This window comes from Anolis carolinensis, chromosome 4 (genome assembly GCF_035594765.1).
Source record: "Anolis carolinensis isolate JA03-04 chromosome 4, rAnoCar3.1.pri, whole genome shotgun sequence".
NCBI lineage: Eukaryota > Metazoa > Chordata > Lepidosauria > Squamata > Dactyloidae > Anolis > Anolis carolinensis.
This window is the reverse complement of record NC_085844.1, coordinates 129,827,443-130,092,499: the sequence shown is the minus strand read 5'-3', so window position 1 is coordinate 130,092,499 and position 265,057 is coordinate 129,827,443. Positions and strand designations below refer to the sequence as shown.

At 39.9% G+C, this 265,057-nt stretch overlaps 7 protein-coding genes, 2 long non-coding RNA genes and 1 pseudogene across 21 annotated transcripts; 5 read left to right on the top strand and 5 right to left on the bottom strand.

Annotated features, from left to right (window-relative positions):
• The first annotated feature begins 7,230 nt into the window (after positions 1–7,230).
• On the top strand, positions 7,231–89,073 carry prrc2c (proline rich coiled-coil 2C). 9 transcript variants are annotated; one of them, XM_008117815.3, is made up of 34 exons: positions 7,231–7,364; positions 18,780–18,929; positions 21,834–22,011; positions 23,780–23,889; positions 25,221–25,358; positions 29,226–29,464; positions 31,119–31,198; positions 31,457–31,590; positions 31,670–31,757; positions 33,304–33,415; positions 35,121–35,189; positions 36,387–36,966; positions 38,466–38,626; positions 41,649–41,889; positions 42,702–42,915; positions 46,100–48,460; positions 49,761–49,957; positions 50,091–50,245; positions 53,308–53,656; positions 55,405–55,490; positions 57,625–57,810; positions 61,581–61,832; positions 63,704–63,932; positions 65,294–65,497; positions 66,975–67,087; positions 69,903–70,039; positions 75,279–75,513; positions 77,905–78,012; positions 80,134–80,346; positions 81,291–81,391; positions 82,055–82,120; positions 83,548–83,668; positions 84,650–84,886; positions 87,357–89,073. In XM_008117815.3, exons 2-34 carry the CDS (start codon positions 18,815–18,817, stop codon positions 87,612–87,614), a joined length of 8,067 nt encoding a protein of 2,688 aa, XP_008116022.2. In that variant the 5' UTR covers positions 7,231–7,364; positions 18,780–18,814; the 3' UTR covers positions 87,615–89,073. The 9 variants fall into 9 exon arrangements, with proteins under 9 accessions (XP_008116022.2, XP_008116021.2, XP_062833850.1 ...); XM_008117814.3 differs by having other exon boundaries at positions 77,905–78,027; XM_062977780.1 differs by having other exon boundaries at positions 75,279–75,540.
• Positions 35,237–76,622, bottom strand: LOC134298254 (uncharacterized). Its single transcript, XR_010005228.1, has 2 exons — positions 76,560–76,622; positions 35,237–35,874 (listed from the first exon to the last, which is right to left on the bottom strand). It is a non-coding gene; the product is annotated as an uncharacterized LOC134298254 (long non-coding RNA).
• A 14,366-nt stretch (positions 89,074–103,439) lies between the features above and the next one.
• Positions 103,440–120,364, bottom strand: vamp4 (vesicle associated membrane protein 4). The gene is made up of 8 exons (XM_062977785.1): positions 120,223–120,364; positions 115,678–115,798; positions 114,752–114,798; positions 113,469–113,519; positions 111,959–112,059; positions 110,256–110,335; positions 107,410–107,461; positions 103,440–104,379 (listed from the first exon to the last, which is right to left on the bottom strand). Exons 1-8 carry the CDS (start codon positions 120,249–120,251, stop codon positions 104,351–104,353), a joined length of 510 nt encoding a protein of 169 aa, XP_062833855.1. The 5' UTR covers positions 120,252–120,364; the 3' UTR covers positions 103,440–104,350.
• Positions 120,365–123,815: 3,451 nt separating this feature from the next.
• itpa (inosine triphosphatase) lies at positions 123,816–132,216 on the bottom strand. 2 transcript variants are annotated; one of them, XM_003225448.4, is made up of 8 exons: positions 132,066–132,216; positions 129,692–129,749; positions 129,550–129,614; positions 129,019–129,092; positions 127,373–127,404; positions 126,468–126,583; positions 125,036–125,112; positions 123,816–124,052 (listed from the first exon to the last, which is right to left on the bottom strand). In XM_003225448.4, exons 1-8 carry the CDS (start codon positions 132,171–132,173, stop codon positions 123,929–123,931), a joined length of 654 nt encoding a protein of 217 aa, XP_003225496.2. In that variant the 5' UTR covers positions 132,174–132,216; the 3' UTR covers positions 123,816–123,928. The 2 variants fall into 2 exon arrangements, with proteins under 2 accessions (XP_003225496.2, XP_016851778.1); XM_016996289.2 differs by lacking the exon at positions 129,692–129,749 and having other exon boundaries at positions 132,066–132,173.
• Positions 132,188–147,856, top strand: mettl13 (methyltransferase 13, eEF1A N-terminus and K55). The gene is made up of 8 exons (XM_003225461.4): positions 132,188–132,395; positions 134,801–135,560; positions 136,891–137,090; positions 137,974–138,169; positions 140,244–140,408; positions 141,572–141,784; positions 144,111–144,242; positions 144,569–147,856. The coding sequence occupies exons 1-8, from the start codon at positions 132,234–132,236 to the stop codon at positions 144,841–144,843; spliced, it is 2,103 nt and encodes a 700-aa protein (XP_003225509.1). The 5' UTR covers positions 132,188–132,233; the 3' UTR covers positions 144,844–147,856.
• Positions 147,857–149,010: 1,154 nt separating this feature from the next.
• uap1 (UDP-N-acetylglucosamine pyrophosphorylase 1) lies at positions 149,011–173,474 on the top strand. 3 transcript variants are annotated; one of them, XM_008117811.3, is made up of 11 exons: positions 149,011–149,163; positions 155,034–155,327; positions 159,178–159,382; positions 162,283–162,458; positions 163,220–163,392; positions 165,277–165,470; positions 166,728–166,871; positions 167,173–167,361; positions 169,811–169,858; positions 170,771–170,837; positions 173,161–173,474. In XM_008117811.3, the coding sequence occupies exons 2-11, from the start codon at positions 155,036–155,038 to the stop codon at positions 173,251–173,253; spliced, it is 1,581 nt and encodes a 526-aa protein (XP_008116018.1). In that variant the 5' UTR covers positions 149,011–149,163; positions 155,034–155,035; the 3' UTR covers positions 173,254–173,474. The 3 variants fall into 3 exon arrangements, with proteins under 3 accessions (XP_008116018.1, XP_003225495.1, XP_008116020.1); XM_008117813.3 differs by lacking the exon at positions 149,011–149,163 and adding an exon at positions 153,162–153,247; XM_003225447.4 differs by lacking the exon at positions 169,811–169,858.
• On the bottom strand, positions 167,811–180,721 carry LOC103280062 (uncharacterized). Its single transcript, XR_010005227.1, has 2 exons — positions 180,588–180,721; positions 167,811–177,076 (listed from the first exon to the last, which is right to left on the bottom strand). It is a non-coding gene; the product is annotated as an uncharacterized LOC103280062 (long non-coding RNA).
• Positions 180,722–180,855: 134 nt separating this feature from the next.
• Positions 180,856–234,724, top strand: ddr2 (discoidin domain receptor tyrosine kinase 2). Its single transcript, XM_003225460.4, has 17 exons — positions 180,856–180,991; positions 190,996–191,100; positions 198,754–198,856; positions 201,207–201,438; positions 202,799–202,946; positions 204,096–204,192; positions 208,666–208,849; positions 212,295–212,538; positions 214,315–214,377; positions 216,167–216,297; positions 218,695–218,905; positions 221,919–222,142; positions 224,090–224,217; positions 224,675–224,866; positions 226,214–226,448; positions 230,194–230,343; positions 232,659–234,724. The coding sequence occupies exons 2-17, from the start codon at positions 191,022–191,024 to the stop codon at positions 232,791–232,793; spliced, it is 2,556 nt and encodes an 851-aa protein (XP_003225508.2). The 5' UTR covers positions 180,856–180,991; positions 190,996–191,021; the 3' UTR covers positions 232,794–234,724.
• LOC134299045 (U2 spliceosomal RNA) lies at positions 232,057–232,258 on the bottom strand (annotated as a pseudogene).
• Positions 234,725–243,712: 8,988 nt separating the features above from the next.
• Positions 243,713–264,472, top strand: hsd17b7 (hydroxysteroid 17-beta dehydrogenase 7). Of its 2 annotated transcripts, XM_003225446.4 has the most exons (9): positions 243,729–243,906; positions 247,719–247,922; positions 249,018–249,110; positions 253,924–254,038; positions 258,871–259,065; positions 260,464–260,568; positions 261,182–261,238; positions 261,651–261,749; positions 264,036–264,472. In XM_003225446.4, exons 1-9 carry the CDS (start codon positions 243,872–243,874, stop codon positions 264,168–264,170), a joined length of 1,038 nt encoding a protein of 345 aa, XP_003225494.2. In that variant the 5' UTR covers positions 243,729–243,871; the 3' UTR covers positions 264,171–264,472. The 2 variants fall into 2 exon arrangements, 1 of the variants encoding a protein (XP_003225494.2); XR_010005226.1 differs by lacking the exons at positions 258,871–259,065; positions 260,464–260,568; positions 261,182–261,238; positions 261,651–261,749; positions 264,036–264,472 and adding an exon at positions 252,781–252,907 and having other exon boundaries at positions 243,713–243,906.
• Positions 264,473–265,057: the final 585 nt, after the last annotated feature.

The window sequence follows — 265,057 nt, the reverse complement described above, 5'->3', positions numbered from 1 at the left end:
CAAAAAATCAGGTGCCCTGACAAATTTGTGAGCATCCTGCGGCTTCTCCACAATGACATGATGGCAACAGTCTTGGACAGCAGTAGTTCCCTAAGTGACCCATTTAAGGTGGAATCAAGTGTCAAACAGGGATATGCCATTGCCCCAACCTTATTTTCTATTTTCATCGCTATGATACTTCATCTTGTTGATGTGAAGCTTCCCACCGGAGTGGAAATCATCTATAGGACAGATGGCAAGCTATTTAACCTCAGCAGACTGAGAGCCAAAACCAAGGTCACCACAACATCTGTTATAGAACTCCAATATGCTGATGACAACATAGTCTGTGCACATTCAGAAGAAGACCTATAAGCCACTCTAAACACCTTTGCAGAAGCATACGAGAAGCTCGGCCTCTCATTGAACATTGAGAAAATCAAAGTGCTCTTCCAACAGGCACCAGCCAATCCCTCTGCAAGGCGAGAAATACAGCTTAATGGTGTAACATTAGAAAATGTCAATCATTTCCACTACCTTGGCAGCCACCTCTCTACAAAAGTCAACATTGATACTGAAATACAACACCGTCTGAGCTCTGCGAGTGCAGTATTTTTCAGAATTAAGCAGAGAGTGATGATTGGGACATCCATAGAGATACCAAGGTGCTCATTTATAAAGCCATTGTCCTCCCAACCCTGCTCTACGCCTGTGAAACATGGACTGTCTATAAACGTCACATTCAACTCCTGGAGCGATTCCATCAGCGTAGCTTCCGAAAAATCCTGCAAATCTCTTGGGAAGACAGGCGGACAAATGTTAGCGTGCTGGAAGAAGCAAAGACCACCAGCATTGAAGTGATGCTCCTATTCCATCAACTCCACTGGACTGGCCACATAGTCCGAATGCCCGATCACCATCTCCCAAAGCAGCTACTATACTTCCAACTCAAGAACAGGAATGTTGGTGGACAGGAAAAGAGATTTAAAGATGGGCTTAAAGCCAACCTCAAAAACTGTGGCATACATTGAGAACTGGGAAGCCCTGGCCCTTGAGCACTCTAACTGGAGGTCAGCGATGACCAGCAGTGCTGCAGAATTCGAAGAGGCACAAATGGAGGGCTTAAGTGAGAAATGCGCCAAGAGGAAAGCACGTTAAGCCAACCCTGACCGGGACCGTCTTCCACCTGGAAACCGATATCTCCACTGCAGGAGAATATGCGAATCAAGAATAGGTCTCTTCAGCCACCTATGGACCCATCCCCAAGATCCCACAATTGGAAGACCATCATCCTCGATCTATGAGGGATCGCCTAAGTAAGTAATACTGTTCAGTTTGCTTGGCAAGATTTGTTAGGAAGCTTCTTTTTTTTTTTGCCTTCCTCTGAAGCAGAGTGTGATTTGCCCAAGATCACCAGTAGGTTTTCAAGGCCAAGTGGAGATCCAAACCATGGTCTCAAGTCACAATCCAATCATCAAAGCATTATACCATGCCTCCTCCCTCCCTCTCTCTCTCTACACACACACACACACACAAGATGTTAACTAAAGCATTAATTCTAATCTACTCCAGCCCTCCCTTTTCTTTCTGTTGTCATGTCTGGCTGGAAGCTTTTAGCAGCAGCATCTTTGATAGGGTGGTAAAGGAAGGTTGGAGAAACACAGATCTTTAATATCAGGTTGCAGCAGTAAATAGTAAACAATGCAATGAATTTCGAACAGGGGGAGAATGGGATTCTAGAGCAGCTGCCTCCAGAATTAATTACTGAGCATGCATGAACAAAAAAAAATAACCAGAAAAAAGGGAGGAAGATAAACTTTCTCAACAGTGCCCCCAGCATATTAAAAAGTCTTTTAAGTTTGGCCAGCGACATGAAAATCAGAGGAAAAGTAGATGCTGGATGCATTTTGCTTTTTGTTTGCTTTTTAATCATATATGTGTGCAATCTTATTTTGCTTCCACCATGACTTGCCTACAGTTCACATGGTGCCAGCGCCAGACTATTTATGCCCTAGACAAAGAGAAGTACTTGCTCTCCCCCCACAGTGGTTGACTTCAATTAAAAAAAATGTCTTGTAGAAAAAAGGAAAAGCACAAAACTTTAAATTACTACATTTATTTTATATTGCAAGAACAAGAATGTACCACCTTTCGCAAATGTTTTATCACAAAAGTTATTTTGAATCATTTTGTGAATTGCAATGTTAAAATTGAGGTCCTAAGCTTACATTTTAAGTATAACAAAAAATTCACTTTTTGTCACCAGGTCCCTCGGGTCAAGTGCTAATGCTTGGCCATGGTCAAGTGCCATGCAAATGAAATTAGTCTATTTGCACCAATATTTGACTGCCACTACCCTAGATATGTGAAACAGGTCTGTAGAGCAACAGAAACATAAGGCACAATATCCATGATTTTCTGTTCTAGTACTTAAAGAAATATTCCTTGTTGTGTCATAGACATCAGAAGTTTTCAAGCTATTGCAATAAGTCCACTGCACGTATCGTCTGTATCAGTATCTTCATTTCCATTGTGCATCAATGATTTTTACAAATTCTTGCAGATCTCAAGTACCTTTTCCATATTTTTGTTGATATTTTATATATCATTTATTTATTTATTTATTTCCAACATTTCTATCCCGCCCTTCTCACCTGAAGGGACTCAGGGCGGCTTACAACAATTCGATGCCTACACAAGATCAAAATTACACAGTACATACAATCAATTAAAACTATTAAATACAATATAGACATTTTAAAAACGGTTTTAAAACAAATAATCAGATCCATTCGTCCACAAAAACCTCGTGCTTTAGCCATAAAACAGTCTGTGTCATACAGGAAGCCAAGCAGGAAATTATAGTAAGCTGTGGTTTGTGTACTTGACAACTGGGCCTCAAACTGGAAATGCAAAACCATTTTCTTCTATACTAGTTTGAAACTGCATTAAATGGTCAGTGAAGCTGGAGCCTCGATGTTTCTCCAGTCTTTATTTATTTACCATATTTATATCCCACCTTTCTCTACCCTGAGGGGGACTCAAGGCGGCTTACAAACAGCAATTATACAGTGCCTTGGGCATAAAACACAGACATGAAATAGAATTATTAAAATTAAAACAGACATAAAACATAATTAAAATACATTCCAATATGAGACACATCATCATCCAAAGACAAGGTCGAAAGCCATTCCAAGATCCATTGCACAATTTCCAGGTAAGATTTTATTTTTGCACTGTGCTATTTATCAAAGGCCTGCTCCCAAAACCAAGTTTCTTTACCATCCTTCCAATTCCAATGCTTTGAAAAAATATTCCAGATAAGCAGAGGAGGATAAGGAAGAAAAAAAGGCTGGGCTGGGGTAAAAATATGTTTCTTTGTCAGAGCCTTTATTAACTGAGGTTTGCTTGAACCAAGATATTTCAGTGTTTTCAAAGTATCAACCCAACTCCCATTTTGTTTCAGTCAATGGCTTAACTGATGTGACTTTGGCTTCATTTACACTGACAATACAGTTTCAAACAGGTATTGGAAAAAGTGGTTTCACTGTGCAGATGATTACATAGGAAATCTTGGAACAATTTTGGGATCTAAAGGGTGATTACACAAAGCACTTGTGTGCATTTCATTCTTTCTGGTGGGAGTTTGTTGTATGGCTGCTGCAGTTTTAAGATAGCTTCAAACTGCAGTAAATAGTCAGTGTAGATAGGGCCTAAGTATAATATATGGCAAGTTAGAATTTTACCACAGGGATACATGTTGATTTGCTGTTAATGGCACTAGGGTGGCAAATCAGCTCCATGGTTTATATGATACACAACGCTGTTCTGACATAATGTGGGCCAAGGCCACTTTATCCATGTTGCCTGAAGTTGTTGGATACTTCCAACCTTTTCCAAAGCTCTGGAACATCCAGCCACATTGGCTGGATGTTGACGATTACCACCCTGGTCTCAGGTAGCCTAGGGAGAAGGTATGGTACCTATCTTGCCCACCCTACCCCAAATGTACCATAGCACTATCCTAGACACCAAAATGAAAGCAAAACACTCATTGGTGCCTGGAATGACCACATCCAGTACTCCAAGGAGATTAGGGGGGGGGGGGAGTGATTTCTCCTTCTCCTGCCCTCCCCTGGCATGCTGGCTATTTTCATTCTGGGCATACTATTTTGGTGCCAATGGGCACCACTAAGATAGAGACGGGCAAAGCATGGGTGGCAGGCAAAAGGACAATTTTTAAAATAATTTTTATTGAGAGGTTTTCCAAGCAACTCCATACATTTCTTATTACAACAAAGATTCTCATTTCTCGATACAATAAAACACATATAAGACAACAAGGGTAACTGGGGGAGAGGGGTAAGGGGGAAAATGAGGTATCAGTACACAAGTTGAGAAAAAAAACAGGGGAGAATGAAGAAAAAAACCCAAAAAACAAAAAAAAACCCAACAACCACAACAACAAAAATGACCACAGGGGGGAAAAAAGCTTACATGTAAATAGTTGCTATATATTTCCTGTTACTTCCAGAGCTCTGGGTGTAGTCCTTTTGATTTTCTTTTAGTCATTTATTTTTATTTTTTTAAGTTAAACAAGTTTAACTATCTTTACTTTATACTATTATCCAAGGGACTTGCTTTAGTCCATCCTTAAATGAAAATTTATTTTTTCTTTTTGTAAAAATTCCTTCATGGGTTTCTAATCAGTTTTATTTGATGTTCTTTCCTGGGCTACTTTTTGTGTTAATAAATCCATATTTATCACGTCCATTACTTTATTGAGCCATTTCTCCATGCTAGGTACTTCCTTTGTTTTCTATACTTGTGCAAGCACTATTCTCACCGCCGTGGTGACGTAAAATATTATTCTATCTGTGTTTTTATCTATTTGCACGTCTATTTTTTTGTGGCCACTTACTGGTGCAGCCATCATGAAGCCGCTGGCCAGTTTAGGGACTGACGACGTGGCCTCCATCAGCTCCCAATCCAGCTCAGGGCTGACAGTGTAGCTATCACCAATGCTGATCTGGAATTGTCCAGTGTGGATCAGCATTGAGGTAACTGCCCTGTTAAGATGCACCCTGAGTTAATGAAGATAAATAATTAAAGTGCTGTTTAATCAATCTGAAAAAACCCCCACTATGCTTACAGATAACACTCAGAGGCATCATGGACGGGCAAGACACAAAAGGGCATGTGAGTTTATGTCTCATTCTCGTTCTCAACTGGTAATCTGTCCAAGAAAAGTTTAGGTCATAGGACTTAATCCTACAGCTTTAGGGCTCCCTTTCTAAAGATCATGGAAACAGAGCCTCATGGAGGCCATCAAATGATTTAAGGGCACTTCCAGTGGAACTTGTTTCTGCATCACATGGAAATGGAGCCCAGACTGTGCCTTCAGGAGTCAAGTGTTATCCAACTCCAAATTGGAGAAAGCGGCAGAAAGCAGAGGAAAGACAGACCTCCCAGAAGACATCCCAGAAGACAGGGAAAGACAGTTCCTTCCACTTTCCTAACAGTCATAGGATGAAGTCCATAAGGGCACTTAGAGGCTCCTTTAGTGAAACAAATCCTACGCAATTTTCTGATGACTTCAGGTACTGATATCACTACCTTATGGTTTGATTACACTGTGTAGCAATTTTTTTTAAAAAAAATCTGTTCCTGGTTTGAAAGTATTATTTCCTGTTTAATTGTGTGGTACTTATTCTGAAAGTAGTTGTTATACTCCAGAAACTTCATTTTTGTGGCTGCCACAAACTATGTTGAATTGGTTGCGACTCGAGGAGATATTAATTGAAAAACTATAGCAAAATGTGCTGCAGGATATCCTGCAAAAAACAAGTGTTTGCAGTTTAATAAAACCTTTTTCATGTTGTTATGATAGAACCAATTAGGAAATGACATTTACAACCCAGGAACAAAAACTGTTACATAGTGTTATATCAACCCAGAATCATTATCATTTGTTCAGTATGGCCCCTTCCACACAGCTGAATAAAATCCCCAATTATCTGTTTTGAACTGGAATATATGGCAGTATAAACTCAGATAATTTAGGGCCCTTCCATACAGCCCTGTATCCCAGAATATCAAGGTAGAAAACCCCACATTATCTGGGGGTGGACACAGGTAACCCAGTTCATAGCAGATATCGTTGGATTTTCTGCCTTGATATTCTGGGATATAAGGCTGTGTGGAAGGGCCCTCAGACTTAACACCAGGCATATGGAAATCTTTTCCTAAATAATGAATCATTATTTCTTGATTGTTAATTCTGCTCAAATGTTCATTCATGAAAAGATCCGGCAAACCTCAAAAATTTCCATTTTGTGAAAAAAAGAAACACTTTATAATTAATTATATTCCTTATCATGCAGTATGTATCTTAAAATTAAATCAAGCATAAACATTCTCACTTGCATTATTGACAAAGGCTAAAAAAAACCCTATCTGTATAAAACTGTGCCCTTCAGGTCTGCTTTTGAAGCTGTTGCTTACTTAGGCCCCTTCTACACTGCCATATAAAATCCAGATTATCTGCTTTGAACTGACTATATGGCAGTGTAGACAGATAATCCAGTTCAAGCCAGATAATGTGAATTATCTGCTTTGATAATCTGGATTATATGACAGTGTGGAAGAGCCCTTAGGCCGCTTCTACACTGCTATATAAAATCCAGATTATATGCTTTGAAATTGATTATAAAGCAGTGTAGACTCATATAATCCAGTTCAAAGAAGATCATGTGATTTATCTGTTTCGATAATCTAAATTATATGGCAGTGTAGAAGGGGCCTTAGGATCCTTCCAGACAGGCCCTATATCCCAGGTTTTCTATTTATCCCAGAGTATCTGGCAATGGGGACTCATATAATCTAATTTAAAGCAAAAAAAAAAAAACCAAAAACCTGGGATCAGATCCTGGGATATAGGGCCTGTCTGGAAGGGCTCTTCGTCAGCCACACATAAATCCTGACCCATCATCCACACACACATTTCCCTGAAGTTCAGGCAGGCGCAAGACAGTTTGAGCCACTGCTTTCCTCCCTTTGCTGGCATCCTACAACTGAAAGCGGTTTTGGCCTCCAACTCCCAGAATTCCTGACCATTTCACAGGCTGGCGAGGGCTTCTGGGAGTTGGAGGCTGGAACAGCTGGAAGGCCGCAGTTGGAGGAAGCTCGCTCCAAGGCTAAGGCAAAAGGCCGCTATTTTCTCCCCCGCCCACTTCCTCCAGAACGTAGCGGTAACCCCGGTCGCGTGGTGCACGGCGGCTGCGTGCGTGCTGACGTCAGACGGCAGTAGGTGCCGCCGGCTTGGCTATCCGCCCGCCATCTTGGCCTGCTCCGTGTGGAAGGTCTCGGTTCCTTTGGCCTCGGTAAGTGTGTACTTTAAGCGGTCTTGCACAGGGACCACGGCGAGAGTGATGCTAGGGAAATCCTACGACAGAACCCGGATTTGGTGGGCTTTATATCTCCCGGTTGTGAAGGCCGCACCACAGACTGTCGGGTGGCCTAAGGTGGGGACCTGGCCGGGGTCGGGAACGTGGTGGCGGGGAAGGAAGGATGGACAGCCGGGAAGAGGGGCCCTGGCTTCATCTTCCCCCACTTCCAAGGCCCTCGGCTCGCCCCCTCCGACGACTAATAAACGGGCTTTCCCGTTCTCGGCTATAACGGCTTTGTCGGGCGGCAGGCAGGGACAAAAAAGAATAGGATGAGGGAGGCCGAAAGTTTGCCAAAGCAATTACAGAATAAAACTAAACCTGGCGCTTTCTCTGAGGATCCCTGCACCTTTTCTTGTCTCTCGCCTTGTCCTCCAGGTTCTGCCATTACTAAGGGCCCTTCCGCACAGTCACATAACCCAGAATATCAAGGCAGAAAATCACACAATATCTGTTTTGAACTGGGGCCCCTTCCACACAGCTGAATGAAATAACACATTTTCTGCTTTGAACTGGAATATAAGGCAGTGTGGACTCACATAACCCAGTTCAAAGCAGATATTGTGGAATTCCTGCCTTGATATTCTGGATTATATGGCTGTGTGAAAGGGCCCTGGGTTATCTGAGTCCGCACTGCCATATATTCCAATTCGAAGCAGATGATGTGGGGTTTTATTCAGCTGCCTGAAAGAGGCCTATACTTTATTGCTCCCGACTTCCCCATTTTCTTAACTTCCGGCGTTTTCCCTCCAGGTTCTTTAAGTCTGAGGGCCCTTCCATACATCCATATAATCCAGGCTCCTTCCACACAGCTAAATAAAATTCCACAATTTCTGCTTTGAACTGGAACATATGGCAGTGTGGGCTCAGATAACCCAGTTCAAAGCAGAAAATGTGGAATTTTATTCAGCTGTGTGGAAGGAGCCTGGATTATATGGCTGTGTGGAAGGGCCCCCAGAATATCAAGGTAAATCATATGTAATATCTGTTCTGAACTGGGTTATCTGAGTCCACACTACCATATAACCCAGTTCAATATCAATTTTACAACTGTGTGGAAGGGGCCTGAGGGCCCTTCTACACTGCCATATAATCCAGAATATCAAGGCAGATCATCCATTTTATCTGCTTTGAACTGGATTATCTGAGGCTGGATCTACACTGCCATATAATCCAGATGTATCATGGCAGATCATCCATATTGTCTGCTTTGAATGGATTATCTGAGGCTGGATTTACACTGCCATATAATCCCTGTCCTTTCCACACACCTGTATAAAATCCACATTGAAGTGGATTATAAGGCAGTATAGACTCAGATAACCCAGTTCAAAGCAAATAATGTGGATTATCTGCCTTGATATTCTGGGTTATATGGCTGTGTGGAAGGGCCCAGAGTTTTTAAGTGAAGCCATGCCAGGGCGCCCAGGGTAAGAGCTCACTTCAAGGTGTGTGAAGGGTTATCCATAGATTTTAAGGGCCCTCCCACACAGCCCTATTTCCTAGAATATCAAGGCAGAAAATCGCACAATATCTGCTTTGAACTGGGTTGCCTGAGTCCACACTGCCATATATTCCAGTTCAAATGTGAGATTTTATTTAGCTGCGTGGAAGGGGCCTACATATCTATGTGCCTGTTGTGAGGAGAAAACTGCCTGCCCTCTAAAGGCAAGGTTGAGGCCTCTTCTCCAATGCCATATAATCCTTGTTATCAAAGCAGATAATCCACATTATCTGTTTAGAATTGGGTTATATGAGTCTACACTGCCATATAATCCAGTTCAAAGCAAATCTGGATTTTATACAGATGAGTATAAAGGGCCAGAGAAAAATCAACTTCTCTGACTAAACAAGAATTACTCAAGTGTGGACATGTAATTTTGGAATAAGCAAACCTGATTACAATGTGGCTTACCTTATTATGTACATGTAAAGAGTTCTCCTTAACAATCCTTACATCTAGGACAGACCCAATTGAATAGAATGGATTGACGCCCCTTTCACACAGCTGTATAAAATCCTCATTGAACTTGATTATATTTATTTATTTATTTCATTTGTTTATTTATATGGCAGTGTGGACTCAAAATCCAGTTCAAAGCAGATATTATGGATTATCTGCCATGATATTCTGAGTCATAGCTGTGTGGAAGGGCCCTGAGTTATTAAGTGAAGCCAGGGTAGGGCGTTCAGGGTAACAGCTCACTTCAAGGTGTGTGAAGTACCTATGTGCCTGTTGTGTGGAAAAAAACAGCTTGCCCTCTAAAGGCAAGCCCCCTTCTACACTACCATATATTCCAGGTTATCAAAGCAGATAAATCACATTATTTGCTTTGAACTGGATTATCTGAGTCTACACTGCCATATAATCCAGTTAAAAGCAGATAATCTGGATTTTATATGGCAGTGTAGAAGGGACCTTAATGTATTGGGAAAGGAGCCTATTCTTTCATCAGCATGCCCAGCCATGGAGACTTTATTTTGGCAAAATGCTTGCACACTAGTTTATAGGCTTTAATTACTTCTATCACTGAGAGATCATGTTCTCTCATTGATGTTTACTATCCCCCCACCCCCTCATCATTTGTTGTTTTGGTTCTAGAACAAACTAAAACTGGATTCTGGCACATGCTGGTTTGGAGCTATGGCTCCATGATAAATTTGAGATGCTATGCTAAGAAGGAACTATGGTAGGCATGGTACCCAAGGATTGTATATAAGAAGATGAACAAAGTTTATACGAAGGAAGTTTGGATGCATGTGTAAAAGCTGTAAAGCAGGAGTTCTCAAACTGCAACCCTATAGCTCTTTGGGCCTCCAACTCCAGAATTCCTGATCATTGAGCAAGTTGGCTAGGGCTTCTGGGAGTTGGAGGCCCAACAGCTGGAGGGCCACAGTTTGAAGGGTGTGTGCTGTAAAGGAATGTGGGGAAGGACTCGCTGTGTAATGTGAGAAAAAAGTCATACAAATGGTTGCTGGATATAAGGAGGCACAGTTCTGGTGTTTTCAATTATTTTTTCAGAATAGCTTGTTTTAAGCAGGGGTGTGCAGTTTTTGGCTGGCCTTGTTAATTAAGCCAGCTACTATGGTCATTGGGAGCATAGCCTTCTCCCCCCCAAGTTAGTGCAATGCTTTGGCATACATTATGGATTTAGGACAATGCATGCTCTACTCTCACATTTGTTTAGCAATGGTGAAAAAATCAGGATCTTGTTTTTTTTCTGTGGCATTGAGGCTTTTGTCTCAAAATGTGGGTTGGAGAGAGGATTTCTCTACAACTACAGGGACAATAACTCACAGATAATTGAGTCACTTTCTCTGTAGGTCTTTAAAAATAGGTTCGAGGGCTACCTGCTAGGGATGTTCTACTTGGAATTTCTTCCACTGAACATGAAGTTGGACTCAGTGGTCTTTGGGGGCCATTCCAACTCTGTGGTGTTATGATTCTGTTTCTGAGACATACACTTATGCAGTTCCAATGCTGGTAGGAACGCTGGTGATTATCATGTCCACATTTATCATACACTGTGGCATGCTAAGTGTGCCAATGAAAAATGTGCAGTTTTCATCTTAATAGAAGTAGAAGGTTAAGAATGATAGAAGGTTGAATATTTGTAGCAAGGTTCTGTGTTCGTTGTTAAGTTTCTACCTTAACAAGGGTTTACTTTGAGTGCTCTTTGAAATCAAATGTCAAATTTATAAACCACTCTTGCTGCCTTGATAATTGTATTGTATGAATTCATCATGCACTCTTTCAGTCGTGCTGAAATTATTACATGAACAATCTCAATATCCTAAAAACAGCTGCTCCTGTCTGGAAGATAAGCAGGGTCAGCTATGGTTACTAACTAGATGAGAGGCCATAAATAAATATCAAGTGCTGCAAATTGGATTTGAGAGGAGGGATATGGCAAAACCATCTCTTGAGTATTCCTGGCCTAAGGAAACCCAGTGAAATTCATGGGGTCGCCATACATTTATTTTAACTAATTTTTTATTCAGTAAAATACAGACGTAAAAAGTAATAATAATGTAAAAAGATTTTAAATAATATATAATGCTAAAATTACACAGCAAACTAGCTACTCCAACAAACTACAAAAGTAAATCAGAAACAAACACACCAACTAAGCATCCGCCTACACAAACATATACACACACAAACTACACTAACAAATGAACAGACCCAGACATATCTACCAATCTTAAACTCACTATCTGCCCAGGAGTTGACAGATGAGTTGAAGGCACATACAGACATATTATGTGAATATGTGTTTTGCTTCTAAATGTTCTCCCTTGCATGATTTGTTATAATTAAGTTTTTCTTTTCCAAAATGTAGATTTTACTGTTAAATTTGAAACAGGAAATTGGAATCATCATCTGAGAATCGCAGTACACATTTCGGGTCCTTCCACATAGCCCTATATCCCAGAATATCAAGGCAGAAAATCCCACAATATCTGCTTTCAACTGGGTTATCTGAGTCCACATTGCTATATATTTCAGTTCAAAGCAGAAAATGTGAGATTTTTTTTATTCAGCTGTGTGGAAGGAGCCTCATTTGTGTAATACTAAACCATTATCAGAAAGAATTCAGTATCTTTGATAAATGGATGATAATTGAGTGAACAATTACTCATAGCAGAGAGCTGTCATTTGCATCTAGCGGCTGCTTCATCATTTTCTCAACATAGAGGATTTTGTAACTGTTTTGTGGATTACTTTTTGATATATGCTAATGTATACTTAAGTAAAATATTTTTATAATATATATTCCTGGAATCCTGTGTGTATAACTGAAAGAAATTGGGCTTTTATGTTTCAGTTTTTATGTTCTGCAGTCCTTGGGTACAATTCAATGAAAGGTAGCTGTGCTTTATATTTTTAAATTATGGTTTGGGGCTTTGGAGCTCATATTTTTGTGGTCTGCACTTTTTAATGCCTAGTGCATACTCCTTGGGTTGCTTTCTCAACTTAGCTAACCTTTAAGCAGCTTTGCTTTATTTTGCAGGGGAAACCACCTATTGATGGTAGCATCTTTTAACTATCTTGCTTACAATGCTCACTCACTGCACTTTACCCAGTTCGTTTTAGCTTTTTTACTTGGGTGTCACATCCATGTTTTTATGATGTTTATTATTTTTATTTGAAAATGTTCATTTTATTTGTCATGTTTTGTATTTTCCGATGATGTTTTATTTTGTTTTACTTTGCTTTGTTTGTTTATCCGGGCATGGCCCCATGTAAGCCACCCCGAGTCCCCTAGGGGAGATGGAAGCAGGGTATAAAAATAAAGTATTATTATTATTATTATTATTATTATTATTATTATTATTATTATTATTTCTTAAAGATAGTAGATGTTGTTGAATAGAGTTAACTATAACCCCCAATATGTCCCTGTTTCTGAGAAAGCGGTAGACAAAATTATGCATGCATACCTGCTACTGGTGAATTTACCTTCTGACTTTCTATTTAGCTAAAACTTGGCAGTTGACCCTACTATGGAGGAACAAATAAGCAAATGAATAAACAAAGATTTTTCTTTGTGTTTCATTTTCACTTCTTTAAAAAGTGCAAGGTAGAGATGTAAAATGGGGGGAAATTATTGTTTTTTGGGAGGGTAGTGGAAAGTTTTTGGAAATTGATTAAAATAGATCATTTATAGCACCATTTACAGATGAAAGGTCAATTGATTGTTTTGGAAACATATTATATATGCAGTATTTATACCGTGTACGTATTTATATGTATATGTATACACACATAGGTTATATATATTCATGCAGAAGTCTAGCAATTTTGGTTACAAATATAAAAGGAACAATTTCTGGATGGAGTAATAAAAAAGAGAGCTATACAAATAACTGATTGCCTCTGCTCTCTCTGCCATGGTTCTACTTCTCATTTTTTAAAATCCCTGGGTGGGAAAATAGAAGTGGTGATCACCAGGGGCAGCCAACCCATGAGGTGGTGCTGGTGCTTTCCTCTCTGCTGAAAGATTCTTGACTGGATCATAAAATAAAAATTCATAATTTTGGCCCTCGATTTATACATGAGGTTGACTTATACACAGGCCTTTGTTTTGGCGTAACATTATCAAACTTGATACTGTATACTGAAAGATTTTATGTGTAGAAAATAATTTTAAATTGAGAACCTGAGCAGAAAAAGACTTATGTAAAAACACATTTATGTGAGGCATTAGGCAAGCAACTTTTCCTACCTGTCTAGAATAGCATGTCTTCACAAATGAGATTGTATCCCCTTTTGAGCATAATTGTTGTTGGGATCTTGCTTCTCCCTGAATGGGAACTCAGCAGGGTTGTTGGCAAATATGCATTTGGCTGGCTATGAATTAAAACCAAAGCTATTGAATGCTTATATTTACCTAGTCACCTGGGATAAGTAGTAGAAACCAAGAAAATTGTGCCCACATATTCTATCTCCTCTCCCAGGTAGGAAAAGAGAGATCTGAATTTTCTTAGCTAGAAATTACAGTGGGGCTGCTAGACACTTTCCATTTCCTTTGCAAGAAGAACCAAATCTATCTGCAGCCACCACATCTAGCAATGTATTAAGGTTATCTGGTTTCTAATTCTTTTCACTGATTTCTGAATTAACTGGACGATTAGTATAGATCACTATCTCTAATCCATTGGACATTTCTTAGAATTAAAAGTTTTAATTTATGAAGATGGTGCTGATTCCCCCATGGATGGGGAAAAAGTAAGTACTTTTGATTTCTGTACTGAAGTCACATATACTAATGTACAAACAATGCAAATTATTTCCTTCCTGCTTCCTAAGCTTTGGCCAGAAGAATGACTCAGCTGTTACTGACAAAAGCATTCTGAAAATCTTATGTTAGTTTTGCAGGCTGTATACATATCTGAATACTTTCTAAGAATCAGAAGTAATGGAACAGAAATACCATTTTTCTCATTTTATGTACTCTAAAAATGGGGTGTGCCTTACATTTTCTGTTTTTTTTTGTGGTGAATTACATTTGCTGTTTTTTGTTTTAAAAAACCGTCTTACTTCTAAGAGAGGAGGAGGAAGAGGAAGGGACCCAACCCCATATGGGTCAGTTTTTTAAAACAGTCTTATCCCTGAAAAGAAGAGGAAAGGCCCACAGCCACAAATTGCTTTGGTTGCGGGGGGGGGGGGGGGTCCCCTCTGGGAGAGGAAGAAGAGTCTGACTAAACGTTGCTTCCTGCTACTTCTGCCTCCCCAGTGGACTCAGACTTAGTTAAAAAGTCTAAAGCAGACAGGTTTCTTCACACTCAGAAGTCATCTTGTCTGTATAAGTCTTTTTTAGTAAGTCTATGTGTCTGTTGGGCACATAGAAAATTCTTAAAGGTATTTTGTATGTTTAAATTATTTAAATGAAAATATTTTAAGAATTGTTCGAAATTTTTTTCTAAAATTGAAGCATCAAAAAGAGGGATGCAGCTGAGATATGGTGAAATACGGCACTTTGTTGAGGGGGTAATGTGTATTATGCAAAACATCACTTTTTAGAAAGCATCAAATAAAACAGAAGATTTGCTAGTGCAGGCGTAGACTTACAATGCATAACATGAAGGGAAATTAATACATGGTACCTTGGTTTTCTCTACCCCCCGGCGCATTTCTAGAAATAAGTGTTTTCTGTATGTGAATGACACCTTTGGCAGTGATCACGTTCTGAATGCTTAATTCTTTTTTTAGTTTTACTGGAGGGCTTATGATTTCCTCAGTAACTTTTATTTGGCTACATAAAACTTGGAAAAACTAAGAAATGCTCACTGACCCACAAACCTGATTAAGGATGGGTTTAAAGTGTGGAGGAGGAAAACAGCATTCTTCAGGGCATGAGTTCATCAAGTGCTTGAGAGAAGAGCTCAACTGTTACAGAGAGAACTGGACATGTGGTACAAGAACCAGCTGTGGGCTCGAACATAGTAACATAATAATAATAATAATAATAATAATAATAATAATAATAATAAAACTTTATTTATACCCCGCCACCATCTCCCCAACGGGGACTCGGGGCGGCTTACATGGGGCCATGCCCAGGACAATACAATATAACAAAATATAAAAACAACATATCATAATACAATTAAACAATACAATAGATAATAACACAGTACAACACAAAGTCAAGAAAGCAATATAACAAGGGCATATAACCTATTTTAGAGAAAACAGAAAAAGAGGGGGAGTAGCATTGTATGTTAAGGATGCTAACATGTATGAAGAGATCCATAATCTAAATCCTAGAAACGACGTTGAGAGCACATGGGTAAAAATAATAAGAGAAACACTGTTGATGTCTTTTTGTGAGTCTACTAAAGACCCCCTAAGCCAGGCTGAGGAAGGATGGTGCTTTCCTGGAACAGATTATCAGATATTAGGAAAGAAAGGAGTGTAACAACAATAGGAGACTTTAACTATCCTGATAGTTGTTGAAAGGGAAACTCTGCCAAGAATGTGGGGGCAAATAAATTCCTTCCTTGCCTTGCATACAATTTAATTGCCCAGAAGGTGGGAGTGTCAACAAAAGGATCCGCTATATGAGATCTGATCCTGACTGACAGGGATGACATGGTTAACGGAATGAAAATGGCAGGATCCTTAGGTGGAAATGTTAATGTCCTCTTGGAATTCGTTTTACACTGGAAAGGAGAGCCAGTTATAGTCTGACACGGATTCTAGACTTTGAGAATATGGATTTCATTAAACATAGGGGAACACTGGGCGTTCTCCTGTGATCTGGCATATTAAGAGGAAAGGGAGTTCATGATGGATGGGAGTTTCCGAAAACTGAGATATTGAAGGATTGAGGAAGAAATGAGGAAGAAATTTGACATACAGTAGAGTCTCGCTTATCCAACATAAACGGGCCGGCAGAACGTTGGATAAGTGAATATGTTGGATAATAAGGAGAGATTAAGGAAAACCCTATTAAACATCAAATTAGGTTATGATTTTACAAATTAAGCACCAAAACACCATGTTATACAACAAATTTGACAGAAAAAGTAGTTCAATACACAGTAATGCTTTAGCACCAAAATATCATGATGTATTGAAAACATTGACTACAAAAATGCGTTGGATAATCCAGAACGTTGGATAAGCGAGTGTTGGATAAGTGAAACTCTACTGTATCTAAAGAAACCAGAAGGGATAACTAAAGAACTTTCAACTGAGCTGAGATTTTAAAAGCACATGTACAAGAAAGGCAGAATTAAAATAACTGAAGAAACATTGTTTAAAATTAGGCCACTGAAAATTTAACAATTTTAGTACGCCCACCAAGATGGATTAGTATTGTGCACTTTTATTTTGTTATTAAATTAATGGAAAAACATAGTTTTAGAACTGGAACATTTTTGTAAAAAGCAAAGCAGAATAATTCTGCTGAAAAACAGTTAAGAAGTTGTTCTCAATATTTACATTCCAGTATGTTAATATCCTTCTGGATCTAGACACTGCTCTTGTTGAAGCAGTTTAGAAATTCGGTGCACATACCCTTAATAATCTGACACAAAATACTGATGGAGTTTGGGTGAAGACTGTTAGAGGATGATGGGAGTTGTAATGCAGACCCATCCAGAGAGTCATGTAAGCAACTTGACTAGTTAGAAGGAGAGCTGGGGTTGATTCAAGTTGAAACCTGGCCAAATCTGGGATTGATAGGAATTACAACTACCCAGAACTGGGGCTGATGTGACTTGCAGCCCAACCAGATCTTCGGGGATGACACACTATGATAAGAGTTGACGTCCTGCCACATCTGGAAAAAGACATGAATCCCACCCACGATGGATCGAGGCCACACTTGGTACACATACCCTTCATGAACAAATTTAAAATATTGACAGGGTTGGGGAGGCTAATAGAGGATGATGGGAGTTGGAGTCCTACTACATCCGGAGAGCCACATGATTCTCACCCATTATGGATCTGAAACATACCCTTCATGACTCAACTTAAATTCTGGTAGTTTATTTGGGGGCGAGGAGGCGGGTTAAGAGTGAATGATAGGAGTTGGAGTGCAGTCACATCCAAAGAGTCAAATGATTCCCACCCACAGTGAATCATAACTAATATTCATAAACCTACCCTTTATTATCCCACCAAAATAATCATGTCAGGGTTTGAAGTACAAAAATTCCACTTGTTTTTGTTTTTTACCTTATTAAAAACATCTAAATTATTGACCAAAGAGTCCCATGCTTCAGTTCTCAGAGCCAACAACAAAAGGGTGGTAGAGCACTACTTTTTAGATAAAATCAGCAGGGTGTGGTCAGTACCTGAGGAACAGAAAGTCTTGCTCTATGTTTCAGTGTGGTTAATAATTGTGCTTCTTTAATTATGTAAGATTGACTGCAGAATTCCTTTATATTAAAAATAAAACACAAACAATAGGACATGTTGCTCCAAAAAGCAAAGAAAGTAAAATTACTGTGAGTATGTAAGACGATTTGACAATAAGCAGGCAAGACCTAGCGGCAACTACAAGAGGCCAAGAGAGGGCTGCCATGGAAATCTTTATCATCAGGGTGTGTGCAGTACCTGAGTAACAAAAAGTACTGTTTTGTGTTTTGGCGAGGTGACTGAATGCAACAGCAGGTGTTTGTTGTTGGCCCCAGAGACTAATTACAAAAGCCAGGGGGAAGGAGTTATGTAGAACTAATGACTGGTAGTTCTGCCTCCAGGCAAGTCCATGACTTAGCAGAAGCCCCTCTCCCCATTTGATCAGGGAAAGCACATATAAGAAAGAAATACAGATAAGAATCAAGGTTGACCCCAAAGCACAATTCACCTTCTGCTCTCACCTCACTCCTGTACCAGCCCTAGTTCCTCATCAGTTTCCTCTAACCTTTGTACTGCTTTCAGCTTCTGTTTACCAGACCATTTTTTGTTGCATTGAAGCACTTTAAAGCAGTGTCTTGCAACTGCGCATCCTTGCTTACTTCTCAGTGTCTGCATTTCTTATGGAGAATCCAGAGGTTTTCATGAGGAAGCAGATGTAGGAATTGCTGTTGGCCTTTCTTTTACATTGAAGCAGTTGCTAGATTATTTTTTCCTCTGGTGGTAGTAAACTTCTATGGGTGTTTTAGCAAGCACTGTGTAGCCAAGCCAAGATTTGCATTATTAATTATAATTTATCAGAGGAGGCATGTAACTACAACCCGCCTTTGTTGAATAGTACAGATGCTCTTTCCTGCAGATGCTCCTGTTCTCATATTATTGGTGTATTCTCTAAAGGGTTTTCCACAGGTACTGTAGTTTTTGTTTTTTGCTAATTTCTTTAAAAACTAACTAGTTTCTTTTTCCTTTCCTTTTAGAAGTGAGAAGGCAATTTTGGATTCAATGAACTGAAATGTCGGAAAAGTCAGGGCAGAGCACAAAGGCAAAGGACGGAAAAACAAAATATGCAACACTTAGTCTATTTAACACTTATAAAGGGAAAACTCTGGAAACACAGAAAGCTGCAGGTATGTACTATTCTGAACCTCAGTTGGGTTTTAAAATATCCATATGCTAACAAATTGTTTGAATGAAGTATTTTTAAACTTTTTTTTACTAGACACCATTATGTTGTATGTGGGGATAAAAATTGTTACTAATTTTGTTTTATTAGCTAATTATGTTTCCTATTATGTGCATAGACATGCATTTTCAAAGGACCATTTTCTTTGTGTAGACCCTCATTAATTAAAATTTTCTTGAAAGGCTTTCTTGAGTTGGGGATGCTGGGAAGAGTAATCTTAAACTCATAGAGCTGGAAGAGACCACAAGAACCAACCAGTCCAACACTGTGCCATGAAAGAACTCACAAAGCACCCCATACAGATGGCCATCCAATATTGTGCCAACATTATATCAGGAATAATTTAAATCTCTGATGACTTTAGATATATTCAATAACCATCAGGGAAGACCAATTGAACACTCAGTTTTAGCCACTTTTGATTATTTTTGCATAGCAAATAATTGACTAGTTTTGAATATAAACTGCATATAAGACATTTTCCCATTATATCTTGTTGAGGCCGAAGCCTGGTTAATCATCATCTAAATCTTTATTGTTATAGCACTATACTTATTAATCTGAAAAGGGGGGAAGAATTAAATTTTCTAATTAAATATTGGTCTATTTATTTGGAATAAGGTCTATGCTTTCAGTACTATGTTCTAATTATGAGACTCATTCCGCCAGATTTCAGTAATACATTAAATTGAATGCATCTTTATTTGATCCATGTCTTTTTTGTTACTGCACTAAATGTCTACAGAAGAATTAGATTGCTTAAATTTCTTAGAAAATCAAGGAGCGCAGAAAACAGGCGGAGGTGCTGCGTAGTTCTGCTTTTTTCTGTCCCATTAAACATTTCGCCATTACCTGTATGCCAGCACTCCTACCAATTCCTTCTTCCTTTTGCTACAGACATACCATAAAATATATCCCTTTTATTGTTATAATCCCCCTATCAAGTGTAAGCTCATGTTGTGCTTAGACTTTGCTAACTTTATTCCTACACATGCTAGCTATTTGTTTGAATTCTTTATTGGTGATTTCTTTGCTTTTCCATTTCTTATACATGTTCGTTTTAAATTTTAGCTCAGTCGAAAGTTCCTTAGACACTCATTCCAGTTTCTTTAGACATCTCCTATTTTTCCTCCTCATTGTGCCTCCAACATCTCACTTTTCAGAAATTCCCATCTACCATGAATATTAATTCTGACCATGGGATCACACTCAGTTTTTCCCTAAGTTTACTGAAGCTTCCTTAAAGTCTAGGATGCATGTCTGACTATGCTTAACTGCCCCTTTCTATTGCATAACAAACTGTTGTAGAACATGGTCACTTTAATCTAAGAAACCCACCACTTCCATTTCATCAACTAGATCGTCACTTAAAAATACTTGATCCCCTTGTTGCTTCTTCCACCTTCTGAAGCATGAAATTGAATGCAAGGCAAGTGAGAAATTTGTTGGTCCTGATATTCTTGGCAGAGAATGTCTTCCAACAAATATCTTTCCTTTCTGAATGTGTGGTCATTTGTTGTAGGAAGGCATCATCCAAGTCATCAGTTTGATTGGAGGTCTGTAGTAGAACCCCACAATGACATCCCTGTCATTTCTTCCCCCCTTAATTTTTACCCAGATGTTCTTAACCTGACTTCCAGGAGATGTGTCATGGATCTTCTCACGGGTGTAAATATTTTTATCATACAGTATTGATCCCCCTTTCCCCTTTAGCCTATTTCTCAGAAATAGGTTATACCCCTCTATTACTACATTTTAATGATAAGACTTGTTCCACCAGTTTTCAGTGATGCCGATTGTAACATATGTTTTGGATTAAGACTTCAGGTTTTTATTATTTCTCGTGTTCTGTGCATTAGTTTAGAGATACCAAAGACCATGTGCTGTTCCCCATAGATGCTTATTTCAGTTCTTTTCCCTTTTCACTGTTGAGTTCTTGTGTTGTTTGTTCTATAATAACTAGGGTATTCTGTCTTAAACTCCTGCCTTCAAGAATACTGTTTCACTCCCTCAGATAACTCACGCTAAAGCCCTAAGGTTTGCGAGACTCTTAGCAGATATGTTCCTACCAACATTTTTGAGTTGCCAGAAGCCCAGCTTTATTAAACCTCAGACTTTGGTCCAGGAATCGGACTTGTTCACGGTGATACCATTTACAAATCTATTTATTCACTTCTATTAACCTTCTCTCCCTTCCTGGGCTGCATCCTTGAACTGGAACTGGGCATCAAGATACTTCATCTTCCTACCTATAGCCTTGTAATCTTGTGTGATCTTTTAAAGCCTAAACCTTGTGGCAACAATGCTAGTTCCTACATGGACCAAAAGGAAAGGGGTATTCGTCTTTGGCCTTGATAAGTACTGTCAGCCTCTCCGTTACATGATGGACTTTTGCTTCAGTGAAACAGCACACCTCTCAAGTCATCCTGTCAGACCTGCAAAGCACTGCTTCCTCTCAATAGGGAGTCCCTTACTACCACCATAGTAGACATGACAGATCTTTCTACTGTCAAAAACAGCAAATAGTTAGAAAGTTCCTCCAAATATTCAGGTGGAATTCTTTTTTTTTGCGGTTTGAATTCATTTGTTTGTGCTATTAGAGCAATCAAACTATGTCAGCTCTTTAAATGTCTCTATTCACTTGTCATACTAAGAAACAGATGTTGCCTTCCTATGCGTCACTTACAGACAAGTTGAGTGATGCCAACTTAAAGCTTTACAGTAGCAGTGGAATAGAAAGCATCTTAATCCCAAAGGACAAAGATCGCTTTTTAAAAAAATAAAGTTTTTCTTTGGCATTAAAGTAAATGCAAACTAACAGTTGAAAATATCTTTTCTTGGTGTTTAGTTACAGCTCGCCATGGGCTACAGAGTCTTGGGAAAGTTGCCATTTCAAGGAGGATGCCACCTCCTGCCAACCTTCCAAGTCTTAAAGCAGAGAACAAAGGCAATGATCCTAACATAAACATTGTGCCTAAGGATGGCACAGGATGGGCTTCTAAACCAGAGCAGCAAGAAGAAGAAAAGTAAGTGAAGTAGAATGGTACTAAAAGTGGTAATGTTAGTACAGTTATGCTGTAGAACCACATCTTCATCTGATATGCAGTACCTCGATTCTGAGAGCTGATTACATTAACTGTGTTGTGGTAACATCTTGTTTGGACTGTTGCAGTGTACTGTGCATGGGCTTGACTTTCAAAATTGGCCCAATATTGAAGATTGCACAGAAGGGCTGCCAGGCTGTTAACTGGGCTTGTCTTTTTATTAGCTGTTTTGACCTCCAGTCTCTTTCTGGACTTACTTCAAAATAATATTTTTGATATTTAAAATCTGTAGTGGTTTTCATATGCACTTAATCCAAATGCACCAACAAAATCAAAACAAAACTTGCATTTAAGGAGTCATAGTGTATATTCTGACCCATTTGTGATTTCTGTGTGTTGAAAATTAGCAGTAGAATTAGAATTGTGTTTAGAGGTAGAGGTTTTTCAGTGTTGATAAAGACTTTTGGTAAAAGACTTTTGATAGAAAAATCTTGCATTTCCTAAACCACTAGGGGCTTTAAAGTAATCCACAAATGGGACCAATCTGTTGGCAACTACAGTGTGTCACTTCTGCCTATTGGAATTATAATTTGCTAAAAACTGTCATGGTTCTTTCTTTTTTTTTTACGTAATACATTACAAGAGATTAAAAAGTGCCCTTCCAAAAGTACTAATTTGTTGGGAATATTTTTCTCAGATGTTTATGTCCTAAAAAGCGTAAAAAAGTTGTACAAAGTAAGTGGTTGAAATTTGGACACAATATACAACTCCTAAGGTGTGAAGTCATAGAATGTCTGTATTGTAGGTACAGCTTTGTGTCAAATATGAGATGAGAACTAAAAGACTGACATGTTATGTGGAGGTTATGACTTCTCTGCTTCGGAAATCTAGTGTGACTATATTGATATGACAAGCTATCTATAACAGAGTAGTAGTAGGATTGTGTTTTGGGACTAAATCATTTTATTATTTCTTCTTTATAGATGGCTTTAGCATGACACTGTATTCTTAAAAGTATACTTTGTAATTTCCTTATTCATTTTAACTACTATCACAGTTCCTGTTGACATAGTGAATAGATAACATTGCAAATAAATTGGGGTTTTGACTCATTTTAGTAAATACTTTTGAAAAATTGATTACACTGGTCTTCATGAGACTAGGCCTAATAATAATTTTCATCCCCTTTGCATCAGATACAAAAAATGGAAGAACCTTCAGGCTTAAGTCTGTTCTTAACAGGACATTAAGATTTAGAAAAGTACCACATAAAATAAAATCCATTAGTATCAATTCACCTGTTTCGCCTCATTGTCACCTTTAATGAAGATTATAGGTGAACAAAATTGTACCCTAATTATGAGTGGAAGAATTTGTCCTTTTCCTGCCCAACTAAATTACACAAATCATAACACTCGATCTCTCACAGTTCTTTCTTTCTACTCTGCATGAAAGCAGTTAGTTAGTAGAAGTTAATTGGCTAATGATTCTACTGTAAAAATGTATTGGCACATCAGCTGCCTTCTTTTCATTAAAAGAAAGCATATTAATGAAAATATATTACTGTAATAACTTCCAGTTAGGAAAGTGAGTACAGCTGACAAGTTTTAAAATACCCTTTCAGCACTGCAGATGCTTTCATTAATGACCTGAGAAATATTATGACTATATAAGTAGCATGGGCTTTTTAAAACCCTCTGTTTACAGTATTGTTGTTAGGTATATTTCTTTGAATTTCTCTTGCTTTCAGACCACCAGAAGTGCCACAAACTGAGCCAAAGCCTGCAGTTCCTGCTCCTCCAGAAGCTCCTCCTGTTGCCAAGTCATGGGCCAATACCAAGCAAGGTGGGCAAGGTGATGGTAAGTGGATGAGTCCTGTGTGGGACACGTGATATCACCTATTTCCTTTTGAGGCAACATTAATTGATGAAACCCTTCCAAGTTTGTAACAGTTGTGTTTTGATAAGTACTTTTAGAATGACATGCTTTGTTGGAACACGTGTATAGTTTAAGTATATTTGTAACAATATCATTGTGTTAAGCATGGTTATAGCATGGTGGGGATGGGTATAGAGTGAATCAGGGCTACAGAGGGCCTGTTTTGTTCCGTTATAGATTTATTTATACAACATATAGTGCCTCCATTTTTCAAGATACATTTCAGCCTGTATCACAGTTTGTAATAGGCACGTTGCAAGTGAACCATTTGAATTGGATGTTGAATTGATTTAAGTATTTTAAAAATTGTAGGGCAATTTTCTTATAAACATATGCTCCTCTGAATTCAGCTTGTGTTTCATGAGTATTTTAATAGTTTCTAATTTATGTTGTTAATTCCTTTGTCACATTGGCTATTATTCTGTTTAATTATATTATCCCTTCAACTTCCTTGCTTCTCTTCTTTACTTGGCCCTAACAGAGCTGAAGCATTTTTCCCTTCAAATATGTAACATTTGAGCAAAATGGCAGCACCCCTTTTTAATAAGTGCTTATTGCATAAACATCTGCAGAGAGACTCTGATGGTTTTGAACAAGGTTTGATAGGCTTTTACAGAAAGCCACTATTAAACATGGCTGCTGTCATTCTGATGTGGTATTCCAAGTTAATTAGTATTGTTGTTGTATGTCTTCAAGTCATTCCAGAGTTAGGGTGACCTTAAGTCTAAAATGTATGTTAGGGGCTGGGAAAATGACCTTGGAGGGCAGCATCTGGCTCATGAGCCTTAGTTTGGGGAACCCCTGTTGTAGACACTAAGATTAGAGCTTGAAAAATAGTGGTATGATCAGCCATCCTAGCTGCCAGTGTGGGCTATCATTTAGAAGAAAGAAAAGGAAAAAAAATCCTCAGTTTACCTTCTGGATTCATTTCTTAAAGCAGGCTCCTCTATTCACACAAACCTCTGATGGTATGAGAACTAGCAGTTCTAAACTACTGCCACTGGAATGTTGGATTTTTTTCTTGTGTCAGAAAGATCTTAAATTTTACAATACTAGTCAGTTTGGCCTCACCAGGAAAACAACTGGTCTAGTAATCCTTCCTGAAGCCACCAAATCCATTATAGGAAAGGTGGATTTTATTTAAAAAGAGGTCATATCTTTTTAAAGAGTATGCGTTTTACTCATAGATTTAGTTTATCGGAGATACAAATGCAGTTACTTGGTTTTGTTTTTTTTTTACACAACTGCCTCAGGTCCTGGAGTTCAGATAAACAGCTATTTTCAGCAAGAGTTTCCTAGTCTACAGGCAGCTGGAGACCAAGAAAAAACAAATAAAGATAAGGATGCAGCTGAAGAGCCTTATGGTCCTGGACCCAGTTTACGACCACAAAGTAAGTATTTATAAAATACTAGCTGTGCCCGGCCACGCGTTGCTGTGGCGAAGTATGGTGGTATGGGAAATAAAGTATTGAGGAATTGGTGGTAGTTAAGGTCAAGGGTAAAGGTTTTCCCCAGACATTAAGTCCAGTCGTTTCTTACTCTGAAGGTTGGTGCTCACCTCCATTTCTAAGAGCCGGCGTTGTCCGTAGACTCCTCCAAGGTCATGTGGGATGACTACATGGAGCGGCGTTACCTTCCCGCCGGAGCAGTACCTATTGATGCACTCACATTTGCATGTTTTCGAACTTCTGGGTTGGCAGAAGCTGGAGCTAACGGTGGGGGCTCTCTCCGCTCCCCCAATTCAAACCTGTGGCCTTTCAGTCCAGAAGTTCAGCAGCTCAGCGCTTTAACACGCTGCGCCATCAGGGGATATTATTTCCTAAAGGTTGTGAATATACAATATTTCTGATTGGTTTTTTTTGTTTGTTGGAGGCAAGTATGAATGCTGCAATTAGGAAAAATGATTAGGATGTAATGGCCTTGCAGCTTTAAAGCCTGGCTGTTTCCTCCCTGAGTGAATTTTTTGTTGGGAGGTGTTAGCTGGCCCTGATTGTTTCCTGTTTGGAATTCCCTTGTTTTCAGAGTGGTGGTGTTTGCGATATTTTATGTGCTTCTACTGTCTGTGGCCCTGAGAAAACAGAGGATTTTCCAGACTTTGATGATGGGAATACTTTGTTGGGAGGTGTTAGCTGGCCCTGATTGTTTCCTGTCTGGAATACCCTTGTTTTCAGAGTGATGTTGTTTGCGATATTTTATGTGCTTCTACTGTCTGTGGCCCTGAGAAAACAGGATTTGCCAGACTTTGATGATGGGAATACTTTGTTGGGAGGTGTTAGCTGGCCCTGATTGTTTCCTGTGTGGAATTCCCCTGTTTATTTACTGTCCTGGTTTTAGAGATTATATTGTTCTGCATTATTCTATCCCAGTAATTATTTCATATTAAAGAAGAATCTCACTTATCCAACATGCGCTTATACAATGTTCTGGATTATCCAACGCAGTCTGCCTTTTCATAATCAATGTTTTTGTAGTCAGTGTTTTAAATTCATTGTGATATTTTAGTGGTAAATTTGCAAATACAGTACAGTAGAGTCTCACTTATCCAACATAAACGGGCCGGCAGAACATTGGATAAGCGAATATGTTGGATAATGAGGAATTAAGGATAACCCTATTAAACATCAAATTAAGTTATGATTTTACAAATTAAGCACCAAAACATCATGTTAGACAACAAATTTGTCAGAAAAAGTAGTTCAGTACACAGTAATGCTATATAGTTACTGTATTTATGAATTTAGCACCAAAATATCACAATATATTGAAAGCATTGACTACAAAAATGCGTTGGATAATCCAGAACGTTGGATAAGCGAGTGTTGGATAAGTGAGACTCTACTGTAAATACTACATAGCATTACTGCGCATGGAACTACTTTTTCTGTCAAATTTGTTGTATAATATGATGTTTTGGTGCTTAATTTGTATAACGATTACCTAATTTGATATTTAATTGGCTTTTCCTGAATCCCTTCTTATTATCCAACATATTCACTTATCCTGCCGGCCTGTTTACGCTGGATAAGTGAGACTCTACTGTATATTTCTAATCTTATATTATCTGCTCAGAACTGGATTATCTGAGGCTCCTTCTTCACAGCTGTATAAAATGCACACTGAAGTGGATTATATGGTAGTGCGGAGTCAAGATAATCCAGTGCAAAGCCGATAATATAAGATTATAAATGGGTTATATAGCTGTGTAGAAGGGCCTTGAGTCTACACTGCCGTATAATCCAGTGCAAATTAGATAATCTGTGGAAGAAGCCTAAGTGAGGCCTAAATCTGCCTGTCCCCTAACTGAAACCTGGCTGTCCCTTGGTTGCTAGGCAACCAAGTGGGCAGAGATTAGCCCTCTAAACTGGCAGCAATTGGATAAAAAAAATTATTGCTCTCCCTCTAATTAGGACTTTATTTTTCTTTTCTTTTTGTTGTATCAACCTTGAGGCGTGGATGATGGGTTGTGTTGTCAAATTTTGAGGTTGGGGGGCCTGTACTTTTGTTGTTTTGTGAATTGCCGTGATGCCATCACTCTTTTATATATATAGAAGACTGGAATGTCTTTTGAGATACCATGTTTTTTTTTGTTGTCTTCATTTGCTTTTTGCTTCATATTAAAAATGATTTATCTCCAAAAAAGTCTGATCTAGATTTGACCTCTGCGGTTACAAGACTCTTGTCTGGTGGTGAAATTCAAAGAACTAGAATCAGAGAAGTAGTAATCCAAGAGCAGTCTTGTAGAAAAGCAAGAGTTCTGATTTCCAGTTTGGTAGCAACAAAAATAATAATCACATAGCCTGGTGACTCCTCTAGAGACTAGGGGTTACTCCACACCTGGGGTAGCAGTAGTGGATTTTTATTTGTTCCCAAAATTCTTTTAATAGTCACTGTATGTTTTTTGCATTGGCTTATGCTAGGATTCTAGTGAGAACAAAACACAGATCAGTATATTGGATGTCTGTCAACTCCTGAATAACTTACATACTTGGCAAGCCATAATTAGTACTCATTCTTTCAGTGCATGATCTCTATTTCTGACTTACTGATCTTGGTTGGTTAAGTTGGTTATTTTAATTATCTTAATTATCATCTGATATCTTCATTTCACAGTTGCTGTCAGTAAACTGATCTTTTTTTTTTTAATTTGCTGAATTTCTCAGCTGCAAAGGACTAAATTTGGACAGGTTAAACAGTGATTCTGTTTTATCATACTGGGCTCTTCTGAATTATTAATATTGTAATAGCTCATGAAGTTTATGAGCATTACTTAATATCCTTGACAGGGGACTATCTGGTTACTTTCCTCCCTATTTGGCATGAAAGAGTTATTTAAGGTCACATTGTGACCTCCTATCCTCAAGAATGTCAGAGTTCCTTTGATCTTGATTTGACTTCTCTGTCCAGTTTATCAGGACTTCTCCCCATTTTTTTCTTGGCCTTCACCCTGTGCACAACTTCTGCTTTCTATTTCTTCAAAGCTATTTCTATATTTCTTTAGGCAAACCATTTCTTAATTTCATTAGGAGATGAATTTGTTTGCTTCTCAACTATTTGCATGCAGGTATTATTTACGGTCTTTTTTGAGGGAAATTCTTGTTAGTTTCCTTTTTTTACAATATCGATATGGAAGAAAATAAGCATTTCACAATAACGTAATCCTATCAACCAGTGATGTTGAGCCAGATTGGAAAGTTACATAGGAGTACATGTTAACAGATACTGAGTTTGTAATACGTTTGAATATAGATTTTAGTGTCCCTTAGCTGCTCTAACATAAATTCTCTTGGCCTTGAAGTTGGGTCCAGCACTGGCTGAGCTCACATGAATTCAAAACAGCAGTAAGAAGAAAAGAGCTAAATTCCAGAGTGCACATGCCACCACTGTGGCAGGAGATCCATGCTGCAGGAGGGAGGAAACCAAACACAAGAACTCTACACAATCTGTAATATTTAATCCCATCCTTGAGTGTGATCTCATAACTAAAACAGTGTAGCTGACCTGCAGGAGAGATGCTGATCTGCTTTATGAGTGATCATCTAGCCTTTCTTAATCTTTTTACCCTGGAGGAACCTGTAAAGTAATGTTCAGGTCTCAGGGAACCTCTGCATTAATATTATACCTCCAAAACTCATTTTTTTTAAACCACAGTCTCTCACAGAACCTCTAACAGCATCTCATGGAACTCTGGGGCATCCCAGTTGATACCCCTATAGAGCATAGCACTATTTCAAATATTATTTATCCTTTTTCCAATGCAGATGTTGCTAGTTGGAGAGAAGGTGGAGGCAAGAATTTGAACTCTCCAAACGCTCCACCTGATGAAGAAGCAAAACCTCTTACTCAAGAAGATGGCAGTGTGGTTGCACCAATTGAGCAGAACGATGGTCTTAAGATACCAGAAAAGAGGGAAACAAGGGTAATACAGCCTCCTCAGCCAAAGTTGAATGGACAACAGCCTGGGCTCATATCTCAGTACAGAGCAATCATACCTCCCTATGTAAGTTATCCGTATCAGTATCATTTAGAGTTCATTTTTTAGAAAAAATGTATGGGAAACAGAAATGTAGAGGAAGATTTCATAGTCATGTCAATTTTTTACTTTTGTCACCTTTGTGAGTTTTCTTTTTATTCTTGTGCAATACTTTCTGGAGTGGTGTCCTTTGCAAGAAAATGCTCCAAGGGACAGGATCATTACATATAAAATGTAGCTCCTGTAAGATCCTGTCTCTATAAAGTGTGTTCTAGACTTTAAGATGTATATGTTCTTTCCCTGTGAGGTTTTATTCTCCATAGTTGGGAAGTTTTCAGATCCCTAGACAGTAACTATTTTTTTTCCAGTAACAATTTGGGGGTTTTCAATAATTTATTATAGTTAACTCACATAATAGAAAACAAAAGGTTTATGATGGGTTGTATATGGAAATTAATCTCAAGAAAAAGAGGTGCTGTAATCGGATTCAGGTATAATCTGATGTTGGAATAAAACAGAAGGAATGAAATGGACCAAGTCTTGATTTCTTGATAGCATTTAATAAGGACAGAAACGTTTATTTTTTCTTAAAGTCACTGGGCTATGGGCAAGATAGCACAAAAGTGAGAACATCTAAAATAGTTTATATTGTCATTTTATATTAGGTCTCACCAAAGGTGAGATATAATATATCTTGAATTCTAGAGTAGAGCCATGAATACTATGCTTTTATTATATATATTATAAAAGGTGGATCTTTGGCATAAGAATTACTATAGCAGGGAACTCAATGGAAATTTGTAGTTTATCTTTAAGAGTAAAATGTTGTCTCTTAATCCTTTGGATGACTGGAAAGGTAATCTATAACATGTGGATGCTAGAGGTTCAAGGCAGTCTAAAATTCTATTAGAAACATTGCCATATCTGTACAGGTGTGATCATTTGCCAGGGTACCATTATTATGATGTTTATTATAATGTTTATTTATACTCCACTTTTTCTCTCCACAAGGAGAAGCAAAGATCTCATCTAATTCAAATATATCTTCAGTTAATTTTCCCGTTCAATCTATTCAGAAGTCCCAGTACGTTATTTAAAATAGTAGAAATTGCTAATGTGATCCCAACAAATGTTCAGACAAATCTAACTACTTTTATAACATGAAAGCAGTGGTGAGAAACTGTCAGGGTTTGGGGGGCTGTGTTGACCTCCTCAAGTGGAATTGGTTTGCATCTCTACTCCCAGATATAGGATGTGGGAAATAATGTATTTCTCTGGAAGCTTGACTTTGGTGTTGCATCATGTTGGGCCAAAACATGACAGAACTGCACACTTCCCCCAGTGATTTGAGGCATTGGGGGGGGGGGGGTAATTAAAAGAAAGATGTGAAGTCTGGAGGCCACTCTTTCCTTATCTTGGGCTAAACATAGATTTTACTCAAGTTTTTACCTCTGAGTGCTGAAATGTTATTCTATTTGAAAAGTTAAATCTATATACATCTCTGATTGACGCCCCATCCTTGGCCCAGTTGATGAAACTATTTAAAGGTTCCAACTGTTCGTTAATATTTATATCCTAACCTTCAACTTTCATAAATAAGAATTTTAGCTTCCCACATGATTTGTCTATGTATATTTGTTACTTGCATGGATTTTTTACACATCTGCCTTCTTTTCCTTAGATGTTTAATCAGTACCCTAAACTAGCATATCCTCAAATGCCTGGCCCTAGCAGGTTCCCTACTCCATCTGAGCCCAGCAGGTAAGAAATTAAATTGTTTTACTTTGATTGTTTAGAAGTTGACTTTGGTTTCTGTGATAATAGAATTACTGGTGCATAGTGCCTATATGAATTGTTCACGTAGCTAAATTACAAATTTGTATTACCTGTTCTTAATTTGCATGATTAGGAAATGTCATATTTATAGCTGAATTTATATTTTCGTATGCTCATTCAGCAGGGCTGAGAAAATGGCATATGTGTAAACTTGAATATGATTCATTTTATTCGTTTTTCTAGAGGATTAAGGGGAAGAGGACCCTCTTCACGGAGTTCAGAGGCTGTAGAACGTCCGTCCATCTTAAGTGCCAATGAACTAAAAGAACTTGACAAGTTTGATAATTTGGATGCTGAAGCTGATGAGGGCTGGGCTGGTAAGCTTGCTCATCCCTTGAACTGGCTGCACATGGGGAAGGTCTTTGCCATGCTAACTTTCTATTCTTCTTCCTCCAGGAGCACAAAGTGAGGTAGATTACAGTGAACAGTTGAATTTCAGTGATGATGATGAACAAGGAAGTAATCAGAAAGAACATCATAACAGGTTGATATACTGAATATATTTATGTTTGGGAAACCTACAAATTGTCCATTAAATTTTGTGCTGTATCCACCCTGTGCATGTCAGAGAACAAGAATGATACAGTGACTAGGTTAAATACAGGATTTGTATGCAAGAAATAAAGTACCTGCTGATTAATCTAATCTGATTAACCAGTCTTGAATTTATAGTAGACCAGGCATGGGAAAACCTTGGTCCTCTAGGTGTTTTGAACTTCAACCCCCACAATTTGGAATTGTGGGGGGTGAAGTCCAAAACACCTGGAGGGCTGAAGTTTGCCCATGCCTGTAGTAGACTCTCAGGTATTTAGCACCTATGGGGATTGGTAGCCATTTTATCTCTCTCATCCATGTTATATCTTTCCATGTATATTAAATCCTTCTCCCTATAGTGGAGTTTAACTGTCTTAAATCTATCTCAGTTTTTTTCTAATATAGTTAACCAACGCCCATAGGGATTGATAGATGCCACATATAAATGTTGTTTCTGGTTGTTTGAGAGTTACTATTAAAATAGCCCTAACTAATACTATCCTCTTTCTATACCAAACCATAAAATCTGTATTGACTTGATATTAATAATGAAATACAGTAGAGTCTCACTTATCCAACACCCGCTTATCCAACGTTCTGGATTATCCAACGCATTTTTGTAATCAATGTTTTCAATACATCGGGATATTTTGGTGCTAAATTCGTAAATACAGTAATTACTACATAGCATTACTGTGTATTGAACTACTTTTTCTGTCAAATTTGTTGTTAAACATGATGTTTTGGTGCTTAATTTGTAAAATCGTAACCTAATTTGATGTGTAATAGGCTTTTCCTTAATCCCTCCTTATTATCCAACATATTCGCTTATCCAACGTTCTGCCGGCCCATTTATGTTGGATAAGTGAGACTCTACTGTATAGTAATTAATATCAAATAAAACAAACTTAATTTAACACAGTTTTACTATATTATCAAAACAGCTCTGTGAATGCAGTATGTAAGTTTAGTTAAATGGCAGTAAATAAATACTTCAACTTTATAAACTTCACTAACATTTAAAGTTTAACATAATTGAACATCATTTAAGTTTAAACTTACATTTCTACTAACATTTATTTTCTTTTGATTTTTTTTGCCAGTTGCTTGCGCAAGTTCTGTTTGCTTGAGTTCTGGTTAACTGAGAGTCTACTTTATATTGCTGCTTCTAAATCAGTGGTTCTCAATCTTTAGGTCCCCAGATGTTTTGGCCTTCAACTCCTAGAAATCCTAACAGCTAAACTGATTTGTATTTCTGGGAGTTGTAGGCCAAAACACCTTGGGACCCACAGGTTGAGAACCACTGTTCTAGATCAAACATACTTGCTAGCATTTTTCTTGCCCATTTTGTAATTTTTGCTGTTTATGTCCCAACTTATAAACATAGAATGGATAGCTAGTGAAAAGAATTACATTTTTACGAAATAATAAATGTTTAAAATGTTCAAGTATCTAAAAGAGAAACCTTTTATATTTTCATGAATGTCTTTATCCAGTAATGAACCTACAAAAGATTTGGAGGAGAAAAATGGAGAACATAAATCATCACTCACTTTGCAATCAATTGGCACAAAAGGCCCCTGTAATCAAAGTTGTCCATCTGACCAGGTATATTTTCTGTTACCAGTTTCTACACATGCAATATGCCTATAAATTGTCAGTTACCTTTTCTGTTGTTTTTTAAGACAAATATGCAAACAAGTTAGTGCTTTCTAGAGTCTTGCTGAAACATGGCAGTTTACACAGTATTGCAACTTAAATTGCTGTTGTTTTGTGATTTCAAAATGTTTCTGACTTACAGTGAGATTAAGGTGATCCTATCATGTGTTTACTGGGGCTCAGAATATGTGATTTGCCCAAGATCATCCAGCGGGGTTTCATGACTGAACTGGAAATCAAACCCTGTTCTCCAGAGTTGTTCAATGCTCAAAACACACCACGCTGGCTTAAATCTACTATTCCCTTAAAATGAGCAAAGCTGATGTGCTTTCACTCACATACTATAGCAATCCTTGCCTGTTTAGCTATTTCCCACTTTGACTTGCATATGTTGTCTAGCTTGTTTCCCTTAGTGTATATCCAGGGCTGCAGTTACTGAGCTTTAAAATGCGACAGTTTTCAGCAAGATTGGGAAGTTTCCCCATAGAACACATGTAGTAATACTGTTTTGTGTTCAAATGAAATTGATCTCAAGAGTAAGATACACTGGTACATGCACAACCTAATTGCAGTGACTATGTGGTAGCTTTTCTCTTAGAACACTTATTTCTGATGCTTGGTCTTTTCAGATATAACGAAACCTATTCTGATTTATGTGATTTGGGAGAGCTCTTTTTCGTAGCAAATAATCATCACCACATCTTTCCTGATTGAACTGCACCTTTATATTTTACATGACATGAAATCTTATATTTTCTTATACAGTAGAGTCTCACTTATCCAAGCTAAACGGGCCGGCAGAAGCTTGGATAAGCGAATATGTTGGATAATAAGGAGGGATTAAGGAAAAGCCTATTAAACATCAAATTAGGTTATGATTTTACAAATAAAGCGCCAAACCATCATGTTATACAACAAATTTGACAGAAAAAGTAGTTCAGTATGCAGTAATGTTATGTTGTAATTACTGTATTTACGGATTTAGCACCAAAATATCACGATATATTGAAAACATTGACTACAAAAATGGCTTGGATAATCCAGAAGCTTGGATAAGCGAGGCTTAGATAAGTGAGACTCTACTGTACTAATTTCTGATTATGTTCATTTTTGTTATCTGTTTCATCATTGTTGAAAGATAATGCGATGGTATCACATTAGACTTCTCAAGCACACATCTGCCTTTCCCTATTGCATGGTTTGCCCCTGCAGAATTCTGGGAAATGTAGTTTAGAGAAACTGTCTAGATTCCAAAGACTCCACCCTAAACTACAATTCCCAAAATCGTGCAGGAGCAAAGGGAAACAAGAACCTGCGCTTTAGAACTCTAATGTGATATTGTCATTAGCCATTACTGGTACTATATAAAGAGTATATGTATGAACAATTTTACCAGAGTGACCAAAGATATTTCTCATTACTAAGGCCTTAAATCCATGCATCTCAAGTACTTCTGGTTGAAAAGTGGGTAATATTTTTATATAATTGCTGAGATTTGGGAGGCATTTTCTTTACTTTTATTTCTTCATTGTTCTCTTAAACCTTTCTGATTCCATGCAGAAATTTAGCTTCACTGTTTAAAAATGATTAAATCAACTTCATTCAGTTTCTTGTGATTGAAAAAAGATTTATAGGGATTTTTTTCTTAATTCAGCAGGGGCAGGTATCATCTTCGATGCTTGAGCGGGGCACTACTGGGCTTCATTCAAAATCTGTCCTTCAGGTATGAAACAAAGATATGGTCAGCTGAAATTACCACTCAGTCAGATATCAATATTTACATTCTTTTCTTTATTTTCTAGTAAAATACAGACTGTGCTCAGCAATAATGGCATGTTAGGCATGTGATGTATGTTGTATGATACACATTACTAATTCATTATGGTTTTTTCATTCATTTGCTGGTTCGTTGTCTTTCTTTTTCTTTCTTGCAGTAGCTCGGTGGTAAACATAAGTTAGAATCCCCAAAAAACCCCAAATGTGTAAAAAGTTCTTTGGCATGTTAATGTTTTTTCTCTTTCGTTTACAATTCATAACAACACAGAAAAAGTAGCTCTGCAGATCCTTGTTCTGTAGTGGTATCTGACACTGGGGAGAGAGTGAACTCTGGGTGGGAGTTAAAAGTTCTTAGTACCTGAATAGAATACTTGTGTGCAGTTAACTGAACAAAGGAGCCGCGAGGGCACAATGGAATAAACCCTTGTGAACCGCTGACCTGAAGGTTGGGTTGCTGACCTGAAGGTTGCCAGTTTGAATCCACGAGATGGGGTGAGCTTCCATCTGTCAGCTCTAGCTTGCAGTGATATGAGAGAATCCTCCCATTAACATATCTAGGCATCTTCCGTGTCTCTGTAGATGGCCAGTTCTCTCACCCCAGAAGAGATTTGTAGTATGTTCTCGAGTTACTTCTGAAACAATAAAAAAATTACCTGAACATTGTCAGTAAATTACTCTCAACTTAAAATGAGATATTAGAACCTCCTGCATTCTCCATACCTTAAAGCCTACAATCCATTCATTCTTTAAAGTGTGTTTTAAGTCCCAAAAGTTAATGTACATGTTTGGAAATAGAAATAGATTTTGTAAAAACTATTTCCCCCTTTTCTTCAACATTTCAGTTGTGTTCCAGTTTATTAAGTGATTAAAAAGACCCTTTTTGAAAGAAGATGTTCACAGGATGCCTTAGCCCTACATTTCTTCATGATAAAGTTTTTTATTTTAAATCTAAGCCTGTTTTGGGCATTTCTGAGTGAAAGTAGGGACTCCTGGTAATATTATTGTGCCTGACCTGAGAGTGAGAAGCTTTCTGAGAGTTCACATATTTGAGTTATTTTCTATTGCTTTCTGCAAGTAGAAGCAGAAAGCAGTTTAGTCACATGAGTTTTTTTTCTGCTTTTCTTTATTTCATAAAATGTTATAGCCTCCAGTTCCAGATCGATTGACAGGGTCAGGAAGACAAGGTCCCTTTCCACCTAGATCAGCAGCAGATGAAGATGAAATTTGGAAGCAGAGGCGAAGACAGCAAGCAGAAATATCTTCAGCAGTAGAACGAGCTCGAAAAAGGCGAGAAGAAGAGGAACGAAGAATGGAAGAGCAAAGAAAAGCAGCATGTGCGGAGAAGCTAAAAAAATTAAATGAAAAATTTGGATGTGTAGCAAAACCACCTCGGGAAGATCCATTTAAGGAAAAAGAAAAGGTCAAGGAGAAGGAAATTGAAGATGAGAGGAGGAAAGCAAATGAAAAGGAGATAGGCGAAGTGGTACCAATTGAGAGAAAGGAAGAAGAAAGCCAAAAGAAGGAAAAAGAACCTGAGAGGGAGCCGGAAAAGGAAAAAGAACCTGAGAGGGAGACTGAGATGGAGAAAGAAAGTGAAAGGGAAGAAAAAGAAATATCTGAAGAGAAACCTATACCTGAACTATCTGAGCCTCAAGAACCAGTCACCCTGCCTCTGAAAGTAGAGAAACCAGAAGAAAATGAAACCAACACTGATGAGGGGAGAGGTATGTAATCATTATTTTGTTTAAAATGTATTGAATAGCTGTGGCCCTCCAGAAACTAGAGTGCAACACTATGTAACTACATTTAAAAAAAAAGTTCTTGGTTTGAAAGTGTTATTTCCTTTTTAATTGTGTGGTACTTGCTTTGTTCTACTTCAGAAACTTTGTTTTTGTGGCTGTCACAAACTATGTTGAATTGGTGGAGACTCTATGAGATATTCATTGAAAATCTAGAGCACAATGTGCTGCATGATGTCCTGCAAAAACAAAACATTTTTGAACTTTAATAGACACTTCCCATATTTTTACAATAGAACCAATTAGAAAATGACATTTATAATCCAGGAACAAAAATCATGTTACATAGTGTAATCAGAGTTGTGGTCTCACGGCATCTGGAGGGCTCACAGTGACCCACAGGCCACCATTTAAAGTAAGCAGCATAGTAGCTTATAGCAGATATTTAAAAATATAGAAATGCCATAATACTCTTAGACATTCAAAAAGTAATTTTTGTGATTGCTTGAGGTTATATTAGAAACATATTTAAATCATCTGACAAAATATTTGAGATTTATCTCAGAACTCCTCTAATAATATTGAGAAGGTTAGAAGAATTCATTGAGTCTATTACTTAGCTCGTACTTGATTAGACCTATTGAGTCAACATATAGATATGTGGTTTCCAACCTTTTTTTGAGCAAGGACCATTTAACCGGGGACCATTTTGACCAGGGACCACTCTCCAGCATTAGTATCAAAAGGGTTACGAATCAGTTTTTGGTCAACTATGGATTCAGTTTGGATATTTGGAGTGTTGATTCAGAAAATTGCATTGGATAGACCACATCAGCTCTAGTTTTTGATACAGAACATATGCCATCCAGTAGTCACCATCTGCTCGCCCACAGAAAACCATATTTAATAATCTGAAGCTGATTTCCCCCGCATGTCTCCTGGACCTTATTTTAGGTCTCACGGCCTACAGATTGGGAACCACTGATATAGATGAATCCCACTAATACAGTGGAGTTAGTTTAGTTGAGACTAATGGCAGGATTCAGGCCTTTTTGAATTGTATGGACATCTGTGAACATAGGTATATTTAAAACCACAGCTACGGTCTTGCCTACAATGAAGCAAATGTGATTTAAGTACCCGAATACTCCCTTGGTTTGTGCTGAATGTGTACTGTAACACTTTTCTTAAATTTGAATGATACATATCCCAACAACTGAAGAGGCAAGGTGTTGCTTAAATTGAGATGCTTTAGGTTCTAAATTCTCCCAAAAGTCTTTAAATGAAGTCTTAAAGTATGTTGATACATGTTTGCTTTAAATCCTGGCCATAAGTTAACAGTTTATGGAGATTGCACTTGCTTAATATGGGACTTCTTGTTTAGTGTCATCCAATGGAATGTTTTTTTTAAATGATGAACTGCTTTGCTTGAGCTATATCATATAGAGTTCTACTAGACATGCCTTTCTCCCTTACTTGGACAGAATGTCAGGCTGTTTCCGCTACACAAGAGAGCAATCATAATGAGAGAGAAAGTTTTCATGAAAGCGAGACCGATTCTGGTGCGCACACTCGTCCTGCTCTTTCTTCTGGCTATTCAAAACAGTTTCAGAAATCATTACCACCAAGATTTCAAAGGCAACAGGTAAAATACTAATATGGGGAAGCTAACATTTATACAATTAAATAGCTGGATATGAAATGATACTGCAGCCATGAAGCCTTAGACAGCATAATCATTAGGTAAAAGATTTTATTTGAAGATTTTCGTTGCCGTTAGAAGATAATAAAATTATTAACCTTTATTGTGAGAAGAAACAAATTACTTCAATTAATCTGTAAATCTATTCAGATTTTTGTTGCATTTTCTCTTTTAACAATGATTTGTTATTAGACATAAATATGAAGATTTTCAAATATATCTAAAGTATGGAAATTATGATAAGTCAAACCGACCAACTATTTTCTGTTGTGGAGAGTGCTGAAAAACACGTGCTGTTGTTTGTTGCTCACTCTATTCAAATCCTGTCAATACTGATCACCATGTCTCTTTTTGTTCTCAGTAACTTGGTAAAGAAATAACTAATTCTTTCTGTTTTTCCCATAAACATTCCCATGTTTAGAATAATGTAAACAGTAATCTTAGTCTGGTTTCCCATAATTGCTGAAGTTTAACACTTAGACACGGAAGATCATTCAATTTACTTACTGATAATGGATTCTTGGTACTATCATGACTGCCAGTACTATTAATGGAATCAGAGCGGACAGTGTGTCATTGGACACTGTGTATTTGCCATTGGCTCCACTCCAGGACCACTGATACTGTCCTTTTTCTGTTCCTTATGGTTGAGTTTCACCATGATATGGAATCAATGCTGCCTCCAGTATTGGAACTTTTTAAAGACTAGAGCACTCAACCTTCTAGCCATCCCATAAAGCCCCACTAGAGGGCACAGAGCAGCCCTATGTTACTGCCTCAGGATGCTCAAGAGGCACATCCATCCCTTTTGGTTCCTTCCCTGCAACCTTTGGAAGACATTTCACATTGAAGAATTATGGAGAATTATCGCCAAAGTTCTCATTCCCCCCAGATGATGTTGGCAATATCTTGTTATCTTCACCAACAGAGAACCTGGAACCCTATGTGGATCTCAATTTCTCTCTTGTAAAATCCTTTAAGATAGAGGTCAGGACAAAAATCTGATCCTGCCCATTTCTAAGTAAGCTGATAGCTGTACAAGGTCAAACTGGGCTACATGCTCTTCTTTGCCACCCACTCAGCACAGAATGCCCGTTATAGTGGAAGCTGCCCAAGCAAGCTCCACCTATAGGTCTCTCTTCACTTTACTGAACCAAGAAGGTAGATGCCTCAATCTCTTTGGTTAAAAGTTCTATTCTTTGGCAGCCTTTGCCATCTGGGTAGCAAACTGCCAAACTTACATGATTGGGCTACCAACAATTCTTATGGGAGAAGATACTATCCTCCTCCTATACTCCCAGAGGACTACAAGAATGTGGTGGTCCTCTTCTGTTCATTAAGGTTTTCTTTTAATAGCTAGCTTGTCCCTCTCTACAATGTCTTATCAATTTCTTAATCCTCAAATGGTTTTTTAAAAATATATTCCAATATTTAGATATAATATTTAGATACAATATTTATGGGACTGCCACAATATTCTGGGCCAGTCTTCTGATCTCTCTTTTCATGTGTTTGTTCAAGTCAAAAAAGGCCAATAAGAATGTTTCCTGCTTGAGATCAAGTTGAATTTTCAAAATTTTCTGCATTTTTAATCTTATTATTAGCCAACACGATTCCACCATATTTGGAAACAGTACCAAACTCTTTGGCACATTTCCAAGGTTTGTTGCTGACTCCTTTATACATTTTTGCTACTCTATCTGGTGGCAGGTACCATTTATATATCAATTTAAAAAGTTTTTTTTCTTAAGATATAACAAGTCATATTTTTAATATCTTTGATCAACACTTTCCCATATTCATAAAAGTATGTTATGCCCCACATTGATGACCATATATTCCTTGATTTACTCATCTTTTCATACTATATTCCAACAAGCATTTATAAATTTTTGCAATCAAATGTTTCTCTCCCCTTTTCTAGACAACTTGAATTAGGGACAGAAGTGTTCTGATTCTACTATTTAGATTTTCCAAAATTATTACAGCATTATCTGCAAAGGCTTTGATCATAGATTCTTAAACTCAGTTTTCACCCCCTGCAAGTTTCCTTCTATTCTTACTGCTCTAAACAAAACTTCTAAAGCAAGAATGAAAAATAGTGGTGATAAAGGACATTCTTGTCTTGTCCCTTCTCAATTTTCATATCTTCAGTAAGTTTTCAGTTAAATATCAATCTATCTTTTTGATTAAAATATATAGCTTTAATCTACTTACTACATTTTCACCAAATTTCATGATTTCCAATACTTTCAAAAAGAATATTCAGTTGGAGTTATCAGATGATTTTTCTGTGTCTAAAAAAATTGGGTCTCCTTTCTTTTTATTCTGTGTCTTGTAATATTCAATAATATCTAAAACTGTTCTGATATTTTCTTTCATTCTCCCCACTCCTAGCAAGAAACTATTTTGATCCGTACATAGATATTTTTGAAGGAATTGTTTTAATCTTTTGGTTAAGATAAAGGAGAAGAACAATATTTTAGTGATAATATTGGCCTATACTTTTTAAAATGGGTAAAATATTATCCTCCTTTTGAAATCAGTGCTGTTTGCCTCTTGGCAAGAAATGATACCAAATAGTTGGCTAGAGGCATTCATTGTTCTTTGTAAAAGTTCAACTAATTTTGCTTTAAAATTTTAGTAGAAGTTTGTCAATAATCCATCCAGTTCTGGTGTTTGACCCATCTTTAATTTAGTAATAGTTTCACAATTTCTTCTCTTGTAATTGGTTTGTTCAGTAATTCTTTGAAGCTAGGGATCCAACAGGAAATATGCTTTTAATGCACATGATCCCTTACCTCTTCTAGACTTTAACCTGTATATAAAATGGCTGCTCCTTTTTGGCTAAAATGGTGATTCTTAATAAGTCCTCCAGTGTCTCATTCTCATTTCATCCAATTCATTTCTGACACGATAAAAAAATCACATCAAAAGTAATATTAATATTTGTTTTGTTTTTTAGGAGCAGATGAAACAGCAGCAGTGGCAGCAGCAGCAAGGAGTCATGCCACAGTCTACACCACAGCCTTCTGGTAGCCCTGTTCCACCCCCAGCGCACAGACCACTGTATCAGCCCATGCAGCCACATCCCCCACATTTGGCTTCTGTGGGCTTTGATCCACGATGGCTAATGATGCAGTCATATGTTGATCCACGAATCATATCAGGAAGACCTGCTATGGAGATGCCACCCATGCACCCAGGTACAATTCACACCTGGATTAAAGGGACATCATTAGCTCCCAGCTTTTCTAGCACAAAGCAAATGGTTCACTTTGGCTTCTAAAGCACTAAGTGTTCGGAAACCAAGCTGCCTAAAGTATGGTCTGATCGTATGTTAACCTGCACAGTAACTGAGTTCAGAGCTTTCCTTTGGGTACCCTACATGAAGTTGGGCAAGTGTCAAAGGGGAAATCTCTTTTGTAAGTGCACCATTATTGTGGTATCTATATGGGCTGTTTATTACTGTTGATTAAGTATCACACATCTTCATAAGGGCTTTTAGTAGTTTTATTTTGGTGGGTTTTTTTGCTTCATGGTGCTGTTATTTATGTGTCTCTTTGCACATAAATACTTATAATCAGATAATTCTTTAGAAAGTTAGCTATTGTTGGGTATTGTTTATGATGTTGTAGCTGAATCAGAAAGAATTCTGCCATACATCTGCTAAAACGGATGTGAATCAGGGCAAGGTTATGAGAGAGATTACCCCTATATTGAGGTCATTTCATCATAGTAGGAAAAATAATTGAAATTCTAGAGTTGCAGACATTGTTGTGGTTGACCTTTAGAATAGCTGTGGTCTTCGTTTTCATTCTGGTGGTGGTATATAGCTAGCCTACAGTAATGAAAACTTCAAGGTCTTTGGTAGAACTCCTTCACAACAACATGTATTTGTGAAAACTGCAAAAGTTCATAAATTTTATAAATGTATCGTACAAAAAATTTAAGATGTATGTTTTTTAAATTTCTTTAATAAGATGTTAGGTTTAATATTTGAATATTTTCTTTACAGGAATTATAACTCCTAAGCCACTTCTGAGAAGGGATCAGGTAGAAGGAGCAGGAACTGGTTCAGATTCTTTTGATCATGTCACTCGACCAGCAAGGGAAAATACTATACCACAATCGGAGCCACACATGATGTGGGGATCAGATTCCTACCCTCACACAGAGCCTCCAGAGACTTCTGCACTACCAAACCTCCTAGAAGAATCTGAAGATACAAGGTAAACTATGGGATTAGTTTGTCATATGCACTTAAGTTTTTTCTGCGCTGTCCATTAACATCTTGGGCATTTCAATCATAGCTGTCATTTCCCATATTGTAAAAAATAATGCATTTCTTTTTATAATATTTTAAATTGTTTCTTAGAAACAAGTGCATGAGCCTGCACATTTGCTTGTCTTTGTCTGCTAACTGGTAAATAGAAACTCAAAAGAATGATGCAATTCCTGGTTCATTCAGTTATGACTGATCTAATACATAATTAAACTCTCCCTCGATCCCTTGGACCATTGTAACCACAGACCATTGTCTAACTTTTATTTTTTGGGCAAGGTGATTTAGGTCCTTTCTAAACAATTCCAGATTATCTGCTTTGTACTGAATTATATGACAGTGTAGAGTCATATAATCCAGTTCAAAGCAGATAATGTGGATTATCTGCTTTGATAATCTGGATTATATGGCAGTGTAGAAGGGGCCTGATAAGGCAATTACCTCCAACTCCAGATAGTTTTCAATGACACAAACTTCCTAGACCCATTTCAAACCAGTTTCAAACAGATTACGGAGTTGAGACTGCTATGGTCGCCTTACTGATCTCCATCTTAATACTGACAGGGAGAAGGGTGGCCCTGCTGGTGCTTCTAGACTTCTCAACGGCATTTGATACCATCAACTATGGTGTCCTTCTGGAACACCTGATTAGAAGTACTATGTTGCAGTAGTTCCAGTCGTACTTCCCAAGTGGATTCCTCAGATGATGGTACTTAGTCCTCAAAAAAGGAGCTGTTATGTGGCATCCCACAATGGGCCATTCTGTTCACAATGCTTTTTAACATTTATGTGAAACACACTGGATGAGGTAATCCATAGGCATGAGGTGGGGTGTTATCAGTATGTTGATGACACCCAAATATATTTCTCCATGCCTTCAAAAACAGCCTTAGCTAAGGACAGCATATTTCCTCTGAATTAATGTTTGAAGGAGGTAATGGGCTGGATGAGGAAAAACAAATTGAAACTGTATCCAGACAAGATACAGGTGCTTGCCATCAGGGGTCCTAACCTAGATATGGAGTTATGTCAATCATGAATACCCTCCGGTGGCCTAGGGGATAAAAGCATTGTGACTTGACGGTTGGGTTGCTGACCTGAAGACTGCCAGGTTCGAATTCCACCCGGGGAGAGCGTGGATGAGCTCCCTCTATCAGCTCCAGCTCCATGTGGGGACATGAGAGAAGCCTCCCACAAGGATGGTAAAACATCAAAACATCCGGGCGTCCCCTGGGCAACGTCCTTGCAGACGGCCAATTCTCTCACTCCAGAAGCAACTCCGGTTGCTCCTGACACACACACAAAAAAGCGGTACACTCCCTCCGAAAGAGTGTGTTTTCAGCTTGGGAGTGCTTCTGGTTCAGTCTCTCCAAAAGTCAGTCCAAATAGATTCAACAGTGAGGAGTGCTTACTATCAGCCTCGGCTGATACGCCAGCTGCGCCCCTTCCTAGATTTGGAGGAACTAAAGATGGTGCTGCATGCACTGGTAACCTCAAGGTTGGACTTCTGCAGTGTGCTACCTTTGTACCAAGTTCAGAACCTCTAAATGGTTCAAAATACAGCCGCCAGATTGGTTACAGGAACATCCAGGAGTGAGCATATTACACACTAACATCACTCTACTTGTTGCCTATTAGTTTCTGGGCAAACCACAAGGTGTTGGTTTTGACCTTTAAAACCCTACATGGTTTGGGCCCAGGTTACCTACAGAATCACCTTTTTCCAATATAGTTCACCCCAAACGCTTTGGTCCACTGGGGAGACGGGTACTCCAGCCTGCCAGAATCCAATTGGCAACCATTATCCAGAGGACCTTTTCATCTGCTGCTCTAAGATTGTGGAACGACCTGCTAAAAGAGCTGAAGATCTATCTCTTCCAGCAGGCGTACTTAGTCAATTTTAATTTGTGAATTTTAACCTGCATTTTACCTGTGTGTTTCTTGTTACATATATTTAATAGTGTTTTGTTTTATCTCTCTGTTTCAACCCTGTTGTAGCCTGCCTCAGGCTACAAGGAGAGGCGGGTAATACATTATTATTGACACAACAACATTGTATGACACAGCAAACAAGATAGATATGCTGGATTTCGTATCACAAAATCACAAGTCGAATACTTCCCAAGTGTCTAGGACTGTGTGATGTATTTTCAGATGATGCACACAGATCCCAGTAGGGTGGCCTTTTGCAGTTGGCAGATCGTAATATTGTCAATGTCTATTGTTTCCAAATGCTGGCTGAGACCTTTTGGCACGGCACCCAGTGTGCCGATCACCACCGGGACCACCTGTACTGGTTTCTGCCAGAGTCTTTGAAGTTCAATCTTGAGGTCCTGATAGCGGCTGAGTTTTTCTTGTTGTTTTTCGTCAATGCGACTGTCACCTGGGATGGCTACATCAATTATCCAAACCTTTTTCTTTTGCACAACTGTGAGGTCTGGTGTGTTGTGTTCCAGAACTTTGTCAGTCTGGATTCGGAAGTCCCACAGTATCTTTGCGTGCTCATTTTCCTATTATTATTGTTGTTGTTATTATTATTATTATTATTATTATTATTATTATTATTATGACCAATGGGTGGACTAGCACACAAAAAGGGAAATTGTTAAGTTTCATATCTTATTTGTCACAACTAATTTGAACCTGAATGTTTACTAAATCCTCTATTAGCCATGGATGTCATGGCTATCTATGAAAGGTTCATTATAATCATTAACAAGACAGATTCTGTAAAGATGGAACAAAATTATATTCTTACAGTATTTGCATATTAAAATTACTGAACTAGTAACTTTACCAATCATTCCAGTACTTTATGAATATCTATCTGCTGAGCTGATTATGAGATTTCTCATTGAATTTGGAGGTTTTTAATGGTACTTGATTCCACAGTTATTTATTTCATTGTACTGAAGTTAAATGTTGTAATCAATATTTAAGTATCTGTTATGGAAGTGCATATCAATGTACTGGTCCTATGTGCTAAACATCTCCTGGAATTGGTCTTTTAACTGAATTCAGAATAGCTGTCATCCAAACATATAGTAACTTCCCCTAATTGTATTTTAATATATTCCAAGATGTGGAACTATTGATAAGGTTTTCACTGAATGTATCTTGCTTGCTTCTAGGCCCAGAGCAGTTCTGGATCAAGAACAAATGCCTATTCAAGTAGTTTACTCAGAACAGAGTCAGTTGGACTCCCACACAAAGACAGATTGTTTCAAAGAACCTGGTAAAGTAAATGTACCAAAGTCCTCAGAAGAACCTTCTTGCCAAACTGACACACTCACTCCGTCAATCGACTTTGAAGCAACTGTTGAAAATGTCTTGCAAATCTCCCAGGAGGAGCAAGTGTCTAAAGAAGAGAATAATTCTTTCCCGAGGAAGAGCTTTTCTTATGAGTCTAGCCATTCTTTGAAGTCAGAAGAGCAAGATATTGATATACTGGCAAATGTTATCAAAGCAAACAGCAGGCATATTGAGCCCAAAGAAGCAATAGTTGAAAGAGTGGATAACAAACTGAAAAAAGAAGGATTTACCAGTAATAGATTGTCAGAAGGCCCCAAACTGGAAAAACCTTTCAAACCTAAATCTGAAACTCGGTGGGGTCCAAGACCAGGTTATGGCAGAAGAGAGGATGGTAGTGATAGGCCAGTAAGAAGATCTGGTCCTATTAAAAAGCCCATCCTTCGAGATATGAAAGAAGAGCGTGAACAACGAGAAGAACGTGAGCAGAAAAGAGAAAGAGGAGGGGGGAAACTGACAAATGAGAGATTTAACAAGAATGAGAAAAGGGAACAAGCTCCACTGCCATCTCTTAGGTTAGAACCGGAGAAGACTATTACAGGTGACAAAAAGGCATTGCAAGGCACACCACAAACTTCAGAATCTGCAAACAGTTCGATGGAGTCTGGAACTACAGTTGCACCTTCTGGGCAGCAGTCCCCTGTTGTCCAGGAATCAACAGTGATAGCACCTGTGGTGCAACATCCCACTACAACCCAAGCACCCCCACCTGCAGTTCCACAACCACCTAGTCCACAAATTGCAGTTGAACCCCCATCTCTTACTGTCCAACAGTTACCTGTTCATCACTCTGTCAATGCAGTGAAGGAAGAAAAACAGCCAGAGAAAGTAATCAACAAAGAAAAACCTGCCGAGAGACCTCATATAGAAACCAGACCTGTGAAAAGAGAATCTGGGTTGCCTCCCAGAACATACTGGAAAGAAGCTAGAGATAGAGACTGGTTCCCAGATCAGGGATACAGAGGTAGAGGACGTGGCGAGTATTATTCTAGGGGCCGCAGCTATAGAGGTTCTTATGGAGGCAGGGGTAGAGGTGGTAGAGGACACAACAGAGACTATCCACATTACAGAGACCCCAAGCCCAGAGTGGAGCATGTGCCTTCTGGTCCTCTCAGACAGAGAGAAGAGAGTGAAACTCGTAGTGAGAGCTCTGATTTTGAAGTAGTTCCTAAACGGCGAAGGCAGAGAGGCTCAGAAACTGATTCTGACAGTGAAGTACATGAAAGTGACACCCTTCTTTCAGACAAAGACAGTTTAAGCAAAAGTAAACATCCCAAAAGAGATGAAAAAGCCGATGTCAAAAAGCCTGCAAAAACCTTACTATCTTTCAAACCTGAAAATAATGTTCAAGAGGAAAGTAGAATTCTAGATAAAACTTATGGGAAGGATGATGAGAATAAGCCCAAACCAGGTTTTCTTCCTAAAGGAGAACCTTCTCGATTTGGAAGAGGAGGAATGTTTAGACGTGGGAGTAGAGAGCCAGTTAGCCGTCCATCTCGGGCATCTACTCTTAGGAAACCAGGATACAGAGAGAATCAGTGGAACTCCAGACAAACAGAAATCACCAAAGCTGAAGATATAGACTCACAAGGAAGGCATGGACATTGTGGTTCTATACCTCTAGACAAAAGACAACCCATAAAGTTTGAAAGGAAATTCGATCCTACTAGGGAAAGGCCTCGGAGACAAAGGCCGGCGAGACCTCCCAGACAAGATAAACCACCACGCTTTAGACGTCTAAAGGAAAGAGAGGCAGCATCAAAAATAAATGAAGCCACAACTAGTTCATCATCAAGTGCTGTGGTGAGCAATGCTCTTAGTGAACAGCCAAACACTACGTTGGATATTTCAGGAATCAAGACACCAGACCTATCCAATCAGAACTCTTCAGACCAGGCAAATGAAGAATGGGAAACTGCTTCAGAAAGCAGTGATTTCAATGAGAGGCGTGAAAGAGATGAGAAGAAATTAGCAGATGTCATGGCACAGGTAACTGTTAAAGCTGGAGAAAGTACGTTAACTCCCAAAAGAGAAATTGCCAAGAGAAGTTTTTCCAGTCAGCGACCAGGGATAGATCGGCAGAACCGTCGTGGCAATAGTGGACCACCCAAATCTGGACGTAACTTTTCAGGACCAAGAAATGATAGGAGAAGTGGTCCTCCAACAAGAAGTGGGAAAAAAGGGTAAGTCTGTTTCTTACCAGAAAGCTAATGCAGAAGATCAGATTACAAAAAAATCCCACAACATCCTATTGTCTGCTTAGATCACTGGTTTTAAGAGGAGATGTAGTTAATTAAGAAAGCAGAATACAGCCATGGTTTGTCTGTTCAGGACTTAAATCCTTTATGGTGGGAGGCCAATTTTGGGAAATATATTGACATGAGTGGGCCAAAAACCAAAGGTGGCTAAAGATACAGCACCCTTTTTCAGTCTGTTTCTTTCCCCTTCTCCCTCAGTGTCACCCATCCCTCCTAACATACTGCCAGAAGACTGAGAAACCTGAACTTGCAGAAGATTCTTAAAACAGGTTATCCAGTCATGAAGTAGATAATGGTTTGAGATAATTATGTTAGCATGTTATTTTTTGAAAGAAAGGGGAAATAAAAACTTATCTCTGAAATCCAAACTTTGAAATAACAAAAGAAAGCATAACATATATATTGGATACATATTTCCCTTGTAATTGTTTTCCAGAAAATTTTATAATAGTATTTATAGTTTAACAAATCAGATGGATTTTGGTTTGCACTAGCAGTTCAGTATAGCTAGGTTAAAAGCATTTTTTCTAATATGTGTAACCTGTGAGTGCATTTCTTAAATAGTGGCTTTTCCTTTTTTTAAAAAAAAATGAGATTTCCAAATATATACAACTGTTTAGAACAGGACATAATAAAGTAAAACGATATTTAAAAAAGAAAGAAAAGAGAATGCGAAAAATAAGGGATAAGATAAGTCTTCTCCACAGTGGTTTTAACTCCTGTTACCCTAGGAAACCTCAATAATTGTCTTATAAAATATTATTTTTCTATGAAGTACAATGTCAATAATCTAAATAAAAAGGCATATTGTCGTATATGTCTTATTTACAGGAAGTCAATGTAACAGTTATGTGTATACCTATTAAATAGTTGAAGGGTATTAGTAAACTTAACCATCCTTCAACTGTTCCTATTAAATCCCCCATCACGTTGCCTGTCAGTGATGGTAATAAGGACTTTACAGCCCTTATTAGCATCATAGCCAGAAGTTAACATTGCCAAGTGGTATCGTTATGCACTTTCCAAGTTGTTTCTGACCTGTGGCAACCCTAAGGCAAATCTATCACAGTGTTTCCTCGACAAGATTTGTGAAGAAGTTAAGAAAGGCTTAAACTTTCTTAAACTCTAGTAGTGTTCAATTTTGTTTTGTTTCCCTCCTACCATTACTATGCTGCTATGCTGCTAATAAAGTTTTGTTCCCTGATTTATTTTTGTGGTACTACAGACCATTTGAAGAACAGACACCAGTAATGATTAACGCTGAGCTAGTCAACAACAGTTTGCATCAGGAAGAAAGTACTGCTGCATTAAAAGGTTCTAAAGATTCCAACAACAAGAAGCGAGAAGAACCCAAAGCTGGTCCAAAGAAGCCCAAGGAGAAAGTGGATGCAATCTCACAGTTTGACCTTAATAACTATGCAAGTAAGTGCTGAAGTTCTCAGGATTTTTGAAGCTAGAATAGTAGCAATTGCCCAAACCAATTTTATGAGTATAACATTGATTTATATAAAAGTTAACTTTAAATCTAACTAAAATTTCTATCCTTTTTGTCTAGGTGTTGTCATTATTGATGACCATCCTGAGGTAACAGTAGTTGAGGATTCCCAGTCCAATTTGAATAATGATGGTTTTACTGAAGTAGTATCAAAAAAGCAACAAAAACGCTTGCAAGATGAGGAACGAAGAAAGAAAGAGGAACAAACAGTACAGGTTTAACTTTCATGTATATTATCACTTTGTAAAGATTGTCTTTTTCTACAGAATAATAGATTTTAGTCATTTCTCATTTTTCAGGAAGCAAAGAAGTAGCCATCCATGTATAACGTAATTCCTCTGGGTAGCCAAGCTAGGCTGGGCCTCATGATTTAAGCTTTTTTTTCTTTCAGAAGAGTCTTATTCCTCCCCAGCATTTCTTCCCTACTGCTTTAGCTTCACTTCTCAGCCTCGTCAACCTTTAGTTTACTCTTTCCCCTCTTCTCTCCCCTTATTTGTCTTAGGCTCTCCTGTGTTTCATAATACAGTACTTCTATTGGCTATGGAATTTTTATTTCTGTTTTTTGTTTTACATTATACACTATAATCTCACAGTGAGGAGGAACTTTAGGCCTCTCTTGTAGATGTACCTGTCACTGCTTTCATATCCATCTAGGCGTTGCAGGGCTACAATAGCAAGAAGATCCGTATTACATGTAATTGTATCTTACAGATGAGCTACTTCCTTGTTATGAGAGCTTTTGACAAGGAGTCATTAAAATCTATTTTGAGTGAAGCAGAGCATTCAAAAATCCATATAGGTTTTCATAAGAAAGACAGGAAACACACTTGCAAATGCAACAAATAGTCAGTGGACTTGATTTAACTCAAGCATGCTTAGTGGGGTTTGCTTCCATTCCAGAACAAGATTGCTGTTTTAAGCACTTGGCTTTACTACATCTGAAGCATTCTCTGACAATGTTCCAGGCTTACAGGTTCAGACAATATACCTCAGGGATTTGACCAGGGAACTCACCATAAGCATGTTGGAGTCAGTAGCGCACTGCCTATCTATATATCACACTGTTTTGTACCTGCAGAATACACAATGTAATGTAAACTGAATGAAGCATTGTGCCATTAGTCTGACATTAGTATACTTTAACTCATTCTAGAAAACCACCACATGTCTTCCAAGTGGTTACAAAAATGTTTATGTCATTTGCCAAGCAAGGACACAATCCAAATGGTATTCTTTTGCATGTGAGCAAAGAGGCATATTGAGTTTCAACAGAATGAGCCTTTAAACATTCTGTCTGCAAAAAAAAAAAAAAAAAAAAGCCTTGCATGATGTAACTCTAACTGTAAAACTGTATAATATGGTGTAGTAGTTTGATCATTGGACTACGAATTTGGATACCATTGGTAAGCATCCTTTGGGTTTGGCCAGTTAACCAATTCCCAAACCACTTAATAGTAATTGTCTAGCCTATATTTTACTAGTTCGTTTGCAAAAAAAAATCATGAGGAACTTAAGGCCTTATTGAAATCAAGATATGCTATATCCACAGCATTCCCTTCATCTACCAATGGATAGCACATGGAATGCTATTTATTTACCAAAGAGATACCAGATTTCATCAACATTGACCGTGTATCACTCCCTTTACATATTTTGCTTTACTTGAAAACTTTTCTAATAGTGAAGGGACTAGGGCCTGAGATGGAAAACTACCAGCTAGGACTAAGGTACTTCGAGTGGAAAATTAACCGCTAAAGCAGAGACCGCAGACAAGGGGAAAGTTCAGAAGGGAAATGCCTAGTAACAAGCAGGCGCAGGCGGGTGGGGGGGGGCACAGGAGGGAAATCTGCTGCCGAGAAAAAGCAGGCGCAGGAATACTGACAAGAACTGGTGCCAGAAGGGAACAAAAGGAAGAGAGAGAGATAAGGCACAAATTGGAAAAAACAGTCTGTGTGCATGCTCAAGGTGTTGACCATAAAACTGAGCTGCATCTCAGTCCTTGTTCACCCAGCAGGGTGATTTGATCAGATAAACCTGTTGAATCTCCTTGCCTTCAGTGTCTGATTGAACAACAACCCTGGAGGTTTGGGCTACTTGATAATAGAGGGACATGGCAATTTGCTGCAACAATAGGACTATTATCCAAATTCTGTTTAGCCGATTACACTTAAGTCCATTTAAAATTTTACATATCTGGTCTGTTTCAATACTAGCTAGCTGCAGCAAAGAAGTCAGAAATGGGAATCTGTGTAATTTCACACTTCCAGCAGGCATTTACAAGAATCCCAATCTTGGCTAAACCTCTATTGGTGTTGCAGCCACCTTAACTGACCTCACTGTTAGTATTCTAATAATAATAACAAGTGTACCATGCCCTAAATAGTTGTTGTCAACAATCAGACACTCACACTACCATTAAAATATTTCTTTTCTTATTATTATTGTTTTGTGAGCTCTTTGAGTTGGGAGCAGATTCGGGTAGAATTAATTTGGTGTTTCTAGAATTGTAAGGTAACTTTGTGTGAAATTCTGTTAAACCTCGTCCACTTGGATTAAAAGAATATTTATGTTAAGTGTTCTTTGGATAGGATATAATGGGAATTGACCCCAAATATCTAGTGGAGCTCCCAATGGCACAGCATGTTAAAGTGCTGAGCTGCTGGAACTTATGGAGCAAAAGGTTGCAGGTTTGAATCCAGGGAACAGAGTGAGCGCCTGCTGTTAGCCCCAGCTTCTGCCAATCTAGCAATTCGAAAACATACAGATGTGAGTAGATCAATAGGTACCGCTCTGGTGGGAAGGTAACAGCGCTCCATGCATTAATGCCGGCCACATGATCTTGGAAGTGTCTATGGACAACACCGATTCTTCGGCTTAGAAATGGAGATGAGCACCAACCTCCAGAGTCAGACATGACTGGACTTAATGTCAAGGGAAAACATTTAGTATCTAGTGATAGTAGCTTTGTTGACATTGAAAATAGGGATTGTACTTTGTAGCTAGCAGTACGTAATTTCTAGCTAGCCTTCCTATATTTAGGGCATAGCTCAGTAATGGAACACATGTTTCGATTGGAGAAAGCCCTGTTCTTAATTTCTAGTATGGGCAAGGGAAGAGTTCTGCCTTTGGGAGCCATTGCTATTCAGTGTTCAAGTCTGACTCTGCACAAGGCATCTCTGTCTATATTCGCATGGCAGTGGATACTAGCTTCTGAGCAGAATTTAGGCTGCTGGTGATTACTTTTGAAGTGTATCCTAACTTTCTTTCTTATCTTTAGGTTTGGACAAAGAAGAGTTCAAATGAAAAAGGAAGATGTTCAAATTCCAAGCTGCCACCCAGGTTTGCCAAGAAACAACAGCAAGCAGCTGCAGCCGCAGCTGCAGCTGCCCAACAGGTTCAAGCACAGCCACAGCCACAGCCACAGATACCATTACAGTGTGTATCTCAGGTTCCAAGTCCACAGGCTACAGTTCAGCCGCAAACACAGGCAACCTGTCCAGTGAGCAACAGCACAGAATACACTGCAATAAGCAAAAGTCTGCAGGATACATCTTCTCATGTAGGAACGGAACTGTGGGATAATAAAGTTCCAGCTACAACAGTTCTTGGTGATATCTCTAAAAAATGTAAGGCTTCTTTTCTTACTTGTGCAGGCATGCAAGACAACATAACATAAATGTGAACATAACCATGAAATGCCTGAAGCCTTGGAGAACTTAAATATTTTTCCTCAGTTAAACCTTTAGATATTGGAACTATGACATAAAGAATCAGTTGTGATGTAAAGTGATAGTTTGTCCAAAATTGAAGAGCTATAAATATCCTCCAAATGGCAACTAATATCGCTCCTACCATCCTGAGCATTGTATATACAGTAGAGTCTCACTTATCCAAGCTAAACGGGCCAGCAGAAGCTTGGATAAGCGAATATCTTGGATAATAAGGAGGGATTAAGGAAAAGCCTATTAAAAATCAAATTAGGTTATGATTTTACAAATTAAGCACCAAAACATCATGTTATACAACAAATTTGACAGAAAAAGCAGTTCAATACACAGTAATGTTATGTTGTAATTACTGTATTTACAACTTTAGCACCAAAATATCATGATATATTGAAAACATTGACTACAAAAATGGCTTGGATTATCCAGAGGCTTGGATAAGCGAGGCTTGGATGAGTGAGACTCTACTGTACTTAACAATAGGAATGCTTCTTTTTAGTTAGTTAGTTTTCTACTTGCTTTTCTTCTGAAGAAATCTCAAAATGCAGTGAGATTTATTTGCTGCTTTGGTACATACCATCTGTATTACTTCCTGAGCAACTCTGGCCTTAATTCCATGCATTTCTGGGCTAATTCAAGGAAACTTGGTCAGATTGTAGGTTCCATTCTGAAGTACGGTAATATGTTTAGAGTCTGCACTCCACATTGGCAGCGAACCCACGTGAAAGTAAAAACCACAAATACAGAACTTTTTTTTACATGAGATAACGCTTCTATATGAATTTTTAGGTCTTCCAGCGTGACACTATTGTCTGATTCCTCTGGAAGCTGAACATAGAATCATATTGGAGGGCCTAGAGATTCCCAGAGAGGTATTCTCTCTGGAAATCTGTAGGTCCTCCAGTGTGATTAGAAGAAGCTGACCTCTACTGGACTCACACTGGAGGACTTCATAGAGATTTCTAGAGAGAACATTTTAAATAAAATCTAAGAATAATCTTCAAAATCAAAACTACAAATGATGATTGGACTGTATTTGCTTTTCCCACAAGTGCTAGGCTCTTCATTGTCTGGCTTATTTGCATTGCACTGTTGGAGGAGTATGGAAAGATGAAGATGCTCAGCTCCTAACATATTTATCTGTGTCTGTAATGCTTCCTCCCTATGCAGATAATTAGTTCTATTTCCCTGTTATACAAAATAGAGATCTATAGCTAGTTAGGACACTATGTGATTTCTGTAAGTGAAAGTTGCTGTTGCTTTACATATAATGCTTTTATTAGTACAGTAGAGTCTCACTTATCCAAGCTAAACGGGCCGGCAGAAGCTTGGATAAGCGAATAACTTGGATAATAAGGAGGGATTAAGGAAAAGCCTATTAAACATCAAATTAGGTTATGATTTTACAAATTAAGCACCAAAACATCCTGTTATACAACAAATTGGACAGAAAAGGTAGTTCAATACGCAGTAATGTTATGATGTAATTACTGTATTTACGAATTTAGCACCAAAATATCATGATATATTGAAAACATTGACTACAAAATTGGCTTGGATTATCCAGAGGCTTGGATAAGCGAGGCTTGGATTAGTGAGACTCTACTGTAAATGTTTTTCTAACATGCTTTCATTTTCTGGACTTTCAGTGGGACCCATTAGTCCTCCACAGCCTCCTTCAGTAAGTGCATGGAACAAACCTTTGACATCATTTGGATCACCTACATCTTCAGAAGTAAGTAATATATGAAAAACAAACGGGTTAAAGCATATTTTCACTGTTTACACTATGTGGCACAATTTTTGTTCCTGGGTTATAAATGGCATTTCCTAATTGGCACTATCATAAAAATATTGAAGTTTTATAAACAGCAAAAACTTTGTTTTTGAGGGACATTCTGCAGTACATTTTGCTATAGTTTTTCAGTGAATATCTCAAGAGAGTCTCAACAAATTCAACATAGTTTGTGGCTGCCACAAAACAAAGTTTCTGGAGTAGTAGAACAACAGTTTTCAAATTATGTACCACACAATTAAATGGAAATAACACTTTCAAACCAGGAACATAATTTTTTTCAAATTTTGTTCCATTGTGAATTGAAAGAGATTGGAACGGGAAAGGGGAAATTAAAATGTGTCTCTATTTGAGCTATCTTGATTGGGCAACCACTGGGTGGCAAAATGCTCAGTGAGCATGTACTACATCATCATTTGTTTTGTTTTAAAAAGCCCAGTTGGCCTTCTGCAGGGAATACACTAAAAATACAAATATAACACCATTTAATATGTTAACAAGGACAAAATTAATTCTCTAAAAACATATAGATTACACTATTCTATGAGGGTTCTTCAAAAAAAAAAACCCTGCACACTTAAAAAAATTCTATCAAGAATTTCAAAAACAAATCACGGTACATCACATACATAGTCACCTTCCTTTATGACTATTCCCCAGCATCATATCAACTTTTTAATGCCATCCACAAAAAAATGCTTTTGTTTAAGTACATAACCACTGATGCACCACTGCTTTCACACTTTCCAAAAAAATTGACCATTGAGCAAAGAGAACTAAATACTTTTGAGTGTGTATTATAGTGTAATCTGTATATTTTAGAGAATATACTGTATTTACTAGAGTATAATGCACCATCAAATCTAATGCACATCTCAGTTTTCAAAACCCTAAAACAAAACAAAAAAGAATTTGCTGCTGCTAAAAGTGCACTCTTTGTAATTTAAAACACCAAAGCTTCCAGGAATGGGGGAAAAAAATCCTTGGGTGCATCTATGCTTGGTTTAGTGCTATGGTGCCATTGGGACTGCAGTTTCCCAAGGTCTTGGGCCTTCTCTGCCAAAGAATGCTGATGCCTCACTGAACTAAAAATCCCAGTATTGCATAGTATTGAGCCATGACAACTAAATTAGACATGATGCCCCTCAAATAGGAGCCCTCTTTCTTTGGCTCAACACTAAGAGTACCGTATTATGTGAATCTAATGCACACCCTAATTTTGGCTAGGTATTTTAGCACAAAAAGGTGAAATTAGATTTGAGTAAATAGAATAATTAATTTAATGTTGTTCTTACTAATGTATTCAATGGGGTTATATTTGTATTTTTAGTACATTCCTGGAGGAAGACCAACTGGACTTTTTAAAACCTCAAATGACCATCTATTCATTCATTGAGCTTTTTGTCTCCTAATTTACTTTTTTATTCCCATTTGTCCCAGTGTCATAGCCATTGCATCGTTAATCCAAAATGCAGGGTAGTCACAGCAAAACTAAGCACTGAGTTGGCTCCATTCCAAGCTGCAGCTGTTCATCTCTCCCCCCCCCCCCCTTCATGTTTTCTCAGTGGTGCTAGCACCTTTGAGTGATAATTAATGCTCAGGTCCCACTCAGAAGGAACATGGTCTACTCTCCATAGAAATGGAAAGCAGAGTTGCCCTTAGACAATTTGGGATAGAATAAGTCTGTGGTAGAGGTTGGGTCAGTGGAGCAGCATCTCTCTGTGTGGTTGGCATGGTGGCAGTGACAGCAGCACAGAAGGACTTTATTTTGGCATTACTACATCTGGTAGGGGTTTTGTGCAAATCCATAAAGCCCCTAGTAACTACTAACAGGAAAATGACAATCGTAGCAATGTTTTGTCACTAGTGACATACCCTCATAGCTGTTACAGTTGCTAGTAAGATGCTATGTCTTAAAGAAAATTGATAGGAACCTTCACCTTTCATGATCATAACTTAACTTGCTAGTATAAAAGTATTTTTTACTTTTATACCTAAAAGTATTTTAAGTACACCATTCCAAAATGAAAGCATGCTTGATGATCAAAATTTGAATTCTTGGAATCTTTAATAGGGAACGACAGCTGGCCAGGAGAGTGGAAATGATTTGGGAATAGAAACTATTCAGTTTGGAGCTCCAGCATCTAGTGGAAGTGATAATGAGGTTGGTCCAGTTTCAGAGAAACCTTCTGAGAAGCTTCTTGAACCAAAAGAGCAAAGGCAAAAGCAGCCTCGGGCAGGCCCAATAAAGGCACAGAAGGTAAGTGAAACATCTGTCTTTGATACCCTGGGGGTTAAGAGTGGGCATAGGGAAAGTGGGGGAACCTCTGCACTTGATTATAAGGATAAAAATAATGATTGATGTCATATTTATGCAAGAAGAAAGGAAGATTTTGTTGCCTGAGTAGCATGTGAATATACCAAAGCCCTACCTTTGGTTGTGACATGTTCAAAGTGGTGTATGTATTTAAGAAGCATTAAGTGCAGAAGCCTCATGTTCAAAAGCTTACCTATATATGGAAATAGAAATGGCCTTACAGTGAGTGGCTTTAAATAAGTTATATTATCATTATTTTTCCCTTTAGTTTTGTTATTTCAGATAAAATAAAGGATGATTAGTCATCATACATTTAAATGTTTGAAATACTGTGTTTTTACAAAATGGACATTCAGATGGTGTTGGTCAGGTGAAAACAGAAATCCAAACATTTAATCTTATCTCTAGGTCTAAAAGTGCCTCATTCAAGCTTTTTACTTCATTACAATTTGGATAAATACTGCCATGGCCTGTGATTCTAGTGATAGTTGTAACTACCATTGTATCGGCCTGTTGAGCTTTTCATTCCATGTATTGGATCTCTTTTGGATTTGAATATACTGTATATGTTTAAATTTAATTTGAAGCTGTAATTTAACAACAAACTTCATTAGGTATAATCTACCTGTTACTTCTGTTCTCACCGAATGGAAATGTAGCTTTCCAAGCATGGAATAATTCACGTTGCCACCCAGATGAGGCAAGGGATCACATTAGAGTTTGTTTGAAGCCAGATCCTTTTTTGTAAGATCCCTGGCTGCTCCTTCGTCTTTTTCATTTGCCTCACCCAGAAAAGGTTGTATTTGTACTCCACATTTTCTGTGCTATTTTTTTTCCTTATTTTCACTTTTATCTATTGATTCATCCTCCAACCCTATACAAATGAAACAAAATGCCCTGTACCATCTCATAATGCTTATTGACATTATGATTCTTTTGATTCCCTAATATTTATCCATCCTTCCACACTGCTAACCGTTGCTCCTGCATTTTCTCTTTGGTATTTTCCATGTCTTCCTGGGCATGGGAAAGATCAAAACTAAATTGTCTAAGGGCAACTCTGCCATCCAGTCTGAAATTACCCTGAAGCACATCTGGATTATCCAGAACCACCAGCTGCTTCCCTTGGGAGACATAGAAATGTGCACCTGCCAGCCATCTCAATTCTCTCCTTTGGAACCTCTAGCATTGTTCATGAGAAGGACTTAGCAAAGATAGATTTTATGCCCCTGGAAGCAAATCTTAGTTCAACCAACAATCACGACCAGGCAGAGGCTATTGAGATCTCTTCAACCTTCTATCACAAGAACTTGGAAGCAGCTACCTATGAGTGTGGACTTTCAGTTTAAGGGGGCAGTTGAGGGAACTGAACCAAGCACAGTGGCCACCTCCACTCTCCCTAGTGTAACTCCCAACAGTTTAAACATTGATGCCTCCCTAGAAGCTGCAAAAGGCACTAGATCCAAAATGCTGTGGCCTAAAGTGTATTTAAGCATTTACTCTGCTCATGGTGACCCTTTGAAAAACATAACCATGATACCCACTGTCTTGTACAAGAAAATAAAGTGTTAGCTTAATTCCCAGTATTTTTTTATTACTGTGTCTGTTATTTTGCCCTTTTGTGACCAGGACTTATGGTTACATTTTCCCACATTGGCAGCCGAACAAATTCACCCCCTTAAAAAATATGTTTAAAGACATAGAATTTCTTCCACATATATGCCAGCCCCTGTCCCTCCGTGAAGGCACATTCTACACACATCTTACTTAGGCCTCACTTAATGCAGATCATAGCCATTCCTCAAATGTCAGTCATCTTCTTCCTCATCAACATTCTTTTCTCCGGCTCCTTTTTGAGAAGCAGCTACCCCTAACCACCACCATCTGGAACCCGCCTTAGAGGTACGACTGGAAGCACTGCAACATAGTTCCTCTGATTCCCAATTGCCCCAAGCGTTCAAAAAGGATACCATTGTTGATGGTGTTAAATGCCGCTGAGAGATCTAAAAACACAGGACAGAGATATCCACTATAGCGACCATAGCAGTTTCAATTTATAATCTGCTTTGAAACCTGATTGAAATGGGTCAAGGAAATGTGTGCGATCCAAGACTGCCTGTAGTTGGAGTGCAACTGCCTTCTCAATCATCTTGCCAAAAAAGGAAGATTAGAGACTAGTCTGTAATTATTAAGGTCCAGGGCATCCATGGTGGTTTCTTTCAGCAGTGGTTGAACTACTGCTTCTTTTAAGCAAGCTGTAAAGTTCCCCTCCCTGAAAGATGTAGTAAGAATTTGTTCTATTTGAAATCGAACTGCATTTCTTCCCTGGATGACCAGCCAAGATGGGCAAGGGATCAAGAGAGTAGGTTGTCCTCCTTGCTTGCCCAAGCAATTTGTCCACATCAATAGTACTAACCAGTTGATATTGATCCAGTGTAATCTCACTTACAGTGTTGCTGGACACCTCACTATTGACTTCTGCTCCAATGACCACATCTGAGTCGAGATTTTTTTCCTGCAAATTGGCTATTAAAGGCATCGCAGTGAGCTACTGAAGGTTCTAATAATAGATACATTGGATTAAAATCAAAGAATACAGGAACAAATAAATAATCAAAAGCAAAAAAGGAAAAGACAAGAGACAAATAATAAGACATTAATACAACAACGTTTACGCTAGTCATCGAGGGTGTTTCCAATCAAATCAAGCCAAATAGTTGGCTCCTAACTGTTTTTTGTGTGGTCATCTATTAACTCTCCCGTCCTCTTCCCTCCATATGCTGTTGATCTTCTAGCAGCTTTTCCTTGACTGTGTCCTTTTGCACTCTGGCATATGGGAACTGAGGAATAGATCAGGAATACTGATGCACACACAGAAGAAGGGGGGTGGGGTGGAGGCCACTCAAACTCATTTTGTTTAGCTATATTTTTCTGAGAAAATCTGCACTGGCATAGATAAGAACCCTTTATTTGAGTTCACAGATTGCCACTTGAAGAACCATAGTTACATGTAAACATGTTCTTCTCCCTCCACCCTAACTAGGTAGATTAAGATATAAATTTTGTGGCCAATGAGTTCCATGCTTCCCAAATCACAAAATGTAACATCACATTCAACCAGATTAGCAGTTACATCAGCAGCCTTCTTGACCAGTGCTCCATTTAAGAAAATCTGGAAAGCCATAACCTGCACTGTTCCCTCTACTTTAACAAAACACTATAAGCTAGATAAATTTGCTTCATCTAGGGGCCCCTTTGGCCATAGGGTCCTACTTCAGGCCCTGCCAGCATGACTTCCTTGCCAGATTCCTGTCTTTACTAGGATGACTTCTTCTCCACCAGCTGAGGATGGCACATTGGAAAACTTACCACGAATGCCCATTCTCACCAAGGAGAAAGAGCCATCCAGATCTGTCCTAGGGTGGCAACACTCCCACTGTTCTATTCTTCTTCTGAGGACTCTTCTCTATCTTTCCTGTACTCTTGGCTAGGGAATGAACTGAAGGAGGGACCATGGATCCTACAGAAAATGACTTTGCCTAAAGAAATAATGTGACCCTTGCCTGGGCAGCAACAGGAGTTAACCCATACTTGGGTGGCTCTTTCTTCTTGGCTAGAGTGGACACTCACCGTAAGTCCTCCAGTGTGCCATTTCATCCTGTGGCATTCAGCATGCATAACTTTTCATACTGAATTTTTCTATTTATTTTTAGCTTCCAGACATGAGCCCAGTAGAAAATAAAGAATATAAGCCAGGTCCCATTGGGAAAGAACGGTCGCTAAAGAACAAAAAAGTAAAAGAGGCTCAGCAAGGCAACTGTGAGGTACAAGAGAAATCCAGTCCTCCTACAGTCCAAAGTCCAGAACCTATTCCTTCAAAAGAAACCAGTGCAGCTGCTGAGCTTGGTACTGAAATGGGAACAATGATGTCTGTATCTGCTCCAGAATTTGAAGCAGCCCAGAAGGTAAGAAACAATTGCCGTGGCTGTCTAGCCTAACTCACTAGTGCCAAGTAAAAATAGTTGTAGCTGAATGCAGCTCAGTATCCACCAATAGAACTGCTGCTGTCAGCAGAACCTCTGTGTGTTTGTGTGTTTATGAATCCCACTTGCAACTCAAGGACATGCTTACCTCTCCTTTTGCTTTCATCCTCTAGTATTGTGGTTCTCAACCTCACAGAAATCCTAACAGCTGGTAAACTGGCTAGAATTTCTGGGAGTTGTAGGCCAAAACACTTGGGGACCCACAGGTTGAGAACCACTGCTCTAGTAGTATGAGAAACATCTTTAAATGGTTTTCAGGCAATGAAAAAAGTGGAATGTTCAGTTGTGCTAACAAGTTGGGCTGTAGCACAACATTAAATTTGGCCCCAAGATACTAGGTTAAAGAAAAAATGGAAACATCTATTGATAGCACATCTTCTCAGTTAAATAATCTAAAGCAAGATTATTGCATTCATACAGACTACAGAAATATTATGAACACATATGGTATTATTAATCTGTGTGGTTTAAAAATGTAATTTACTTTAATTTTAAAATCAGTTTCTTCCCTTTCTTTGGTACATGTAAGGCTAATTGTGAGAGTGTAGCTAATATCCAGGAATAAGACAACATGTAAATATGTACATATTCAGAAACATTAACCTATGGTTGCCTCAATTAATGTAATTTTATTGTTATCTATTTTTATTCTGAAATTCTACCAGTGGCTGCTGCATTTCCCCCTTTGGCTTATACTCGAGTCAATAAGTTTTCCCAGTTTTTTGTGATAAATTTAGGTGCCTCGGCTTATATTCAGATCGGCTTATACTTGAGTGTATACAGTATTTATATTATATGTTTTATTTATATGTATGAATTTTTCTTTTGATTTCAGAATTCTGCTGTTAACTATTTCATTGAAATCTAGTAAACATGATCATTTTTTAAAATTAAAAAAAAAAGAGTTAAAGTCTTCCGATATACAAATCAGCATTAAATTGTGCTGTGTTATCAGTGATTATGAAAATTACTTTTAGTTTTACCTCTGTTTGTTTTGCTTCCGTACAACCTAATAAGAACAAACATGTTTTACAAAGCAAGTTTATCTCTCCATGATAAAAATGAAAGATACAGTAGAGTCTCACTTATCCAACATAAACGGGCCGGCAGAATGTTGGATAAGCGAATATGTTGGATAATAAGGAGGCATTAAGGAAAAACCTATTAAACATCAAATTAGGTTATGATTTTACAAATTAAGCATCAAAACATCATGTTAGACAACAAATTTGGCAGAAAAAGTAGTTCAATATGCAGTAATGCTATGTAGTAATTACTGTATTTATGAATTTAGCACCAAAATATCACGATATATTGAAAACATTGACTACAAAAATGCGTTGGATAATCCAGAACGTTGGATAAGTGAGTGTTGGATAAGTGAGACTCTACTGTAGTGCTATTTTTGAAACTGTGTGCTTATAGTTTAAAACTTGAAACTGAAAAAAAATCTGTTCGATTGATTGTGTTGTTAGATCATTTTAATATATGAAGTTAATAGCCATTTCTAATAGATGTTCTTGATGAACTGATTTTTCAATAAAAAATAAATTGTGGTACTGAACATTTCCACTTGATTTTAATCATTATTGTGTCTTCTCCCCTATTCTGTTTTAGAAGCATATTACTGTTTCCATATTGAATGTTTTTACTGCAGTGTATTTTCCCTGGCAGCTAACTAAAGTATAGGTGCTCTCTAGTATTACTTTATGTGACTATATGACAATCTGCATATTCGATCTACGAGGTATTAATAGCTATCTCAGAATAAAATAGTTCCTCTTTTTGAACAGATGGAATCTGCTCGCAAAGCATGGGAGAATTCACCAAATGTGACAGAAAAGAATTCACCAGTGACTTCAGCAGCTTCTCCTGTTACTGGTGGCAATAGTAGTGGAAGTGGAGTTGGGAACAGCAATAGTAGCAGTGGACCAACAACCAGTGGTACATACAGTTCTTTCTCAAGTGCATCGATGCCTCCTATTCCTGTGGCTTCAGTTACACCTACAACATCGTTGTCAGGTATACACTTTTTGACTGTCCTAAAAGTTACTTGGTCCTTTGCTATGTTATCAAGCTTTCCTTGTTCCCCTCTTGAGTATGAACACGTGTATAAGTCAAATTCATTGGATGGTTCTTGAGCTCCCTTCGGATCTATTTATACAAGGAACTTGGTCATCTACATTTTTAGTATTCACACAAGGTTCCTGTGGGTCCTCAGTACCCACTATGCAGAGACAACAAGCATAGTGTTCTCAGTTAAAATTGGAGGAATATATAAAGTACTTCAGGTTTTTTATTAAGGATCTTTTTGTCTAAATTGACAAAAAAGAGGTTGTTTCCTTCAAAAAGAGGAACCTCTTCCAAGTAGTACTTGTTCTTTCAAGGCTAATATTAATCTTTCTCACTCCTCAAGTGTGCCATTTTGAAGTAATAGCTATAAAAAGCTTGATACTCCTTAAAAAGAAACCATTCTGTGTTCGCTTTTGTGATTAAAATTCCTTCCTTTGACCCAAAGTTTTTGTCATAATTTTACCTGGATGCCTCTAGACTTTTGGTCTGATTGTATTGTAAACCGCACAAATTAGTGCATATTTCATCCAGTGTTAGCTAGTTCAGTTTTTATTTTCTGTCTTGGAATCCTAGTAAGCCATGGAACTCTTGAAAAGAGCTATTTAGAAATACTCATGGGAAAGAAAAGGGCAAATATTCTAAAGTTCAATCAAGCCAGATGACATGCCCTGTGTGTAGGGAAATAAGTAAGCTGGGTGGGGTACACACGATTCTGGATGGAATTGTGTTCCCTTTGAAGGACCAAGTTCCCAACACTTGTGGCCTTTGCACTGTCTGTAGAAGGCACAGGTAGGTGGTGATAGTCAGGAATGCTGTAAAACTTGCATAGGCTAATATCATCTATGATCCTACATCGTGAAAGTTGACCTAAGATTTGATGAAATATGCACTGGTTTGATTCAGACGGGTTGTGATGAATTGTCTTTGTGGGTGACTTTTAATATTTAAGCATAAAATAGACCATCCAGGCATTCAAAGTTGCACTGTATTCTTCATCAGGCAAATATGATAAAATTCAAACAGAACAAAAATGACAATGCTAGATTTACAAGCCTGTATTTTGTCTTGTTTTGTCAGTTAAAATAGTTTGGAGGGATATCGATTCACCCTTCTTTGGTAACGCGGGAACTGGGAAACAAAGAAACATAAAATTCAAGCAATATAATTTCAATTGAATTAGCAACAGAAACAGTGGCCTCTGCTTTGTGGAGCATCATAAAATGAGAGAAAGATGCTGGTAGTACAAGCTTTTGTAGACCAAGTCTATTTCATCAGATGTTAAATAATTGCTTTTCTATTTATAATTTTAGGAGCTGGAACATACACCACCTCTTCTCTTAGCACAAAAACCACTACCACTTCTGACCCACCCAATATCTGCAAAGTGAAGCCACAGCAGTTACAGACAAGTAATTTGACATCCGCCAGTCACTTCTCCCAGCTGAATTGTATGCCATCGCTAATTGCCCAGCAACAGCAGAGTCAGCAGGTCTATGTATCCCAGTCAGCAGCAGGTAATGCTATGTGGTATTCATCACAATATGTTTGGGGGTTATATGCTTGTTTTCCCCCCTCTCTTTAGTCAGTGTTGATTAAATTCACAATCAGTAGAGGAGTAGTTCACACAGGAAAGGGTTATCTCCTACTGAACATAGTTTCCTAGTGGGGAGGAGAAAGCCTTCTCTGTTCTTGACTTTGGATATTTGGGCCAAATCTGTGGAAGTTTTAAACCTACTCAGTAAACTTCCTTCTGTGCCCCTAAGTGTGGTAGAAAGTGCAAACACAATTGCACTTCTTCCATGTTCCGAGGCAGAGAGTTCCATTGTTGAACATCTCTTACGGTCAGGAAGTTCTTCCAATTTTTTTTCCTGCAATTTGAATCCATTACTCATTGTTCTAGTCTCCAACGCAGCAAGAAAAAAAGCTTGCCCATCTTCAATGTGACATCCTTTCTAATATTTAAACATGGCTATTATGTACCCTCTCAGCCTTCTCTTCTCCAAGCTAAACATATCCAGCTTCCTAAGCTGCTATACATAGGGCTTGGTTTTCAAACCTTTGATCATTTTATTGCGCTTCTCTGGACACAGTGTTATTCCAGATGAGGTCTGATCCAAGCAGAATAGAGTGGAACTATGATTTCCCTCAATCTAAACACTATACTCCTGATGATGTAACCTAGAATTACATTGGCTTTTTAGCTACACCATCACTTGTTCAGTATGTGGTCTACCACAATTCTTAAAACCCTTTCATATGTACTGTTTCCACACCAAGTCTCACCTATCCGTTACCTGTGCAATATATTTTTATTGTTAGTTTTAGTCTAGCTCTCTAATCTGTTCAAGTCATTTTGTACTCTGATCCTGTTCTCTTGGGTATTAAAGATAACCCCCAATTGAATGCCATCTGCAAATTTGATAAACATGGTGAATACCGTTTGGATTTGGCCAATTAACCAATTCCCAATCCATCCAAGAGTCATGTTGCCTAGCCCATATTTTACTAGCTTCTTTGTGAAAATTCCATGGGGAACCTTGTCAAAGGCCTTACTGAAATCAAGATATCATCCATCCACAGCATTCCCTTCATCAAAAAAAGGTAAGGTTTTTCTGGCATTACCTGTTTTTGAGAAATCTATATTGACTTTTTGTGAGTATGGCATTCCTTTCTAAGTGCTTACAGATTGTCTTTTTAATGATGTCAGGTTGATTGGGCGGTTAATGTTTGGCTTCCCCTGCCCTTTTTTTTTTGAAGATGGGGACATTCATGCTGGAACGTCTCCTTTTCTCCAGGAATTCTCAAAGATGATTGCCAATGGTTCTGAAATTACTTCTGCCAGTTCTAAGTTTTAAATCATCTGAAAGATTATAGGGTTTTTTTGCCTTTGGAATTCCTGTTCCCTCATATGTACAGCACTTAGACAAGCCAATGTACTTTTTATGCTAGTTAACTTACACTTCTTCACTCTTTTCCCCTGTTGTTCTATAGCTCAAATTCCAGCTTTTTATATGGATACAAGTCATATTTTCAACACTCAGCATGCACGCCTTGCTCCACCTTCACTGGCTCAACAACAAGGATTTCAACCAGGACTCTCGCAGGTATTTTTGGCAGGATGGTAAATTCCTCGACGGCAAAGCTTATGCAGATCTCTATGAAGCTCTGTCTAGCTCACACATGTGCAAACTTCAACCCTCCAGGTGCTTTGGATTTCAATTCCCATAAATCACAGGCACTTACCAGCTGTTAGGAATTGTGGGAGTTTAAGTATTATTTATTTATTTATTTGCTTGCTTGCTTGCTTACATAATTTCTATCCCTCCTTTCTCACCCGAAGGGACTCAAGGCAGCTAAAGCCCAAAACATCTGGGAGGCTGAAGTTTGCCCATGCCTGATCTAGTCTATGACCTCCTCCTCAGTCCCAGTCCCCTTCCCTTATTTATTTATTTATTTACTATAATTATACCCTGATCTTCTCACCCCGAAGGGGACTCATAGTGGCTTACAGATTAAGATAAAATGTAATGCCACGATTTACACACACACAAATATAACATTTCGAATTATAAAACAGATTGAAACATATAGTTGCAATAAAACAAATCATCCTGTCTCCCTGATAATCTGACAGGGAAAATGCTTCACCTGGGCTGTGTGTATTTTAAAGTTAATGGTGCTGGTGAGAATAGGGGAGGGTAGAATTGAGCCAAAGTCAGAGCCAGCCCATGTTCGACTTCATATTAATTCACAGAATCCATCAGGTCATAACTCATATCCTAGGATGGGCCAGAAGCTTGGTCCCACATCCAGGTCTTCAGCCTCTTCCTAAAAGACATGAGTGAGGGGGCTTCCCTAATCTCCCTTGGCAAGGAGTTCCACAGCCACAGAGCCACCACCGAAAAAGCCCTTTCCTTGACACACTCATAATCATTTAGGCCCAGAAAAAAGATCATTTTGCTTCTAATGGGAACCTTTAATCAAAACCTAATACCTCAAAAAAGGAAGGAGATGTCATGTTATTATATAAATACATGAATAGTGAGAATTCTATATAGGATATGTGGATGGATAATTGCTATCACTATTAAAAGTGGGACATACTGCAAATGAGGCTTCGACTATCTATTGTGAATGTCACTGTCTAGTTAAACAGAATTATAGCAACAACCAGTAATCCTAGTAGGGCATTTATATGCAAAAAGGAGGCATACTGTTACGCAAGTTTATCAGTTGGAGTGACTGCTCCACTCTGCAGTTCCTATAAGTCAGTGTGGGTAACAGACAGGGTGGATATTAAAACAGAGATAAATAGTTACTGTGTTTATGTTCAGTTTTTATTGTTAACAAATTCAAATGCCCCCAAGTAGGCTACTCAATTTTTATTTTAATAAAATCGAAGGAACCAAGATCATCAATAACTTTTTGTATCTATAAATTTGTGAGCCAAAGTGGTATAGTGGTTTGAATGTTGGACTATAACTCTGGAGGTCAGAGTTCAAATTTCTGCTTAGCCATAGAAGCACACCTAGTGCCCTTGGACAAGTTGCATTCTCTCAGGCCTCTTCCACACCCTGCTATATCCCAGAATCTGATCCCAGATCATCTGCTTTAAATTGGATTATATGATCCCCCACTGCCAGATAACTTGGGATAAACAGATAATCTGGGATCAGATCCTGGGATATAAGGATAGTGTGGAAGGGGCCTCAGAAACCCTCCTTCTGAATAAACCTTGCCAAGAAAACCCTGTAAGTGGAAAACTACTTGAAGGCAAACAACAACAAATCACTATTTTAAGTTAATTAAATTCTAAGTGAATTTGTATTACGTCATGCTAGTGAGAGATGGGTAGAAACTGCTAGAACTCTGGTTGCTGATAGCAGGTACTTTCACAGAAGATAGTATCTGGGTTGCTTTGAGTTTTCTGGGCTGCCTGGGAGAATCCTTTGTTGGGAGGTGTTAGCTGGCTCTGATTGATTTATGTCTGGAATTCCCCTGTTTTCTGATTTTAAAGTTTTCTTAATATAGGTAGCCAAATTTTGTTCATTTTCATGGTTTCCTCCTTTCTGTTGAAATTGTCCACATGTTTGTGTATTTCAATGGCTTCTCTGTGTAGTCTGACATGGTAGTTAGAGTGGTCCAGCATTTCTGTGTTCTCGAATAATATGCTGTGTCCAAGTTGGTTCATCAAATGTTCTGCTATGGTTGACTTCTCTATTTGGATTAGTCTGTAGTAACTTTCATGTTCCTTGATTTGTGTTTGGGCTATGCTGCGTTTGGTGGTCCCTATGTACACTTGTCCACAGCTGCATGGTATACGGTATACTCCTGCAGAGGTATACCAGACATGAATTAATCAGGGCCAGCTAACACTTCCCAACAAAGGATTCTCCTAGGCAGTAAGCAGCCAGACGGTGAAGCTGAAAGGCTATTCAATGCTTGTCAAGGTGGCCAATTGTAATATTCACACTTTCCTCAAACAGACAAGAGTTCTTTCTCCCACCCTGAACATTCCACAGATACATAAACCCCAATTGCCTAGTTTCCAATATACCTCACAACCTCTGAGAATGTCTGCCATAGATGCAGGCGAAACATCAGGAAAGAATGCTTCTAGGACATGGCCATACAGGCTAGAAAACTCACAGCAACCCAGTGATTCCAGGACTTTGTTCTCCTTTGTTCTTTCTGACCATGTGTGAAGTACCTGTACAGTCATTAAAGAAGTCTGTAGGCCAGTACTGTATAGTGCTTGGTTTGCATGGAAAACATTCCGATGCCTTTGATGAAAAGATCTCAAATAATAGGACAGGAAAGGCCTCAGGAATCCACGAGAAAAAGTAGACAGGCTCATAGCTTTCTATGCCTTGGAGATTTTTTTAGCTCACCTATCCAAATAATATTTCTTTGTTCCAGCCTACTTCAGTACAGCAAATCCCAATCCCAATATATGCCCCTCTGCAAGGCCAGCATCAAGCTCAGTTGAGTTTAGGAGCAGCCCCAGCTGTGTCCCAGACTCAGGAATTATTTAACTCTTCATTGCAACCCTATAGGTAAGTATTTTAGAGGATAGAATGCAAAATATGTATTCAGAAACACTGTATTCTCTTAAATGTGTCTGCATCATTGCTTATTCTATTTGTGCTTATTAGCGTAACCAAGCTTTTAAAATTGCATTGAATGGCTCAGATTTTTTTTTTAAATCATTATGGCCCAGATGGGAAATGCAAAAGGTTGTCTCATCCTCTAAAACTACAGCTTTGCCTGCTGGAGAGATTTCACATTCTTACTGATTGTTTTTCGTAGCAGCTGTTTGGAAAATGTTGCTTCACAGATGTGTTCACAAATAGCCATTCAGAAAATTATTAAGGTCATTTGCACAAGTTTGTGTCTTCCAAAAGCCATATGAGAGTGCAATTGAGAGGTCTCTCCTCCAATGGCACCTATTTTGAGTGTGGTGAAATTTGTTGTAGTTGTTTCTAGGTTATCACATCACTCTAAAAATTAGTCAGGTTTGATGCAGGGGAAATCAGTGTGTATACATTTATTGAAACTGGTACTTTGATGTGCTTCTCTCTAAAAGATGAAAAGGGGCAAATACTGAGAAACACCCAATCAAACCAATAAGTAAAAAGGAAGTTACATCTCCAAGTGTCCAATAGGTGGCTTTTTTACTTTAGAAGAAGCCTATATAAATATTTCAGTGGCCTTTTTTAGGGATAATATAAAATTATGATACAATCCCTGTGCCTGAGGTTTTACCTACTCACATCTGACAAAATATGTCAGCTGTAAGAACTTTCTAAGTTCCTCCGAATGATTCTGTGGCAACTGCCTGTGGAAGTCTTTCATTTCAATATAGTTTGCTATCATGGTTTCATATTTACATAGTAAAGAACATATCTATTGTAGACATTGGAGACATGGGAATTGTACCATAACTGCAGAAATTTCTGTAACCTGAAATCTCATTCCATTGCTGGACTGAAAAAAAATTAGCAAATACAATGATATTTTACTTTCAGAAATGTCTGCATTTTGATTTCATTTCACATTGCCCCTGAAGAAGGCCATTAAAATACTTACATTGGTAAGAATATGAACGTACTTACACTGTTTTCAATAGCAGTTTATAACAACAGCTCCCATATATCTGCTCCCCTTAAATGATATGCTAATTCAAAATATTAAATCAGGAATAAATGAGATTTCTTCTTTGTGGTCCCTGTGAATGCACAACAATGCAGTTCAGAACTTCTAAGAGATAGCTCTGCCCACCATTCTGAGAGTATATAGTTGGCTGGTGCCACCATTGCCTCAGTCCTTTTCTTCCCCTTGTGTCAGTAGCAAGAGAAAGAATCTTCGCTCTCTTTAGTAGTCCTAGTTTAGGCTTTTAGTCTGTAGACCTTGTGGCTCTTTAGCTTCATATCTAGAGTTTAGGTTGTAGTCTTCTAACCTGTAGTCTCCAGGACTTGTGCCCCTGTCAGTCTTGGGGCTCAAAGTCCAAACTTCATAGTTGTCTACTTCCAGTAGTCTCTACCTGTTATAGTGTACTTCTTTAAGATTCCAATCAATTTTGATCCTGAGAAGTATGTTGCAATGTCGACAACATCATTCAAGTAGTGTGTCAGCTGTCAGACCAAAAAACCCCAAAAAGCATGGTCATTTCCGCTGTTTGGTTTGCCTCAAGATCTGCCAGACCTTTACATCAGCAGCCAGAAAGAACAGGGAGCAGCGTCTTAAAGTGGCCTTGTATGAGACCATCCTTGAAGTCAGTCATCTACTTCTGCCTCTTCCTCTATCAAAACTCCTCCTGCTTCATCCACCAGACTTCATAAGCTCCCAAAGACCAAGTCTGATCCTCCGACAGTGAAGGCTGCGTCTTTGACTTCGATGCCTAAATGTATTCACTCGGATAACTCCAAGAAATCTAAAAAGTGCAAGGCAACACAACCAACGATGACAGGGACCTCTTTGCCCAAAACTCCAGCTTTGGTGGATCATTCCAAAAGCCAAGAAAATTACAGGACAAAACTGACCTGTTTCAGCGTGAACTGACACCAATGCCACCTTCACCGGTGTCGTCTACCCCATCTGGTGGGCAAACTCAGGCCTCTCAGAGACTTGTTCTCGAGGAAAATCCAGAGTCTGATGTTGATGTTATCCCTCCACACCAGCAGGAAGAAGTCAAAACAAGCTCTATCATCCTTGAGTGCCAGCCAGATGGGCGGCCTTTGCTGAGAACCCCCTCTCAGTCTCCTCCTCAATCCAGACATTCTACTCTCGCTGTTCCAGTGGAACCTCTGCTGTATCCTGACTTGTTGGCACAAGATGAATGGCTTATGAGATGCCTAGAACTCTAGGCACTCATCAGTCCAGGTCTCCGATTCCCAAAATATCAACAGCTGTTCCAGACCTGACATACATGGGTTCTCATTCCCATACACCTATAACAGCTGAACCTGTTACCCACTAGACAGAAGGTAATGTGGATATGGAAGAGCAGGATTACTATGATTATCAAACCTCCTCTTCCAGTGCTATGTACTTTCCCTCTACAGACTCAGAGGTGACTCTCCTGGACCCACCATCTCCAGCAGACAATGCCAGAGCGTTCACAGTTCTTGTCCAGACAAGTGGATGCCTGGGGTCTCCAAGTAAAACAGTTTCAACTGCCTTCAGATGATTCAGTGTATGATGAGAGCAATGAACAGACCGCAGTAAAAACAACCTTAACATTTTTTCCTTGTCTACTTCACATAGCAAGTGTGTGTTGAACCAATTCTTTGGTGCCTCTGACCTTGTGCAAGATTGACAGCTTACACTGGATCCAGGATGATCAGCTTCCTTGGCTCAAATTTTACCCAAAACCAAATTCGACCATTGTGGAATATGCCTAGTCTAGAACCTGTAACAAACTCGGATCATCACCACCTAACAAGGAAGGACAGATCGTGGACACTGCTGCTAGGAAGATATACTCTTCCTCTTCCCTCCTGCTTAAGATTGTCAATTACAGTACTTACATGTCAGCATATCACTGCTTCATTTGGAAGGTCCATACATTCACATTGTCACAGATAACTCCACTGTATTGTATTACACCAGCAAGCAGAGTAATAACAGATCTTGGATGCTTCTCAACCTCTAGCACACGTCAGTTTCTCTCAGAGATGCCTTCGCCTGGAGGTGGAAAGACCCCTCCTCTTTGTCTTCCTGCTACTACCACCAATCACCAGGGTCTTACAGAAAGCCATCCATGACAAAACCACAGTGATTCTGATTGTCCCTTGGTTCACACCTCCTCTATAGTCTCAGTAGCTTTGGCTCGCATGCCAACCAGAATGTCTCACTCTCCTTAACAGTCGAGTTCATCACCTGGATTTGGATAGGCTGCAACTCACAGCATGGCTCCTCTCTCCATGACCTGCCTCCGTTTGTCCATGGCATTGTTGATGCAGCCCACAAGCCCTCCACTAAAAAGGCATGTGCATACAAGTGATGAGCCTTCCTGCAGCAAAAGGGATGAGCCAGCCTCAATCATGACTGTGGAGATCCATGATTTTTTTGACTCAGCTGGCCTCCAGATATTTGTCAATAATGTATCTCAAGTGCTATGTTACTGCTTTATCTTCCTACCTCAAAGACCTCGGCAGGCAATACTGCTTCTGTAACCCCTCGTCAAGTCCTTTCTTCGGGGTTATATGAATCTCAGCTCTACTTTAAACTTTACATGTCCAGGTTTGGTTGGTAAACTTCTTGTTAATTTTGACGTTCTTGTCTCTGATTTCTTTGACCATTCCAGCATGTTTTTTGACCATTCCACCCTCCTCCTTTACAGTAGCTCACTAGTCACCCATTAGTGTGCATTCACAGGGACATGAAGACGAAACACAGGTTGCTTACCTGTAACTTTAGTTCTTCAAGTGGTCTTCTGTGAATGCACATCACACCCATCCACCTTTCCCACTTGCCATGCATCTTACATAAGCACTTATGTTTCTGCCATGACGGAACTTGAACAAAGGCAATGGCGGCACCTGCCCACTGTATATTTTCAAAATAGTAGACAGAGCTACCTTCCAAAAATTATATCTTAGAGCTCTAGAAGGTTCCAAATTGCACCTCACAGATGTAGTTAACCCATTGCTGTGTATTCACAGAATGCTACTCGAAGAACTACAATTACAGGTAAGCAATGTGTGTATTTGATATGGAAGATTTTCGCTCATCAGTGTAAAAATCAACTTGTGCACATCCTTTCTGTCTACTGCTAAAAGGATGGTTTGTTCAACAGTCTTCATAGTGACTAGGAAGACTAGTATTCTCTAGAATACTAAGGAAAAGGGTGTTCTGCTATAGTTATCTTCTCTACACAGATTACATTTTCACATCTTACCAGTCCATAGGGCTCTGAGTAGGCTTCACAGCCTATTGGAAACAGTGATTTGGAAATGTTTCTCCCCTTTATTTTGCTGAACAATTGGTTTGACAAGGAGAAGAATTATCCTATTCTGCACAGCAAGAGGAGGCTGCCAGGCACAAAATGTTGTTCCTCCCTAAGACAATCGCAGGTGCTAGTTTCCAAAACAGGCTGGAAGGATGAAGTTTGTGGTTCTACGTCTTTGTTTGCTTAGGAATGGACTAAGCTCTCCGTTTCGCCACTCTACTCAGAGATGGTTCCTTTTTAGACAAGAATTAATGTACAATACTTAGATTAATCCAACGCAATTTTTTGGCATTAATTTTTTGACTAAAAATTTAGATTTATACATTAGTACATACAGTAAATGCTTTTTAAAAAAGCAAATGTACAAGTTGAACTACATGGCTTTAGATTGTGTTTTCCAGATCCTTTATTGTAGTACTGTAAGCAGTATATGAAAAACAAAATCTGCGATTAACATAATTTTGTTCTCTGGATTGATGAGAAGAGGAATCCACACCATTTGGGTTTCTCCATTACAACCCAGAGATACGCAGGAAAACAACTAAAGACTTGTGATAGCTAAAAAAAGAGTTGTTCTTTTTGCCTATCTCTGGGTGGTAATGAAGAAATATAAATTATGGATTTCTCCTCTCCAACAACATAGAATGCACCTTCATGGTGGGTACTTGATGTGACCTATGTGAATTTTTCTCTTTAATTGTTTTGATGTAATTAGATGGTGCACATAATATACTTACTTGCATGACATTGTCTGTTCTAATTCAGCTCTAATTCACCTTTCATTTCAAAGAGATGTTTTAATCATATTTGAATGACTAATTCAAGCTACCTTTGTTTCATAGATCACAACAGGCATTTATGCAAAGTGGCTTGTCTCAGCCCTCACCAGTTGTTCTTTCTGGCACAACCTTGCACAACTTCCCAACAGTGCAGCATCAAGAGCTTGCTAAGGCACAGACAACCCTTGCATTTCAACAGACATCTAATACTCAGCCTATTCCTATCCTGTATGAACATCAGTTGGGTCAACCTTCAGCACTAGGAGGCTCCCAGCTTATTGATACGCATCTGCTCCAGGTCAGAGAGCCAGACCTCCTCAGGAAGGTTACTGAAAAGTTGAAATTCCTTGGTTCATATAGTGTAGTGTGATATTGGCTATGTCTTTAATTTTTCTGACTAAATCATGATTATGTTACATGTTAAATCAGGGATATCAGATTTTTTAACCATGCAAAATTAATTTTCAGTTTATGTGATTTTTCCTTTAATTATTTCTGTCCTATCCACACATATGTAATGCTCTCAATAATATGTTAGTGTTTGGCACATTACTTGATTGAACCCACTCTGGGACTGATTTTAGCAGCTGCCAGGGCACCTTGTGGAAGAGATCTGGTTCCGTAAATTGCTCACCATTTTAATCCTGTATTTCTTCAGTTGTAAGATGCTATTGATTGTAAAATGGAATTCAGTATCACCACCAACAAAAATACGTAAGATACAAGTGCAATTTTAGTTTTAGGGATGTTTATATAAGGAAAAAAGAGTGTCTTAGAAAAGAAGAAAGGCAGTAATTTCCAATGGAATGGAATAACATCAGTTTGAGATCCACAGGCTCCTCAGATCAAAAACTATTTGGTGACATTGTTGAGGGATTTAAAATAGAGAACAACTCACTTCCATCTGGGTACAGATCACAGTATTGTGAATAAACTATTTATCACCATTATTGGAGAGGTTCTGCCAGGAGACACTTTGTCAAGGGCCCCAAACTGAGCAGAACCCAGCCCTGGCCAAAGTTTGAACCTGTATGTGAATCTTGAGGCCTGCTGTTTCTTCAAGTAAAAACTATTTGGTGGCATTGTTGATGAATGTACATCACAGCAGTGCAGATGGACCATTTGTCACCATTATTGGAGGAGTTCTGCTAGGGAGCAATTTGTTGGAGGCCCCAAACAAAGCAGGATCCATCCTGGCCTCTTCCAGTGCCCCAGCAGAGACATGAAGTAAGTGACATAAAGCTCATGGAGGTCCCAGTTAATTTTAATTCCATATCCAGATGGGTTTCTGGTGTTTGACTGATTCACCCATTAAAGTGGTTACACTTTTATATAAGAACTTACCTTTCTTAGGTAGCTGTACTATGTTTGTATTGCTCCTCTTGACATGATATACTTGAAATAATTTCATTTATCTGTGAGTACAAATTCCAAGTAGGTCTGTTGCTAGGAGGCAATCTGTTGCTAGGCGACAATCCAGTGGCCCTTTGTGATGTCATTAGATTGGCTGTTGCTAAGTGAAGAATTGGCTATTGCTAGGCAAAGTGGCCCTCTGTGATGTCACTGGGTAAGGTGACATGTTTTACTTACTTTTGCTTAGGCGATCCCTCGTTGTCCGAGTATGATGGCCTTCCAAGTGTAGTGTCCTGGCGGTGGGTATGTAGGTGACTGTAGAGCCCTATTCTTGACCCGCATGTTCTTCCACAGTGAGAACATCGGTTTCCAGATGGAAAGTGGTCCCAGTCAGGTTTGGCTTGACACGCGTTCTTTCCTTTCACCCCCCATTCATGCCTCTTCAAATTCCACAGCACTGCTGGTCACAGCTAACCTCTAGCTAGAGCACTCAAGGGCCAGAGCTTTCCAGTTCTCAGTGTCTATGCCACAGTTTTTAAAGTTAGCTTTAAGCCCATCTTTAAATCTCTTTTCTTGTCCACCAACATTTTGTTTTCCATTCTTGAATTGGAAGTATAGTAACTGCTTTGGGAGACAGTGATCGAGCATTCAGACAACGTGGCCAGTCCAGCGGAATTGATGGCATAGAAGCATTGCTTCAATGCTAGCGGTCTTTGCTTCTTCCAGCACACTGACATTTGTCCGCTTGTCTTCCCAAGAGATTTGCAGTATTTTTTGGAGTCAACACTGATGGAAGAGGGCTTGACTGATGATTTCTGGAAGAGCACTTTGGTTTTCTTAATGATCAATGAGAGGCCGAGCTTCTCGTATGCTTCTGCATGGAGTGCAGTTTAGAGTGGCTTGTAGGTCTTCTTCTAAATGCGCACAGTCTACATTATCATCAGCATATTTAAGTTCTATAACAGATGTGGTTATGATCTTGGTTTTGGCTACATGACATGTTTATGAGGGGAAGGGAGAAAGGAAAGGAAGAGCGAGCCACAAAGGGAGCCATGTTGCCAAGGAGACATTGTGAGGTAGGTCCTCTCAGAGCTGGAGAAGAGAAAAAATGGTGAGGAGAAAGAGAAAAGGAAGGGAAAGAAAGGAATAGAGAAGAGAAGAGAGGGTGGGGGAAGAAAGAAAAAGATATGGGTGGAGAGAAAGTGTGCCAGTGTATGTTTTTTTTCACATTTACATTTCCAAACGATTAAAGCCAAATTGAAATGTCCATACATTTATTCTTCAGATTAAAATACCTTTGCCTACCAAGTCAATATGTCGACCTCTCTTTTCTCAGGCCAGAGCTACTCTTACACAGGCCTCAAATTTATATTCTGGACAAGTTCAACAACCCGGTCAAACTAGCTTTTACAACACTGCTCAGTCTCCCAGTGCTCTCCAGCAGGTAAACTATGGCACGGTAAATGGATTTCAATTATATTTTATTTGTATATGTGGTGTGTGTGTGTTGTAAGCGTCATGGTTTTTTATAGGGAGTGATAAAAAGTTTCATGCTTCATATAGGAGGGTGTTAGTTACTGCATTGGATATGGCAACAATCTAAAATAGTTGTTTTAAGCAAAAAGAGCCTAATGCACATTCTCTGGATGGTACAAGCAAGCAATACACAATTACAAGCAGGAATCGTATGATCTTGTTCTTTGGACCATTGATTCCTCTCCCCTCTAGCATCCTTAGGCTTTTTCCTTGTTAGGAACAGGATAGCAAACTTCAGAGTTACTTAAATGCAGTTAGTTTTCTGATTCTGTCTTCTATGCTGATTTATTGGGTGCTAAACTATATTTTAGCAAGGTTGTGTAGTCAAACTGAGGAAAGGGGACATGAGTTAAAAGAACAAGATTACATAAATTCTGCTTCTGAGTTGGCATGTGGGGAGTCGATACATGTCATTGCGATATTTGATCCTCTGTACAATGATTACACTATATAATAAAATTGGGGGAAATCTTTTTCTGGTTTGAAAGTGTTGTTACTGTTTAATTGTGCGGTACTTATACTCCAGAAAGTTTGTTTTTGTGGCTGCCACAAACATATTGACCATGAAAGATCCCACAAGTTTTTCCACATGAATAAAGACAGGAGTTGTTGAGGCTCTGTTCTTCTTAAAATGCCAGATCTCTAATCAGTTAGTCCTAGCCAATTATTCTATGATACATAACTGAGATGGAATGAATGTATTTTTTCCTCTTTGTTTTAGCCTTGTTTCCCTCCCTGGGAAAACAAAATGACCAAAATCTCCATACTTGTTGGCATACTGTTGTCTTATCTATTTAAATCACTATACAACAATTGGCAACTTTGGTCATCACCTATAGATAATCACTGGTTCTGAGATGCCTTGGACTAGTGGTGTCATTTTACCTGACAAAAAAGAAGAGTTTTATTCATGAAGATTCAGTCTCTGCCTCTGATAGTTTACCAAGGCATTTGTTTTTGCCCCAGGGCCAGAAGTGATAGGGAACAGGAAAAAATACCCATTTCCATGTGTAAGCTGTAACTCACAGCAAAAGAAATGTCTAATTGTCTAATTTTAAAATAACATTTTTCAAGATTGTGCCTTGTGATACACTTTGGATGTTGGATAATTAACTTCCCATTGGCATTCAGCTACTGCTTTCAGAAATGTGGGTTATCTAAATCTCTTCTTTAAAATTAATGGAATTTAACTAGAAATACCTGCTGTCAGTTCCCCCAGGGAGCTAATTGACTTTTAAAAGTATTTTAAGAAATGCCAGCCGCAATAACAAAACTGAAAAAGGAAGAAAGTGTATTTTACTGCCACCTTGTGTTTAGATACATTAATATTTTTAAGGTGGCTAGGAAAGGCAGATTGGCTGATTATTTAGAATCAGTTGGATTTAACCAAATTTTGGTGGAACTAAGAATTATAAGAAAAGAAGTAGCAGTGGAATTGAAATAAATATATAATTCTCTGATAAAGCTCACTGGGGAGCCAATTCAGACAGGGCAGAATTTGGTGAAATTGGAATCCAAAAATAAAATTCCCATGGAAACTGTATATAAAGGCATCAGCAAAGAGATTAATAAGAGCTTTCAACAGGCCTGGCTTGAGGCCAAACAGAAAAATCCATGTAGAGTAATCCAGTGGCTAACTTCATGAGATGGCAGATTTGTGATTGGACTGTGCTGTGGGACCATTGTCATGGGAACATCTATATAAAATGAATCAGAAGTGAAGAAGATGAGGATATCCTGTATGGGCTATTTCAGAATGTACAACAGAATAGAAAAGAGACATCTCGGCACCCTTTTTTGTATTTTTGTAAAATTTATTCAGAAGGATTTGGTACGTTTTGAAAACAAGTGCCACAAATGTGATTCTAGGCCACTCCAATATGTAGAGTCCAGATCAAGGGAAGAAGGAGTGCCACTCTATTCTGCTTTGGTTAAACCTCACCTGGAACTGTGTTGGGAGAGAGAACTAATTATTTTGATGCGAGGTATTTGTACAGCGTGTCTATAATATGCATGTATTTTTCTGCAGGTGACAGTACCTATACCTGGATCACAACTTTCTTTGCCGAACTTTGCATCAGCAGGGCAGCCTTTAATTGCTCTTCCACAATCCCTTCAACCTCCCTTGCAGCACACAGCACCACAGCCTCAGCCACAGAGTCTGGGTCGGCCATCTCAAGTAGGCCAACCTTTCAGAGGGCTAATTCCAGCTGGAACTCAGCATAATATTATAACTGGAAAGGTAAATTTGTTTATCGTAGCATTTAGATAGTATGAACTGAAGCACATCACATGCAAAGGTATCTATAGTATAGTGATCATTCCAAAATATTTATTAATCACAAACTGAATTGCAAATGCAAAATGTTGAACAATTATGGAATACTATTCCATCTATAATGCACAAAATCTGTGCTTCTGTGAAATAGGTTAAAATTAATAACACTGATAAAACATACCTTGTAATTGACAGTCGAGGTCAATCACTAATTCACAAATCAGTTATACTTCTTGATATGGCCAGAATAGTGAGTTTTAAAGAGTGATGGGTGTTGGGTTGTGTACATGTAGCATTCAAGAGCACCTGATAATAGAACACTATATTAATACTATTCCGGGCTCATTTACATTACCTAACGAAAACTTTTGTTTCACATTTCCATGTGAAACAACTGAGCCTGTTTTTAATTTTCTCACTGAAATGAACAGTGTTAGACCATGGACATTTTTGTATTAATAGAATGAATGTGGGACATCAGGGTTGATGTGGGGATAATTCTCTTTAATAAAGTCTATATAAGTGATGATTGGGAGCCCCAGAAAAGACCCTTCTTCACCGAGCATGCTCATGTGAGTCAAATTGAACTCGAGTCTACCTATATGTATATAAAATATTAGTTGTTATCCTATATTTGGAGGGTGTGAAGAGGCAGGTGTAGTTGCCTATATAGAAACATGTAGTATATAAAGAAATGGAAGCTCAAATCAGAGATCAGACACTTTGCCTCGTTTATTGACAGAATGTATCTGTTAATTGTTTATAGTCAATCACTTAAAAATAACATCTTCTACCTCTGGTATTGACCTGATGAGTTCTCTGGTGAAATCAATATAATTGAGTTCTCGAACAGTGTACTGGTGTTTAATTGTGTATTTATGGATAAAAAAATTGCTGGTTTTCTTCAGATGTCAGAAATGGATCTAAAGGCCTATGGAAGTGTTATTGATAAGCCAGGCACGCCTCCAGTTTCTGGACGAAGCACCACTCCAACATCCAGCCCATTCCGGTAAATAAATATTTTAAGACTAGTTACTAATATAGAATTGTATTAGAGTCCAGTTAGAAAATAATGGTAATAATAAATTAAGCATTGGTGTAATGCTGCTATTTTGACAATAGAGAAGCAATACAGAAATTCTCAATAAATAACAGGCAAAGTAAGCTGCAGATTTGTAATTCTTCAAAATAGAATTGTACAAAACCGATAACAGACTTCTGAGTAGATAAGCGTCTGTTGAAATGGAGCTGCTTGTTTATGAAAAAGAACACATAGATACATAGAATCATAGAGTTGGAAGAGATCTCGTGTGCCATCCAGGCCAACCCCCTGCCAAGACGCAGGAAAATCGTATTCAAAGCACTCCCAACAGATGGCCATCCAGCCTCTGTTTAAAAGCCTCCAAAAGCCACCACACTACAGGGGATAGATAGATGAGGTTGGCTGGTTTGGTATATATGTGTTTTAGAAATATTAATAAAACACCAAAATGAAATCTAAAGTGGCTTGTTTTGCCATCAGTTTCTGCAGAGTGCATTTAGGTGTTTGTTTTCCTTTCTAGTCAGGCAAATGTGTTAGGAATTTTGCAGGTGGATGGTTCAGGTAACTGAGAAACTCGGACTTGGATAAAAAAGGAGGACATATTTAGAAACAGGGCAATTTATTTTGCAGGAAATATGAAGACAGAATGGCTGCACACTTGACCAATTTCCATTTATTTCAGCAGAACTTGCACAGGTGTGTTTCCACAGGATTGTTCCTCAGATATGTGTGAATGACAGCAAGCAATTTGACTACAAATTGGTTATTACATGCTGCCATTATATTTTTTTGGTTTTGGAAGAGATAATGGCGGTCACTGAAGGGGCTTGCACTCTGTTTTTTTTTTTCTTTCTTTGAACTGCTAGCCCTTATAAACTATGGCAGATTGTTCTTTTACATTTCCTCAATTTCAAAAGCTGCCTTCCAGGTAGCACAGGGAATGAGTGAACTGTTTGCGAAGCAACTCCCCCTCCCATCTCTCTCTTATATGGACATAAATACATACACACATTTTCCATGCAACTTGCTTGAGAACTTTCTTCAAAGATCATTGCTCCCGTGAGTGCCAGTTAGGACAAAGATGGGATATAAGTAAAGTAGTTGGTTGGTAAACAGAGAGACAGACCATTGTTAGAAGATACAGATTTTAAATATTTAGAAATATACAAATCTAGACATCAGACTGTATGGTAGTCTGCCCAGAGAGCTCAAAATGTTAAGCACAGCTAAATATAGGAGATAGTCAGCTTAACAAATCCAACTACCAATACTGTACAAGAGGTGTTTGTTGGATGACATCAAACAATTAGCTGAAAGGTATGTTCTTTTTCAATAGGTACAACCCTAAAACTATTGCCGTATTATGGGATCATTACTAAAATAATGGATTTCAGGATACTTTTAACCCAGATTCAAGTTTTTGTACTTATAAGAGGGGAAAAAATCCTCTGTGCCTATTAAAAAAGGAAGTGACATCCAGTTTGGGGATGTAGTTGATTCTCACTGACTCAAAGAGAGGATACACAGCTTTCTCAGAAAAAAAAAGTTGTATTGGGCCACACTTTTTCTACCATTTATTGATTGGAAGCGATGTGTCTCTTCCTTTATGAAAATTCAGGGAGGAAAATAAGGTTTTCAAATGTAAACATTATTTGATGATCAAATAGTGCTTAAGTCAATTAAATTCAGAACCCAAGTTTACTCCTTACTCAGAAATATAATGCTTACAGGATAGTCCCCTGTCCTCTAATATGATACTTGACCTTTTTTGCTAAGCAAAATTTTTTATTTGTTAAATAATCCTGATACGTGTACAGGATATATGCTTGCATGTTCATTTGAATCCAGAAGAGATTACCAAAGCATTAATAAAGTGTCTGTAATTAAACTGAGTATGTTTCCATTGTGTGAGTGGTGATAGGAAATTCCAACTTAATTGAAAACGTGTGTTTCAACCATAATGGCACAAAATAAATTGTTTTCTTGTTTCCCACTGTTGTCTTTAAGCAGGCTCTACTAAGTAATTGCCAAATGTTTCTTCTAGATACCATATGAAATTGTAATAGAAATTGTCTCTCATGATACCCAGTATTTTAACTAATGAGGAATGTTTTCTCCCTAAGGGCTGCTTCGACAAGTCCGAACAATCAGTCCAATAAAATGAATACCATCATCTACCAAAAGCAATTTCAATCAGCGGCTGTGAGAATGGCCCAGCCCTTTCCTCCTCAGTTCACACCACAGGTGGGCAGCAAAAAGTTATCTACCAGGAAGCTGGAATATGTCATGTGTAATTGTGTAGTTCGACCTTGTTTCAATGAAGAAACCCTAAATGCAGCAAGATCTGTCATATTGAGTTTTATATGAATTCCATGATATTAAATCTAATAGATATCAACATTTATGCAGATAAAAGTAACACCTATTATTTCAGTAACATCTGTGCTCCTGAAATTGGGGGCTGATGGCAACGGACTTCTCCAACACAGCTCTTTATTGCAACTGAGTGTTTAGTGTTTGCAGAGAGGGAAAACGTTGTGTCTAAGAGAAGGGTCCCAATGTGTGTTTTAAGTCTCCAACAGACATTTAGGAAACACTTCACCAGGATTACCTCCACTGAGAAGATTGGGAAATTGTGCAAAAGAATCTTTGTGCCATTGTACAATCTCTGACTCCTTCATTGTGGCCTCTGTAGACATTCCTGGTGAATAGTGTGCCTTGGCCACTTAACCTGAAACGTAATTCTGAAGCACACTTCCAAGATATATATACATAGATTTAAGGAATGGTATTCCTCAAAAGGGAGAGTTCTTACACTGTGCAACTGCTATAAAATACCTTAAAAGGAAAGGTGAGATGTGTACTTCTAGAATTTTTTTCAAATATTGGACATCGAATGAGTGCTGGATTTGGTTTGAAAGCATAAACACGCATTTGTCGGCTCTTGCATTGTGAACTCTTATTTGATAATGCCCTGGTCTCCGTGCTTCCCCCATGGCCCCTTCCCCCTTGCTTTTTCAGTCACAGTCAGTTTTTCAACACAATACTCACTCCTACACAGAATTCCCCAAACATTACCCATCTTAACTGGGATAGTACACCCACAACTTGACACTGATAGCAGAGGCATGCCCCCTGCAGCGAAGCCACCATGTGGTCAGGTTGGCAGTTTGCTCACAGCTAAATGTGTCTCTTTTTGTTGTTGTTGTTTTTTCCACCACTTAGATCCTCTCTCAGCCTAACCTGGTCCCTCCATTGGTCAGAGCCCCACATACTAACACCTTCCCAGCGCCTGTTCAGAGGCCGCCAGTGGCACTTGTTAGTCAGATGCCACATCAGATGACCACAGGCCTTTTGAGCCACCCTCGATTGCCACATGTGGCCAGGGGTCCTTGTGGATCACTCTCTGGAGTCAGAGGCAATCAGGCCCAGGCTGCGATGAAGGCTGAACAAGACATAAAGGTTAGTAATTTTTGCAATGGCCATGCTGTGTTAACCACAGTTCAGTCTGAAAAATTTGTAAGGCACAATGCTAATCTTTGTGTAAAATGCAGATGTCCTTTTCTGCAGTGGCCAAACATTGTTTTTAATTCAAAACTTGCATTAAACATTGAGACTGTAGTTGCAGCAAAGTATCAAAATACACTAGGACACGAATGAACACTAGAACTCCAGTACTTTGAAGAGTGGATTAAATTCCATGTGAGCCTTTCATCTCCTTTCCCTGCAGCTCTCCTCGGTGCTGCACGTCTGCTCTGGATGGTTTCTCAAGCTTTCTGAACTGGTTGTTACAATTTTCAGGAAGCTTCAGGAGGCCATCTTTCTTCTGAATGCGAAAGGTCATCATTGGGTTCTGTCCATCCATTCATTGCAGTCCATTAACCCAATCTTTTTTCATTTGTCTCCTTTCTGACTGTGCAGAAACCACCCAAATATAGCAGTGTTTCATGACATCACAAAGCACTTGGAGACCCTTCAAGATAAAATAAGACACTTTTTCCTTTAGATGTGAGCTGTGATGCAGAGTCTGCATGGATGACATAAAATTAGGGGCAATCTGAAATCATGAAACTCAGTCAATTGTTAAGATGAGCAGAACTTCCTTAATGTTTTCTATTATTATTTTTTTACAAAAAAATGTGAGACATGAGGCAGTGTATGCAAAGAAATATTGCAGTACCTTTGAGACTCTGTGTGTGTGTGTGTGTGTGTGTGTTTTCCCACCTCTTGTCAACACAACAGCCAATGCCTCAATTAAATGAGCTCTATTATTTGTCCAAGTCAGAGGGGTAGACGGTAGGTGAGCCTCATTAAGCTGTCACGATTCGTATCAAATGCCTATTTCTTTAGTTACCCGCCAAATTGCACTTTGTTACTTGAGTTCCTCAACAACTGTCACTCAGAAGCCTGTGCCTCTAATATTGGAAGTAATGTGTAACTGTCGTCACTTGTTGCCATTGAAGTGTTTCCTCCATTCAGTGGAAAGAGTGCATAGATTAAATGTTTTATTTCGTGCACTTATCCATTGTTTTTCAGGTTAAAACCCTCCAGTTGCTTATAACAAAGTTCATCAAATGCAGATAAGTCTACATATTAAATTTTAAAGAATTGGAACATTGCTGAAACATAATGGAAACTGAATTATTAAAACTACATAGAAAAAATAATATATATCAGGCTATAGTTAAAACCAGGGCCCCTGGTGGTGGCACAGTGTGTTAAAGCGCTGAGCTGCCGAACTTGCAGACTGAAAGGTCCCAAGTTCAAATCCTGGGAGCAGAATGAGCTCCCGCTGTTAGCCCCAGCTCCTGCCAACCTAGCAGTTCGAAAACATGCCAGTGTGAGTAGATCAATAGGTACCGCTCCGGCTGAAAGGTAACGGCGCTCCATGCAGTCTTGCCAGCCACATGACCTTGGAGATGTCTTTGGACAACGCCGGCTCTTCGGCTTAGAAATGGAGATGAGCACCAACTCCCAGAGTCGGTCACGACTGGACTTAACATCAGGGGAAAACCTTTACCTTATAGTTAAAACTATTCCACATGGTTACTTTAAACTAGCTTGAGTGAAATACTGGATAGTTAGAGCAGATAAAAGACCTTTCTCCACTTGCCACCGGCCAATCTTCAAAGGTTTTCTGGAGGATGAACACAAAGTTCAAACCTTACCAAACTTTCATGAATTGTCTTGCATATAGTATAGTCTTTTGTCTCCCTTCAAAGCAAAAGGCAGATTGCTGATATATTTGGAAGGCCTCACATGACATTTTGGTGGTTGTCTCTGCTTAATGAAGGTTCGCAGTAACTAAGTATGGTGACAACATTACTTTCTATGTTAATGTACATTCCATTTTGTCAAATAAAATTGCAAAATTTATACCATATAGTAGGCTCACACTGTATTAAAAATATAGTTGAAGTTCTAACTCTGACAATCCAGTTATGGATTTCTAATGGCATCATTTAAATCATGACTAAGCCTAATGCCACTGGAAAAAGAGATTTATCTGGGGATTCTTAGATGTCAATCTCTTGTTTTAAAAAATCTGTTCAATCCTGCATAATTGCATTGCAAAGAGGAAAGTACTTCATTGATAGTAAGCCTTTTCTCCTTTATTACATCTCCTTATGTCCCTTTTAATATATATATATAATAGATTGATGCTTGTTTCACATGAACAGAATCCATGTTGTAATTTAGTCACAGATCAAGTTCTTTTCTATGTGTGATTCTGTCAAGTTCTACATGATGATTGTAACATCTCAAGCTACACAATGTGCATGACTGTAAACAAGAACAGCAGAACCTGGATGGCCCTGTTTTGTTGAAACAGTTCAGCAATTGCAGATATGCAGTTAAAGCTCTATGGATACATCAGATGTATATGTATTTCAGGTTTCTACTGTTTAACCTGCCTTTCTTTTCCATTAAGGCAAAACAGAGAGCAGAGGTCCTTCAGTCCACACAGCGATTTTTCTCGGAGCAGCAACAGAGCAAGCCAACAGGAGGCAAAATACAGAAAGTGCTTGACGACGGGAATAAAGGTCCTGAAGGAGCGTCAGACTCCTCCACAGTGTGTCAGGACAAGGTAGACGAGAAGCCGAATCCTGCACCAACAGCCGCCTCCAAGCCTGTTAGAACTGGACCAATCAAGCCTCAGGCCATCAAGACAGAAGAAACGAAGTCTTAGAGCAATGACCATTACGCTGATACGGGGAGTGAAGTGACAGCCGGCAAAACCTGTCATGCCTAAGGGCAAGGCATGTCCCTTCAAGGCCGTGAGTGGCATAAAAAAGTGCAGATGAGAGCAGCTACAGGCTCTAATGAGGATGTTGGAGCATGTAGTTTCTATGCCACTGCATGACAGAGCGTTATCTTTTTGAATAGAGGCACCTCTCTGCTTTTTAAAATGAGAAATAATGCTCCCGAGGCGGCATCTTAGATGAAGGGAAACACTTTGCTGTTTATTTGCTGCTGTTTCATTTTGGTAAGAGCAACAAATTAAGATAAGGCCTTGTTGGACACAACTAGGTTTGGCTTTACGTTACTGGGGGAACTAACAGGATGTTGATCTTTAAATAATGAACCAAGAGAATTTGCAGCAATTGGTAAGTCACACAGAACAACTTAATTACACACACTTTTCCTCCATACAGACACGCCATTTCATTCTGTGTGTGTTCTGTACCAGACTTCCCAAAAAGGCTGCTACTATAGTTTGATATGGTGCTGAAAATGTAAAAATAAACAAAATCCTAATTGACCCTCCCCCTTCCCGAATATATTACTCTTATACCAGAAGTGCAGACTAAGAAGGCTCTTTCTAGGAGTTACATTGGCAGTCATATTGAGATATGGCTAAATAGTAGGGGGAGTGGGTGGTGAACGCTTTTTGCCTTCAAACAGTATTCTGCTTATGTCTGTATCGAGCAACAAGCATTTGACCTTGTGCCGTAAGAAGAGCATTCTCTCTAAAGTGGCACATTCTAATAGCAAAGCTGCATCACACTTCCTTCTCGCTCACTGTGTGCTGGGAAATAGAATCAAGTCAAATAATGCCTTCTTAATTGTATCCTTCTAGTAGTATAGGTGTAGGAGAGTACTGTATGATAACTTCTGTGAATGTAAAATATCCCATACCTGCTTATGATATGTAGTTGTGACTGTGCTATCGCAGAGCTGTTTAATGATGTTACTCTAGACTTTTCAAGCCACGATCGGTTGTTATCAAGAGAGTCAGTGCCACAAAACCAGATGCAGAACTTTTTTCTTTGAGAATTCCATGTTCCTTCTCTTTCCTGGAATAAAGAGTAAGATAAAAGTCTAATCTGTATAATTTTGCTCAGATGATGGCAGAAGCTAGAAAGGTCTGTTGCTGCTATTGATACCTAGTGAAATGCTGTTCGTTATTTTTTTTTATATATAAATATTATAATTTGAATTTTTGGAATTTTAGCTGTGATGTCAGCTTTGGGGAAGAGGTATCCACTTGTACTGTGAGTTGGCATTGTACAGAAATTAACAGCCATATTGGTCTAGAAATGTTTAAACCTTTTCATTTGTACAGGGATAATGCACTGTATTAAATATGTATGGTCTTATTTACATGGGTTTGATTACAGAAACTAATAAAATATTCTCTACATAAAGTACATAAGAATTGTATGCTTTGTTGCCTATACTGAAATTCCAACCAAGTAATGGAATTCTCAGTAGCTTTGGAAATCCATATTACCGGTATCGATTGAAGAGACCTAATCAGTTCAAGCCCCTGCCATGTAGGAAAAGCACAATCAAAGTACCCCCAACAGATGACCATCCGGCCACCACTTAAAAACCCATAGAGGAGACTTTCCTAGACTCCCAGACAGGCAAATAACTTCACAGGCAAACATCTCTTACAATTTTTCCTAAAGTTGAAGTGGAATCTTTTCCTGCAGCTTGAATTCAATGCTCCATGCCCTAGTATCCTTGAATTCTAGCCTTTCAAAGAACGGGCAGAGTTGACACACAAGCTTAAATATGTGAAGGCCTTCTGGTTCATAGGTATGTCAAGAACATACCAAACTGCGAACCTGTGTCTTCAGCAGGAGTGTAACCCCACCTAACAAAGGCTGAAACCCTGGTCTGTCGTCTTGTCTGGATTAAGTTTCAATTTGTTCGTTCACATCCAGGCCATTATTGATGGCAGGCATTGCCTTCAGACCAGGTTAGTCTATTTGACTTGCGATGGAAAGGAGTAGTAAAGTGGGTGTTTGTCCACATATTGATGGCACCACATCCCAGAGCTCCAGATGACCTCTTCCGGTGATTTCATGTATATGTTAAATATCAAGGGGGTCAAAGCAGAGGTACCACAAATCCATAGTGATGTTTTGGAGCATAATCTGGATTTATATTTACTCCCAAATTCTCAACAGAGCTCTCCTGATGTTTGCAAAATCTCCATTCATTTTGGGTTTGTCATACCATAAATAGGCATGCCAACCAAATTTCAGATTGCACCCCTCTAAATTTAACTATTTTTCATCTCTCAACATTATTCATGTCAGACATCAAGCTGCAAAATACGTTTTAAAATCTGGTAATCCTAAACCACTTGTCTTTCTGTCTTGTAGTACTTTGAATCTTATTTTTGGTTTCTTTCCCTGACATATACATTTTGTTAATTTTTTCCCAACTCTTCAGTGGGTTGTCATTTACTATTATTGGGATAGTTTGGAATAAAAAATATTTTCGGTAGAATGTTCATTTTAATTTATGCTATACGTCCTCGTAAGGATAGAGGGCAGCTTCTGATTCCCCCCGACCGTGCCAGGTGCGGATATACCCTGTTTCCCTGAAAATAAGACATCCCCAGAAAATAAGACCTAGTAGAGGTTTTGCTGAATTGCTAAATATAAGGCCTCCCCTGAAAGTAAGACCTAGTAAAGTTTTTGTTTGGAAGCATGCAGAATCGGTAAATGTACATACCATAGATTGTTGTACATGGAAATAAAGGTAGTAACAATAAATAATAATAATAATATAGTAACTTTATTCTTGTATCCCACCTCCATCTCCCAGAAGGGACTCAGGGCAGCTTACACAGGGACAAGCCCAACAACAACATAAATTTACATACGAACAGAAATTTAAAACAATAATTTAAAAACAGTATAGCAATAAAATATAATATAGAAATTCTTGAAAGGATTCACAGTTTGGTTATGCTGGTTTGTGATGATAACTCCTGTACAGTAGATAATAAATTTTCATTTTTTAAAATTCAACCATAAATGTGAATTCTTTGTGGAAAAATAAGACATCCCCTGAAAATAAGACCCAGCGCATCTTTGGGAGCAAAAATTAATATAAGACACTGTCTTATTTTCAGGGAAACAGGGTACATATGCTGATCAAAGCTTGCATTCTGCTGTTACCTTGGATCCCAATCATTAAACCCTGAATTGTGTAAGTTTACAATTAGCCCAATGCTCTAGAATTTTAGTTACAATCTGAGAATGAAATATTACAAGGACTGTCTTGCTCCATACCTTTATTCTAAACAAAGACATGACATTTTCCATACATCAGTTAAAGCTTGAAAAGTAACAGGTCCAAAGGAGAAGCATGAAGACTGACAAACTTGCATGGCATGCCAGGGAGAAAGTAGGACATTAACTAACCATACATTTGTGGCTTGCAAGGGAAGTTGTTTGTGTTCCCAGTACTCATTCTAATACCCAGAAAAGGTCAAATAGCTATCCTGAATGCAGGGCGTTGGGGTTCGGTCAATTTGGGCTAGTTGTTCTACATGAGGAATGGAACCTGGTTTGTTCGGATAAACAACAACAAGAACTGGGGGTACATTATTTGAGAATTTGTGACCACCTTCATTTGGCAAATAACCCTTGGAAACTGGTGATGAATAAACGGCATAGTGCATTGGCATAGAAGACGGGCAAAATCCATGGCCTATGTGATCCAGGCATCTGTTACTGAGAGAGTAAACAGTGCAGTTCCCATCTGTAGGTTGACTCTTGGCTAGTTCAGTTGTCTCTTGCACAGGGCCTCTGGAGAGTGCAGGACAGCTGTCTAAAACATGTCTTTCTTCTATCTGAGCTGGTGACCACCATGGATGAGAATGGAGACATCTTCCAAGGCAGGTAGTGCTTTGGATTCTTTGGACTTGAGCTGGAGAGTTCTGTTTGATGAAGCATGGATATAGCCCTTCATTGGTGGAAAGGTCCTGCCTTCCTGAGAGACATTGCATGCAGGCTTGATTCGGATGGCATGAATAACCTTTGTGAAATCTTGCAAAGTGATCAGGAGGAGATTGGCTGCAGACAACATTGGAGGAAGTAAGAGAGGCATCTCTAAAGGGAAGATTTAATAGAGGTGTGCAAAAACATTTTACATCCATCTGTCTCTGCTCCTGCACAGGTCATAATCATCTGTTGCCTAACCTGTTGGGGGAAAATGGGAGTTAGTCAAATGGCTAGAGCACAAGTTCACCTGCTTTCTAAAACAAGCATTATTGAGGTTTGGTTACTGCAATGGTTCACAGATCAGTTTTATGTTTATGTTTTAAGTGCTGTGTCACTCAGTATGGAAACAACCTCTGATTATGTTATGTAACAAAATTTGTCAAAATTTCTGTTTCTGGTTTGAAAGTGTTGGTTCCTGATTAACTGTGCAGTACTTAATTTGAATTAATTGTTATACTCCAGAAACTTTGTTTGTGTGACTGCCACAAACTACGTTGAATTGGTTAAGACTGTATGAGATTTTACTTGAAAACTATAGCAAAATGTGATGCAGAATGTCCCGCAAAACAAAGTTTTTGTTAATAACCTTTTCCCATGTTTTTATGATAGGAAATGACATGTATAACCCAAGAACACAACTCGTGTAAGGTAAAGGTTTTCCCCTGACATTAAATACTAGATTTTTAGTATTTATAGACACTTCCAAGGTCATGTGTCCGGCATGACTGCATGGAGCTCTGTTATCTTCCCACCAGAGTGGTACCTATTGAGCTACTCACATTTGCATGTTTTCGAACTGCTAGGTTGTCAGAAGCTGGGGCTAACAGCGGGAGCTCACCCCACTCCCTGGATTTGAACTGTCAACCTTTTGGTCAGCAAGTTTAGCAGCTCAGCGGTTTAACCTGCTGTGCCACCGGCGGTTCCTATGTAACAACTCGTGTTACATAGTGTTATTTGCTTTCCTCCTTCTCCTCTCCCAATACTCTTCTGTGTGATTCTTTAGCATGCTGCCAAAAATGAAAGAACATTAAAAGAGATAGTGTGTAGAGCTGGGGAAAGAAAAAAGCCCAATCTGGGAGAATCTTGCCTGAGCATTTAACAGTGGAGCTGGTTCAAGGATACATATGAGACATCAAGGAAATGTCAGCTAGAGGTCTTACCAGATAATAACTTCAATAGGAGTCCTTGAAAGTAAATAATTATCAAACAACATGTCTGGGACACAGCTCTTTGACAACTGTGATAAACCAAGATTCTGCCTAGTAATGTATGGGAGTTCTTGGATGAATGAAGTAATATAAATCCAGTTCATTCTGACTTTAGGCCAGGTTATAGGATGGAAAGGGCTTTGGTTGTCTTGATGTGTGACTATACTTGGAACTGCACAGAGGAAATGTATCCATACTGCTTCTGCTAGAACTTTCAGTACAGTCAGTCATGGTATCCTGGGATGGGACTCAGAGGCATTCTGTGTCCGACACTCAAGCCACTACATTACACTGGTGGGGTTATACTTCCCTTAAGACATAAGATTGTAGCTTCTTTGTACATTCACCCACTAAGCCTGGAGACCCAGCCTTCAGTAATGACCAAGAGTGCATTTGAACAGTTATGCCCATTCCTAGATATGTCTGGTCATGGGCTGGTCCATGAGTTCCCAAAGAGTCGGAAGCGACTGAATGAATAAACAAAAGATGGACAGGTTGCTTACCTGTAACCATGTTTCTTCGAGTGTACTCTGTGAATTCACACTAATGGAGAGGCTGCGCCTGCGCAGGTCCCAACGGAAACTCTTCCCAAGCTGAAGTTTAAATTTTGGCGGTAGCCACGCCCCTCCGTCCCCGGAGGGCATATAAGGCAGCCCTTGGCGTCTGCTCTCCAGTTCCTACGCCGCAAAGGCAACGAGAAAGGAAGAGGGTTTGCCAGAGGGGAAGGAAGGGCGGGCTTGTGTGAATTCACAGAGTACACTCGAAGAAACATGGTTACAGGTAAGCAACCTGTCCTTTTTCTTCGTGTACTCTGTGAATGCACACTAATGGAGACTAGCAAGCTTAGGTCTCGGAGGCGGGCTAAGCAAACCCTGACAACGAGAAAACTGTCCAAACATATGTTTATTAAACATGAAAACATCAAAGAAACCCTGGTCCAAGGACCCATTAAGGTATTGCATCAAACACACGCCAAACACCGAAGGCAGTTCGGTCAGGCATGATATAACCCTTTAAGAGCACATGTGAAAAACAGGAAAACATCATTCCCCTAAGGGGGAAGGCAATAGCAATAAGGCACGGATCATCAGGAGAGTAGTGCAAACATGTACCAAACAGGAAAAAACAACAAGAGGGTCGCATGAGAAAAGGCACCCACATAGAAGTCATAAATGCAGAAGGTTAGGACAAGCATGAGGATAAAACCGCCCTAGCAAAGGCGGCATCCTTCAAAGTCTTTTGGTCTAACCTGTAGTGAGACACAAATGTAAGGGGGTTAGACCAGATCGCTGCCTTGCAGATGGAGTCCAGGGAAATGCCCCTTAGGAAGGCAGTCGACGTGGAGAGACCTCTCGTCGAACGCGGGCGGACCGACGGGGGAGGAGGTCTTTTGGCTAGTTCATAGGCCAGTTCAATGGCCTGAGCAATCCAGTGTGAGAGTCTTTGAGAAGAAATAGGATTGCCCAGTTTATCTGGGGCATGGGCCACAAAAAGTTTTGGGGTCTTTCGAATGTCCTTAGTACGGTCTCGGTAGAACAGAAGTGCTCTACGCACATCAAGGAGGTGCAGTCTCCGCTCAAGGGGAGACGAGGGGTCTGGGAAGAAAGCGGGAAGGACAATGTCCTGGTTAAGGTGAAAAGCAGAGACCACCTTGGGAAGGAAGGTGATGTCCGGACGGAGAACGGCGCGGTCGTGATGAAAGCGGAGGTAGGGTTCATCGACCCGAAGGGCCGCCAGCTCCGAGGGTCTGCGCGCTGAGGTTATGGCCACCAAGAAGGCAACTTTCCAAGAAAGGAGACGTAGGTCGGTCGAGGCCAAAGGTTCAAAGGGAGAAGCAGTGAGCTGGGAAAGGACAAGCTCGAGGTTCCAGCCTGGGGTAGGAGGTTGGGTCGGTGGGCAGATGTTGTTGTATCCTTTTAAGAAGGTCTTGACGAGGTGATCGGAAAACAATGATGGTCTACCATGCTGCTGAAAGCACCATGATAGAGCGGCCAGGTAAGATTTCATAGAGGCAAGAGAAAGCTTTTGTTCTGCTAGAGACATAAGGAAGTCCAGCACAATCGGTACCGAGGTTGGGAAAGCAGTGATCCCTCGGGAGCGAAGAAAGGAACGAAAGCGAGAGACTTTATAAGTGTAGGCCCTGGTTGTAGCCGGCTTGTGAGCTGCGCGGAGGACCTCTTGTAAGTTCTGCGGGAGGGAGGTCAGGCGAGAATCCTCCAAGCAGTGAGATGTAGAGAGGGGAGATCCGGATGCAGAATCTGGCCGTTTTCTCTGGATAAGAGGTGTGGTAGGAGAGGCAGAGTGAAGAAGGTCGCCTTGGAAAGATGAAGAAGAGCCGGGAACCACGGTTGACGAGGCCAGGCTGGCGCTATCAGGATCGCCGACATCGGTACCGATCGGAGCCTCTGGAGGACCTTCGGTATCAGAGGAAAAGGCGGAAAGAGATAGATTGGTTCCGCCGACCAGTCCAGAAGGAAGGCGTCTCCCAGGCAGCCTGGAGAGGAGGACGGGAGAAGTCTTGCCCCGTACCGAGGCAGCTGAGCGTTCTGGGGAGAAGCGAAGAGGTCTAGGGTGGGGAAACCCCATTTGAGAAAGAGAGAAAGAAGAGTCTCGGGGTCGAGCATCCACTCGTGGGAGGAAGTCGTCATTCTGCTGAGGGCATCTGCCAAGTCGTTGTGGATCCCGGGAAGGTGAGTCGCCGAGATTTGGATGTTGTGGGCTATGCACCAATGTCACAGTTGGGAGGAGAGAAGCATCAGCTTCCTTGAGCCCGTGCCGCCCTGTTTGTTGATGTAGAATACTGCTACTGTGTTGTCTGACTGTACGAGGACAGATCTTTGGGAGATCAGGCGGGAGAAGGCTTTCAGAGCCTTGAAGATAGCAAGGAGTTCGAGAAAGTTTATGTGATTGGCCTTCTCGGAGGGAGACCAGAGGCCCCGAACAGTGAGGCCCTTCATGTGGGCTCCCCAGCCGAAATTGGATGAGTCTGTGGTTATGGTGATCGAGGGAGGAACCGAGTGAAACGGAAGACCCCTGCAGACGTTGGAGAGGGACTTCCACCAGAGAAGCGACCGACGAACATGAGGCGGGATCGAGAGAAACCTCGAGTTGGGGTGGCGAAATGGCTTGAAAACATCTATGAACCACCTCTGCAGGGACCGGAGACGGAGCCTGGCGAACGGGGTCGTGAGGACTGTGGAGGCCATGTGGCCCAGCAGTATTTGAATGGATCGAGCCCGAACTCTTCGGTGGGTCTCGCAGAAGATGATTTGATGACGGAGAGCTAGAAACCTGTCGAGCGGGAGCGAGACAGTCTGAGCGATTGAGTCGAACAGGGCGCCGATGAAGCGGATCTTGTTCGACGGGATGAGGTGAGATTTTTCGTGGTTTAGCTGGAGACCGAGAGAATCTAGAAGAGAGAGGGTGTAGTCGACGTGTCGACGGAGTAGGACAGGGTCGGATCCGACCAGAAGCCAGTCGTCTAGATAGGGAAAAACTGTGATCCCCTGGAGCCGGAGGTGGGCAGCCACGACAGCGACGACTTTGGTAAAGACCCTTGGGGCGGTAGCGAGGCCAAAGGGCAAAACGGTGAACTGGTAGGTTTGGTCGAGGACCTTGAAAGAGAGGAAGCGCCTGTGGTTTTCTCGAATCGCCACGTGGAAATAGGCGTCTCGGAGGTCTATAGACACGAAGTAGTCTCCGCGCTGAAGCATCGGGAGGATGGAGGCGATGGAGACCATCCTGAACTTGGTTGGGCGTATGAAGACATTGAGCATGCGCAAGTCTAGAATTGGGCGGAGGCCCCCACCCCTCTTCGGGACCGTAAAGTACCTGGAGAAGAAGCTTTGAGGGTCCTGTGCCGATGGAGAAGGCCGAATAGCCCCTTTGGCGAGGAGAGCGTCGACCTCTGCGAGAATTTCTTGAGAGGGGTTGGAGAGAAGGACCTGACCGGTGGGAGGGAGTTCTTCGAATTCTAAGGCATAGCCTTCTTGGACAATTTTTAGAACCCAGGCATCTGAAGTAATAGATTTCCACCGGTGAAAGAAGGGAGCCAGGCGGTCTATAAAGAGACCATGAGGTTGATTTGGTGGAGGAGAGGGGTGTGGAGGAGTGAGAACGACATCGGTACCGGAGAAAGAGTCTTTGGAAGGAGAGATGGCGTCAGGAACGCCGGATAGGTTGACCAGCGGTGGGGGTGGCCCGGCCGCGCTGTCTTTGAGGTTGTGCGGCCCGACGGGGCTGATGGCGATTTTGGTTGTTCGATACCGAGGGACGTCTGAAAGATTGCTGGCGGTAAGAAGGAGGCGGGAAGCGTCGAAAGCGTTGAGGAAACCACTTGGTGTGGTGAGCCTGGGGTTGATCGCCGCATTTAGTGGCTAGAACTTTAAAGTCATGGTTGGTTTTAAGCTTGTCATCGGTGCCAGCATTAAAGAGGCCCATGGCGTCGAAGGGGAGGTCCTCGATGACCTGCCTCGAGGAAGAAGATAAGCCGGAAGATCTCAGCCAGGCGTGGCGGCGAATGGCAATGGCGTGGGCGATCATCTTGCCGGCCGTGTCGCCCGTATGCTTAGCCATCTGGATTTGATGATGCGCTAACGAATCGGCCTCTTGTTGGAGGGTGGACATGACCGACCGGTCTTCGTCGGACAACTTCGCGAAGAAGGGCTGAGCTTTTTCCCAGAGGATCTGCTGGTATGCCCCCATACAGGCCCCATAGTTCGCCATTCGACAAAGTAGAAGGGCTCCGGAGTAGAGCTTTCTGACGACTGCGTCGAACCTTTTACCCTCTCTGTCTGCAGGGGTAGTGGATTCACGACCGGAGGACTGAGAGGCCTTCACGACCATGGAATTCGGGTCGGGGTGGTGTTTAAGCCATTCTAAGGTGTCGTCATCCGTACGATACCAGACTCGATTCTCTTCGAGGTAGGAGGGATCGAGGAGGGGGTTTTCCACGAAGATTGGATAACATCGAGGAGATAGGGTAAGAACGGCAACAGCGTGGCTGGAGGGGCCTGGGCTTGGACCCGTTTGAAAACCGGGTCAGTTACTGCTTTGGAAGTCTGTTTAATTTCTAAACCCAGGGCATCAGCCATTCTAATCATTTGCTCGGAGAAAGCCCGAATGTTGTCGGTAGGCGAAGGAGGATCCACCTCATAGGCATCATGGGGAGGAGAGAGATCGAGGCCTAAGGATACCACCGAGGCCGAGAGAGCAGAATCCGGGCGATCAATCTCTATCTCATCGTCCCCAGCCCCTTGAGGGGACTGGGGGGGAGATGACAACACAGTCTCTGGTGGCGGCACCGCCTCAAGAGCAGGAGCTATCTGCAGCCGAGTTTGTTTGGAGGCCGAAGCCTGGACCGCTCGAGCCAGGCGAGTGGTTTGTCTACCCCGTTCCGGTGTCGAGGTCGGGGGAAAAAGCTGCTGACGAGATGAACGATGAGAAGCAGCAGGTCGAGGAGATGGGACCCTGACCACTGTCTGAGTGGAGTGGTGGGGTGAGTCCTGCAACTCGCCGTCCGAGAGTTGGTGAGGAGAAGGCTGGCGAGGTCGCTGAGCGGGAGCGATCGGAGAAGACCTTCTAGAAGAAGTTGCCGAAGAAGGGACATCCATCTTGGAGGAGGCAGAAGAGGAAGAGCGTTGGGTTGCCCTCTTCTTAGCGAGCGGTTGTTTTGATGGAACCCTCAGGGATTTACCCGGTGTGGGAGGGATCATTGCTGAGTCGGATTGGGTCCGACGAGCTTCCTCATGAGCCCTTTTAAAGGCGATCTTCATCGCGGAGGTCGATGGAGGAGCCCCGAGCTGGGATCGAGCCGAAGAAACGGAAGCTACCGAGCTCGACGTCGAGGAAGGACCGACCCGACCAGAACGTGTCGACACCGTGGCCGTGGTGAGAGTGCACGGTGGTTTAGCGGCCTTGGACGACCTGGAGGCTCTGGACGCCTTAGACGAGACCGAAGGGGCTTTAGCCGCTGAAGACGACATCGATTCCGGGTTAAGCGGCGACTTCGTGCCCGAAGTCGACGGAGCAGGTTCAGGAGCGAGCGATTTTTCGTAGAGCGCCGCTCTAAGCCTCGCGGCTCTATTTTTTCGAGCCTGGGCCGTTAGGGCCAGGCAGAAACGGCAGGTACCGACGACATGTGCTTCTCCGAGGCAGTAGAGGCACTTGGCGTGGCCGTCGGAGTCAGGAATTTTAGCGGCACACTGAGTGCAGCGCTTGAAGCGAGTCGTAGACATGAGAATCCGAAGTGAACCTTGCGGCGGAAAAAAAGGAACTGGAGAGCAGACGCCAAGGGCTGCCTTATATGCCCTCCGGGGACGGAGGGGCGTGGCTACCGCCAAAATTTAAACTTCAGCTTGGGAAGAGTTTCCGTTGGGACCTGCGCAGGCGCAGCCTCTCCATTAGTGTGCATTCACAGAGTACACGAAGAAAAAATGTATGTCTAATCTGGTTGTGATAACACAATACTTGATTACATACCATTTGGACTACTTTAATATCCAATTGAAAATAATTGTCATATGCACTAGATAGGCTGCCTTCGAATAGGGTTCAGATGCTACAAAAAGCTTCAGGAAGAGAACTACAATGACTACAGAGAGCACATAACTTCCTTGTTGCAAAAAATCAACTGACTGCTGGTGTGTTTCTGGGCACAGATCAAAGTGCTGGTGATGACCTATTTTGTCTGGGTTCTAGTAAATATGAAAGACCGTATCTCTATCTGAGCCTGCCTGAGCTCTTGAGAGATTCAGGGGAAGTAGTTCTTTCAATCTCATTTTGTGTTGAACAAGGGGTTCCCAGCCTTTGGGCTTCCCTTCCTAGGAAAGCAGGATGGCTTCCTTCTTGTTTGTTAATTCTATGAACAAATGAACATTTTCCTCTTCCAACACGATTTCAGGATCTGATGGCAATGGACTTTTAAAAGTGTGTTGTTTGTTGTTTTTAGTATTTTATTTTTTCACAATTTTAAAGATTTTAATTATATAAATTGATAGGTAAAGGTTTTCCCGACATTAAGTTTAGTCGTTTCTAACAGGGGGTTGTGCTCATCTCCATTTCTAAGCCAAAGAGCCACCGTTGTCCGTAGACACCTCCAAGGTCATGTGGCCGGCATGACTGCATGGAACGCCATTACCTTCCCGCCGGAGCAGTACCTATTGATCTACTCACATTTGCATGTTTTCAAACTGCTAGTTTGGCAGAAGCTAGGGTTAACAGTGGGAGCTCACACTGATCCCCGGATTCGAACCACCAACGTTTCCTCAGCAAGTTCAGCAGTTCAGTGGTTTAATCCGCTGTGCTACCGGGGTCTTCCGTCAATTTATAGTTTATATATAATATTTTGTATGTTTTGGATATAATGATAATAAACAATACTTGATAACAGTAATAATGAAGAGGAGAGTAGAAAGAGGAGAAAAAGAAAAAGCATAAGTGTGACAAATTCTTTGTAGGAGACTCACGGCACTGTGTCAAAAAGCTATGCTGTTGAACTGTTGTAGCTGCTTTGTTGCATTCCAGTTTGGTTCTCAGATCTTTGTGGTTTTATTCCCCCACACACAAGACGCCGAGACTGGCAGAAAATCTTAATGCCTCCACATTGCACTCCCTCATATTCCCATGGCATAGTTGTTAAACTTCATCAACTTCAACTAAGATTCTTCCGTTTGGTGCCTATCCTGGTCAATGGAAGGAGGGGGGATTTGTCATCAGTGGTTCATTCTGATTGGTTAGGTAGGAGTGTTTTGATGATGTCACACTAGTGTACCAGGTCATCAGAGTTTTGTAAAATGAGTTGTCATATTACTTTCACATAGTACCTGTTGTCTTCTGACCACATACAACTTACCTGGTCTCAGTGTGTGAAAGGTCTGAATTACGCCAACGAGAGTTATAAAAGTAGGCTGAACAGAAGCAGGGGACAACTGAGACCTACTATGTTTTTGAAAAGTCAATAGACCCTAAGAAAGCTTGCTCCAAAATTGTTATAGAAGAGACCCGATAATGAAGTAACTGCTTAACTGATATTACCAAGAGAAAAATTATACACAGATTCATCCTGTATTTCATTTCAGCCTGATAAAATCAGCAGTTAGATTGGATTCTTGGCACCGGGGGGGGGGGGGGGGGGGACCCACTGCCTCTTTTGCTTGATGGCTAGACACTTCCCATTTTTCCTCCTCATTAGCACTGTTTGAAATACTACCTTCAGTTTTGAGGAAATCCTATCCATCATGAACACTTTCCCTTTTAGTATGGAGTGCCCAACCCCCCAAAACTAAAGGCCAGAAATCTTTATATATTATTTCAGAAAGGACACTACTTGATGTTTAAACAGGCCCAGGAGGGCCTGTAACCTATTTACTCCTGGATCCGTCTCTCCAAATGTCAGCTCAGGTAGATGCAACGGTCAGGAGTGCTTACTAGTAGCTTTGGCTAATATGCCAGCTACGCCCCTTCCTAGAGAAGGACCGATGCGAATGCTGGTAACCTCAAAGTTGTACTTCTGCAATGCGCTTTACATTGGGCTACCTCTGCACCAAGTCTGGAAACTCATTTAAACCCCTACATCGGTGGTTCTCAACCTGTGGGTCTCCAGATGTTTTGGCCTTCAACTCCCAGAAATCCTAACAGCTGGTAAACTGGCTGGGATTTCTGGGAGTTGTAGGGCAAAACACCTGGGGAACGATAGGTTGAGAACCACTTCACTACATGGTTTGGATCCAGGCTATCTTCTCCAAGATCACCTTCTCCCATACAGTCTGTCCTTTAGGACACAGGTCCTCCGGGAGATGCTTACTTCAACCAGCCAGAACCCAACTGGCAACCGTCACCCAGAGGACCTTTTAATTGATCTCCCCAAGACTGTGGAATGACCTGCTGGAAGTGCTCTGACCGCTAAATGATCCGCTGAAGGCCCATCTCTTCTGGCAGCCTACCTGGTCAACTTTCAATCACGGGTTTTGATTTACATTCTATTGCTGCTATAGGTTAATTTTGTACCTGTGTTTGGCATATGTTTATTATATTGGTGTAATAAATAAAATGTATTATTATTATTACTATTAAAAAGGTGAATTGCCTCCTCTAGAAGTGTTGGGGAGAAAGAAATTGTGAGTCTGGAGGAGTCAAGGTTCAAATGAGATATATTTGTGGCCCATGAGACCCCTTTATGCATTTACTATTGCACAAGGAACTCAAATTATCAACTAACTTAAAAACAAAAACATTAAGTCTATTGTTGTGGAAGGCTTTCATGGTCGGAATCACTGGGTTGCTGTGAGTTTTCCGGGCTGTATGACTATGTTTCAGAAGCATTCTCTGCTGACATTTCACCTACATCTATGTCAGACTCCTCAGGGGTTGTGAGGTCTGTTGGAAACTAGGCAAGTGTGGTTTATATATCTGTGGAAAGTCCTGGGTGGGAGAAAGAACTCTTGTCTGTTTGAGGCAAATGTGAATGTTTGAGGCAAGTGTTTGAGGCAATTCACACTTGCCTCAAACAGACAAGAGTTCTTTCTCCCAACCTGTACTTTCTACAGAGATATAAATCCCACTTGCCTAATTTCCAACAGACCTCACAACCTCTGAGGTTGCCTGCCATAGATGTGGGCAAAACATCGGGAGAGAATGCTTCTGGAACATGGCCATACAGCCCAGAAAACATACAGCAACCCATTAAGTCTATTCTATATACAGTAGAGTCTCGCTTATCCAACGTAAACGGGCTGGCAGAAAGTTGGATAAGCAAATATGTTGGATAATAAGGAGAGATTAAGGAAAAGCCTATGAAACATAAAATTAGGTTATGATTTTACAAATTAAGCACCAAAACATCATGTTATACAACAAATTTTACAGAAAAAGTAGTTCAATACACAGTAATGCTATGTAGTAATTACTGTATTTATGAATTTAGCACCAAAATATCATGATATATTGAAAACATTGACTACAAAAATGCGTTGGATAATCCAGAACGTTGGATAAGCGAGTGTTGGATAAGTGAGACTCTACTGTGGTTGGATACAAGCAACATAGGATAAGAAGCACAAAGCAAACAAGAAGATGCCAAAGACGGAATCCTGGAAGTCTCAAAGACTCAGCATTTTGTCAACACTTTGACCAGATGCAGTAGTTATAGGTGAGAGATTAAAACTATATGCATTTCCCCAATTTACGTTGGATACGTAATACATTTTAATGATGCCAGCAGTATGCTAGGCACTGTAGCAGTAACATACTTGGTTAACTTATCTGCTTTTTAAAATAATAATAATAATAATAATAATAATAATAATAATAATAATAATAATAATAATAAGCCCTGAATGCACTTTTTCCACTGCCAAATGTAGACAGTCTGATAATAGTTCATATTACGGTATCTTGGAGAGCTGTTAATTACCTGGCTCTTGAAACTTCTAGTTAACTACTGTTTTCCAAACAAAAAACCTTTTCCCTTCATCCATACCACCAAAGCTCACAAGACTTCTGAGTGTCTTCATTGCAAAGCATGGTTCTTTTACCTCAAAAAATTTACTCAGAATTGCATACAGTCAAAAATAGTATTTTACTCGAATGTTTTTATGTCACATTCATAAGCAATAACACCAAGAACATGGAGTTTCTGGGTTAACAAGCACATACTGTTTACAAAATCATGTTTGCTTTTTACAATGAGAAAGTGGCATCATCACAGTTATTCAACTGAATAGATAGGATTTTTAAACAATTATATATAAATATATATACACACTGAATCCTTCCCATATTCTTCCTCCAGTCAGCAATGAAGAGGAAATAGTTTAAATTATAAATAACATAATTAGCATCTCTTTCTCTATTTATATATATATACACACATACACAGTGTCCCAAAAATGTATGTATCCTTTAATAGCGAATAATCTAAGTAAACACAATAATGCTATAATGATTCAATCAGAGTTACGTGTTCCATCTTAAATTAGTTTTATGTAAGATGTTCAAATTGTCATCCCTGCACAGCACTTCTTGCACTGTTGAAGTACTGTTGCAAACCTCACTTAAAAGTTCCTCTTGTAATTTCATGACATTTCTCTGTTATTGCAATCTTTAATCCTCTTAAGGGTGGTTCTTTTTATATAAAAACATTCCATAATTATAACCAGTTAAAGAGTATACACAATTTTTGGACATTCCATATATGTGTCTGTGTATCCTTAAAAAAGGGAAACAAATAATGGCAGGAGAGCTTCCTCTCAGAAGACAACAGGTTTTGAATTTGCTATTGACATCGGAATTGGCTAAAGAAGTATGATTTCCCAGGTCCTCTGAATCTTGTTAGCATTGGGCACTTGCCTTCTTGGGGTGGGATGGGAGAACATGTCAAAGCTATATACACTTTTTGTTCCACTGTATCACACAGCTGCTTGTTTTGCTGCCATCCTGAAGTCATATCCGCAGTGATGTCCATCAGCAAGTCAAGTATGGTATTTGAGGATGATGGGAACTGGATCAAGATAGAAAAGAGATATAAAAGCACATGCAAAGGACACGTTAACTAACTAGCTTGGGGTGTATGTTCTTAAGAATACTGTTTTTCTTGGTGATCCAGTACCAAAATCAGTCCCGAACAGCCTTTTAATCATATCATTTTATCATCAACATCAAACAAGAGGATATATCATATTTCACAGAATAACGGTCACTCTTTTATCCCTTTTTTGGCTGAAAAAGAGGGTCCAACTATTATGTGGTGAAAAAAACAGTGCCTCCTTTTAGCTACGGTATTTCACTCAACTGAGTCCAAAAAGCACTGGGTTGAAGTGAGCCAGTATTGTCATTCTCATCAACCTGGTGCTTTTGGACTCAGTCATCTGAAGCGCCATAGCTGGAGGAAGTGAGCAAGTAAAGCTGTTGCTTGTATGGTGCAGCAAAACACATGGAGAGGGCAGTCTGGAATCTTCCCTGCGCTAGTGACACTGTTTACAGCAGGGAAGCTGTCTTCCTCTGCTGACTACACTGTATGCTGGTTGTCTGCCAGCAACATGTTGAGGCAATGAATCAAGGCTGTGACTATTAAGTGGTGAAAAACGGTAAATGAAGACAAACCTGTAGGTGCCCTTTAGGTTTGAAAGGTTCATCTGTGACAGATTTTAGTTTGAAACTTTTCAGTCTCTACACATACCATAAAAATTGTTATATATCACTAAATAAGGACATATAATCTAGTAAAACCTCCAAATGGCAAAATATAGAGCCTATAATTAATGATAGTGCCTACTTATTTTCTATCCTGTAATAAAGGAGAAATGCTTGTTTAGATTTCAAAGTGTTCCTTTAATTAAAAAAAGCAAAGAATGACCTCAAGACACCCTGAAAGTGAGTATATTAGACACACGATGACAGGTAAAATGGGGTACTCTAAAAGGTATGCTAATTCTGATAAAGTTGCATGTGAATAATACAGTTAAAAATATTTTAGTTATTTATTTAGAGTATTTATTTAGAGTATTTATATTCCACCCTTCTCACCCCGAAGGTGACTCAGGGAGGATCACAGGACACATATACAGCAAACACTCAATGCTGTTATATACTGACACGACAGTCACAGTACATAGATAGAGGCATATAGGCTTTTCCCGTCTTCGGCGTCTTGGAGATTGTGCTCGATTCCGGCCACGGGGGGTTGCTGTCAATCTATCCACCGTGCTAAAGAGCCCTATTCACAGACTTCCTCCTTTTATCAAATCGCCAGCATTTGTCTGATATTTCCTTATGGTGCCATTAAAATACCTCCCCACTTTAATGGTACCTATTTATCTACTCACAGCTGCTTTTGATCTGCTAGATCGGCAGTGAGCTGGGCTGAAGGTCGGGCGCTCACTCCTGATCCAGGCTTCAAACTGCCAACCTTTCAATTGGCAAGATTTATTGCAGCTGGTGGTTAACCTGCTGTGCCAAAGCTCAGCCCACTTGCTTAAGGAGTGCTTAGGTTTTAACCCTTGAGTACCTACTTTACACAAAAGCCTATTAAGAGATGTAAATTTCCTCAAACAGATGAGATTAGCATAAGTGATTAGTTAAGTGTAAAATGGTTTAGAATAGGCTAAGGGACAAAACTGTGAATTATATATAAAAAGCCTTTAGGAATTGACTTAGCAGATACTATGGAAATAATGTGATTAACAAGAACTCTGACTGTGATGATACAACATATTACATGTTAATTGGTTTAGAAGGCTGATGTTCTTACATACATTATTTATTGTCAAGCCTGTTAAAGAGCTGAAAAGAGTAATAAAATCCCTATGAATGGTGTGATGATTATGATGCAATGGCTATATGATGTAATATGACATGCCATATGTGTAATACAATATAATAGTTTGCACCTACATATGTTATGAAATATAACTATGTTGAAAAGCTGAATACTATATCTGTGATTCTCCCTGAAGAAAATATGAATACTTATAATAGCTTAAAAGAGTATCAAATGAGTCTGCCCATTCCCATGAAATATCCTGGAACTCCAAGACCTGAAATTATGTTCATCTTCTCTGTCTGTTTTAACCATTATGATAAACTAAGTTACACTCAGAGAGCCCTTGAAAGTAAGCAAGCCTAACAGAAGAGGATCAAGCATCACATCAGATTCTGTGGGGTTGCAGATATCAGAAGAGTGACATTACTCCTACTAGAATGGTTAATAAACCTCAGAATACAATATGAACTCCATATTTATGGAACAGGTATATGGAACTTCACTTATCCAGTTTCACATTCACCTAGAGCCTCCTGTACAAGCTATACTCCCTTCTCACAACCTCCATCATTAATCCCATTTAAAATAATTATAAACATCCATGGTTTCGCGTATCCACACAAAGTTGAGAACATATCCCTCACGGATATGGGGCTTGTACTGCAATGTGCCATCTCGAAAAGGTAAGATATGATTGTAAGAAGGATTGTAGCTCAAGCAAAATCAAAGATGTCCTGATTCTACTCTATTTTTCCCAGCTTCACAGCATTCATTTACATTTCTTTCACATTACATTTCTTGCACAAGATGGACCTGATACTGGTTGAGCCATTCATCCTTTTAAAGTTCTGTTGTATTAAGAATGCCATTTGATGCAGAGTAGACAAAAGATACAAACAAATCTTGCTTGTATAGCATAAATTAAAACTGCAGTCTTAAAACTGTCCAGCAAGAAAATGTTATTACACAACCCCTGTAGGATTATGTTTCAAGCAGCTTTTCCTATCTGAACAGTTTGGTCTAATCGAGGCTGCTGTTCTATACATATTTAGCTGGGGGGAAAATCACTGAACACAGTGGGGCGTACACCTTGCGTAAGAGCAAAAAGCAATGTACAACACGGAAGCCTTGGTCACTCTAAGGTTCAAACTGGCCTTCCATTCTGATTACTGATCAGGTCTATGTCTACATAGTTTTAGTCGGGAGTGGGCAATTACCCCTTAACTCCAAACTGGGAGGGGGAAACAGAGTATCAACTGAATTACTTACCAATTATCACTAGCAGGACAACAACAGCAACTAGAGCCACAATAGCCTTCATCTGGAGACAGAAACACATAGCGAGCTATTATTTCCCAGCTGCATTTAGAAATATGAATTACATTTTGTTGTCAAAGACTTTCATGGCCAGAATCACTGGGTTGCTGTGAGTTTTCCAGGCTGTACGGCCATGTTCCAGAAGCATTCTCTCCATACATTTCACCTACATCTATGGCAGACATCCATAGATGCGTGCGAGGTCTGTTGTAAACTAAGCAATTGGGGTTTGTATATCTGTGGAGTGTTCAGGGTGGGAGAAAGAACTCTTGTCTGTTTGAGGCAGGTGTGAATGTTGCAATCAATCACCTTGATTAGCATTGAAAACTCTTGCAGATTCAAGGCCTGGCTGATTCCTGCCTGGAGGAATCCTTTGTTGGGAGGTGTTAGCTGGCCCTGATTGATCCATGTCTGGAATTCCCCTGTTTTCAGAGTGTTGTTCTTTATTTATTGTCCTGATTTTAGAGTTTTTAATACTGGTAGACAGATTTTTTTCATTCATTTTCATTGTTTCCTCCTTTCTGTTGAAATTGTCCACATGCTTGTGGATTTCAATGCCTTCTCTGTGTAGTCTGACATAGTAAAGACTAAATAAAGACTAAATAAATTCTCTAAAGATTTTTAAAACAGAGGCTGGATGGCCATCTGTTAGGAGTGCCTTATGTGTTTCTGCATGGCAGAATGGGGTTGGACTGGATGGCCCTTGTGGTCTCTTTCAACTCTATGATTCTATCACGAAGTGGACATTCTCCAAGTGCAGTTTCTTGATGTTATCCTGATTCCTTTTCTCCACTTCTCAGCTATAAGGTTGAGATGGAAAAGTTAGGTATGGTAAGAGGTAGGTCAAATATTAAAGTAGCTGCCTTCAGTCATTCATCCCCCAGTGGAAGAGATGAACTGCCTAAAGTCAGCTGCATTCAGGTCATAATATACCACATTTCACTGCATAGTGGCTGCATTTTTATGTCAATATCTTTTGCAGAAAAGGGAATTAATAATAATAAAAACTTTATATTCGGCCCCAACTCCCTGGAAGGACTTGGGGAAGCTTACAACATACATAAATGCAATGAATAATACAGTAGAGTCTCACTTATCCAACATAAACGGGCCGGCAGAACGTTGGATAAGCGAATATGTTGGATAATAAGGAGAGATTAAGAAAAAGCCTATTAAACATCAAAATAGGCTATGATTTTAGAAATTAAAATTGGTCACAGTTTTAGCAGCCTTGGGGATTTTTAAGTCCTACTGATTAAATGATGTTCCTAGAAACTGTAGTTGCTCAACTGTGGAGAATATAACCAAATATGAATATTGTATAAATGTTAGAAAGTAGTGTATTGGTTCATGCATATATACGTGCATATAGATTTGTTTCACTGTTTTTAATGAATATGTTAATTGAAAATAAAAAACAAATTACAGTAAAACCCCGCTCGTTCGAGCCCCGCTCGTTCGAGCCTCCGTGCAATCCGAGCAGGTGAACGGGGAGGGCCGTAAAGGCCCTCCCCGTTCACCTGCTCGCTGGCGTGCGTGTTGCTAGGTAGATAGCAAGCTACCTAGCAACATGCACCGGGCGCTCGCCCCTTGGGAGGTGGCCCCTGCGTGTTGCTAGGTAGATAGTAAGCTACCTAGCAACACGCAGAAGGCACTTCCCAAGGGGCGAGCGCCCTGTGCGTGTTGCTAGGTAGCTTGTTATCTACCTAGCAACACGCACGTCCGACTCCTTCGCCTCGCCGGGCACCGGTGTTGCCGCCCCGGCGGGACGAAGGAGCCGAGGCACGGGCAAGGGGGTGGGTGGGTGAACGGGGAGGGCTTTTGCGGCCCTCCCCGTTCACCCACCCGCCGAACGAAGGGGCTTTCCTCCTTTGGCGAAGGCTTGGAGCCAGGGAAGCGGGAGTCACTTCCCTGGCTCCAGGCCTCCGCCAAAGGGAGGGAGAGCCCCTTCGTTGCGGGGGTGCTCCCAACCGCGGGGAGGCCTCTCCATGGGGACGAAGGCTGGACTGGGAGGCGTTGCAAACAGCGCCTCCCGGTTCAGTCCTCGTCCCCACGGAGAGGCCTCTCCATGGGGACGAAGGCTAGACTGGGAGGCGTTGCAAACAGCGCCTCCCGGTTCAGTCCTCGTCCCCACGGAGAAGCCTCTCCATGGGGACGAAGGCTGGACTGGGAGGCGTTGCAAACAGCGCCTCCCAGTTCAGTCCTCGTCCCCACGGAGAGGCCTCTCCATGGGGACGAAGGATGGACTGGGAGGCGTTGCAAACAGCGCCTCCCGGTTCAGTCCTCGTCCCCACGGAGAGGCCTCTCCATGGGGACGAAGGCTGGACTGGGAGGCGTTGCAAACAGCGCCTCCTGGTTCAGTCCTCGTCCCCACGGAGAGGCCTCTCCATGGGGACGAAGGCTGGACTGGGAAGCGTTGCAAACAGCGCCTCCCGGTTCAGTCCTCGTCCCCACGGAGAGGCCTCTCCATGGGGACGAGGACTGAACCGGGAGGCGTTTGCAGCTCCTCCCAGTCCAGCCTTCGTCCCGCCTGGTAATCCGAGTTATCCGGTTGACCGAGTTGCGGTCCGCCGGTTTAACTCGGAGTACCGGGGTTCTACTGTAATCTCAAATGTGAAAAAATTGTTATAAATATTCCTTGATTTTGATACTGGGGAACCAAATAGGATGCAAGCTTTGAAAATAAAAGTAAAACAAACAAACAAACATTAATTTCATTTTTAAATAGCCAATCACCATTACAATATGGATCCATTACGATCTTAGGAAGCAAGATATATCCCTCTGTGGGGCCTCACCTTGCAACCTCGCCACCACATTTGTCTTCGGAGCTGTTTGGATCGGTTGCTAAAAGCTGTTGCGTTGTCTGATAAGCTTTCTAAAACAGATAAGAAAAAGGACAAAAAGTTAAACATAAACCAATACAGCATAGCATGTGAAGCTTTCTCTTTTAAAAATATTTTTATTGAAATTCTACATATATTAAAATTTAAATACCCAATTATAGCTCAAAACACACAAAATGCAAGACTTAAAATATATACTATAAAAAGGTACCACTACATAATCTAACAAAAAATGATTCCTCAGTATCCCTTGCATGGTTATGTACTGTTCCCTAAGATGTTCCCCCAGTGGCACAGTGGATTAAACCGCTGAGATACTGAACTTGCTCACTGAAAGGTCGGCAGTTCCAATTCGGGGAGCGGGGTGAGCTCCCGCTATTAGGCCCAGCTTCTACCAACCAAACAGTTTGAAAACATGCAAATGCGATAGATCAGTAGGAATTGCTTCGGAGGGAAGGTAATGGCGCTTCATGCAGTCATGCTGGCCACATGACCTTGGAGGTGTCTATGGACAAAGCTGGCTCTTCGGCTTAGAAATGAAGATGAGTACCAACCCCCAGAGTTGAACACAACAAGACTTAATGTCAGGGGAACACCTTTAACTTTACTTTACTAAGATATTATCTCACACTCTAATAAGTAATTGATATACTTACTTCATTTAACAATTTAACTCATAGCAATTTTTATGGAATTCATACTCATCGCATCCTTGTTGTTCCTCGAAGTTTAACTACAGTAAAAACTGAACATAATCCATGCCAGAAGAATCTGGGATGAGGACAATCTCCCAAGAACATCATTTTTCTTCATCTTGGTCATTCTGTCCCTTTCTAGATCATCCTCATGGACAGACTAATGAGAGTCGCTACTCTTCTCCACAGTAAAGATCTTTATTTTCCTCATAATCACACTCTTCCCTTTGATATTAACTCCTTCAGTCCCAATTGGTTTTTCCACCCCCTTTCCCCCAAATTCCCATACACTTCATCATTTCCCTTTTCAGCAAATATAGCACAGCCCAAACATTTCCCCACACTAACAGTGTTTTTAACTGGACTGCATTTTCTACAAAACTAATCCTTTTAGTTGGATTCCCCAACAATGTTCATTTCAGCTTCTTCCAAACTTCCCCATATTACCATTTTATAAATTTAATCTGTTTTTAACTACTGAGTCAGAACAATTTTCCAAAGAGTTTATGATTATGACTTTTCTAATGTCTCCCACACACATCCATAGATGCAAACTACAGCCACCAGATTGTCACATAGTCACCTTTTAATCTCTTTCCATGCCAATGACCTCTTTGGCCCACTCCTCATCCTTCCAATCCACCTCCCCCCAATTTTCTATGCTTTCATCAATTATACTGCTTAATTAATTCTGAGATTAAACAATTTGGAAGTCTTATGGCTACAGATCTAGAAAAATTACATTTAAATTAAGCTAGACCCAAGTTTTAGAAGCAGGTTTCAGATTTAAAATGAATCCCTGTGTAATAGAAGAAAAAAGAAAACTGTCTATACGTGATCACAAACCAGGGATTTTGCTAGCCTGGCATACAGAACTCACAACATACAACATGTAGTGTTTCTTAGGATTGCATTTTGAAGCAGCAAGGAAAAGTGAAAAGAATCATTAACTGTTTTTACCTGACTTATCCTGCAAATCATCCAACCGTTCTCCCCTTTCTATCACCTTGGTGATGTTCTCTTGCATGACATCAATAACTTCATCAACCTGGTTTTGAACACTGGATGAAACAAATACAACTCTGAATCCCATGACCCAAAAATACTTATCAATGTCAGCATATGTTTATGGCTATTGGGTCAAAACTTACGGTAAATTATTTTATAACATTGTTAGGGGCGTAATGAAAAGGAACTGTGATTTCATTGGTTGTTGGGAAAATGAGGGTTCTACTTTCAGAACTGCTGACAAAAAAAATGAGAATTTCTGGAGAATAGGAAATTCCAGCAGATTACCATCTTCAATAACTGCCCAGACACCCTGATATCAATACCAGGAAAGATTCTGGAGCAGCTTATTAAACAGACAATCTGTAAGCATTTTGCTATTGTCATAAAAAATCAACATGGGTTTCTCAAAACCAAGCCATGCCAGATGAAACCTGCCTCTTTTTTAGTTACAAGCTTGATGGATGAAGGGAATGTTGTAGTAGCAGCATCTCAATTTCAGTAAGGCATTTGACAAAGTCCCCCATAATAAGGAAGCTAATAAGCCATGGGCTAGTCCAGTATTTCTCAGCGTGTGGGTCCCCAGATGTTTTGGCTTTCAACTCCCAGAAATCCTAGCAGCTGGTAAGCCAGCTGGGATTTCTGTGACTTGTAGGTCAAAACACTTGGGGACCCACAGGTTGAGAACCACTAGGCTAGACAATACCACTGTTAGGTGGATTGGGATTTGGTTGACTGGTTGAACCCAAAGGGTACTTACTAATGGAACAGATATAGAAAGGTTGATACTTTGTGTCAAAATAGTGCATATGAACAGGATTTAGGAGTCTTAGTAAACTACAAACTGAACATGTGTCAACAGTGTGATGCACTATCTTAAAAAGCCAATGCAATTCTAGGCTGCATCAAGAGGAGTATATATTGAGGGAAGTCATAGTCCCACTCTATTCTGCTTTGGTCAGACCTCACCTGGAATACTGTGTCTAGTTCTGGGCACAATTCAAAAAGGATATTGACAAGCTGAATGTGTCTAGAGAAGGGTGAACAAAATGATCAAAGGCAAGTCCTATCAGATGTGGCTTAAGGAGTTGGGTAAGTTTAGCTTGGGGAAGAGAAGGTTGAGAGGGGACGTGATAGCCATGTTTATATATTTCAGATGATGTGAAAACTTTCTATGAAAATAACTTTTTCTAAGAACCTTGCTAAACTCTTTCACCCACAATTTCTTTTATGGAGTAAGGAAGATCAGTCCCTTTCTGTGCCCACATACTAGTGTGGTTAATTTAAAAAAAAAAAAAGACGATTATGCATTTCTTGGTGGCCTACATTACCAAACTCATTTTGTTATTAATAGCACACTTCTAAATTCAATCCCGTTGTGGCAGAAATAATAATTGAGGCTAGCAGTTTTATACACACTGTAATTTCAAAACAATATTTTCAAATGTTGTAAAATACTTACTGCCTGATCTTCTCATTCTTTGGCCCAAACTTTGGACCTGATGGTCCTCTCCTAGAAAGAGATGGTACAAATGACTGGACAGATAATGACATCAAACATGTGGACAACTGCTATTTATCTATGCAGGTGGACAAGAAGTAAGCCACATAGCCAGGTAAGAGGCAGACTTTGGATTCTGGAGCTTGAGAGGGACTATTGAACGACATCATATCAGTATCTTATGTAGAGCAGCATAACAAACATGTCCCTTGATGTCACAGTAAAGAAAATGAAATGCAGAGTCTTTAAACTTAAATGTTCACAATAGCTGCTGCTGAAAAGAGCCCCAAATGAATCATTCAGTGTTCCACATAATTTTGGAAACAAAATCCTTATAATGTTAATTGGGCAGGAATAAAACCAAATAATCAATGCCAGGTTCAGAAAATCTAACCACCATTCTAATGAACAAGTTGTTCAGTTGGCCCTTCTCCAGTCCTAGGAGATACAGATTGAGCCTCTGTATCCAGAAATCCAAAAATCTCTAAAAATTGAAAACATTTTACTGCCAACCACACGTTTTTGCCTTTGGGACAGCAGCTGAAGCTCTTCTGCTTATTCATCTCTCAGATCCTTAGTCTCTCTTCTGTATCTACTATGAGATGAGAGAATGATTTGTGAAATGCAAGAGGGCATGGATTAAGTGAAAGAACATGCCCCATTTTTCCCCTACTCCTTTCCTACTTGTTGTTGTTGTTATTGTTGGCAGGGGCTGGCAAAGCAAGTGGTAAGAGGGAAAGTGGGTTCCTTTTCTTCTACTTCATTCTCCCTGTTCTTTTTTCCTTTTCCTTTCCTCTTTACCAATGAGGTGGTGGTGGCGAGTGCTCCGGTAAGGTGAAATGGAGCTCTCTTTTTATTCCCATTTCCTTTTTCCTCTTAGGCTGGGGAGTGAAGATCATCATTGGCCTGCTTTCCTTTCTCTCTTCAAACCTCTCTCTTCTTTTACCCTTCTCTCTTTCTTTTCTTTCTCCCTCCCTTTGTCTTCTCTGACTCTCCCTCTGCTGCAACCTCATAGGCAGCTTCTGCCATGTTGATCATGTGGCATTCCCTGCAATGGCCCCTAATAGCAGCCCCCTTATCAGAGACAACACAAGCAAATAAACAAGATGCAAGGCTAGAGAGAGACAAAGGATCTATGAAATGGCAGAAGGAGAATAGACATTTTGGAAAACAGGCATTCCAGCCCCCACAATACAAAATTATGCAATACTTCTCATCCGAAACATGCCAGAATCTGTACTTACAAAAAAAAGTCCTCCTCTTCATCAGAATCTTCCTCAAGGAGGTTTCTCTGTAAAATACAGAAAACTAATAGATCTCAAACAACAAATAAATATCTACTTTCTTCCACTTTTTAATGTCACAAGGAAAATAAATCCACAGCTCCCTGAGGTATATTTCTCCTTAAAACTTTCAAGAAACTGAGCACATGTCACTAAAAGATCTATACCCCCAAATTGTTTCTTTCTGTTTATGCAGATTATAAACCACTGTAGCAGGTCGCCTTGACTACTGCAATTCATAATGCAAATAGACATAGTAAAATCTATTTTATTAGTTTCTGCTGTTTCCTTAAGAAATTCATGTCAATTTAAATAGCAATACTATGCAACCTCCTGGGTTTCCAGACACTAAGTAAATCATGGCCGGCTTAACCTAATCAACAAGATAGGATGACTGTGGATCATTCTTTAGAGCAGAGCTTTCCAAACTGTGCCTTGCGACATGTAAAGTGTGTTGGTTGCCATGTGTAGGTGTGTTGCATGAAAGGAGAAATGACAAAAATCTTTGAAATGTATGTGATTAGCTTACAAATCCAATATTTTTAAAAATACAATGAAAGGTTTTTGTAAGATATGTTGTGTCCCCATACATTTCATTATTACAATTTATGTTTGTATCTGCACATCTTATAAGGGGTTGGTTTAACCTCCAGTTTGCAAGTAAAATTGAATTACTGTGCCACGAAATGATGCGTGTCTAAAAAGCGTGACATCAACATGAAATGTTTGGAAAGCTCTGCTTTAGAGCTTAGAGTAAATATTCTTGGGGTACGATGGATAATCTATGGAGGCCTCTCAAATGGGCTAGTTCTGTAATTCCTGGTCACTGATATGTTTACATCTTAAACATGAATGTAAAAAGAATCCTATGATTCTTATGTACTCACCCTCTCACTTTTTACTGACCCAGTAACATCATCATCATTGAGATGCCGCTTGAATTTTGGAGGCATGTTTTCATACAAGTGCTGCTTTTGCTGTCCAATATGAGAAGAAGTGGAAAACTGCCTAAGAGGAGAAGGAGAAAATGATCAAACGTTTGAAAGCTAAGTCCTATGAGGAGCAACTTTGGGAACTGGGTCTGCTTTGCTTGGAGAAAAAAGAGCTGAGAGGAGACATGATAGCCATGTCAGACATGTAAACATGACAGCCTACTTGAGGGACCCCATCTCCTCCTACCAGCCCACTCGAGCCCTGAGATCACCAGGAGAGGCCATTCTCTCAGTCCCACCGTCACAAACACGTTTGGTAGGAATGAGAGAGAGGGCCTTACTAGTGGTGGCCTGCAGCTCTGGAACTCCCTTCCTAGAGAGCTGCGATTGGCATCCTTCTTGCTGGTCTTTCGATCACAAATTAAGACATTTTTGTGGATACAGGCCTTCTCAGATTATTTATAATAGGAAACTGCCAGATCACTGCTGGTAATATCCACCTCTGAATATTATACTGGACCTTGAAATACTGTGACATGGCCTAATGAAAAATGGAGCCTTTTAGGATCTTAGCATAATTCTGTTTTACGGATAACCTCAGTGGCCTGAGGTTAAGGAAATGTTTAATGGTAAATGTGGTAATATATTGATTCGTTGTATATGTTATATCTGTTTTCGCTGGCTTATGATGTTTTGTTGAATGTGTATTTTATGTAATTTCTGCTTTTTTAATTACTGTAAGCCACTTTGAGTCCCACCCATGGGTGAAAAGCAGGATAAAAATGAATAAATAATAATAATAATAATAATAATAATAATGTTTAAATTGGTTGCTGTGAGTTTTCTGGGCTGTTCATTTGTGGGAGAATATCTGCCAGTTTGGGAGGGAAGAGTTTTGACATATTTGTTTGACAGATATAGTCTACTTTGTGTTGTCAAAGGTTTTCATGGCCGGAATCACTGGGTTGCTATGAATTTTCCGGGCTGTATGGCCATATTCCAGAAACATTTTCTCCTGACATTTCGCCGGCATCCTCAGAGGTTGTGAGGTCTGTTGGAAACAAGGCAAGTATCTGTGGAATGTCCAGGGTAGGAGAAAGAACTCTTGTCTGTTTGAGGCAAATGTGAATATTGCAATTGGCCAGTTTGATTAGCACTTGTTACGGGTTTGTGGAAAAACAAACTGCGTGCAGTCCTGTCCAGACTTATCCAGCCCTTTTGTGCATTCACAATGAGCAAATACAAGCCAAGAAAATGGAAAAATCAAAGTTTAGCAGAGTCAAGGAGAAAATTAAACAAGCAGCTTCAAAAACACAAAACCTCCAGTTTCAAAATAACTCAGTCCATCTGGAGCAACAAACTCACATAAAGTTCTTTGCATTAAATTCATGCATCTTCTTTGGAGATTTCTTCTTCAGTGATGAAAGAAGACAGGCATAGTAGGCTCTCAGCCAGGAACTTACTCCGAGTAAGTTCTGAAGCAAGCAATTCAGTAAGTCCCAAAAAGCATTACAAACATTCCCCAAGTTATACCTCATTTGGCTTGTTATTCTTGATTATTCTGATTACCCAACTATTAATTGTGATTGACCAGGTGTTTTTCCCTTAACACACATACACACAAGTGGTGATCCCAAAGAAATACATGCATATACATGCATATACAGCAATAGCACTGAGTAGCTTGTCAGCTGCAAAGCTTTGCTGTTGCTACCTGGGGGCATCCTCTGTTTGGGAGGTGCTAACTGGCACTTGCTTGTTTGCTACCTGGAGTTCCACAGATATATAAACCCCTCTTGCCGAGTTCCCAACAGACCTCACAACCTCGGAGGATGCCTGCCATAGATGTGGACGAAACGTCAGGAGGGAATGCTTCTGGAACATGGCCATACAGCCCAGAAAACTCACAGGAACCCAGTGATTCTGACCATGAAAGTCTTCGACAGCATGATGTTTAAATATCTGAAAGGCGATTGCATTGAAGATGGAACAGGCTTGTTTTCTGCTGCTCCAGGGACTAAGCCAGTGGTTCTCAATCTGTGGGTCTCCAGGTGTTTTGGCCTACAACTCCCAGAAATCCCAGCCAGTTTACCAGCCGTTGGGGCCTCCGGTGGCGAAGTGCGTTAAAGCACTGAGCTGCTGAACTTGCAGACCAGAAGGTCACAGGTTCGAATCCAGGGAGCGGAATGAGCGCCCACTGTTAGCCCCAGCTTCTGCCAACCTAGCAGTTCGAAAACATGCAAATGTGAGTAGATCAATAGGTACCGCTCCAGCGGGAAGGTAACGGCACTCCATGCAGTCATGCCGGCCACATGACCTTGGAGGCTCAGACTCCGGCTCTTCGGCTCAGAAATGGAGATGAGCTCCAACCCCCAGAGTCGGAAACGACTGGACGTCAGGGGAAACCTTTACCTTTTTTTTTTTTACCAGCTGTTTGGATTTCTGTGAGTTGAAGGTCAAAACATCTGGGGACCCACAGGTCGAGAACCACTGGCCTTGCAGAAAAAGAGATTTGACTTAAACATTGGGAAGCACCTCCAGATAGTATGAACTGCTGGGCAGTGGGATAAACGGTTTAGTTGTTTTATTTATTTATTATTTCTTTATTTCCATCATTTCTATCCCGCCCTTCTCACCTGAAGGGACTTAGGGCGGCTTACAAAACTGGCAGAATTCGATGCCAATACACAACAATACAAAATAATAAAACATAAGCAGTTAAAAACAATACAAAATACCTATCTTCGTGACCACGTCGTCCCCTATGAACCCACCCGATCGCTGAGATCTTCCAGGGAGGCCCTTCTCTCACTTCCACCCTCCTTACAACTGCATTTGGTGGGGACGAGAGAGAGGGCCTTCTCGGCCGTGGCTCCCCGACTCTGGAACTCCCTCCCCAGGGAGATTAGGTTGGCTCCCTCTCTACCTTCCCTCAGGAAACAACTGAAGTCTTGGATGTTTCGGCAGGCCTTTGGAGATACAGTCATTAATTAATCAGCCCCAGAGGGTTTTTAATAATCTACCCGTTTTTATTATGATTTTACCATTTATGTGTTTTAAATGCAATTTTTATCCTGTATTTTTGTTTTAATTGATATATTGTATTACTGTTTTATCTTTTTATAGTGTGATTTGTATTATGTTGCCTATGTTTTGTTCTATGTTGTTTGGGCCTCTGCCCTATGTAAGCCGCCCCGAGTCCCTGCGGGGAGATGGTGGCGGGGTATAAATAAAGTTTAATTATTATTTTATTATGACACAGCAAACAAGATAGATATGCTGGATTTCATATCACAAAATCACAAGTCGAACACTTCCCAAGTGTCTAGCACTGTGTGATGTATTTTCGGATGATGCGCGCAGATCCCAGCAGGGTGGCCTTTTGCAGTTGGAAGATCGTAATTTTGTCAATGTCTATTGTTTCCAAATGCCGGCTGAGATCTTTTGGCACGGCACCCAATGTGCCCATCACCACCGGGACCACCTGCACTGGTTTCTGCCAGAGTCTTTGAAGTTCAATCTTGAGGTCCTGATAGCGGCTGAGTTTTTCCTTTTGTTTTTCGTCAATGCGACTGTCACCTGGGATGGCAACATCAATGATCCAAACCTTTTTCTTTTCCACAACTGTGATGTCTGGTGTGTTGTGTTCCAGAACTTTGTCAGTCTGGATTCGGAAGTCCCACAGTATCTTTGCGTGCTCATTTTCCATGACCTTTGCTGGTTTGTGATCCCACCAGTTCTTTGCTGCTGGGAGGTGGTACTTGAGGCATAAGTTCCAATGAATCATTTGGGCCACATAGTTGTGCCTCTGTTTGTAGTCTGTCTGTGCGATTTTCTTACAGCAGCTGAGGATATGATCAATGGTTTCGTCAGTTTCCTTGCACAGTCTGCATTTTGGGTCATCAGCTGATTTTTCAATCTTGGCCTTAATTGCATTTGTTCTGATGGCTTGCTCCTGGGCTGCAAGGATCAGGCCTTCTGTCTCCTTCTTCAGGGTCCCATTTGTGAGCCATAGCCAGGTCTTCTCCTTATCAGCTTTTCCTTCAATTTTGTCAAGGAACTTTCCATGCAATGTTTTGTTGTGCCATTCATCCACAGAACCTTGTACATAAACCTTAGTTCAGACCAGGTCGAATCCAACAAAACTTATTCTTTGAACACTTGCTCGCATGGTGTTTGAAACAGAGGCCAGCTAGCAATCTGTCAGGAGTGCTTTGGTTGTGTCCTTCTCCATGGCAGAATGGGGTTGGGTTGGATTGGATGTCTCCAACTCTGTGATTCAACGACTAGCGTCAGGAGGCTCTTTTGCATCTCCTCCCTGGGAGGAGGCTTTTCAAAAGGCCAGCCCTCCAGTGGCCATGGGTCCCACAGTCGCTTGCATTGTGGGGAGGGTTTCCCTCTCTCCCGACGCCCCCTTCCCACAGGCCCGCCCTCGGGGGAAGCTCTTTCTCGTTGGGAACCCGGCCTTCTGCCTCCCGCTCCCTCGCCCCTGTCGCTCACCTTATCCGACCACTTCCATCCCCATTCATACGACGGGCCTCTCAGGAGCGCGTAGACTTCTTCCCAGAAGACCCCGCTCCTCTTCATCGGCTTCCTGTTCCGGACCGGCACAGAAATGTCTGAGGAGGCGGGGGTGACGTCAGCGGCTCTCCCATATGCCGAAAGCGTTGATAGAAGCAGCGCTCCTTCCGGTCCCTCGCGCTTTGTCTCGAGTGGGGCGTGGGGCGCGCGACGACGTCTTTGGGGACAGCGTTGGGGGGCTTTCCAGGGCCATTCTGTGTCCCTTGCTGAAGAAAGGCGTTGCTTCTGTGCCGGCCCGTAGCAAGAAAAACCATTCAAGAGGGGTTGAAAGTGACTTCTCAGGCCAGTGTCTCCTATTTATTTATCGTGTCAGAAGCGAACCGATAAAATGGGCAAGGAATATAGAACGATCCATTCAGATGAAAGAATGGGAAGAAATTTGGCACAGGAGATTGAAATTTACATATGCAATGGACCTAAAAGAAAATTAGTTGAAAATGCTACATAGGTGGTGCCCCACACCAAAATAATAATAATAATAATAACAACTTTATTTTTATACCCCGCCCCATCTCCCCGAAGGGACTCGGGGCGGCTTACATGGGGCCTTACCCGACACAACAATATAATAATAGCAACAGGACAATAATAATAATAATAATAACTTTATTTTTATACCCCGCCCCATCTCCCCGAAGGGACTCGGGGCGGCTTACATGGGGCCTTACCCGACACAACAATATAATACAGTAGAGTCTCACTTATCCAACACTCGCTTATCCAACGTTCTGGATTATCCAACACATTTTTGTAGTCAATGTTTTCAATACCTCGTGATATTTTGGTGCTAAATTCGTAAATACAGTAATTACTACATAGCATTACTGCGTATTGAACTACTTTTTCTGTCAAATTTGTTGTATAACATGATGTTTTGGTGCTTAATTTTTGAAATCATAACCTAATTTGATGTGTAATAGGCTTTTCCTTAATCTCTCCTTATTATCCAACATATTTGCTTATCCAACGTTCTTCCGGCCCGTTTATATTGGATAAGTGAGACTCTACTGTAATAGCAACAGGACAATAATAATAATAATAATAACTTTATTTTTATACCCCGCTCCATCTCCCCGAAGGGACTCGGGGCGGCTTACATGGGGCCTTACCCGACACAACAATATAATAATAGCAACAGGACAATAATAATAATAATAATAACTTTATTTTTATACCCCGCCCCATCTCCCCGAAGGGATTCGGGGCAGCTTACATGGGGCCTGGCCCGATAAAACAAACAAATAACAGTAACAAAGCAATAAAACAATTATCCCAGTAAAAAAATCAACATCAATAAAAACAATCATTAAAATCAACAAGCAGGATAGTGTTAAAAACAGGAAACTAAGTCGTAGATCCCAGGCAAAGTGCAGAGTGTTATGAAATGGGAAAAGGAAATTTCACAGTTGAATGGACAATAAAGTGCGGTATAAAATGGCAAGACAACAACAATGGGACTATTATGGAATGGACAGATAGATCAATCCAGCAACAATTAAACATCGAAGGCCTTTTGGAAGAGCCAGGTTTTTAAGCTCTTCCGGAAGGAGAGGAGGGTAGGGGCCTGCCTGAACCGTGACTGTGAGGGTGGTGGGAGCGAGAGAAGGGCCTCCCCCGACGAGCGAAGAGAACACATGGGTTCATAGAGGGAGATGCGGTCTCTAAGGTAGGTGGGTCCCAAACCGTTTAGGGCTTTGTAGGTGATAACCTGCACCTTGAATTGGGCCTGGAAAATAAATGGCAGCCAGTGGAGCTCCTTAAACAGAGGCGTTGAACGCGCCCTGTAATTCGCTCCAGTTAAAAGCAAATATCCCAACAAATATCCCAACAATAAAATCTCCGCATCAATAAAATAGTCATAAAAATCAACATACAGCATAAAATGTTAAAAACAGGAGACTAATAGACGGATCTGGGCCAAAATGCAGAATATTTCAAAATGGGGAGAGGTAGTTTCACAGCTAAAGTAGTCAATAAAGTGCAATGTAATAATGGCAAAGCATCAATGATGGAGCTAATGTTGAATGGGCAAATAAATCAAAACCTACAACGATTAATCATCGAAGGCCTTTTGGAAGAGCCAGGTTTTTAGGCTCTTCCGGAAGGAGAGGAGGGTAGGGGCCTGCCTGATCTCCCTGGGGAGCGAGTTCCAAAGCCGGGGGGGCCACGACGGAGAAGGCCCTCTCTCTCGTCCCCACCAACCGCGACTGCGAGGGTGGTGGAAGCGAGAGGAGGGCCTCCCCTGGACAATCGAAGAGAGCGTGCAGGTTCATAGGGGGAGATGCGGTTTCTAAGGTAAAGAAAATAAGCATAATGTACAAAAGAAAATAAGCATAATGTACAAAGGATCCCACAACAAATGCTGGAAATATAAGGCTAAAGAAGGCACTTCTACCATTATTGGTGGACTTGTGACAAGGCAGTCATTTTGGAACATGACGCACAAGGAATGTCAGAAAATACTAAAAAATAATTACAAAATGAAACCCGAAATATATTTACTGGTTGTGTTTGAGACCAGTCTCCTCGGTGATATCAATAAAGAAAAAGTATTTACCTTTCTTACGACAGCTGCAAGAATGGTTTTTGCTAAATATGTGCAAACTAGAAAATATTCTGGATAAAGAAGATTGGATAAATAAGGTATTGGAGATAAAAGATATGGACAAACTAACATACTTATTGGGGGGAAAAAACCTAGACAGAGGAGTAAAAATGACCGATTGGTCAACATTGGAGGAATATATCAATTTGAACTACTAAGAGTAAAAAGAGATAAGGTGGTTGGAATTTCAAAGATCAAAGGGGATAGGAACTTGCTAATGTCGAAGAAAAAGTACTAAAATTATAAAACAGAAGAATGAAAGTCAACATGTAATTTGTTTAAATTTTTTATATATTTTTTTCTTTTTTTAATTTTTTCTATTTTTATTTTTTCTCCATGCTCTAGATGCCAAAGGCCATAGACTGTACCTCCCTAGCTGCTGATTTATTTTTTACCCTCCTCACTGCTAAGTCTTTGTACTATTTGCTCTATAATAGTTATGGTGTTCTCTCCTGTTAAACTCCTGCCTTCAAAAATACTTTTTCCCTCCCCCAGATAACTCTGTTTAAAGTCCTCCTGATCAGGTTTCTGAGACTCTTAGCAAAAATGTTCCTGGCAAGTTGTGTGAGGTCCAACCCTTTGCATGACAAGACACCTAATTACATTAAATCTCAGAACATGGTCCAGAAAGCCAAGCAGTTCCCAATGGCATCATCTGCAAAACCAGCCATTCATGTCACAATACCATATAAAATGGTGTCTTTTATATAAAATGGGAAAATCAGGGTTTGTTTTTTGGAATTTGTTTTGAGGGGAGGGAATATTTTGAATCTACGGATGACTGAATCTATGTATACAGAATCTGTGGAGAAGTAGGGCGAACAGTACTAGCGTATCTTGAAACTCTTTGAAAACTTGATTTGTTTGGAGAACTTTCCTTCAGAAACTGTGAGGATACACCAAGCGATCTTTGAGAAAAGTAGTTTTATTGTATACAATCTATGCAAACAAGCAAATCATGATATCATTCTCCAATTACAATTTTTGTACAACAAACACAGCATCCTAGACTCTAGCAGACTAACTGAAGCCAGATATGGCCTCTGCTGAATTGTTCTGTTGAGCAAAATATGTAGACAGCTCTTTCAGTGCTTTGTAACGATGAGAGATAGAGTTTTTCACAGACTTAGGCAATTCAGCATACCTGGGAAGGATAAGAACAGAACACATCCATCATTAGCTGGGGCAGTCCAATAATTCTATAGCAGATAATATGATGTGTTTAAAGCTGCACACCATAATGGCCTAAGCCAGAGCCTTCCAAACATTTCATGCAGGTGTCACACTTTTTAGAAATGCATCATTTCATGACATTAATTCAGTTTTACTTGCAAAACAGAAGGGTGTGTTCTTCCTCAAACCAGGCACTTGTTTAAAACTCACCTCCCCCTCCCCCACAATATGCCTACTGCAAGCCAGCCCCCTCTGTGGCAGCTCCATTGGGGGGGGGGGGGGAGGGGCAAAAGGCCCAGTGGTGAAAAGGGGCACAACAGGGATGGATTCAAATTTTGCCAGACGGTCAAGCCCACTTCCAGCTTGCCTGACTTGATCATCCCTCCTTAGCAAACCCAACAGCGAGGACACAATCCATACCATAATGGCAGCACTGTTTTTGCTGAATCTATATCCTATTTGTAAACTCCATGTTGAGTATCCCTTGGAGGAAAGGCAGAACGCATGGTGGGCAAAACCACAGCCATGGGAGGAAAAGAGTAGGACTGGGAAAGAGGTGGCAAGAAGAGCTGCTGAGTTGTGTTGAATGAGAAGGCGCAAATGGAAAAACCCAAGGAGGGAGAGATGCCTCAGCCTGCAGGGCTCAGATAACGCTCTTGAACCCTGGGTCTCTGCCGTTCCTCACACCAGGCATGATCCACCTAAACATTGCAGCTGACACACTAATGTGTTGCGACACACCGTTTGGAAAGCTCTGGCCTAAACAATGAGTCCTTCACAAGTGTTACAATGCTACGGGGCATGTCTACATCAAAACATCACTGCTATCAATATACATATGAACACTTAACATAACCCTGTTTGCATCTTCTTTATAGTACACAAACTAGCCAGGATAGTTTTATTAACCAATTCTGTCTATTGAAAGCAATGGAGAGGCAAAGAGTCACTTACGTCTTATCATAACCCTCTGGCTGGAAGCATGGATCCCATCCAAAGTCTCTAGGTCCTCTTGGGTCAACTATGTGTCCCTGTAAATTGATATATACGGTAAGGGATATTTTATGTTCTGGGTTAACCTGTGGTACTTGGCATCATGTCAAAATTATCTATATTTCATTGCTGAAAATGTATGAGGTGCAGATAAGCAGAGAAAACAGGATAGTCTTCTTACACATCAGTCACCTTCAAATTCACCTACAAAATTCAAACCAGAGTGTGACCAAGTAGAAAGTGGATACATAAGGACAACTGAAATATAAGAAGAGCAGATTGTTCTAAATTGCTACTGTAAGTGAAACAAATGTCAGGGTACTGAGAAGCCCAGAACAATATTTTAGAATTACTAAGAATACAGACTATAATGATGTATACAAATTACTCATTGGCATGCTGGCTGATATCCAAACAATGCCTTAAATCAAGAAATAGTTTTCTAAGATCGACACAGAGAAGCCATTGAAATCCACAAGCATGTGGACAATTTCAACAGAAAGGAGGAAACCATGAAAATGAACAAAATCTGGCTACCAGTATTTTTAAAAACTCTAAAATTAGGACAGTAAAGAACAACACTCTGAAAACGGGAATTCCAGACATGAAGCAATGAGGGCCAGCTAACAACTCCCAACAAAGGATTCCCCAGGCAGTAAACAGCCAGACCTTGAAACTGAAAGGCTATTTAATGTTAATCAAAGTGGCCAATTGAAACATTCACACCTGCTTCAAGCAGACAAGAGTTCTTTCTCCCGCTCTGAATATTCCACAGATATATAAACCCTACTTGCCTTGTTTCCAACAGACCTCACAACCTCTGAGGATGCCCGCCATAGATGCAAGTGAAATGTCAGGAGAAAATGCTTTTGGAACATGACCATACAGCCTGGAAAACTCACAGCAACCCAATGATTCCAGGCATGAAAGCCTTCGACAACACAAAATAGGCTATGTCTGTCAAACAAATGTCAAAACTCTTCCCTCCCAAACTGGCAGAGATTCTCCCACAAACGAATAGGATAGCTGAATGTGTTATAATGCTTAAGAGGAGTTATGAGTATTTTAACATCTGCCATAAACTTGGAAGGTGACTTTAAGGAATTGTCTTAATTGTGCAGTCTTCATCTGCACAAGAAGATACTGGTAGTAGTCTATTGTACTGTATTACTGAAGAAATAAACCTACTTAGATTCCATATGTGAAAGACATTTTAAAAGATTATATTTTACTGTTCAGACGAAAACTGGGAACAGCACCAGCAATGCAACTCACTGAACTAGTTGTCCACTGGACTGTGATCTCCTGTGTCAAACTAATAATTTTATTTGCGCAGTATGGGCCTTCTTTGCTTTACCATTTACAATTTAGCTACATTAAAACATGTACCCACATGAGTCTGGCCTTTGAATAGCTTCACTTTGTCCTTTGGATTTCCAGTGCTAAAAGCAAAGGTGCAGAGAGCATATGCAGACTTGTCTTCAAATCCAGCTAACAGTTTGTAGAGACCTACACCATAGAAAAGGAGATGTCATATATATGTTAATACAAAACAGATACATATACAGAACCTAACAGGGAAATATAGATATCTGGGAATTGGAACAGGATGTCACTTGTAGGCCTAGCCTGATTCTCAATAACAGTCTCACTTTCAAACAAACTTTATTGAAAAGTCTGCAAAAGCAGAGCTACACACTATGTGTTGTCAGGACTAAGTGATTAACCTCAGTCACACTATTTTATAAAGGTTTTATTCAAAAATTTACATGCCAATATGTTAATTGGTTAACATCTATATTGTTACATTTGCCTGACTTCACAGCAATTGGTTCTTTAATCAAAACATGACATCAAGGATATTTGCATCGTTTCTGGTACCAACTGACCTTGGTACCATCTCACTTCAACTCCCACTCTCAAATTCCTATCTTCTTATCAGTCCAGGTGCATGTCAAACTTTTGGCTTTCCCATCTGCCATTCAAGTACAATGTTCATATCCCACCAAGCTTGAGAGCTGTAGAATGTTCTGAATCAGGTCTTTGCACAATCGTAAAACCGTTTTGTGATACATAAAGATCACAATGACATTCAGTATTCTGTCTAACTCCCAACATATACTGTGCCCTTAAAGGGCAGAGAAGCTATTCTCAATGCATGTGTATTTTAACAGTATGGTGAAGTGGTTTGTGTGTTTGACTATTTCAACAAAAATCTTCAGAAAAAATCTAAACAATCTATAGATGAGAGGCCCAATCAAAGCAGCCAGAAGTAGATAAAAGTAAGGGCTGAATTACCTTCTGGTTTTAGTTTCTCTAGGAACCATTTGCTGAAACAAAAAGTCAAATACAAATAATTATCTTTATTCTGACAAATGTAATAAATTCAAATAACAACAAACATGTTAGAAGCAGGAAAACCCAAGATATACTCACTAAATAAATATGTAACATTTTTTATATAATGCACATATGGGTTGCCTTTCAGATATTCCAAGGCAGTATATAGTTTGAAATAAAATGATAATCAAGAAACCCACAGAAACAGCAGAGAATTTGCAGAACTTAATCCAAATCATCAGAATTTATTAAAAAGCAGCAAATGCATAAAAACACTGAAATCAAAGGTCTGATGACACAGAAAGCCCGCTTTCCTATTAACATTTCATATCCCTCAGAGGGTGGGGTATCCACAAAAGAGCCTCCAAAACAATAAAGGATTTAATCAAGCTCATACTAATAGTATCCAGGTCCAAGCTGTCTGAGCCTTTATATCTACTGACTAGAAATTTGAATTGTGCACAAAGGCAGAGTACCAGTGAATGCTGTTGAACGCTGAAGCCTCATATATGTGTAGACATTATAGCTGTCACGCAGCAGCTGTATTTTGTAACACTTTGAAGTTTCTAAGAATTTCAAAGACAAACTAATGTATCTCACAGTACAAAAGCTCAGTCCAGAAGTTAGCAGAAATCTTTGCAGACTCATTGGAATAATCATCCCAAAGACTTCTGAACTACTTTAATGAATAGAAATTGAATACAAATGCACACTTGAACCCCTCATGGCTCCTATTCATTTCACAAAAAATTTAAGGCTAGCACTAAATGGACTTAGTTATATGGATTCCTTACAATTCCTTGCAATCAATGATTAAGTACAAAGTATGGGTTTGACCTTTAAGGCCCTACATGCTTTGGGTCCAGGTTACCTACAGGATTGTATTTTCCTGTATAATCCACCTCTCAGGACACTGAGGTCCTCTGTGGGGCAACTGCCCAACCAACCAGAACCTGACTAGAAAACATCACCGAGGGTCTTTTCATCAGCTGCCCCAAGACTGTGGAATGACCTGCCAGAAGTGCTCCAACAGCTAAATCAGCTTTAAGAATTCAAAACTAAACTGAAGACCTATCTCTTCTGAATGACAGGCCTACCTAGTCAAATTTAACTGAATTTTAAGATCATGTCCTGTGACTGCTATAGTTTAATCTTTGTTCTATGTATTTTAATATGCAAATGTTATATGTTTTAATATATGTATTTTATTGAATGTTTTATTATGTGTTTTTAGCTATACTGTGCCCTGCCTTGAGCTGTAAGGAGAGGTGGGCAAGAAATTATAATAATAATTATCTAAACAATCTATAGATGAGATTAATACTCACTGTGAATGGTAATTTTAGTGAGGCTGTGCACATAGTTAATCCTTCAAGGCAGGATCTTCAGAATTCTGAAATGTGATTTCTATTGCTCCCCATTCCCCCTCTTCTGTTTTGTTATATGGCTTTACAGACTTCTTATGTAGCTCAAAGAAAATCACACTTCCCATATATTTCCAGAACATAACAGCAAATTCTAAAAGAGCTTACAGATCACAAAGAATCGTGGGATTTTTAAAAGTTAATATGCATGCTTTTAGTAAATCCATTATGCATACTTACATATATGGCCCTGGGAGTCCTCCAAGAGCATTAAAACACAAACATGTATCTTCTACTATAACTGGTCCCTGAATCTGTAAAAAGAGAATATGTTTGTCAGCATCAGATAGCCAGATTTGACTTAAAATTAAACCAAAAGATTAGTGGTTTCTTATGTATTTATTTGAAATATTGTGTCCCACTCTTATGCAATTAAAGGCTTACAAAATAATTATTTCTATCATGTGGGTTGCATGCAATAGTCACATGTCTTTTTACACTCCTGATTATTTAAATTAGTTTTTTAAACCACATATCATTTCTATTACATCCTTGACCAATAAGTACAGAATTTAACATACGAAAGGGAGTAAATAATGATTACTTGCAGCTCTCTGCTGTATATGCATCTTGTTCTACCTCATCATAATGTATATAGTAACTCTCAAAAGGCTTAAGAATAGTAGTATATACGTTAAAGGAGATTTTTAATGGCTGTTGCCCTTGGGCATCCTATTGCTAAGGAGCGTTTCAAAGGTAAGAGACAAGGACCTGTTTAGCTGCTTCTTGGCACTTCTGGATTGAAATGTCATCAGGCTCTCCTTGGTACTCAGGCACTAGAAAAGGAAAAGTTATGGTTACCACAGAGTAAGAGCCACACAGAACAAAATGAAGTAAGAAGGTTGGGACTCACAGTCTATTTTCTTTGCAACCAGTTTGCAAGGAAATGAATCACCTAGGATTTGAATAACCTGCAAGATAAAGGCACAAGCAGTCAGCTGGCTTCTGCCAGCTTCGTGGTCACATCCCCCTGCGAGGAACAACCACCCTGTGCCTTCCAAATCTCCGGCAGCAACATTTAACTCTAGTGCAATGTTTCTAAAGATTAAAAAAAAAGTTTCCCCATAACACTATGTAACAAAATTAAATTATGTTCCTGGTTTGAAAGTGTAATTTCCTGTTTAATTATGCAGTACTTATTTTGAAAGTGGTTGTTATACTCCAGAAACTTAGTTTGCATGGCTGCCGCAAACTATGTTGAGTTGGTTGAGACCCTTATGAGATATTCATTGAAAAACGATAGCAAAATGTGCTGCAAGATGTCCCGCCAAAGCAAAGCTTTTGCAGTTGAATAAACTTTCCCCATGTTTTTATAATAAATCCAATTAGGAAATGACGTTTATAACCCAGGAACAAAAAAATCATGTTACATAGTGTAATTTGTAAAGACTTTCTGTATATATTTCAGATTTCAATATTAGAACAGTAAAGACAAATATCACTTGAGTAAAATAAACATTAAATATTAAATAACCAAAAAAATAAAATAAGGTGTTCAAAGACAGCAGTTGACAATGAACATTCATGATATACAAGGTTGAGGAAGTTCGTGTTCTATCTAGACACCAAACTAGGCTGAATTAAGCTAGTTCTGTAAAATTAACATATTACAGTCTACATTCATAAATTACATTTGTTTTGGGTTGCTGCGAGTGTTTTGGGCTGTATAGCCATGTTCCAGTAGCATTATCTTCTGATGATTCCAAATTTCTACATGGAACACTTTGAGAAACAAAACCTGGAAACAGCCTCCAAAAAGCCCACTATATGGTTCAGATATGTGGATGACACCTTCACCATTTGGAGCCATGGAGAAGAAGAACTAAACAAGTTCCTAGTCCACATCAACAACATCCACCCAAATATCCAATTTACCATGGAAAAAGAAAACAATTTCTAGTTTTCCTAGTCATCTGCAAACCAAATTAACAATTGGTCCACACAGTTTACAGAAAACCTACACACACGGATAGATACCTACATAAAAACTCCAATCATCACCCAGGTCAACAAAGAAGGACAATTAAAGCCCTGGCAGATCATGCACAAAGAATCTGCGAACCCCACCTCCTCCAAGGTGAACTGAACCACTTAAACTGGGCTCTACAGTCCACCGCAGATATCAGAAGAATTGCAAGGCCAAGAAGAAGCCATGAGAGCAAAGACAAAGATCCACTCAGAGGAAAAGTGTTCTTACCATACATCAAAGGAACCACTGACCGCATAGGGAAGCTGATGAAGAAATACAACCTACAAACTATCTACAGACCCACAAAGAAAATCCAATAAATGCTACGTTCAGCAAATGACAAGAGGGATCCTCTCACCTCTTTAGGAGTCTACCATATACCATGCAGCTGTGGACAAGTCTACATAGGGACCACCATATGCAGCATTGCCCAAACACAAATCAAGGAACATGAAAGACACTGCAGACTAACTCAACCAGAGAAGTCAGCCATAGCAGAGCACTTTATGAACCAACCTGGACAAAGCATATTATTTGTGAACACAGATATGCTGGACCACTCTAACTACCATGTCAGACTACACAGAGAAGCCACTGAAATCCACAAGCATGTGGACAATTTCAACAGAAAGGAGGAAACTATGAAAATGAACACAATCTGGCTACCAGTACAGATTTTTTTTTAAAAAAACAACAACTCTAAAATCAGGACAGTAAATAAAGAACATTCAGCAACAAGAGAACTCCAGACAGCAAACAATCAAGTGCCAGTTACCACCTCCCAAACAGAGGATGCCCTAGATAGCAACAGCCAGGCTTTGCAGCTGCAAAGCTACTCAATGCTAATCAAGCTGGCCAATTGCAACATTCACATTTGCTTCAGACAAGGGTTCTTTCTCCCACCTTGGACGTTCCACAGATATACACCCCACTTGCCTCGTTTCCAACAGACCTCACAAACCTCTGAGGATGCTTGCCAGATGCAGGCGAAACGTCAGGCGAGAATGCTACTGGATCATGGCCATATAGCCCAGTGATTCCGGCCATGAAAGCCTTCGACAGCAAATAATATCAATGGAGGTCTCACAGCTAAAATATGGGGGAGGGGGGCGGATGACATCTCATTTAGTCTATACAGCAGGAGAGCCTTCCAATCCTTAAATAAATAGCGAACAAGATTAACAAGCCTAAAATAAGGGCCTATCTTAACAAAGGAACCACTTCCATTAAGCAATAGGGAGAGGTTGGTTCTTCTCACCTCCTCCAGTTTCTTCGCGTTGCCGGTGACTAGCACCACCGTCCTGCCCGCAGCCGCCATTGACGCCATGTCCGTCCGTGCGCATGCGCGCGCAGCCACAGTAGACATGCGCACACTACCCGGAAGCACTCGGCCTCCTCTTCTCTCACTTGCGGGCGGGAAGCGAGCATGGCGGAGCTCCGTCTGCTACCGCGCCGCGCACAGGACTTCGCCTCGGCCGACTTCTGGGAGCGCTTCTTTCGAGAGCGCGGCGGGCGGGCCTTCGAGTGGTACGGGGCCTGGAAAAGTCTCCGGGCGCCGCTGGAACGGTACTTGCGCCCGCGGGACTCGGTAAGAGCAGCCAAGCGGGTATAGCAAGCATAGGCAAACTTCGGCCCTCCAGGCGGATACCTCACATACCTCACAACCTCTGAGGATGCCTGCCATAGATGTGGGCGAAACATCAGGAGAGAATACTTCTGGAACATGGCCACACAGCCCGAAAGACATACAACAACCCTGTGATCCCGGCCATGAAAGCCTTCGACAACACAATCAAAGATGGGTTGCTGTTAGTTTTCCAGGCTGTATGGCCATATTCCAAATCATTCTCTCCTGATGTTTCACCCACATCTATGGTAGGCATCCTCAGAGGTTGTGAGGTTTGTTGGAAACAAGGCAGGTGGGGTTTGAGGATTGAAGGAGAAATTAGCCTTGGATTAAAAATGAAGCAGGAGAATGGTTGGTGCAATTTTGAAAAGTCAACAGCTCATTCAAATTCTTCAAGAAGCCAAAGAGGTGACTGCACACATGGACCTCCCCTGATGGCCAACACAGAAATTCAACTGGAAGCAGGAGACAGAAAAATCACAGTTTTGTCTGTAAAGACCAGGAGAAAATTGTGATATATATTGTGTACTGCTAAGCATCTCTCCTCTGAAAAACTAAAGTTCTCAACAACCCAGATATTTTGCTCATCAGCTACTTGCAAATACCTTTCCACTTACTACAGACAACCCACATAGGAAATTATCAGAGACTGAATGAACTGAGAAGTTCCATTTATGCAGATCACAGTAATGCTGTCTTTGCATTTCACATCTCCATAGTTGTAAGATGCTTCCTTGCTCCTCTTCCACATCCTCCAGAGCTGACATTAACACAAAATAAGAAGGAAGAAAAGATGTGAAGAAGTAGTGTAATTGACTTAGGTGAGGGACATACACCAGCTAGGGCGCTTCTTGCTAGAAACATCAACAATTTACAATATGCAGGTGGTGTTATACTATTAGTAGAAAATGGCAAAGACTTGGAATTACAGTATTACTGGGATCAAAGAAGAAAGGGCAAAGGCTTACAGCTAGACATGAAAGCAGAAATAGATATACTTTAAAGTAGACAATAGATACAGTGAATTAGTTAAAAGCTTTCAGTACCTCTAGACTCAGGGCACATCTATGTGGAAAAAACTTGAAAACATGGCTCTTCACACAAGCCTTCAATCATGATTAAAATTTCAAATGTTAGAATTTGGGAATAAAATGAATTGTTGCACTCTGTCACTATACATCTGATATCTATATCATTTATTTTAAATCTGCAGTCAATGCTGTGTTTTATTGAGTGTTTTATTTAATTAATAGAGGTTTTATATGTTGATTTATGTATATTTGTTTTATTGTATTTTGTGTATTTTACTGCACTTTGTATGTGCTTTTGTAAGCTGCCCTGAGTCCCTTTTGGGAGATTGTGGCAGGATATAAATAAAGTTTATTATTGTTTCCTTCTGCGCTCCAGCATAAAATCTTTCATTTTTCTTCATATTCTGTCTCTTTAGTTGGAATGTAAGTTTGGATTATAATTATATTGTTGGGCTTTCCCCAAATTCTTGTTGATATGATTCAGTTAGATTTTGCATTATACACTTTGACTGCTTTTTACTACACCTTGATTTGAGATGATTAACTGACTTTGTTGGGGTACAGCAAGCTGGTTCAGGTGCTAGAATTCCCTTGGCCTAGAAACAAATTTGGGTCAGACAAAAATAAATAATACTTCATAGCGCACATGAAGGTATGTGATTTAGAGGAATCTCACAATTTTTAGATACAAAATGTCTTTTCTTTTTATCTTGTTCTGATATATTTTATATTTCATTTTCAAAAATTATTTCGTAGAATGGCAAGATTCTTTTTTGACATTAAGTAGTTTTCTGATTATTGTAATGTGTCATGAGTTTGACAGCTGAAGTTGGCACGTAGGAGCATTTAAACCTCATCTCTTTATTTATCTAAACGATTTGGCCATTTCAGACTTCATGAAAATAAGAAACTATGTTTTTAACTTTTAAGTAAGAAGAAAATGATTGTATCAAGAAGAATATTCAGTATTCTTTCTAAGCTGCTTTGTGATTGTAGCAGGCATTTTTTAAAGAAAAATCAGGAAACATGAAAATATTATCTCTCACCCTCACAATTATGTTTTTGATCTTGTGCAGCTTTTAAAAAAATGTTTGTGACAATATGGGATCACCAAAGTGAAATGTTTCAGTGGACTTTGTGTGAACTCTTGGGATATACGTAGCAGCCACATTTTTGTCTGTCCCTTATGTATGTTAAGAAAAGTATGGGAAACCTTACATTGGTATTTCTGGTTGATACCTCTTTTCAAGCTTTTTGTCTGATTTTTCTATAAATAGCTTTGTTAAGCAACCTTTTTGGTTTCCTCAAAATGTTCTTTCTTTGCTTTCCTTCTAGATCCTTGTTGTTGGTTGTGGAAACTCAGAACTGAGTGAGGAGCTCTATGATGAAGGTTATCAAGATATCATCAATGTGGACATAAGTGAATTGGTTGTAAAACAGATGCAGGAACGCAGTGTTCATCTAAGACCCAAGATGACCTACATGGTTATGGATGTGCTGCAGATGGATTTCCCTGATGGGCACTTCCAAGTGGTGCTGGACAAAGGCACTCTTGATGCTCTGCTGACTGATGCGGAAGAAATGAGTCTGAGACGGGCTGAAAGAATGTTTGCTGAAATCGGTCGGGTTCTGCGGTTTGGGGGGCGTTATCTTTGTGTCTCCTTGGCACAAGCACATGTGTTGAAAGCAGCTGTGGAACATTTCTACCAGCAAGGCTGGATGGTTCGAATACATCAAGTCTCCAGCAATGAAACAGACACTTCAGAAGGAGAGTTTGCCCTTCCTGTCTTTGTCTATGTTATGACAAAGATAAAGCCTGTCCCAGGCTCAACTCTGTGCATCCTAGAACTGTGTACTGAAGAACAGCACAAACCTGTCCGGTTCAGCAGCACTCAACATCTGATTGAGGCAGTAGAAGAGAGACAACAATATTGTTTGTTACGGAGTCAGCTCAGAAGAAATCCCAGTGCAGGGACCATCTGTCTCGATCTCTGCAGCAAAGATACCGATACCAGCCAAGTCCGCTATACTTTACATGTTGTACACAACCCAACCGTGAAAGTGTCCCGTGACAATCAATTTGCCATCTTCATCAGTAAGTTTATATGCTTAGGAGCTTGAGTTAAATCCAAACAACCCAAGGGAACATCTTATAGCCTTTTGCTCCCATATATTGCTAATAATGACTAGGGGAAAACTGGATATTGTTAATAATACTAAAAAGTACAGTAGAGTCTCACTTATCCAACACTCGCTTATCCAACGTTCTGGATTATCCAACACATTTTTGTAGTCAATGTTTTCAATACATCGTGATATTTTGGTGCTAAATTCGTAAATACAGTAATTACTACATAGCATTACTGCGTATTGAACTACTTTTTCTGTCAAATTTGTTGTATAACATGATGTTTTGGTGCTTAATTTGTAAAATCATAACCTAATTTGATGTTTAATAGGCTTTTCCTTAATGCCTCCTTATTATCCAACATATTCGCTTATCCAACATTCTGCCGGCCCGTTTATGTTGGATAAGTGAGACTCTACTGTATTTTGTTGGGTAGCAGTAATGCAGTTAAGGCTATCTGTCCTAATACTATATCTGTTTTTGGTAGATTTTCAAGTACTGGGAAGCAAACTTGTTCTGTTATGTCCACCTTTCGACCATGATATACATTTACTTTCTTTCTTCCAAATGAAACCAGTAGTATATTGCAGTTTAAAAAAGGATTGTAAGTACTTAGAAAAGAATGTCATATCACTAAATGTCAGCATGGATTTCTCGAAAACAAGTCATGCCAAACAAGCATCCCTTTTTAAAATAAGAGTTACAGCCTTGGTAGATGAAGAGAATGCTGTGAATATAGTAGATCTCAATTTCACTAAGGCCTTTGACAAGTTTCCCTATGACATTTTCACAAAGAAACTTAATAAAATGTGGGCTAGACAATGCTACCATTAGGGGGTTTCAGAATTGGTTTATTGGCTGAACCCAAAAGGTGCTTTCCAATGGCTCCTCTTCATCCAGAAGAGAAATGATCACCCCACTGGGTTCTGTCCTGGGCTTAGTGTTATTCAACATCTTTTTTAATTACTTGAATGATGGAATAAAGGGTATGATTATCACATTTTCAGATGGCACTACATTGGTAGGGATAGTCAATATCCCAGAGGACAGGATCAGAATCCAAAATGATCTTAACAGATTAGAGAGTTGAGCCAAAACTAATAAAATGAATTTCAACAGGGAGAAATGTACGATACTACACTTTGGCAATAAACATGAAATGCAGATATAGAGGATGGGTGATACCAGGTTTGCAAACAGTGCACATGAAAGGCGTTTTGGAGTCTTAGTAGATACACCACAAGCTGAACAGGAATCGACAGTCGCAAACACATTTGTCATTTCTGTGTGTCCCCAGTACCACAGGGAAGAGAAAATGAATGGCTATTTGGGACAGAAGCAGGACGGAAGCAATTGGCTGCAAGTGCTGGGTTCTGGCGTTTAGTAACTGTGGTCTTACACAGAGATCAGCAGTATGAAGACATGGGAACCATCCAGGCAGAACTGTCAGAAAAGGTGATGGAGTTGGCCCCACCTGGACTTCCAGCCCAGCAGCAGGTAAATCACTCAAGCTATTTTCTCCTTGCTGTCAAATTCTGTAGCAGTTTCGATTCTTTAAGTCCACATTTCTATACATGTCTATGTCCTGTGTTTTTTTTTAGACCGTAAGCATGAATACTGGGAACTGTCAAGATTTACAATTTGACAGCTGCTCTAGGAGTCTCTCTTGGTTGAAAGACAGAATATCAATGTCCTAAATAAATTAAATAATATTTTTCGCAAGAGCTTCAGAAAATGAAATGATGCAGCATCCAACCTTGATTGATGTTCTCATGATGCAAGGAATGATTGCATGGGAACCACTTTTAGTAATACTCTAAGCCAGTCCTGAATACGCTTAACTAGCAAAAAGTAGCTTCAAGAAAAAGCCTTTTTTCCATGCCTTTTTTCCAGAACAGGACTTCCGTAGCCTCAGCTGAAAGTGAGTGTAAGGGAGGAACCACAATCACATAACCAGTTTGTGACTTGGCCGTCAGCATCTGTTAAAAATTGTAGATCCCACTCAAACTATTTGATTTCTATTCTGCGATTGATTATTGATTACCATGTGTGTTCCTAAAGTGTGCACCAAATATACTTCAGTGAGGTCATGTGGATCTGTAATATAAAAATGGCATAGCCCCCTTTTTCTAGAAACACCTGTTGCTCTATGTTAGAGATTCTGGTAGGTGTTGGGTTCAGTTTCTTCTAGCTCAAATAGAAGGGCTAGGAGATAACAATCAAACCTAAGAACTGATTCTAGGCCATGTGAGCAGAAAGTAGGATAGAAGGAGCAATGATTTAACCTGCTAAAAGGTTACCCAATCCATTGACTGCTTAGTGTGTCTGTTTTGATACTTTTTCTGGTGCTGTCTCTAAGATGGTAGCTTGCCTTCTTCAGGTACCCTTTCTGTCAGTGGATGGAGACATTGGGATGCGCACCATCCAACATCGTGCTACTAGCCCCTGTAGTGGGGAATATATTATTGAAGATGTGAAAGGAGATGGTGCCCACTACTTCCGCCACCTCATCTTCCTCAGCAACAGGAATGTGGTGCAGTCAGAAGCAAGGCTGTCATCCAGGACATCCCATAAAGGTGAAATGAGATGTGTGACATCGGATTGCAGTAGGAGAGAGAATTTTCATCAAGCAATGGCAGGCTACGGTCTTTGTATTATATTGATGTCTGCTGAGGAACTGAGGACCTGAATTGTGGAAATGAATATTTAAGTGTGGAAGTGTGTACAGCTTGAAATTATGGCAAAGGTATAAACAATCTTCCCAGGATTTAAAGGATCTTGGTTTCAGTTATAACAAAGTTAACACCTCTTCCTCATGATTTTGTAAAGAACTCAATTATTAATAAGCTTTGTTTGAAATCTTGAGGAATAAAAAGTGGGCTGGATACTGTTTACTATCTAAATTGAGTCAATCTAACAGTTCACATGCTATCAGCCATGTGTTTTTATAAGAAAACAGCCTTTTTATTTCAGCTATAGCTTTGAAATTTTACCTTTTTTACTACCTGTCCCAGAACCCTGCAATCACTACTACCAACATTTCCAAGTTCTGGTTTTAGGCTCAGGTGTTTGAGGCAAGATTATGCCTCCAGCTACCTCCTCTGCTTGACAAAGAGCTCAAAGAAATGATAACAAGAAAAAAAATCGGTTTGGCCAGTAAACCAAGATGATATTTTAAAACAGCAGTTCTCAACCTGTGGGTCCCCAGGTATTTTGGCCTACAACTTCCAGAAATCCCAGCCAGTTTACCAGCTGTTAGGATTTCTGGGAGTTGAAGGCCAAAACATCTGGAGACCCACAGGTTGAGAACCACTGCTTTAAAATTTGGGAGAAGGTGAATATCCTTTCTGTACCACATGCCATCTGTGCATCAAGATGGCATGAAGTCAGTTTGCCTTTCTCACAATTGGACCATGGCTGTCAAACCCTTTAACAGAGCTAAAGAAATCTACTTTATATATTTTTGTGCACAAATAATAGTTGGAAGACTGAAATCTCTCACTTCAGGATTCTGAATCTGCACAAATAGTATTGACATAATAAGATTGGGCTGAGAGCTGTGTTCCATGAAAATTTCCAGTTAAAATTTCAGTTACTGAAGCCTAACTCGCTGTCCTTAAAATCCAAATTACTCAAGCCTAACTCACTCCAGTATGCCAGGCCAAAAGGGGGCTCAGGGCCGGCCCCACTCATGCGGCAGCTGACGCCGCCGCCTCGGGCGCAGGCCCGGGGGGGCGCCGTCAGGCTGGGCGGGAGGCGGGGCACCGCCCTGACGGTGCCCCGCCTCCCGCCCAGTGCGCCCTGGCCCGTCTGGCCTGCTAGAAAAGGCCAGACGGGCGAGCGGGAGTAGCGTGGGAGGCGGGGCCAGCTCTGACGCCGCCCCCCCCCGCCCAGCGTGCCCTGGCCCCGCCTCCCACGTTGCGTGGGAGGCAGGGCCAAGGCACGCTGGGCGGGGGGGGGGGGAGCGGCGTCAGAGCTGGCCCCGCCTCCCACGTTACCCCCGCTCGCCCGTCTGGCCTTTTGTAGCAGGCCAGACTCAGCGGAGGTTCCTCCAGGCCGCAATCGCGGCCTGGAGAAACCTCCGCTGAGTCTGGCCTGCTACAAAAGGCCAGACGGGCGAGCGGGGGTAGCGTGGGAGGCGGGGCCAACTCTGGCCCCGCCCCCCCGCCCAGCGTGCCCTGGCCCCGCCTCCCACGCTGCGTGGGAGGCGGGGCCAGGGCACGGGGGGCGGGGCCAACTCTGGCCCCGCCCCCTCACTATTCGCCCTGGCCCCGCCTCCCACGCAGCGTGGGAGGCGGGGCCAGGGCACGCTGGGCGGGGCCAGGGCGCCGGTGGCGGGGGCGCTTTTCAGCACCCCCGCTTTACATCAAAAAATATCTCCGGCCGGCCCTGAGGGGGCTATTGTGGTTCCCTATATGAAGAGCAAAGATAGAAAAGTGGGTTGTAATAAACTCTATACACTATTAGGAAGGGAAAGATACTTACTGAAAGGTATTGGCGCTTTGGTGCTTCACTGACGTCAAAACAAGCCAGTGTGGGAGGGGAAAGGCTATTTAAAGTTCTATTTCTCACGTGATGTCATACTTCTTCCTCCTCTCTTTTTCATGGTAATACATTTGCTTTAGAGATGTTTTATTTGCCATTGGACAGGGAATAAGAAGCACAAAAAGAAGAAAAGTGCATCTTCCAGTAGCCAAAAGGAACCCATTGATGTATCAGCCAATCCGTCTATTGACAAAACCTACCTGTGTTGTGCTCATCACAGAACCATGATTGCTGGACTCTGTCTTCTGAAAAATCCCGAATGCCTCCCAGGTAGGTATGGTAGCACAATTAGTTCCATTTCCATTGTAACCCAGCACTTGAGTGAAAAGTGGTGCTATGCTTTTTCAGACTCACCTTTTTGCTGCCATTAGTTGGTGCGTGCTAGTAGAGCCATTTTAGTTTTCTCAACATTCAGTGAGAGGCTAAGCTTTTCATATGCTTCTGCAAAAGTGTTTAAAGTGGCTTGTAGGTCTTCCTCTGAATGAACACAGACAACATTATCATCAGCATACTGGAATTTTGTAATAGAGGTTGTTATGACCTTACTTTTAGCTTTCAGCCTGAGGTTAAAAAGCTTGCAATCTATCCAATATGTGATTTCCACACCGGTGAGAAGCTTCTTGTCAACAAGGTGTAGAATCATAGCTATGAAGATGGAAAATAAGGTTGGGGCAATAACGCATCCCTATTTGATATCTGATCCCATCTTACATGGGTCATTTTGAAATCTATTGTTGTCCAAGAGTGTTGCCATCATATAATCATGGAGGAGTTGCACAATATTCACAAATTATGATGAGATATTGTACTTGTAGACCCAAAAGCTTACAGGAAGATTTTGCTCCTGTTGTAGAAGATCCTCTCTGCCTTCTGCTTTCCAACTGTGATGTCTGTGTCTGGTCAGACTGAACCAGTTGGCAAGTTGTGTGTCAGCTTGCTTTAAATCGCTGTTTCCTTTTCTTAATGATGTGTTTCTTGCATCTGATACTCTCGGAATCTCCCTATTTAGAGTGTATCAGCAGCACAACCAGATGGTTATTTATAATGCTTTCTGGCCTCTTTGGTACTCCTTGCAAATGACTTGACTACATTTTCAATATCCTAGATTGTAGAGCTGTGGGCATTTAAAGGTTTCTATGTTCAGAAGTAATGGACTGTACAGGAATGAACTGTAAAAAAAATAAGCGTTATTGTGATTATAATTTCAGAGACGGAGAGAAATTGTACAGTTAAGATTCATATCCTCACTCCTGAACACAGTTGTCATTGAGTTGAAAAAGCTGTAGCTTTGATGTGTGCATATATAGAAGAGTTTGGATTAACATTTAAAGGGGTGATATGCAAAGATTGTGTAACAGATATTCTGTTAGCAGGTACACCCTACCAGCATGGCACATGTTGATTTATAGCTCTTCTATGTGTGTTCTCTGTAGAAACCCGGATCCGTGTGTTAGTTATTGGCCTGGGTGGTGGCAGCCTGCCTCTCTTCATCCATGATTACTTCTTGCAATGCTGTATTGATGTGGTGGAGATTGACCCAGCCATGCTGGAAGTTGCTACACACTGGTTTGGCTTCTCTCAAGATGACAGGCTCAAAGTTCACATTGCGGATGGCTTAGCCTATGTTGCCAGCCTTGGAACAAAAGGTAATAACTTCGCAGGTGCTTTCCTAGGTGTTACAGAAACTGCTTTGTGGTTCTTCAGTGTCACTCTGGAGGCAAAGCATATCAGGATTCTATTGAAAATTTCTGTTATTGTACATTTGTGTTGCTCAGAACATTGGGAGGAGGGAAGTAAGAACTAGAGGGGATTTAAACATTAAAATGGTATAAGAGGGAAAGGCTTAAACTTTTTTCTCCTTTCATGCTGCTTCAAGAGATACAGTTTTGTAAAAGCAGTTCATAAAATTAATTAAGTGTGCTCATCCCATGTTCTGGTCTATGATTCCATGGAACCTGGTATGTTTTTTTCAAGCTACATAAAAGCATGCAGATTCTTTTATTTTCATAAGGTAGTTAATCCAAAAGAACTATATATGTGGCTATATTAATACTTTCTTTGTCTTCGATTGACTGCAGTTTTCCACAATTTGTGTGACAAATACAAAATAAAACATTTACATTTGCTATTCATGGGTAACAAAAATTACTTCTTTTGGACATAGTTGTAGCCTCCTTAGGTAACTAAAAAAGAGTGACAGCCTATATATTTCAATGAAGCCTCCTTGTTCAGAGGCATATATTTCTAAATAACCAGGTACTGAGGGCAAACTGTAAGGGCTTTTGCCATCTTCATATCTTGTGAGTGAGGAGAACGCTAACTGCTTTTACAGACAGGATGCTGGACTCATTCAGCCCTTACTTGGCATAATAAAACAAATCTGATTTTTATTTTACTAGGTGTACTGACTACATGCTATCTTTTCATACTGGTTTTCATAAAACAAAGATTGAGATATTAACTTCTAGTCAAGTTATGTTACACCCACCCATGCTTTCCCTCAATTCCTGGCCAGACACAAAAACCATTTTGAAAAGTATTTTGGAAAAGGTTATTGGAAATGTAAGGGTTGGAAATGGTTTAGCAAAAGGCTTTTTAGAATAATTACCCACATAATCTACACATGGGCCATCACCTTCAAATATTACTTCTTATCCTGGATTGATTCTAGCATTGAACATTTGGGGGCAGAGGAGTCCAAATGGCTGGCTGTGTGGAAGTGAGAAGCAGCATTGAACTCCCTTGTTCTATGCTGCTGATGTTAAAATTCCTCCATAAATGAGGCACAGTTGTAGTTGTATGTAATTGCCCTATCATACCTAGTTTAGCCTTCAGTTTTTTCTTTCCCATTAGGTACTGAATTAATGTCTGCCATTGAAGAGTGTATTTGTTCAGATTTCTTATTTCCACTGAGTCATAAATTGAAAATACTAACCTTTTTTCTTACTATGGAAAAAAGTCATTTTTTCCCACGTGGTGAATGTTGTGCTCTGTTTGCTAAGACAGTTCTTTTTAAGTCAAATATTATTTGGCAACATGATGTGTAAATACCTTCTTACTGAGATACAGTTGCAGCCTAGTCACTGAATTTAGAACTCTAAAACTCAAGAGCAGTAGACATCATTTATTTATTTATTTCTATCCCACTTTTCTCCTGAGTGGGGACTCAAAGCAGCAAACAGCATATAAAAGCAAAAAGACACGACATACAATAAAATTAACAACATCATCATAAAGAAACATATCTAATAAAATAAACAGTGATACAAAAACCTAACATGATGTAATTAGCAACTAACAACATAATCAAACAACAATAAATTAAAAACCCCATCTGATGTCAATTCATTTAGGCTGTAGTGAAGTCCCATTTCCAGAGGTCCAACCCAATTCATCCATTATACACAATACATCTGACTTTTCAATGTTATTATTCTCCTTCAGGGAAGGCCTGTTTCCACAGATGAAAAGACAACCTGGCTAAATGCCACTGCCTAGAAAAAGCATCGACCTTGTCCAGATGAAAAACGTTTATAATAATAGCTATGCTTTTGTGAATTAGTTTTCTCAACTGTTTTCAGTTCTGTCAGGGAATTTCTTGCCACAGTGTCTTCCATGATGGGAGATTAATGACATTGAATAGGGTGAATTTTGCATCAGGATGCCCCAGTTTTTAAGTCCAGTTCTATTTAGCAGAAAGTTTACTGTATTGGAAAGCAAAATAATTTGATCTTATGAAGATGGATGGTGATTCTCTTTCTTTCTTTCTCTCTCTCTCTCTCTCTCTCTCTCTCTCTCTCTCTCTATCTATCTATCTATCTTGATATGACGCTGTAGCTATAGTAATGTGTGGGCATGCTGTAGTCTATATTGCATTAACAGATTGGACATTGGCTTTTCTGTACTGATTCACTCCCTTTCTGTTACTCTCACATCGACACATCACTACTATTTTCTTACTCATCTCTCCAGCTTCATCTTCCTATGATGTTATCATGTTTGATGTGGACAGCAAAGACCCTACCTTAGGAATGAGCTGCCCACCACCAGCTTTTGTGGAGAAGTCTTTTCTTCAGAAAGCAAGGTCCCTTTTAAAAATGGAAGGTAAGGACTTTTCAGATATATTTGGACCACAACTTGTTTTTCCTGATATGCTTTATTTTGGTCTCTGATACGAAGAGTTCCAGGTATGTAAGAATATGTGAAATATCTTTTTTTTAGATTTTGTGGATTAAATAAAGCAAATCAATCCATCAATTAATATATTCACTTATTTAGATTGTTTTCTAGATCTCATGGAAGCAAATGGAAGAAAGATGGGGGTGGCCTCATTAAAGGTTCTTAAATCAGACTAGGATTAAATTTAGTGAAAGGAGATTGGTTGTTAGTCACAGATAATAAACGAAGCTTTTTACCTTTCTTATCTACAGGCATTTTTATTCTCAATTTGGTGTGCCGAGACTCCCTGCTTCGAGATGCTGTCTTAGCTACCCTTAAAGAGATTTTCCCTTTCCTCTATACCTGTAAGATTGAAGAGGAAGTCAATGAGATCCTGTTCTGCCAGCAACAGGCAAGGCACAAACTGTCTCCAGCAGAAGTCCAAGAGACAGCTCAGATTCTTGAGAAGGCATTAAGGCAACCTGGTTGGGCATGGGATAGCACTTATGTATTGGCTGATGTGCTGGAAACAGTGAGATTGGTGTGAAGAAGCAATAATTTGATGCCATATAGTGTCTTTTGGAGAGACGTAACAACGTTCTGTGGACTAGGGATTATGCTATCCATCAGTTCCACATTCACATCTCTTGCAAATATGGAGGCACTTGCATTCAGATCACGGGAAGAAGAGGAAATGCCTAATCTATACTTGAAGATTAAGCATACTGGAAAACCTTCTCTAAGGAGACTGAGATATTCAGGGAAGATTGTCAGTACCATGCAACACTTCCCAGGAATAGTTCCTAGTTCTGGGCATGCACAGCATTTGTACTGAAAATATACTGCCTCACTCTTATTCTGTGTGGTCATTGATGGTTGATTTAATATGTTTAATAGCATTACAAATGTAAATAAAATCATCTTCTCTGATTATTAATTTGGGATTTGATAGGATTAATATGAAACAGTCACCAGCAGCTCTGACATTTGGAATTTTCAAGATGGCCTGTTGTAGAGACCTATAAAAAACATGGTCTACAATATAGGCCATTGTATCTATTTCAACAAACAAATAATACCATGGTCTCTTTAAGATAAGGGTGAGCAACTGCAGCAGGACCAGGGGCCAATTTTCAGACCATGAGATTCTCAATCAGCTGTACAGACTGGAAAAATAAGTATTTGTTTTTGTTAGGGTTCATACTGTAGATATACTTGATGGGTAATTGAATAGCACTGGAGGAAATTAATAATTCCAGTTATGAAATGCAAATAACATCAACAGACAGAAATTAAAACTCACTTAGCATTTTTCTCCCCCCAAGGAATTGGTGTTGTGCAGCTCCACCCAAGACTGGGTCACTGAATAAAACTGGAGGAAATTAGTAACTCCTGTTACGAAATATGAATCATGTTAACAGACAGGAATTAAAACTCACTCAGCTTCTTTCTTCCCCCAAGGAATTAGTGTTGTGCCACTCCACCCAAGACTGAGATCACCGTTTTAAGTCATTATGAATCAATATCTCCACATGTTGCAATGGGACATCCTATGTGTGTATTTTCAGTGAGCAACTGGTAATGGTGGGTGGGAGCCTAAAGTTCAGATGCATGCTGAAAACTTTAACTTTCTTGTTTGTAGAATCTGCTGCCAGCAGCTTCGTTCAAAACAACATCTGGGGGCCTGCAGGGTGCAACACCCATCTACTAGCTGCTTGATCAGCTTTGGGGATTTTTTTGATTGAGGGAAAAAGAGTCAGTCTTGTGCTCGGGGCAGAGGCTGCCATTTTCCCACTCTGTGCAAATCAGATTAAGCAAGCCCACACAAATCCCCACAACCAAATCAGTGACTGCAGAAATTAAGGTACTTGCATCAGTGCCCACTCCCTAAGCAGCCAGGGAGAAAGGATCAATCTCCATTGCAGCCCCTTCCACACAACTGTATAAAATCTACATTGAACTGGATTATATGGCAGTGTGGACTCAGGTAACCCAGTTCAAAGCAGATATTGTGGATTATCTGCCTTGATATTCTAGATTATATGGCTGTGTGAAAGGGCCCTACATAGTAGTGGAGACTATCAGTACATTAGATGGGTGTAGGGTCCCAGCTTTACATCAAGCCCTGGGCTCCCAACACATGAGTGCTTAAACAGCATCTCTAGTCTCAGTCCATTTTCAATCATGATTCAAGGTGTTGGTATTGTCTTTAAAGCTCTCTATGGCTAGGAACCTAATGGGTAACCTCCCCAGGAAGAAGTAATTGTCAGAGATTCTCCTTGCCTCTGACTTGAGTGGCAACTCAGAAGGACTGAGTTGGTATTGGTTTATGTCCTATACTGTAGGATGGGAACGAAATATTGTCCTCCCAGCTGAACACAAACCTGGGATAAGCAGAAAGGCAAAGAGCCAATAAACAATTTTGGCTAAAGAAATTGTCAAGCATAGTCCTGCTTTCAGTCCATACCGACACTGATCACTGGCCAAGATTGTTATTTTATTTCAAGCATCAGTATTTTACTTCTGAGCAACATAGAAAAAGACAAAAGGATCACTTACACTGATCACTTAGGCCCAATTAGCACAAGATGCTAATTTGTCATATCCTGGGGCAAGTACACCTCAATGCACCCTTGTCCTAGGTTATGCTAATTTGGGAGAAAACCCAATCCTCATGTCTCAAGACAATTTTCCAGATGTTGAAGTACAAAGGCACATTGATGCTATTTGCTTAAGAAAGGAGCCTGTGGCTTCACAAACGGACAGACACCCTGGATTCCAAGAGCTGCTTTTTACTGCACTTTGTCTCAGTTCCCACATGGCCCCTGCCTGCATTAAATCCCTGAACTCAGTGGTTCTCAAGCTGTGAGTCCCCAGATGTTTTGGCCTTCAACTCCCAGAAATCCTAACAGCTGGTAAACTGGCTGGGATTTCTGGGAGTTGTCGGCCAAAATACCTGGGGACCCACTGCTTGAGAACCACTGCCTTAACAAGAGAAACATCTTACACGAACTGTAGATCTGTAATTACCTAAACCATGTGTTTTCTTATTTATAACATCTTTTCTTGATGAAAAAGTCAGAGTTTCAAAAATGCTGTGCATTTTTATGGGCCAGTAATGGTATCGCTGTTTTGTGGAAGAAGATCCTGCACTTATTTTCAGAATCAGCTTTATTCTATTGTGACAAACTGTTCACAAATTCCATGACTAAATTGTAATATTTATAATTTTGTGGGCAATCTTTAAACAGCTCCCCTAAAATACTTACTTCAAAAAAGTTCCCAGGATTTTATCCTGCTTTTTCCTCCTCTCTATGAAAAAAGCTTCTGTGTAAGAAGGAAGGAGGTGTTTGTGTCGTTTTGCTAGGCAGGCCAATGTGGTTTTGTTGTAATCACAACAAAAAGAAATGGCTGTCTGAGAAGCTACGTACATACAATGTATTTAATTCACATTATGTTTTTCCTTCCACAATGAATCATGGTTAACAAATATACACAAGGCTGTGGTTCTCAAACATCTTTCGGAGTAAAAGAAGATTAATAAAAGCTTCTTTTTTTAAGCGTGAAGTTTATTTTGTTCTTTATCTTTAATAGTTAAGCTAACAAAGGCTTGTATCCTGTTAGAATTATTTATTTATTTATTTATTTGCGACATTTATATACCGCCCTTCTCACCCCGAAGGGGACTCAGGGAGGTTTACAAGTATATATACATACAATATATTATATTATACAACTATATCGCAATATTATTAGTAATATTGCATGTAATATAAATATACAATTATAATAGTCAATTATAATTATTATTACATTGTATTACATCATAATATTATTATTACATTTATATACAATGTATTATAATATTAGTATAGTATAATATTATATATCATTATATCATTAAATTGAATCCAGAGACTTCATAGTGTTAACCTGAGTTAGAATACAAAGAGATATAGTAGCACCTTTGAGACTAAGGATTGATCTACACCAGTGATTCTCAAGCTGTGGGTCCCCAGATGTTTTGGCCTACAACCCCTAGAAATCCCGGCCAGTTTACCAGCTATTAGTATTTCTGGGAGTTGAAGGCCAAAACATCTGGGGACCCACAGCTTGAGTACCACTGATCTACAATGACATATATCTGAGGATCTGATCCCAGGTTTTCTTCTTTAAACCGGATTATATGAGTCTACACTGCCAGATAATCTGGGATAAACAGAAAACATGGGATCAGATCCTGGGATATAGGGCCTGCCTGGAAGGGCCCTGACTCTGCACTGCCACATAACCCGGTTCAAAGCAGATAATCCGGATTTTATATGGCAGTGAAGAAGGAACCTCTGTATTCTCACCTGCAAGCTTTCCCCCTCTCCGTCCTGTACTTTCTGATTTTAAAGGTATGTCCCAATACATATTTATATTCTGTCTATGAGGTCCTTAGAACTATAAGAAATGCAAAAATAAATATTCACAGCTAATAACGCATTCCTGATTTGCCCCCTGATTTGTGGGGTGTGCCATTTCCCTTTTTTAGATGCGAAAAAAAAGTCGATGACGTGTCAAGGAGGGTGACGTCAGTGGCGGGGACGCGTCAGTGCAGTTGCCATGGCAGCAACGCCCGCCCTCCTGCCTTCTACCTCGCGCAAGAAGCGCTGCGTGACGTGGCAGCCGTCCAAGCGGCGCTTGCGTGGAAGAGGACGGCGTTGGGGATCCGCCCCTTGTCGTCATTGGTCAGCTTGGTGGGAGGGGCGGGGCGTCGAAGGAGCCCTCATCTAGGTTGGCAGGAGGAGGAAGAAGAGCATCAACGTGCTCCAGCTGTGAGGCTGAACAGGAGTGGTCGCCGTCTTCCTAAAGCCACTTGATGGTGAGCAGATTCTTCCCAAAATATAGGAGGGAAGGCTTTGGCAAAAGCGGGGCAGCTGTAAAACATTGACAGTACTTGTGCTAAGATGAGCTATGCTAGGAATGCTATATAAAGCAGTGGTTCTTAACCTTTGGGTCCTCAGATGTTTTGGCCTTCAACTCCCAGAAACCCTAACAGCTGGTAGACTGGTAGGGATTTCTGGGAGTTGTAGGCCAAAACACTTGGGGACCCACAGTTTGAGAAACAATGGGCTAGAGTGGCCTTACTGCTTCTCTCCTGGTATAGTGCCTAATGATATCTAGTCCTATTGCAATTCAGGAAGCCACTGTTTAAGCTTGAAGGGTTTTATTAGCAACTAGCTGAGGTTGGTAATTTGTAATCCTATGTCTGTGAAAAGGTTTTTGGATTTGATGAATGGGCCCATGAATACATGCATAAGGATGTGGGTGAACTACAACTCCCATCATGCCAGGTTAACCCCCTCAAACCTCATCAGTTATCAATTATAACAATAATACAGTAGAGTCTCACTTATCCAAGCTAAACGGGCCAGCAGAACCTTGGGTAAGCGAATATCTTGGATAATGAGGGATTAAGGAAAAGCCTATTAAACGTCAAATTAGGTTATGATTTTACAAATTAAGCACCAAAAATTTGACAGAAAAAGTAGTTCAATATGCAGTAATGTTATGTTGTAATTACTGTATTTATGAATTTAGCACCAAAATGAGCCTCCGATAGCCTAGGGGATAAAAGCCTTGTGACTTGAAGGTTGGGTTGCTGACCTGAAGGCTGCCAGGTTCGAATCCCACCCAGGGAGAGCGCGGATGAGCTCCCTCTATCAGCTCCAGCTCCATGCGGGGACATGAGAAGAAGCCTCCCACAAGGATGGTAAAACATCTGGGCGTCCCCTGGGCAACGTCCTTGCAGACGGCCAATTCTCTCACTCCAGAAGTAACTCCGTTTGCTCCTGACACGAAAAAAAAGCACCAAAATATCACAATATATTGAAAACATTGACTACAAAAATGCCTTGGATAATCCAGAACCTTGGATAAGCAAGTCTTCGCTAAGTGAGACTCTACTGTAATATCAAATAATAATACTTACAGTTGCTTATGTTGGGTACGTGTGCCATGTTTGGTCCAGATCTATCATCAGTAGGGTTCAGAGTGCTCTCTAGGTGTGGGATGAACTACAACTTCCATCACACTCCAAACCCCTCCATTGCACTATGTAACGAAATTTTAAAAAGTTCTGTTCCTGGTTTGAAAGTGTTATGTCTTGTTTAAATGTGCTGTACTTACTTTGAAAGTCCTCATTCTACTCCAGAAACTTTGTTTTTGTGGCTGCCACAAATTATGGCTCATTCTACACTGCCATATAATCCAGGTTATCAAAGTAGATAATCCACATTATCTGCTTTGAACTGGATTATATGAGTCTACACTGCCATATAACCCAATTCAAATTAAATAATCTGGATTTTATATGACAGCATAGGGCTCTTCCACACAGACCTATATCCCAGAATATCAAGGCAGAAAATCCCACATTATCTGAGTGTGGACTCAGATAACGCAGTCCAAAGCAAATATTGTAGGATTTTCTGCCTTGATATTCTGAGATATAGGGCTGTGTGGAAAGGCCCATAGAAGGGGCCTAATTTGAATTGGTTAAGACTCTGCAAGATATTCATTGAAAAACAATAGCAAGATGTTCAGCCAAAACAAAGTTTTTGCAGTTTGGCAAACTTTTTCCATGTTTTTGTGATTGAACCAATTAGGAAATGACATTTATAACCCAGGAACTAAAATCATGTTACATAGTGTTCTTTTCTGTTGGTCAAGGGTGGTCTATGTACCAAGTGTGGTCCAGATCTGTTGTCGGTGGGGGTCACAGGGCTCCCTGGAAGTGGGAACAATAGGAAATTGCTCTGAGTCTCCTTGGAGAGAGAGAGCGGTCTATAAATAAAGTTGTTATTATTATTATTATTATTATTATTATTATTATTATTATTATTATTATTATTACAAACCTACACCACCCACATAAGTAAAGGTAAAGGTTTCCCCTGACGTTAAGTCCAGTCATGTCTGACTCTGGGGGTTGGTGCTCATCTCCATTTCTAAGCCGAAGAGCTGGCGTTGTCCGTAGACACCTCCAAGGTCATGTGGCTGGCATGACTGCATGGAGCGCCGTTACCTTCCCACTGGAGTGATACCTATTGATCTGCTCACATTGGCATGTTTTCGAACTGCTAGGTTGACAGAAGCTGGAGCACACTCTACTCCCGGGATTTGAACCTGGGACCTTTCGGTCTGCAAGTTCAGCAGCTCAGTGCTTTAACACACTTTGCCACTGGGGATCCACCACCCACATACATACATTAAATTGTTTTTTTTAAATGCTTATTTACATGCTATTCTATGGTTTGGTTTTTGTTATATGTGTTCTTGGATTTGTACTGTTTAGGATGTTGGAAGCCGATTTGGGTCCCTTGGTGGAAAAAAGCGGGATACAATTAAAGATTTATTACTGGGTTGCTGTGAGTTTTCCGGGCTGTATGGCCATGTTCCAGGAGCATTCTCTCCTGATGTTTTCGCCTGCATCTCTGGCAGGCATTCTCAGAGGTTGTGACCTCACAACCTTAAGAACTTTGTTCTTAAATTGAAATTGTATTTAAGCCAGAACAGGTACATTTTTAAGTGTAACTCCAGATAGATAGATAAATAAATAGCATAGGGAAGGGTTAACACCCCTGTGGGATTTGTTTTGCTGTCTGTGTCCTTGTTCAGGAGATTTCACCTCACCTTCTAACCCAGTAATAATTGGATTTTGACAAAATTGGCTTGTTGTGGAAACAATTTGGTGAGAAAGCTTTCAGGAGTGAATTTCCCTTCTGAGGGGTAGATTTCTCTCACTTCCTATTATTTCACTCTCGTTCTTATCTAGGAGTCATTTGTAAGCCAGATGTTTGTAACTCAGGGACTGCCTGTACAACAAAACAGAGAAAACATGAGAACCTGGCCCACAGCCCCCACCCACCATATTAAAAACACAGTCACAAAAGTAAAAACCATATGGGAAGCAGAAGCTGATGAAAGAGGAAAATAATACTACCTATTTTTACATTATGGTTTCATTTCATATTGTTAGTTTTGGATGAAAAGTTTACCGAAACAAGTTGAAATATTTTTGTGTGTGTTGTAGGAACCTATTCTCTTCAGTCCATTTTATTTCTGTCCTTGGTACCAAAGCTCTTATTGTAAAAGTGCTTAGGATTCTTATTTAGCTATTTGGGTCTATGGATTGTAATAAGGCTTGTTGTTGTTGTTGGTTGGCTGAGGTAATTGCTCTGTTGCAATTTTTAGACATAAGGGAATGAATAGCTCCTGATAGATTATTGTGAGCCAGTTGTTTGTCTGCTATGGTCCACAGACCCCCTGCTGGTCTGCAATGTTCTGGCAGAGAAACAGCAAAGGCTCAGAAGTTGCTCAGCCCAGATCTTCTCTGGTGCAGGGCCGCTGCGTGACAGGAGATAAGGCAAAGGCTGGCTGGGCTTGCACATTGTCTGTCATGAGGCCACTCCGCGATGCGGGCCAAGCATCTGAGCACCTCTGCAGCTGCTGGTGAGGGTTGGGTGCTTCCTTGGCATGCATGCAACTCTTGCCAGGAATTGTGGATTTTTTTCAAATTGACTTTACAGTTGTGAAAAGGATATCAACATCACCACCCCGACTGAGAAATAAATAGACACGTTTTCCCGGAAAAGTGGCAGTGAGATTCCTTTCAGTCTATCAGCCCAGCCCTATTCTGCTGCGGCCAGCATCCAGCAACGTGCACTGGGAGCATCCAAGGAAAGACACACAATAGATGAGAAATTGGGGGGTGGGGATCTATTATACAGGGCAGCTGCCAAGATAGGAAGCTCTTAACAAGAAACCCAACCATCTCTCCTATTTTTCCTGTCACTTTTTCAGGGCTGTAATCTTCAGTAATATTGGTGTCATTATTCCCTTCCATACCTGCCTTTGCTTTGATCTGGGGAGAGGCAACCAATCTTAGATCCGTCCCTCCTCAGGTAGCTCTCACTCTGTAAGGTGTGTGTTTTGTGTGTGTGACACCATGAGTTACTGCATGCGATGTAACACCAACCCGAGTGACACCACTGACTATTATGTGCTGGGTGATTGTTGCCCAATGGGGCAACAATTAAAGATATAAAGTATAGTTTTTGTTAACTGCTTATGTGCTGGCCCAGCCAATCGTTGCCTTGGTTCATTTCACAGTCTTCCCTGTTGTTGTTAATGTTATTTTAAATCTGTATGGAGTAACTCCCATAAAAATATTATAATAGAATAGAAGTGTGTGCATTTCATTATTTCTCCCTTCTTTCTAAATTTGAAAAGCCTTGATGAGCTAAAGTTGCACTTTTGTATTGAAAAGGGGTCTCCGATAAAGTAAAGTTTAAAAACCACTACTTTGATGTTGATGATGATGATTGATGATGATGATGATGATGATGATGATGATGATAACTTTATTTTTGTACTCCGCCTCCATCTCCCTGAAGGGACTCGGAGAAGCTTACATATGGCACAAGGTGCCTAAAATAACTCATAAAATAAACAGAGAGTACAATACAAAATAAAACCATGAGTATATAAAAACAACAATTTGAACTCAGAACAGCACCTAATAACCTATAGTGTCATCTACTTTAAGCAATGCTTATGTTAGTTATTACTTTGGGGCTCAGATTGAGCAGATGTTTATAGAAATGTATGGGTAGTTGACTAAACTGCAGCTCTGTATACCCTGTGAATGAATAGCTCTAAGAATTATTACAGAATTAACATAAATAGAAGGATCTGTCTCACCAGATGTGAGGTGCTTTCCAGTGTTTGTCTATGTATCTTACTAGTCAGTCTGTTTTTCTATGTCAGCTTAGAGTACATAAACAATATACCCATTGTTGCATGGTTTAACATAGGCCTCTTCCATGCAGCTGTATAAAATCCACATTGAACTGGATTATATGTCAGAGTGAACTCAGATAACTGAGGGCCCTTTCACACAGCCATGTAACCCAGAATATCAAGGCAGAAAATCCCACAATATCTGTTTTGAACTGGGTTATCTGAGTCCACACTGCCATATATTCCAGTTCAAAGCAGATAATCTGTGATTTTATTCAGATGTGTGGAAGGGGCCCCAGTTCAAAGCCGATATTGTGGATTATCTATTCTGGGTTATATGGCTGGGTGGAAGGGTCCATAGTCAGAAACAATGATAAAGCCCCATTCTACCCCTTAGTATGTATTTACCATTGGAAATGTAAGTTCGCATCCCTGTGCCTTTTTGCTGATTTACCTGTCAAATACTTCAGTTGTGCCACACTATACCTCTTAGGGGCCTTCCATCTAGCCATATAACCCAGAATATCAAGGCAGATAATCCACAATATCAGCTTTGAACTAGGTTATCTGAGTCCCCACTGCCATATAACCCAATTCAATGTGGATTTTATACAGCTGTGAGGTAGGGATCTCAGTTTAAGGCAACTTGTGGCCCTCAAGAACTCCATTGAATGTATGGAGCTGTAGTTCAGTAACATCTGGATGGCCATAGGTTGCTCACTCTTGTAGGTACAGTTAAATGAGACAAGAAAAACAAAAGGAGTGGGAATGCATTGCAACTTGCTTTAAATGTATGTGTTGTTTACATCAGTTTTGCTTTATGCAAAATAAATACGTACATACATGTTAGTGAGTGATCAAGGTCACTATCGGCGGAAATGCCTTGTTAGTCCAGGCACAACATCTTTCTGTGAATCTTATGAATCATAATTTTCTTAATTTCTACAGAAATGAATGGAGACAACAGCATACAAGTGCTCCAGCACCGGCTGGCTGCAGCGGGGCAAAGCCACTTACTTCAGTTTTGGGATGAGTTGAGTGCAGCAGAACAGCAAGACTTATATGTGGAGTTGAATGCTATGGACTTTGAGGAGTTGCGCCACGCTTTCCAAAAGGCCATGATGGGTGGCAGCCATTTACCAAAGGAGGAGAACATGGACGACAAGATGGAATCTGTGCCTCAGGAGGTGCTAGGAAGCACAACTCGAGACCAAGTTCATCTGCCAGCGTGGGAAGAGGAAGGTACTCAATGTGATTCTACTTGATGCATAGGATAGTTTTAGAGAAATAGTTCTGATCCCCTAAGTAATATAATTTCTACAAACAGAGAGCACAGTAATTGGCTTACTTCTCTGAATTGGGAGGTATAGGCTGATGCTACAGGAAAGCCCATCCATGATTACTTCAAGCCCACTTCTTCATGGCTACTTTTTAAATCCACTTTTTACATGTATTGTAATGGAAGAATAGGTCATGACTAAAGCTCATTAATTACTATGAATTGGCAGATTACCATATCCTTACCAAGCAATATGGAAATTCACATTACCAAACTGTATGTTTTAATTTATGCTACAGAATGCCTATTTAATAGCAATAGATAAAGTATGTGGTACTGAATTACAGTCTGATGCCAAATTTGCCTGTTATTTGTAAATAACAATATGTAACACAATTTTGTTCCTGGGTTATAAATGTCATTTTCTAATTGATTCTATCATTAAAAACATGGAAAAGGTTTATTAAACTCAAAAACTTTGTTTTTGCGGGATATCCTGCAGTACATTTTGATATCGTTTTTCAATAAATATCTCACTGAGTCTCAACTAATTCAACATAGTTTGTGGCAGCCACAAAAATGAAGTTTCTGGAGTATAACAACTACTTTCAAAGTAAGTACCACACAATTAAACAGGAATAACACTTTAAAACCAGGAACAAAAAAAATCAGATTTTGTTACATCGTGTAATTGTTGATTGGCATAGCATTGTCTATGGGCTATTATGGTAGTTGCTTGCTGAATTCTTTGAAATAGTTGTCTGTGGTGGCTGTTACTGGGGAATAAGCCATTTTTCAAAAGTTTAGCTTTATCTTTTTATGCCGTGTAAATTGTTCTTCTGCCTCTTCACCTATAAGTAAATGTGTAACCTAATGGTTAAAAGTTTCAGGCATGTTTCCAAGGAGGAAGTAATCCAGGAAGCATTTTACCCCTAGAGTCTACAGAACATTCCATTACGTGTACATAAATATTATCTGGGGAAACATTTTGAACATCATACAATAAGACAGGAAATTTTGTTCTGCAATATTGATTTCTTTTGTTGTCATGGACTTTCACATGCTTCTTCAAAATTAAAATCCTGTACAACCTAACATTATTTATATGTTTAGATCCCTTAGGTAATTAGACAACAAAAAGTAAATAAAGGCTGATTAGGGGGCAGTAATTGTTTGGATCCTTTTTTCAGCTTTTATCCATCGTATAATTATGGACCTTGTTTCCAAAAGCAACCCAATCCTTCTGAACAAATCTTTACAGAAACTGAAAAAAGGTGCTGTGGATATGTACCATTTTGCTATAAAATGCAATTTTCCAAGCCCTATAGTGTTTTGAAACATTTTGATAGTTTTGATCTGTACATCATACTCCTAGCCAACAATGTGCTGCCCCCTATATTTTTCAATATTTTTCAATATTTTTTATTTGGTATCTTTTGGAGACAAACTCCACAATTGTGAAAATAAGCACACATTGTGCAATACTTTCTAAGTTTTCAGTTTTAATATACTGCGTATTTTGTCTAATTTGGGGGCTATGCTTGCATAATCTAAGTTTCTACAATACAGGGTTACTGGCTGATGCAATCAGGCTGGAAGGCAGCTAAAGATTCCAATCATATCTGAATTGATATCTTATTTAAATTCTCTGTTTTGATTGAATGAGATAAATCGGCTAGCACTGAAATCTTTTAGTTGGTTGGCTAAACCAAGGCTTGTGATAGTGTAAAACAGAAGCCTTTTGAGCAACATCGCCTCCAGTCTTTTTCTCGGCAAAGCTGAGAGGAAGAAACAAGCTTGTTTTCTGCTGCCCTGGAGACTAGGATGTGGAACAATGGTTTTAAACTACAGGAAAGGAGATTCCACCTGAATATTAGGAAGAACTTCCTCACTGTGAGAGCTGTTAGGCAGTGGAACTCTCTGCCGCGAAGTGAGGTGGAGGCTCCTTCATTGGAGGCTTTTAAGCAGAGGCTGGATGGCCATCTGTCGAGGGTGCTTTGAATGCGATTTTCTGCTTCTTAGCAGGGGATTGGACTGGATGGCCCATGAGGTCTCGTCCAACTCTATGATTCTATGATTCTAGCTTGCTGCTGTACAAATCAGTACAGTAGCTATAAACTGAACTCATTGGAGTGGTAAAATGCATTCTTTCCTTGATGAAGCTAGATATAATACCAAAAAAATCCCACATTGAAACAATTGTAAACAGACATACTAGTAGGAGAACTGTAATATTTTGACATATAATTCTAAAAGAGGTGAAAGTCTTATAAGAATGTGCCTAGACCCATGCAAGGCTTGCGTAAGCTGCACTGCTGAGGACAGTGGGATTATCTATATTATTAGTGAAGAATAAATATTACTGGTGGTATAAAGCTATAACTTGTTCTTTACTATCCTGATAGATCAAGGATTGGTAATACTAAAGGGGAATACTGAATGGTGACTATTAGATAGGACTGGGTTTTAGAACTTTGGGAGTCTAGGTGATCAATATGACAAATCTCCCAAAATCTGAAGATTCAGACCAACTGTTATAAGACAAATAACCTGCAATCTTCTTAACAGTATAAGGTGGAGAGACCATGCCTATATCAATATACTGTCTTAGACTATTGCCTGAGAGTGGACATAATAGCCACGTTTAAATATTTGAAAGGGTGGCACACTGAGGCTTGTTTTCTGTTGCCCTTGAGACTAGATACAGAGCAATGAATTCAAATTGCAGGTTAAAGAGATTCCACCTGAACATTAGGAAGAACTTCAGGATGGTAAGAGCTGTTCAGCAGTGGAATATGCTGCCTCAGAGTGTGATGGAGTCTCTACTTCTGGAGGTTTTTAAGCAGAGCCTGCCTGGCCAACTATTAGGAGTGTTTTGATTGTGTGTTCTTGCATAACAAAATGGGACTGGTGGCTAACCCTTATAGTCTTGTCCAACTCTGGGATTCTGGGATTTTCCGAATTATATCTATTATAACTGTTGTCATGTGAGCTGGGGACTTTTTATTTGGATAATCAGGAAACAGCCAGTTGATATACCCTGCATCTGAAATGCATTGTTTCTTTATGTTTGTTTCTGTACTGTCTTTTCTAAAAAGATGTTTGAAAAATCACATGCTTCCCTCTTTTCTCTTTATTGGACTCCATGTAACAGTCTCTAGCCTTCTTGCTTGACTTTGGCCTATCCTAAGTTTGCATGTTATCCAAGCTGACAATTTTTTTCCAAAGCAAGAGCCAGGCATGAGTTTGTGATTTATGCCAAGGCTGTGACATATAACACCAAACTGTGGCCCTACAATCAGAAAAATAAATCATGTAGAATATGCTTTTAATGTGCTTCTTTATGGTACATGTTTTAATTTGTGGTATTTAGAAAAGTGGTCAGAATGAAAGAGCTATGTTATGTTTTTTACAGTGATGGAAAAATAGTTTTTAAAACATGCCTACATATCTGTACAACTGTTAAATTTTTCCATTCCTGAACGAAACACGTGAGTCTCAGGAATCCAACTAGAATTTAGATGTACCATTCTTTTTGTGTAAAACAATGTTAAGATTTTTTTCATTGTTCTCGGCTTAATGTGGGAATGAAAACAACCTTTAGTAGTGAGGCAGTGATCTCACAAGGAAATTGAACACGGATAAAAATATCATTTTATATTTCAAGAGCAGAGGTTATTTTTAGTATTTTCCCAGGCACCTGAAAAACAATTGTGTGTAACTTAGTAGTTTGCCACTTTCATGACTGGATTCATTCGAACTATTTTTGGACTCAGGGTCAGAATTCACTTTTATCTTTTTCATTTGATTTAGGTCTCCGACAGATTTCTCAGAGCAAAGTTGCTGTCCTTCTCTTAGCCGGGGGACAAGGAACAAGGCTAGGTGTTTCTTATCCCAAAGGAATGTATGATGTAGGCCTGCCATCCCATAAAACCCTCTTTCAGATTCAAGCAGAACGAATCTTGAAACTACAACAGTTGGCTGAAAAGCGGCATGGCCTCAAATGTGTCATTCCATGGTAAGAATCTTGGATATCCTTTTAATCAGTGCCATTTAGTAGTGTTTATATAAGAATATCTGATCAGTTTTGTCTTTGTTTGTTCAGTTTCACAAGCATTTATAGTTAGGAATTTGTAACTACGGAAATTCATAGGAAGTCAGAAAATGAGATTGGTGCAGAATTCAGCAGTTTAATCTCAGGTCCTCTTTTGCTGTTCACAAATTTCTTACAGAAAAAATCATGTTTGTACACATATGCTTAAAAGTGTATATGTAGATGACATCCAAGATGACATCTCAAGGTAACCATGCAAGATAGTAAAATAATACAGATGAAATCATATCTGTCTTGTACAAGTGTATGTGTGTGCACACGCATGCTAAACTACAACTCCCAGGCAACTGAGGCATCGCCACCGACTATTAAACCCCTTCGGCTGGATCCTACCGGTTAACTCCGATCAGTCGACACCTGCATCTGCTCTTCTGCTTTGCCGCGTTGACTCGCATACACACACACAAGCACACACACAGCGAGAGAGAGAGAGAGAATGAGCGAGATTGAATTTCAGCTCCCTGACATTGAACACACAGCCTTCTTATAGACTGCTCATTTTAATTACCTGGAAGATACAATGGAGATAAACGGGAGTCTAAGACTCCTTCTACACTGCCATATAATCCAGATTATCAAAGCAGATAGTCCACATTATCTGCTTTGAATTGGGTTATATGAGTCTACACTGCCATATAATCCAGATCACATCAGGTGGATTTTACCTGGCAGTGTAGAAGGGGCTTAAGAGTGTTTCTACACTGTTGAATTAATGCAGTTTGACACCTCTCTAACTGCCACAGCTCAATGCTGTGAAGGTCTGGGATTTGTATTTTCATGCGGCGCCAGCACTCTTTGGCAAAGGAGGCTAAAGACCTTTTATAGCTACAACTCCCAGGATTCCGTAGTACAGAGCCATGTCATTAATTCAACAGTATTTCTAAATTAAATTAAATTGTTTTAATTTGATTTGGATACCGGCTTTTGTTCGTGTTTTATGTTTAGTTTTTACTGCTTGTTGTATTGTATGTGGCATTTGATTCTGCCATTGTGTAAAACCTCTCTGGGTCGCCCTGGGGGAGAAGAGCAGTATATAAATTAAATAATAAATAAATAAATAAATATTACTAGGCTCTTCAGCTGTGGAAATAAAAAGATGTAGAGATTTGAGCTTATCACTAATATTCCACCAGTTTATGGTAGTAGAGACACAAACAGTATAATGGAATGCATAGTTCTTATATTTTAAATGCTGTAAGATTAAAACACATAGGCCTTGCAGAATCATCCTTCTGTGCTTCTGCAAGAGGTGCTGTTCTGGCTATAATGTGTGCGGAAATGTAATGACCCTCCTCCAAGAGAAGACAGGAATAATTTTTTTCTTGTTTTTGTGATGGTAGAATTTTTAGCATTCAAAACTGATCTCAGAGGAGCAGCAGTGATGGCTTTGCTGGTCACCTTGGTGGATGACCTACACCAAGAATTGGACAGGGAAGTGTGTTATTGTCAGTTCTGTTGGGCCTCTTAGGAGCTTCCAAACATCATTGCCTATAATATGCTTCTGGGCTGCCTTGGGGTGGGACTTGGCTATCTTCTTCATGGAGGAGTGAGTCCACAAGGTAGGGCTGGGGAACTCACGTTCAATGTGTTGACTGTTGACCTATGGGATCCATCAAAATTCTATTTCATTCCCCATCCTATTTAATACAGTATGACCTTGTATCTGCATGACTGGTACCTGTGGTTTGATGTGCACAAAAATAGGTTATCTTTAGGCATTTTCTCAGTTCTCCAGTGTGATTCTATGGTATACTTCTACCAGAAGTTGACCATAAAGTCACGCTGGAGGATTTTCTATGCCACCAAAGCACAATTCTTCTGGAAATCATTAAATAGAATTCATCTGCAACTTTCTATTTCCACAGGATTGTATTCCTCGCAGATATGGAGTTTGTACTGTGTATATATGTGTATGTGTGTACATATTTACTCAAGTCTAATGCGCCATCAAATATAATGTGCACCTCAATTTTCAAAACCCTTAAACCCAAAAAAGTATTTACCATATTACATGACTCTAATGCACACCCTAATTTTGGGAAGGTAATTTTGTCTAAAAAGGTGAGCATTAGAATTGAGATATATATATATATATATCAATTCTAATGCTCACCTTTTTAGACAAAATTACCTTCCCAAAATTAGGGTGTGCATTAGAGTATATATATATGTGGATGGCTGAGAGGGGTTGTCCAGAATGTTGGAGTGCAGTGCCATCATTATGTGGATGACATCCAACTTACTACTCCTTTCGCATCTCAATCCAAGGAGGCTTTCTTGATCCTAAACTGGCATCTGCCATTACTAGCAGACTGGATGAGGTTAAACAAATCAAAACCTAATCCAGATAAGACAGAATGGCTCCTAGTCAGTCAAAAGGCAGATCAGGAGATGGGGGCTGGGAGTTTGGTGGAGCTCAGCTTTAAATCTGGAGGCTCAAGTTTCTGCAGTGGACATGAGTGCTTTTGCATATTCAGAACTTGTGCAGCAATTGCACCATAGTTGTGAATGAAGGATGCATTGTCAAACCAGGTTATCAGGTTCTCAATTTCCTACAAGATTTATTTCTTGCACTAATGTGAGAATTTGACTTGCCTTCACATTTTGGATGTCATGTCCAATAGAGTTCTTCGGTATCTATATTTTCAGAGTCCATAAAACTGAAGTCAAGAAGCATGTATAAATGGTTTTATGTTTCTTTGAGGACAGGCTCTTTTGGATGTTTAGCTGTGGGGAAGGGTAACAGTCTGTATGTCTTATAAAAAATTGCATGCTGTGAACTATATTGCTCTCATGCTGAACAGGTACATCATGACAAGTGGCAGAACCATGGAACTGACCAAAGAGTTCTTCCAGAAGCACAAATACTTTGGTTTAAAGAAGGAGAATGTAGTGTTCTTCCAGCAGGGAATGCTTCCTGCTATGGACTTTGATGGGAAAATTCTTTTGGAGGAAAAAGGCAAAGTTTCAATGGCACCAGGTACTACAATCTATAACAGCCGTTTTCAAAGATGTCATGGCAATTATCGCTTCTCTACTTTGGCAACTTTCTCTTCCTTTCCCGTTGATTTAAGTGAATGAGCCAATAACACTGGACTCAAGCAATCATTACAAGTCTGATTTTGTTAATCATCAATTTTTCCAATTATTTTTATTGTATTTTCAAATAAAAACAAACACAATAATTAAAATAGATTCAAAATAATCTGGTACAAAATATCCCCACTCCCTTACCCTCATCCCTACCAACTAAGACTAACAACCAAACTATCTCCATCTTTTAAAAATAAAATAGAAAATAGAAAATTAAGAAAAACATAATACTGGACTCAAGCAAGCATCGCAAGTCTGATTTTGTTAATCATCAATTTTTCCAATTATTTTTATTGTATTTTCAAATAAAAACAAACACAATAATTAAAATAGATTCAAAATAATCTGGTACAAAATATCCCCACTCCCTTACTCTCATCCCTACCAACTAAGACTAACAACCAAACTATCTCCACCTTTAAAAATAAAATAGAAAATAGAAAATTAAGAAAAACATTAAACTCTAAAAGCAATGTCAGCTATTAAACTATTACACTGAATTAAGACATTTTAGGATTTTTATTGATAAATATTCAATGTGGTGACTTATTGTGATGGGTGATGACAAAAAAGTTAAAAATAGATGTAACTAAATAAAAAAAATATCTGATGCATTTAAATATTTCCTCTTCTCAACCTTTCTTAAAGATGGCAATGGTGGGCTGTATCGAGCCTTGGGAGCTCATCATATTGTGGAGGACATGGAACAGCGAGGTATTGGCAGCATTCATGTTTACTGCGTAGACAATATTTTGGTAAAAGTAGCTGATCCTTCTTTTATTGGATTCTGCATACAGAAAGGAGCAGATTGTGGAGCAAAGGTAATTGATCTTTGTACAGACAGCAGAGAATAAATAGATTTTTCACCTCTTTTTAGACATTATGTTTGGTCAACTGTGTGACTTTGGAGGTTAGCTATATAAAGAGGGAGTGCGCCGGAGTGTAAGAAATATTAAATAAACAGTGGATGTATACAGAAACTCAGTAGTGAGTTGTGAAGTCCTTTCTTCAGCTTTTGTTCCAGTCACAAACTTGCTAGGAAACCTTAAGTACACTTTCTCAATGGCTCTAGCCACTTCCTGTAGTGAATATATAGTAATGATAATATCCCCCTTCCCATTTATTGTGATAATATATGTGAAACATCTGGAAAACTTAGAAGTGTTTTTCTCATGCTTCTTCTTTGAAAAATATCTGGGAATTCTTGACGGTTAAAGTAGGAATATGCAGGTGTTTTTATTTTCATGTATCAGTAATGATTTATTTTAATTATCAAATAAAATTCATCAACCTTTTTCATTTTGCTGCAGTTCTCTGTTGTATAACGAAGGGGGTTAGTCAGAGTTGAAAAGGATCCATATTTATGAAGGTAGAGAAACATTAAGCAACTATCTGACAAATTTCTTTAGTTTCTTGGCTGAAGCATGGCACCCCCATTGTGTTAAAACAGAAAGAGCTAAAGGGAATGTTAGTGCGAAAAATGACATTTATAAGAAAAGACAGCAACTAAAGAACTATTTTAGTCCAGTTTCCCAGCTATAAACATTTGCAGTAATGTGCTAGCAAACAAAATTATTCTTACTTCAGCTGATGAAAGTATTATTATAATTGAAACACTTGTGTGGTCTTACAACCTCACACCTGTTTTATAGCTGTGATCTTTGTAATAATGTTGGTGTTGTAGTCAATTGTCACTGAATCAAAGCTAAACAAAGACTGAGATGATGGTTCTAGTTTTAGATTTTGGACATTTTTAAGTGAAGCTGCCCCTATTCAATCCATCTTGCAACCAATATCTACATTTATCTCTGTCTTCTTAGGAACTACTTTTATTTGCTGTGTGTATGTGTGTGTATGTATATACGTAGGCAATCTCCCGGAAACAACATTTGTTGTTATTCGTTATATCTCTGTCTAACTCACACTGTAATAAATACATTAAAATACCATCATCATCTGGTTTCCTCTTTGCTTTGAGAGGTCTATTGCTTTCCATGCATTTGGCTCTATGTTTATACTACATGGCTGCCTTTTGCAAATGGTAACTCAACTTGTTGCAGATGACATTTCTTGTGTTATGTTGCCACTCAACTCCATCATTTGCACTTTTGCTTCTTTATGCACACATACATTCTGCATGTATGTTATCCCAGGTAACCCTGGATACATCTGATAAATATAGTCTTGCTCAAAATTATCCATCATTCTGTACTGTATCTGAAGAAATGTATTTATTTATATCAATAAAAGTTCAAACCAAAATTAAAACCCAGTTAGTCTTAAAGATGCTGCCATGTTTCTTTTTTTCTCCTCCTTCCTTTCTCCTTGGTAATGTCCATAACAATGCATGCTGTAGACCAGGGTTGCACAACATATTGCCCGCGGGCCAGATGCAGCCCATGAAGGCCTTCCATGCAACCTCTGGGCAAGGTCACATCTCTCCACAACTTTGCGCCATTTGACGGGGCTTCTCCCTTGACGGACAGCCCTTCACATGTTTGCTAAGCATGCAAAGGGCCGAGCACCGAGGGAGAAGCTGATGTGCGTCCTCAGCTTCGTGCTCTTCCCACAGGAATGGAGCGAAGCTGAGGAATGAACCAGAGTTCCCCTTCGAGCTTGGACACCTCCAAGTTGTACAGGTCTGCAATAGAGTAAATTCATTAATTTTGAACATGCTACAAAACTGTTCGTTTTTATCCTCTTAGGTTGTTGAAAAGACAAACCCCACGGAGCCAGTTGGTGTGGTATGCCGAGTTGGGGGCCTTTACAAAGTGGTGGAGTACAGTGAGATTTCTTTGGCCACAGCACAGAAAAGGAGTCATGATGGCCGGCTGCTTTTTAATGCCGGGAACATTGCCAACCATTACTTCACGATGGACTTTTTGAAGAACATTGTCAGGTATGAGCATTCTTTAATGGTGGATGTTTAGAAAATGTAGTCCTAAGGACATTTCTGATCACTAGGATGCTATAAAGGAAGAGCCTGTCTGAGAGCAGAAAGTCACAACTTTGGGAATGTTCTGAAGGGACAAAACATGTTTTTTTTTAAAAAAGAGTCTTGTCTCTGTGAGAGGCCAGATACTGTTTGGATTTCAGAAAGATTGGAAAAAGCTGACATTAGGATACGAATAAAATGTATAGAGGCAGGAAAAGATTTACTATGATTTTAGGTGGCTGAGAGTGAGTAGTTCAAGGGTTAATGCATTATTAAGTTGTGTCTTCGTAAAGTTCCACTTGTTTGTTTGCTTTGATTTTTGGTGCTTAATTTGTAAAATCATAACCTAATTTGATGTTTAATAGGCTTTTCCTTAATCCCTCCTTATTATCCAAGATATTCGCTTATCCAAGCTTTTGCCGGCCCATTTAGCTTGGATAAGTGAGACTCTACTGTACTATAAAACAGACAAACTTCAAAGAGAGGAGGCTTGAGAAAGTTGCTCTCTCCAACAACCCAAATTTTTCAAAATCCAGTTATCACAGGGACAGAAAATGTAGTGAAATCTTCTGAACAGGGGCAGAGACAGCAAAACAAACACTACAGGGGTGTTAACCCTTCCCTATACTATCCAAAGCTCTCTCTCTCTATATATATATATATATTTGGGAGCCCTCAATGGTGCAGTGGGTTAAACCGCTGAGCTGCTGAACTTGCTGATCGAAAGGTCGGCGGTTCGAATCTTGGGAGTGGGGTGAGCTCCCGCTGTTAGCCCCAGCTTCTGCCAACCTAGCACTTCGAAAACATGCAAATGTGAGTAGATCAAGAGGTACCGCTCCGGCGGGAAGGTAACGGTGCTCCATGCAGTCATGCTGGCCACATGATCTTGGAGGAGTCTACGGACAATGCCAGCTCTTCGGCTTAGAAATGGAGATGTACAACAACTCCCAGAGTTGGACACGGCTAGCCTTAATGTCAGGGGAAAACATTTACCAATATATATTTGACTGGACTTGCACTTTAAAAATGTACCTGTTCCAACTTACATACAAACTCAGTGTAAGAACAAACATACAGAACCTATCTTATTTGTAACTTGGAGACTGCCTGTATATGTTCCAATCAGACAGATACTTCAAAAGTATAGCACTAAGGTGATGGTTTTCCCAAGTAAATTCTAATGCATTTCAAACTTTGTGTAATCTTACATTAATGTTTTAGTATTCACGAACCCCAGCTGCAACACCATATAGCTCAGAAGAAAATCCCATACATTGATGTGACCACTGGGAAACTTCTGAAACCAGACAAACCAAATGGGATTAAGATGGAGAAGTTTGTTTTTGACATCTTCCAGTTTGCCAAGTAGGTAATTGGATTTTCCCAAATGCCTTAGTTCTGTTGCTATCTTCATTTGATATGTTCTCTTTGCCTTCCTTTTTGTTTTAAAAGTAATTCTGTTTGCCATAATATTTCATATGCTATTGCTTCTTCTGAATGCCTCTTGGCTTCCTGCAAGTCCCCTTTCATTCTGTTTGGTACTTAAGTTTATGCCTGATATTTATTTATAGGTTTGCATAATTAAATGGCTTGATTTTCACAGTATAAGAAGCTTTAGCATTTTCTAGTATGTTGGCTTAGCCTTTCGCCTTTATTCTGCCACCAGAAATTTTGTGGTTTATGAAGTGCTGCGAGAAGACGAGTTCTCTCCTTTAAAGAACGCAGATAGCCACAACGGCAAGGACAACCCCACCACGGCACGGCACTCCCTGATGTCACTGCATCACCGTTGGGTTCTCAATTCTGGTGGTCATTTTGTGGACGAGAATAAGACACGCCTCCCTGCCATTCCCTGGTAAAATGAATTTGACTTTCTTCTGTCTTTTATCTTCCATTCCTAATGTGTCGTAAGAGTATGCTCTATAAGCCTGAATATCACTGCCGTCATTTTTCAAGAGCATTTAGAGATGTTGGATGTTCCACTGGATAGGATTTTCACCCATCTTATGCTGGAGTCTTAACTACATTATAGCCATGTTTTCACCTTTGAGATAATCACACTGTGGATGTAATCCTGCTGGGGCAGATTTCTTTCGGCTCACATAGGAAGAGGTGGCGACACCAGCCGGAGAAGGATGCTGATGTCAAGTTCCCATTTTCTCCAATATGTGGCTTATACAAAAAGTCATCAGAGCTAAGTTGCTCCAGGAGAGCTTGCCTGTGCTAGTGGCCAATGCGGCTTTGAGAATTCCCCACGCCTGCAAAGCTTGCATTGGAGAAAGTAACAGCTCAGAGCCAATAACCTTCTCCTGTTATTTTTAATTTATTACAGATTATAAAAATACAATAAAAGATGGATGAAAAAGAAAGATGAAAGAAATAAAGAAAAATATAAAAGAATACAAAATATTTCTGATCTTCCTCTCAATAGTTACTCATAACTATTCGTAACTCTTTAATATCAATACAGGTGTGCTTCTTTATAACTAATCATTTTTAATTATCAAGACTAAAAATTAGCAAGGCTTTTCCTTTACTTTTTTTTTGCTAAGAGGTCCCTATTTTTAAGAAAGATTACTGCAGAAGAGAAGGTTAAGAGGAGACATGATCACCATGCTTAAGTCTTTGAAATGAAGTCATAAAGAAGAGCGAGCAGGCTTGTTTTCTGTGACCGGAGATGAGGACTCTGTCCCACCAGGTGCATTTGGTGGGAACAAGGAAGAGACCTATTTGGTAGCTGCTCCCAGACTTTGGAACTCCCCCCAAGAGAGACCAGGATGGCTCCATCCCTGTTTGCCTTTTAAATAGACAGGTTAAGACATATCAATACCAACAGGCATTTGTGAGAGGATAAGAGGCAGGTCACTGAGGAGGCTGTGGGTAGGATTTTGGGAGGATGGTGAGTTTTTAATATTTTTTGTATTTTTTGTATTTTAATTTTATTTTAACTTTATATTCATGCACTAATATTAAATTATGTTAATTTTGTATTTGTTTTATTTTACATTTTTATTTTGTTGTGTGACTGTTAGCTGCCTTGAGTCTTACGGGGTGAAAAGTGGGATAGAAATAGAGTTAATAATTCTTCTTATTATAGCGTTATTATATAACTACAATAATAATACAAATTATTATTATTATTGTTGACACAAAAACATAGTATGACACAGCAAACAAGATAGATATGCTGGATTACGTATCACAAAACCACAAGTTGAACACTTCCCAAGCGTTTAGGACTGTGTGATGTATTTTCAAATGATGCGCGCAGATCCCAGAAGGGTGGCCTTTTGCAGTTGACATATCATAATTTTGTCAATTGTTTCCAAATGCCAGCTGAGAACTTTTGGCATGGCACCCAATGTGCCAGTTACCACCGGGACCACCTGTACTGGTTTCTGCCAGAGTCTTAGAAGTTTGATCTTGAGGTCCTGACAGGGGCTGAGTTTTTCCTGTTGTTGTTGTTGTTGTTGTTGTTGTTGTTGTTGTTGTTATTATTATTTTCCACTAAACTAATCAATTTCACCAACCAGTTTTCTATAGTTGGGAAATCTGATTTCTTCCATCTTTGTGCACATAAAACTCTCTGTGCTGTGATCATATATTGTCGTAGTCTCCCATGGATCTCCTCCAGATGGTCATCCATCAATCCCAACAGAAATCCTTTTGGTTTTAATTGAGTTTTACTCTTTAAAATCTTCTGCATCAGTGTGTGTATTTGGAACCCATTTTATTAGCTTTTTCATATGTCCACAGAAACAATACAATGTCACTTTGCACACAGTTAGACATTCTTTTTTTGATCATAACATAATGTAAATTTCAATCTCTTTGGCCACACGTTCCCAGTTCTCCACCTCTATATTACAACCAAAAATCTTAGTCTCTTTTATTTTATCTTGAAATGGCAGAAGAACAAATTAAAGAAAATTAGATAATAAAGAATATATGATATTCTTTAATCTGTTCTTCCATTTCAAATCTCAATGAAAATGTACACATTTTAGACATTAAATCGTTGCTACATAAGCACACTCCAAATTCAGACTTAATTTGTTCAAAACTATACTTGCAGATAGGAGTAACAACAAAAAGTCAAAAGGTCAAATTAATGCATGATAGGTGTGAAAGAGTCTGTTTATTTAGTAGAAGATGGGTAGCAGATCATTATCATTTTGTGTGGCATATGATGGCTTAAGCTTATCTCTCAGATGGAATTATTGACTAAACAAACATGCCTAGTAGGCATCATCTAGGTCTGTCAGGTAAATCTTCTCAACAATCCCTTTTTTCCCATCTGACAGCTGCACTAATGGAAGTTCAGATGTGAATCAAGCTGATGTCAATCACAAGTAAATATATTGGGTTGCTGGGAATGCATGGTGATGGGTCTGTGCTTGGGTACTGAGTGGGAGATCTTTCTGCAGCATGTAGGACCTTAGTGCTTAACCTGCTTTTTCAGGGAAAAGCATTGTTGCGATGATGTACTTGCTTTGCAAGAACTCTTTGATCTAATACTAAACAAGGCTTACACTTGCAAGGCACTGCATGTCCGACTAGTAAATCCTGTAGCTTTGTGCCATGGTTGAAATCAAATATAGCGGTAAGTGAGCTACATTCCTTTGGAAAATCTGTGAAGTATCTTCAGGGCTTAAATAAGAATTCATTTGTGCACAAATTAGTGCTCCACTATATTTGTTTAGTTTTTGTGCAAGTCTGGTTTGGATTCTATATTTAACTTAGCCTATTTTCCTGAAGTTTGAAGATGCAGTAACACAATATTTGTGCTGCTTTTCCATATAGGATCTTTGCTGTAATTGAGTATTCATTTATAACTACGATTCCTAGTGGGCTCAATCCCTTGCTTCATTTTTATAGCAAGAGAAACATCTAGACGAAATGTTTTTATGACATTTTAAAATTCTCTGCATATTCCAACTTATTTTTTAAAACCTGGAAAATGGTTTTAAAACGGTATTTATATGAAGCTGGAGGGTTAAATCTTTTACTTCCTGTTCTTTGTTGCAGCTATTGCACCTTTCTTGATATGCATTTAATACATTCATGTTGCACGCTTAACTAATCTCTGGGGATACAGGTGATGCACCTTCTGCCTGGACATCATTTTGGCTTCATCTGCTGCTGAACTTTTTTCTTGGCAGGAGCAGATCAAAATGCTAATCTCGTAGCAATGGCCTTTAAAATGCAAAAACAATGAACTCTTCTCCTGTCTAACTTTGTGCTTTTTTTCTTTTCTGCTTTAGTTTGGAGGATGCCAGTGATGTCCCAATTCAGTGTGAGATTTCTCCTCTTGTGTCCTATGGGGGTGAAGTACGTTATCCCTTGTTTACTTTTTTTATCACTCTGTACTAAGGTTTAAGACATCTTAATATTAGATGAAATCTGCTGGGAATGTCTTCAGCATAAGCTCTGTGGAAATTAGATGTTGAATGTCTACTCTATTTGGTGTAATTGAGAGATAAACTAACTGAAAAGGCCTACATTAGTGGTTCTCAAACTTCTTGGTTGACCTGGCCAATGATAGGGGATTCTGATAGGGGAGCTGAAGTCCAAAATTCCTGGAAGATCAGAGTTTTGGAAACTCTGGCCTACAAGGTAGTAAAAGGTATGAACACCCAGTCCCTGTAAGTAGTGGTTAAGTGTGTTGGGTATGTCTAATATGAAGAAGAGAAAACTCAGATGTGATATGATAGTCACCTTTAAAAAATTGGAGGGATGGCATGAATGCTGCTCCAGAGAATAGGACACAGATCAATGGATTCAAAGTACAAGCAAAGAGATTCGGGCTGTGGCGCAGCTGGCTAGTAACCAGCTGCAATAAATCACTACTGACCGAGAGGTCATGAGTTCAAAGCCCGGGTTGGGTTAAGCCCCCGACCATTAAATAGCCCGGCTTGCTGTTGACCTATGCAGCCCCGAAAGACAGTTGCATCTGTCAATTAGGGAAATTTAGGTACGCTTTATGCGGGAGGCTAATTTAACTAATTTACAACATCATAAAACTGCCAGCAAAACACGAGGAAAGGAATGAGGAAGTACAGCCACTAGTGGACAGTGAAGCAACAGCTCCCCCTGTGGCCGGAATCGTGAAGCTGGGGAAAAAAATGTTAAATGCCTCTGTGTCTGTCTATATATGTTGTTTGTCTGTTGGCATTGAATGTTTGCCATATATGTGTTCATTGTAATCCACCCTGAGTCCCCTTCGGGGTGAGAAGGGCAGAATATAAATACTGTAAATAAATAAATAAACATTATGAAGAACTGTCTGATTAAACAACAGGGATGTCATGTAGGAGTCTACTACAGACCTCCAAGCCAGACTGGGGACTTGGGTGATGCCTTCCTGAAACAGATAATCATACATTCAGAAAAGAGAGCTGTTGTAATGATGAAAGATTTGAGTTATCCTCCTATTTATTGGAAGACAAACTCTGCGAAGGATTATCAGATCCAAGAAATTCCTCACTTGTCTTCCAGACAATTTTATGGATCAGAAGGTGGACAACCAGGGAATCAGTTATTTTATAGCTAAGCCTAACCAACAGTTTAAACTTGCTTAATGGGGTGGAAGTGATAGGCTCCTTAGGTGGGAGTGTCCATGTTCTAGTAGAGTTTGTTATACGGTGGAAAAGGGAAATTAAACATACTCAGATAATGCATTCTAGACTTTAAGAAAGTTGACTTTAGTAAACTTAGGGGAAAACTGAGTGTGATCCAATGGTCAGCAATACTAAGAGAGAAAAAGGGAATGGTGGATGGGAGTTTTTGAAAAGCGAGATATCGGAGGCAGTCACATTGTTGTACACAGTTCCAATGAGGAGAAAAAAAATAAGCGGTGTCTAAAGAAACTGGAATGGTTTTCTAAGGAACTTTCAAACGAGCTAATATTAAAAGGGACATCTACAGGAAATGGCAAAAGGGAGAAAGCATCAAAGAGGAATTCAAAGGCACATATAGGGAGAAAGTTTGAAAAGCCAAAGTGCAGGCTTCCTAGAGAGGTTAAAAACAAAAAAATGGCTTTTTGATTATGTCCGTAGCAAAAGGAAGAACAAGGAAATGGTAGGGCCAATGAGTACATGTGATGGTAAATGTGTACAGTACAGGTGATGGCAAAATGTTAATAGGGGACAGACAAAAGCAGAACTACTCAACACCTTCTTTACCTCAGTCTTCCACCAAAAGGTAAAAAGTGCTCAACTTGGAGATAATGGGCCTGTTGATGCAGAAGATGAAAAAGGTCCTCCATGGTGCATGTAGCAGGGCTCAGACTGCATTGTAGTAAATAGTCTGTGGTTTGCTCATCTCCACACTTGCATGTCGTGGACTCCACTTTGTAGCTCAATTTCTTAAGATTGGCTCTGCATTTTGTGATACAAGAGAGCAGTCTGTTCAGTGCCTTCCAAGTCGCCCAGTCTTCTGTGTGCGCAGGAGGGAGTTTCTCATCCGGTCTCAGCCACTGATTGAGGTTCTGGGTTTTTACCTGCCTCTTTTGTTCCTGCGAGTATCTCTGTAGATCTTAGAAATCTGTTTCTTGATTTAAGGTGTTGGCATGCTGGCTGAAGCTAGATCTATGTTTTAATTGTACTTGATTTTTTATTACCGTCTAATATTACTAAATCTGCTGCTTTTTCAGGGCCTGGAGGAGTTTGTGAAGGACAAAGAATTCCATGCCCCTCTGATTATTGATAAAAGTGGGGTCCATGAATGGGTGAAGAATGGGGTCTGAGATCTCCACGAAGCCTCATCTTTTTGGTCCAGACTGAAATCTGAAACAAACATTTCAACAACACTCTTTAGATTTTCAACCAAATGGTGTTTTCTTAAAATCCAGAATCTGACTGCACTTTGAAGGGATGCGGTACTATTTCCTCTCTGCATCTTGGGAGTTATCTATTTATCTATTTTTTTATTTTTGCAAAGGTCACATATTAAACATATTAAACAACGGATATGTTGTCTTTCTTGCTGCAGTGTTTCAACGCAAAACCATTTTGTTTTAAATTTTGTTTATTATTTATTTATTGTGTCATAAGCAAATGGAGAATACAGATATAATGTATAAAAACACAAAGTTTAAAAACTTGGCGTTATGCTAAATTTCCTTTGACCAGAAGCTGGCCACTTCAAGTGTCTCTATTGTCGCTGTAAGAAGGGCCTCCATTGTGCATGTGGCAGGGATCAGACTGCATTGTAGTAAGTGTTCTGTGGTTTGCTCTTCTCCACACTCACGTGTCGTGGACTTCACTTTACAGCCCCATAAAGACTGTAATGCATAATATGATCATATTATCACCCTACTATGATATTGGGATTGAGAGTCTGATCTGAAATTCTATTCTGAAATGTTCCTTTGTGAGGTTTTTTAAGTTTTGTTTTGTTAACAACTGCAAATTATTCACAGTTATTATTATTATTATTAATCCACTTTCATTTCTTCCCTATTAATTCAATTGTGTAATCTCTATAACATACAATAATAATAATAATAATAATAATAATAATAATAATAATAATAATAATATACTTTATTTATATTCCACTTTATTTCCCTGAGGGGACTTAGGGCAGATTACAGAACACATATACGGCAAACATTAAATGCTGTTATACAATTAACAAAGACAGACAATACATAAACATGGTAAAGGTTTTTCCCATCTTTTCCATTTCTGGCAACTGGAGGCTATGCTCAACTCTGACCACTCAATTTTCCATGCTGAGGAGCTTTGTCATCCTTAGATGTCCTCCCAACTCCCTGCCCCTGTTAAATGGTTTTTCTCCACAACACAGTGTTTAAGTGGGTTCAAATTACACGAAAGGATATTCCACTGAACATAGGAAAAACTTCCTTACCATAAGAGCTGTTTGGCAATGGAACTCACTCCTTGGTGGAGGCTCCTTCTCTGGAGGCTTTTAAACTGAGGCTAGATGGCCATCAGTCAGGAGTCCTTTGCTTTGTGCATTCTTGCACATCAGATGGTTGAATTGGATGACCCTTGTGGACTCTTCAAACTTTATGATTCTATGAGGACATTAGAGTTGGAGACAATACTGGTGGCCAGAGTTAAAACAATATATCAAAGGGTTGTTGTGTGTGTTTTTGTGCTGTATGGCCATGTTCTGGCCATGTTCCAGAAGTATTCTCTCCTGACGTTTCGCCCACATCTATGGCAGGCATCCTCAGAGGTTGTGAAACGTCAGGAGGGAATATTTCTGGAACATGGCCATACAGCCCGGAAAACACACAACAACCCTATGATTTCGGCCACGAAAGCCTTCGACAACACAATATATCAAAGATTACACTATGTGACACGACTTTTGTTACTGGGCTATAAATATCATTTCCTAATTTGGTCTAGCATAGAAACACGGGAAAAGTTTATTAAACTGCAAAAACTTTGGTTTTGCAGGTCATCTGCAGCATATATTGTGATAGTTTTTCAGTTCATATCTCATGGAGTCTCAACCAATTCAACATAGTTTGTGGCGGCCACAAAAACAAAGTTTCTGGATTATAACAACTACTTTCAATGTACTGTATATACTCGAAGATAAGCCGAGTTTTCCTGCCCTTTTTATGAGCTGAAAAAGCCTCTGGCGGCTTATAATCGGCTAAAGGTCAAGCCGGCAGCGGAGCCTGGTGGCCATTGCTTGCAATATAGGACATATTTATCTCTCCTCCTACCCTCCCTTATCAGTGTTTACTTTTCCAAAGCCTCCCTCGCACTTAACCAAGGGAATGTTTTGAAAAGGAAAATAAGCCCTTGCAAGTCAAGAAGAAGCATTTTCCTCTAAAATATTTGTTAATCTCTGCTACAGATATATAGGCATTTCCCCCTGCAAGCCTTTGCAGTCCCTATGTTCCTTTATATTTGTATCAATCTATCTATATACATTAATTTTATATATGAATTTCCTCTCATATGTTTGCAAGTATTTGCAAATCTTATATACATATAGATATCTAGATATTTCCATGTACCTGTATATTTGTATCTATGTGTATACATTATTTTATATATGAATTTTCCCGTTTGCAAGTCTTTGCAAATCCTATACAGATATAAGTATATATAGAGAGATGTCTAGATAAGATAGATATCAATATAGATATATAGGTCTTGCAAATATTGTAAGGGAAATGCACACACACAGATTTCTAGATAGATATAAACATAAATATATAGGGCTTGCAAATATTGCAGGAGGAAAATGCACATATAGAGAGAGGATTTGCAAACGTTTCATGGGGAAATGCATATGTGAAATTAGTATAATTACAGATGTATATCTAGCTCTGCATTGTTTATGTAGGCATTGAATGTTTGCCTGTTACTATGTTGGAAGCTGGCCTGAGTCCCCAGGGGAAGATAGGGCAGGGTACAAATGAAGTTTATTGTTATTGTTAATACCATATTGTTTTTGTTGACCCTACCTTTCCACTTACAGAGCTAGTTATACTGTTTTTCTTTGAAATAGGGTAAATATTCAAAAACTTTTAACCTACTGGTGCCTCAATATAATTTCATTGGGATCTATTTTCATTCTGAAATTTACCAGTAGCTGCTGCATTTCCCACCCTCGGCTTATACTCGAGTCAGTAAGTTTCCCCAGTTTTTTGTGGTAAAATTAGGTGCCTCGGCTTATATTAGGGTCGGCTTATACTCGAGTATATATGGTAAGTACCATGCAATTAAACAGGAAATAACACTTTCAAACCAGGAACAGATTTTTTTCAAATGTTATATAGTGTTATGTTTCACAATGCCCAGTTTGTGCTATTGCTGTAAAGGTAGGGAGCAGACCACCAGGGTTAGTTTAACCACTACCGACTGCACTTCAGCCGTGGAAGCACATCAGGCCCCTGTATTATATTATTATAAGGCCCCTGTACTGCAAATTTGTTAAAGAATGTATAAGAAGTTTTAAGTACCAAATATGTAAAATTTACAATTTTTCAATAATTTAAATAAATTAAGAAAAAAAAGAAGAAAGAAAAAGGCCCCTTCCACACAACTGAATAATTTCCCACATTTTCTACTTTGAACTGGAATATATGGCAGTGTGGACTCAGATCACCCAGTTCAAAGCAGATATTGTGGGATTTTCTGCCTTGATATTCTGTGTTATATGGTTGTGTGAAAGGACCCAAAGAGTAAAGCACTACGGGAAAGCTGACTATGACTGATTAAAGCAACTAGAATGAACGACTCCTCACGTTTCTGGTGCATTGTATCAGATGGTATTCAAACAAGGATCTCCAGAATGCCCTGCCTTCTTCCTGATGATATGTGGGTTGCTCACTTCATGCACTTTATTCTGCTCACTATGCCATCAGTTAAGATCAAGAGGTGCCTGATCTCTCTCTGACCCACAGGCAAATTGCATTTGCATCTGGACAATAGTGTTTTGCGTTGGGGCTTACCACACGATGAAGTCACTTTTCTGTTGTGGTCTCGTCGGAGACAATTTTAGAAGCAATTTTTTTACCAATACACGCAATCTGTTCTTGATCTCCTTTCCTGCTCCTGTCGCACCATGATTTCCTATGTAAAAGTTCAATTGCACTGTTATTTTTTCTGGGTTGTCAGTGGCCGTGGGCTTTCGATGGGAGATCCAGCCCTTTCTGAAGTCTCTGTTGCTTGCTACATATGCATGCACACACTTTGCTACTGAATGATTAGGAAACCAATCAGTCCCTGTTTTATTATACGTATATCTACCTTTACAGAAAAGAGGCTCAGGAGAGCCCTTAAAATCTTCTCCGCATACTTTGCCATGGAACGGCTTGCTATAAACCACTACAAGACTAAAATCCTGGGAATTGTAGTGTTACAAGGTCTTTAGCCCTCTCTGCCAAAAGGTTCTGGTGCCTTCCCAAACTACAGCTCCCATGATTCCATAGCACTGAGTTTTGGAAAATGGAAATCTCCATAACCTTTTGGAGATTTCATGATTTTTGGAATGGCATGGCCTTGTTAGAAGTCAAAATGATGCCATAACCTTTTTGGAAAATCATGACATTCATGCAAGGCAATTAGGTTTTTCAGTTGTTAAATTGATGTACCTAAATATGTCTTTGAACTGTTAGGGACAAAGATATACCAATGAACAAAAACACATACAGTAGAGTCTCACTTATCCAACATTCGCTTATCCAACGTTCTGGATTATCCAGCGCATTTTTGTAGTCAATGTTTTCAATACATCGTGATATTTTGGTGCTAAATTTGTAAATACAGTAATTACTACATAGCATTAATGTGTAATGAACTACTTTTTCTGTCAAATTTGTTGTATAACATGATGTTTTGGTGTTTAATTTGTAAAATCATAACCTAATTTGATGTTTAATAGGCTTTTCCTTAATCCCTCCTTATTATCCAACATATTCGCTTATCCAACGTTCTGCCGGCCCGTTTATGTTGGATAAGTGAGACTCTACTGTACATATATAGCAGAGTTTCAGAGGTGTTTCTTTCAGTTGCCCCAAAACATCTACTCTCCCTTAAAACATCTTGGTTTAAACCATGCTCTCAAGAGATAAAACTAAAAAGACTTCTTTAAAAATAACATAGTTGTTTTAGTCACAAACTTCATGTATTCAGAATACAGGTACATTGCGTATCAGTCCAGTTACAGATAGGATTTGAAGGACTAGATTATATGGCAGTGTAGACTCATATAATCCAGTTCAAATGTGGATTATCTGCCTTTGATTAAACTAATTGTTTAGCACTGTAGGTCCGGTTTTAGGAGAGGTCCTCAGGCTGGATCTACACTGCCATATAAAACCCAGATTATTTTATCTGAACTGGATTATATGGCAGTGTAGACTCAATTCAAGTAATGTGGATTATCTGCTTGGATAATCTGGATTATATGGCAATGCAGATCCAGCCATAGAAGGCAGGGATCCTCAGCATCTTACAGCTGCTAAAGTGCATAGTGGTTTCAAGTCTCCTTCTGGAAAGGAAAAGATGGGGAAGAAGAAGAGGAAGAGGAAGAGGAAGAAGAAGAAGAAGAAGAAGAAGAAGAAGATAGTAATAAAGCGGAGTGAATCCAGGAAAGGTGATGATAGAAATCTCTTTCCAGTTCGTCTCAAAGGTGGTACTGGATTCCTTTGTGTCTTTTGATGTTTAATCAGACTAACATAGCTGTTTCTGAATCCCCAAACAGGAATCAAGGAACATGAAAGGCACTGCAGACTAAATCAACCAGAGAAATCAGCCATAGCAGGACACTTGATGGACCAACCTGGACACAGCATATTATCTGAAAACACAGAAATGCTGGACCACTCTAACAACCACCATGTCAGACTACACAGAGGAGCCATTGAAATCCACAAGCATGGGGACAATTTCAACAGAAAGAAGGAAACCATGAAAATGAACAAAATCTGGCTACCAATATTAAAAAACTCTAAAATCAGAACAGTCAATAAAGAGCAAGACTCCGCAATAGGAGAACTCCAAACAGCAAACAATCAAGTGCCAGTTATTATTATTTATTCATTTCTATTCCACTTTTCAAAGCGGCATACAACATATAAAATGCATACAAATACATCTGACCACAATACATAATCAGTTAAAATATCATATCCTGATATAAAAACCCAATGAACATACAGTAGAGTCTCACTTATCCAATATAAACGGGCCGGCAGAACGTTGGATAAGCGAAAATGTTGGATGATAAGGAGAGATTAAGGAAAAGCCTATTGAACATCAAATTACGTTATGATTTTACAAATTAACCATCAAAACATCATGTTTTACAACAAATTGACAGAAAAAGCAATTTAATAAACGGTAATGTTATGCAGTAATTACAGTAGATGCTCACTTATCCAACATAAATAGGCTGGCAGAATGTTGGATAAGCAAATATGTTGGATAATAAGGAGGGATTAAGGAAAAGCCTATTAAACATCAAATTAGGTTATGATTTTACAAATTAAACACCAAAACATCATGGTATACAACAAATTTGACAGAAAAAGTAGTTCAATACGCAGTAATGCTATGCAGTAATTACTGTATTTACGAATTTAGCACCAAGATATCATGATGTATTGAAAACATTGACTACAAAAATGCGTTGGATAATCCAGAACGTTGGATAAGCGAGTGTTGGATAAGTGAGACTCTACTGTACTCTATTTTCACCTGAACATCAACTGAACATCAGGAAGAACTTCCTCACTGTGAGGGCTGTTCGACAATGGAACTCTCTCCCCCAGACTGTGGTGGAGGCTCCTTCTTTGGAGGCTTTTAAGCAGAGGCTGGATGGCCATCTGTCGGGGGTGCTTTGAATGCGATTTCCTGCTTCTTAGCAGGGGGTTGGACTGGATGGCCATGAGGTCTCTTCCAACTCTACTATTCTATGATTCTATGATTCTATGATTTACGAATTTAGCACCAAAACATTACAATGTATTGAAAACATGGGCTACAAAACATTGACTTCTAAAAGGTGGACTGCGTTGGATAATACAGAACGTTTGATAGGTGAAGGTTGGATAAGTGAGACTCTACTGTATCAAACAATTTAAAAACTTATAGCAAGCACCATTTAACATCTCCCAAACAGAGGATGCCTCCAGACAGCAACAGCTAGGCTTAGCAGCTGCAAGGCTACTCAATGCTAATCAAACTGGCCAATCGCAACATCCAGTAGATAAAGAACAACACTCTGAAAACAGGGGAATTCCAGGCAGCAAACAGTCAGGGCCAGCTAATACCTCCCAACAAAGGATTCCCCCAGGCAGGAATCAGCCAGGCTTTGAAACTGCTTTTCGATGCTAATCAAGGCGATGAATTGCAACATTCGCACTTGCCTCCAACAGACAAGAGTTGGACCTTCCACAGATATATAAACCTCCTTTGCCGAGTTTCTAACAGACCTTACAACCTCTGAGGATGCCTGCCATAGATGTGGGCGAAAGGTCAGGAGAGAGTGCTTCTGGAACACTAGGCTCACAGCATCCTAGTGTTTCTGAATGGTTCTCTATTAACACTTTTTCCAGAGTTTGGTAAAATCAAACCTTACCCGCTCGTCTCATAAAAGCGAACGTAGCGGGCCCATTCCCAGTCTTTGCGCCTGTGATGAAAGGGCTCTGCCTGAAGTTCTCCCAGCGGCGCGGCCAGTCCGGCTCCAGCTCCAGCGGGGAGTGAGTGAGTGAGTGAGTGGCTGCCTGCTTCCCTGCCTGCCTTCCTCCCGTTCCCTAATTGAAACCAAATGTGGGATCGGTTGGATTGTGGGATTTCTGGCCCGGCCCCAGGCCTCCTCGGAAGGCGAGCCTCTCGCGAAGGCCTCTCTTGCATCAGCCTCTCCTTGCCTGCCTGCCTGCCTGCCTTCCGCCGCCTGGGCCCAGGAGCTGCGATCGACCCGCTTCTCCGGATTGCACCCCAGGAGAGCCCTCTTTCTCCCCCGGAGCCCGTCTTCCCAGCCAGGTATGGACTTTGGGATGCTTGGGAGACACAATCACTGCGGGCGCTGCCCTGTTTGGCCTCCTCTGTGGTTAGGAATTCCTCAGACAAAGACTAGCCCAACTTTGGGAGAGTAAAGCCGCGTCTACACTGCCATATATAATCCAAATCAGTGCAGTCAAATCTGCGTGTAGGCCCAGCCTTTGTGGAAGAATTAGGCCTTTTCCACACAGCTGAATAAAATCCCTCATTATCTGCTTTGAACTGGGATATATGGCAGTGTGGACTGAGGGCCCTTCCACACAGCACTATATCCCAGAATATCAAGGCAGAAAATCCCACCGTATCTGCTTTGAACTAGAATATATGGCAGTGTGGACTCAGATAATTTAGGGCCCTTCCACACAGCCTTATATCCCAGAATATCAAGGCAGAAAATCCTACAGTATCTGCTTTGAACTGGAATATATGGCAGTGTGGACGCAGATAATTTAGGGCCCTTCCACACAGCCTTATATCCCAGAATATCAAGGCAGAAAATCCTACAGTATCTGCTTTGAACTGGAATATATGGCAGTGTGGACGCAGATAATTTAGGGCCCTTCCACACAGCCCTATATCCCAGAATATCAAGGCAGAAAATCCCACAGTATCTGCTTTAAACTGGAATATATGGCAGTGTGGACGCAGATAATTTTGGACCCTTCCACACAGCCCTATATCCCAGAATATCAAGGCAGAAAATCCCACAATATCTGCTTTGAACTGGGTTATCTGAGTCCACTCGGATAATATGGGATTTTCGGCCTTGATATTCTGGGATATAAGGCTGTGTAGAAGGGCCGTGAGATAACTTAGTTCAAAGCAGATATTGTGGGTTATTCTGCCTTGATATTCTGGGTTATATGGCTGTGTGGAAGGGCTCTTAGAGTCTCCAAAACTACATTTTCCTGGCAGGCCTATGTGATGAGAACATTAAATAGGATTTTTGTCAAAAGGTTTGCATGGCAGACCAGGCTGGTGGATTCCAGATGCTGTGTTGATGGTTTTATGGGAGCAGGGATGGGACATACAGAGGGATAAGTTTGGAAGGTAGGAAAAAAATACACAGGCCCTATATCCCAGGACCTGATCCCATGTTTTCTGCTTTAAACTGGATTATATGAGTCCACTCTGCCAGATAATCTGGAATACATATTAAACCTGAGATCAGATCCTGGGATACAGGGCCTGACTGGAAGGTCTCAAAGGCGGCTTGTACACTGCCATTTAAAATCTAGATTATCTGCTTCAAACTGGTTTAAATACAGTTTAGATTCATATAATCCAATTCAAAGCAGATAATGTGGATTATCTGTTTTGATAATCTGGGGGATCTTCCACACAGCCCTATGTCCCAGAATATCAAGGCAGAAAATCCCACAGTATCTGCTTTGAACTGGGTTATCTAAGTCCACACTTAGATAATGTGGGATTTTCTGCCTTGATATTCTGAGATATAGGGCTGTCTGGAAGGGCCCTAAATTGTATGGCTGTGTGGAAGGAGCCAAAACTAGCCACCATTTGTTGCCTCTGGACCTTGCCACACAGTTGTATAAATTCCACATATAACTGTAGAAGGGGCCTCATATAATCCAGTTCGAAGTAAATAATATAAGATTCTGAATATAATATATAAAAAATACTGTGCTATAATAAAACAGAACAATATAATCTCTAAAATCAGGACAGTAAATAAAAAGCAACATTCTAAAAACATGGGAATTCCAGACAGGAAACAATCAGGGCCAGCTAACAACTCCCAACAAAGGATTCCCCCAGGGAGGAAGCTGAGGAGGGAGAAAAGTAGTGTGTATTATCAGAATCATATTATTACTATTATTGTTAACATTATTGGGTTGTATGTTTTCCAGGCTGTATGGCCATGTTCTAGAAGTATTCTCTCCTGACGTTTCGTCCACATCTAAGCTTTAGGAAATAATATATACTACCTATCACCAATTCCGCAACACTTTATTTCCCATACCACCACACTTCGCCACACGTGGCCGGGCACAGCTAGTAAGTTAATACAAAGTGGATTACACCATGCTGCTGTTAGATGGATTGGGAATTGCTTAACTGGCTGAATCTACAGGATGCTTACCAAAGACTTCCTTCATCCTGAAGAGAAGTGGCCAGTGGGGTGCCACAGGATTCAGTCCTGGGCCCAGTGCTCTTCAACATCTTTATCAATGACTTGGAATAGAAGGCATGCTCATCAAATTTGTAGATTATACCAGATTGGGACGGGACCAGAATCCAAAACAGCCTTAACAGATTGGAGAGATTCCACCTGAACATCAGGAAGAACTTCCTCACTGTGAGAGCTGTTCGGCAGTGGAACTCTCTGCTGCAGAGTGTGGTGGAGGTTCCTTCTTTGGAGGCTTTTAAGTAGAGGCTGGATGGCCATCTGTCAGGGGTGCTTTGAATGAGATTTTCCTGCGTCTTGGCAGGAGGTTGGACTGGATGGCCTGTGAGGTCTCTTCCAACTCTATGATTCTATGAGAGCTGAGCGAAAATTAACAAAACAAATTTCAACAGGTAGAAATGTCAGGTACTACAGTTATGCAGAAAAAAAATGAAATACCGTGTTTCCCCGAAAATAAGACAGTGTCTTAAATTAATTTTTGCTCCCAAAGATGCGCTAGGTCTTATTTTCAGGGGATGTCTTATTTTTCCATGAAGAAGAATTCACATTTATTGATGAACAAAAAAATGAATATTTATTATATACTGTACAGTAGTTGTCATCACAAATCAGCATAACCAGACAAACTGAATTCTATCAAGAATTTCTTATTGCTACCATTATTTCCATATACATCACTCTATGCGAGCCCCGGTGGCAAAGTGCATTAAAAGCATCAATAAGACTACAGTGTCTTTGGCCTATAACTCCCAGAAATCCCAGCCAGTTTACCAAATGTTAGGATTTCTGGGAGTTGAGGCCAAAAACATCTGGGGACCCCAGGTTAAGAACCACTGGTCTATTTCAAAGAATGTAACAAGACCACTTTGCTTTGGTCAGATCTCACCTGGAATACTGTGTTCAGTCCTGGGTACCACATTTCAAGACGTTCATCAGAAATGTGTTATCAAAGGCTTTCATGGCCAGAATCACTGGGTTGCTGTGAGTTTTTTGGGCTGTATGGCCATTTTTCAGTAGCATTCTCTCCTGACATTTCACCTGTATCTGTGGCTGGCATCTTCAGAGGTCTGTTGGAGATGAAGCAAGTGGAGTGTATATATACCTGTGACATGTCCAGGGTGGGAGAAATAACCCTTGTCTGTTTAAAGCAAGTGTGAATGTTTCAATTAGCAAGCTTGATTGGCATTGGGTAGCCATGAAGCTGCAAAGTCAAAGGGGGTGCTTTGAATGAGATTTTCCTGCTTCTTGCAGGGGGTTGGACTGGATGGCTGCGAGGTCTCTTCCAACTCTACAATTCTATGATTCTATGATTCTATCAATGACGTTATCTGCATAAAGGTAGCCTGGCCTTTGTTGCCTGAAAGCATCCTTTGTTTGAGAGATGTTAACTGTCACTTGATTGTTTGCTATCTGGAGTTTCCCTGTTTTTGAGTGGTGGTCTTTATTTATTGCCTTGATTCTGGTATTTTTTAGGATATCAGAAAACTGGAATGTGGTCAGGTGGCCAAAATGATCTGGAAACCGTGCTGTATGTAGAGAAGTATAGGGATGTTTAGTCAGGAGAAGGGAAAGTTAAGAAGTGACACGAAATATTGAAATATTTCAAAGGATCTCATACTGAAGATGCAGTCAAAATGTTTTTGGCTGCTCCAGAGACTAGGGGCCCTTCCACACAGCCATATAACCCAGAATATCAAGGCAGAAAATCCCCAATATCTGCTTTGAACTGGAATATATGGCAGTGTGGACTCAGATAACCCAGTTCAAAGAAGATATTGTGGTATTTTCCGCCTTGATGTGCTAGCTTATATGGCTGTGTGGAAGGGCCCTAGCGCACGTAGTTATGGATTCAAATTGCAGGAAAAGGGATTCCACCTAAATGTTAGGGCTTATTATCATACTACACTGTCAAAGTGTCACCATCCCATTTTAAATCCTATATTTGTCTTCTGTAGAATCCTGGGATTTGCAGGATCCTGGAAGTGGCCTTTAAAATTATCAAGAAGAAGAGTCCTGGGCTTCACTAAACTAAAAGCCCCAGAACTCCACAGGAGGCAGCCATAGGATTTAAGGTGGGATAGAAGTGTTGTGTGATAATCTGAAGAACGTTTTGACAGTTGGGGCTGTTTCACAATAAAATATGCTGCTTCAGGCCCCTTCTACACTGTCATATAAAATCCAGATAATCTTCTTTGAACTGGATTATATGGCAGTGTAAACTCATATAATCCAGTTTAAAACAGATAATGTGGATTATCTGGTTAGATAATCTGGATTATATGGCAGTGTAGAATAGGCCTCAGAGTGTGGAGGCGTCTCCATTTTTGGAGGTTTCCAAACAAGAGATAGGAGTGATTTGGTTGGGTTTTCTTGCATGGCAGGGGGTAGGTTTGGATTGCCCCTGTGGTCTCTTTCAATTCTATTTGTAAGATTTTAAGATGATTTCACAGATGAAAACAAAACTAGTCCCCTTCTATACTGTCATATAAAATCCAGATTATCTGCTTTGATCTGGATTACATTGGCAGTGTAGACTCAGGCTGGATCTACACTGTCCTATATCTCAGGATCCGATCCCAGATTTTCTGATTTGAACTGGATTATATGAGTCTCCACTGCCATATAATCTGGGATCAAACCCTGGGATATAGGGCAGTGTAGAAGGGGCCTTATATAATCCAGTTCAATCAAATAATGTGGATTTTCTTTTGATAATCTGGATTATATAGCAGTGTAGAAGGGCCCTCAGCAATATCATAGTAGCAAAAGTAATTAATGAGGAAAAGTACAAGCTAGGAAAGGCTGTTAACAGTTTGCTTTTGCCTCAATCTACAGCAGTGATTCCCAACCTTTTTTTGACCAGCGACCACTTTGACCAGGAACCGCTCTCCAACATTAGTACCAAAAGGGTTAAGAATCAGTTTTTGGTCAACATTAGATTTGCTTTGGTTATTTGTGGTGCTAATTCATAAAATTGCATTGGATCGACCACATCAGCTCTAGTTTCTGATACAGAACATACGCCATCCAGTAGTCACCATCTGCTTTCCTACAGAAAACCATATTTAATAATCTGCCTCGGCACTGTAAGAGGGTTTCACAAGACCAGTCACTTTCCTTGCAACAGTGTAGTAACAGTGAGGCCGTGGACCATATTTTAGTTCTTTGGGTACCACTGGTGGTCCACGTATTACAGGTTGGGAACCACTAGTGTACAGGGAAAGACAAGGTTTTGTTACCTCCTACCCACTTTTCTTTGTTGAATTAGGCCCCTTCTACACTGTCCTTTATCCCAGGGGTTTGATCCCAGATTATCTTTTTATCCCAGATTATATGGCAGTGAAGACTCATATAATCCAGTTCAAAGCAGATAATCTGGGATCATTGGGTGTATGCTGACAACGTGGGCACAGTTTAGTTAATGGCAATAACTTACTACTGGCTGTTAGGACATGGATGTGCTGGAGAGGAATGTAAGGTCTGAGATCCAAGGTCATGCAGGAGGCTAATAGAAACAGCCATGTATAACCCAGGAACAGCATCCTATTTTTCCATGCCAGTAGTACACAACCAAATCTGTCTGGATGGATGGCCAGGCTGGTAGGCTCTAAAAAGTGTCAATAATGACACAGTTCTGTTTCTGGCTTGAAAGTGTGTGTTCCTGTTTCATTGTGCAGTGCTGACTTGTGCAGTGCACCTTGGAGGTGTCTACGGACAACGCCGGCTCTTCGGCTTAGAAATGGAGATGAGTACCAACCCCCAGAGTCAGACATGACTGGACTTAACGTCAGGGGAAACCTTTACCTTTACTATACTGTAGATCAGGGGTCCTCAAACTTTTAAAGCAGAGGGCTGGTCCACAATCCTTCAGACTGTGGAGGGGCCGAATTATCATTTTGGGGGAAAAAACAGACAAATTCCTATGCATACTGCACATGTCTTATTTGTAGTGCAAAACAACAACAATGAAAGAACAATACAGTATTTAAAAATGAAAACAATTGTAACCAGCATAAACCTATCAGGATTTCAATGGGAAGTGTGGGCCTGCTTCTGGCCAATGAGATAGTCAAGTGAATTAGGATTGTTGTTGTTGTTGTTGTTGTTGTTGTTGTTGTGTGCCTTCAAGTCATTTCAGACTTTGGGTGAGCCTAAGTCTAAAATTATTTATTTATTCATTTACTACATTTATTTATTACATTTATATCCCGCCCTTCTCACCCTGAAGGGGACTCAGAGCAGCTGTATGTACATGCAATATATTATATTATTAGCATAGCACAATATTAGCATTATATATTACTATATTGAACGATACCACTATACTGTAATATTATATGAAATATATAACATATAATTAATATTATTATATGGTATTATTATTAATATATTGTATAACATTATAATATTATTATCAATATTATATGTATATACAATATATTATATTATTTAAAATGATATAAAGTATTATATTATAAAACTGAGGGCGGAGGCCAGGTAAATGACCTTGGAGGGCTGCATCCGGCCCCCAGGCCTTAGTTTGGGGACCCCTGCACTATACTGTAATATTATATGTAATATATAACATATAATTAATATTATTATATGGTATTAATATTATATTGTATAACATTATAATATTATTATCAATATTATATGTAAATACAATATATTATTAAAATGATATAAAAATATTATATTATAAAACTGAGGGCGGGGGCCAGGTAAATGACTTTGGAGGGCCGCATCCGGCCCCCGGGCCTTAGTTTGAGGACCCCTGCTTTAGATGGGGATAGAAATTGCATTTGGACCCAGGTCAATCTATATATATAAAAGAGTGATGGAATCCTGGCGACCGACAAAACAACAAAACTAAACACCGCACAACCTCAAAAATTGACAGCACAACCCCTCATCCATGCCTCTAGGATGATACAACAAAAAGAAAAGAAAAATAAAGTCCTAACTAGAGGGAGAGGAATAATTGTTTTTATCCAATTGCTGCCAGTTAGAAGGCTAAGCTCTGCCCACTTGGTCTCCTAGCAACCCACTCAGCCCAGGGGACAGGCAAAGTTAGGCCTCACTTAGGCCTCTTCCACACTGCCTATAAAATACAGACACCACCAGACAATGCCACAGCAACGCGTGGCCGGGCACAGCTAGTGACATATAATTTTGAGTTGAGGGAATTTGGGGGGATTTTAGCAAGCAGAATCCTTATTCCACATACAAATAAAGAGCCCAAGAAAGTAACATTTCCAAACTACTATTGTATTTGTTTAAAAACGGCAGATTCCTGCCAAGAGACTATACTTTAATGCAGAAATGCAGCCACAGGAGACTACAGTTCCTAGCATTTTCTAAACCTTTAGCAAAGCTTGGGAAAAGTGCTTTTTAAAATTGCTTTTAGAATTTGTGTTATGTGATTTGTTGCACACACACTCAGGCTGGATCTACACTGCCACATAATCCAGATTATCAAAGCAAATAATCCAGATTATTTGCTATAACTGGATTATATGAGTCTACTCTGCCATATAATCCTATTCAAATCAGATAATCTGGATGTTATATGGCACTGTAGATGGGGCCTCAGGGGTAACTTTCCAAAGGTTAATCTTGAAAGATGCTGGAACATTTCTTTTTCGTTTATTCCTGTTTTTTCCCCCCTCCCTTGTTTACTTCCTTTGAGTTTATGAAAGTGATTATAGTAAACTCATTACTGCGTTACTTGTTATGTTTCATTGCCATTTTGGTTTGTATGTTTGCTTTTAAAAAATAAATCTAAAAGTTTAGAAAATGGCTAAGAATTCAAAACAAAAGTTACATTTCCCTCTAAAGCATTTTTGCTTTCCAAACATAAAACGAAAACAGTGATGACTTTGCCAGTCGCTCTGCTATTGTGAAGAAAGAATGATTCAATCTTTTCTACTAGGGATGTGCGATTCATTTTAAAAAATGGTTCAAAGTCATTATAAAACTGGGAGGTGCTGGCGCTTCGTTTTTAAAGTGTTTTTAAAGTATACTTGGGGGAAAAATAGTTACTATAACGAGAATAACAAAAATTCGTTACTATTTCATTAATCTTCTCTGTATCGTTCCAATTTTAGTATATGTGCTATAATTGGAGAAACTTCAAGAAACTTCTCCCTCATTTTAAAGCGATTGGAGTGAAACTTGCTACAATGGTACAACACATTTACCACTGTTCGCCCACCAAATTTCAGAATGTTTCAGACATTTATCCATCAAATACAGAGCTTTATGGCACCTTAAAGACTTAACATATTGATTATGGCATATGCTTCTGTGGACACATGCCACACCATGGTATTCATGAAATGTTCTTCAGGCTGGATCTAAAGTGGCCTATATCCCAGGATCTGATCCCAGATGATCTGCTTTGAACTGGATTATATGTGTCTACACTGCCAGATAATCTGGGATAAACAAATATTCTGGGATCAGATCCTGGAATATAAGGCAGTGTAAATCCAACCTCAGTTAGAGATAGCAAACCAATTTTCAACATGTGGAGGGATGAATGGTTAAACAGTATAGAGCTGAAATGAAAATACAGAAACTATGAACAAGTACAGTAGAGTCTCTCTCATCCAACCTTCACTTATCTAACGTTCTGTATTATCCAACACAGTCTGCCTTTTAGTAGTCAGTGTTTTGCAGTCAATGTTTTCAATAAATTGCAATGTTTTGGTGCTAAATTTGTAAATACAGTAATTACTACATAACGTTACCATGTATTGAACTGCTTTTTCTGTTAATTTGTTGTAAAACATGATGTTTTCGTGCTTAATTTGTAAAATCCTAATGTAATTTGATGTTTAATAGGCATTTTCTTATTCCCTCCTTATTATCCAATATTTTTGCTTATCCAACGTTCTGCCAGCCCATTTATGTTGGATACGTGAGACTCTACTGTAGTTATAACACTGAGCATTCACAAGACAGCTATGAAGTTGTTTTAAGAACTGGAATCATTCCACTGTTATGTGTTGTTGAAGGCTTTCATGGCTGGAATCACTGGGTTGCTGTGAGTTTTCTGGGCTGAATGGTCATGTTCCAGAAGCCTTCGCTCCTGAAGTTTCACCCATATCTATGGCAGGCATCCTCAGAGGTTGTGAGGTTTGTTGGAAACTAGGCAAGTTAGGTTTATATTTCTGAGGAATGTCCAGGGTGGGAAAAAGAACTGTTATATCCACAACCCCCGTTTTGGTTGGAAACACCAATTTGATTTTCATTAGTTACTGTGTTTTTAAAACATATTTTAATGTTTGTCATAGATAAAGGGCTCTATTAGTGTCTTGAAGAGAGAGATGCATTTCATTTTCAGGAAAAGGCATCTAGCTTAGCAAGGCATAAACTGGAGGTCTTCTTGGGGATACAGTTGAAGGCCATGACAGGTGTAAAAAATACAAAATAAGTTAACTAAAGAGAAATAAAATGGCATCCTAGTCATCTAATGTGTAATTCTTTTGCTGTTTAGCATTTAAGCAATATGTTTTTGTTTTACATACTTCCTGATCAGTCTTCCTTATTTTCTTGTCCTCCTTATGTCTTGGACCACAACTCCTGTTGTCCAAAGTCATTATTCACAATATATCTGGAGGCCACCAGTTTGGAGAATATTATTTCATGCCCCCCCCCCCCCCCCAAAAAAAAAACCTCCTTTGTAAATAGGCCAGCCGTGTTCACAGTCGAAATATTACAATTTAGAAGTCTTACATGTTTACTCCATTGGTTTTTGCAAGCAAGTATTTATATGATTGCAGTCTTAGTGGTTCTATGTCTTATTTCTTTTTTCTTTTTTCTACCATAGCTACAGAACTGTGATAAGATCTGAAGATGCTCACACCTCCACAGGCATTATTTGTTATAATGCTGCTGGTTATTTCAAGTGCCGTGAAAGCTCAAGTCAATCCAGGTAAGGCATGAAAGTGTTGCTCTTGTCAGATCCAGAGAATAACTATATTATGTAGAGCTTTTTACTTTATTATAAGTTTTAAAGCCCATAAACTCTAAAGCAAAAAGCCCCAATATGACCCACCCCAATCCACGCCCCCCCCCCCCCAAATACAGAACTAGAATACAAATGAAGAAGAACATTGGAAACACAATGGACTTCCTCTCATAAGGCAAAGGCAACTATCACACTCTTACACATACTTCTAGTACTATTTGGTTGCGTTCAAACGGCGGCTAAACATAAACCACTATATTTAACATTAATACCCAACCACAAGTAACTCATATTAACAATTGATCCATTTTCATTAAAATTTCAAATCTTATAAATATTAGTAAATTCATCTTTAAATGATTACCTTAACCCCCAATTTTTCCCATTTAAATGAAATTAATCATATCTTATCCTGTATTACCACCAATGTTACCCTTTTGATCAAACTTGATCTTATTGTATTCCAACATTTTAACATAATGTCTTATTATATAACTTTAATTCTCATTCAGTTTCATTACTCCACCTGTCTCAAATGATATTAATATAGTTTAAATGTTTTGTTCGCCCCCCCAATTTTTTTCCTTTTAATCTAAATGGATTCCACATTTCTTAAATGCAGTATCTTACTGTATTTCCCTTTCGTTTTAAATGTGCATAGATAATACAAGCAGCTTAAGCATTTTGTCTAAAGTTTAATTTTTGTAATTTCCTATTATATATTTCCTTTCCATTATATTTATTTCATCAATCCACCCCCTACAACACTCAAAAGAACCCGTTAATTCATTTTAGCCCTTCCAGGATTCTCGATGTGTTTTTCCTAGTCCAGTCTCAGTGCTTTTATTACAAGCCAAGCCCTACTTCAGGTAACAATTTGCCCATTTAATTTTTATGTGCTTCTCTCATCGAAAAGAGCGCTCCAGGCAGCCTTTCAGAATTTCTCTGTGCAAATTCTCTTTCTTGTAAACTTGAGCATCTTCCTGTAATTTTGCATATGATGCTTTGTTTATCCTTATTCTGAAGGTGAATTTGTAGCCACTTGTCTGTGGGAGATAGGGAAGGTTATAAATAACTAGCTGTGCCCAGCTACACGTTGCTGTGGCTTATGGGAATCCTTTGTTGGCCAGGTGGAATAGCAGTGAACGGCTCTTCTTCATTCCCCCCCACCCCCACTTTCTAATTGGATGCCTATGTTTTTTTGTGTGTGTGAGGAGGGAGGGAAGCCCCTCCAAGAAGAACAGCCCTGACAGCTGGCTCTCTCTCTACCTGCTCTTCTCCAAGTGTGGGGCTCCCCTGTCAGCTGTAAACACAGCCCCCCCCCCCCCCCCGGGCAAGTGCAGAGAGTGAAGGGAAAAGATGGGAGCATACCATTCTGGCCAAAAAAGGGAGTGGGGGGGGGGGGGGGGAAGTGAAAAATAGATATTGGCCAATCAGTTTTGGGGGGGTGAGTGAAGGACATACCTTGGATGTGTTGGTGTATTTTGGCCAAATTTGGTGGCATTTGGTCCAGTGGTTTTGTTGTTAACGCGGTCCTAATTACATTACATATTTTTATATATAGAAGTATTATTATTATTACATAATTTGTTTTTAGAGCCTGGCTATTCAAACATTGACTCTTCTTTATGCAGTTTCAATTCATCTGGTAATCCTTGATCAATCTGGTATTCATCTGGTAATCTTTGATCAAACTGGTATTATTTATCTGGTAATCCCTGGTATGCTACTTCTTGTTTTCTTCTTGTTTTTTTGAAGTTTGTTTTGTGGCTATTAAAACTTACTTAGCTTCAGATAGTATATTTTAATGCTCTGCTTAAGACTTGTCTCCGTTTGAAAAAGTTTATTTTAAAATCCAGTAAGTTCTCCAAAACCTCAAGCTGTGACATATTGGGTCAGCAGAAACAAAATCCAAAACTAGAAAGGGTTATTCTTGTACTATGTGTTTTGTTTATGCATTTTATAGTGGTTTGTTTTGTGTTGTACCCTGCCTCGAGCAGTTAGGAGAAGCAGCTAACAAATACAATGTATTATTATTAATAAATGATAATAATAATAACAATAATAACAGTCTTAGAGAAGACATACAAGACCAAACATACAGGACTAAATTGTTGAAATCATTTACTACTGCACAAATAAGAATGTTACTTTCCATCAGTTATAGCCTTTGTAATTCAAAATATCTTAGCTTTGGGGTTTATCCAAAAGTATAATCCAGTTCATAATAAATTGTTTTCAACTCGAGGCAAGCTTTGCCCCCTCTAGCAATCTGAACCAAAAGAGTGCCACTTTCAACATTTAAAAAAAAAAGCAAAAGGAAGAGGGAGAACGTCTTCTCCAGCTAATGAGTGGGCCTTTTGATCTTCCAGTCGAGTTTAGGCAGAGATAGGTGAGAAGTAATTTACTTGCCTTATTTTGATGAGCTTCCTTTCATGTTGAAGTAGGCTATGCCCTGTAATTTTAAGTACTTTATTATGTCTATTCTATTAAGAACAAGTGTGATATAGTGGTTTGCATGTTGGATTGGGACTCTAGGAGACCAAGATTCTAATCCCTTTAAAGCACGCAAGGGCAAGCTTTTTTGAAAGGGCGCCACATGTTGGTCCAGGCCTAGGCAAGTAGTTCAAGGAGGACTGGGCATGGGATGGGGAGGTTGAGGTTGGCGTGGGGGAGGGGGGAGCAGAGGACAGCTGGCATGGGGAAGAGGAGGCCGGGGGAGGAGGTCGCGAGAGCCCCGCACAGCTGGGTATGCCTTCAGGGCACTTCCTCTTCATGGGAGGTCATCTCCCATGAAGAGGAGGCTTGATACATGGCTGTACAAGGTTCTTGGGAGAGCCCTCTACAGCTGTGTGTGCCTGCAGGGTGCTCCTCTTCACGGGAGGACACAGCGCCCCATGTCCTCTCGTGAAGGACATGGTTGTGCAGAGCTCTCGGGAGAGGTTTGTGCAGCCATGTGTGACTGGTAGGGCCAAGGCTGTGACATGTGGCTAGGGACAGGGGTGGAGGAAGAGTCCAAGGGGTCGCCTCTGGCCCGCTGGCCTGAGTTTGCTCATGCCTCCTTTAAAGAAAGGTAGCGGCAAACATCTTCTGAATAAAACCTGCTGAAAAATAATGTGGGAAGATAACCATAGGTGAGACACAACGTGAAGGGAACATAATGAGAATAGCATTGTGTTTGAAGTTCAACTGCAAGAGTTCCCAAACAAACGAGTTGTGCCTGAAACAGACAGCCAGATGTAACCAGATATAGTAATTAGACCAGAAGAACATAACCATTATGGACATCACAATCTTCTATGAGAACTGGAGACAAGCCATGATTGAGGTTACAGAATGTAAACACTAGACGGTACAAGGTCTCTATCTACACATTGCTTGTTGGAATCCTGGATGACTGGGATCCAACAAATGAGCATGTGAAGGGAGTTTATGGGTGAGAAAGTACTGCGCTAAAAGCTTTAGTGCAAGCCAGGCCCGGTTCTTCATTGACGCCGCTGAAGCCGCGGCTTCGGGCGCAGCCCTTCCTGGGCGCACCCGAAGCAGTGGCGGGCGGCGGTAAGTTTGTGGTGGGGGTGGGCGTAATTTCGAGGGGGGGGCGGCCCTAGGTTGGCTTACAACCTGAAAAAACCTAGGGCCACTCCTGGTGCAAGCAAATGGTATTGGGAACCATTGGTCCCAAGACATTTACTTTGAGCACACCTTGTGCCCATATTACCATCCATGTTGATAGGGAACCATAATAGCTATTTATTTTATTTATTGTATCAGAAATGAACCAAGAGTATAGTTGTAATGTATTTGAAAATACAAAGTTAAAAATTTGGCATTATACTAAATGTCCTTTGACCAGTACCTGGCCACTTGGAGTGCTTCTGGTGTTACTATAAGAAAGCCTTCCATTGTGCATGTGGCAGGGTTCTGACTGCATTGTATTAGGTGGTCTGTGGTTTGCTCTTCTTCACACTTGCATGTTGTGGACTCCATTTTGTAGCCCCATTTCTTAAGGTTGGCTCTGCATCTTGTAGTGCCAGAATGCAGTCTGTTCAGCACCTTTCAAGTCGCTCAGTCTTTTGTGTGCCCAGGAGGAAGTCTGTCATTTGGTATCAGCCATGGGTTAAGGTTTCGAGTTTGCTGAGGTGTTCCTGCGAGTATCTCTGTAGATCTTAGAAATCTATTTCTTGATTTAAGGCGTTGGCGTACTGGCTGATGTCCGAACAGGTGATGGGCCGGAGATGTCACTGCCTTGGTCTTTTCATTGCTGGCAGCTACTTTCCGGCAGATGTCAGGTGGTGCAATACTGGCTAAACAGTATAATTTCTCCAGTGGTGTGATAATGTGGCATGTCTCATTATGAGCCACATCAATCGATTTAACATGGTGAGATGCATTCCACACTGGACATGAGTATTCAGCAGCAGAGTAACAAAGCACAAGGGCAGATGTCTTCACTGTGTCTAGTTGTGATCCCCACCATAATAGCTGGGAAATAGATTTTTATGTACATTAGAAAATATTTTATCTATGGTATGCAACTGTTTTGCTATGCTAATAATCATGTATCTAAAATGTGATCTTAAAGCTATCTATCTATTTATCTATTTGGTCTCCTTCAATATGTTCTTTTAAAGTATTTTTAGAATTTAGTGCATCCTAGGGATAAGATTTACACCCCCCCCCCCCATCTCTCTATATGTAATTTATGCATTATATTATAAGTTCTTGCATTTGTATTCTTTGGATCTGATATGTATTATTTAATGTCCTTGTGTTAAATTGTATTCATAAATATTCTCTAATAATAGGAATAATCTGTCTATCAGCTATCCGTCTGTCTGTTTATATTAGGAATCTTAGCTTGTTCTTGTGCAAGACAAGAACAAATCTCAACATTTTTCTCCTTGTTGTAAAAGACAATGAAAGCTTGTGCATTTTAAGACAATATTCCACTTTCTTTTCCTTTTTCGAGGCATTTAATTGTTCAAACCAGTCAAATGATTTTATTAAAATGTAATTGTGATTTTTTTCCGTGGATTTCTTATAAATCTAATGCATTGGTTGGGTTTTCTGGGTTATTTTTATCAATTATATCCTCTTTCTATGCTTTCTCTGTGTACTGTGTGTATGTACATATGCATGCTTTGGAAAGGAAAGTGAGGCACTGAAGTTAAGATATTAAAACTGTTCCCTTGTTATCTTCATTGTGGAAATGTTATCTTATGTTCTGTGACATGTTTCCTTTTTATTATTTTTTATTCAGTTTTCTTAAAAGGTGATACATAGTTAAAAAGTACAGTAGGATAAAATAGTGTGGGGAAAAAGGGGGTGTAAGAAGGGAAGACGGGAAGGGAATTAGGGAAGGGAACCGGGGTAAAGGAATAAGGAACAAGGTTCCAAAGGTTTCCTTTTTAATAAGTTTTAAACAGCCACTATCTCCATCAGCTAAGAAGTTAGAGCTGCCTTAGAGTCCCATTCCACACTGCCATATAAAATCCAGATTGTCTGCTTTGAACAGGATTATAAGGCAGTGTAGACCCATATAATCCAGTTCAAACAAAATCTGGATTATCTGCTTTGGTAATCTGGATTATATGGCAAGGTAGATCCAGCCCCACTGATTCTGCTTCCAGCCATGGATAGCTTGATGGTTCCAAAAAGCAGTACATGTAGACAAAAGGCAACTACTCTGTTAATCTGCCACAGCATCAAATAATGAAATACAGGCCTACCCCATCAGTTTTAACTATAACTTTTAAATCACATTCTGTGTTTATTGCATTTTAACTTTTGTCTCAGGTATTTTAACATGCACATGTTTTAGTACATACTTTTGTAATTGCATTTTAACTATGTTTTGATATATGATTTTATAGGTATACTTGACTGTGTTGTGCTCTGCCTCAAGCTCAGAGGAGAGATGGTTAATAAATTTTTATCATCATCATAATCTCTCCCCCAAATTTGGATCTTTAGATGTCATAGGCAATCATTTCTGAGGAATCTATCTTCCACTAAAATATGGTCTGGTTCCTTATAAAAAGCTTTTTAAGACCCTGGCAAACTGCACCTTGTGGCAGCAAATTGCATGTCAGATTATTCAGTGAGTGAAAAAGATATTTTATTTTTCAATGCCCTGAGAGCCAGTTAGTTTCCTTGAGCAGCCCCTAACTTCTATTCCTGCCTACTCACGGTATGGGCTCTGTGTAAAGGATGCAAATAAACATAATATTCCTCATTGCATGTGCCTCAGTTCACTCAGTACCTCACACACAGGTTATGGACAGAGTTTTGGATTGAATCCAGTGACCAGACAGTAAACACAGTGGAACAAGTGGCTCTTTGAGAAGTTCTCCTGGCAGTTAAGCATGAAAAAATAATGCTCAGGTAACTGCAGAGCCTGCTACAGCTTCTTGGCTGGTCTCTTGCAAATCAAAAGCAGTCACAGTAGAGACAGTATTAGTTTTCTGCTTCCAAACTGGGAAGGAGGTGTTGGGAAAGGAACAAGCAGTATTTAGTTGTCACTCCAGTACCCTGTCTGCTTGGTCTTGGTGGTTTGGTTTTTTTAACTACTTTGTTTTAGAATAGTGGCTAAGAGATAATATTCCCTAGAACTTTTCCCATGGCATTGTAATGTATAATTCACAGAAATCCTGAATTTAAGTTCTATTGGTTAAAGACATTCAATGAGATAGCTGCTGTGGCTTTAAAAAAACTTATAAAACCAAAAAAACATTATTGTCAAAACTGTTTTAAAATCCCAAAAAATCAGTAGATGTATGCATATTTCTGAAACTTGGGCGCAATGATCCCCTGTTATCTTCTGTCATTGTATAGAAAATTCAAGGGGATAACTTTTGTAGTTTTTTAAAAATGTTGTTTGTAATAACTTTGAAAATTCCCCAAAAATTTGTGGATGAATGAAACGTTCTGAAACTTGATGGGCTAACAAATGTGTTCTATAATCATAGCCAGTTTCATGCCAGTAGCTCTAACAATGAGGGGAAAGGAGTCCCTGATGTTTCCCCATTGGCACAATTACGTAACGAAAAGTAACAAAAAAGTAGTTAACTTGTTATGATATGGACCCCATCCAATTTCAGAAACACTTTAGAGATTATTTTTCCCCACCCTCTAATTTTGTAATGAGTATTGAAATATTTTTTTCATTGATCGCACAGGCCTAATTAATATATAGGCCTCAGGGTACTAGACCTTCTCTTCCAACTTGCACTTATTACAGGTATAGCTACCCACATCCTCTGACAAAAAAACCAAGCATACCATAGCTTTTGCAGACAGTTACATGAGCTTCCTTACCATCCATTCTAGCAGTCTTAAGTTGAAGATGGAACATAATTCCAGACTTCACCCCCAAACTTTCCCACTAAAAAGCCACCCAAAGTACCTGTTCACCTTGCTCCTGTACACCGAATGCCAGGGACTAACAATATGTCCAGTGTAAAAAACTACATTCTGATCCCCTTGATTTAAAAATGGTGGTCATATTTTTATATACCTAAATAAAAATAATTCTCAAAACAAATTATGATTAAGAGTGGTATTTGACAATGGTGCTCTCTTCTCCTTCCATTTCTCCTCTTCTTTTTCTCTTTGTAGCTATCTGCCGCTACCCATTGGGCATGTCAGGTGGGCATATCCCTGATGAGGACATTTCTGCTTCCAGCCAGTGGTCTGAATCCACAGCAGCCAAATATGGAAGGTAAGAGAGAGTTGTAGTTGGGGTGCCACACCAGGTTACATGAGCTCGCTTACCATCCATCCAGAGAAACTGAGAGATACTAATGCCCTCTTCCCTTTTCAAGTCTTCTGAGTACAATACCATATTAATAATTTTGCTCATTTTTACCCTCAGTGGATTAGAAACCTCCAATTCTAGGAAGGATTTTTAATATATTGACCGAGAAAGCAATTGCTCACTGTCTACACTCAGCTGGCATCAGACGTTGAGATGTTTGGGCTGTTGCTGATACCTAGATGCACTCAGTGCCTTGTCAACTTTCAGAGACTCGGCTGCTGTTTCTTAATGGATCCTATCTCTAACCTGACAACAATCTTGACTGAAAGATGATGAGCCATTGAATCCTCTTTGCTGCTATAAGAGATTCTGGAAGCAGTCCTCAGTTCACTTATTCCCTCCTTTCCTTCCTTTTCTAGATGTGCCTTAGCTTTGCACCAACTGAATATGAAGGAAACTGGAGTTTGCCTTCCAAGAATGCAAGGAAAGCTATTAAGCGCCAAATTAGCCCTGTTTCATGCCAGGTTTCAGGTACTCAATATTAGCAGCAGTAATAAATTGGATTAAAAACATGCCTTCTCAATTAATCACAGTGTCCTTTTGTAATTAACAGTAGCTTCCAATATTGTTCATTGGAAACAACTGGACTTGTGCTTTTAGCTTAGTGCTGTGCAGAGCCCAGTGTGGGTGTGAGACTTAAGAGTTACAATCCAGCCTGGACATTGCTAGTCTGCACAATGCTGAATTAGCAGGACTCCTGCCCTTTTCAGTGTCTGTTCCATGCAGTGATTCCATCTCCTTCAAGCAGCTATGTCCTACAGGAAAGTTCCTTCCAGTGAACTACCACATTAGCTGTTTGTTCTTATTGACTTTCACTTTCCCCAACACCTTAAGGACTCGAAAAGATTTTCAGGACAAAGGGTATACTTCTAAGCAGCCTAGAGATTTTGCCAGTATTTGTGAGTATTGCTGAAGGCTTTCACGACCAGAATCACTGGGGTGTTGTGTGGTTTCCAGGCTGTATGGCCGTGTTCTAGCAGTATTTTCTCCTGATCCTCTGAAGATGCCAGCCACAGATGCAGGTGAAACGTCAAGAGAAAATGCTGCTAGAACGTGGCCATACAGCCCCAAAAATTCACAGCTATCTATTGTTTGTTAAAAATGCCATTTATGCTTAAAAAGCCCAGCTAGATTACTCTTCGAGTCCATCAAGTTTAGCAGTAGCAAGTCAGACTTCTCTCAGGGTGCATCTACATTGTAGAATTAATGCAGTTTGACATCACCTTAACTCCCATTTTTCAGTGCCAAGGAATCTTGGGAGTTGTAGATTGGCTAGCCATCAGCAGAGAAGCATCAGCAGAGAAGACTAAACACCTTGTAAAACGACAACTTCCGTGATTCCATAGCATTGTGTCATGGCAGTTAGAATGGTTTTAAACTGTATTGTAGATGGAGCCTTAGGCCCCTTCCACTGCCATATAATCCAGATTTTCAATGCAAATAATGCCCATTATGTGCTTTGAGCTGGATTATCTGATACACTGCCATATAATCCAGTTCAAAGCGGATAATCTGGATTTTAACTGCCAGTATAGAAGGGGACTTAGAAGCCTGCAAGCAGGCCAGAAAGGTGGTGGCCCTACCTTGCTTCTTGCTTCCAGTATCTGGTGTTTCTAAAACAAATGTTCCTTTCAGTATTTATGTTTAGTAGCCACTGATAGATGACTGTGTATAATCTACATTTACCCTATTTCAGACCGTGATTATACCATTTTATGGTAGGAAGATCCTTTCATTGTTGTTTGGCAAAACTTACTTTGCTCTTATGAATGTATTGTCATCACTTCATTGGGTGATCTTCAGTACTGTGATGTGTGAAGGGAAGAAAATGTGTTTCCGGCTTCCATCTGTACCACAATGCAGGATAGTTCAATCTGTCTACCAGTTGTAGCCAGCTTTATAATTCCCTGAGCTGTCATAGACATGTCTCCCTTTCCATTGCTTAGGCTATTGTCAAGGAGCAAGGACTGGATTGCTTTTTCAGACCTGTGCTGAACAAGTTAGGAAGGCTGTGGTGGTGAATACTGTTGGAACATAGATTGTTGTGGTGGTTAAAGTGGGGAGGAAAAATCAGAAATATTAAAAGTTTATGGAGAAGATGATGTAACATGTGGCAGGTGCTCAAATCAGCTTCCCCAAAGAGTAAAGGAATGAGATGGAGCAACCTAGTTTTGCCTCCAGACCCTCAGAAAATGGAAGGCCATGAATGTCAGCGGTGGGGAGCAACACTTAAATCCACTCTATATTTCTCCAGGCTAGGTTCAGAAGATGGGGATGGTGCGTGGTGTCCTGAGATCCCTGTGGAGCCAGACGACCTGAAGGAGTTTCTGGAAATTGACTTACATGCTCTGCACTTTATCACTCTGGTAGGGACTCAAGGCCGCCATGCAGGAGGCCATGGCAACGAGTTTGCTCCAATGTACAAAATTAATTACAGCCGAGATGGCACCCGCTGGATCTCTTGGCGAAACAGACATGGAAAGCAGGTAAGGTGGTGAGACAAAAAGTTTCTGAGTTAAGTGAATCTAAAACTCACCAGATAGTGATCAAGTCCATGATGATAACTTCCTCCACCCATCACCAACCTGGCTTCAGTGAAAGTTAGGGTGTTCCTAGACCTTTTAAAAATGCATTGGACATTGCTAGGGTTTTTTGAGGCATATGATGGCTGGGAGCATCTGCAATGAAATTCTAGTTTTGACATCAAAATTTATTTGTGAAAGTGTAGCTGTTGGGTTTTGTTGAGAATACATAAGTATTTTTAAATGGAGTATAGTTTGTTCACAATTCTATTCTTTGCTGATCACTGTCCATTACTTCTGCTGAAGAACAATCTCCAAGCTGATATGTTCTTATTGTTAATCATAAGGAAGAAACTTACTTAATTGGGCCCCAACAGATAATAAATAATAATAATAATAATAATAATAATAATAATAATAGACATTGACAAAATTACAATCTGCCAACTGCAAAAGGCCACCCTACTGGGATCTGCATGCATCATCCGAAAATACATCACACAGTCCTAGACACTTGGGAAGTGTTCGACTTGTGATTTTGTGATATGAAATCCAGCATATCTGTCTTGTTTGCTGTGTCATAATAAAATAATAATAATAATAATACAGTAGAGTCTCGCTTATCCAACATAAATGGGCCGGCAGAACATTGGATAAGTGAAAATGTTAGATAATTAAGGAAGGATTAAGGAAAAGCCTATTAAACATCAAATTATGTTATGCTTTTACAAATTAAGCACCAAAACATCATGTTTTACAACAAATTGACAGAAAAAGCAGTTCAATACACGGTAACATTACATAGTAAATGCTGTATTTATGAAGTTAGCACCAAAATGTCGCAGTGTATTGAAAACATTGATTACAAAAACATTTTACTACTAAAAATTGACTACAAATAAAGCTAGAATTGCATAAAATGAACTTACAGTAACAACATTCCTTCCTTCCTGGATCAATCTGTGTATGTGCAAGATTGTATGAGATCACATATGACCATTCAAAGAACTACAATTACAGGATAGTTACCTGTCTTTCTCCTGGTCTAGTATCAAGGAGTAAAGCATTCTTAGCACTCTGTCAAACTTCAAACCTCATGCATTGAAAGAAGTCACAACAGTGAAAACTAGATTAAATTTGTAGTGGAACTGAGCTAAGTAGAAAAATCTTATTTGTGTAAGTTTAGCAGCCAGGGGGCACTCTTAGTATAACAGTGACTAACCACCCTAGAGCTCAAGTGTGTTCTCCATGCTTTTAACTCCTCTCCAGCTATTTGCTGACCAGCAGACATTTCATTTCTCATTGTATGTGTGTCTGCCTCCAGGTCCTTGATGGAAACACCAACCCATATGACATTGTTCTCAAGGACTTGGAGCCACCCATCATTGGTCGATTCATACGCTTTATCCCTGTGACTGACCACTCCTCAAATGTCTGCCTCAGAGTCGAACTCTATGGTTGTATCTGGCTGGGTATGTACATAGCACATATGCATTCTGAATACAAATGCAATATGCTCAAATACTATGATTAGGACCCTTCCACACAGCCATATAACTCAGAATATCAAGGCAGATAATCCACAGTATCTGAGTATCTGAGTCTACACTGCCATATAATCCAGTTCAATGTGGATTTTATACTGCTGTGTGAAAGGGGCCTTAGTAATGAGATTAAACTGCTAAAATAAAATCAAACAGCATTTCCTCCCTTGACTTTTCTTTAACACAACTCCTTCTCTGCAAGCTGCTATTTGCTGTGAAAGGAAGAAACAGCAGTTGCTACATGGATACCAGTCTTTTTCTATTTGGATAATAGCAGCCTGGGAGAGCAACCTGAGCAGGGAAATTGGTCCTCCACTCTGTATTTCAGTGTCACTGCTCTGATCCAAAAGTTTCCACAACCGCTCTTAGGGTTTGCCTACCTGGGCAAAATCCTTCATTAGATCAGAAGTTGGTCCTAAATGACATCCAGGAACTTCAGGTCCATAATATGGGGTAAAACCAGTTAACCTGGTTTTATCCCATGCTAGCTAAGTCTGGGAACACTTCAGAGTTTTGGTGAAACTCTGGAGCAGCCTCACACTTTAGGGTGAGTGTGACATCTGGACTAGTTCTAATCTAAACTGGTTCACTGTATACACTGTCTGGTGCCTCATCCTCTATTCATAAGTAAAGGAACAGATCAGGCCCATATCACTTTCTTGTTGCCTCAAGAGATACTATGGAGCTCTAGGCACCTTTGCTGACATAATCTCCATCCTTCTATTCTGGATCAGCCTTGAATTAAAGGGGACATGTAGATGACTTTGCATTAATGGGGAAAGGGAGATAAGCTGATGTGTGTGTGTGTGTGTGCACATTTACTCTTCATGAAGGAGAAAGTATTGAAGAAACCAACAGTTTAGTCCTGGGTTTTCTCTGCAAACACAGTAAGCTAGAGTTAAAACTGCTGTCGCTTATGACTGATATGTCAGAATTAGATCATAGGTAATATTCCTAATTATGCAGCTGGATCTATTCCCAACCTCAGGTTGGCTCTATGTTTGTGGGCATCTCTCCAGATCTGTGTTCTCACTAACAGCAAAAGAGTAAAAATAACTCTGTTCTATCCCTTTACAGATGGGCTTGTTTCATACAGTGCTCCAGCAGGACAGCAGTTGGTTCTACCTGGTGGAATTGTGATTTACCTGAATGATTCAATCTATGATGGTTACAGGTGGGTTCAACATTATCATGTGGCTAGAAAAGATTCAGGTGTGGACAGAGGGAGATCTTTAGGCCATAGGTGAAGGTACCTGGCAATCTAGTTGACTCAAGGATGATTATAATATATTCAAGTGGAAATAAACCAAAAAAGGCAAAAAACATATTCTCCAGAATATTTGTTTATAGCTGTCATAAGGTTTGGTAGCCTTCTGTGCTGTTTTATATTTAGATCTCTGCATCCAGAGCAACAGCTGGTTTCCTACTCAAACTTTGGTGTTCAATGGAACAAATAAAATCAGTGCCGAGCCTTTTATAGAAATGTGGTATATTTGTATAATTTGTTAGACATTTGACAGTTATTGGGTGTCTGATAGACATCTGAAATATTTTGGGAATATGATGGTTCTGTTTTCTGAAAATAGATTGATTCCTCAGGTCTTAACGGAAAAATTGTTAATGTATGTTTAGTATCTTAAAGGCTAGAAACATGCAGTGCCATAGTTTGACTTTTTAGCAGATTGTATCTTATTGTATGAACTTGCCGGGCCAGAGATCCTCAGGAGACGCCCTTCTCTCATTCCCACTGCCATTGCAAGCACAGTTGGTGAGGATGTGAGAGAGGGCCTTCTCGGTGGCTGCCCCTAGGCTCTGGAACTCCTCTTCCCAGGGAAGTCAGAATGGCTCCTCCCTGCTGTCCTTCCAGGGCAGGCCAAAACCTTTCTTTTCAGAAAGGCTCTTAAAGAAGAAAGATTTAAAGACTGAGTCAGGGAGTGCTGTAGAGTATTTGATTATTTAACAGATTTAAGTGTTTTAAGGGATTTTAATTGACTGGTTTGTTTAATTCTATTTTAATATTTGTATGTTGTGGATTTTTAATGTTGTGAGCCGCTTTGCATCTCAATCAAGATAAAAGCGGAAGTCAAGAATGACAAGGACCCTGACCCCCCTACCCTTATTACCCCTTTCCCCCTCGCTTTCTACCACCCCCTCCCTACCCCCCATCCTTTCTTCCCCCCCATACTTTCCTAACCCACTAAAGTGGATTTTATTGTTATTTTCAAAATTTAATAAAAATAAATAAATAAATAAAAAAGATAAAAGCGGGATGATGAGAATAATAATAATATAGTAATAATAATATCAACAACAGCAACCAGTTTCCTAGCAATTTATTTACATTTTTTCTTGTCTTTGTTGATTTCTTGTACTTCTTGCCCAGTTCTGTCTATGGCAGTTGAACTATTCTTTCCTGTTAAACCCCTGCCTACATGAATGCTGTCTCTCTCCCCCTGGATAACTCAGTTTAAAGCCCTCCTGATCAGATTTGTGAGACTTGTAGCGAAAACGTTCCTGCCTACCTCTGTGAGATAAAAGCTATCCCTTGCTAGAAATTCAACTTCATTCACCCTCAGACCATGGTCCAAGAAGACACATCGTTCCTGGTGGCACCGTCTGTGAAGCCAGTTATTCAGTTCTGTTATTCTTCTCTCCCTTTGTCAAGGGTCAGACGCCAACTGAGAGCAAAATATAGTTTATTTAAGTAACAACTCAAAAATAGCTCAGTAAATTGTAAGAGGCTTAAAACACTTAATCTTCAGTGTTATTAAGCAGTCAAAACAGAAAAAATGCCAAAAACATGAACTGGCATATAATCCGGATTAACCAGAGATATAATCCAGATTTAACATAAAGTACTTGAACTCAGCCCAAAGCCCCAAAACCTTTCCCAAAATCCAGGAGTACAGCAGTGATTCCAAACTGAGGCAAAAACCCAAACCGGGTTAAAAAGCTATTCGCCGAAAGTGGCACAAACAAACAGAACTGGAAAACGCTGAGGAGTTAGCGGCAAGCCGCTGCAAAAACGGAAGCCAGGCCAGGAGCCAAAGGAGCGTAGCGTTGTAGCAAAGTTGAGCCGGTCCGAAGTCGGGTTAAGGGAACAGCGTCAGGGTCGGGAATGAAGCCAGCAGTCAGCAACGGCAGACAGCCACGGAGATGAGAATGATGACAAGCCGAGTTTGGGAGCGAAGAGATAAGCCAAGTCGAGATTCAGTCCAAGGTCCAAAGGGTGAAGTCGTCACAAGAAGGTCCACATCAAGGGATGGCACAAAAAGCCAAGACAACAAAGGCGAACAGCAGCTAATGCAAAATAATAATAATAGTGCAGTCCAGGAAAACCCACACAATTCCAGCCCTCTGTTGAAGAATAACCCAGAGCAAACTTACATCTGTTGCAAAGTCCCAAGCCAGTCTTCAGACTCACGTACAGGAAACCCAATGGCACCCAGCAACACCTTGCCACACGCAAAGAACAGTGGCCAAAAATCCCCAATTTATTTAGGTTTCCTTGGGCATCCAAATTTCTAACGCCCTAGGGTCAGGTGTCCCAAGTTCCTCATCAGAATCTGAGCTCCAAACAGCCAACGCCCTAGGATCAGGCGTCCCAAGCTCCTCATCAGAATCAACATCATCCTGCCCACACCCAACTCTGTCCACACCTGTGGAACTACCCTCATTTCTCCAGGTAGATCATGTGGGATCTGCTTCTGAAGATACCCAAGCCTCTCCAACATCCACAGCCTCCATGGACCCAGATTCCTCCCCAAGATCCTCCGGAGCCCGTGCCCAATCTATGCCAACTTCCTCCGTCACCACCAGTTCCTCAGCATCCATTTCCAGCTCAAGATCCCCTCCCAAGTCCCCACATGAATCCTCCTCGGAAGACTCCCCATCAATCTCCCTGATTCTCTTCCTGTGTAAATCTTCCAGCGAGCCCTCCTCGCGAGGGTTCTTCCTTCCTCTCCTGATCTCTCCATTATCACTCACAGCCTCAGAAGACTCATTCACAACACCCTTCCTTGGCCAACTGGAAGGAGAGATGAAATGATAACCAAGGGCCTTATCACATTTGGATATAATCCATTTATATCAGTATGCATCCCATATTTTTTAGGACTGGATGCATACTGTTATTGAGATGGGACATATACTCTTCTCACCACACCTGATTATTATGATTCTTTTGATTTGAAAATACTGCGCTTTGACTCACCACACCATGGAAGGCTGGCTCCTCCCAGTTCATTCAAAACACCCCCTACCTTTTAAAAAGGTAGTATTTAAAAAACAACGATTAGAATTCCGTCTGCAAATCCATTTCCACAATGCTTTGCATATGGATTATGACAGAATACTGACGTAAAATGTCATGTAATGGGACCAGTTCGAAATCATTCTCAAACAGTCTCAGAAATGGAGTATTTCCTAATGTGATAAGGTCCCTAGGCATCAAGGGTCTTCAGCTTCCTGCTCATTAGCTTGTAATCCTGTGTGATCTCTCAAAGGCTGTATCTTGCATTGTTATTGCTTCTGTGGGCTTGATAAGCCTTGTCAACCTCTCTATTACAACTTGATTTTTGCTCTGGAGACAGCACACATCCTATCAGGTCTGCAGACCAGTGTTTCTGTTCCCCTTAGCAGGAAGTCCCCTGCTTCTACCATAGGTCTTCTTGGAGGTTTAGCCTCTGGGAGGAGTCATGGAGAAGACCTTCTTTCTTGGCTTCACCAACTGAGCTTGAAAAAGCAGTGAACCATGTGAAGTGTCTGCTAAACAATCTTAGAGCTCATGGGCCCATAAAGAGAGATATGATCCTTCAAATAACCCAAATCAAAGATGTACAGATATTTATAGGTCAAAACCAGCACTCTGAATTTTTCATAGAAACAACTAGCTAAACAGTGGAGCTGTTGCAACAAGGGAGTTATGTTTTTTATGTAGCCAGTTCCATTTAAGAACTTGACTACAGGTAATTATCCTAAAGAACACACTCAACCAGGGTTGAGGAATCATATGGGATTATTTCAATGGGATTTGAGAGGCTACAGCTGAGAGCAACATTTGGTAAAAGCCCATTATGCATCTTGAACTACTGTATATACATGGATCTCGTTTTTTTCACAAGTTGTCTTTTGTGAAGAATATAATACTACATTTAAAATATCATAAAAGCTTTCCCATCCCCCAGCTTTTTTTTCGTGTCAGGAGCAACTGGAGTTGCTTCTGGAGTGAGAGAATTGGCCGTCTGCAAGGACGTTGCCCAGGGGACGCCCAGATGTTTTGATGTTTTACCATCCTTGTGGGAGGCTTCTCTCATGTCCCCGCATGGAGCTGGAGCTGATAGAGGGAGCTCATCCTCGCTCTCCCCGGGTGGGATTCGAACCTGGCAGCCTTCAGGTCAGCAACCCAACCTTCAAGTCACAAGACTTTTATCCCCTAGGCCACCAGAGGCTCAGCTAAACCAAGTGTACTAAGACCCCATATATAGACTCACTGTAGTCATTGACTCAGCTTCTATCATTTCGATTAAGGAGACCATAATCAGTCTAATTGTTGCCAAATTGAACAAAGATACTTGCTAAAATTCATGCTGGCAAGTATTGTTACTTATTGTGTCATTTTGTTTCATTCTCATTTGCCTTCCACTAGCATGACAGAAGGACTAGGACAGCTGACTGACGGGGTTTCAGGCCTAGATGATTTCATCCAGACCCATGAATACCATGTATGGCCTGGTTACGACTACGTTGGCTGGCGCAATGAGAGCACCAACAATGGCTATGTGGAAATCACATTTGAATTTGACCGGATCCGAAACTTTACTACTATGAAGGTTGGTTGACTTGCTCCTATGTTCTCGTGAAGTATCAAATCACTGGTATTGCATGCGGGCCAGTTTTGTTGGTGTGGTATAGTATTTGTTGCACCTTTTCCTCCTCATATCACTGTCTATGCTGACGTAGGCTTAGTGCAGGATTCTGGCTTGAATAAACAGTTACATTGTTTTGTAGAGATGCATGACAAAGTTATAAATGTTGCATAAAAACATTTATACTTATAGTACTTGAACTATGTGACGATATTGCTATAGTTATTTTGAAGTTTGTCTTATGAGTAGCATGAGGGGAAATGAGAAAATACCATGCTCAGATAGCGAGGAGGAAAAGTTGCTCGAAGGGCCGGTGGAGGAAATGGAGGTAAATAGCTCCCAGTAGTCTGTTGTGCCTACCACAGCAACTGCTGAAGATGCGCCCTCAGCTGAAGCAAAGATTACAGCCATCCAAGCAAGCTCCAGTGAGTGAAGCTAAAGCACATCTGAGCAAGCTACAGAAGGGTTAAACATACCCACGCCTTTAGAGTGTCTACAGAAGGCAGGGACCGTAGGTCTCATAGGTTAGCTTAAAAATGTTCATTATTCAGGCAACAGCTGAAACCTTGAGATATAAATCTGCTCAGTGGTCAGACTTCCTCCCTGCCGACAAAGTTGTTATCTAACTTGAGCCCAAGCCCATTTGTTCCTGACCTTGGATCTGACTTTGTTGCTTTTCTGGCTTGACTTCAAAGGAATTCTGTCTTCTGCTTCTTGGACTTTGGATCTTGGCAGTGGCTCACACATCTCTACTTGTTGTTTGTATTTCATGCTTCTGACTTCGGATCTAAGTTGTGGACCTGTCCACTTGACTTTCAAGAGCTCCTTTATTAGACTGTTGATTTTGGTTGGCATACTTGTTTCTGTTGTTTCTTTGGACTGAGCTTCTGATAAAGCAGGCATGTTTATGGCAACATTGTTCTTGAAGAAAAATACATTGCAATCTCTACTAAAGAGTGTCCCAATTTAAGAGCATTTTGAGTTAAGATCTGTCATTCGGCCCATATTTTACTTTGACATAAGAGCAACACTTTGAGTTAAGGACTAGCGCCAAAGAAAGTGCTAGTGCGAGAGTACAGGGCTTTAGGGCTTCAAGGGAGTAGCTTCCATGCCTTGTGTCTCCGTGCCTCATGATTGTGTCTGCTTTAGGAGATTGTTGTCTGCTTTGCTCTTGTCTGCTTTGTGGAACTTTGGGTTAGTTGATTTTGTGTGGGTTTTATTCCTGATATGTTTGGTTTCATGAAGAGGTAGAGACAGAGAAAGCAAGAGAGGGAGGGAGGCTGGAATGATGAAGAAAATGATGCTTCTGCCTTTGTGCTTCCTTGCCACAACTTCATGCTTCTATCTTTTTAAAGTTGATATTTCTTTTTTATTGTGAATGTGGATGTACATTGATGCATTATTTGTTATTTATAGAGTACATTCAGTTTGAGATAAGAGCCTTTTGAGTTAGGAGCTTGGTCATGGACCAAATTAAACTCCTAAGTCAAGGTATCACTGTTTTCCACATGGTCCTCTCCAGTCCAACCATACTTTTCACTAATTGTTTTGGGCCCCAGTCCATTAAGACATCCTCTTGTAAAGTCTTATTCCAGCAAATGGAAACTAGATGTATCTCATTCATTTCAAGTAGGTTTGTGGAAGAGAACTTTCCTAATGGCTTTCTCACTCAGCTTGTATTAATGGCACCCCAGATTTGTTAAGCCAAATTCCACTTAATGAAGTTCCCCAAGTAAAATTAATGACAACTTTAATATTTTGCTCTCCTATTACCTTAAATGTTTAAAAGAACCCTTATTATCCTAGATTCCTAAGAAAGAAAAGGCATCTGTTTAATGTGAGAGTTATTGTGTAATATTACATAGCCCTTTCAAATATCTGGTCTATTAGTAACGGAATGCAGAAGCACTAAATCTGCTTATCAAAAGTCAGTTTCCTTGGAGTTAAACCCTTTTCAACAAGGCAACTAACCCCATCTCTTTAAAGACTTTTCTGTTCCTGAAAGAAACTTTCTGCGTAATACTGCAGGGGCTTGTTTCTATATAGATGGTTTTAAATTTGAGATTTCTTTCTTGATCTTTTTTTGTTTACTATACAGATTGCTGAATAAATTGTTTAGTAATTTCCTGGAGATAATGTTTCACAGTTTGCCATGTTTTTTTATCTCCTTTTAGCTCCTTATAGATTTATTTATTATTATTTATTTATTTACAGTAATTATATTCCATCCTTCTCACTCCAAAGGGGACTCAAGGCAGATCACAGAACATAAATATACAGCAAACATTCAATGCAGTTTATACACAGACAAGACAGACAATTGTACATAGAAGGGGGTATATATAGGGCTTGGGCTGTGGCGCAGGCAGGAGAGCAGCTGCAATGAATCACTCTGACCAGGAGGTCATGAGTTCGAGGCCTGCTCAGAGCCTATGTTTGTCCTGTCTTTGTTCTATGTTAAAAGGCATTGAATGTTTGCCTATATGTGTAATGTGATCCGCCCTGAGTCCCTTCGGGGTGAGAAGGGCGGAATATAAATGCTGTAAATAAATAAATAAATACATATAGGCTCTCTTCCCCCCCCCCCCCCCCCACATCTTTTGTCATCTTGGAGGCTTGTGCATGGATCTGGCCAGGGAGGGGGGGGGGTAGTGTCGCTCCATCTTCCTGCAGAAGAGCTTTTTGTTTGTAAACTTCCTCCTTTTTTTTGGTCAGTACCTATATATCTACTTACATTTTTTTGCTTTGGAACCACTAGGTTGGTGGAAGCTGGGCTAATGGCCAGGAGCTCACCCTGACCTAGGCTTCGAACTGTCAATTTTGGATTGATAAGATTTTACTGCAGCTGGTGGTTTAACCAGCTGTTCTAAAGCCCAGCCCTAGATGTTGTTTTGCTTATATTTCTTCTAAAAACAGGTCTATGCATATCTGGATAGGTATCTTAAGACACTGAGGCCGCTTCCACACAGCTGTATAAAATCCACATTGAACTGGATTATATGCACTGTGGACTCAGATTACCCAGTTCAAAGCAGATATTGTGGATTATCTGCCTTGATATTCTGGGTTATATGGTTGTGCGGAAGGGCCCTGACTAACCTCTTAACCACTAGGCTAACCTGGCAGGACAGTAAGTATATACACAAATCCAGACTAGAGAAATCCCTGTCTTGTGCTTAATTGTTTTATGGGAATTGTTCAGATCAGGAGCAAAAATGGAAATAAAAGGTGTGTGAGGTCTCTATCAAAAATATTCTGTCACACGATCACTTTTTTCTTTATGTCAAAAACCTAAGCCTGGAAAAGCTTCACCTATTCATTTTGTACAGCAGCAGAAGTTACCAAAAACAAGCAACTTTAATTGGAGCATTGCATTGGACTCAGACCATGTTCTCTTTCTCCTGTGCAGGTTCATTGCAACAACATGTTTGACAAAGGAGTGAAGATTTTCAAGGAGGTGCAATGCCATTTCCGTTCTGATTCAAATGAATGGGAGCCCAACCCCATCTCCTCGGTGCTGGTGTTAGACGATGTGAACCCCAGCGCCCGCTTCGTCACTGTGCCCTTACTCCATCATATGGCCAATGCTATCAAATGTCAGTTCTACTTTGCTGACACATGGATGATGTTCAGTGAGATCACCTTCCAGTCAGGTATGGAAACACAATGATGGATTCTGTAACTGTGCTAGTTGTGTAATGTTGGTGAGGTTAGACAGCAGTTCAGATGTGCATCTCAAGCAGTGTTTGGCCTTCCCAGCGGTGTCATCTGAGATCCTTTAACTGAAATAGCCAATAGGTGAATTTGGGACCTTTTGCATGAAAAATAAGTTCTCTGAATTTTTATTTTTCCTATAAAACACTGATTTAAATCCAGTTCTTAGTCCCATCTACAGTAGATCTATTTAATCAGTGAGAAATTGGTAAATCAACCCATATATATGTTAATTGATTGAATGGGGCTTTTCTAGTTGGATTTAACAGGAATTGGGCTTTATACTGAATCCAGTTACACCAGTCTATGGCCCTTTCTACACTGCCATATAATCCAAATTATCAAAGCAGATAATCCACATTATCCGATTTGAACTGGATTATATGGGTCTACACAGCCATATAATCCAGTTCAAAGCAGATAATCTGGATTTTATATGGCAGTGTAGAAGGGACCTATATAGCCCAGGGTTGTTTCAAACAGAAACTCTTAAGTAGTTTCAGTTAGAAGAGAGTCTTTGGTTTGAGATAGCAGGTATGCCACACATCAGGGCTGTAGCCAAGGAGCCTGATTTCTAAATTATTTTGCATTATGGAATGACTCTTCATGATTCACTAAAAAAAGTTTCAACCCCCCTCCCAAATTTTTTTTCAGGCTATGGCCCTGCCACACATCCACCTTATGCATCGAAACGTTCCTTACAGTTGAGCTGTGAGCTCTCCTTTAGGATATCCCTCTTGAGTTTTTCATCCCCATGTAATATGGCAGTCAGGAGATTTGGAACTGCCATACATGCCAGATAGCTTATGAGAAACTAGGGAGATTATAAATTGTATAGACATGTGTATTTGACAAAATGGGTACAGTGAATAGGATCATGCCCTCCTCACCCCTGCCACACATGCCATATGTGCAATTGTAATCATGTCTAAAATGGCATTATGTGCAAACACTACACTGCACATAGATTATGATTACAGGATGAACAATTATGGCTAGGTTTGACTATACAGGGAAATGGCACAGTTAGTGAACCAGTTTGCTTAAGAGTGCATTTTACTATTCGATTCTCCAATCACATCCTCTCATGAAGAGGCAAAACTTAGTTAAGGTCAGGTCTTTCATGTTATAGTTGCTTCCAGATTGTATCTCTGTAATGTATGTTGTCTGAAGCCCATTCTACACTACCATATAAAATCCAGATTATCTGCTTTGACCTGGATTATATGACAGTGTAGGCTCATATAATCCACTTCAATCAGATAATGTGGATTATCTGATTTGATACTTGGGGCTATATGGCAGTGTAGAAGTGGCCTGAGGCAGCCATGGGAAACTAATTGGTCCAGAATGATATGTGGGAGGATGTACTATAGAATGCCAGTTGTTTCTGGCATTAAAGATTCTTTTGTAGCCATAAGGGCATGAGGACCAGTACTTTCGTCTGCACTCAGCTTTCAAGGTCCTTTCTATTGTTACATTCCACTACTAGAAGCTCATTAGGGACAAAAGAAAGGACTGTATTCATCATAGGATCATAGCAATTTGAGATGCTGGCGTTATCTCTGCTTTGGAGCACATGTCCAGACTTTATTGTCTCATAGTGTACCTGAGAAAATCAGCTTAAAATAAATTGTGCACTTTCAAAAATCAAGATATATACTCCCTTTTGTTGCTTATGTAAATAATACCTTCTCTTCTTCTTCTTTTGTTAGATGCTGCCATGTACAACAATTCTGGAGCCATTCCTGAATCTTCAGTGACTCCCACCACTTATGGTATGAATGATATATTTTATTAGGTTGGGATGTGGACCATATTACAAGTGATTTAATTAGAATATTAATTGAATATCCTAGTCAATGTTGTATAATCATTCCAAAAGAGAATTAAAATAATTTCAACATGGCAGTGCCGGTGGCTCAATGAGTTAAGCCCTTGTGCCAGCAGGACTGCTGACCAAAAGGTTGGCAGTTGGAATCTGAGGAGCAGGGTGAGCTCCCGTCTGTCAGCTCCAGCTTCCCATGCGGAGACATGAGAGAAGTCCCCACATGAATTAAACACTTAAATGTTCCGTATCTGCATTAAAGGTTTTCTATCTGCTTTATTCTACTTTTATAACTTTTTCTTTCTGTCTTCCCCATTCCTCTAGCCTCTTTCTCCAATTCTGCCTCTATTCTTGGCCTTTTCTCATGCCTTTCTTACCTCTGTAAGAAAACCCAACCTCCTTTTTGAGAACCAGACTTCTAGACAAGAGCTTCTAGCCACTGCTTAGGCTTAGGCTTTTTTACTACGTAGAGGTAAGTGAAAAGTTACTTTTTAGAATGCAGCTCCTAGAATTCCTTTGCTACCATGGTCTAATGTCATACTGGCTTGAGGATTCTGAAAGTTGTGGATTTTAAGAGCCCTTCCATGCAGCCATATAACCCAGAATATCAAGGCAGAAAATCCTACAATATCAGCTTTGAACTGGGTTATCTGAGTCCACACTGCCATATATTCCAATTCAAAGCAGATAAAGTGGGATTTTATTCAGCTGTGTGGAAGGGGCCTAAGATCTGATAAAATGATAACTATATAGTTGAGTTTGTTCTCTTTCCTTCTTTCCTTCCTTTCTGCTTTCCTTTTTAAACTATTAAAAGATCATGAACATGTTTTATTTATTTATCTCATTTATTTGATATTTTTATACAATGGTCTAACCTTGAAAACCTTAGAGTAGCTTAAAAATCAGATAAAACAAATGAAAAACACCAAAAACACCTTCTAAAACACACAGGTGACAGGTAAGGTATAAGATATATGAGTGCCCTTGGGGATGAGAAGGGTGGGGTATAAATGTCGCTAATAAATAAATAAATAATAAAATAATCCAACACTGAAATATCTCACATGCCTGAGTAAATAAAAGGCCCCTTCTACACTGCCATATTATCCAGATTATCAAATCAGATAATCCACATTATCTGCTTTGGATTATGTGAGTCGACACTTGTCATATAATCCAGTTGAAGGCAGATAATCTGGATTTTATATGACAGTGCAGAAGTGGCCTGAGTCGTTAAAGTCTTTAAAGTTATAAACCAGCACCTTTCCTAGATTGCACAGATAATTCGTGCAGTGCAGATTTGTGGTTGTCACAAGTATAATATCAAGTTATTATTTGATACATAAATTGGTATCTTTCAAAATTAAAAGAGGAAGTATTTTTAATTTGGGATGGTTAAGAAGCCACTTACAAGTAGATATAATAGGCATTTAATAGGTGATGTAGTATTTATTTATTATTTTCCAGAGTTCACGCAACGTCAGTCGTCATAGATGTAATGCTACCTAAAAGCAACCAGCAGCTTCCCAGCAATTTATTATCATTAAGCACTGGAAAAATACAATAAATCACAAGAGAATTTTATAATCTGATATGCATTTCTTTTTCTGTTGGGTGTCTAAGAAGACATGGCTCCGAGTCCAGAGCAACAATTGTCAATTTGCACAGACAACTAATTTGCCAGTTAAGAGTCTTGGTTTTTTTGGTAAGTTCTCACCATCTTCTCCATATTCTGACAGATCCAACCCTTAAAGTTGATGACAGCAATACTCGAATCTTGATCGGCTGCCTGGTGGCCATCATCTTTATCCTGGTGGCCATCATCGTAATCATCCTCTGGAGGCAATTTTGGAAAAAGATGCTGGAAAAGGTATGATTATAGACAGATGCAAGGCATGTGTGAATTATGAACATTATGTGAATTGAGCAACATGACAAAATAAATTGCCAGCTCATGGCTGGAGTGGCTGAGAGTATTAAAGGACTGCAGAGCCGCCCCGAGTCCCCATTGGGGAGATGGTGGCGGGGTATAAATAAAGTTTTATTATATTATTATTTATCACAGACAGCCCCTCAGAATAATAGACTGAATTGATATGAGCTTTAAAGGCCATTTTAGTGTATTTATTGTATTTTAATTCTGTTTTAGCACACTGCTATATAATTGTTTTTTAATTTTTGTATTGCATTTTTTATACTTGTCTAGTATGGATTGTTAACTGCCTTGAGTCCCCATGGGAGGAAAGACAGATTATAAATAAAGATGATGATGATGATGATGATGATGATGATGACGACGACAACGATGATAATAATAATAATAATAATAATAATAATGACAATGATTAACAAAAGCCAGAAAAATCAAGGACTCATTATAAGAACTCATTACCTTTTGGACCAATCTATAAGAATGCTTTATTAATTTACCTTTCTATCAGTTCAGAAAGTCACTTCCCCACAGCTTGGAAAGCTACTTTAAAAGATAACTCATTCCTTTTACTCCCGATAGTATTCAAAGTTTAATTTGCTGTCTTTTCTTGTTCCAGTGTCTAAACAGATAACATTTTTGCATTGCTTTTTAGGTGCTTATAGAAACAAGGGGAAGGACTTAGGATTGATAAGAAAATAGCACATCCAATCAGAGCTATATTCAAGTTCAGTTGGTGTCAAAGACAGAACGCCACCAGATAAAGTTCAACACAGTTTATTAAAGTTACAGAACTAAAAAGTGCCCGTATGAAACAAAGGACTAGGCAAAAACTTGCCTTCAGTGTAAAAGATACACAAAAAAGACTCCGCTGATACTAAAAGTGGTTCAAAAGATAAACCGGATTAAACAGGAGTTTAATCCGGGTTAAACAGAAAATGCTTACTTCAGCCTGGCAATTTAAACAAACAAAAGTTGATAAACAAGGATTCAAAGAAACATAAATAGCTGGCAGCAGATTCCTCTCTGCTACTCGAAAGCTGCAAATGAGTAACTAAGGTTGTTACTCCTCTGTGCAACAAACAGAATCCGGATCCAGGCACTTCAATCAGGGTAGCAACGGTCAGCAGGGTCCCAGTCCGGTCCGAGGTCGAAAGCCAGGTACAGATGTCTTTGGTTCACCAATTCCACCAAAAGCCACAGAAGGGGTAGTCCGAGGTCGTAGTCAGTCAGTCCAGCGTCAATCCAGAATAGGCAATTAATGTCCGTCAAGAAGACGGCGGAGGTCCAAGCTAATAAGATTAAACACAGGTTGCACAACAAAAGCCCACACAGTTCCTCCCGCCGTCTATGCCCAGTGTCCTTGGTAACTTACGTATTCAGCAAACGAAACACACCCGTCTTCAGGAAATTCCCAACAAGAGCCCAAGCGTTCGTCCAGATTACCTTGCCCAACGCAATTAGCCCTGGATTCTAAACCCCATTTTATGCCAGTTTACAACTCCTCATCGCTGTCAGCTGTTACCCTAATTCCAGGTGCCTCATCATCATCATCCTCATCAGAGCTAAAACACCTTTGACTACGCCCCACAGCATCCCCAGCTGTGGATCCCGTTCCATCCCTCCAACTCGTCCACGGGTCCGATCCTGCAACCCGCCAGTCGCTTCCCACACTAGCATTGCCGGTGACACCCAAATCCTCCCTCACACGAGTCCATTCCATGTCATCCTCCTCTGAGCTAACCACCTCTTCCTCCATTCCCTCGGTAAAACCCTCAAAGGAGTCTTCGTCTGTTGGTTCTGCAAATAAGTCCCGCAGCCGTTTCCTTTCTCGCTCCTCAGGAGAGTCTGACTCTCGAGGAGTCTTACGACCACGTCTCCCAGTATCGGAGCCATAAGGCTCAACCATAACAGTTGGATCTGTATTCAAATCCAGTCAGAGTTAAATATTGAGACCATCTTAGAGGCAGTTGAACACCATACAAGAAATAAGTAAGAAGAAATAAAGGTTCAAGAGCCTCAGTTCGGCCAGAACTGTGTCTATCTCTCAAAGACGTTACCTCTCTTCATAGGGATTTTGTGGTGACTCAGGAGGAAAGAAAGACTAAAATTCTTGTCAGTTAATAAATTCTTGTTAGATTTTACTATATAGCTATATATACTATATATCTGTTCCCTGCACAGCTAGTTCACCTTCCAAGTTAAGATGATGTGGGGGCAGAACAAGTACCAAACAACTCTTTCGCAGGAAACTGTTATTTGTTTCTTGTTTCTTCCGGCCTCTATTTCTATTGTTTATTTTGTGGTAGAAAAATCCTGTTTTCTCCTCCTTTCCAGGCCTCTCGACGAATGTTGGATGATGAAATGACCGTCAGCCTCTCTCTACCCAGTGAGTCAAGTATGTTCAACCACAATCACTCTACTTCTTCCAGTGAGCCTGAATCCAGTTCCACATACGACCGCATATTTCCCCTGGGTCCAGACTACCAGGAACCATCTCAGTTGATCCGCAAACTGCCTGAATTCACCCCGAAGGAGGAAGAGGCAGGTCAGAACTTGGAAGATCTCTCCAAAATCTGGAAGATACTTCTTTGATTTCATTCCTACATCTGCTGCATCACTTTGATATGATGAACTTGGCTTTAGCCCATGGAAGTTTATGCTGAAATAAATTCATCTTAAAGTTGCCACAAAGCTTCTTTTCCCTTCCCTTTTTATACTGAAACAGGTTAACATAGTCTTTGCAAAATGTTCTGATTTCACTTTCTGGTTTTTTTTTTAAATCCACCCAAATGGTGAATAAGATTGAAATGAAATTTATAGCAATAGCTAGACTTATTAATTTGGCTCAAGTGGTACAAATGTTGAACGGGGCCAATTAACACTTCCTGAGTAATATTGCTCACAGGGGGAAAGATGGAAAAATCTTTCTTATGCTAGTTTGTATTCAAAATAGCATAATGGTGATCAATAATGAAATCAGCATGTCTTTTGCTTATCTGGCATGGAATTCACAGTTCTGAAGTGAAGCTTTATATCTTGGGAATGACACTAGGTAACACTATATAATAAATTTGGAAAAAAAATCTGTTCCTGGTTTGAAAGTGTTATTTCCTGTTTAATTGTGTGGTACTTACTTTGAAAGTAGTTGTTATATTCCAGAAACACGGCTTTGAACAGCCGACCCTCTGGTCGACAGATTTTCCTGCAGCTAGTGGCTTAACCTGCTGCGCTACTACGGCATGTCCTGTAAAAACAAAGTTTTTGCAGTTTAATAAACCTTTCCCATGTTTTTATGATAAAGCCAATTAGGAAATGACATTTCTAACCCAGGAACAAAAATTGTGTTACATACTGTAATCTGCAGGAGCTTTCTCATTTGCTTAGACTCTGGGTGTATGTAAAAAAATTGAAATAACCAACCTAAGAGAGTAACCTCTGAAGACAACAAGGTAAACCATCTCTGAAAGAAGTCTCATTTGTTTATGAGTCCATTTATTATCTCAGATTAGAGCAGAATTTAAGAAAGTTTTAAAAAATATATTTTAATCTGGCTCCCAGACCTCCACAGCTAATGTGGATAAAAAGTATTGCTCTCAAAAGCCTCCAAGAACACTAGAGTGGTTTGGGGACTATGTATAATCCGTGGACCACATTACATTTGTGTCTGCCCAAAATGGGGATCGAAAGATTGCTTATTTGAGATCATCCAATATATTGAGCACTAACAGAAACAGATGTTCTTAGAAGGGGGGGAAAGAGGACATTTTGCATAGAATTTATCTCCAAAAATCAGGTTTCATAGAATCATAGATGAGACGACAGGGGCCATTCAGTCCAACCCTCTTCTGCCATGGGAAAAAAAAACACAAGGCACTTGTGACAGATGGCCATCTAGCCTCTGTTTGAAAGCCTCCAAACAGGGAGCTTCTACCACATTCCAAGGCAGTGAGTTTCACTGTTGAACAGCCCTTATGGTCAGAAAGTTCTTCCAGGTTTTGGTGTTTGTTTTGTTTTTAAAAGGCTTTTTGTTACAAATACGGGCCGGCAGAAGCTTGGATAAGCGAATATCTTGGATAATAAGGAGAGATTAAGAAAAAGCCTATTAAACATCAAATTAGGTTATGATTTTACAAATTAAGCACCAAAACTTCATGTTATACAACAAATTTGACAGAAAAAGCAGTTCAGTACGCAGTAATGCTATGTAGTAATTACTGTATTTACGAATTTAGCACCAAAATATCACGATATATTGAAAACATTGACTACAAAAATGGCTTGGATTATCCAGAGGCTTGGATAAGCGAGGCTTGGATAAGTGAGACTCTACTGTACTGTACATATATTTGAAAGTTTGTGAACAATATTTGCTGAATTTATGAAGCCAAAATCTATTCTTGTTATTAGCATTGTTATTTATATATCAGATACAGGACTACCCAAAACCTTTTAAACATTTTTTCAACATAGTTAATTAAACATTTTCACAATAAAAACACACAAAAAGTACATAAATACAGACATACGTAATGATTGCTTAAAAGACATACATCTCTACCTATAACTCTAAAACTACTAACATATACACAAATTAGTTTTAAACATGGATATTCAGCTTCTCTTTTATTAATTTCTCCTTAAATTTAACATTTTTCTTCCACTTTATATCTAGCAAATTGTTTACTTGTTTGTTTTAGCATTTACAAGTGATTATCCCGTTTTCCTTTCCCTCCTATATCTATATATATAAATGAGTGATGGCATCACGGCGACCAACAAAACAACAAAACTACAGGCCCCCCAACCTCGAAATTTGACAACACAACCCATCATCCACACCTCTAGGTTGATACAACAAAAAGAAAAGAAAAATAAAGTCCTAATTAGAGGGAAAGGAATAATTGTTTTTATCCAATTGCTGCCAGTTAGAGGACTAATCTCTGCCCACTTGGTCTCCTAGCAACCAACTCAGCCCAGGGGACAGGCAGACTTAGGCCGTGGCCTCTTCCACAGATTATCTAATTTGCACTGGATTATATGGCAGTGTAGACTCAAGGCCCTTCCACACAGCTATATAACCCATTTGTAATATTATATTATCTGCTTTGAACTGGGTTATCTTGACATATAATCCATTTCAGTGTGCATTTTATACAGCTGTGTAGAAGGGGCCACATACTTCGCCACAGCAATGCGTGGCCGGGCACAGCTAGTATATTGATAAATGGTTTCCATTCTTCTGAGAATGTGTCCAATAACTTATCCTTCAACAACATTGCTAATTTGCCAATTTCTATCCAAGTTCTAGTTTGATGTTGATTCTTGTTTTAAGAATGTCTTGGATTATTCCATGAATTTGTTTCCAGAATTTTTGGGCTTTTGACTTTTTACAAAATTTGGAAGCCATAAAATATCAATAAAGATAGCAACAGTAGAAAAGAAGCAGATGATAACAGAAAAGTTTTAAAAGGCCTCATATAGTATTCCTTTTTGCAGTTTCTCTTCTCCTCTGATATCCCTTGGCTGAGTTTCTTGTGTTCTGTAACTTCTCTTCCTAGGCTGCAGTGGAATTACCAAACCGGCCCTGCCAAGTGGAGTTGAGGGTGTCCCCCATTATGCCGAGGCAGATATTGTTAACCTGCAGGGGGTGACAGGCAGCAACACCTATTCCGTCCCAGCTATCACTATGGATTTGCTGTCTGGCAAAGATGTGGCTGTGGCTGAGTTTCCCAGGAAGTTGTTGACTTTCAAGGAGAAGCTGGGAGAAGGCCAGTTTGGAGAGGTGAGAACCCCCTGTGTTTGTGCACCATGCTTCCCCAAAAAAAAGGTTCAGAAAAGATTGCTGTAGCTCGATATAGTTTCTAGGTATGTGTGTGTGGGGCTGTCTTTGAAGACAACCCAGAAACTGGATTTATTGCAAAAATTACCAGACCCATATAACATCTCTTTTAAAAAGACTGTACTGGCTGACAGTATGTTTGTAATCTAAATCCAAGGTACCGGCTATCAAGTCAACAAATTCACTTGTTAAATCCCTGACCTCTTAACAGAAGAGAGCTTATGAACAACTACAGGGTGATTAAAAATGATGGACCTGATTTGAAATTGCTGTACAGTGTTCCCTCACTTATCGCAGGGGTTACGTTCCATGACCACCTGCAATAAGTGATAATCCGCAAAGTAAGGTTAAGGTAAAAGGTTTCCCCCTGACGTTAAGTCCAGTCGTGACCGACTCTGGGGGTTGGTGCTCATCTCCATTTCTAAGCCGAAGAGCGGGCGTTGTCCATGGACACCTCCAAGGTCATGTGGCCGGCATGACTGCATGAGGCACCGTTACCTTCCCGCCGGAGCGGTACCTATTGATCTACTCACATTTGCATGTTTTCAAACTGCTGGGTTGGCAGGAGCTGGAGCTAACAGCGAGCGCTCATTCCGCTCCCGAGATTTGAACCTGGGACCTTTTGGTCCGCAAGTTCAGCAGCTCAGCGCTTTAACATACTGTGCCACGAGGGCCCCCACATCCGCGAAGTAGGGACACTATATTTATTTCAGTATTTATACATTATTTTAATATTTGTACTTTATTTTAGCAGTTACAATATACAGTACACAGGCAGAGAAGAAGAATGGAAGCTAAATAACCCTTTTTTATTTCCAACCCTTCCCTCCCCCCTCCCTTTATTTCTCCCTTTCCCCACTTCCAAAACCCTTTGAACATGGCAAAAACCTGTGAAACAGTGAAAATACCACGATAAATGTGTACATTAATATTTATTGAAAACCCGCTTAACAGTGAGGGCGCGAAAAGTGAACTGTGTAGCGAGGAAACACTGTATATCTCAGCACCCACAAATTCTGTATGAATGAAACTTTTACTCCCTGAAGGTGGGGCATAGAGTCTCAAAGGCTTACTTCTATATACCTCCCCATAACAAAAACAGCCCCAAGCCCCAGGCCCCTTCCACACTGCCCCTACATCCCAGGAACTAATCCCAGATTATCTTGTTATCTCAGATTATCTGACAGTGGAGACTCATATAATCCAGTATAAAACACAATCCTCAATCAAATCCTGGGATATAGGGCAGTGTAGAAGGGGCCTCAATCTTTCGTAATATGGCAATCCTGCAATTTAAGGCCTAATTAGATTTTCTCCTTTGGTAGAAATATTATTTAGATATGTTTCTGGTTCAAAATAGTAAAACCCGATAATTCATTAAATCATTTGTGACTTTTTGAGTTACTGTGAAATATATGGCTTTGAAACTGGGTCCATCATTTTGAAACATCCTTTATAATGCTAAGCACACCCACAATAATCAGAACTGCTGAATACACCCACAAAATCCTAAGAAATTTATCTAGAGGTCTTTGTATCGCAGGTCTGATAGTGACCAGATTTTCTTGTTGGCTCTCTCTACTTAATATCATTGGAATTCAGTAGAGGGAGTTGTTGTGTCTCTAAGGCTTCTTTTAATGTTTAAATCAGCAATAGTGGAGTGATAAGAAGATCTGCTTGTACAAGGAATTTCACAGGAATCTCTGACCTTGACATTGGCAACATATATTGGATATGTGGTTCTTCATACAGAGCTGAAAAATAGTGATGGAAGGAGAAGGCTGGGTGGGGAATCATCCTGGGTTCGGTTTTTGTACTTTAACTCTTCACTTCATGGTACGATGAATAAATTTTCTGTCCGATGACTGCTGCTTGTTTCATTTCCTCTAGGTCCACCTATGTGAAGTGGAGGGGATGGAGATGTTCATGGACAATGGTTCTATTTTGGATGGTGACTTGAAGCAGCCTGTCCTACTGGCCGTGAAAATGCTGCGAGCCGATGCCAACAAGAATGCCAGGTGCATGAGATATCTGGAATATGAGAGGGAAGCAGCTGTGGTTTTCTTAGGGATGCTCATAGCAGGCTAAAGAAAGCACTCTCCTTCTGAAGATGCCAGCCACAGATGCAGGCAAAATCCTGATCTGGTTTGCTGAGAGGAGGCATAAGCTTTATCTTCACTGTCCTCCTAGAAAACTTGTTCCACATCACTGTCAGTGGGAAAAGTAAAATCAAAAGTATTTTTCCACAAACTAAAGATGTCACAATACTTAAAAAGCTCTGGTCAGTTAATAATCGCACAGTAAGAAGTATGGGAATGACATGCCCAATGTAGTTTGATCAGGCACTGTGTTCATATCAGACAAGTGATTTGAATCAGGCAGGCACTCAATGATCTAAAACCGCTAGTTAAAATATAATGTAGCACCACTAATGCTTCCTCCTCTATATGATTTGTTTTGTGTTCTATTTGGAAGGAATGACTTTCTTAAAGAGATTAAGATCATGTCCAGATTGAAGGATCCCAACATTATCCGGCTGCTGGCTGTATGTATCACTGATGACCCACTCTGCATGATTACAGAGTACATGGAAAATGGTGACCTCAACCAATTTCTATCTCGCCAGGAGCTCCAAAGCTTGATAGTGAGCTCTGCCTCTGCTGTCAGGTAACCAACAAGAGTTCTGCAATGGTCTAAATCAGTGGTTCTCAACCTGGGTTTCCCAGATGTTTTTGGCCTACAACTTCCAGAAATCCCAGCCAGTTTACCAGCTTTTAGGATTTCTGGGAGTTGAAGGCCAAAAACATCTGGGGACCCCGGGCTGAGAACCACTGGTCTATATACTGCCTTCTGTGTGAAGCAACTCTTCCACATTATAGCCACAAAAGGATATGCTGTGTGAAAGGGCTCAAAATGGCTTCCCTGGTTATATTGTTCCAAATCCTAGATAGAGAGTACCTTCTGCCTCTGTATTCTCCATACTTACCGCATCACACCATTGACCCATGTTCATCTCTTTCACATGTGCTATTTTCAAGTGAGGTGTCACTCACTCTATATCTCTGCATTTCATTTTTTCTGCCTATGTGTAATACCATATTGAAATTAGAGTTTTGGCCCAGTTCTCTAATCTGTTACAGCCATTTTGGATTAACTGTCCCTCCCAACTTGGTGTCATCTGCAAATCTGATAAGTATGCCCTTTTCCCATCATCCAAATCATTGCTAAAGATGTTGAATAGCACTGGGCCCAGGTCACTTCACTCCAGGATAAAGAAGAGCCATTGGTGAGCACCCTTTTGGTCCAGCTAGTCAACCAATTCCCAATCCATTTAACAGTAGTATGGTCTAGTTCACATTTTACTAGCTTTGCAAGAATGTCATGTGAGACCTTGTCAAAGTCCTTCCTGAAGTTCAGGAATACATAGAGTGCATATTCTCCTTATATCCATATTATTAAAAACAATAAAAGGGGCTTTTTGGTTATATCCAAAGCAAAAGGAAGAACAAGGAAATGGTACAGCTACTGCGTACAGGTGATGGCAGAAAGCTGACAGAACTGAGAAAAAGCAGAACTACTCAATACCTTCTTTGTCTCAGTCTCCATGCACCCGAGGACGTGGATGAATCTATTAAAGCACATTCTGCAACAAATCTTGAATTTGTTTAACATGACTCTTAGGCACCTTCTACACTGCCTCATAATGTGTCATAGAAGTCGCATTAGCCTGGGGTGTCCAAATGACACAACAGACCAATGCATTTAGAGCTGGAATAAACCTGTTTGCCGAGGTTTATTCCGGATTTTAAAAATACCTGCAAAAGGTCCGGATCTTCCAGACCTTGGCAAGTATGGGGCCTGCCTTCCCACCACCATGCCATGCTCCCAAAGCTCAGGCATGGATAGGTATATGGTTATCCTCCAGTGGAAGAGGCGAGTTGTGGAAGGGCCCTGAGTTGTTTTGTTGCAACAGAATACAATGGCTATTTGAAAATTCATTCTCTGGTTCTCCAGCTATGCTGATCTGAAGCTAATAGCCACACAAATCGCTTCTGGCATGAAGTACTTGTCCTCACTGAATTTTGTTCATCGAGACCTGGCTACACGCAACTGTCTGGTGGGGAAGAATTATACCATCAAGATAGCTGACTTTGGTATGAGCCGGAACCTCTACAGTGGAGATTATTACAGGATCCAAGGGCGCGCAGTACTCCCTATTCGTTGGATGTCATGGGAGAGCATCCTCTTGGTAAGCATCTTGCACTTCCTATTGGGGTTGTGGGAGGCCAAGGTATGCTTCTGCATTTGTGCTTGAGCTTGGATGTGTTTTAATTCAGACTAACTATACTTTGGCCACATACATAACAGAACAGGCTTGGCTTGTTGACTGTGGTTTAGCTGAAAGAGGAACAAAGGACTTTTGGTGAACATTTCCGGTATTCATGAAAAAGCCACTTTAGGTGAATTTTTTGTTACTGCTTCCTACAAATTGAAACATTTTCTCCTATTCAGAAAGCATTTTTCCTGTACAGAAAGTGTCTTGGTTTATAAGCGTGTTCCTGGGTTTATCTGGGGTGCTAATTCAGAAAATTGCATTAAATCAACCACATCGACTCTAGTTTCTTGGGGCGGTTCCACACAGTACCTATAATTCAAGAGAGAACAGGTTAAAAAGGAGGGTGGCCAGATGATGTTTGTGCTAAATGTGTGCTCAATCGCAGCAACGGAAGGAAACCCCAATTCAAAAGGGTCCTCTTTTATCCTGGTTCCGGGCAAAAAAGCAGATTTTCCCATGACCCTGTGGCTCTGGGATTTCCCTATTTACCCCCTGTGGAGATTTCTTCCCACCCATGCTGGTTTTAAAAAGCCCGAAACAGCTAATTTCAAGAGAGGAGAAGTGGGGAGCCATTAGAGGTCTCTGAAAGTGTTTATTTTAAACTTTCTAATATGAAATAGATAATGAATAAACAATTTGGGAAAGAGGGAAATCCAGCAGCATTTTAAAAAAATCTCGCCAGTATGCACATAGGAATCTCCATATTTGTATTTGGATACTCACATGTATACATATAAGCATCAGCGCATAATTGGGTGATTTGAAAAAACAATTTCCGGCAGATGTCCCCCGCCACCCTCCATTTTATCCTAAGACACAGAAGGACTTGGGGGGGGGGGGGGGAGGAGGGAGAGAAAGCCCGGGACCAGCAGATCTGTGTGGGAACCTGCTCTGAGGTCTTGGGTTGGTTTATCTGGCATATTAATACTGCATTTGGCACTGTCTGGAAGCTTCCTTGGTTGCCTATTCCTTTACAGTTGGAGGTTGGACTTGATAGTACTGTACTTGTGGTTCATTTTAGATCTATGATTCTATCCTAGAATTTTGTGTAGCAGCTTGAAATTGTTATGGCTAGCTTCTGAAATCGAGATATGATTTATGTCCACATAATCCCCGTCATCACACTTGTAACTTTATCAAAAAAGATAAGACTTGTTTTTGAGAAAATCACACTGACCTTTTCTGAATATAGGAGTCCTTCCTAAGGGCTTACAGATTGTCTGTTTCATGAGCTGCTTTAGAATTGTATTGATGTCAGGCTGACTGTGCAGCAATTGTTTGAATCCACCCCCCTTTTTTTTAAGATGGGAAGTCTAGTGGAACACCTCCTTTTCTCCAGGAATTCTCAAATATTATTGCTAGTGGTTCTGAAATCACTCCTTCTAGTTCATCCAACCCTGAAAACTTGAATTCATTTAGATTAGCCAGATATTCCTGTACCTGCCTCTTTACCTATTTTGTACTGTATTTGCCCTACTGCAGCCTACTCCATTCTTCCCAAGCTAAGCCCTGTTAGCCTTGATGAATAAAATTCAGAGAGGACAGGTAACTTATGTGGCTATTAGGTTCAGATCAGCATAACTGGAGAACCAAAGAAAGAATTTTCAAATAGCCATTTTAGTATGTTGAGTTAAAGCAACTCAGGGCCTTTCCACACAGCCCAAAAGGCACCAGGAAATCATATATATCCCACTTTTCCTCTATCAAGGAGACTTAAAGCGGCTAACACTAAAAACAAAAACAATGTGGGAATCAAAACCTAATGCATATAAACATTAAAATAGAATTAAATATAGAAATATTAAAAATACATAGCAAAAAACTATAAAAGCATTAAACAAAGCTATTAAATTATATAAAACACAGTATCCTTGGGTTGGTCTTATTCAAAAGAAAAAAATCACTGGGACTGACAGTAGCTTTTTATTCCTTGGTACTTCAGTAGTTCTATATTGTAATTCTCCACTTTGGTTCCAGAAAGTAATAAAAATCACACCACTGGAAAAGTAAGGAGGAGAGTGAGGATTGGAAGAATATCTCAGGCACACTATGGAGATGCTGAGGGTGACAGGGAATGGAATCCTTTTGAATCCCACCGCTTGCCACCAATTTATGTGGAGACTTGATGTGGCAGAGGATGGAATCTCCTTTGAATCCCACCGCTGCCACCAAATGTGGGGAACTGATGTGGCAGGAGATGGAATCCCCTTCAAATCTCACCGCTGCCCCCAATTAATGTAGAGATGCTGAGGGTGACAGGGAATAGAATCCCTTTTAGAATCCCTCAGCTTTGCCACCAATATGTACAGAGGTGAGGGTGAGGTGTCTGACAGGAATGTGTGTCAGAGATGGAACCCTTTTTAATCTCACACACACACACACAGATACCACCACTTAATAAAGATGTTTTGTGAGAGATGATGTTAATTAATGATTTGTTTGATTATCTTCTTCGCTGCCACCAATGGAGACGTCAGGCAGATGGTACTGGTTCTTATAAGCTTTCTCTATTTGTTCCACTTCAGGTGTTGATGTTACTTAACTTAAGAGTATGACAGAGGCTTAATTAGAATAAAATCAAAACAAGTTTATTGCAGGTACAGAGCTTGATGGTTTCAGATAACTTGGTAAAGGCACTTCGCTTAATGGTTACAAACGGTTATGAGGTGGTTAAACTTTCAAAATACTTCTTTCTTTAAGTTACACTAAACCCTGATCCTACTGGATCCCCTGGGATTAATTCTCCCTAATCCACAGGCTCTATAAAAGACCCTAGACAAATCACCTAACTTGCCTAGTCTGGTCTAACCTAAATCTGACTCAAATCTCTCTATTTAAGCCAGCCTGATTCTCCACACAAGAATCAGATCCTTCCCTGTGACTAGGAAATCACAGACTCCTAAAATAAATCCTTTTATTTTAGGCCTGACTCAAATTCTTCTGAGTCACCCTGATTCTCTACCTGAGAATCAGTTCCTTCACTGTGAATGGAAATCACAGACTGACGGATTTTAAAATATTCCCCCTTTTCCTTTCCAGGCGGCGGTTGGCTCCGCCCCTGTTGCTATGGTAACCTGCTCTAGCACTCTAAGATGGCTACCTTCCCCCATACATATTGTCAACTTAAATACTCACCATTTTAAACATAGCCAAACCTGGCTGTATAAACAAAATCAAATACACATATCATCTATAAACAAAATATAATTATACACTTCTTCACACACACATACTAACAATATATTTTTTAAAAAATCTGATTGTTTTGTTCCATCTAATTTTATTTTCTCTGTGTATGAATACAAAGTAGATTTATTTTCTGCCATGCTTTTACTTTTCTGATTGAATTAAGAAAGGAAAGAAGCTTGCCAATGATGCTTTCTGATACTATCCTTCTTGATAGCTACAGAAAGGGAGCACTAGATAGGTAAAATAAAAACCTGAATTCTAAACAGCAGGTGCATCCCAATTCCAGATGGACTTTTCTTTGAAATGGCTCAAAAGAATTAATAGTAAAGGTGTACTGTATTCTCCCACAGCCTTGATAGATCTGTGTGATGTTTCTCCTGTGGCCTCTTGGAGATCTGTTAAAACTTTGGGATACTGCACATCTTTGAATATTTATGCTCCCTCTTTCCCTACCATTTTTCCCATTCAGGGAAAATTCACCACAGCCAGTGATGTCTGGGCATTTGGTGTGACACTTTGGGAGACCTTCACTTTTTGTCGTGAGCAGCCGTATTCTCAGTTTTCAGATGAGCAAGTAATTGAGAACACCGGGGAGTTCTTTCGGGATCAAGGGCGGCAGGTATGGAGTCACGTAAATGGAAACCATAACCATGTCTTTATTTAATCCTATTGAATTGGAAAGGTATCTGATCTGCCTAGATGTTGTTGGACAATGGCTCTCAAATTCTGTATCCAATAATGCCAGTGATCAGGGATTCTGGAAACTATCCAAGAACATCGGTGATCCCAAGACCCACTTTCTTAGGGCACTTATGTTTGAAGCACCTACATATTCTTTCGGCTGGAGTGGTGTAGTGTTTGCCTCAGAATATATCTCATTGAACTCAGTAGCACTTGACTTCACTGCATTACTGTGCATTTAAATGCTGAATTGTTGTTTTTTTTGTGACCAGAGTCCAAGTTGGCTTTGGTTTTGAGCTATGGGATATGGTTTTGGATAGGTGGGTGGTGTCCCAGGTAAATGGGTGGCCACTTGATCTTTCTCACCAGAAAACAATACTTGTTTGCATTTTGCCAGCATGCATACACCTCTATTTTTAAAACGTGCATTCAGATAATGGCACATCAGTGCTAGTACATTTCTATCTATCACCATTTCAATATCAGCTATTCTACTCTGCTTAATAAGCTGGCCAGTTGATATATATACATATAAAATGTAGACATATATACATTCATAAATTTACAGGCGTGGGGAAATCTGGTCACAGCTGTGTGGTTGGAAATAATGTGAATTATAGTATGTGTGATCATCATAGGGCTGCCCTTTAACATCAAACACTATGGACCAGGAAAATGTGAGTTTGAAACCGATTTTGTTTTGCTGGCATAGACAACATCTTTGTTTCAGCTAATATTTGCTAACTCACACTTCAATGAACCAAATTATCAAGGTTATCTTTGGCTGGTTCTGCACTTATATCACAGGACCTGATCCCAGATTATTTGCTTTGAGCTGGATTATATGAGTCTACACTGCCAGATAATCTGGGATAAGAAAATAATCTGGGGCCCCTTCTACACTGCCATATACAATCCGGATTATCTGCTTTGAATTGGATTACATGGCAGTGTAGACTCATATAATCCAGTTCAAAGAAGATAATGTAGATTATCTGATTTGATAATGTGGATTATATGGCAGTGTAGAAGGAGCCTAGGATCAGATCCTGGGATATAGGGCAGTGTAGATCCATCTGTTAATGCTTGGGAAGAAAAGGCACTGAGTGATAAAAAGTCCTGAGTGACAATTTTAAGGGTTTTCTGCTTCACTGCCTTTGAAATTCCCAACTACAAGTAAAATTGGCTGATAGTGCTGCTTACATGTTCCCCAATAAACCCAAATTATGGTGAAGAACTTCTTTAAATTTCTCTTTCCCATTGTTGATCTGGGCCTGAAATACTGGAAGGGGAAGTAAATAGCAATGTTGTGGACACTTGACATCCATAAATATATATGTTGCAATTAATATATATATATATATATATATATATATATATATATATATATATATAAAGGTAAAGGTTTCCCCTGACGTTAAGTCCAGTCATGTCTGACTCTGGGGGTTGGTGCTCATCTCCATTTCTAAGCCAAAGAGCCGGCATTGTCCGTAGACACCTCCAAGGTCATGTGGACGGCATGACAGCATGGAACGCCGTTACCTTCCTGCCGGAGCGGTACCTATTGATCTACTCACATTGGCATGTTTTCGAACTGCTAGGTTGGCAGGAGCTGGAGCTAACAGCGGCTGCTCACATTGCTCCCGGGGTTTGAACCTGGGACCTTTCGGTCTCCAGCTCAGTGCTTTAACGCACTTCGCCACCGGGGCCCCAATATATATATATATATATATATATATATATATATATATATATATCTTTCAAAAATTATAATAATATATTTCACAAATCCATTGTGAACCTTTTAAAGACATATACTACACATGATCTTAGCCAAAAGGCTGAGAAGCTGATGCCCGTCATGCAGCTGGTGGTTCTTGTGCCTTGGAGTTGCCACCTTGCTAGATATTATCCTTCAGATAATCTTTGCAACAACTCTGTGAGGTAAGGTTTGGCTGAGAGTAACTGTGTGATACTATCCTTCAGATAATATCACACACTTACTCTCAGCCAAACCTTACCTCGCAGAGTTGTTGCAAAGATGAGCAAACCCACTATTGCAAGCCTTTGGAGGAAAGGAGAATACAAATGAGGTAAACTACAATAAACAAGTAGCTTGTCTTCAGGTATATCACATTATATGCCAGAAATTAAATCGACATTATCATTGTGGCTACTGTCTTTTGATGTATTTTAGGAAGGAATTGATTGCTTTGTCTTCAACATATCCTCTTTTCTTTTTCTGGGTATAAGACCTATCTTCCACAGCCTGCATTGTGTCCTGATTATATATACAAGCTAATGCTCACCTGCTGGAGACGAGATACCAAAGATCGTCCCTCCTTCCAAGAAATCCATTGCCTACTCCAAGAAGCACCTACTTCATAGCGATGCTTTCCTTTCAAGCTCCAAACCTATGTCACCTTTCTTCCTTTCTTTTCCCACCTTCCAAAATGTACACTTGGAACTATTCTTGGACTCACCATTTCCTTTGACACCAGAGCTGGAATTTCAATCTCACCAATGGACACAAAGAAATTGGGATCTGACCACATCGATCACCTAGCTACATTCAAGGTGCTGTGCTTTGGACTGGCAAAGACTGTGAAAAACAAGTGTTTTTCTTGTAAATGTTGTAGGATCTGATGTACAAGTAGATTTGTCTATAGGGGACCTTGGGGGGGTGGGGGGGGAGAGAGAAGCAAGTTCTTTACATAAGAAAGAACTTGAAACATAACTTGAGTGTGGAACTGAGCTGGGAAGAAACATACAGAGCAGGGAAATACTGAAGTATCTACAGTACTTTATGCCCACAGCTAAGTGTATGTCACAGACTGTAGATATGTAGAATGTGGCAAAGAATTTTGCTTCTTTCATTTTTATTAGAACATGATTTTATTCCTTATTGCTATGTATATAGGCTTGATAATGTGTGGAAAATACTTGCTGACATTTCAGAAGCCAAAAGAGTTACTGAAATTAAATGACCAGTGATTTTAGATAGGCCTCAGTGCCACATGATTAACCAATCCAGACTAACCTATGTAAAATAATTTTTAAATTGTGTAGTGTTCTGATTGTACACATTGTACAGGTTAAATGTACATGCTGCAGATTTGGATTACTTTGTGCATTTTGTCCTGTTGGTGTTCTACGTGAAATACCAGATGCTGAGCTGATCCCCTGAACAAAATTTCAGATTCTGGGGCAGTCAACTTCGGAAAAGAAAAAAAAAACAATTTCTGATGCCTAATTGTGAGTGATGGTTGCTACCCTACCACCTTGCTGCTTGAATTCCGGGAACATGTGGCTGACTGTGCTTGAAAATGGGATGCCCTACTCGATAACAGGGTTTTGTGATTTTTAAAAAACATAGACATAAGGGTCCAACTCAGCATGCAGTAAAACACAACTGCCGGTTTAATGAGATAGATAGAGAATCCACTACCTCTTCAAAGATAGAAAATCCACTACCTTCTTAATATTTAGGTGAAATTCCTTTTCTTGTAATTTGAATCCATTGGTTTGTGTTCTAAATTCTGAAGCAGCAGAAAACAAACTTGCTTCATCTTCTACATGACATTCCTTCAGATATTTAAAGATAGCCTTCATGTCACCTCTCAGTTTTCTCTTGTCCAAGCTGAACACACATAACTCCCTAAACCATTCCACATAATAGGGCTTGGTTTCCAGACCTTTGATCTTCTTGATCTCCCTTCTCTGGACACATTCCAGCTTGTCACTATCTGTCTTGAATTGTGATGCCCAGAAATACAAACGTTATCCCAGATGAGGTCTGAACAAAGCAGAATCGAGTGGCACTTCTGTTTCCCTTAATCTGCACACTATACGCTTATTCTTCAGAAGAGGAAGGGGAGCAGGAAAGTGTTCATGAATCTGAGGGTGAGTTGGAATCTGAGGAGATTTTGCAAGTACGCACATTTCAGGAGAGGCAAAAGGAAACAGACACGTCACTCAGCTAGAATAGCTGCCAGAAATGCAGCTGAGTAATTAGGAACTGCCCAAGCAGCTGTGAGGGGACTCAGGGCTATAAAGCAGGAGCAGGTGCAGCCAGCTCTTGCTGGTAACAATTGACTCTTCGCTCCCCTTGTGCCTGCTTCAAGTCTGCATCTGGGAAATTGCTCCTAAGGATTTATTACTGTTTCTTTGTCTGAAGTAAGACTGTTATTTGATTTGGGAATTTAACAGAGACTAAGAACTGTGTTTACCCTAAGACTTCCTTGCTTCCTTTTGCATTATTCCACTGAGTGTGCTGTACTTTATGTTTTGCTGAAGTAAAGCAGTTTTCATTTACTTGCCACAGTACTTTAAGGCTGTTCTTGAAAGACAAAACAGGACAGCAGCCCAGAATTGTTTTGGCATTTTTTTGGTTGCAGCATCACACTGCTAACATGCCTTTTTTTCAAGCAAGGTGTCACCCATCCTATATTTGTGCATTTAATTTTTCCTGCCTAGATGTAGGAAACTAGCAGTCCAGGGCTGCTTGAAGCTGTGAAGTATCAATTCAGCTGATGTATTCTGTGATTCAGTGATACCTAGATTCTAGAAATCAAGTACATTCTAAATAAGTCTCTTCAAATGTCCACTTTACCTGGCCACAGGTTTTCTGACAGTGAGGCAGTGAAAATGTGGCAGGCAGTGAGTTGCTTTTTCAGAAGCATAGATTGTAGAAAATTCTCATTATGACTATTGAATTGCTCACTTGAGGAAGAAGCACTTCAGGAGACCAGAATGGGACCCTAGAAAGGCTGACAGGATTTCTCAGTATTTTTGTGTGGATCCCATTTATTTCAATAAAGCCCAAGCAGAAGAACTTGTCAAGTCTAGCATACTGCCGTCCCAAGTCCCCTTGGGGAGAGGGGATGGAATATAAATAATACATCATCATCATCATCATTTTATTATTATTATTGCTAGTAGTCAGGCAACAACCAAGCAGGTTGTCTGAAAACCACTGGGAGCCGAATCAGACACCATAGGGACAACTGTAAAGGGACAACTGTATATGTAAATGTGTCACTGTGATGCAGTGGTTTGAGCATTGGACTGTGACACTGGAAACCAGGGCCATAGTAACCTACTTACTGACCTTGAGCAAGTCACACTCTCAGTCTCAGAGGAAATGCCTTCTGAACAAAAAAGGATGTACTTGCCTTAGAATCTCCATAAGTCGGAAACAACTTGAAGACAAGTAACAACAATAGGTATATGTCGGCCCTATTAATATGTAAAGTGAAATGATTTGTGTGGATGAAAAAGGTGAACTTTTTCCTCCCTTGTTGCTGTAGAGTTCAGAAGCTATACCAGGAACTAAGAGGAGAGTTCAGGTCTCCTCACCGGCATATACTTTTGGATGTACAAATTATCTTCCCTGATCTCTGTTAAATATTTGAAAGGGGAGGCACACAAACAACTATGCCTATTCCCATTGCATCTTGTCTTGCCTTAAACCAGTGTCAGAATGCTCAGATGAATGAGCCACACCATGGAGTTTATAGAATCTGGTAGAATCACAGTAGACTTGTGTCTCTTAGAGCACTGCAGACAGCAAATTTCACTATGTAAAAAAATTTGAAAAAAAATCTGTCCCTGGTTTGACAGTGTTATTCATATTTAATTGTGCAGTACAGTAGAGTCTCACTTATCCAACACTCGCTTATCCAACATTCTGGATTATCCAATGCATTTTTGTAGTCAATGTTTTCAACACATCATGATATTTTGGTGCTAAATTCATAAATACAGTAATTACTACATAGCATTACTGTGTATTGATCTACTTTTTCTGTCAAATTTGTTGTATAACATGATGTTTTGGTGCTTAATTTGTAAAATCATAACCTAATTTAATGTTTAATAGGCTTTTCCTTAATCTCTCCTTATTATCCAACATTTTCGCTTATCCAACGTTCTGCCGGCCCGTTTACATTGGATAAGTGAGACTACTGTACTTACTTTGAAAGTAGTTGTTATATTCCAGAAACATCATTTTTGTGGCTGCCACAAACTATTGAATTAGTTGAGACTCTTTTGAGATATTCATAGAAAAACTATAGCAAAATGTGCTGAAGGATGTCCCACCAAAACAAAGTTTTTGCAGTTTAATAAACTTTTTCCATATTTTTATGATAGAACCAATTAGGAAATGACATTTATAATCCAGGAACAAAAATTGTGTTACATAGTGTTATTCTTACTGTTGTGGCAAGAAAGCAATGTCAGGATTCTACTACCAGAGCACTTAATTCAAGGCTGCAAGCTCCTAGGGATTCCCAGTGACCTATATTGAATGAACAGGATGTAACTTGCCATCTGGGATTTCTGCTTTGGGCATCAAAATACCTTAGGCCAGATCTGTTAGAATGAATGATGGGATATTTTCATGCAAACCTTACTCAGCTATAGCTGAAACTTACACATTTTATATTTAAATACTAGTGACTTTTTAAGAGTCAGCATGATGTAGTGGTTTGGGTATTGGGCTATGACTTTGGACTCATGGGAAAGCCATGCTCTTTCAGTCTGAGAGGACTGCAAATTTTCTGAACAGACCTTTCTGTGAAACCCTCATCGTACTTTTGTCTTAGAGTCACCTGTCAGAAACAACTTGAAGACGCACAACAAAATGGCATTTTCTCTTTCCAGGCAAGATGCATGGAGTTTTTGCCACTGCAGCCTAGTTACCCAAATGTGCTGATTCTTAAGGATACAACAGAAAGAGACAATCATAAGTGTACTGGGTGACTAGCCTCTGCGGCAGAACTTTGGATCAACAGATGTGTCCTATAATCAAGGAAGGAACAGCTCTGAAAACATAGTTCTGAAAGTACTGTAGGGCCTCTAGGAAAATACTGCAAAAACTATTGCACTGATAAGACAAAAACAAGAAAGATTTAATGAGAAAGTATCAGACAGATTGCTTGTTCCCTGGAAAATCAAGGTCAGTTCAATCTATGTTTTGACTGGATTGAGATAAAACTTCCTCCCTCCACTTCCTATCCAGAATTGGGTGGATTAATGCCATTCTGACACGTAACATACTAGTAGATTTTGCAAGAGCAGATTGAGCATTCTCTTCCTCCCCATCTCTGCACTTCATTTTCTTGGAAACCATGCTCTTTTCAGTCATACTTTGTGGGTCTTCTTGACCAGTCTCCCTTCCTTTTGTCACTGGCCAACAATAAGACAGCCTGACCTTTAAATTTAATTTTAAAGCCTTAGGAGGCTGAAGCATTTCAGTTCTTTTTCTCATCTGTTTACGTTTTTGGATGTAAGTATTGTACTTCACTTTAGACAGCGGCACAATCATTCGGCTTGTTTCTTATGTTTCTGGTTCAGTTGCATTCAACTCCCTTGTATCTTGTAAATAGATTTTGCATCTACAACAGATTTTTTTTCTGGTATTCCACATTACCAGTTCTGGGCTGACAAGCCACAAGGGCTGTTTACCTTTGGAATAGGCAGATGGGATTGGGTTGGTACTCCTTTCTTTCACCCGTCTTTTAATAAAATGAACACCACCGCCTACCCTTACTTACACACGAATAAAAGAGTACACAAGGAAGAAATATTGCTCCATTTTTATTTCTAGTTAGAGATTACAATGAGGATTATATGTGTGTGACCTCTGTTCTTAGAAAAATACCCAAAATTTATCATGATCATAATAAAACAATGTTGTGCTTTAGCATGCTTAGCCCTCATTGGGAACAGATTTTCTGTTACTCACTAAACCAGTGCTTGTGCTTTGTCTATCAAAATGTTTACATTCAGCATCACAATTTTACAATTAGACTCTTGGTTTTGACAATTCTGAAGTCTATCTGGTAGTAGGCTTGGAATGTAGCTCCCCTACAGCATAACACCTACTTGTCATCATTTCTCATTTATCCACTGCTATCTCCATTTATCTTCTCCTTCCTTTAGTGGTTACTCCTTCACTGGATTGAGAAGGGGAGAGCAAAGCCAACTGTCTGTTAAAGCAAGGGAAGATAAATGCAAATAAACAGCTGGAGAAAGGAGGCCTGCAGTTCTATGATCTTTCTCTGATTTCTGCTGGGAAGTGTTAAAAGTGATCATCAATCACAGCCTGACTTATACTTTGCAAAAGTTGTAGTCTGTTGGCAAAACAAAGAGAAATCGTGTAACACATTTCATAGAATAATGATTCAATTATGCCAGCATGAGATTTAGGTGTACTCTGTAAGAACAGAAATAAATATTGTACAAGCTTCCATGGGGAACTTCCAATTTGTGAATTATTTACAAAAATGTTTTTCCGCATTTAGACCTGTTTTGCGTGTGGTTGTTGGATGGCTTCTCTTGTACCCTCTCAACAGTCAATGATAAAACCTCTGAAATAAATTATAGTGAGATACTGCTGAGCAGGCATTGAATCAGATAATGAATACCTACTGCACTGTGTGTCTTGGGAGGTTGCTAGAAATTGCAGTATTTTGTTGGTTTAGCAGTATTTTTGTTGTATCTAACTATTTTCTGGCAGTTGCTGGCAGCAGTTGCATCTTTTTATTTCCACCCTCACAGTCTTCTAGTATTATTATTATTATTATTATTATTATTATTATTATTATTATTACTACTACTACTACTACTACTGTATTATTATTACAAGCTATTGTAAGATAGTTTGGATGAGAACATTCCCCTCAATACTTGTGGTTCATATTATTTTTCAGAAGACCTAAAGGAGTGTGTGGTCTAATATATCTGATTCTTGTTAAATCTTCTCACTGCTACTTTAAAAGAAAATATGTTATAGTATTATACTGCACCAATGCAGTACTGGAATGACACTTTTTTACTACAATACTGTACGTTAAAATAAAAATTCAGAGAGAAGAAAAGTTGCCATAAAAACACAAGCCAAACTCAACAGCCATGCCCAAATGGACTATAGTTTGTTAATGATGTGTTTCAGTTATTTGAATGGGAAGCTGTACATGGCTCGTACTGTATAGCAATGTTCTGTCACTTTATCTTTTGAGTATTTTTCTAGTAGATTGCTCCTCGGTAACTATGTTGGCGTGTCATATTTTCCTTATTGAGTAAGACCATGATGAAAGATTTTGTTGGTGTGTTTTGGGTACGTGTAAGAATGTGTAGTGATGGGTTTTCATATAACACAGTGTCTTTATGCGCATTGTACGGTTGCACAGTGGTGTCAAGAAAGTGAACCAAACCTACTGTGCAAACTGATCTAAGCTCAAGAGAAAGTTGTTAAATTTATTATTCTTTCTCAAATGCCTCATACCAGTGAGCTGCGATATCATCAGCATGTCAAGGGTAGAAGAAAGGTTTTAGCGTAAAAGCATTGACACATTTTTCCAGGCTTTAATATATTTGTGTATTGTAGTGCCATGTGAGCTGCCATGACAGAGCTGTTGATCTGAATGGGCATGCTATTCCCAAAAGGTGGAGCAGTTATAAGCAAGTACATAGTGACAGTTTGGTTGGTTGATGTGCCATAGTTCAATGTGGAATCATATTTATGATGATACGTAATCCAGCCCGGTGATATTGGTGTAGAATTGCTTTGTGTACATAGTGCCTGCCCAAGAATAGTGTTTCCTGAGAGTGTGTGGATAGATTACATTTTCCTCCAGAGTCAGTGGTATCCCTCGCATAGCTTGGATTATTGATGTCATAAAGCCTGAGAACTGAGTCCATATATTCCAAAGATTCCAATAGTGAATGCCTAAGACAATGGACTTCATTTGGGTATCTTGGTACTGTTAGGTAAATGCATTTGGATCTGCATAATCCATAATCAATTATTTCCTTAAAATGTGTAGTTCCTTTTGTTTATACTCAGTGATAAGTGAACAGGAGGCCTGCGAAACACAATGTTGGTTGATTGTTTCTTGTATGTAGACCAACCTATTAATAACAACAAGGGCACTTCCTTTGTCTACCTTTTTAATGATGACATTAAGATGGTTTGGTGGCTTTGGACAACATTAGATTCTGTATGGGGGGTAAATTGTCTATTTTTTATCTGTTTTGGCATGATAAGAGAAGCACTCTCTGTAGAAATCCAATTCCAGAATCCCCCATTTACGTAATAAGAAATTATTGCTATCCCACTTAAGTTAGATAAATACAGAATGGCATAGCAGCCATAGCACCCCATCCCACTCCCACTTGATGTTCCTTCTCTGCAGATTTTCTATGATTGTATCTGGGATTGCAAATCTCACACAGTTGACCCTCTGTATTTACAGATTCTGTATCTATGGTTTGAAATTATATATTCAGCAAAGATTTGTGTTTATTTTTGTATCAGGGACAGCATTTTGTGACTCCATTGTATATAATGGGACCTGGGCATCCACAGTTTTTGGTATTTACAGTGGTCCTGGAAACAAACCCCAACAGATATCAAGGCACCTGTGTAGTACAGAAATTATATCTTGGATCACATGAATCTGCTATTTTAGGAGTGGCGTGTTTGCTGTAGTTCGTTTTGTTTCTTGAATCACCCTTATTCTCATGATTGCTGACACTTTCAAACAACTCTAAAAACCTAGTAAGGATAGAGTACCTTTTATAGACTGTATTCTGATTCCTCTCCAGCAAAAGTTTTATGCACGTCTAAATTAGTCCCTGAAATATTTCATTATCTGTGAAATATTTTATGTACAACATAATAAACTAATTAAGATGAAAACATAATATTGGCCTTGTCAGAACATCCAGGTTTCAGTTGTTCCATATTTTATGACAGATTTTGTTTTTACTCCAGAACATTAGGAATATATTTGAGTTGTTTCACAAGTAAAATGTGGCAGTCCCTGAGTTACAAACATCTGATTTACAAATGACTCATAATTAAGAATGGGAGTGAGACAACCAGAAGTGAGAGAAATCTATTCCAAGGCACTCCTGAAAGAGTTATCATGGGGAAAAGGAGTCTCCACTGAAGCTTTATCACCAATCCTTGTTTCCACAGGCCACATCTCTTCAAAATCCAATTGCCATAGGGACAGAAAGTGGACGTGAAATGTTCTGAACAGGGGCACAGACAGCAAAGCAAACACCACAGGGGCGTTAATAATAATAATAATAATAATAATAATAATAATAATAATAATAATAATATCCTGCCACCATTTCCCAAAAGGGACTAGGGGTGGCTTACAGAGCAGCACATGATGGTGCCATACAAAACCCCTATGGGGTTAACCCCTATGCTATCCAAAACTCAAATATATTTTTGGCTGGAGTTACACTTACAAAATATACCTTCTCTGACTTGCAAACAAATTCAGCTTAAGAACAAACCTACAGAATCTATCTTGTTTGTAACTTGGGGACTGCCTGTATACACTTCAGGCTATTTAATATTCTTTTGTAATAATGGTATTCATTCGAAAATCAATATTTATTTTGCAAATGAAGCTTAAATATCAATGTACAGCTTTCCTTTCATTCTCTGTAAAGCCACATTGAACTGTTCTCATCAGTTGATATGTAAATAAGAATCTTTTTTTAAAATTACATCTTACTGCTTGTGTAAGAGGGTTGAATGAAAAGTAATGTCTCCTCCTTCATTACGTGGGTTTGGATGGGAATATTTTAATAAATCAAACGCAGAAATAATCCTTAGAATGTGCTATTTAACTATCACTGTTCATTTTTCCACATAATCACCAGACAATTGGATACATTTCTGCCAACGATGAACAAGTTTTCTGAAGCCGTCACAGAAGATGTCAACACTCTGTTTTTGCAACCAGCGTCTCACAGTACCTATTGTGCACAGATCTTCCGATAGCCAAGCAAAGCAATAATGACACCCACATGTTCTTGTGAAATGCCATCATGCTTGAAATTTCTCTCTGAGTGATACGACAATCATCCCGAATCAATCTGTCAACCTTTTGCTTGTGAAACTCAGTGGTTGCTGTCACAGGACGTCCAACTCTTTGTTTCTCACTTGAGTCAGATGTTCCCACCTCAACATCTTTAAACTTACTCACCCAACGACACACAGTACTCCCATCAACACAATCACCATAAACAGCTTGCATTCTCTGATGAATCTCCTATGGGGTGACATCTTCTGCTGTCAAGAATTCAATGACTGCATGTTGCTTAAGTTGCATTGACTGACCGTCTGCGCAGGGTTTCATACTTTGCACTTTAACAACACAACCCTTCAATGCTAAGGCTTCCCGCCAAATGGAAATATAGATGAGTGTCTACTGAACAAGCCAGTACCTGCCGCATACCAGTACTACCATCTGTTGTGGAGTTACGAAGGTGGAGGCATTAGTTTTCATTCAACCCTCGTATTTGCGTAGAGCTAGCCTTTGTTTGGGAGATGTTAACTGGCACTTGATTGCCCGGAAAACTCACAGCAACCTTGGCACTTGATTGTTTGCTGTCTGGAATTCCCCTCAGTGCTAATCAAGCTTGCTAATTGCAACATTCATATTACAATAGACAACAACAGAGTACCATGAGAAAACTTGTACAGTACTTGGCTGAAAACTTCTTGCTAATTCATAGGGGAAATGCCTTGATGTAACCCCTCATCACGATAAAGTAAAGAAGAAACTTCTGCCAATTGTGGAAACGTTTGTCCTTTGTGGCCCACAAGAATCAGCTTTAAGAGAAACAATGATTTTGGATCCATTACCTGCGAAGAACCTTTGCTCAATGGTAGTAATTCCAGGGCCTTCTTGAAATCTCTTGCCAGATCAGGAGACAATGGCCTGAAAAGTCATCTAGGTGGAAAAATGTTTCAACCCCTCCCAATGTTTTTTCTTGGTTGGGGGCCTGGCTGTGAATATTTGTTTCTTGCTGATGCCAGCTTCGCCTTAGCTGTGGAAGGATGCCTTGCTGTCATTCATCTTGCTCAGGGCCCTTCCACGCAGCTCTATAACTCAGAATGAACTGGGTTATCTGAGTCTGCACTGCCATATATTCCAGTTCAAACCAGATAATGTGGGATAAAATTCACCTGTGTGGAAGGGGCCTCAGACGATGCATTACATTGGCATCAAAGCCAACATTTCCCCACAGCGCCCCCTGGAGGCTGTCACTGGGCTCGGACATAGAGGCCGTTTGATAAGAGCGCTTAGCGTAGGGAATGACAGCCGGCTCAAGCGCGCCCAGCTCTCCAGCCAATGACACGCCCGGAACGGTAGGTGCGCCCCGCCCCCGCAACGCTCGCAGCCACTCCTGCGAAAGGGGCGGAGACAAAACTTCCCGCCCAGTCGGCGTCGGACTACCCTCACGCCACTCCGCCGTGCTCTAAGGTTCCTGGGGGGCGGCTCTGATTGGGTGAGAACGAGATGGGAGGCGTGCCTTTGCTTAGGCACCTAGGAGCGGGGGGCGTGGCTTGAACGGGGGTTGCTTTCCACAGCCGGCTCCGTCGACCTGCTTTCGGCGTCTTGGCGCGTCCTTCGAGGCAAGTGGCCATGCAGAAGGTGGCCGTCGTCACCGGGGCGAGCAGGTGAGGGAAAAGGCGGGAAGAGTCCTCCTCCTGTCATGAACTTTGGTGTATTAAGAACCTGGCAGCACTAACCTACGCAGGCACCGGCAAACTTTGGCCCTCCAGGTATTTTGGACTTCAACTCCCAGAAATCCCAGCCAGTTTACCAGCTGGCTCGGATTTCTGGGAGTTGAAGTCCAAAGCACCTGGAGGTCCAAAGTTTGCCCATGCCTACATGATAGTGTAGCCACCCAATCAGTGGAAAGGACCCAGAGTGGGAGGCAGGATGCTGAACTGACTGGACCTTTGGTTGTGGGTTATCTGCCTTGTTATTCTGGGTTATATGGCTGTGTGGAAAGGCCCAAAGTCGGATGTTTGTAACTCGAGGACTGCCTGTATTTTCAGGAGTCTTTAGCATATCTTGGTGTAGAGTCAGGTGAAGTGTTTAATACTTTTTAAACCCTCTTCTGGCAGTTGTTTGCTACTCCACTGTCCTGCACTCCGTTCATTTTGTGAGAAAACAATTTCTTCAGTCAGAGGACCCAACCCATCCCTGATCTCAGGGACACAATAAGGGTTGTTCATGTACTACACTTGGGCCCCTTCCACACAGCTGTATAAAATCCGCATTGAACTGGAATATATGGCAGTGTGGATTCAGATAACCCAGTTCAAAGCAGATATTGTGGATTATCTGCCTTGATATTCTGGGATATATTGCTGTGTGGAAGGGCCGCAAATATGCCTTCGTTCTCCTTGCAACTGATTGATAGGATGTCTCTACATTCATTTATATCTGATTTGTAAAAATATAGTGTTTTGTTACATTTTTTCCAAACTTTTAAACCCCTCTTAGGCCCCTTCCACACAGCTGAATAAAACCCCACATTTTCTGCTTTGAACTGGGATATATGGCAGTGTCTCAGATAACCCAGTTCAAAGCAGATATTGTGTATTATCTGCCTTGATATTCTGGGTTATATGGCTGCGTGGAAGGGCCCTTATGACTGTTCCACACAGCTGAATAAAATCCCACATTTTTGTTTTGAACTGTAATATATGACAGTGTGGACTCAAATAACCCTGTTCAAAGCCGATATTGTGGGATTTTCTGCCTTGCTATTCTGGGATATATGGCTGCGTGAAAGGGCCCTTAATTAATTCGAAATTAGGTGTCATTAGAAGTATCTGAAGAGAAATATGGTTTTAGGGATAATGTTTTGCTAATAAATAATCTTCCTTGCAGAGTCAGTTTCAATTTTGTCCAGTCTCTCAATTTCTTCTTAATATATTTAAAGAGTTATACAGTAGAGTCTCGCTTATCCAACCTTTGCTCATCCAACGTTCTGTATTATCCAACGCAGTCTGCCTCCTGCCCGGATCCACAGCTATTTCTCTAGGCAGCAACACGCAGCGGGCCAACACGCCCAATAATAACACAAGTGCAGCCACGGTCCCAAAGAAGCGGCAGACTTGTTGTAAAACATGATGTTTTGGTGCTTAATTTGTAAAATCATAATGTAATTTGATGTTTAATAGGCTTTTCCTTAATCTCTCCCTATTATCCAACATTTTAGCTTATCCAAGTTCTACTGGCTTGTTTATGTTGGAAAAGTGAGACACTACTGTAATTGTGTTACAATATCGTTGGCCCTCCACATTAGTGGGTTTAACTTTTGTGGATTTCTTTATTTGCAGATTTGATTCTTATGTTCTTTCAGTCAGCAATATTAGTGTCCATAGACAGTCTCCTAGCCTCTCAGTGGCTGGCAGGTGTCTGTATAACCCAGTCTGTTTTGAGAGAAGCTCTGGTTCATCCCGTTTGGACTACTGCAACGCTCTCTACGTGAGGTTGCCTCTGAACACGGCCCGGAAGCTCCAACTAATACAACGGGTGGCAGCCAGATTAATAACTGGGGCGGCATACAGGGAGCGTACCACCCCCCTGCTAAGCCAGCTCCACTGGCTGCCGATATGCTACCGAGCCCAATTCAAAGTGCTGGTCTTGACCTATAAAGCCCTAAACGGTTCTGGCCCAATCTACTTGTCCGAACACATCTCCTCCTATGAGCCAGGAAGATCCCTAAGGTCATCTGGTGAGGCCCTGCTCTCGGTCCCGCCTGCCTCACAAGCGCGGCTGATGGGAACGAGGGACAGGGCCTTCTCAGTGGTGGCTCCCCGGCTGTGGAACACCCTCCCCAGAGATATACGGCAAGCCCCAACCCTTTTGAGTTTTAGAAAAGCCTTAAAAACATGGCTATGTGCCCAGGCTTTTAACGAATAAATGATAAAGACGACCCAGACTGTTATATGGATAAAGTAGGAGGATATTGGACAAACGGATTTTAAGCATATGATTTATGTTTTATATTTTATACAGTATTTAACTGGTTGTAATACATTTTATATGTTGTTTTAATGATGTGTCGGCATCGAATTGTTGCCAACTGTACGCCGCCCTGAGTCCCTTCGGGTGAGAAGGGTGGGATAGAAATATTGGAAATAAATAAATAAATAAAATAAAACAGTTCAAGAGGATTGTTATTTTTATGTAATTAAAAATACTCATTGGCTATAGTCACAAGATTGTACTCAACAAACATTAGCATATTGGTTACTGGTGGTGCATACTTCTTTATTGTGTCTGCTTGAAGTTGCTATTGTTTGTCTTCATTTCTGCTTATGCCGACCCTAAGTGTCTACCCTATCTTGGGGTTTCCTTGGCAAGATTTGTTCCAAGGAGGTTTGTCTTCACCTTTCTCTGAGAGAATATGACTTATCCGTGACAATCCAGTGAGTCTCCATCACTGAGCAGAGATCAAAACCATAGACGTCAAAGTTGTAGTGCAATTCTCAAACCACTATCATGACTGTCTCTGCCTGCAATAGGAATAGCTAAACAAACAATACATGCTATGTTTTCTGAATGCAGTTTTCTGAGCTGTTTGGCTGATAGCTAACCACAGAAAGATTTATGTTTTTGTTTACGGTTCTTCAGTGTGTTAGAAGAGAAACAAACCAAAGAGTGCCTACATTCATACACCATAGTAACAAACTGCTGAGCAAAGCTGAGAAAGTTGATGAGATCAGCAGTGAGTCACTTGAATTGCTTATTGAGAAAAATACACAAGCAGTGATTTAGTTTTGTTAGATGTAGTAGTTTTAGCATTATATTATGTAAAATCTGCTTTTTGTATTGTCTTTTTTCTGAATATATTTTTTAAAATCACCATCTTTAAGAATGATTGGGACTGGATTATCTTTTCACAGCAACAGTGGGACAAATTTCAACTATTGCATTTGTTAATTAGACAAAGAATGCTGTTAAAAGTATAAGCATGGTGATATAGCTTTATCTAAAGGGAGTCGGATTAAAAAGGGGTAAAAATCAACAGGCAATGAGTGTGTAGACAGTCCTAGTAGTTGTGTGGCTAGTATTTGTTTATTAATGTAAGCAAGTTTGGGGTTAGTGTGTTTGTTTTTAGTTTTATTGGAGGTAGTATTAGGGTAATATATTATGGGAAAAATTACAGGCGGGAGGTGGGTAGTCACCTGAAGGAAGGAGAGTTTCTGATAATCTTTTGTTTTTAAAATTGAAGTGACATCTTAGCAATTTATAATGTAGCATCCAGGTCCTGATTTTTCACTTCTTTCCCAGTTCTGTTGTTTTGATACAGCTTTGTTACCCAGTATGTTTTTCAGCATATATTCTGCATTTTGAGTTGGGAGATGGATGAATGCCCACAGCAAGATAATAAATGTTAAAAAAAAAACAACTTCCATGTGTCCGGCTTGATTCTTAGTGCCTTAACCATGTGTTTTTACTATTGCAGTGGGATTGGTTTTGCACTGTGTACACGCCTCCTCCAGGAAGATGCCAGCCTCCATATATGCTTAGCTTGCAGAAACATGGAGAAGGCCAATGCAACCCGTGACAAACTGTTGTCCCACTTTTCCAAAGTAGACATCAGCATTGTTCAAGTAGATGTGGGCAAGCTGGACTCTGTCCTGCGCGCAGCTAAAGAGATCAAGATAAGGTACGCAAGAAGGCACTGAGATGAGCTTCCTGTTGTTCAATAAAGAGTTTCTCCCTTCCTTGTCCATTCAAATTGTTTCCTCAGCTTTTCAGGCTGTGCCAGCATTGCAGGTTTTTGCTATGAAGCCTTGACCTTGGATTAATTTCAAAATAGTATCCATCCGCTTGTAGCAAACTATTGTCTAAAAGGTTACTCTTTTAAAGACAAAACTAGACATTCTCATGCCCACCTTTTCCCCTCAAACACATAGATAAGGAAAAATAACTTGGAAAAGACGAAGGACACATGGCTTCTTGGTGCCCAAGTCCTAGACTGTAGTTTGCAGCCAAATTTTACTTTTTCCTTGATTCTGAACTAAGCAACCCCAAGCTCTACACTATTCAGATTTACAGTATACCATGGTGGCTTTGTATCTGCTAGATGGAACATACACATAATTCTTTAAGTTAAAGTATAATAAGCAAGGTTACAGCAAGCGTCCCGCCAATGTAGCCAAATGTAGTTGGAATAATTTTTTCTTACTTTCATTAGATTGGGGGCCAAAACTGTTCAGAGAATGTACCATGCAATAATACACAATGTCTTAGACCAAGATGAGTTCTTACAATAAAAAGAGTAAAGTAATAAAATATTTCTAATTCTAGGTAGAAATCCAATATTTATATACTCTCATATGATAACACTTTTGCAAAAAGAATATAAATATGTGAGGGAGAATCGTTTACCCTGTCCTCCTGACATAAAAGTTTTTTTGTGAGTAGAGATGTTCAAGTGGGAGATCACTCTGACATGCACTGAAACTATTTGCCAGCAACCTGAAATAATACTGTTGAAGACAAATTTGATCCTTCAGTTTGGCCCCAAACTTCCTGTTAAAGAAGTATGTGGAAAACCACACTTTATACTGTATTACATTTTGTTTATTTGTCTGATTAATTTTTTAACTGCCTTGTAAGACTACAGTCTTCCAGAGTTGGCTTACAATATTAAGCAGTTCTGGTGTTCATTGTCTTTCTCTACTTACTATAACTTGGTGTCGTTTTCACTGTGGCATTGCAGATATTGCAATAACCAAGTGTCACTTTCATTGTGTAGATTTCATCGTTTGGACTATCTCTTCTTGAATGCCGGGATCATGGTAAATCCACGTGTCAGTTTCTGGGCATTTTTACAAGGCATCTTCTCCAGGTATTATATAACTCTCTGGTTAGGTGCAGTTTCCTTTTCTTCTGCCATTCTGGATGGGAGGGAAGAATTCAAAGGACATTACAGGACAGAGGACCGTGGCCACAGTTTTCTGTCTTGGAAACCTAAAACCAGAGTTTAGGTCATGAACCTCTCTCTGAGACGGAATCCTGCAATGTGATGCTTTCTACTATGTAGGGAGCCCGGTGTGACATGAGATTGCCCTCTGCATTTCTAGTTCCTTTGTACACATGCAATACAGTTCGAGCATACAAGCTAGTAGACTATTCACAAAAGTCTACAAATCTGTGTGTTTTATAAATACTTGTTTCTCATAGGCAGAAAGCATACTGTGAATTAAGCAAGGACTGGAGATTCAGTAAAATTGGCCTGGCCTCTCCTATTAATCCCCCCCCCCCCCAACACACACACACACAAAGATCCAAGACCAGCAATGGACTGTTAAACCCTGGTCTGCTGTGCTTGCACCAGAAGTTTTGTCAGGTTTCTGTTGCTAAAGGACCTTTGCTCTTCATCCCTGCATCTTGAAAACTTGGCTCATGCATAGAAGAGACACAGGGGCCTTTTCCAGAGCTTTTTCTGTTTCAGATCACATTTAGGTTAGAAGACATGGCCCTTTGTCTGTGTCTCAGTTGGAAAAAGTGCTTGAGGGCCAAAATGAAAAGGAGAAAGTTTTTAAGATGAAAGACTATATAAAAAACTTTTAAGAGTTAATTAGACTTTCAATGATGTGTCTAGAGTAGCTATAGAGTTTTGTATTAACCTTGCCATTCCTAATGTGACATCCAGTGTCATTCACAGGAAACCTATCAGGCCTGCCACTAGATATGTATCTTCTCCCTTCCATCTTCTTCAAATCTCCTTGCAGATGACTAGGCTTTTCTTTCTATAGCTTACTATCTTTTCTTCAAGAGCAGCAGCTAAACTGACTATGAGCTACCAAGCAAAATATCACCTTTTTGAGAAGGCCAGTAGCTAGCTATGATTCGTATACAGTGCCCTGATAAATTTATGTGGGATATTTGCAATATTTTAAAAGGTCGTACCTAAACAATTCACCAGCAGTATTTTTAATTCCACTGAAAGATGTGTAACTATATTAGTTTATGGCTCTTGAAGTAAATCAGAGGCATAGGGAGGGTGTCAAAAGTACTCATTTACTAGACTTATAGCAGTTCTGATACAATATCTAGAGCAGGGGTCCTCAAACTTTTAAAGCAGAGGGCCGGTCCACAATCCTTCAGACTGTTGAGGGGCCGAATTATCATTTGGGGGGGAAAACGAACAAATTCCTATGCACACTGCACATATGTTATTTGTAGTGCAAAAAACAACAATAACAATGAAAGAACAATACAATATTTAAAAATGAAAATAATTTTAACCAACATAAACCTATCAGGATTTCAATAGGAAGTGTGGGCCTGCTTCTGGCCAATGAGATAGTCAGGTTAATTAGGATTGTTGTTGTTGTTGTTGTGTGTCTTCAAGTCATTTCAGACTTTGGGCAAGCTTAAGTCCAAAATTATTTATTTATTAATTTACTACATTTATTTACTACATTTATATCCCACCCTTCTCACCCCGAAGGGAACTCAGAGCAGCTGTATGTACATACAGTATATTATATTATTAGCATAGCACAATATTAGCATTATATATTACTACATTGAACTATACCACTATACTGTAATATTATATGTAATGTATAACATATAATTAATATTATATGGTATTATTATTAGTATTACATTGTATAAAATGATAATATTATTATCAATATCATATGTATATACAATATATTATATTATTAAAACGGATATAAAAATATTATATTATAAATGAGGGCGGGGGCCAGGTAAATGACCTTGGAGGGCCGCATCCGGCCCCCGGGCCTTAGTTTGGGGACCCCTGTTCTAGAGTATGATGAGGATCATTTTTCCTGTCTCCATTTTCCATATCATTTTCACTGCATACTCTTGCTCATAGCTTTCATGGTCTTAGACTAGCTTCTTGCTCACATTTTCACCATTCTATGGGCAGCCTTCTGGCTAAACCTAAGATTTCTCCTTCTCTCCCTTATATGCCCTGCCTTCTTGCATCCTTTTCTCATATGTTATTTGGAGTATTGCAGAGGGGCAAATGCATTCATTTGATCTCACACTCAAGCAGCAGCCAAGACTTGCCTGCTTTGGACCTATTCTGTTACTCTTTTCCACCAGTCTTTGTTCCCTTTGTATTATGTTCATCTTTTCCCAAATAAAAGAAGAATGCAATGCAATCTGTTCAAGCTGAAAGTCTACAAGAGGGATTCCTCTTCACTTCATGTAAGGCATTGTATTTTAATTTAAAAATATGGCACTTGTTAACATAATTAATAACAGATACTTCTAGAAACTATCCAGGATTGCACCCTGGGAATTTCCTCTTCTATTTTCTTCCCCTTTTCCCTGTCCCAGGAAGCATAGTAATAGAACTTCCCTTCATCTTGAATTGTACATGGAACTGCCTGAGTCTGTATCTAATACTCTAAAAGGAGTCTGTGAGATCTTCTTGGCTTTTTTGGTGGCAGATCTTGAGGTTGTTTTTGGGATGGTAATACTTCCTGTACTTTTAAGTGAGATCAGTCACCCTCAAACTATAGCCCTACAACTGTTTGAGCCTCCTATTCCCAGAATTACAGATAATTGAACAAGCTGGCTAGGGCTTCTGGGAGTTAAGGGCCAAAACATCTGGAGCGCAACAGTTTGAGGATGCCTGAGTTAGACTACCACAAACATACCCTTCAAATTTGGTGAGAATCCATCCCATCTGATTTCTAAGAAAAGTGGATGGCATGTTTATCATGTAGTTTACATCAGGGCTTCCCAAACATATTTTCCAAACATTATTGAAATTCATTCAGTTTGTTAACACATGATGTGGTAACGAATGGACTGAAAAAATTATTTTATTTATATTGATAATCCTGGGATTGTCTGGATCATTTGAGATCCTGCAGGTCTGTGCAGTGCTTGTATAGGGTTAATGTTTTTTTAACAGCTTTTTTGGGGGAGATTTTTTTTCAAAATTATTATAAATAGTGCTACACAGAATTATACAAACATTCAAAACATTTTCCATTGGTAAGACATGTTTACATTATTACCCCCTTTTCTCCCTCCTGTATAGGATTAATGTGAGTGAAATTGGGTGTAAGTGAAGATGGTGCTTCTGTCTGTATATACTTTTACAGAAGCTAGCATTTCAGGGCGTGCATCTTTTTTTTCATCCCGCTATAGGAAAAGCTTGTCTGCCAAAATTTCTTGTTATGCATAACTGTCTAAGACATAACAGTTTGTTTCTTTCTGCTCTCTCTGTATACTATTTTGTGTGCTTCTCAGTTATCCAAGTTACAATCTCTTAAAATTATCTTCATAATTTACCTGCATTCTTTTTTTTTGTTTGTCCCTAAAACTGGGAAAGCACACACATTTGAGATATGGGAATGCTGTTATATTGCCTTATGTGAAGCCTGCTTCGTGTTCTGTTTAACCACTGTCATGCATTGACCTAGTGCGCCCAGGGACAAGTCCTAAAGTGGTTTGCAACCTAACCTGTAACCTAACAGGTGTCTGTTTTATTTACCCTTGTATCCGGCTTTTCCTCTAAGGAGTTCAAAGCAACACATATTGAATTCCCGAGTGCTCTCCTATCCAAACACTGACCAGGCCTAATCCTCTGTAGCTACAGTGATGGAACATCCTCAAGTGGAACAAAATGAAGTCCTCTTATGCCCAGTATGTGCTACTTCATTTGTAATATGGGAACTACATTTTGCCTTGTTTTTATATAGCAAGGTTTATTTGCACAGTGTGCACAATAGTCTTAATCTTGTTTGTCATGATGATGAGCCTTCAAAGTAGGTTTCCCCTGATTTATTGCTGAGGAATCAGTCGCTACATCTAGTTCCTTGTCCTAAGTATTGGTTGCATAAGGATCTCTTTGGCAGAAGCATGGAAACCTACTTCTGCATCTGCTGTATACTCTATTGGCCCATGCCGATGTGAAATCATCCATCTATTTTTAAGTGTTCTGCCAATTGTATGTCACTGCTGCCTGTAGGAGAAATGGGCACTGAGCCATAAGTACCATCCCTTACACCACAATAATCGCTAAGTATTAGCTGCTGTGTTGTTGTTTTTTAAAGAAATCCTTGTTCTACAACAGCAGAGGCTATCCATTTGACTTGCTTCAGCTTCAATCTAGGGATTCAGTTAGATGTTTTTGAAATTCCACCCCAGATTTTATGTTTACACTGCTAAAAAGAACAAAAAGAGCCTGGTTGACTGTGATGGATGGTACTTTTAGTTTAGCAGAGTCAGCAATTGTTCAGAGGATATTGGTCTGCAGCTTCTAGCTAATCCTCCCCATTTAATGATTCTTTTCTAATAGAAAGTCAGGTGCCTCCAGAAAACTCAACTAGCATGAACATTGCAATTTAAAAGCCAATTGACTGTTCAATGTGTCAAGTAAAAGTCTCTCCAGAATTCTTACTTCATCCCCATAATTCTCACTATAGTCTTATCAAAGGGAGTGAGTGCTGAAGATTCACTTGGTATCAGTAATGGTTCTGGGACATAGTTTTAGAACCACAATTTTACCAATCTTCAAGAAAAAAGCCTTAATATTAAATTAGCATTTCCATTGGAAATGACGAGTACATTCTTTTCTTTATTCATACAGATATGTAATTGTCTTTAGTGATAGCCCTCTTTTCCAAAAACTGAGCAGTATACTGTTGTCCTTCTTTCAGGAGAGCCCTCAGGATGCTGACCACAGCCGAGGGCCTGATGAGCCAGGAGGACAGAGTCACTCCAGATGGCCTGCAGGAGGTCTTTGCAACAAATTTATTTGGACATTTTGTACTGGTATGGACATTTTGATCTACTATAAGTCTTATATATCTAAGGGATTATGCACATACTATTTCGATTTGTTGTATAATCAGTCATTCTGCATCATGATAATTTTAGAATATTATCCAGAATATGAGAGAGCTAAAAGCGAGTAGGTGTAAAGCTATTACTTTTCTGTAGAATCATAGAATTGGAAGACACCACAAGGACCACCCCCTATCACCCTCCAAGGCTGAGTGGAGATGGTGGAAGAGGGAATTTGAGCTTGTTTGGCTGAAAGCACTAACAAGTAGGATGCCGAAATATAACTTCTTTAGACTAGAACAGCATTCTCACACTCCAGCCCTTAAGCTGTTTGAGCCTCCAACTCACAGAATTTTGACCACTGAATAAGCTGGCCAAGGCTTCTGGGAGTTGGAGGCCAGAGTTTGAGGATGCCTGGACTAGAATGCCCAGAACCAGCAGCTGGTGAGTTCTGGAAGCTTACCAGTTCAGATGAAACTTGCATCATGGACTACTGGGGAAACATCTTCTGCTGGTCTCTAAATATTAAAATGAGTGGTTTTCCCAAAATCTGAATAAGTCATCTCTCTCTTCTTTCTTAGTAAGATTGGCCTATCCTGCAGCATTGTGCAATCTAATATTTCAGGTGTTATCTGTCTCTTTTTCACAATCAGATGTTTGCATAACAGAATATTAAATGCTGGGTTTGTGCTCACTAAGATTACTGTCCAACTTCAGAAAGTTAAACTTGATTATCGTTGCTACTCCTTCCTCCCAGCAAATAATTACTGTAATTAAGCATCAATCCGTTGCTGGAATTAATATTTTTCATTAAAGACCTCTGAGCTAGATCAAGGACTTGAATGATGTCTCCCTTGAACAGATGACCACACATTCATGCAGTGGTGACGAACCTATGACATGCGTGCCAGAAGGGGCATGCAGTGTCCTTTCTCCTGGTGCGTATGCTACTGCCACCCCCCACCCCCCGCCCTCAGTTTGAGCACTCAGTCTCTAAAAGATTCGGTATCACTGTTCTAGACTTTAAGAAAGCTGATTTCAGTAAACCTAGGGGAGTACTTAGTGTGATCATATGATCAGGAATCCTAAAAAAGAAAGGAGTTCATGGTGGATGAGAATTTCTGAAACGCGAAATCTTGGAGGCACAGGTTCTAACAGGTGCAACGAGGGGAGGAAAGGGTATCTAAAGAAACCAGAATGGATGTCTAAGGAACTACTGAGGATATCCTTTAGGAGTAGGAAATGGAAATAAATATGGTAATAATAGGGACATGTGGAAGAAATGGAAAAAATAAGAAATCACCAAAGAGGAATTAAAATGAGCAGCCAGCATGGGTAGGGAGAAAGTTAGAAAAGCCAAAGCACAGATTGAGTTCAGAACTGACTAGAGAGGTTAAAACCAATTAAAAGGGCTTTTCTCATTATGTCTGTAGCTAAAGGAAGAACAAGGAAATAGCAAGGCCACTGCATACAGGGGAGGGCAAAATGTTGCCAGGGGACAAATAAAACGTAGCCCAATAATAATAATAATAATAATAATAATAATAATAATAATAATAATAATAATAATAATTATTATTATTATTATTATTATTATTATTATTTGTTTCTAACCTGCCCTCTCACCTCAAAGGGACTCTGGGTGGCTTCCAAAAACAAAAATGGCAAACATTCAGTGCCATATACAATGACAAATAGAAATAAATCAGAAACAAATGAAAATGAATGGTTAAAACAACAGTTAAAAATAAGCCAATAAAACAACCTAGGCGAATAAGCTGATACAATTTGTATAAAAATATAAAAGTATACAAATATAAAACATGGCTCTCCAATAAGTTAAGGTCATATAGTCAGTACTCAACATCTTCTTTGCCTCAGTCTTTTCCCAAAAAGGTAAATAGTGATCAGCTTGGAGATATTGGAGCAGATGATACAATAGGGGAAATGCAACACAAAATAGATTATTTATTTATTTATTTATTTACTGCATTTATATACCACTTTTCTCACCCCTGGGGGGACTCAAAGCAGTTTACAACATAATGGCAAAATTCAATGCCAACCATACATGTGAAAACATAACAAACAGATCAAATCATAATCAATAAAATGAACAACATTAGGTGTACTTATCGAACAATTCAAAAATAACAAAAATAGAAATTTAAATATATAAATCAAACATTTAGGACATGTTTGCTAATAGATCTAATATTAGTAAACAGTTAAAACATTAAATGTAAAAAGGCACTTTGTGACATGCCAACAGGGCAGATGTAGTGCCAGAGTGTTTAAAGTGCTGGCTGAATTAGAATTATTATATTACACAATTCCACAAGTTAAAAAGGACCAAGTTAAAAAGATTTGGTTATCATTCCCCTCCCCCATCTGCCTCCCGATTCCCTCCCCATCATGTCTAATCCCAGTCTTTATGCCCTTCCAAATATTCCCAAATTATCACAAAAAAGGACTCCTCTGGACACTGTTCAGGCACAGCCCAGGTCTTCATGGGGGGCGGGTGGTGTAAACTGTGATATGAGGTCCTTGGGGAAGTAGGTGGGGGTGTTTTTTCTCGTGATGGTGAGGTGTCTCTGTCCATGTTGGTAAAAGTCCTGGAGCACCAATATCTTATTGGTTGGCTTAACATAGGTGGATTGCACATGAACCCAGAGTCTCGAGCTTGTCTAGTCCACAAGTCTTGTCCAACCCACTCCACCCCAGACCCAAACTAAAATAGCCCAACCCACCCTGAACCCAAAAAGACCCTCCAAGACACCCCCCCCCTACGCAAATCCTTGCAAAGGCGATGGTAAAATTTCCCGAACCCAAAAACTAACAAAGACTATGGTAAGTCTCTAATATGAAATTGCACACCTGCAAGACAGGGTGCGACAAAAGGCCAGTGATGGCGTTTTTATCTGCTGCTGGCTTCAGGTGAGATAACACATCTGTGGGGACCACGCCCAGTATGTTTGGTGAGGCTGGCCCCAGGCAGAAGTTCTAAAGTAGAGCTCTCACCCTCTGGCTGCCTCTGTTGCTCAGCAAAGATAAAGGAGCAGTACTGGGATATCAGCCCATTTTAAATGAATTCAGGTCTCCAGGACCAGATGTATTACACCAAAGGATATTAAAAGAACTGGCAAAAGAAATTTCAGAACTACTTCTGAAGTTTCAGAAGACTGGAGGAAGGCAGAAGTTGTCCCCACCTTCAGAAGAGGCCTGGGGAGGGGAAGGACCCAAACAATTACTGCCCAGTTAGCCTGACATCAATACAAGGAAAGATTTTATTGCAGTTCATTAAACAAACCTTCTATAAGCACTTAGAAAGGAATGCCATACTCACAAAGAGTCTACCTGGGTTTCTTAAAGACAAACAATGCCAGAATACCCACCTCTCTTTTATAATAGAATTACAAACCTGGTAGAGGAGTCCTGTGGATGTAGCATATCTTGATTTCAACAAGGACCACATGATATTCTCGCAAATTCCACAGATTCCACAATGTTACTGATAGGTGGATTGGGAATTGGTTGTCTGGCTGAGCACAGAGGGTGCTTACGAATCTTGGAGAAAAGTGACCAGAGGGGATCTGGATGATAGAATAGAAATAGAATTTGCGGATGATTTCAAATTGGGAGGGAAAGCTAATATCCCAAAGAGCAGGATCAGATTCCTAAAGGATCTTATCAGATTAGAGTGCTGAGCCAAAACTACCAAAATGAATTTCAACAGGAATAAATGTATGGTATTACACATAGACAGAAAACCCCTCAAAATGTGCACATATAGGATGGGTGAAATCTGGCTTGACAACAGTCTATGGGAAAGGAGTCTAGGAGTCTGACTAGACCACAAACTGAACATACATTAACAGTGTGATGCAGTAACTAAAAAACCCACTGTGATTCTAGCCCATATTAATAGGAGTATACTGTCCAGATTGAGAGAAGTAATAATCCAACTCTATCCTGCTTTAGTCAGACCTCACCACATCTTCCAGGTCTGCGATTCTATATGAACCCCGAACTAAGCCTATGTATCATGTGATTTACCCTAATGTATGGAGTTAAATGTTTTAATTGTTTTAATTGCACTTTAATTTTTATTTTACGTATTTAATTTTTTTGTACTCTGATGTTTTAAAGGCATTGAATTGTTACTATGCTGTGAAGCCGCCTTGAGTCCCCCTAGCAGAAAAGGCATGGGGATTGTGAGAGGCACAGAGACAGTCTGTTTCCCACTGCACTAAAGTATATGTAAAGAGAATGAAGTTTTAACTGTTTTTTTCTGAAATGGAACTACTAATCTCAAGTACTTAAGTTTGATTGTGTCTCAGCTGTCAAAGGCAAAAACCTTTTATGCCAGGCCAGTAGAGTTGCTGCATTTTTATTCTGAATGGGTGTCAGAAATTATTGGAGCTATGCTAGACAAAGAGTTGGTTCTGATCTTTTTTCCTTTTCACAAATAGGACTTGTAAACAAGATTGAAATCTCTTTTGAACAGGATACTTTGGACCATAAAAGTGAATAATATTCAGTTAAACTCTTAATTATGTATGCATAACAATAACATTTTGTTTTCAGGTATACTCTTTCTTATGTAGAAAACAGTTACACTAACATTATTCCTTGGGACAGCAGTGCTGCGCCAATAGGAGGGCCTTGGCCAGTCTTTGCAGCGGTTGTCCACTCTGCCAGAATGTGTGTGATGTTAAAAATCACTCAACACGCTTCAAATCAGATCACATTTGTTCATAGGTTCAGATGTTGAATTGACTTGGATCCTAATAAAAACCTTTTTTGTTGTTTTTTTCTAGATTAGACAGCTGGAACCTCTGCTTTGTTGTACGGAAACACCCTCCCAGCTTGTCTGGACTTCCTCAGTCAATGCCCATAAGAGAAACTTCAGGCTTGATGACTTCCAACACAGCAGAGGCACAGAGGCCTATAGTTCCTCTAAATATGCTACAGACCTCACAAGTGTGGCTTTAAATAAGCACTTCAATAAGCGGGTGAGAATTCATGTTAACAGGCTCCTTCATGCTCAGGGCCTCCGGATATTTTTATTCCTTGAGCTTGGCTATGAAACTCATGGCATGGAGATATTCTGTATCTTGAAGACACCAGGTATGGATCCATGACATACTTCTTCCTCCTAAAAAAATATGTACCAACATTATAATACAGGCAAGAAAGCCATAAAGCAGGAAAGTAAGGAGATATCAGATATGTGGAAAGCAAACTATTAAGACTTTAAAGTATACAGTAAATGGAATTTCTTAGTCATCTTCAATACTCTGCCATCTTTCCAGTGCACTCACTTGGGATGGGGGAAATACTTCCAACGTACCAGGTATTGTAGGCTGCCATGATGATGTCTTGAATCCAGTATTTCTTTCAGTTAAAATTATTGTTGTCTGTCAATGAGAATGGGGCCATTTATCTGAACCTGGGGATTCTATGTAGACTGATCAGAAGCTGGTTCAGCAGGCTGCAATGGAACATGGGATGTACCCATTTTAGATTGTAGGGTAACGGAAGTTGAACAGTTACTGGTTGATGATTTTGATGATAGGATAAGGACCAACAAATTTTGGAGCCAATTCCTTTGAAGGTTGGATAGCTTTTAAATATTTAGTTGCCAGATACATTCGCTGGTCTACTTAAAAGTTTCACTGAGGTACGCATTTCCGGTTAGCGAACTGTTTGTAATCTATTTAGGCTTTGTGGAAAGATTTCTGATTTATTGGCTAATTCTGAGTTATTTTAGTGCCCCGTTCTGAGAGTATAGCCCCAGCAGATAGTTCTAATGGCAGTTCTGGGAATGGAATGAACTCCTGGCCATGCATAGCTCAGAAGGAAGTGATGCCTGTGCTAGAATGCACGGCCAAAATCTCTGGGCTATGGGGATTGTTTGAAAAGTAAATGTAGCACCCTTTTCATTCTTTTTCAGGGATGATCTGTAACATTTTGCTGATTAACTTGTTAAATTATTTGAACAGTAACCATCTCCTTGGAAAAGATCTGTGGAGGTAGAGAGTAGCTGTAGCATTTCTTCTCAGACATCTCTTCTTGTAGAACCGTTCTCTGGGCTTCAGACCTGCCAGAGGCTGAAGGGGGGGGGGGGGGGTCAGCTCTACTCCAGAAAGTGCTAGCACCCTCATGAGGGATCAACTCTACCTAAGGAGGTGTTAGAGCCTTAATGAAACTAACTGGTGATTATCTTTGGGTTAGTTTTTTCCATTCACACAAATAAAGAGCAGAAAGAACGCTGGTGAGGTGAACATTCCTACAAAAGCTGCTTCATCTGGTATCATCTTACATAGCAAGCACAAGCCACACCTAAGTGTCGTTTTTTGTGTCCACAGGGTTCATTTCTCTTTTTTTTCTTCCTTTTTCTCTCTACATAGGGCCTGTATTCTACTGTTGTATGTCCAGGTGTTGTGATGACCAACATGACATATGAAATTCTGTCCCCCTTTCTCTGGAAGCTGCTTTTCCCCATCCTGTGGTTGGTGAGTGTGCTGGCCTTCTGAAGCAGTAGTATGCCCTAAAGTATTTGGGGGGGGGGATAGGAAGCTACCCAAATTCAAGCATAAGAAAAGGCTACATGCATATATCAATGGTTCTATCTATTGCAAACAGTCTTCTGCAAAAGTCTTTTACTCTAGAACAGTGTTTATCAAACTGTGTCCCTCCAGGCATTTCGGACTTCAGCTCCTACCATTCCTAACATCTGGTTATAAACTGGCTAGGATTTCTGGGAGCTGAAATCCTGAATACCTGGAGGAGCAGAGTTTGAGAGACACTACTCTAGAGCAATAAGTGGTTGTCAGTGGGCTGTGTTAGTCTACATGATAGTGGGAAGTTTCCAGGAAAGAAAGAAAAAATGGCATCAAACGATATAATGATATTTGCCCATGGCATATTGGGGCAGAACTCTGCTTGTCCCTCACATTATGTAGCTTGTGAGTGCTTTTTCAGTGTTTCCTATTTGTAGTATGCCAGCTGTAGATATTTGGTGAGAAGGGATGGCAATCTTGCTTTACTTTTCAGAATGTCTTTATTGCCCTAATGCAACAGACTAAGAGAAAGATAATTACTTTCTTTCATTTCTCTCTCTGCTAGTTGCGTCTTTTTACTCCCACATATACACTGACGCCGTATAATGGAGCAGAAGCACAGGTAAGGTTGGTGTTTTTTTTTTGTATCCTTCTGCATATAAGCATTTTTTCTGCCATTATCATACATCAGAAGTAATAATCTCATAGCTGTCTTTTAGGTAAAAACCACATCAATTCAATTTATAAAGTTCTGCAATATTATTTCAGTCTTTCTGATAAAATCATTGTAAACACTTACAGTTACAATCTCTGAAGATGCCTGCCATAGATGTGGGTGAAATGTCAGGAGAGAATACTTCTGGAACCTGGCCATACAGCCCAGAAAACTCACAGCAACCCACTTATAGTCATTGTTCAATAATGATATTAGTCTATACCTTTTGTTAATGTCAAATCTCAATCTTAATGCTATATTGGGTCTCAAATGTGGTTGAGCATATTTTGAACGAGAACTGCTTCTATTCTCCATCTAGATTTGGTTAACGAAGCAGAAGCCTGAGTCACTAGACCCACTGGTGAAATACCATAGCTGCACCACAGTTTTTGGAAAGAACTATGTTGTGCTCCGTAAGGTAAATATGTAACATTGAGAGAATTGCATAGATTCTAGTTTCATTTGTTTTGTTGCTATAGCCTGCTCCATGTAGCTATGGACAATGCTGTCATCAGGTAGTCAATAAATAAGCAAAGTAATTCTTTCTTTACAAAATAATGAGTTTTTGAAAATGTAATTTTGCTACTTTCTTAATCATCCTGTATAATAAATTGTACAAAGAGAAAAGGGGGAAGGGGAAGTGTATAGGAATTAAGAGACAATTTGTGTAATGCAAAGGAACATTTTTATTATTGTAGCCGGGGAACATGGCAATGCCTTTGTTATTTGAAAAGGGCATTTGTTTGTTTTTGGATGTTAGGTAATATCAGTTTGGTCATATGTTATGCTATTTCTTAGAAAAAAATACTCAGTCTCTACTGTTGTTTTTTATGAATGCTCCCATTAGAAAATGCATAAGGCTGTGGGTGAACTGCAATTCCCAAAAATCTTGGGTCTCCCAAACCTCCCCCAGTATTCTCAGTTGACCATGTTGGGTCTGTGTGCCAAATTTGGTCCAGATCCATCATCTGCTGGGTTCAGTGTTCTCTGAATACGGGTGAACTATAACTCCCTGATTCTCAGAACAATCACCCCAAAACCATCCCAGTATTGATAGTTGGCCATGTTGGCTCTGAGTGGCAAGTTTGGTCAGATCTGACATTGGCTGGGTTCAGTGTTTTCTGAATACTGGTGAACTGTAACCCATATGCCAAAATTAATCACCCCCAAACCTCCCCCAGTATTCTCAGTTGGCCATGTTGAGTCTGTGTGCCAAGTTTGATCCAGATTCGTCACTTGCTGGGTTCAGTGTTCTCTGAATACGGGTGAACTATAACTCTCTGATGCCAAGATCAATCACCCACAAAGCCTGCCAGTATTCACAGTTGACCCTGTTGGGTCTGTGTGCCAAGTTTGGTCCAGATCCATCATTGGTAGGATTCAGAGGGTTCACGAAATATAGGTGACCAATAACTCCCAGAGATAAAGGTAATCATCACCTAAGTCCACCAGTATACCCAGTTGGTCAGGTTGAATTTGTGTGCCAAGTTTGGTCCTCATCCGTCAGCAGATGGGTCCAGTGTTCTCTGAATATGGGTGAACTATAACACCTGGATGTCAAGGTCTATCACTCCCAAACCCTGCCAGCAGGCCTGTAGCGAGGGGGGGGGGGGTAGGGGTTCAAACCCCCCCCCCCCCCGAAATTTTTCAAGTTATAAAAAAAATCTCGTTTACTCATGAATTTTAACTGGTTAACCAAATCCCCATGCTAAGTCTATGAGATGCAAAACATTAAGAGTCCCTCCAGGCACTATCTCAAGCAGATATTGACAGGTTTGTAGCGAGGAGGGGTATGTGCTAGGGGTTCAACCCCTCCCCCCCCCCCCCGAAATTTTCAAAACCTCTCCCGAATTTTTTTTCTGGCTACGGCCCTGCCCGCCAGTATGCAAATCTGGCCATGTTGGGTCTGTGTGGCAAGTTAGTTCCAGGTCCATCATTGGTATGGTTCAGAGTACTTTTAGATTGCAGGTGAACTATACATCCCAGTCCCTACAACTCCTATATATCATGGTGAATTCTCCCCAAACCTCTCCAGTATGTTCAGTTGCTAATCAATTCCTCTGTTTGCTGTGTACCATAGGAAAGAGTAGGAAAGGGTTAAGGGAGAGGCAGTGGGAGGGGTCATGCAAATGGCGAGAGAAAGGAACACTGGGATGTGCTGCTATAACCTACAACATCCTGAGTGGGAGTTACTTGCTGGCTCCATGTCACTGCGAACTATAGTCTGTTTGTGAAGGCCGGAAGCTGTCTGTGTTAGCAGACACCCGTGCCACATACACACATACAGATTTTCATTTTTATTATGTGTATAGATTGTAAGCCTTGAACTGTATTTCAGTTATTTTATGGCAGTTGTTTTTGTTTGTTGTGCAATGGGTTTATACCAGTGTTGTTTCCTTATAGTAATCATAGATTTTTTTTAAAATTTGTATTGTGTATGTGCTGTGGGAAGCAATGTCTAGATTTAATAAATCATCTAAAATCGTAGATTTAATTATAGAAGGGAGTTAATTTTAAATATTGGAGGATTTTATCAGTATGAAGGAACTTGGGAAAATATCCTTTTTTAGACTACAAGATTACAAGAATGCTGGATGGGAAATTCTGTGTGTTCTGTGCTAAAAAGAAAGGGGGCTCCTGTAAATGGGAGAAGCCAAGCCACCCTATAGATGTTTTTATCCCTACTGAATACTTTGTCTTTCAGATGGATGTCAGTGAAGATATGGCTGAGAAGCTGTATGTGAAGTTGTTGGACTTAGAGAAACAACTTTTGAAGAGTCACAAACCTTGCAGCATAAAAAATTTAGCCAGATCTGATTCTGATGGCAAAACTGTGTAGCATAGGGATTCTTCCACTGGAAGCAATGTGGGCCTACCCCCTTGTTTACCTTGGCAAAGCGGGCCGCTCTGTGTTGCTGGGATGGAGTTATGATGGAGTGCTGAAGAAAACCAAAAAATGCCTTATTACTGAGTTTCTGCTTGCCGTAGTACAGCACCCGCCTACTGTGGTTTTTATACATTAATTATTACTGTTTTTAATTCAGTGTAATGTTTCTCCTTCATTCTAATGGGTCTCCTGTATTCTGTGAGTGCTTTAGAAGGGGACATTTACCTCAAATAATAAAGAATTTGGAGGCCAGATGTATTCTTGCTTCATTGCATGGAATTATGCGCATGTGTACCATGGTGCTAGTATATCATGTAACTTTGGCTACATAACAGACTTGAACTCCAACAGATGCTGTGATTCGCTGCTTTACTGAGTGTTCAAACATAATAGTAATTTCCTATAGATCTAACTTCCTCAGCTCAATCCCACAAAACCATGTAATTTATAATTTAGTGAGGTGTTTAGAATTTTCTGTTGGAGAGCTCTAGTTCTCAGTCTTTGTTCCTAAAGATCAGGGGTCCCCAAACTAAGGCCCTCCAGGGTATTTTACCCGGCCCCTGCCCAAAACTTTATAGATTTAGGTACTTCCTAAGTCTGAAATGACTTGGAAGCACACAACAACAGTGAGGTCCAATTAACTTGACAATCTCATTAACCAAAACCAGGTCCACACTTCCCATTGAAATACTGGTAAGTTGATGTTGGTGAAAATTGCTCTTCATTTTAAATATTGTGGTGTTCTTTCATTTTTTGCACTACAAATAAGATATATGTAGTGTGCATAGGAATTTGTGTTTATTTCAGACTATACCCCCCCCCCCCCCAACACATCAGTC

Coding starts and splice junctions, on each gene's coding strand:
- vamp4 (XM_062977785.1), bottom strand. CDS start 120,251: ATGAATGGGGATGGAAGTGGTCGGATAAG. Junction 112,060..113,468: donor AAGAATGAGAAGATCAGGCA/GTAAGTATTTTA, acceptor TGTTTCATCCAG/TGTTCAAAACCAGGTTGATG. Junction 110,336..111,958: donor TGATTTGCAGGATAAGTCAG/GTAAAAACAGTT, acceptor TATCTGTTTTAG/AAAGCTTATCAGACAACGCA.
- hsd17b7 (XM_003225446.4), top strand. CDS start 243,872: ATGCAGAAGGTGGCCGTCGTCACCGGGGCGAGCAG. Junction 254,039..258,870: donor TATTTGGACATTTTGTACTG/GTATGGACATTT, acceptor GTTTTTTTCTAG/ATTAGACAGCTGGAACCTCT. Junction 259,066..260,463: donor ATAAGCACTTCAATAAGCGG/GTGAGAATTCAT, acceptor CTCTCTACATAG/GGCCTGTATTCTACTGTTGT.
- uap1 (XM_008117811.3), top strand. CDS start 155,036: ATGAATGGAGACAACAGCATACAAGTGCTCCAGCACCGGCTGGCTGCA. Junction 155,328..159,177: donor GCCAGCGTGGGAAGAGGAAG/GTACTCAATGTG, acceptor CATTTGATTTAG/GTCTCCGACAGATTTCTCAG. Junction 169,859..170,770: donor CAAGCTGATGTCAATCACAA/GTAAATATATTG, acceptor TTTCTGCTTTAG/TTTGGAGGATGCCAGTGATG.
- prrc2c (XM_062977779.1), top strand. CDS start 18,815: ATGTCGGAAAAGTCAGGGCAGAGCACAAAGGCAAAGGACGGAAAAACA. Junction 67,088..69,902: donor TTCAACCAGGACTCTCGCAG/GTATTTTTGGCA, acceptor TCTTTGTTCCAG/CCTACTTCAGTACAGCAAAT. Junction 81,392..82,054: donor CCAACATCCAGCCCATTCCG/GTAAATAAATAT, acceptor TTTATTTTGCAG/GAAATATGAAGACAGAATGG.
- itpa (XM_003225448.4), bottom strand. CDS start 132,173: ATGTCTACTGTGGCTGCGCGCGCATGCGCACGGACGGACATGGCGTCA. Junction 129,093..129,549: donor GCCAAGAAGCAGCTAAACAG/GTCCTTGTCTCT, acceptor CTCTTTTTACAG/ATTCAGGGACCAGTTATAGT. Junction 124,053..125,035: donor CCAGAGGGTTATGATAAGAC/GTAAGTGACTCT, acceptor TATCCTTCCCAG/GTATGCTGAATTGCCTAAGT.
- ddr2 (XM_003225460.4), top strand. CDS start 191,022: ATGCTCACACCTCCACAGGCATTATTTGTTATAATGCTGCTGGTTATT. Junction 202,947..204,095: donor CTATGGTTGTATCTGGCTGG/GTATGTACATAG, acceptor ATCCCTTTACAG/ATGGGCTTGTTTCATACAGT. Junction 222,143..224,089: donor GAGAAGGCCAGTTTGGAGAG/GTGAGAACCCCC, acceptor CATTTCCTCTAG/GTCCACCTATGTGAAGTGGA.
- mettl13 (XM_003225461.4), top strand. CDS start 132,234: ATGGCGGAGCTCCGTCTGCTACCGCGCCGCGCACAGGACTTCGCCTCG. Junction 135,561..136,890: donor TCAATTTGCCATCTTCATCA/GTAAGTTTATAT, acceptor GTGTGTCCCCAG/TACCACAGGGAAGAGAAAAT. Junction 144,243..144,568: donor GTCCCTTTTAAAAATGGAAG/GTAAGGACTTTT, acceptor TCTTATCTACAG/GCATTTTTATTCTCAATTTG.